General features: G+C 42.7%; 6 protein-coding genes, 1 non-coding gene and 1 pseudogene across 12 annotated transcripts in view; 6 read left to right on the forward strand and 2 right to left on the reverse strand.

Moving 5' to 3' along the window:
• MPZL2 (myelin protein zero like 2) overlaps positions 1-11,437 on the reverse strand; it is a 22,002-nt gene extending 10,565 nt beyond the window's left edge. The window contains exons 1-3 of one of the 2 annotated variants that reach the window (XM_066245886.1): positions 11,173-11,437; positions 10,029-10,195; positions 9,523-9,733 (exon numbers count right to left, since the gene is read on the reverse strand). In XM_066245886.1, coding sequence (XP_066101983.1) covers positions 9,523-9,733; positions 10,029-10,195; positions 11,173-11,227 — 433 coding nt within the window. In that variant the 5' untranslated portion in view covers positions 11,228-11,437. The remainder of the gene's footprint in view (positions 1-9,522; positions 9,734-10,028; positions 10,196-11,172) is intronic. The other variant, XM_066245875.1, reaches the window with a different exon arrangement.
• Positions 11,438-38,443: 27,006 nt separating this feature from the next.
• On the forward strand, positions 38,444-49,946 carry CD3E (CD3 epsilon subunit of T-cell receptor complex). Its single transcript, XM_066253636.1, has 9 exons — positions 38,444-38,608; positions 38,724-38,835; positions 40,704-40,724; positions 41,917-41,931; positions 44,981-45,001; positions 45,410-45,628; positions 47,255-47,422; positions 47,977-48,023; positions 49,285-49,946. The coding sequence occupies exons 2-9, from the start codon at positions 38,787-38,789 to the stop codon at positions 49,339-49,341; spliced, it is 597 nt and encodes a 198-aa protein (XP_066109733.1). The 5' UTR covers positions 38,444-38,608; positions 38,724-38,786; the 3' UTR covers positions 49,342-49,946.
• Positions 49,947-57,822: 7,876 nt separating this feature from the next.
• Positions 57,823-97,659, reverse strand: CD3D (CD3 delta subunit of T-cell receptor complex). Of its 2 annotated transcripts, none has more exons than XM_066245913.1 (6): positions 97,563-97,659; positions 63,113-63,182; positions 61,366-61,584; positions 60,783-60,914; positions 60,453-60,496; positions 57,823-60,257 (listed from the first exon to the last, which is right to left on the reverse strand). In XM_066245913.1, exons 2-6 carry the CDS (start codon positions 63,165-63,167, stop codon positions 60,192-60,194), a joined length of 516 nt encoding a protein of 171 aa, XP_066102010.1. In that variant the 5' UTR covers positions 63,168-63,182; positions 97,563-97,659; the 3' UTR covers positions 57,823-60,191. The 2 variants fall into 2 exon arrangements, with proteins under 2 accessions (XP_066102010.1, XP_066102018.1); XM_066245921.1 differs by lacking the exon at positions 97,563-97,659 and adding an exon at positions 74,113-74,195.
• On the forward strand, positions 68,086-79,323 carry CD3G (CD3 gamma subunit of T-cell receptor complex). The gene is made up of 7 exons (XM_066245899.1): positions 68,086-68,228; positions 72,522-72,545; positions 72,960-73,178; positions 74,147-74,278; positions 74,937-74,980; positions 75,374-75,457; positions 78,908-79,323. The coding sequence occupies exons 1-6, from the start codon at positions 68,174-68,176 to the stop codon at positions 75,437-75,439; spliced, it is 540 nt and encodes a 179-aa protein (XP_066101996.1). The 5' UTR covers positions 68,086-68,173; the 3' UTR covers positions 75,440-75,457; positions 78,908-79,323.
• Positions 97,660-97,685: 26 nt separating the features above from the next.
• Positions 97,686-152,986, forward strand: UBE4A (ubiquitination factor E4A). Of its 4 annotated transcripts, none has more exons than XR_010727358.1 (21): positions 97,686-97,817; positions 103,097-103,245; positions 111,951-112,124; positions 112,699-112,811; positions 113,473-113,625; positions 114,545-114,704; positions 115,332-115,534; positions 115,740-115,931; positions 116,845-117,178; positions 118,652-118,772; positions 127,700-128,004; positions 130,236-130,368; positions 134,908-135,095; positions 137,992-138,092; positions 138,203-138,316; positions 139,692-139,866; positions 143,575-143,755; positions 144,543-144,690; positions 146,726-146,883; positions 149,469-150,357; positions 150,560-152,986. XR_010727358.1 is itself a non-coding variant. In XM_066246127.1 (21 exons), the coding sequence occupies exons 3-21, from the start codon at positions 103,125-103,127 to the stop codon at positions 149,596-149,598; spliced, it is 3,204 nt and encodes a 1,067-aa protein (XP_066102224.1). In that variant the 5' UTR covers positions 97,709-97,817; positions 102,200-102,366; positions 103,097-103,124; the 3' UTR covers positions 149,599-152,986. The 4 variants fall into 4 exon arrangements, 3 of the variants coding, with proteins under 3 accessions (XP_066102200.1, XP_066102224.1, XP_066102215.1); XM_066246127.1 differs by adding an exon at positions 102,200-102,366 and having other exon boundaries at positions 97,709-97,817; positions 149,469-152,986; XM_066246118.1 differs by adding an exon at positions 102,866-102,897 and having other exon boundaries at positions 97,724-97,817; positions 149,469-152,986.
• Positions 108,692-109,452, forward strand: LOC136314798 (cell cycle checkpoint protein RAD1 pseudogene; annotated as a pseudogene).
• Positions 152,987-153,030: 44 nt separating the features above from the next.
• On the forward strand, positions 153,031-153,134 carry LOC136321649 (U6 spliceosomal RNA). Its single transcript, XR_010728794.1, has one exon. It is a non-coding gene; the product is annotated as a U6 spliceosomal RNA (small nuclear RNA).
• Positions 153,135-155,118: 1,984 nt separating this feature from the next.
• ATP5MG (ATP synthase membrane subunit g) lies at positions 155,119-165,272 on the forward strand. The gene is made up of 3 exons (XM_066246145.1): positions 155,119-155,274; positions 163,037-163,197; positions 164,768-165,272. The coding sequence occupies exons 1-3, from the start codon at positions 155,223-155,225 to the stop codon at positions 164,864-164,866; spliced, it is 312 nt and encodes a 103-aa protein (XP_066102242.1). The 5' UTR covers positions 155,119-155,222; the 3' UTR covers positions 164,867-165,272.
• Positions 165,273-202,203: the final 36,931 nt, after the last annotated feature.

Genomic DNA, 202,203 nt, shown 5'->3' on the forward strand with positions numbered 1-202,203 from the left:
TGGCGCTGGAGTAGGCGGACGTACCAGCATCTACCTCCCAGAACCAATGTGGATTACAAACTAATTTTATGAACTATCAACTGGAAAAACCAACTTTAGACTAAACTAAAAGGACTCTTCAACCAAGGAACGCTGAAGAAGCCACACAGAGACTGGTAGGAAAAGCGGAAACGCGGAAACGCGGAGAGGGCTGCCCAGCTTCTCAGAGCGAACGGCAGCAGGGAGAAACTTGCGTGGTGGGAAGTGAGTTTAGCAGAGGGGAAAGGGTCCTGAGCCCCAGGAACAAAGCCCCAGCCTGCAGCCCCAGAGCCCAGAAGAAGCATAAGGACAGTATTTAGCTGGAAACAAGTCAGGATACTGTTTGTGAGAGAGTCTGATTTCTCAGACCCAGGATCCTTCTTAAAGGGGCCACGCAGAACATATCTTTCACAAACACTCACCCGGGGCTCCTGGGGACGGACAGAGAGGGGAGAGAACCACAGTAACAGGAAGAGAGTGCAATCTAGGAGGCATAGGGAGAAACATTTTGGGAGATAGCCACCTTAACCCCTGGGACGAGTCACTCCCCAAAGCTGAAGTGAATATTTCCCCTGGAAACAGCAATACCAGCAAAGGGAAGCAGGAGAGCAGCCAAACAAGCTCCCCCGTGGCATTCAGAGCAGAGTCGCATAGAAGGAGGGAGCTTTTGGGTCTACAGTAGTGAGTCTTAGGGTCCGAGCTGCAGCACCCCCACCCACGCGGCTGAGGGCGCGCCAGAGAGCGGGCGGCAGCGGGTGACAAAAGTGCGGTTCTGCTGGCAGGGGCGGAAGCCGGCTGGCCACCAGTGGGCTCAGGTGTGAGTTCAATCTTGCCCGGCTAGGGAGAAGGGGGCGTGTAAAAGCGGCCAAGCTCAGCTGCCGGCAGCCTGTAATCCAGCCTCCGGGAGAAGGGCGGGAAACCCAGAAAGGGTAGAAACCAGCCCCGGAGCAAGGGCAGAGGAGCACATCCCTGCCCCACCTGTGCAACCCAGGCTTGCGGTCTGACATGGTAGCCGGCTCCTCCCGCGAGGGTGGAGCCAAAAGCCCAGAAGAGGCGGAGTTCCGCTACAAAGCTGAGCTTGGGCACGCAGCCCTGCCTGGCGGTAGAGCCAAGGCTAGCAGCTGTTCCTTGAGTGGGTTCATCCTGCAAAGGCAGGGCGAAAGCTCAGAAACAGGTGGAGACCCGCAGCTGAGCAAAGGTGCTCGCCAGTGCCCTCAGGACTGAGCATAACGTCACACACAGGGGCGGGGCAAAGGCCAAGGCCACCAACCCTTGTGCATCCGAGCTCATGATCACAGCCACTCCCGCGAAGAGAAAATGCGGAGGCAGAGATATACAACACAAATAAACCAAGAGAAATCCCCAGAAAAGGACCTAAGTGAATCAGATATAACCAAATTACCAGATGCAGAGTTTAAAATAACAATTGTTAGGATGCTCAAAGATATTAGAACCACCATAGATGGCCATTATGAAAACCTAAATAAAGAGATAACAAATATAAAAAAGGACATTGAAATAATAAAAAAGAATCAGTCAGAAATGACAAATACAATATCTGAAATAAAGAATACAATGGAAGGAATTAAAAGCAGGATGGATGAAGCAGAGAATTGAATCAGTGAGTTAGAGGACACAATAAATAAAGGCACGGAATCAGAGCAGAAAAAAGAAAAGAGACTCAAAAAGTCTGAGGAAACTCTAAGAGAGCTCTGTGACAACATGAAGAGAAATAACATCCGCATCATAGGGGTTCCTGAAGAAGAAGAGAAAGAACAAGGGATACAGACTTTGTTCAAACATATTATAGCGGAAAACTTCCCCCAATTAAGGCAGGAAAACATTTCACATGTTCAGGAAGCACAGAGAACTCCATTAAGGAGAAACCCAAAGAAACCAACACCAAGACACATCATAATTAAATTACCAAAGCTAAATGATAAAGAGAAAATATTAAAAGCTGCTAGAGAAAAAAAGACTATCACCTACAAAGGAGCCCCCATAAGGATGACTTCTGACTTCTCAACAGAAACACTTGAGGCCAGAAGGGAATGGCAAGAAATATTCAAAGTAATGCAGAACAAGAACCTACAACCAAGACTACTTTATCCAGCAAGGCTATCATTTAAAATTGAAGGAGAAATAAAAAGCTTTACAGACAAAAAAAAAACAAGGATTTCACTGCAACCAAACCAAGGCTGCAAGAAATGCTAAGGGACCTGTTGTAAACAGATCAAAGGAAAAAAAGAATATAGCAAAAGAGAAAAACAGTTTTAAAAAAAAAAAATGGCAATAAACAATTACATATCAGTAATAACCTTAAATGTTAATGGATTAAATGATTCGATCAAGAGACATAGGGTAGCTGCGTGGATAAGAAAACAGGACCCATACATATGCTGTCTATAAGAGACACACCTTAAATCAAAAGATGCACACAGACTGAAGATAAAAGGATGGAAAAAAATATTTCACGCAAATGGAAATGAAAAAAAAGCTGGGGTAGCAATACTTATATCAGACAAAATGGACTTTAGAACAAAGACCATAGTTAGAGATAAAGAAGGTCACTACATAATGATAAAGGGAGCAATCCAAAAGGAAGATATAACCATTATAAATATCTACGCACCTAATATAGGAGCACCTAAATATATAAAGCAGATTTTGATAGACTTAAAGGGCGAGATCAACAGCAATACTATAATAGTAGGAGATTTCAATACCCCATTAACATCATTAGATAGATCCTCAAGAAAGAAAATTAACAAAGAAACAGCAGACTTAAAGGACATATTAGATGAACTTGATTTAATAGATATCTTCAGAACCTTTCACCCTAAAACAGCAGAATATACATTCTTTTCAAGTGCTCATGGTACATTCTCTAGAATAGACCACATGTTAGGGCACAAAAGCGGGCTCAACAAATTTAAGAAGATTGAAATCATATCGAGCACTTTCTCTGATCACAATGGCATTAAACTAGAAATCGACCACAATAGAAAAATTGAAAAACATTCAAACACTTGGAAACTAAATAGCATGTTGTTAAACAATGAATGGGTTAACATTGAGATCAAAGAAGAAATTTAAAAATTCCTAGAAACAAATGATAATGAGCATACATCAACTCAACATTTATGGGACACAGCAAAAACAGTCCTGAGAGGGAAGTTTATAGCATTACAGGCATACCTCAAGAAGCTAGAAAAAGCTCAAATAAACAACTTAACCCTGCATCTAAAAGAACTAGAAAAAGAACAGCAAGTAAAGCCCAGAGCTAGTAGCAGGAAGGAAATGATAAAGATCAGAGGAGAAATAAATGACATAGAGGCTAAAGAAACAATACAGAGGATCAATGAAACCAGGAGCTGGTTCTTTGAAAAGGTAAACAAGATCGATGAACCTTTCACAAGACTCACCAAGAAAAAAAAAGAGAGGACTCAAATAAATAAAATTAGAAACGAGAGTGGAGAAATAACAACTGACACAACAGAAATACAAAATATTGTAAGAAAATACTATGAAGAACTGTACACCAAAAAACTAGACAACCTAGATGAAATGGACAAATTCCTTGAATCATATAATCTTCCAAAAATCAATCTGGAAGAATCAGAAAACCTAAACAGACCAATTACAACAAATGAGATTGAAACAGCTATTAAAAAACTCCCAAAAAGAAAAGTCCTGGGCCTGATGGCTTCACAAGTGAATTCTACCAAATATTCAAAGAAGAACTAACTCCTATCCTTCTCAAGCTATTTCAAAAAATTCAAGAGGAAGGAAGACTTCCAAACTCCTTTTATGAGGCGAGCATAATTCTGATTCCAAAACCAGGCAAAGACAACACAAAAAAAGAAAATTATAGGCCAATATCCCTGATGAACTTAGATGCAAAAATCCTCAATAAAATATTAGCAAACCGGATCCAGCAATATATGGAAAAAATCATACACCATGATCAAGTAGGATTTATTCTTGGGAGGCAAAGCTGGTACAATATTCGCAAATCAATCAATGTGATTCATCACATAAACAAAAGAAAGGAGAAAAACCACATGATAATTTCAATAGATGCAGAAAAAACATTTGATAAAGTCCAGCACCCATTCATGATCAAAACTCTCAGCAAAGTGGGAATACAGGGAACATACCTAAACATGATAAAGGCCATCTATGACAAACCCACAGCCAACATCATACTCAATGGGAAAAAATTAAAAGCAATCCCCTTAAGATCAGGAACAAGGCAGGGGTGCCCCCTTTCACCACTCTTATTCAACATAGTTCTGGAAGTCCTCGCCACAGCAATCAGACAAGAAAAAGAAATAAAAGGCATCCAAATTGGAAAAGAAGAAGTAAAACTATCATTATTTGCAGATGACATGATATTGTATATAGAAAACCCTAAAGTCTCAGTCAAAAAACTACTAGACCTGATAAAAGAATTTGGCAAGGTGGCAGGATATAAAATCAATACTCAGAAATCAGAGGCATTTTTATACACTAATAATGAACTGTCAGAAAGAGAAATAAGGGAATCAATCCCCTTTACCATTGCAACCAAAAAAATAAAGTACCTAGGAATAAATCTAACCAAGGAGATTAAAGACTTGTACTCGGAAAATTATAAAACATTGATAAAAGAAATCAGGGAAGATACGAATAAGTGGAGGCATATACCGTGCTCATGGTTAGGAAGAATAAACATCATTAAAATGTCTATATTACCCAAAGCAATTTATAAATTCAATGCAATACCAATCAAAATACCAATGACTTACTTCAAAGACATAGAACACATATTCCAAAAATTTATATGGAACCAAAAGAGAACACGAATAGCCTCAGCAATCCTGAAAAGGAAGAAAAGCGGGAGGTATCACACTTCCAGATATCAAGTTATATTATAAGGCCATTGTACTCAAAACAGCATGGTACTGGCATAAGAACAGGCACATAGATCAATGGAACAGAACAGAGAACTCAGAAATAAACCCACAGCTCTATGGACAACTGATATTTGACAAAGGAGGTAAGACAATACAATGGAGTAAAGACAGCCTCTTCAACAAATGGTGTTGGGAAAACTGGACAGCTACCTGCAAAAAAATGAAACTAGACCACCAACTTACACCACTCACAAAAATAAACTCAAAATGGATAAAACACTTGAATGTAAGCCGTGAAACTATAAGCATCTTAGAAGAAAACATAGGCAGTAAGCTCTCTGACATATCTCGCAGCAATATATTTGCTGATTTGTCTCCACAGGCAAGTGAAATAAAAGACAGGATAAACAAATGGGACTTTATCAAACTAAAAAGCTTCTGCACAGCTAAATACAATAAGAACAGAATAAAAAGACAAACTATGGGAGAATTTATTTGACATAGCATCCGATAAGGGGTTAATAACCAAAATTTATAAAGAACTTGTAAAACTTAATACCAGGAAGACAAACAATCCAATCCAAAAATGGGCAAAAGAAATGAATAGACACTTCTCCAAAGAGGACACACAGATGGCCAATAGGCATATGAAAAAATGTTCAACATCACTAATGATTAGAGAAATGCAAATTAAAACCACAATGAGATATCACCTCACACCAGTCAGAATGGCGCTCATCAATAAAACAACACAGAATAAGTGATGGCGAGGATGTGGAGAGAAGGGAACCCTCCTGCACTGCTGGTGGGAATGCAGACTGATGCAGCCCCTATGGAAAACAGTATGGAGATTCCTCAAGAAATTAAAAATCGAACTGCCTTTTGACCCAGCTATACCACTGTTAGGAATATACCCCAAGAACACCATAGCACTGTTCGAAAAGAAGAAATGCACCCCCATGTTTATGGCAGCATTTTCACAATAGCAAAGATTTGGAAATAGCCCAAGTGTCCATCAGAGGACGAGTGGATTAAAAAGCTTTGGTATATATAGACTATGGAATACTACTCAGCCATAAGAAATAATGACATAGGATCTTTTACAACAACATGGATGGGCCTTGATAACATTATACTGAGTGAAAGAAGTAAATCAGAAAAAACTAAGAACTATATGTTTCCATACATAGGTGGGACAGAAAGATGAGACTCAGAGACATGAACAACAGTGTTGGGGTTACAGGGTGGGGGGAGGAGAGGGAGGGGGTTGGGGGAGGGGAGGGACACAAAGATCATGGCTTTTCAGCATTTGCCATATTCCCCCCTTAATCTATAGACAGACAGCAAATATTTATGTATGGTGTTCCCACTATAAAGACTGCTGTCTTAGGGACAAATGCTGATAAACTATTTCAGCAGTTCCTCCTTCTTCAAAGACTTATATGTAAACATAGAGCTCCATGTTTCATAGGACATACTCAAGCTCACTCCATGCTCCCTGGAGCTTTAGCACAATGGAATGCCCCCCCCTTTTTTTTTTAGTATTTTTTTCTTTTATTTATTTATTTTTTGTATATTTCTGAGGATGGGGATGGGGAGGCAGTCAGACAGACTCCTGTATGCGCCTGACTGGGATCCACCTGGCATGCCTACCGGAGGGAATGCTCTGCCCATCTGGGATGTTGCTCTGTTACAACCGGAGCCATTCTAGTGACTGGGGCGGAGGCCATGGGGCCTTCCTTAGTGCCCAGGGTGGATTTGCTCTGGTGGAGCCTTGGCTGCAGGCAGGAGGAGAGAGACCAAGAGGAAGGAGAGGGGGAGGAGTGGAGAGGTAGATGGGCGCTTCTCCTGTGTGCTCTGGCCGGGAATTGAACCCGGGAATCCTGCACACCAGGCCAATGACTCCGACGGGTCTACCATATCATGCTTTTTACTTTAAAAAAAAAAATTACATTTCTTTTTAATGCTGATGAACAGGAGACACCAAATCTTTTTCGCCTGCAAACTACTACCTTCTTTATTAGATCTAGCTAATAACACTGTTCTGTCTTTTTCCAAATAGCTCCAGATATATGGAAAAGATTTATATAGGCGGATGGGGATCCTCAAACCCCTCAGCGAGATCTTCTGAGAATGGCTTTTAAGATACCTAGAGGCAGAAAAAGCCCAATAGAGATCAGGGAGAACTACCAGCTTTTAGGATACACCCTTAAAGGCTCCAACACCCCAAAGGGGTCTCATAGGATGCCATCTGGGTCCTGCTTCAATAGTGGAAAGGAAGGTCATTGAGCTAAAGCCTGCCAGGCTTACACGCCTCTGCTGTGAGGAAACAGGGACACTGGAAGGTGGGCTTCCCCCTCGCTCCTCTAAGGGAGGGTTCAGTCTCTTCCAGCCACCTATGACCTAACCTTGCCCAGAAAGCTGGGGTTTGCCACTGAAGGCTGAATGTGCCCAGGGCCGTCGGCCCCATCTACGACACTGTGGACGAGCCTAGGGTATTTCTTCCAAGAAGCAGGTAAACTGATCTCATTCGCACAAGGGCCACTTAACTATGTTTTGCCTGAATAGTCAGGTTTTTTATTCTTCCCTCAAAGATCTCTGTTGTGGGTGTTGATAGTCCTATGTTCTGCTGCTTTGCTTAATATATAGTGTTTCCTTTATCCCTCCTACCTCAATGCCCCACTCATACTTCAGGCTGGGACCTACTCTTAATTTAGAGCTCTCTTTCCTCCTTTTGCCAACTTGTATTATGAATTTACCTTTGCCACCCAGCTTAGTGTATCTCAAGGTTCTCTTTACCAAGCCACAGTCACAGAGCTCCAGGGAAAAGCAACCTGGTCTCAACTCTCCAGGCAGAGGAGAACAGAAGCTCCATATCCACGCATGCTGCAAATGGCTTTTTCCAGTCTACCTGAATCATTACCAGCTAGAAGCAGCTGTCATTGGGACTTGGACATGAGCGGCAAAGGATAGTATGGTGACAATTCCAGTGCCATGCGGACTTTTCCTGTGGGGAGCTTTCCTGGACTCCTGCTCCCTGTGACAGCTCCTAACAGACTGAACTGTGGTTGGGTTGCATTTTTCAGGGATTTGGCATGGTGATGGGGCCAACTTGGACTTGGGGAACATGTTAAGGACACTACTCATTTATGGATTCTTGCTGTATTGGCCAAGAGTTTGCTTAAAGGCTTTTAATCACTGTAAAAAAAAAAATAGAGGACTGGATGAAGAAGATGGGGCACATATACACCATGGTATATTATTCAGATAGGAGAAATGGTGACATCGGATCACTTATAGCAGAATGGTGGAGTCTTGGTAGCATTGTGCGGGGTGAAATAAGCAAATCAGAAAAAAACAGGAACTGCAGGATTCCATACATTGGTGGGACATAAAAGCGAGACTAAGAGGCATGAACAGGAGTGTGGTGGCTATGGGGGGTGGGGGGAGGGAAGGAGGGAGAGGGGGAGGGGGAGGGGTACAGAGAGAACTGGATGGAGGGTGGCGGAGGACGATCTCTCTTCGGGTGATGGGTATGCAACAGAACTAAATGACAAGATAACCTAGAAATGTTTTCTTTGAATGTATGTACCCTGATTTATTGATGTCATCCCATTAAAATAAAAATTTATTTATTAAAAATAATAATAATAAGATTATTCATTTAAATTGTTTCATGCTGTGCCTGCACATAATAAATATTCAATATATGGTATTATAATTTTCAGTACAGTTCAGAATTTGGGGAATTTTTACATTTATTAGCTTATTTTATCCTCACCATAAACCTCGCTATGTTATTCTCACTTTACATGGGGGATAAAGAAAAGATTTATTTACAGCTGGTGAATGGTAGCATTTACAGACCCAGACACAACTCTGAAGTTTCATATGGTCTTTGCTTTTTGTTATCTGGCACAACTTTCCAAGCTGTCCTTTGTAGAACCATAGGCAGTACACTGGATTAATTTGGAGCACAACTCTAGAGTCAAAGATGATGGTGTTTCAGTTCTCAGTGACCCCATTTATCAGCTACATGACATTGCACAAGTGACTTAACCTCTATGAGCCTCAGTTTCCTCATTAGTGAAGTGGGGAAGGGGAGCACTAAAAGCACAATGAACTGATAATGACAAGTAAGGATTAAATAAGATATGCAAAGACCCTAACACAGCTCCGGAAACCACAGCTACCATTGCCGGTATCTGCCTCTTTGGGTGGTTTTGAGGATTAAATGAGATAGAAACGTCCAGCACTTTAGACAATACCTGGCAGAGTAGATGCTCAGTAAGTATCTTGTAAGTAAATGAATGAATGAACAGACCTATTGTTACCCTTTACCAGAGTTGCTTCCTCTCCCTTTTACCATCTCAGCATCATTTTTGTAACAGATTCCCTGGGTCCCTTTGCTTTACTTCTGTTTCTTCCCACCAGCAAACAAAGCCTTTCTCTTTTTAACCCAGGATTCTTCACTCCCTCCCCCCCCCCCAAGGTTTCCAGATGAAAAGGGCTAGCCCTCTCTACTCTTTCATCCATCACAAAAGATTGCCTGTCCCTTTCCTACTATCCCTCACATTTCCCAAAACCATTTCCCTGCAGAACCTACCAGTCTGTACAACGCTGAGCCGGATCTCCCCTATCAGCCCATCCACATCAGGTGGGTTCTTCACCTGGCAGGTGTATGTTCCATTGTCATCAAACTGCAGCTTCCAAAGCATGATAGAGACATCAAACCGCTCAGGGTTCCCGTCCCAGACTACCCGGTCCTTGAACCGTCCGCTCATGGGTTTGAAGGGATTCACGTGGTAGTAGAAGACCTAGAAAGGAGAATTGGCAAAGGGTCTTATTCAGTGCCAGGGCAAGGAGGCTGACAGGGTGTCACAGAGAGAAACAGCAGAGAGCTTCACCACCCTGTCTGCAGCTCTCTTGCAAGAACTTGCTTTCCCTTTTAGCATCCTCTCACTTCTGTCCGTCTCTGTCCCAAGAATTGTTTCCCAGATTTACCCTGTGCTTGTTGCTTTAAAAAAAAAAATACAAGGAAGGGCAAGGAGAAATAGACTGGCTTGTTTTCCTAACCAAATATTCCCTAGAAAATTATAATGAACTACTTACAAACTGCTCAGGCCCCCCATCTTGAGGACGGAAATTCCAGGTCACTGTCAGAGAATCACCCACAGGGGCAAAGCTGGAAAAAGTGCATTTCAATCGGACATCTGTCCCGTTAACAGCCTCCAGCACTCGAGAGGTGTAAATTTCCACAGCTGCTATCTGCCAAAGAGCTGCAATAAAGAAAAGGAAAAAGAAGGGTTAACTGGGGAGGTGTATAAAGAGAACTTCTGCTGACGCTACCAGAGTAAATGTCTGAGCAGGGCATAAAACAGAATTGAAATGACTGGGCTCTCAAACTTACTTCACCCAGAGTCTGGATACGCCTACCTATAAGCAACCTTGACCCTCCCGTTCTTCTATAGAACAACTAAAACTACCACACAGCCTTCCTAGTGCTCACTCTCCACAGCATAATACCCTAGGCTCATGATACTCACTTCAAAACTGTTCTAAGAAACTGCAAACATTGACCAATAAAATGGAAAGCAGAAACAAAAAATCTAAATTAATCGTACATGAATTAGACATGTATTCAAGTTAAGCATTGTGTATTGTGTGTATAAATGGTCCTTTAGTAGGTAATTTTTCCGGAAAAGTCCTTGTTATATGTGGACTTTGTACTATTCCTTGTCTTCTGCAGACGTTAAATCAACCCCGGACAGTTTATATTTGCCTGAACTCCTGAAACCTTATGCCACATGGCATTTTTTTTTATCCTGATTATTACATTTAGAATGTGCATGTTGGGGCAGGTTCAAAACCACAGTGGGTCTCTCTCCTTGACAATTTTGGCTTTCTCAGTGCTGCCAAGAGTCCCAGAGATGACCCACACACAGAAATCCAAGTCCTGCCTGCTGTGGGAGATTGAAAGTAGCCACACACAAAAATGGTTTGTAACCAGAGATTTGAAAGCCCTCTCTGTGTCTGAATCACTGGCAGCAGAAACACACCTAAACCTGTTTGTCCAAAAGCAGTTCCCCCAAAACAACCCACCAGTTTTGGTTTCAGTAAAGTCAAAACTAAAGCTAACTGCAACTGTAGCTTAGGCTCCTGAAAAAACAACCCTTGCAACTTCCAAGACAATTAGCAAATTTTACAAGGTAGGCTCTCAGGGAGGAAGCACTGAATGAACCCCACTAACTCTTACCTGTGAGCTGTACGCCAAGGAGAAGCACAGTACGCGCAAGGCTCTTGCCATACATGAGGGAAACCCAGCCCTGGCCCCAGAGACCAGACCGGGCAGACTGAGGGCTCCAACACGCTGCCAAGGCCACTCCTGAGGAGTGAGCACCCGAGATTTCCCAGAGAGAGGAGTCAGTCCCTCACCTATGAGAAGCTGAGTGCTTGTGCCCGTGACTCATCCCTGCTCGGCTGGTGCACTTTGCTGGAATAAAAGGTGGGGCCTCAGCTCCCAACGCCCTCCTTCCCTCCTTTCTTTCCTCCCTCCCGCCCTCTCTACACTATGAGCATGTCTGCACAAAGTCCCAAACTATGCACTCCTCTTTTTACTTTTTAGTTAATCTGGGCTCTGGCCTCTGGGTGGCCTCAGAACAGCCAGAGGAGGTGGTGCCAGTCTGAAATGTCCCAGGCTGCTCTGGGTTTGGCCCACACAAAACAGGCGTTAGGCTTGCCAGGGAAGTGAATGTTTAAACTCACAATGATTCAACTTCCCAAAGCTCCTACCTGGGGCTACTTCAGCTTGGAGCCAGATTCACAGCTCCAGTCAGACTTCCAGCACTCTCTGTGGACAATAAGTCCTACACTGTATAACTTCAATTTTAGCCATATGTTGCCACTAGGATTTCTGAACTTTTTGTAGCTTGTAACTTTCCTGGAGACCAATCTAAAATAAACTGACCAAAGTGTTTCATTATCCTTTGCCTTTGAAGTATTTAAAGAAGAATCAGCATGTCATCCCTGCTCATTTACCCTACCATCTCAGTACAGTTTAGAGTGCTTTCCTGCTTCTTATTTCATCTCCTCAACACCCCCACAGAGTGTTCCGTTTTGCCAGTGAGGACACTTAGAGCCCAGAGTAGGTAAGTGATTAGCCCAAGTTTGCACAGGCATTGGGTAGCAAAACTGGAACTTTTCTGACTCTTCTATCTAGTGCTCTTTTTTACAAATTATATAACAGCTAATGTGAACAATTATACAGAGAACTCTCAAGGAAAAAGTTTTCATAACTGTTGTGCCTAAATGTTCATCGGCCATTTTTAGGGCAGCCATCCATCTGAGAAATCCAAACAGTAGAGAGGCATTTATGTGAGAAAAGGTGCCTCCTTCTCCAGAAAAAGGGTAGGTAACAGATTAATAAAGCAGCATTGAAAACAGGAGTAGCGCCCTGGCCGGATAGCTCTGTTGAGAGCATCGTACTGAAGCACAGAGGTTGTTGGTTCGATATCTGGTCAGGGCACATACAGAAAGAGATCAGTGTTCCTCTCTCTCTCTCTCTCTCTCTCTCTCTCTCTCTCTCTCTCCTTCTCTCCCTCCCTTCCTCTCTTGCTAAAATCAATAAATAAACATTTAAAAAAAGAAAAAGAAAAAGCAGTAGAAAAGAGATGAAGATTACACATGCAGTTAAGAAGTAGGTTCGACCAGGAATCTCACCCTGAGCAGAAATGAATTGCCCTTAATTGCCCTTATCCCCAGTTAGCAATCTAGAAACTCTTTAGTGATTCATAAAATTCTGCAAGTTAAATCCTGGAACAGAGAAGTTACCAGGAAGGCACGAAAGAGCAGCCTGACTAGAAGATAAAACATCAGGAAGAAAAGAAAAAATTCTACCAAGACAGGCAGATGACAGAATTAAAGAAAAAGAGAAAAGAAAAACATCAGGAGGAAGCTATCAAGGGCATGGAGCAAAAACAACAACAGTGAAAGTCGGTTGTTAGAACTGAGATCCAAATGAAGGGTCAGCTGTGTCCTAGCATGAATGTATTATTATGAGTGTTTCTGAAAATGGAGTGTTTGGCTCCTTTGTCAGCTTCTACATCTGGTAGAATGCTTGTGGAACCTTCAAAATAATTATAGGAGCCCTGCCCAGGTGATTCAGTTGGTCTAACATCATCCCATACTCCCAAGTTGTGGGTTTGATCCCCGATCAGGGCACATACAAGAATTAACCAATGAATGCATAAATGAGTGGAACAACAAATCTCTCTCTCTCTCTCTCTCTCTCTCTCTCGCTCTCTCTCTCTCTCTCTCTCTCTCTTCCCTTCTCTCCCCCCCACCCTCCTTCCCTTCCTCTCTCTCAAAGATCAATAAAATAAAAAATAAAATAAAAACATGATGGGATACAATTGAGCTTTTCTGGTATATAGATCCAAAATGTTCAGCTCCAGTATCCTGAAAGAAAAGGAGTTAAGGAAGCAGGGTCCTCTCTGTTGGCTTTCAACTTTCAGGGAAATGCTGCTCTAAAGGAAAGAGAAGTAGAGCCTGAGCTTTGAAGTCTACAGCGAATTGCAAAATTTGGTGAGAGGTAGAGTTACCAAAACACTCAGGGACATGGTGAGAAGCAGCAGGAGAGGAATCAGGGCAAGAAGAGCTGAACAAACTGCCTGTTTGTCAGGAGCAGGAGTCTCTCTCCCTCAGGTAGCCAGACACCCTGTGAGCGGACTGCAGCCCTGCTCTGAGAATCAGATCCTGCCCTGCTCCCATTCCTCAGCAGAATTCAAGTTCCTGGCTTTGCGCCCAGCAATGCCTAATTTCTTCCAGTTAGCAGAAGTGGCTTCAGTCACCCAGTTCCCCTCCCTGGGCGGGGCAGGAGGAAGCCAAGGGCTGGACTAAGTAGAGAAAACACTAGATAAAAAAGACGTTTGCCCCTAAGATTCCCCAGGATGCCAGTCAGCAGGAACTTGATCAAAGCTGGAGGCATCAAGATAAAGCCTAAGTCATAGCTAGTGTCTAAGCAGACGAGAGAAAAGAAAGAGCAATTCTACAGTTAAGAGGGAAAAAAAGTTTCAGAGACATCATTTTTGTCCAAACTTCTCCAGAGAAAAATCCTGATTGTCATTAAAATTTGTGGCATACCAATAGTTTTGAAAACCCCTCGTCTGTCCCAACTCCCTACACATATTCGAAAAATATTTCTAATGGATACCTAGACCATGGCCAGCAGGAAGCTCACTGGGGGCACAAAAGACATAAAGACAGAGCACCTGTATCAATATTTGTAAAAACTGTCTTAACATCCTAGGCAAAAATGTTTTTCTCACTACAAGGTGAAATTAGCATTCTGTGAAGGCAGGGAAACAATTTGGCTTTTAAGGTAGTTCAAATAAAGCATTTGTATACTCAAAGGTTTCCATCCATATCTTTCTCACTAGCAAAAAAATTATCAAATTTTTGTTAAATGCTGGGCTACACATGTAAAGTAAAATGAGACATTGCTGCCTATAAGAAAAAAATCAGACTAAAGTGGAAGTGAAGTATATATGTAAATAAATAATTACCACATTTGTGACTTTTGAACTGGACCCTTAACAGATAAATAGGAATTTTGGAAAGAGAGAGGAGGAACAAAGGCATTTCTGTTGGGACGAATGGGTGGGAAAGGTTTATCCACTGTGACCTCCAAACAATCCATCAGCAATGGAGGAGTGGCAGGCCAGGAGCTTGACGACAGGCAGGGCTCAGATGCTGAGGGTCCTCATTAGCCATGGACAAAATAATGAAGGAAAATAATGAAAAAAAACCTTGAGACATCAAGCGCTACTCTACTGGCTTTCTCATAAAACCCCTGGCCCAAAAGCCAGAATGAAAGTAGAACCCTAATGTGAGTTTTTAAATAACTCAGGGACTCCCAGGCTTCCCTTCCCACCAATTACTACTTATTGCTCCCCCCTTTTTAAACTTCCTCTGGTTTAGAGGGCTTTCCAAAGATGAGAGGGAGGTGAGGATATCAGTCCTGGATGAGAAGTGGCGCTCAGCCCCAAAGAAGAGGTGTGTTCCCTGTGGTCCTCCTCCTTGCCTCTGGTTTCCTAGGGATACTCCAAAGTAAGTCTAGACCCTGAACTCTAACAGCTTAGAAGAACCATGGGAGGGCCCGCTGTCCCAGTTCCCTGCCTCACCACAGCCTATACAGCTCTCCAGTAAAGCCAGAGGCCCCTTTCTTAATTATAGAGGAGAGATCGTGCTCTTATTAACCAGCTTCTCTTGTTCTAAAGACATGAGATGGATTTGCGCAGGGCTAAAACAATGGTGTGTTTTTGAAGATAACTTTGAATCTCCCAGAATAAAGGGGCCTTGGTGGATGCATTTGTCTTTTTGTTCACCCGATGTATCATATCTAAATAATGGGTGAAAGTTTGAATTTATATTTTGCTTATTGATGAACACAGTTCCAGCAACACATGGGGAGAAGGCTATTTCAGCTTCTGGTTGGGGCTGTTCATGCACAATGCTTCAGGTCCTCATGTGCCCTGCCCTGAAGCAGGCCCAGGACCAGTGGCTGGACCAGCCACTGAGCATCGCGGGCAGCACAAGTGCCAGCACACCATCATCTTCCAGCACATCCCACAGTTCCTCCAAAGTGTCTACGAGGATGACAACTACTTCAGCCTCACTGGGACCATTCAGAAGGAGGGGACAGACAAATTCACTGAGCGGGTGTCAATGCTGTGTTCTCAGGCCACTACCTAGGAATGCCCGGGGACACTGACCAGACAGAACCTTGACATGATGATGCCATCTGCCATTGGATGCTAGCTGGGCAGATACCCATGGACTCCCAAGTCGTGGTCACCGCTGAGAAGATCATTCATCGGTGCTACAGTATAGATGAGCCAAGCGAGAAAGGAAAAGAAGACAACCTGATGGATTTAATGAAGAAAAAATGATTGTTGTTTAAGATCCATTCATTTTTCACTTAATTGTGCCAGAAACAGCAACTGCGCAAACCACTTAGTGAATATAAAAAACCACTTAGTGAATATAAAACCACTTATTGAATCACAACCAGGTAGATTTGTGAATCTATGTCCTTTTGCATAGATCAGAGAGTTGGGTCTTATCTTAAAGTATATTTGACATAAAACTGCCCTCTTTAAAAAAGAAAGGGGTTAGGGTTTGAAGCCTGGAAATAAAAAAATAATAAATGAGCCTGACAGTGGATGCAGAGTGTGTAGAGCATGCAGTTTGAGCACGGGTCGCTTGCTTTAGTCCAAAGGTCGCTGGCCTGAAGCCCAAGGTCACTGGCTTGAGCCAAAGGTCAGTGACTTGAGCAAGGGGTCACTGGCTCTGCTGGAGCCCACTGGTCAAGGCACATAGGAGAAGCAACCAATGAACAACTAAAGTGAAGATGAGAAGTGATGCTTCTCATCTCTCTCCCTGTCTGTCTGTCTGTCTCTCTCTCTCTCTCTCTTTCTTAAAAAAAAATAGCATCTGTACACCAATAACCTTAAGTTTGGATAAAAGTACACTGGAGCAGAGGGAATCCCAAACTACAAGGCAGATGTGACATTCTTATAAAATATTTGTAATAGTTCATTAAAATAGCTATAGTTGTTAAAAGTTTATAAGCATCTTGAAAAGAGTGCCCTGTCTGATTGAGCAAACATAACACATTCTTAAAACAGTGGGTGTTTTCCACAGTGGCTGCACCAGTCTGCATTCCCACCAGCAGTGCAGGAGGGTTCCCTTTTCTCCACATCCTCGCCAGCACTTATTCTGTGTTGTTTTGTTGATGAGCGCCATTCTGACTGGTGTGAGGTGATATCTCATTGTGGTTTTAATTTGCATTTCTCTAATGATTAGTGATGTTGAGCATTTTTTCATATGCCTATTGGCCATTTGTATGTCCTCTTTGGAGAAGTGTCTATTCATTTCTTTTTCCCATTTTTTGATTGGATTGTTTGTCTTCCTGGTGTTGAGATTTACAAGTTCTTTATAAATTTTGATTATTAACCCCTTATCAGGTGTATTGTCAAATATGTTCTCCCATTGTGTAGTTTGTCTTTTTATTCTGTTCTTATTGTCTTTACCTGTGCAAAAGCTTTTTAGTTTGATATAGTCCCATTTGTTTATCCTTTCTTTTATTTCACTTGCCTGTGGAGATAAATCAGCAAATATATTGCTCCGAGAGATGTCGGAGAGCTTACTGCCTATGTTTTCTTCTAAGATGCTTATGATTTCACGGCCTCCATTTAAGTCTTTTGTACGGAGATTCCTCAAAAAACTGAAAATCGAACTGCCTTTTGACCCAGCTATCCCACTTTTAGGAATATACCCCAAGAACACCATAGAACAGCTCCAAAAGGAGAAATGCACCCCCATGTTTGTGGCAGCATTTTCACAATAGCGAAGATCTGGAAACAGCCCAAGTGTCCGTCAGAGGACGAGTGGATTAAAAAGCTTTGGTACATATATACTATGGAATACTACTCAGCCATAAGAAATGATGACATCGGATCATTTACAATAACATGGATGGACCTTGATAACATTATATGGAGTGAAATAAGTAAATCAGAAAAAACTAAGAACTATATGAATCCATACATAGGTGGGACATAAAAATGAGATTCAGAGACATGGACAAGAATGTGGTGGCAACGGGGGTAGAGGGGTGGGGGGAGGAGGGATGGGGTGAGGAAGTAGAGGGGGGTGGAGGAGGGGAGGGGCACAAAGAAAACCAGATAGAAGGTGACAGAAGACAATTTGACTTTGGGGGAGGGGTATACAGCACAATCAAATGTCAAAATAATCTGGAGATGTTTTCTCTCAACATACGTACCCTGATTTATCAATGTCACTGCATTAAATTTAATAATAAAAAATTTAAAAAAACAGTGGGTGTTCAGTAAACATCGGTGAGTGAGGAAACTGATCTTTAGTTAGCAGAAATATTTTTTAATTGAATTTATTGAGGTGATAGTGGTTAACAAAATTTTCAGGTTTCAGGTGCACAATTCTACAACACATCATCTGTACACTGATTGTGTGCTCACCACTCCAATACAAGTCTCCAACCATCACCATTTATTCTCCTCATATCCTCCTCCACCTCCCCCCATTTTCCTCTCCGTAGCCCACAATCACCACATTCATGTCCCTGTACATGAATTTTTTCTCTATTTCTTTTTTTCTCAATCCCTCACACCCCTCTCACCCAGCCCCATACCCCCCACAGCTGTTAGCCTACTATCTGAGGATTTGTGTCTATTTTGCTTGTTAGTTTATTTTTTTCATTAGATTCGACAAATGAGTGAAATCATATAGTACTTGTCTTTCTCTGACTGATTTATTTTACTTAGCATAATACTCTCCACATCCATCCATGCTGTCACAAAGGATAAGATTTCCTTCATTTTTATGGTTGAGTAGTATCCATTGTGTAAATGTACCACAGTTTTTTTTAACCACTCATCTTCTTTATTGTAAATAACACTGCAGTGAACATAGGGGTGCATATATTTTTTCAAATTAGTGTTTCAGGTTTCTTCGGATATATTCTCAGAAGTGGAATCACTGGGTCATAAGGTCGTTCCATTTCTAATTTTTGTGAGAGAGACAGAAAGGAAGGGAGAGAGTGAGAGAGAGAGAGAGAGGGAATGAGGGAAAGATTGGGGAATGTGGGAGGGAGAGTTAAAGGAGGGGCATCAACTCGTTTCACTTAGTTGTGCACTCATTGATTGCTTCTCATATGTGTCCTGACCATAGTTCAAACTAACCTCAGGGTTGAACTGGCAACCCCAGAATCAAGCCAGCAACCACAGGATCAAATTGTTAACATCAGCACTCCAGAATGACTCTCTATTGGCTGCACTACCAGCCATTTTTAATTTTTGAAGTAACTCCATACTATTTTCCACAGTGGTTGCACCAATCTGCATTCTCACCAACAATGCACAAGGGTTCCCTTTTCTCTGCATCTTTGTTCACACCTGCTGTATGTTGATTTATTGATGATAGGCATTCTGACAAGTGTGAGGTGATATCTCAGTGTGGTTATAATTTGCATTTCTCTGATGATTAGTGATATTGAGCATCTTTTCATATGTTTATTGGCCATTTGTTTGTCTTCTTTGGAGAAGTACCTATTCTGGTCTTTTGCCCATTTTTTTAAAGGAATTGTTTGGCTTTTTTGGTGTTGAGTTTTATAAGTTTTGGGTTACCTTCTTATCAGATGTTTCATTGGCTAATATGCTCTCCCATTCAGTGGATTGTCTTATCATTTGTTGATGTGCAACTTTGCTGTGCAGAAACTTCTTAGTTCGATGTTGCTCCATTTGTGCATTTTTATTTTGTCTCTCTTGCCCAAGGAAATATATCAGAAAAAATATTGCTACAAGAAATGTCCAAAATTTTATGTTTTCTTCTAGGATTTTTATGATTTTGAGTCTAATTTTTAAGACATTAATCCATTTTGAGGTTTTTTTGTGTGTATAGTATAAGAAGGTGGTCTATTTCCTTTTTTTCTTAACATATTCAATTTTTCCAACACCCTTTATTTTTTTATTTATTTTTTTTTTCATTTTTCTGAAGCTGGAAATGGGGAGGCAGTCAGACAGACTCCCGCATGCGCCCGACCGGGATCCACCTGGCATGCCCACCAGGGGGCGATGCTTTGCCCCTCTGGGGCGTCGCTCTGTTGCATCCAGAGCCATTCTAGCACCTGAGGCAGAGGCCACAGAGCCATCCCCAGCACCCAGGCCATCTTCGCTCCAATGGAGCCTCGCTGTGAAGGGGGAAGAGAGAGACAGAGAGGAAGGAGAGGGGGAGGGGTGGAGAAGCAAATGGGCACCTCTCCTGTGTGCCCTGGCTGGGAATCAAACCCGAGACTCCTGCACGACAGGCTGACGCTCTACTGCTGAGCCAACTGGCCACGGCCAATTTTTTTAATTAATTTATTTATTTTTTACAGAGACAGAGTGAGTCAGAGAGAGGGATAGACAGGGACAGGCAGACAGGAATGGAGAGAGATGAGAAGCATCAATCATTAGTTTTTCATTGCACGTTGCAACACCTTAGTTGTTCATTGATTGCTCTCTCATACGTGCCTTGATCACGGGCCTTCAGCAGACCGAGTAACCCCTTGCTGGAGCCAGCGACCTTGGGTTCAAGCTGGTGGGCTTTTTTGCTCAAACCAGCTGAGCCCACGCTCAAGCTGGCAACCTCGGGGTCTCGACCTGGGTCCTCTGCATCCCAGTCCGACACTCTATCCATTGTGCCACCACCTGGTCAGGCCCAACACCCTTTATTGACTAGACTCTCTTTATCCCATTCTATGTTTTTGTCTCCTTTCTCAAATACTAATTGACTATTAGGGTGGAGGTTTATTTTTGGGCTCTATTCTGTTCCAATGATCTATATGTCTGATTTTTTGCCAGTACCATGCTGTTTTTTTGTTTGTTTGTTTTGTTTTTAGTGAGGGGGGGGGACAGACAGGCTGGAAGACAGAGAGATGAGAAGCCTCAAGTCTTCATTGCAGCATCTTAGTTATTCATTGATTACTTTCTCATATGTGCCTTAATTGGGGGGGGAGGTTTCAGCAGAGCAAGTGACCCCTTGCTCAAGCCAGTGACCTTGGACAAAGCCAGTGACCTTGGACTTCAAGCCAGTGACCTTTGGACTCAAGCCAGCGACCATGGGTTATGTCTATGATCCCACACTCAAGCCAGCAACCTTGCACTCAAGCTGGTGAGCCCACACTCAAGCTGGCAACCTTGGGGTTTTGAACCTAGGGCCTCAGCATCCCAGTCTGACACTCTATCCACTGTGCCACCACCAGGTCAGGCAAGTACCATGCTTTTTTTATTACTATTGCTTTGTAGTACACTTTGATATCAAGTAACATGATTCTTCCCACTTTGTTCTTCTTTCTCAAGATCTGTGGTACACAGCGAAAGCTATCCTAAAAGGGAAATTTATAGCATTACAGGCCTATCTCAAGAAACAATCAAAATCTCAAATGAACAATCTAACTTTACACTTAAAGTAATTTAATAAAGAACAATGAAGAAAGCCCAAAGTGAGTAGAAGGAAGGAAATAAAAAAGATCAATGAAACTAAGAGCTGGTTTTTTTAAAAGATGAACAAGATTGACAAACATTAGGCAGAAAAAAAAGAGAGAAACCCCAACCAAAAATTAAAGACAGAAGTAATGATAGACACCACAGAAATACAAAGAATTGTAAGAAAATATTATAAACAACTATATGCCAAAAAATTGAACAATCTGGATGAAATAGATAAATTCCTAGAAACATACAATCTTCCAAAACTGAATCAGGAAGAATCAGAGAATCTGAATAGACAGATCACAGTTAATGAAATTGAAGAAATAATAATAATTGTTTTAAAAGAGAGAGAGAAAGAGAAATAAAGAAACTCCCAAGAAACAAAAGTCCTGGACCAGATGGCTTCACCAGTGAATTTTACCAAACTTTCAAAGAAGACCTAACATCTATCCTTCTCAAAGTATTCCAAAAAATTCAAGAGGAAGGAAGATTCTGAAGCTCATTTTATGGGACCAGCATTATCCTAATTCCAAAGCCAGCATAAGACACTAAAAAGAAAGAAAAGTATAGGCCAATATTCATGATGAACATAGATGCTAAAATCCTCAAAAAAATATTACCAAACCAGAACTAGTAATACATTAAAAATATCATACATTGCCTGACCTGTGGTGGTGCAGTGGATAAAGCATCAACCTAGAACACTGAGGTCGCTTGTTCAAAACCCTGGGCTTGCCCAGTGAAGGCACGTATGAGAAGCAACTACTACAAGTTGATGTCCCCCACATATTTCTCTCTTTCTCTAAAATCAACCAATAAAATCTTTTCTAAAAAATATCATACATTATGATCAAATGTGATTTATTCTGGGGATGCAAGGTTGGTACAATATCTGCAAATCAATAAATACCACAAAATGATACAGCAAATAAAAGAAAAGATTAAAACCACTTGATTCTATTAATAAATGCAGAAAAAGCATTTAATAAAATCCATCACCCATTTATGTTTAAAAAACTCTCAGCAGGTGTTGATCATATAAAGCAGAATTTGTCAAAGCAGATTTTGGTGCCTGTCAAGATCTCCTTTTGGATATGCTGTTTTTGAAGTTAATTGGATCTTGTTTGGATGTTGTCTGAAGCTGATTCCGGGGCTCTTGGAGGAAGTCTGATGCAGACCAATGTAAAGACACTGCCTGTACAGTAAACTCTCCGATATCTCTCATAGCAATATTTTTGCCCATTTATTTCCACGGGCAAGTGAAATAAAGGACAAAATAAACAAATGGGACTACAGCAAATTAAAAAGCTTTTGCACAGCAAAAGACATCATGAACAAAATTAAAAGACAATCCACACAATGGGAGAACATATTCGCCAATACATCTGATAAAGGGTTAATAACCAAAATTTATAAAGAACTTCTAAAACTCAACACCAGAAAGGTAAACAATCCAATTAAAAAATGGGCAAAAGAACGGAATAGACACTTCTCCAAAGAGAACATACAGATGGCCAATAGGTATATAAAAAAAATGTTCAAGCTCATTAATCATAAGAGAAATGCAAATTAAAACCACAATGAGATACCACCTCACACCTGTCAGAATGGTGCTCATTAACAAATCAACACACAATAAGTTCTGGCCAGGGTGTGGAGAAAAGGGAACCCGCCTGCACTGCTGGTGAGAATGCAGACTTGTGCAGCCATTGTGGAAAACAGTATGGAGTTTCCTCAAAAAATTAAAAATGGAACTGCCTTTTGACCCAGTTATCCCACTCTTAGGAATATATCCTAAGAATACCAAATCACTGATTCAAAAGACAAAATGCACCCCCCCCCCATGTTTACTGCAGCATTGTTTACAATGGCCAAGTCTGGAAACAGCCCAAGTGTCCATCAGTGGATGAGTGGATTATAAAGCGGTGATACATATACATAATGGAATATTACACAGCCGTGAAAAAAAAGGAAATCTTACCTTTTGCAATGGCATGAATGGACTTGGAGATTATTATGCTAAGTGAAATAAGCCAGGCAGAGAAAGACAAATATCATATGACCTCACTTATTGGTGGAATCTAATGAACAAAGTGAACTGAAAAATGAAATAGAAGTACATGCGGGGTCACAGGGACCAGAGGGACAGCAGTCAGAAGGACGGGGGATGAGGGATGGGATCAGAGAAGGTGAAGAAATTAGTGAAATTATATATACATAACACATAGATACAGATAACAGTACAGCAAATCCCAAAGGGAAGGGGGGAGGGGAGCAATGGGGACAAAGGGGTGGGAGTGAGGGAGTTATATTGAGTGGGACACTTGAATTCATGTTAACACAATAAATTAAAATTAATTTAAAAATTTTAAAACACTGTCTCTGATTGGCCCTTGGCAGCCTGTTTGGAGCTACAAGCATTCCACAGTTTGTGGCTGTCTCTGCTCAGCCTGGGTGCACATGGAAGGACCAAGCTGCATACCAAGGTTGACTTTTACCAGCACCAGGTCCTTAAGCAGGTAGGTCAGCGAAAGTCTCAAGGCACTCTGAGATCTACACCTGCTGGGCTGCCTGTTAGGCTCAGACACTGAAAGAGCCTCTGGCTGTACTCCTCAGCAGGATTTAAGTTTCACAGGAAGGGGCAAGAGAGAGTCAAGAGGGTGGGGCAATTGCTTTCCCCCAAGCTAACGCCTTACCCAAGAAAGTATGGGAAAGTGACTCAGCACAGGGATCCTGGTGGCTGTCCCTTCAGCTGTCTTCCCAGAGCCACAAACCCCAGACTCTCCTCATGTGATTCTAGCTCACTCCACCCTCCCAGTGCTGGAGTCCAGGGTGAGTGGCTGTGAACAAAATTTTGCACGTTATCCTTTAAGAGGATATCTAGTCTCTGCAGGCTCCTGTCTCTTTCTGGCAGACAGAAAACTCACCTCTTTTCATAGCTAAATGCTCTGCGAGTGCCTCTTCTCTGCTCTGGTGCTCTGGGCTGGGTAGCCTGATAATGGCTCAAGGGAACCTTTGCAGCCCAGATATTTTTCCAGAACCTCCGCCACAGCCCACCTCTGACGGCAGAGCTAGCCCTTTCCACATCTCAGACATTCCTATCAGTCTTCATGTGACTTCTATAAATCCTTGGTTATACTTCTCTTCAGGTAGTCTTCAGTGGTTATCCAGGATGATTGTTCTATAATTAGTTGTAATTCCTCTCTGGTCCTGGGAATAGGTGAGCATGGCTTCCACCTACTCTGCCAATATCTTGGATCCTCACCAGAAGTCAGTATTTTTAGAATAAGGGTGGAAGCATAAGTTTTGACTAAAAATTATTTCTTGTTGACAAAACTAAAATTAGGTGGGGTTTTTCCCACCAAAAAATCACTATCATTTTGAATTTTTTTTCTAATCTAGTTTGTTTCTTTAGTATTTTTATATGAATGATTTGTAGTAATTTGTTTATAGTAGCCAAACAGAATTTAACCATAGCACTATTAATAAGATACTCCAAATTAACCAAGATTTTAAACTTTATATTTATCATTCTTCATCTTAAGAAGCAAAAACTCATGAAAGAAAATGTAGTATAGCAAAGAATCACTGAAAAAGAGAACTGATATGCTAAATTCGTTCTTATTTTCATCTCTATACCACTTTTTTTTAAGTGGGAGGAGGGGAGATACTGAGACAGACTTCCACATGTGCCCAACCAGGAACCACCTGGCAACCCCTATCTGTGGCCAGTGCTCGAATCAGTCGAGCTATCCTCAGCGCCCAAAGCTGACACTTGAACCGACTGAGCCATTGGCTGTGAGAGGGAAAGAGAAAAAGAGAAGGAGGAGAAGGTGGAAAAGAGAAGCAGATGGTCACTTCACATGTGTGCCCTGACCAGGAATCGAACGTAGGACGTCCATACACCGGGCTGACGCTCTACCACTGAGCCAACTGGCCAGGGCCTCTATACCTCTTTTATACTGCTTATTCCCTCTAACATTTTTTTCTCACTGCTCTTTGACTATTCATAACTTTTCTTTTCTCTTAAGGTAGGGTATTGGTGACCATATAATTTATTGTCGAAACTGGGACATTTTTGAGAGTAAAAGTGGCATTATTGATATTTTCAGTGTAAAAACAGGCAAAAACTAGAACTGTCCCAGGGACACTGGGAGACAGAGTCGCCCTGTTTTGTTGTTGTTTTGCCATTTGTGCTGCTCCTTATTTTAAGCTCTTAGGTCCTCAGTTTCCACATTTATAAAATGAAGAGATAGGATCAGGTGACTTCCAAGGTCCTTTCCAGCCCTTTATATTCTAAGAGTCTACTGTTCTGATTAAAAATGCTTTATCCCTTATCAGTCTTAGAAACAAAACCATAGTCAAGTTGTTCTTCCACCAAAAAGCCTACCATAGGCTTCAGGACCACTTTTATTCATCATGGATCTGTTTGATACTGAGAAAAAGCGAAAGTGTTAAGCTAGCTGGGGCATTTAAACCTCTCTGCCCTCTCCTCCATTTCCTCTTAAGGCCTTCAAGAGAGCAAGCAGGTTTGACTAGTTGGCCCAGAAGTGTTTCTGTATGGGAAGGATAACCAGCCACTTGTCCAGGCGAATAGGTGTGAATCAGAGCAAGAGAGGGAAATCATCCTTAACACAGCTTCAGAAAGGGGAAGATATGGCAAAGTCTCAACACCATTGCTGTTTTCTTCCAATCTGTTCTAGTGTTATAAGCCTCTGAGTGTCAATGTCTGCTGAGCTACACTAGGAACCAGAAAAAATGTCTTAAAGAAAGAGCAAAAATTATCATTTAAAACTGTCACCTTAAGTCAGGGGTCCCCAAACTTTTTACACAGGGGGCCAGTTCACTGTCCCTCAGACCATTGGAGGGCCAGACTATAAAAAAATCTATGAACAAATCCCTATGCACACTGCACATATCTTATTTTAAAGTAAAAAAACAAAACAGGAACAAATACAATATTTAAAATAAAGAACAAGGCCTGACCTGTGGTGGCGCAGTGGGATAAAGCGTCGACCTGGAACACTGAGGTCGCCGGTTCGAAACCTTGGGCTTGCCTGGTCAAGGCACATATGGGAGTTGATGCTTCCTGCTCCTCCCCCTTCTCTCTCTCTCTGTCTCTCTCTCTCACTCCTCTCTCTCTAAAAAAAAAATCAATAAATAAAATAAAGAACAAGTAAATTTAAATCAACAAACTGACCAGTATTTCAATGGGAACTATGCTCCTCTCGCTGACCACCAATGAAAGAGGTGCCCCTTCCGAAAGTGCCATGGAGACCGGATAAATGGCCTCAGGGGACCGCATGCGGCCTGCGGGCTGTAGTTTGGGGACCCCTGCCTTAAGTATAATTTTTAATTCTAATGATGCTTATTCTATTCCAACCTTTTCTAGAATGATTCTTTTTTTTTTTTTTTTTTGAATTGCTTTAGAAGTTAGAACCACAGTTTTTCTTGAGATTCTTAATGATAGCAAATCTTCACGCTCCTGGGAGTGAGTTTGATTTTTTGATACATTTAAAAGTCATATAGATCAAATCCAAAAAATGTGAAAAAATGAATGACCAAACTGAGCACTGATTGTAAAAATCACAAGAATTATGATCTTGTGAAGTATGTACCTGGGACCTGAGTAGGCTTTAAAAGATTTTTTTTAAGGCCAAAATGAAGTCACTTTTGCCAAGCACCTCCCCAAATCGAAACTCAGCCTCTCCCAGAAGTTGAATTTTAAATCAGTCAGTCTGAAATTTTCCAATCTGTATAAATGAGGTTATCTGCCTGATAAGAACCCTTGCCTTTCCCTAAGGGAAGATGTCCTTGCCTGAAATAATAATCTACTATTTTAACTTAGTCCTGCCTTCTTTTTTCCTATAAGAATAGTCTATTTTGTACAACCCATTGCTGCACCCTTCTACTATAGTTGCTAGGTGGGATGCTCCTTGATTCATGGTTGCTTAAAAAGCCAATTAGATTGATTGTACTTGGTTGAATTTTGTTCCTTAATACCTGCTTCATTTAGTAGCTAGAATATTTCTAGGAAAAGGAACTACTTCATCTACTAAATGGTCACCTGGTTGATGTAGGAAAGACCAGATTTGAGCCCAATGAGTTGGTTCACTAGCATCATCCAGTGGTTACCAATTAGAGATATTTGATGCATTTAAAATATTACAGATATTATCCTTATTGCTTCTCAAGAGTATATCATCTTTGGCTGGTGGAAGCCTCTTCTGATTGGCTCCTGAATACTTGTAAGGTGTGTTTGCTGTATTATTTAAGAATATTGAAGTCTGCTATAGAAAAAAAGAGAAAGAAACAAACAAGAATAGATGGAATTAAGTGTAGAAGCAAGTACCTTATGAGACATGTTAAGCCTTGATGAGCTCTGGCCAGATAGCTTAGTTGGTTAGAGTAGTGGTCCCCAACCTTTTTTGGGCCACGGACCAGTTTAATGTCAGAAAATATTTTCACGGACCAGCCTTTAGGGTGGGACAGATAAATGAACAAAATAAAATTATGCGACCGGCGTAAAAACTGTGGTATTTTTAAATATAATTGTCAAACTTACGAGATAAACGTCAAGAGTGAGTCTTAGACAGATGTAACAGAAGGAATCTGGTTATTTTTAAAAAATAAAACATTGCCCTGGCCGGTTGGCTCAGCGGTAGAGCATCAGCCTGGCGTGCGGGGGACCTGGGTTCGATTCCCAGCCAGGGCACATAGAAGAAGCACCCATTTGCTTCTCCACCCCCCCCTCCTTCCTCTCTGTCTCTCTCTTCCCCTCCTGCAGCCGAGGCTCCATTGGAGCAAAGATGGCCCAGGTGCTGGGGATGGCTCCTTGGCCTCTGCCCCAGGCGCTAGAGTGGCTCTGGTGGTGGCAGAGTGATGCCTCAGAGGGGCAGAGCATCGCCCCCTGGTGGGCAGAGCGTCGCCCCTGGTGGGTGTGCCGGGTGGATCCCGGTCGGGCGCATGTGGGAGTCTGTCTGTCTCTCCCCGTTTCCAGCTTCAGAAAAATACAAAAAAATAATAATAATAAAAAAAATAAATCATCGTTCAGACTTAAATATAAATAAAACGGAAATAATGTAAGTTATTTATTCTTTCTCTGCAGACCAGTATCAAATGGCCCACGGACCGGTACCGGTCCATGGCCTAGGAGTTGGTGACCTGGGTTAGAGCATCGAACAGATACACAAGGGTTGTGGGTTCAGTCCCCAATCAGGACACATAAAGAACAAGTTGATGTTTCTGTCCTTCTCTCTTCCTTCCTCTCTCTCTAAATGAGGGAGAGGGGGCACAATGTGGTCTGTAGAGGGTGTTACATTGAGTGGGACATTTGAAACCATGTCAACACAACAAATTAAAAATAAAAACTTTTAGCCTGACCAAGTGGTGGCGCAATGGCTAGAGTGTTGGACTGGGAAATAGAGGACCTAGGTTCGAAACAATGAGGTCGCTGGCTTGAGTGCGGGCTCACCAGCTTGAGTGCAGGTTCGCTGGCTTGAGCGTAGGATCATAGACATGATTCCTTGGTCGCTGGCTTGAGCCCAAAAATCATTGGTTTGAAGCCCAAAGTCACTGGCTTGAGGAAGGGGTCAGTTTCTCTGCTGTAGCCCCCCAGTCAAGGCACATATGAGAAAGCAATCAATGAATAACTAAGGTGCCACAATGAAGAATTGATACTTCTCATCTACCTTCCTGTCTGTCTGTCCCTATCTGTCCCTCTCTCTGACTCTCTGTCAAAAAAATAAAATAAAAGAAAATATAAAAACTTTCAAAACTCAATCAATAAATTTGCCTGAGCAGCGGTGGCACAGTGGATAGAAGAACATTAACCTAGAACATAGAAGTCCCTAGTTCAAAACCCCAAAGTCACTGGCTTGAGCATGGGCTCATCAGCTTGAGCACAAGGTTGCTGGCTTGAGTGTAGGATCACTGACATGATCCCAAGGTCACTGGCTTAAGTAAGGGGTCACTTGCTCAGCTTGAGCTCCCCAGTGAAGGGAGAAGTAATCAATGAACAACTGAAGTAAAGCAACTACAAATTGATGTTTCTTATCTCTCTCCTTTTCTCTTTCTCTCTCTCTTTCAAATCAATAGTAATAATAAAACCATTATGAATAAAGCAGATGCCTGCTAGGAACAGATGGACAGACTAAATAGGCGCTAAATATTCACAAGGCATATGAAACACCAAATATTTATCAGGCACTAAATATTTATAAAATCTTAAATCAGCCACTCCTTTTTGATACCTATTTCTGTGTCCTCTGCCTGAAATATATAGAGATAAAACCCATAGATGCCCATCATGGTAATTGGAAATCTATAGCTATAACCTTGAATTCTTGCCCTTGCATTTCTACAACAAAGTATAAGAAAGAAATAACTCTTTCTCAACCCTCTTAAGATCCCTAGCTGGGTCTGAAAATTAAACTGACAAAGATATATTAATTTTTTGTGTGTGTGACAGAGAGACAGAGAGGGGGACAGATAGGGATAGACAGACAGGAAGGGAAAGAGATGAGAAGCAATAATTCTTCATTGTGGCACCTTAGTTATTCATTGATTGCTTTCTCATATGTGCCTTAATAGGGGGGCTATAGCAGAGTTAGTGACCCCCTGCTCAAGCCAGCAACCCTGGACTCCAGCCAGTGACCTTGGGCTTTAAGCCAGTGACCCTTGGGCTCAACCCAGGGACCATGGGGTCATGTCTATGATCTCATGCTCAAGCCAGCAACCCCATGCTCAAGCTGGTGAGCCTATGCTCAAGCCAGTAACCTCGAGGTTTTGAACCTGGTTCCACTGCATCCCAGTCTGACACTCTATCCACTGTGCCACCATCTGGTCAGGCGAAAGACATTAATTTATACAAAATTATTTATGCCTACAAATTTATTTGTAATTTAAAGCCTACAAATTTATATAAGTTTTTCATGACATGGGAGCCTTCTTAAGGAAATGAAAACTCAAAGAGAGGAGATCCAAAATGAAAGCAGAAAATGATCTGGAGATGTTTTCTCTAAATCTATGTGCTCTGGTTGACCAGTGTCACCCCGTTAAAATTAATTGTCTAAATAAAACTATAAAAAAAAAAAAAACAATGAAAGCAGAGTAGGTGGCTGTTACACTCACTTCCTCCCATTATCAAACTGGAGTTGTAACTAAATTTAACAGTCTTCTTGAAAAACCAACTCAAGACTAAATGAAGAGGAGTCTTATAACCAAGCATTCATAGAAGAAGCCACATTGAGACTGGTAAGAAGGGCAGAGATGCAAAACGTCTGGCCTCACTCCCACAAGTAGCAGCTGAAGTTCTGGAGAGATATGTCAGTTGTGAGGGACAGTTAACCCTGAGAAGTGTGGTACCTAAACCTCAAGCCAGTCTCACCAGCCCAGAGTACAAGAGCTGAGAAGAGGCTCCCACATAGCATTCAGCTGTGAAAAGTGGACAGGTTTATGTCTGCCAGAAAAGACAGAAGCCTGCATAGACGTGGGCACCCTATTAAAGGGCAGAAGTACAAAATTTCATTTGTAGCCATTTACCCTGGGCTCTGGCTGAGGGAAGGCCAAGTAAGGAAGCACCTAAGGATTGCAGCTCTGGGGAGAGAGCAGGGCGAGGCCAGGCATTCACACCCCTGGACTGAGTAATTCTCCCATACCGCAGTCTACATGTTTTTGGGGCAGAGAACTCTCCTCTATGTAGCACCAACCTGGGGAAAAGTAATTGCACCACCCTTGGAAATCCTTCTTGCCCCATCCTGCTGAGGAGTCAGCACCGTTGACCAGGGAGTGGAGGTCTAGACAGACTCAAGGGTTGACAGTGACTCAGTTTTCTGGCTTTGATGTGGGAGCTATTCCCCCCATTTTCTTGAGAATCTGACTAGTGCTCCCCCCTCATGAGAGATACAGTTGAACCACTCTTCCTGGCTACCAGCAGACTGAATCTTAAAGATCCATCCAACTCCTAGTAGCTCTGCCCTGCTGAAGTCAGAGGGAAAATCCAGGACAGACTGAGACCTGTGGCTCTAGTGTAGAGGCCATATCCACCACTTTCATGAAGCCTGATAGACACTTCCCCTTAAGGCAAGATCCACTAGCTCCATCCTCCTGACTCCACCACAGGCTCTTTCACTGACTGAGCCTTCTCTAGGATAGACCCTGTTAATAAACAAAACAAGTCTCAATAAACGTAGAAGACTGAAATCATATCAGGCATCTTCTCTGACCATAACAGTCTGAAACTAGAAATCAATCACAAGAAAAAAACTAGCCCTGGCCGGTTGGCTCGGTGGTAGAGCGTCAGCCTGGCATGCAGAGGTCCTGGGTTTGATTCCCGGCCAGAGCACACAGGAGAGGCGTCCATCTGCTTCTCCACCCCTCCCCCTCTCCTTCCTCTCTCTCTCTTCCCCTCCCGCAGCCGAGGCTCCATTGGAGCAAAAGATGGCCCGGGCGCTGGGGATGGCTCCTTGGCCTCTGCCCCAGGCACTAGAGTGGCTCTGGTCTTGACAGAGTGACACCCCGGATGGGCAGAGCATCGCCCCTGGTGGGCGTGCCGGGTGGATCCCGGTCGGGCGCATGCGGGAATCTGTCTGACTGCTTCCCCCTTTCCAGCTTCAGAAAAATACAAAAAAAAAAGAAAAAGAAAAAAGAAAAAATCTAAAAAACATGCAAAGAAATGGAGGCTAAATAACACATTACTAAACAATGAATGGGTTAACAATGAGATCAAGGAAGAAATCAAAAGATACCTTGAGCCTGACAAGATGGTGGCACAGTGCATAGAGCGTCAGACTGGGATGTGGAGGACCCAAGTTCTAGACCCCGAGTTTGCCAGCTTGAGTGCGGGCTCATCTGGTTTGAGGAAAAGCTCACCAGCTTGGACCCGAGGTCTTGGGCTTGAGCAAGGGATTACTCGGTCTGCTGAAGGCCCACGGTCAAGACACATATGAGAAAGCAATCAATGAACAACTAAGGTGTCGTAATGAAAAACTGATGATTGATGCTTCTCATCTCTCTCCGTTCCTGTCTGTCTGTCCCTATCTATCCCTCTCTCTGACTCTGTCTCTGTAAAAAATAATAATAATAATAATAATAATAATCCTCCCCCACCCCAAAAAAATAGAGTCCCTGCTTAGGAACTTTGAGTTTGCTAGAATCTGAAAGGAGATGGGAACCATTTGGGAGTCCAGAGGGGAGAACATGCATAAATAGGCTCCCCTTAATGAATGAGCTTTCAGATTAGTCTAGTCAAGCTTGTGGTAAAGGTTGAGAGCAAAGTTCAGAGTAGAGGCATCTCACAGCAAGCATTTGGTACCCATAATGCTGATTTCCTAGTCAATTGCTGCCTCCTTCTGTTCATTTTGGGAAGAAACTGAAGGTTAGATTCTAATGAACCCAGGACAAAGGAAGGCTCTAGAATGGCAATTCTCAACTGAGATGTTACTGCTCCCTAGATGGTATTTTGGACATGTGTGGACATATAGTCAACCAAATACTGGCATCTTGCAATGTGCAGAACAGGTCAGCAAAACAAAGTATTGTCCTACATCTCAAATAAGTTTCTTTTATATATATTTTTTTTAGTTTTTATTTTTTTAGTGAGGAGGGGGAGACAGACTCCCGCATGCACTCTGACCTGAATCTACCCAGCAAGCCCACTAGGGGGTGATGCTCTGCCCATCTGGATCTGTTTCTCCATTGCAACAAGAGCCATTTTTTTAGCACCTGAGGTGGAGGCCATGGAGCCATCCTCAGCGCCCAAGGCCAACTCACTCAGGCCAGTCTAGCCACAGCTGCTGGAGAGGGAGAGAGAGAAAAAGGGAGAGAGAGATGCGGGAGTGGTGGAGAAGCAGATGGTTGCCTCTCCTGTGTGCCCTGACCTGGAATTGAACCCAAGTCATCCACATTCTGGGCCGATGCTCTCCCACTGAGCCAAACAGCCAGAGCCCTCACATGACTTTCAAATGGCCCAAGGGGCATTCATAGACATAACAATGAGCAGTTCCTTGACTGTTAGTAAGAACTAACAGTATTGGCCTGACCAGACAGTGGCACAGTAGATATAGTGTCAAACTGGGATGCAGAGGACCCAGGTTCAAAGCCTCAAGTTTGCTGGCTTGAGCACAGGCTCACCAGCTTGAGCACGGGGTTACTGGCTTGAGCATAGGATCATAGATCATGGTCACTGGCTTGAGCCCAAGGTCTCTGGCTTGAGCAAGCTCAGTCGCTCTGCCATAGCCCCCTGGTCAAAACACATATGAGAAAGCTATCGATGAACAACTAAGGTGCTGCAACGATGAATTGATGCTTCTCCTCTCTCTCCCTTCCTGTCTATCTGGGTCTCTGTCAAAAAAAAAAAAAAGAGCTAACAGTATTGTATCAGGGAAATCCAGTGGAAGCCCTCAAAACTTTCTATGACTCCCAGCTAAGTCACAGAAAGTTTGTGATTGTGAATCAAAAAACTATTGCACCCTAAAGGGAAAGGCAGAGGTTAGTGTCACTTTGAAAGACTTAAAGGATGGCCTGACCAGGTGGTGGCACAGTGGATAGAGCATTGGACTGGGACCGGAAGACCCAGGTTCGAAATCCCAAGGTCACCAGCTTGAGCGCAGGCTCATCTGGCTTGAGCAGAGGCTCACCAGCTTGAGCATGGGCTCATCTGGCTTGAGCAGAGGCTCACCAGCTTGAGCATGGGCTCATCTGACTTGAGCAGAGGTTCACCAGCTTGAGTACAGGGTCACTGGCTTGAGTGTGAAATCATAGACATGACCCCATGGTTGCTGGTTTGAGCCTAAAGGTTGCTAGCTTAAAGCCCAAGGTCCCAGGCTTGAGTCCAAGGTCGCTGGCTTGAGTAAGGGATCACTCGGTCTGCTGTAGCCCTCTGGTCAAGGCACATATGAGAAAGCAATCACTAGCCTGACCAGGCAGTGGCGCAGTGGATAGAGCATTGGATTGGGATGCAGAAGACCCAGGTTCGAGACCCCAAGGTCACCAGCTTGAGCACGGGCTCATCTGGTTTGAGCAAAGCTCACCAGCTTGGACCCAAGGTCGCTGGCTCGAGCAAGGGGTTACCCAGTCTGCTGAAGGCCCGCGGTCTAGGAACATATGAGAAAGCAATCAATGAACAACTAAGGTGTTGAAACGAAAAACTGATGATTGACGCTTCTCATCTCTCTCCGTTCCTGTCTGTCTGTCCCTATCTATCCCTCTCTCTGACTCTCTCTCTGTTTCTGTAAAAATAAATAAATAAATAAATAAACAAATAGTCTCTAAATCACTTCCCAAACTGGTACTCTACTTCACTGTACAGTACTTCACTCTCCAACTTCTTTTAAAAAAAAAAGAAAAGAAAGAAAGAAAGCAATCACTGAACAACAAAGGAGCTGCAACAAAGAATTAATGCTTCTCATCTTTCTCCTTTCCTGCCTGTCTGTCCCTATCTGTCCCTCTCACTGACTCTCACTCTGTCTCTGTCAAAAAAGAAAAAAATGACTTAAAGGATGAAGAGATGATGGCCCTAATATAACCCCTTTTAATTCACTAATTTGAACTTCGCAAAATGAGGAATTATTGTGCATGCATAGACTACTGCAAACTTAGCCAAACAGTAGTTCCAATTACAACAACTAAGCCAAATGTGATATCTTTATTAAAGCATTCACACACAAGCAACAATATACTTTTTTTATCTTGCCTGCGGCTATGTTCAATCTCTGTCATAATGTAGTCTGAAGGGTCCTGAATAATCTGAACATTCTTCAGATTACATTACATGTAATATAAATTACATTACAGGTATGGATCTGTGGGAGTCATTATAAAGGGTGAAGGTCTTTATGTCACATGTGAACACCCATCAGAGAACATCCATCATGGAAGAAGCACTACAACACAAAGTAGAGCATAATTACTTTGCAGCTAATGATAATTAGCCTCTGTCCTTGGTCATCCTAATACAAGGGCAATGGAGTTATGAATGTAGTCACTATGGTGGCATTTAGTGGGTGCAACAGAGTGGACTCCCACACACCAAGGCTTATCTAGCTATCACTGCTGCCAAAAAAAGTCCAGTGATGATCATACAATTTGGGACCATTCCTGGAGGAAACTAGCTATTTATTGGCTGCTCCGTGTTTGGACTCCTTCCAAAACAAACCTGGAAATGGCTCAATTCACTTGATAAAAATTGCTACATATTCTGGATAAGGGCTTGTTCCTTGCCTGCAATGTCTCAGCTAACCCTGTTATCCAAGAGTTCACATATATTCTATTCCATCAGCCTTGGATCTTGTATAGCATTACAACAGACCTTTGGACCCACTTTATAGCAAAAGTATATAGACATAACCATGGGATCCACTGGTCCTGTCATATACTACATTATCCTGAAGCTGCATGCTGGCCGATCAATGGAAGAGCCAGCTAAGGTATCAACTTAGAGATGGCAACCTGCAGGCTGGGCGCTATCCTTTAGGATGGGGCATACATCTTAAGTCAATGACTATATGGTATAGTGTTCCCAGGAGGTAGAATACATGCATCCAGGAACTAAGGGTTGGAAGTAAAATTATACATGTTTACCATTACTCCCAGTGAACCATTTCGGAAATGTGTGCTTCTTTGTCCCATTAACTCTAGATTCTGAGTTTCTAGAGGCTATGGTTTCCAGAGATAGAATGCTTCCACCATGATACACAGCAAGAGTCCTCTTAAACTAAGCTACACCTGCTGCTTACCACTGCCGATAGACCAGTAGGAAAAACAAATTCACTCTCCCAGAAGAGTGAATCTGCTTATTATCAGGAGGAGTCAGGGCCTCAGGGAGCAGAGAATGTGTGTAGAATGCAAAAGCTGCCTGACCTGTGGTGGCTCAGTGGATAAAGCGTCGACCTGGAAATGCTGAGGTCGCCAGTTTGAAACCCTGGGCTTGCCTGGTCAAAGCACATATGGGAGTTGATGCTTCCAGCCCCTCCCCCCCTTCTCTCTCTCTCTGTCTCTCCCTCTCCTCTCTAAAATGAATAAAAATTTTAAAAAAAATTAAAAAAAGAATGCAAAAGCTTACAGCCTGAAAAGACCATCAGAACCAGGGGCTCAGCCGCCTCAAGCTATGTCTTCCTTCAGGTCAGCAGAAGTGCTAGCTGAGGCTGGAAGCCATCCAGAATAGGTAACAAAGGAAGGAGATGGCATAGATGGGGCCACCATGACAGTGGCCATAATTTGTCTCACTAACTTTCCTTTTCTAAGCTTCTTAAGGAAAAGAGACCAACAGAGTCCAGAAAAGGCTGTTTAAGGCTGGGATGAAATTATCATATAGCAAGTGGACCTGAGTAGTGCAAGAAGTAAACAGTGTGTGCTTTGTGTGCCACCCAGGTCCCCTTGTGAAGACCGCTCACTCCTCTAGCTGCTGGGATTGTCCCCAGAGGGTCACAGCTGAGTCCTTTCACAGGAATTGTCCTCAGCCAAGCAGCTGCCTCACCCAAGTTCACATCTCTTCTCTTGGGAACAGCTCACATCTGCTATGCCAGTTGCCTCAGTTCAGGACCATTCTGAAGGGCCAGCCCAGCCTGAGAACTCTTTTGGGGATTGGGGGAGGTCTCTGTTGTTACCTCACGTCCTTCATCTTCTCCCACTGCCCAGTGCTGCTTCCTTTCCTAACAGGTACTGTCCCTGTGTGCCCTCAGGGAGCCATCTATGCACAAACCTCCATCTCAAACTAGAGGACCTGAATGATGGAGAATTCACATTTAGAGATAATACAGTAACCAGAAAAAGAAGAAAGAAAGAAAGAAAGAAAGAAAGAAAGAAAGAAAGAAAGAAAGAAAGAAAGAAAGAAAGAAAGAAGAAAGTTTCCTAAGCTAAAAGTGATTTTCTCCAGGGAGAGGAATAAGACTGAGGCAAGGTGGGACGGAAGACTGTCTTCTATATACCCTCTGTGCCCTTCATTTTTTTTTAACATATGCATGTATTACTTCCATAACTGCTTTTCATTCAAAACTTTTAGAGGATTTTATACTGTCACTTCCCTGTTCTAAACCCTCAGATGCTTCCCATCGCCCTTCTCTCGCCATTTCTTGCCATTCCTTCTCACTCTCAGTAACCAGCCATCCTGGACTTCCAATTTCTTAATGGGCCTCTCTTTCTATCTCCGGACTTCAAACACGCTGCTCCCTCTGTCTGGACTGTTTTTACTTGTTTTCCCTTCCATCTCGCTTATCCTTATTTATCCATCACATCTCAGCTTAGATGTCAGCTTCCCAGGGAGACTTCTCCACCACCTGTACTATATTAGGCACACTTTATCACTCCTACTGCACCTGTAGTTCCTCGTTCTCAGCATCCATCTCCTGAAATAGTCTGTTTAATGCCCACATTCCTTCCCATCCTCCACAAGGACTGTCTACCAGGTTACTACTATAGCACTGGCACCTTGTGTACACTACAGATAGTAGACATTAAATATTTACTAAATAAATGAACTTACCAAAATGTGTTCTGGGATTTCAGCTCTGTAACAAGTTGGATAACATGTCTGAGCCTCAGTTTGCTCACATACAAAGTGGGGGTAAAAATAATCCCTATTTTACAGGATTGTTTTGAGGATTAAATGAGATATATTGGTAAAGCCCTTAGCACAGTGGCTGACATAGAGTAAGCATGTGATGGATGCATGCTTAAATATCAAGAAAGACAGTTTACACTCATGTGAGCATATTTTGAGACTCATTTTTTACCCTTTCCAACATTGAATATTGTTTTTGAATATTTTTATAAATATTATAGGTGACCCTGGCTGGTTGGCTCAGTGATAGAGCATTGGCCCAGTGTGTGGAAGTCCCAGGTTTGATTCCCCGTCAGGGCACACAGGAGAAACGACCATCTGCTTCTCCCCCTTCCCCCTCTCCTCTCTCTCTCTCTTTCTTTCTCTCTCTCTCTCTCTCTCTCTCCCTCTTTCTTCCCATTCTGCAGCCATGGCTCAACTGAGCACATTGACTCCCTGCACTGAGGATGGCTCTGTGGAACCTCTGCTGCCTCAGGCACTAAAAATAGCTCAGTTGCTCACATAGCCCCGGATGGGCTAGCTGAGCATCAGCCTCTGACAGGGGTTGCCGGGTGGATCCCAGTGGGGGCGCATGCAGGAGTCTGTCTCTCTATTTCCCCTCCTCTCACTTAAAAACAAATTATAGGCAAAAAAAAAAAAAAGGCATCTCATGGTTTTAAGCCAATATGTACTTCCAAGCCAAGTAGCTTTTGTTAATAAGGTAATTGCACCCTGCTGCTCCATGCGTGCACCATGAAACATGAAGTGCTCCTCTCTCTTCCTGTCACAGCTCACTTGGGGGAGGGGTATGTGGAGAAGAGATCCCTAGTGTGGAGGTGCACTGTACGAGGCCCCAGCAGCTAGACTGCGTTTTTCACCGTGCCTTCAAGTTCTGCCAGTCCTCTTGCTTGTCCTATGAAAAGATACGGGGCCCAACACTCCCCAGCCAACACAGGTGGCTGCCTCTGCCTCAAACGTTTCCAAGTGACGTTGAACCCTGCAGGCCCAGAGGCCCTTCACACTTCCTGTGTGGGGTTCAGGAACCCGCCTCCCCGCCCAGTCCTAGGTGCCTGCTTCGGAAAATGGTGAGTCTCCCTCTTATCAAGCCCCATTTTTCATCCCAGCATTGGGGAAAATAGCCCCAGGGTCCTCATCTTCGGGGGGGGGGGGTCTTGAAAAAGTCTTTTGGTTTGTTTTCAGAAGTAATAAGCCAACAACTGGCCTCCGCCATCTTGGGTAAAGTGAGTGTCCTGTGAGACAACGATGCAGACAGGAAATCTCTTGAGCGTTCTGGGACTCTGCCTCCTATCAGGTGAGTGGGATGGAATGAAGCAGGTGGTGTTTCTCCAGATTATAGCAAGGCTCACAGCCTAACCTGGAGCTGCCCAGTGGTACCAAGGGGCATGTACTAGAAGATATAGGAACTGTTTGTGCGATGGTAGCATAGGGAACTATGGCTGGAGGCCTCAGAGACCTTTCAGGGAACCGACAAAGAAAAACAGTTGGGATGAATCTTATCTGCTGAAAACAAAGTGATTCTATGCCTTCAGGAGTGGACTTGTTCTGCAGTGAACCACCCAGCACTTCCGAACTCATACAAGAGAGATTAGAAGAGCCAACCATTGTTTCTTGTTGTGAGAAGACTAGACAGGCAAATCCAAACTTTACACAGGGTGTAGCTAGTTTTGTGTGTGAGATGATAAAACTTTCAGTTTAAAACTCTTCATAACTTTCAGTTCTTTACAGTTAATTGAAAGCTTTCAAATTAGTTTAGTCCTTTCTGAAGCAAGGTGGAATAACTGATAAATAACCAAGAGCATTCCCAATATCTCATATAAGATAAATAAAATTTTTTTAAAGTTGCTGTTTACTGAGTTCCAGATACTATGTTAATGAATTTAATCCTGACCTCTACCTTGGAAGTAAACATTACCTTCCCTATTTTATAGATGAAGAAACTGATACTCAAAGAAGTTCAATTACTTGTTTAAAACCACACAGTGAGTGCTAATGCTGATCTGGAGAATCCAGATTATCCATCTGCAAGGCCTGTGCTCATAATGACTGCGCTGCAGGAGGCAAAGGGCTCACGATGGTTTTATTTCAGAGACCTAGAAAATGCTGTCACAGCTGGGCCTCTGTCTCATAGCCACTGCCATGAGGTCTCCACTTCCTGCTTCATCTTATGTTTCTCAGGCTTGAATTTACACACAAATCACCTGGGATCTTGTTAAACTGCAGCTCCTGGTACATCAGGTGTGGATGAGGGATTGCAATTCCGCATTTTCTATAAATTGTCAGATTTATTAGTCTGTTACTGGTCCAAGAAACACATTTTGAGTGTCAAGGGGCCAGGTGTGACTCCTGCAGGAAGTAGTCAGGAATTTTCTTACAGGCTTATAGTATAAATTGTGTTATGTACAGGAGGGGAAGGGGAAGAGGAGGATGGGGGGAGGGGGGAGAGAATGAATATCAAAGTTCCAAGCTCTCCTAAAGCTTTGGCACCACGAGAATGAGAATGTGCCCAGTCTGCTCTGGGTATAGGAGAGGGACAGAGGGGTGCAATGTCTCACCCAATGCAGAAGCTATCAGTAAAAAAAGAAAAAAAATAGAGGTCCAGGTATACGGAACACTTTCAGGAAAATTCAGTCATTGTGAATGAAGGTTATTGCTGAGTGAGGGGATCTGAAGGGCCCAGTGGACATGGGATCAGGATCTTCCATGCACAGGCTGTAGCTGATGAGTAATCAGAGTTTTAAACATTTGCATCTCTGTCTCAAGTGCAAAACAAATGGAAAAAATGAAACATCAGACAAACAGGAGCCAGAGATGGAACAAGAATCTCTTGCTTGTACCTAACCAAGAGCTTGTTTTTCTTCCACAGTCAGAGACCAGTTCCCAAAAGGAAGGTGTGGCTGCAAAATTCTGTTGCTATTTCTCCAGTCACCCAAAAGGCAGCCCAGCCTTTTCTAACTTCTGTTTGTTGAATACTTGTCTTCGTGTTTAACGCCAGATGCTTTCTTGCATCAGGAGTTTGGGGTACAGGAATGACTGATCCAGCCAAGTTTGGGCAGGACTTTAGGTGTTCAGAAATGAACAAGACCACAGCACTATTTCTGCTTGGAATTTCAGGCACTCACACATTTAGTAACTCTTTTTATCTTATTATTTATTTTCTAGTTGGTGTTTGGGGGCAAGAAGGTAAGAAATACTCTTTGCTTGCTATGAAATCAGCCCAGCCTTCTTTGTGGTTATGAGGAGAGCTTTCTCTAGACCTCCTACAGAGTTTCCACAGAGACCAGTTAAAGGGGTTTCTATGGTCTTCTTCTTTGCCTTTTCTTTTGAGTCTTGAGATACTTATGGCTAGAGTCAAAAAGAGGGAAATGACAGAGATTATAGGAAATAATGAGTCTTAACTATTCAAAAGGAAAAAAAATGAGACTATTAAATTAAACTGAAAGTGCCAACAGTTTTCATCTGCTTGCTTTTCATATCTGATGTGAGATTTTTCAGAGGGTACGTGGCTTGAATGAACGCATGGGATTCCATGAATAAGCCTCTGGAGCAGCATCTAAGTGCACGTTCAGAACCTCAAGTTCAAATATTCTGTTTGCACACATGTGTTCATGTGTGCACATGCATATGGGTATGCCCAGCCTGGACTTACTTTCTCAATTATAGCAGTAGAGACAAAAAAAAAGTGTGTCCCAATATTGGACACTTTTTTTATTTAAAACCTTTCTATTTAATCAGCCCCTCCAAAGTGAATGAAACAATTTTGTGTTTAAAGACACTCACCATGCCGATCTCCATTCCATTACACTGCCTAATTTGTAGTGTCCTTGGGATCCCTTTTGTTTTTCTTTTGTTTTTCTTGCCATGCAGCATGCTTTAGTGTTACATTCATGACAAATGGGATATGTCAAAAAGCACTGATTCGTTTCAGGAGAGCTCATCTCTTCTGCATGCTATAGCCATTTAGTGCTGAATCTTTTTTAGCATCTGATTGATGTTTAAAAGAGATCTGTCTTAGTGCTCACTTGAACAACACATATACTAGGTCTGTTTTCCCCCCTGCTTTACTGAAATATAATTGACATATAATGTAGTATAAGTTTAAGGTGTACACTGTAATGATTTGGTGTCTATATTGTGAAATGATTACTTAGAATTCATTTTTATAAATAGCCATCAGTTGTTTAATGTAGGCCATAGGGCCCAAAACAGCTTTTCACATACAGCCATGCTGATGTTTTATATACGGCCATGGGGAATTTAAAGATCTACTGTCATTTAAAGGTTGAAGGGACAGATCTAACCCATGGGAGCAGGATCTGATCGTAGTAGCTTATAGAAGTATTGCTAATGTGTTTTTTTATTATTTCCTTTTCAGAGACTGAAGATACTGGTAAGAGGATTTTTGCTCTGTACAACCTCTTTTCAAATGTGGAACCAAATAGTCATAGAGAACAAGCACTGTAAAAAAAAAATGCTGACAGCCAGAACTATTAGAGGAAAATTACTATTATTTTTCCATAGAATGTGTATAAGAAGGGCCTATGTTTGTTTGTTGCTGTCCTGTTTAATCATAACCGAGCATGATGTGTATCCCTGAGCACACATTCCAGGAAGAAGATACATGTGGATGAGGGTTAGAGCCACCACAAGTTTTTATGTAAATCATGAGTTCATTGAAGGCAGAGATTAATTTACCTGGCCCAGTACCTGGCACCGAATAGGTGCACAATGAATTTTTTCGTGTTTCCACAAGTCTTCCAGGAGATGAAGATGCACCCCAGCCCCACATCCTTTAGACAAAATCGCCTGCTGTGGGGATTGTAGCTGGATCTTCCATTTCTATAATGGATTTCAGTTGTCCACACCAATAAGTGATCATATATATGGATAGATACAGCATAAAATAAAATATAAAAAAGAAGTGCTCAACTCTACGGAGAGTAGTCGGGGAAAGCTCCCCAGAGGAGGTGATTCTTGAGCCAAGTTTAAAAAGAATGAGCTTGTATTTTAGGGAAGAAGAGTATTTTAGGTAGAGGAGTTAAGGCTGAGGTCAAGAATCTAACTCTAAAGCTAGACCGCCATATCTGAATCCTAGCTGGACTTCAAACTTGCTGAGTTTCTTTGAATAATTTATTTAACTTCTCTGTACCACACCATCATCATGTGCAAAATGGAAATAATGATGATATGTAGCTTGTAGGATTGCTATGAGCATTGGTATATCAAAGGCAGTTGGTAAATTTAAGATTTTATTCTATGGGAAGCATACAGACTAGATAATAAGCATTAAAGTTTATTGAGCTTATATGTTCTAGGTATTACCCTAAATATTTTACCTGAATTTCCTCAGTTAACATTCCTATTTTACAGATTAAGAAAAACAAAACTAGATTCGAAAATAAATAGTCCAATCACAGAGATAAAAGTAAATGCAGATTTAGTTGATACTGAAGCTCATATTCTAAACCACTATGAAACGCTGTCTTTGGATGTGTGTAAAACCTTTGTGAGCATACATCCTGTTTCTAAGCATAAACATCTAGGCTCTTATATGAGCATGTGTAGTCCAAGTCTGCTACTAAAGTTGTGCCAATAAAAGTTGTGAACAATTTTCTCTATATTTTCCCTTCCATCAGACACACCAAGCAGAGTAAAATGTCTATTTACTTTTAAATTATTTTATCTATGATTTCTAGTTTATTTTAACATTTCTAAAAAATATCAGTGCTAAAAAATTATTTCTATGTCAAAATACTATCAACTATCTATTGTTGTTATACTCAACTCCTAATTATTAGCAGATGGGTAAACATGGAGAGTGACTGGTTTACATTCCATATGATCTCAGCTAGTCAGCTGTCTGAGCAACTGGGTCAGAACTCAGTTCTGTTCTCCATTTTAGCAGTACCTTAAGAAGGAAAAGAAGGAAATCACTCATGTTTTTCCTAAGCATCTTCTGTGCTTCATCTATTTTTGCCTTCATAGTCCATGTAATTCTCACAAATACCTTGTGAGGAGGATGTTTTAGCTCCATTTTCCAGATAAGAAACTGAGGCTTATAGAAGTTAAGTGACGCCCTGGCCGGTTGGCTCAGCGGTAGAGCGTCGGCCTAGCGTACGGAGGACCCGGGTTCGATTCCCGGCCAGGGCACACAGGAGAAGCGCCCATTTGCTTCTCCACCCCTCCGCCGCGCTTTCCTCTCTGTCTCTCTCTTCCCCTCCCGCAGCCAAGGCTCCATTGGAGCAGAGATGGCCCGGGCGCTGGGGATGGCTCTGTGGCCTCTGCCTCAGGCGCTAGAGTGGCTCTGGTCACAATATGGTGACGCCCAGGATGGGCAGAGCATCGCCCCCTGGTGGGCAGAGCGTCGCCCCTGGTGGGCGTGCCGGGTGGATCCCGGTCGGGCGCATGCGGGAGTCTGTCTGTCTCTCCCCGTTTCCAGCTTCAGAAAAAAAAAAAAAAAAATGAAAAAAAAATGAAAAAAAAAAAAGAAGTTAAGTGACTTGCCTTTGATCACACAGCGTAAGGCAGATTGGGAATTCAAATGCAGAATTTCTGACTCAGTCCAGTGATCTGTACCCAATAGCATACTGTAGCAAAATACCCCCAACAGAGAGAAGACTGTATTTGAGCTTCACTACCTCTCTTCTAGCTGTCACATCCAGGGTCAAACATAGGCTAGTGCTGCCCAGTGTCCCAGCCACAAGTCTTCCAGGAGATGAAGATGCACCCCAGCCCCACATCCTTTAGACAAAATCGCCTGCTGTGGGGATTGTAGCTGGATCTTCCATTTCTATAATGGATTTCAGTTGTCCACACCAATAGTTCCTATACCTAACAAAAATAATTGAGGGTTGATTGTACTCAGGGATATTTAAAATAAAGCCACTTTTTATTGGAAGAACCATTCCCTTAAAATATGTTTAGTGCTTCACATTATTTAAGGGCAATAAGGTACAGCATAAGAAGAAAACATGTTTGATCTCTATTATGAAGGATTCTGTTATTAATAAGAAAGAACTTTCAAATAATAAAAAATTAGGTAAACCCAAAAATCAGCGATTCAAAAATGTGAAGGTCTTTATCTCTGAGAAGACGCTGTCATATCTATCTGGAATACAGTTCTTGCTAATAGAAGAGGATACACTTGAAGACTTCTAAAATTTTTCAGCTTTAGGATTTGAAGACTTTCTGAGCTTCAGTGAATCTAGATCAAGAAGCATATGCTGGTATTTTCTCAATCTGATGTATCTGAGTTGTGTCTATCTGTTAACCTCATGGGCTAACTACATATACCACCTTTAAAGCCTGTGATTTCCTAAAGCATGGGCCCTCTGGGAATCCTTGAGGATAGTGTCCAGTCCCACTTTAAAGTTTTTACTTACAATTTAAACTTAAACCAAGGTTATTTTCTTACCATCCTTTCCTTTTTTAATTTTCAGGTGAACCTCAAACTATAAAATGTAAGTTTATCATTCTTTGAGGTAAGCTGTGTCTGAGGAAGCAGGTCAGTGTGAAGGGAAGGGATTGATTGAGAAGAGGTAATCCCAAGAACTGAGGCCCTCTCACTATTATATATCCAACTCCCATTTTAGAAACATTGCAAATAGGGACTTTTATAGAGCTTTCTTTACTTCTATTCTCCCCGGCCCATGCCTAAAATCTGAATTCACATTCATAAGTTTCTCTAGTCTCTCTTCTATATAACCCCTCTTTCATACCCGTTAGTCAGTAGAGTTTCCTTTTGACAAGAAAATCTAAAACCTGAATGTCAGATAACTTTCTGCATTTGGTTGGTTACTAATCTGCCTTTTCTGAAATCTTACTGATTTCTCCTTCCAATTTCCCTTCTCTTCTCTCCCATTCCCCAGCATATAAAGTCTCCATCTCTGGAACCACTGTAAAGCTAGAGTGCCCTGAGGATTTTGCAACTGAAAATGTAAACTGGGAAATAAATGGTAAAAAACATAATCATGAGGAACACCACCTAGAGCTGGACAATTTTTCAGAAATGGAAAACAGTGGTTATTATTCCTGCTACAAAAGCAACTCGAACGATGAGCGCCATTATCTCTACCTAAAAGCACGAGGTAATATAGATCTCCAGCACAAGCACTACAAGGCTCTTTAGGAAAGATCATTTCAGAAGGGCTTCTCAATTTTTCCCCCTAACCCAACTCACAGTCCACTGGCATCTTTGTGTTTCTCCTACACTCAATACTGGAACTCTCTGGGGCCACACAACATCAATGTTTTCTGAAATATAGATTAAACACCAATATGGTCCTGTCTAGGTAAGCTCAGTCAGCACTTGATCTAAAACAATTTACCAAGAGATAGGATTGGGTCATTTGCATTATGGCACATCCAGAATAATGATGCACTGATATGAGCTCATCTGATGCTTTATCCAGAGGTAAATTCTTCAGAAGGTTTGCAAAAGAGACACAAAGCTACCATCATAGCCTGACCAGGTGGTGGTGCATGGATACAGTGTCAGCCTGGGATGCTGAGGACCCAGGTTCAAAACTTCGAGGTCACCAGCTTGAGCGCAGGCTCACCAGCTTGAGTGTGAGGTCACTGGCTTGAGCGTGGGATCATAGACATGACCCATAGTCACTGGCTTGAGCCCAAAGGTCGCTGGCTTGAAGCCCAAGGTCACTGGCTTGAGCCCAAGGTCACTGGCTTGAGCAAGGGGTCACTCATGCTGCTGGAGCCCCCTGGTCAAGGCCCATATGAAGAAGCAATCAATGAACAAGTAAGGTGCCGCAATAAAGAATTGATGCTTCTCATCTCTCCCCTTTCCTATCTGTCTATCCCCGTCTGTCCCCCCACTCTCTGTCTCTCTCACTAAAAAAAAAAAGCTACCATAATAAAATGTCATAAGCTCAGGTGTAATAATAAATCCTGATGCTAACTAACATTTATTGGTGCATATTAACTTCCAAGCACTATACCAAAGACTTGCCATGGATTTTTTTTTCATGTAATCCTCTCAACAACAATATAAATTAAGTACCTTTTTTTATTTTATTTTTTAAGGTAGACACATAGAGATGAGAAGCATCAACTAATAGTTGCTTCACATTAGTTGTTTATTGATTGTTTCTCATACATGCCCTAATGGCGGGAGGAGAGGAATGCAGGGGGAGTGGGTTGAGCTAAGCCAGTGACCCCTTGCTCAAGCCAGTATCTTTGGGCTTTAAACCAGCAACCTTTGGGCTCAAGCCAGCAACCTTGCGATCATGTCTATGATCCCTTGCTCAAACCAGCAACCCTAAGCTCAAGTTGGCAAGCCCATGCTCAAGCTCTCAAGCAGTTTTGAGTAGGAAACCCCAGCGTCCTGGGTCAAGGTTCTTTCTACTGCACCACCAGCACCGATCAGGCCAAGTTAAGTACTATTTTATTCCCGTTTTATAGATGAAGGAACAGCGTCTTTGGCAGCTGAAAACACATTTCACAGTTCTCATAGTTATTGAGTAATGGAGCTGGGACCTGAACCCAGACTGTCTGACGCCAGAGCCTCTACCCATAACAGCCACACTTTGCTTGTTGTTATAAACATATTAATAGGGAGGGCTCTACTCTGGCTATGGCCAGCATGTGAGTATTGAAGGGAGAATCACCTTCATTTGTTCCGTGGTCATCTCCAATGTCCCTATGTCTTCATTTCTGGGTGATTTGTCCTTTTCTCCCCATACCCCCCTTGCCCGCAGTGTGTGAGAACTGCATGGAGGTGGATCTGATAGCAGTGGCTGCGATCATCATAGCTGACATCTGCCTCACTCTGGGCTTGCTGCTGGTGGTGTATTACTGGAGCAAGAATAGAAAGGCCAAGGCCAAGCCTGTGACCAGAAGAGTAGGTGCTGGCGGCAGGCCCATTGGTAAGAACACGGAGTTGGGAGGAAGGAGATTCCCACTGAAGGGGATGTCCAGCCTGGGGCAGGAAGGGCAGCAAGTCCGTAACTGGGTCTCAGACCGCTTCTCAAGACTGCTTCTGTAGAACATGCACTGTGTTGCCAAGATCTCGAAAGAAGGTTTCACAGCTCAGGATATTCTTCTCCTTTCCACATTAGAAAAGTGCAAAAATGTTCATTAACAGGGTGGGCTTCCTCAATTGCTGTCAGTGTTCTGTAATAATCAGATTCCACCAGCTGTCTGTGGAGAGAGAGACTTTGGGACATTAGTTTCTGCCTTTTCCTCTCCCTTCTTCCATCAGAAAGGGAATAGTGGAAGGACCCTGAGCTGAGGGAAGTCACAAACTGATAAGAATTGGGAGCATTAGCAATGGGATGAAAGGAAAGAGATAAGGTGGCTGAAATGGAAAAGGGAGTAGAAGAGAGAATGAACCAGTTTGCCATCCTTGATCTGGCTCTCATTGCTGCAAGATCGAAGTTCCCGCATTAAAAGAAAGCTTTCTTCCCCCTTTCCTCTGCAGGACAGAACAAGGAGAGGCCACCACCTGTTCCCAATCCAGACTATGAGGTAACAAGGGACATAGTGGGGAGATAGAGTCTTTCTATGGGAGAGGCGGACAGGCAGGGCTGTTCATCCGGCTTGCCAGACTCTTTAAAGCCCCTCGCTCTGTGCTCCAGCAGAATTCACCATGTGCCTGCCTCTGTCTCCTTAGTGGTAAAACAGGGCCATCTCAAAGGCTGCATGGCTTCCACCACCATGGGGCAGCTGGACGGGAGGGGGGGGCAGGGACAACACTCCTCTTTCTCTGGCTTATTTATTCAATAGCTGGGACCTAGCCATGGCAATAACATAAATTCTAACATGATAAATTCAGGATTGACGTTCCACCAGCATGCTCCAGTACAGCTACACCAGTTGTTGAATTATTATTTTTTTTAGAGAGAGACAGAGCATCAGGAAGGAAGAGAGAGGGATGAAAGAAAGCAAGAAGCATCAGCTCATAGTTGCTTTCACTTTGGTAGTGCATTGATTGCTTTTCGTACATGCCTTGACCAGGGATCGGACCTTGGGCTCCAGCCAAGCCAGTGTCCCCTTGTTCAAGCCAGCAGCATTGGGCTTTTCATGCCAGCAACCTTTGGGCTCAACTTGGTGACCTTTGGGGTCATGAGGACAATGCCCACTCAAGCTAGAGACCCCACACTTAAGTTGACAGGCCCACTCAGAGCTGGTGACCTCAGCATTCTAGGTTGATGCTCATCCACTGTGCTACCACCAGTCAGGCCCAGTTGTTGAATTATTTAATAACTTCACTGATAAATGACCCCAAGCTTCCCCCACCCCCAACACATACTGCCAAACATGACAGCCTTTCCCCCACTGAACTTTCTCATGATTTGACAATTGAAGAGTTACTGTCTAACTCAGAAAACCATCAGGATTTGTCTGATTGGCTGCTGTGTATACACTATTAATTGTTAAATATTTTGAATATCACACTTGAACAAACTCAACAAATATTTATTGAGCACCAACCAAATATATAGTATTCACTTTCCCAAGAGTGACTTTATTTAATTATGACAAAAGTCCTGAGAAGTGGGTCTTTAAAGTCCCATTTTTGAGATGGGAAAGCTGAGACTCACAGAAGAAGGTGACCAGATCAAGTCTATTACCAGTCAATGTCAAGTTAAAGTTCGAGTCTGCCTCCTGACTCTTAGTCTAAGGTTCTTTCCATTGTACTAAAGCTAGATTTTCAGAGACTCAGCTTTCTTAAGAACTAGAACTACTTCCTCCCATCTTGCTGACCACCCCCTCTCTTCACACCTAGCCTATCCGGAAAGGCCAGCGGGACCTGTATTCTGGACTGAACCAGAGAGGCATCTGACAGCCCCTGAGGACCCTGTCTCCCAGTGGCCCACGTCTGCCTTCTTCCTCCTCTCCCAGCACCCAGCTACTCCTTGTTTCCTAGGCAAGTGTGGACTTCACAGAACTGTTCCTCTGCCTAGTGTGGAACTCACATCTGCAGTCTTGTCGTGCTCTCCTCCCTGCTTTCTCTGCTGGAACCCAATCCTAAGATATTGCTGCCTTGTTCTTTGAAATATTATCTCTACTACCACCCTCATGCCCGGCCTGCGCTCTTGTCAGGGTATTTATTTCTACCATTCACCACCACTCTCAATTCCTTCCTTCCCTAGTGGATGTTACTCTTCCCTTAGTGCCCTCCTTTTTCTGCATACCCAACCATAGATGGTTGCCCCCAATCGTAAATATTCCATCTCCCTTTCTTTTTTCCCAGTTCTCTCTCTGGCGACCCTCTGTGGGAATGCACTGGGTAAATGCTGGCAGAGGTCTGGCCCAGGGTCAACCCTTTGTTCTCGCTTCCCTGTCTCCACAGTAGGATCCCGAATGGCCATTTTCACCTCCATGTATGTGCGAGGCTCCGTGTTGTCTGGGAGGCAAAAAATAATAAAGTGTATTTGGCTAAAAGAATTGCTGTCCCTCTTTTCTGGGGGGCCCTGAGAGGCTGGCTTGCTTCCTGAAACTCAGGTCCCTCCTTACTTCTGATGAAATTCCCAGCTGTGACCCCAAAGGCAAGGACTACCTGTTTTCACATTGGGGAGGGCATTAACTGAAGCTCTCTTTGAAGAGAGTACTAGGGAATAATTGAAATTAAGAGAGAAAGAGAGGACAATTAGTCATTTGACTAACTTGTCTTGGAGGAAAACATCAAGGGTGGTGGAGAGTGACTGATGGGTTCCTGACAGAGTGGTCAGTTCAGAAAATGGGTGAGACAGAAACAGAGGCCTGAGCCCTGGCCTCTTGGCTCAGTGGTAAAGCAACAGCCTGGCATGTGGATGTCCTGGATTCGATTCCCAGTCACGGCACACAGGAGAAGCAATCTTCTGCTTCTCCACCCCCCCCCCCTCACTTCTCTCTCTCTCTCTCTCTGTCTCTCTTTCTTCTCCTCCTCTCTGGAAGCTATGGCTCAATTGGAGCAAGTTGGCCCTATGTGCTAAGGAAGACTCCATGGCCTCCACCTCAGGCGCTAAAGAATGACTTTGGTTGCAAAAAAGCAATGCCCCAGATGAGCAGAGCATCACCCCTTAGTGGGCTTGCCGGGTGGATCTCAGTCGGGGTGCATGCAGAAGTCTGTCTCTGCCTCTCCTCCTCTCATTAAATAAAAAATTTTTTTTAAAGAAACAGAGGCCTTACAACAATAAATGAATGGGACTATAGCACACTAAAAAGCTTCTGCTCCACAAAAGAAACTAACAACAAAACAAACAGACAGCCAACCAAATGGGAGTTGATATTCATAAACAACAGCTCTGATAAGGGGTTAATATCCAAAATATACAGTGGTACCTTGAGATACAAACAGACCAACATACTTTTTTTTTAAGATACAAGCTGCCACTCGGTCCATATTTTTGTTCGAGATCCGAGTGAAATTCCGAGATATGAGTGAAATTCCGAGATACGAGTCGTGATTCAGAAAGCTGCCACTAGTTGGCACGTTGGTACGTGTCCAGTATGGGCAGTTTGATATACGAGTTGACTGACTTACGAGCTTTGGTTACAGAACGAATTAAATTCATATCTCAAGGTACCACTATATAAAAAACTCATGAAGCTCAACAACAAACAAGCAAACAATCCAATTAAAAACTGGGGAGAGAGGCCCTGGCCGGTTGGCTCAGCAGTGGAGCATCAGCCTGGCGTGCAGGAGTCCTGGGTTCGATTCCCGGCCAGGGCACACAGGAGAGGCGCCCATTTACTTCTCCACCCCTCCCCCTCTCCTTCCTCTCTGTCTCTTTCTTCCCCTCCCGCAGCCGAGGCTCCATTGGAGCGGGGATGGCCCCAGCGCTGGGGATGGCTCTGTGGCCTCTGCCTCGGGTGCTGGAGTGGCTCTGAATGCGGCAGAGCGATGCCCCAGAGGGGCAGAGCGCCCCCCTCTGGTGGGCGTGCCGGGTGGATCCCGGTAGGGCGCGTGCGGGAGTCTGTCTGACTGCCTCCACGTTTCCAGCTTCTGAAAAATGAAAAAAAGGAAAAAAAAAATGGGGAGAGGACCTGAAAGACACTTCTCCCAAGAAGACATACAAATGGTCAACAGATATAACGAAAAGATCTTCGTTAGCTATTAGAAAAGTGCAAATCAAAACTACAATGAGATACCACCTCACTCCTGTTAGATTGGCTATTATCAACAAGATAATAACAAGTGTCAGAGAAGGTGTGGAGGAAAAGTGGCTATTATCAACAAGATAATAACAAGCGTCAGAGAAGGTGTGGAGGAAAAGGAACCCTCATTCACTGCTGGTGGGAATGTAAACTGGTATAGCCATTATGGAAAATAGTATGGTGGTTCCTCAAAAAAATAAAGAATAGAACTACCATATGACCTAGCAAACCCTCTACTGGGTATCTACCCAAAAAACTGAAAAACATTGGTACACAAAAGCACATGCTCCCCTGTGTTCATCGCAGCATTATTCACAGTAGCCAAGACATGGAAACAACCAAACTGTCCCTTGATAGAGGATAGGATACAGAAGGTGTGGTATGTATATACAATGGAATACTACTCAGCCACAAGAAATGATGACATATTGCCAATTACAACAACATAGATGGACCTTGAGAACATTCTGATAAATGAAATAAGTACATCAGAAAAAGCTAAGAGCTATATGATTCCACACATAGGTGGGATATAAAACTGAGACTCATGGACATAGAAAAAAGTGAAATGGTTACCAGGGAGAGAGGGTGGAGGGAGGGGAGAAAAAAGGGACAAATACATGGTGATAGAAAATGATTTGACTTTGGGTGATGCCCGCTTGACTGATGGTGCTGCCCATGCAGCACAGTCAGCAGCTTAAAGGGTATAGAGATGTTCACTGAAAACCTATGCACTTTTGTTCATCAATGTCATTCTATTAAATTTAATTTCAAAATAAAGTAATTTTTAAAGAAAATAAAAATGAGCCTGACTAGACAGTGGCACAGTGGATGCAGAGGACCCAGGTTTGGAGACCCTGAGGTCGCCAACTTGAGCGTGTGCTCATCTGGCTTGAGTGAAGGCTCACCAGCTTGAGTGAGGGGTTGCTGGCTTGAGCATGGGATCATACACATGACCTCATTGTCGCTGGCTTGAAGCCCAAGGTTGCTGGCTTGAAGCCCAAGGTCATTGGCTTGAGCCCAAGGTCACTGGCTTGAGCAAGGGGTCACTCACTCAGCTGTAGCCTCCCCCCCATCAAGGCACATATGAGAAATCAATCAATGAACAACTAAGGAGCTGCAACGAAGAATGATGCTTCTCATCTCTCTCCCTTCCTGTCTGTCTGTCCTTACCTGTCCCTCTCTCTGATTCTCTCTCTGTCTCTGTCAAAAAAAAAAGAAAGAAAGAGAGGCCTTAAAAGGCAGGTGAAGACAGCAGATGAGAAGAGTGGAGCTGCAAGGGTCCTGGGGGATGGGGACAGAGTCCCACAAGCTGCCCAGAAATGGAAGAGTGGCACCACCACTTGCTCACCACGTGACCTTGGGCACAGCACTAAACCTCTTAGAACCTCTTTTTCCTCACCTGAAAAATCAGATATGTGGAGAAGGTCAAATCAACTCACGCACATAAAACAGCTAACAAGGCCTGGTGCACAGTGAGATCTAAAAAAAACAGTTTACACTGTAATGCTCCATGAGGTTGGAGATGTGTCTTGTCTTATTTATGACTCTATTCCTAGTGCCTGTAACAGAGCCTGGCACACAGTGGGGGCTTACTGGTGAATGAGTGTGAAGAAAGAGCTATGTACAGTTCAATTCCAAGTAGACAGCATCATGAGTGACCACAGTTTTGAATGACGGGCTCCACTATAATCGCCTTCACTGACAAGATGAATCAAGATGTGACTCATGCCTTCCGTCTCAGCAATGGGCTTCAGAGTTGGTGAAGAGACTTAGGTACACTTGTAGTTCTACTTCAAAATGTGAAGGAAAAGTCTTTCATCCAATCAAATGTCAAAACCTTATTTTTAATTTAAAAAAAGGTATCACAGGAAAAATTATTATTTTTAAAAAACTGGTTGTTAGAAGACCAATTTTATTGTAAATGAACAGATAAATTTCGGTTAGAATTTTGGTAGAAGTTTTAATAAATAAAGAGTCTTTGTCATGTGAAAAAGAAAGAGGAAAGGAAGTATAACAGAGCCAGGGCTGGGGACGTGGGGGAGGAGGCACTGTCAAGCCTCCACTCTCATAGGCTGCAGCCCGCAGCCTGAAGCACCTGCGGTTTGGTAGCCAGGATGTGGGCTGCATGCAGCCCACTTGCGGAGTGAAGCTGAAAGAGATGCAGAAGCAGCTAGAGGCCTGTGTGGGAGGGCTCCTTCCCCAGTCTCCCAGGGCACACACTCAGCTTACAGAGAGGAGAGGCCAGAGCATGGAGCATCAGTCTCAGTCCAGCTCAAGCCAGCAGGCTCTCTTCTCACCCTCTCTGCACTCAGAAACCTCCCTGCTGACAACAGGGCTATTTCTGTGTGCGACCAGGACTGAAAAAGCCACTCGTGGTTAGCAGCCCTCCATGTACTGCACACACTCAGCCTCGGGCTTGTGGCTCTAGTTTCTGTTTGATGGTCCCTTTTGAAAGGCGGCTTCTTTCCCTCTAAGCTCTCAACACATGCTCAACAGTCTCCATGATGTTGAGCTTCACTAGCTTGCTGATCAACAGGCTGGCCCATGGATGGCAGTTTTGTCCTGGGTATATTTGATGGTGCCCAGTCAAGGGGAGGTATGGCTCCATGTGGTAAAAACAATTACAGCCACAATTTAGTGAGCTTTTTCTATACTCTAGACTAGAGTATGAGCTTAGCACTTTACATGCATTATCTCATTCGGTGCTTACAGCAACTCCAACTCAACATGATACATGTTGTTATCCTTGTTTTACAGATGAAGATACAAGGGCTCAGAGAGGTAATGTCATTTGCCTGTAGAATGGTATAGTGAAGAACAGAGCTTAGAAGCCAGGACTGCCCAACTCTAATGCTCTGAACAGTGACCCAGGGCCAACTATGATTATAAACTCAAAGAATGCTCTCCATTTTCCTAACCTAAGAGCTCCGTATGTCATTGTTTAGGTATTCTTTCAATGAGTGCCTTTCTAATCACTCATGTGGCAGACCAGCACTGTGCTAAGTGCTCAGGGGGTGCAAATGAACAGTTTCAGGCTTTGAGGAACTTGCAGTCATATAACAGTGTCCAAGCATGCATAAAGTTAAACAACAGAAGAGCAAATATAATTAGGCACCCTTGGGTACTACAGACGGTGATGCAGGTGTTCTGAGGGAGGACTGAGAATGCTGAGGTGGTCAAGAAAGCAACAGGCATGAGGAGAGACTTGATCTGGGCCTTAAAGAGGAGGATGGATAGAATTTGAAGACAATGGAGAAGGCACTCCATTCACTAAAGATAAAGTGGATAATATAAATGACCCTTTAGTTATTAAATAAGTTTAATATAGCTTTAAACCTTTTCACAAAGAAAACTCCAAACCAAGATGGCTTCATTGGTGAAATCTAACAAGCATTTAAGAAAGAAATAATGCCACCTGACCAGGCGGTGGCTCAGTGGATAGAGCGTCGGACTGGGATGCAGAGGACACAGGTTCGAGACCCTAAGGTCGCCCCCTTGAGTGCGGGCTCATCTGGTTTGAGCAAAGCTCACCAGCTTGGACCCAAGGTCGCTGGCTTGAGCAAGGGGTTACTCAGTCTGCTGAAGGCCCGTGGTCAAGGCACATATGAGGAAGCAATCAATGAACAACTAAGATGTCGCAACGAAAAACTGATGATGGATGCTTCTCATCTCTCTCCAATCCTGTCTGTCTGTCCCTATCTATCCCTGTCTCTGACTCTCTCTCTGTCTCTGAAAAAAAAAAAGAAAAGAAAGAAAGAAATAATGCCAAAAAACAACTAACATAAAACAACTACAAGTTGATGCTTCTCATCTCTGTCCTCCCCCACCTCCTCACCTCTCTCTCTCTCAAAAAAAAAAAAAAAAAAATTTAAAATAATGCCAATTCTACTCAAAAAAAATTGAAGGGGGAACACTTCCATCTCATTCTGTGGAGACCAAACTTATCTTGTATAATGGTAAGTTTTATGTATCAACTTGGTACTCAGATATTTGGTCAAAACACATCTGGATAGTATTGCCAAAGTATATATATGTTTAGTTGATATTAACATTTAAATCAGAAGACTTTGGTTAAAGCAGGTTACTCTTCATGCTGTGAATGAGCCTCATCCAGTAAGTTAAAGGCCTTTAGAAAAAACAGACTGAGGTCCCTTGAGGAAAAGGGAACCCTCTCTGTCTCTAGACTGCCTTTCAATTCAAGCTGCAACATCAACTCTTCCCTGGTCTCCAGCGCACCAGACCACCCTGCAGGTTTTGGACTTGCCAGCCTTCACAAATGCACGAGTCAGTTCCTTAAAATAAATTTATCTATCTATCTATCTATAAATAGATATAAAAATACCCTATTAGTTCTGTTTTTGTGGAGAACCCTGACTAATATACCCTACTATTAAAACCAAAGAAAAAGCACACTGCAGAGCAATATTTTTTATGAATAGATGCAAAAATCCTCCACAAAATTTTAGCAAATGTAATCTAATAATATGTACAAGAAATATCATAATGACCCAGTACAATTTATTTCAGAAATGCCCCCAATGTAATTTACCATGTAATAAATTATGATATAACTTACATGGTTTTATTAACAATGTATGTATGTATGCAGAAGAAGCACTTGACAAGACTCTACAACTATTTTTGCTAAAAATTCTCAACAAACTAGAAAGAGAAGGGAATGTCTTCAATTTGTTAAAGGGCATCTAAGAAAAACCTATAGCCAACATTATACTTAAAGATAAAAGACAATGCTTACCCCCTAAGATTACAAACAAGGCAACAACCTCCTCTCTCCACGTCTATTCAACACCATACTAGAGGTTCTAGCCAGTGCAATATGTCAAGAAACTGAAGTAAAACACATCCAAGCTGGAAATAAAAAAGTTAAACAGTCCTTATTCATAAACAACATGATCATCTATGTAGAACAGGGGTCCCCAAACTACGGCCTGCGGGCTGCATGCAGCCCCCTGAGCCCATTTATCCAGCCCCCACCGCACTTCCGGAAGGGGCACCTCTTTCATTGGTGGACAGTGAGCCGCAAAGCGTGGCATCGCTCACGTACAGTACTACTTTCGTTTTGTTTTTTTACTTTAAAATAAGATATGTGCAGTGTGCATAGGGATTTGTTCATAGTTTTTTTTATAGTCCAGCCCTCCAACGGTCTGAGGGACAGTGAACTGGCCCCCAGTGTAAAAAGTACCCTGATGTAGAATATCTAATGGAATCTATAAAAACATAAAGCTACTAGCTTGACCAGGTGGTGGCGCAGTGGATAGAGTGTCAGACTGGGATGCGGAGGACCCAGGTTCGAGACCCTGAGGTCGCCAGCTTGAGCACAGGCTCATCTGGCTTGAGCAAAAAGCTCACTAGCATGGACCCAAGTTCGCTGACTCAAGCGGGGGTTACTCAGTCTGCTGAAGGCCCGCGGTCATGGCACATATGAGGAAGCAATCAATGAACAACTGTGGTGTCGCAACGAAAAACTGATGATTGATGCTTCTCATCTCTCTCCTCCGTTCCTGTCTGTCTGTCCCTATCTATCCCTCCCTCTGACTCTCTCTCTCTGTTTCTGTAAAAAAATTTTAAAAATAAAAATTTAAAAAAGAGTACATGTTATATTATTTCATTTATATGAACTGTAGAAAAATGAAACTAATCTATAATGACAGAAAGCGGATCAGTGGATGCCCTGAGGGTGGGGGGATACGTAGAGAAAGAAGGGAGGAATTTCAGGAAAAGGAACACGAGAAAACCATTCAGGGTGTTGGATGTGTTCATTCTCTTGATTGTGATGACATTCCACAAGTATGTACATATACCAAAACTTACAATTTCACACTTTAAATATACATGGTTTATTCACGTCAGTTTATGTCAGTAAATCTGCTTTTTCAAGGCACATACATTAAAAAAAAAAAAGGACAAAAGGAACGCAAGGTTCTGGAAGTGCTTAGGTAGAGGGCAGGGTTTTTTCAGCCTTGGCCTCGGTTAAAATCACCTTAAGTCTTAATGCTCCACACCAATACCTCTAGAGTCTCTGGGAATGGAATCACCAAGATACCAGTATTTTTCAAGATCCCCAGGAGATTCCAACATGCAGCCAATGTTGAGAACTGGTAAGAGATATATAGGGGCATAACAGCATAGGAGTAATAAAGGCGAAAGGAAGTGTGGAAGTGTGTAGGACCCAAGCACTGGTGCAATACAAGTAATGGAAGGGCAGCCCAAGGTGAAAGTAGGACCTAGGGTTAGGAGGACTACAGCAGTAGGAATAGAAAGGGTAGGAATAAATTATAACCATGAATGTAGCATGTGTTAAAAATTGGAAGTTCACTGTCTACTAAAATTAGGGTCTGTGTATCTCTTGAAAAGACAGTGGGGAGAAAAATCCAGATGTCTGGCTATGTTGTTGTTAATTCTTTTCTTTTTTGAGGAACCCTCGTCTAGAAAATGCCTACTCTCATTAAACCATCTCTGAATGAGAACAAAAGGAGGGGTTTCCACCTATAGTAGACAGGAACAGGCATAAAGAATACAAGCGATTAAGGCTTGACCAGATGGTGGCGCAGTAGATAGAGCATTGACCTGTGATGCTAAGAACCGAGGTTCGAAACCCCGAAGTTGCTGCCTTGAGCACGGGTTCATCAGCTTGAATGCAGGGTCACCGGCTTAAGTGTAGGATCATAGACATGACCACTGGGTCACTGGCTTGAGCCCAAAGATCACTGGCTTGAAGCCCAAGGTCACTGTCTTGAGCAGGGTGTCATTGGCTTGACTGGAGCCCCCCTCCCCGTCAAGGCACATATGAGAAAGCAATGAATGAACAACTAGGGTGCCACAACTATGAGTTGATGCTTCTCATCTCTCTCCCTTCCTGTCTCTCTGTCTTCTCTCACTGAAAAAACAAGCAAACAAAATCAAGAGATTAAATGGCCCTAGTTCTTCCTTTAAATTAGAGACTCTCTGAATTGAGTATGTTTCAGAATCACCTAGGAACTACATAACTGGAGCAGGGCTCAAGTGTTCATTATTTTTGTTTGTTTGTTTGTTTGTTTTTGTTACAGAGATAGAGGGACAGATAGGGAAAGACAGACTGGAAGGGAGAGAGATGAGAAGCATCAACTCCTCATTGTGACATCCTAGTTGTTCATTGATTGCTTTCTCATATGTGCCTTGACCAGGGGGCTCCAGCAGACCAAGTGACCCCTTGCTCAAGCCAGCAACCTTGGGCTCAAGCTGGTGAGCCTTGCTCAAACCAGCTGAGCCCGCACTCAAGCTGGCAACCTCAGGGTCTCGAACCTGGGTCCTCTGCGTCTCAGTCCAACATTCTATCTACTGTGCCACCTTCTGGTCAGACCTTTTTTTTTCTTAAGTGAGAAGTGGGGAAGAAGAGAGACAGACTCCTGCATGCACCCCACAGAGATCTACCTGGCAAGCCCACCAGGGGGTGATGCTCTGCCCATCTGGGGTCATTGCTCCATTGCAACCAGAGCCATTTTAGCACCTGAGGCAAGGCCATGATGCCATCCTCAGCACCTAGACCAACTTGCTCCAATGTAGCCTTGGCTGCAGGAGGGAAAGAGAGAGAAAGAAAGAAGGCAAAGGGGTAAGGATAGAGAAGCAGATGGGCTTCTCCTGTGTGCCCTGGCCAGGAATCAAACCCAGGACTTCCACATGCCAGGCTGATGCTCTACCACTGAGCCAACCAGCCAGGGCCAAGTGTCCATATTCTTAATAAGTCCCTTAGGCCCCCAAAGTTTCAGAACCATCACTTACCCACCAGCAAAAGAAAACACCTATTGAAAATATGTACCTTAAGCCCCCACTCAGCCTCTAACTCAAGCTTTCCAAGTGAGTGGAGAATGATGTTTTCACTGATTAAGGGCTTCTGATGCTAGTTTATCACACATGCAAAAGGTAGGGATGGGGCCAGTTCTGGGGAAAGGAAAGAAACGGCCCTGAAAGGGCCGAGAGGCTAAGACCTCCTCACAGCTCGTAGCTTCATAGAGATCATAACACCAAGCCCAGCCCTTTAGCAGACAGGGTACTTTCTCACACACATATCTCTGATAAGAAGTGAGTCCCAGAGCCCTTGATGTTTGCCACCTGCACTCATGATCTCATAGAAACCTCTATGTGGCTGGGTCCCTAAACACACCAGCTGCACTCAGCTGTGGTGAGGAAGCCAGAACTCAGAAAGGGTTGTGATAGGAAGCTGACTGGAGGCAACAAGTAGCAGGGGGAGTGCGGTGGGGCAGACCCTGCACCCAGGGAGTCCACCAGGCCAGAAACACCAGTGAGCCAGGATGTGGTGAGAGATTGCCCATCACACTGTTCACATGGAGCTGAGGAAGGAGAGTGATGAAGGAAGAACACAAGTGGGCAGGGAGGGCACGGGCCCTGCCAAATTAGGGACACTCTTATGCCTTGCTCAGGAGCCTTGAAAAGTCCAGCACCTGCTGAGTGACAGAAGGCATCTTTATTGGCTGAGCAAGGAGAGAAGATACAGTCGATAATTGCCGCTCCTTTGAGCCCTCAGTCTCAGGTTCACTTGTTCCGAGGCCAGTTTTCACCAAGATGACTGTACTGAGCATCATTGCGATCCCTAAGGGGCTAAGAGATGAGAGGGGGACAGGGTCAGGACTCTCTTGGGGAGAACCCCAGCAGATTCCTGAGAACTTATGCCTGACCTTTCCAGACCCCACCCCAAAGAATTTCCCACTAAGACCCTTTATACAAGCACATGACACCTGTGTCATCCCCACTCACTCCTCCTCCCCTTCTTATCTTCTTCTCTTTGGGGCTCACCTGATAGAGCTGGTCATTCCTCAACAGAGCTTGAGTGTCAGCAGCTAGAAGAACCCAGGAAAGAGAATTATGAAGGGCACAGGAGGATGAGACAGTGAGACCCCAAGAACACTGCAGGGGGACTGCAACTGGTCACACATACATTGAGAAGTCTGCATGAGCAATATGGGCACAAAAGTTCTTTCAATAACTAGTGGTAGAAATCCTTATGAGATTGTAAGAGTGATTCCCAGATGGGATACAATCCACTCCAACCCTATACTTCAGCTGGTGCACACTCACACCCACACCCACACATACACACACACATGCTCTGTCCCTTCCACTTACCCTTAGAGGGCCTTCCAGTCTCATGTCCAGCAAAGCAGTAGACTCCCAAAGCAAGGAGCAGAGTGGCAATGATATCGGTGACAACGATGCCAGCCAGGGTGGCTGAATCCAGCTCCACACAGTTCTGGCACACTGAGGGAAGGGAGAAAAGAGGAGGGGTGGAGCACCCTCAAGGCCAGGAAACCACCCTTGCCTCCTAGGGAAGCCCCAGGCTCTCTCAAGCCAAGACCTGAACTTGAGAACCTTGGACAAAGGCCTCCTGGTAGCCTTGCTATATCCACCTCTACTCTTCATCCCATAAAATCCCTGAGAGGCAACAGGTAGTCTCAGAGTTGCAAGAAATTAAACAAGGCAAAGGCCAAACCACTCTCTCAGCAAAGCCCCCACTGTTTGGGTCTTTCTTTATTAGTTAAACTCTCTCCAACTCTGAGGGCCCAAAATATCTGGCTTGTACTATTGTAAGAGTGACCCCTGTTTATTTAGAGAACAGACTGGTTCACCAAACTGCCCCCCACCCCAGCTAGAAAGTTCTCACATCCAGAGGCCCCATCCATCCCAACCCAAAGGTTTAGGAGGAACATACTTCGATAATATATTTGCACAGTTGCTATTTTGATGTTTCCTTTATATGTGTCATTGCATTTATATACTCCTCGTGGGTCCAGGATGCGTTTTCCTAAGTCCAGACTTTTATTGCCTGAGACTGGTGTCCCCATCGTTCCCTCTTGCCACATGACACTTTTGTTGCAATTCAAAAACACTTTGTCTTCAATCTCCTCCACGAGTATATGTTCTGGGCTCACTAAGGAAAAAAATATCACGATTGGAGCCACCTCTTTATTCTGCCCCAAACCCTTTGTTTTGTGGAGGCTCATACTTAAGAAGGATCACTTTCCAAGTTAGGACAATTCATGGTTGCTAGTGAGAGAGATAGAAGTCACAAGAGAAAACCTTTAGGGGGCACCCCATGAACTTCAGGGGCCAAGAAGGACACAAGGATGAAGATCAAGTGGAAAGGATGCGCCTTGATGAACACAGAGCAAAAGAGGAACCATGGAAATAGGTTGATCTAAGAACCTTCTTGAAAATTAGTTCAGACCACCAGTTAGAAGTAGGAGGGGAGCATAGACTGTGAAAGCAACCAAGAGATATGGAAAGACAGAATGTTCATGTTGGAGATGTCAACATTCTTCCTCCAAGAAAACTTCTAATTCTACTTCCCAGCCACATACAACTTTTCTCCCCGCTCCCCCTTTGTCTCCCAACAACCACCACGGGGATGGACAATTACTAAATCCTTTCCCAGGGCCACTGATGGTTGGGGGACTACCAGCACAGTAGTCCAGAAGGGGACCCACGGATAATCCCATGTAAAGATTTTTAGTTGTTCTACCCTTGCTTAAGGGGAGGGGGACAGAAACTTTTTTTTATCAAATCTATTCTTGGGGCCCCACGCAGGTCAAGTCTTGTAAGAGGCTTAAGGGCTGGGTGTATGCACAGCACATATCTAGATCCAGGGAATTGCTTTGACGAAGAGCATCTCCACAGTCCACACTGGCACTGGAATATGTAACTCCAATTCCAGGAAAAAATGGAATCTACACTCTCCCTGAGATTTATACTCAGTTACCAGTTTGGATACAAGAGCATCCTCTAGAAAGCCCCAATGCTTCTGAAGCGGGTCAAGAATATATGTGTGTATACTCAGGGAGACACAAGTACATCAGATACTTCATATCTTACACTCATGACCTCCTTGAGGATCTCTTGCCAATGAAAATGCTAGGTATTCCAAAGCAGCCGACTTCTAGGGTAACCATTCATCCCGGTTTACCTGGGATTGAGGAGGTTCCTGGGACACAGGACTATCAGTTTTAAAGCCAGGCAAATCTGTCCTCCTTCCTGTTCCATCTAAAGTTAGCTTTTCTCTTAAAGCATCCCCCTGAGTGCTGGGGCATGGTTCCAGGAGGTGACATAATGATGGCTTAATGACCAAGTGTTCTGAATCCAGAGATTCTCTACCCTAGAGGAACAGCGTTCCCATTATCAGTCCTAGTCTCAGACACATACATGCCAGCAATATTTCCTACAGATTTCTGGCCTAAACCCTTCAGAGAGATACTCAAGGCCAAGATGTACCCCTAACTGAAGTCAGTCAAAGTCAAGAAGCTGTTTCCAGACCTGGCACTACATCCTAACCCTGCCTTCCTTGACAACCCTGCCTAGTGAACTGAAGCTAGCGCTGAGGCCAAGCAGACCTCACTCCAGATGGTAATGTCCCTCTCAGGTCCTTTCTCCAAGATGCTATCACCCACCTGGAGAAACCTTACCTTGGGAGAGAAAGGCAGCCAGAATCAGGCCAGCCAAGAAGCTGCTGTGTTCCATCCTCCAGCAGAATTCCTGCAGTAGAGAGACTCAGGTTACAGAACTATCAGCGAGGCTGAGAACTGCCCTCCCCCAATTGACTCACATACCGGAAAAAGTAAAGGGTGGGGGAGGAACTAGAAGACTTATTTTCCACTCTCTGCCATTGATGATGGGAGACTGTCAGGGTAGGGTAGGCTGCTGGTGGGGTAGGAAGGAAGCAGGTGCAAATTGTTCTCTCAAAGCAGGGCGCTTAGGGGCAGAATGAAAGGAAGAACAGAGAATATGGAAAAGGTTGCCTGGATTTCTGGGAAGTAAAAAGAGACTTAAGATGGTCCTTTCCTGAGTCACTGATGGAAAACAAGAACTTCAGAGTTCCTGTAAACAACAAAACTGTATTTACTCACCATCTAAAAAACAGCCATCTCTCAAAACTTGAGAGAAACTGTGAGCCCCTTCCCTACCAGCTATGTTTCTCCCACTCCTGGTCTTTCTTGGTACCCTGGCCAAAGTCCTCTTTTTATTTATTTATTTATTTATTTATTCATTCATTTTTAGAGAGGAGAGAGAGAGGGCGAGAGAGAGACAGAGAGTGAGAGAGAGAGAGAGAGAAGGGATGAGGAGCTGGAAGCATCAACTCCCATATGTGCCTTGACCAGGCAAGCCCAGGGTTTCGAACCAGCGACCTCAGCATTTCCAGGTCGACGCTTTATCCACTGCGCCACCACAGGTCAGGCCCAAAGTCCTCTTTAAGCAGCTCGGGACAACAAACTAAGTAGTTCTTACCAGTGGAAGGTTGGGCTTTGGAGCTCCCAGCCAGAAATTTGTATCCTAACACCAATACTGTCTACCCACTGGGCCCGGGCCAGTCATAGAATTTTTCAGAGTTTAATTCCTTCAGTATCATGATAAGGTTTGGGGGGGTTTTCCCCTACTTTTATTTTTTTTTATTATAATTGATATTCAATGCTATATTGGTTTCAAATGTATAGAATAGAATAGTGGTTAGATATTTATATAACTTACAATATGATCCCACCCCTGGTAAATCTTGCACCCACCTAACATCATATATGATTATTGCAATATTATTGATTATATTCCCTATGCTGTACTTTACATCCCTGATTATTTTGTAACTGCCAATCTATAAATATGTATTTCGTTTTTATCTATTTTTTATTTTATTTTTAATTTATTGATTTTTAGAGAGAGGAGGGAGACAGAAAGAGAGGAGAGAGAAAGGCAGGGGAGCAGGAAGCAGTAGGAGTTGTTTCCCATATGTGCCTTGACCGGTCAAGTCCAGGGTTTCAAACCGGTGACCTCAGTGTTCCAGGTCAACGCTTTATCAACTGCGCCACCACAGGTCAGGCAAATTTGTACTTCTTAATCTCTGTACGTTTTTATCTAGCTCCCCAAACCCCTTTCACCTGTCAATCAACAGCTTGTTTCTGTATCTATGAGTTTGTTTCTGTTTTGTTTGTTTGTTTGTTCTGGTTTTTAGATTCCACGTTCAAGTGAATTCATATGGGCCCTGGCCGGCTGGCTTAGTAGTAGAGCCTTAACCCAGAGTGTGGATGTCCCGGATTCAATTCCAGTCAGGGCACACAGGAGAAGCAACCATCTGCTTCTCTCCCCTCCCCTTTTTTTATCTCTCTCTTCCCTTCCTGTAGAAATGGCTCGATTGATTTAAGCACCTTGGCGTGGGTGCTGAGGATGGCTCCATCGAGCCTTCACCTCAAGTACTGAAAATAGCTCAGTTACAAGCATCCGTCTGAGATGGGCAGAGCATTGGCCCCAAACGGGGGTTGCTAGGTGGATCCCGGTCAAGGTGTATGCTGAAGTCTGTCTCTCTATCTTCCCTCTTTTCACTTAAAAAAAAATAGTGAAATCATATGCACTTGTTCTTCTCTGTCTGACTCATTTCACCCAGCACAATACCCTATAGGTCCATTCATGGTCTTGTAAATGGTAAGATTTCATTCTTTTTTATGGTATGCAGTTATTGACATTTTATTGTTTTCTGATTGTTTTTGTAGTTCTCTGTTTCTTTCTTATTCTCTTGCTCTCTTCTCTTGTATGTTGATGACTTTCTGTAGTGCTGTGTTTGGGTTACTTTCTATTTATTTCTTGTATAATTTGCTGTAGATTTTCAGTTTGTTGGTTTTCCTGTGCTTCATATTTACCAAGTTATTTTTATATAATTTATTTTTTATTTAGAGAGAAAGAGGAAGCAAAAGAGAGACATCAATTTGTTGTTTCATTTATTTACACATCCATTTCATTGGTTGATTTTTGTATGTGCCCTGACCAGGGGTTGAACCCTCGATCTTGGCATATCAAGATGACATTCCAACCAACTGAGCTATCCAGCCAGGGGTATACCAAGCTATGTTTATAGCAGCCCATTTTAAGTGGATGGTCATTTAAGTTTAAACACCTTCTAAAATCACTACCATTTTAGCCTGAGCTGTGGTGGTACAGTGGATAAAGCATTGACCTGAAATGCTGAGACCCCAGGTTCAAAACAACAAGGTTGCCAGCTTGAGCACTAGGTCACTGGCTTGAGCATGGAATCATCGACATAATACCAAGGTCGCTGGTTTGAACCCAAGGTCTCTGGTTTGAACAAGGGTCACTGACCCAGCTTGAGCCTACTGTTCAAGGCACATATGAGAAGCAATCAATGAACAACTAAAGTAAAGCAACTATGAGTTGATGCTTCTCACTCCTCCTCCTCCCTCCCTCTCTTCTCTCTTTCTCAAAATAAAAAATAAATAAAATTACTACCATTTTTACTCACCTCCCCTACATTTATGTTTTTATCATTATTTTTTTCTTCTTTCGTGCGTTTTTCTGTATCCTTTAACTTACTGTAGTAATTACACATGATCTTCCTAATTTTTCCATTTGCATTTGTACTCGCTTTAGTGTTGGTTGAGCAACTGCTTTTATAATGTATTTGCCTTTGTTGGTAAGATTTTTTTCTCTTTGAAATATTTTCTTACTCACATTTTTAATTTTTTTCTTCTTAAAGAAGACCCTTTAACATTTCTTGTAATACTGGTCCGGTGGCGATAAACTCCTTCAGTTTTTTCTTGTCTTGGAAGTTCTTTACTCTTTAATTCTAAATAATAGCCTTGCTGGGTAGATCCTTGCTTTTCATAACTTTGAATATTTCATGCCAATTCCTTCTGGCCTGGGAAGTTTCTGTTGAGAAATTAGCTGACAGTCTTACGGAAACTCCCTTGTAGATAACTAAATGTCTTTCTCTTGCTGCTTTTAAAATTCTCTCTTTGGTCCTAGCAGAGTAGCTCAGTTAGTTGGAGCATCATCCTGATGCACCAAGGTTGTGGGTTCAATCCCCAGTCAAGGTACATACCAGAATCAATCAGTGAGTGCATGTATATATATAGGTGAAACAATAAATCAATGTTCCCCCCCCCAAATCAATTTTAAAAATTAAAAAAAAAATTTTCTTTGTCTTTAACCTGTGGCGTTTTAATTATGATGTGTCTTGATGTGAGCTTCCTTGGGTTCATCTTGTTTGGGACTCTCTGTGCTTCTTGGACTTAGATGTCTGTTTCTTATACCATGTTAGGAATGTTTTTCATCATTACTTCTTCAAATAGATTTTTGATCCTTTGCTCTCTCTTCTCCTTCTGGTACCCCTATGATGCAAACTTTGTTATGTTTTATGTTGCCCCAGAGGCTTCTTATAATATCTTCATTTTTTAAATTATTATTTCTTTTTGTTGTTTTGAGTAGGCATTTTCCACTAATCTTCCAAATTGCTGATTCAATCTTCCTCTTTGTCTAATTAGCTGGTGATGTTTTCTACTGTATTCTTCATTCATGATAAAGATTTGAACAAAATGTTTGCATAATGCCTGATACATCATATGTGCTCAATAAGAGATAGTTATTAATAACAATATGATTGAATTGTAGGCAGAATTGAACCTTTCCAGGTGACAGGTGGGCTTCTTTCCCTTCTGGCCTATGAGACTTCTGAAACTCTCTATACTGCTGTAGTTGGACTGTAATTTACTTGAGGGCAGAGATCATGTATGCCTCACTTGTTTCTGTATTTCCAACACTCAGCTTGTGCCTGGCACATAACAAGAGCTCCATAAATTTGTACTGACTTACTGACTGATGGAAGGAGATAGGACCTGAGGTCCTGGAAATTCAGCTCAGGACCTGACCCTTGGAAATGTCTGGTCTGTCTTGTTGGAATTGTCTTATCCATTTCCTTCCAGGCAAGCACCTCTTTGATGATCCCGTCTCAAAAGGACAGTAAAAAATTCCTGGATGAGGACCTGGACTAGGGTCACTTTCTTGTCAAGAACTCCAGCCCTGAGGCCTGACCTGTGGTGACGCAGTGGGATAAAGCGTCAACCTGGAACACTGAGGTCGCCGGTTCGAAACCTTGGGCTTGCCTGGTCAAGGCACATATGGGAGTTGATGCTTCCTGCTCCTCCCCCTTCTCTCTCTCTCTGTCTCTCTCTCTCACTCCTCTCTCTCTAAAAAAATCAATAAATAAAATATTTTTTAAAAAAAAGAACTCCAGCCCTGAGCACCCAGGAGTTCCCACCTAAATTCATTAGTTCTAGCAACAACCAGCAACAAGCAACAACTGGCTAAGATACCAGCAGTAAGTAGTGGCAGAAACATTTATCTCTCTCATGAAGAAAGATTCTCGGGCCATGTACTACCCAGCATCCAACTCTGTTCTCTGGGCAAACCAGTCTCTGAGATAAGAATCCTGCACTCTCTCCCTCTCTCTCCTCACCACTCCCCACCCTTCACTCTCTAACAGAAAATCAGGAGACATCTGCACCTGCAGCCAGGCTGAGGCTCCATCTGCCCACATTTGAAGCCGAGGGTGGAGGCACTGGTTTCTTGACTTCTTGCCGAGGCCCCAGCCTGAAGGATGTTGGGCGGAGCCAGGCTAGCTACTGAGCAGGCAGGCTGGCTGCCTGCTACAGGCTGCTCAGTGCTTCTGCAAGAGGACAGAGACTGACATGGAGCGGGGGAAGTATCTGTCTGGCCTCATCCTGGCTATCTCTCTTCTTCAAGGTAAGGGCCTGCTTAGGGGATCTGGCAGCCTGGAAAAAGATTCAAGGGAATAGGCCACCATCAGGAGACAAGACTATTGGGATCTCTGACCTTGAGCCTACCTCAACTGTCACCTTAGAGTTCAGAGAAGGCAGGGCAAAAATGAAGCCTCTTACTATTCTAAGTTAGAGAGAAGTTCCCCGTAAGAGGCATGAAGTCCATGTCTCCTGAGAAATCAAGTCAGAGAATTTAGCTGGCTAGCTAAAGAACCCGGATGTCACCATCTTAGGTTGAATGTAGCCCAAAAGGGCACATGACAGGAACCTAAAAAGGAAAGGTATGTGTTTTTTTTTTTTAAGTCAGAGTTGGGGTAGGAATAGACTTACGAAGCATCCACTCAGTTGGTCAGTTCGTCAACTGGTCAACAAGTATGGTTGAGGTCCTATTATGTAATGGATGAGTTAGAACAGTTTCCTTGGGGTAGGATAAGCCAAATGGAAATGAGTAGATGGGAAGGGCAAGTGGTAAAGAGAAGCAGTGTAGCTTAGTCTTTAAAAAAGTTGGGTGAAAAGGGAGGAGAGTTTGGGTGGTAAATAGAGGGGAAAATGGAGTCTAAGAAGAAATGTTTTGAGTGTGAAAAAAATTTGAGCTCATTTCTAGGCTAAAGGAGAAGATAGTGAATAGAGTGAGGTACTGAAGTTGATGATGAAAGGATGGAGTCAAGAGCAAGGTCAAAGGCACAGAGGGGAAGGCATCCTTACCCTCGAGACCAGAAGAAAGGAATTGCAGATGGCTCCAGCCACAGATAGTCTTGTAAATGGAAAGGAAACTGAAGGAGAAGAGGCCATTACAGCATCTTATGTTCTCAACAAACTAAAAGGAAGACAATGCCACCTGCTGAAGCTGAGCTGGGGGATGGCTGAGTGAGGGACTTGAGGACAATGAGAGTTTAGAATTATTTCTGAGGAGAGTAGAGGAAGATAACGCATATTGAGGGACAATGCATAAAGCCTGTGAGAGGCAGCTATTTTGTATAACAGAAAGAGGATAGGGCTGAGCAATAGAACCCTGAGTTCAACCACCAATGAGCTGTGTGACCTTGGACAATGCCTGCTCCTTCTGAGCTCAGTTCTCTCAGCTGTCAACCTAGAAAACTTAGCTACATGAGTTCTCAAGTCCCAAAAGGAAGCAGGACTCAGATAAAGAAAATTAAAAGATATTAGCAATCAGTTGGACCCTCTTTCCTATGGGACCTGAGTTAAAATGAGGGGTTTCTTTGTCCCCCTAATGGTGAGCAGGCGGTCAGGGAGACAAGCTAGTGAGAAATTTGCTTACCTGTTTGCCTTGCCTTTTTTAAAAATTCACTCATTTATTCATTTGTACATTTAGTCAACAAATAAAAAGCTCTTATTATGTTCCAGGTGCTGTGCTAGGTACTATTCATGCACAGTTCAGCTTTATGTGAAATTCTAAGACAGTTGACTGTTTCCAACTATTTCCATCATACTTTGATTTATGCCCCATTTTTTCCACCTCTCCATACTACTGCTCTTGTCCTTTTCCAAGTCTGCATCTTTGCTTAGCTATTCTTTCTCCCCAGAATGCCTTTCTCTGTCTGGTGAATTCCTACTCATTCTTCAAAGCTCAGCCAACAGGAACCTTCTCTGCTAGGCTTTCCCTGTCACCCAACCTTGGGCAAAATCAATAGCTTTATCCCCTTTCACATGTATTCATATAAGCACTAAATGTTAATTTATGTTTTATAACATTATATATGTGCTTATTTTTTCCACTTCATTGTAATCTCTTTGGAAGTAGCAACTAGCTCTTTATATAACCACCCTTTTCTTTCACATGCTTACTCATGTCAAGAACATAATAGTGCTCAGTAAATGTTTGAATTAAATCCAATGGAATTGAACTTCAGTGTTAGTTCTCTATAGTACTCTACTACCCTAGAACTCTACTACTCTAGGTTTTGAGACAGATTTGAGATCTACTGAATAGCTAATTCCCATGGGACATTCAAGTTTTCTAAAAGAAATGGATCATCAAAAGTGAAGATTTTAGAAGTAACTCAGCTCTAAAAGGCTTTAACTAATGCACACTTATTTCTTGCCAGGGCTTCAGCTATTAAAGGAGCAGGCAATACCCTTACATATACTGCCATATAATTTGATGCTAAGAGTTAGCTTTGGACCACATAGGTTAAGGGCACAGTCACCAACAAGATTGCCCTCATTCAAAATACCAGGCACAAGTTCAGGGGTCTCCAGAACACCCATATTTCTTTTTTTTTTTTAATTCTTTTTTTTTTTTTTCATTTTTCCGAAGCTGGAAACGGGGAGGCAGTCAGACTCCCGCACACGCCCAACCGGGATCCACCCGGCATGCCCACCAGGGGGCGATGCTCTGCCCCTCTGGGGTGTCGCTCTGTTGCATCCAGAGCCATTCCAGCGCCTGAGGCTGAGGCCACAGAGCCATCCTCAGCACCCGGACCATCTTTGCTCCAATGGAGCTTCGGCTGCAGGAGGGGAAGAGAAGCTCCATTGACAGACAGAGAGAAAGGAGAGGGGGAGGGGTGGAGAAGCAGATGGGCACTTCCCCTTTGTGCCCTGGCCAGGAATCGAACCTGGGACTCCTGCATGCCAGGCCAATGCACTACCACTGAACCAACCAGCCAGGGCTCTTTTTTATTTTTAAAGTGAGAGTAGGACAGATAGTGAAACAGACTCCCACATGAGCCCTAACTGGGATCCACCAGGCAACCCCATCTGGGGCCGATGCTCGAATCTATCAAGCTAGCCTCAGTGCCTGGAGCCAACACTCGGACCAACTGAGCTATCTTCAATGCCTGGGGCCAACACTCGAACCAGTTGAGCCACTGGCTGCAAGAGGAGATGAGAGAGAAAAGGGGGAGAGGTAGGGAAGAGAAGCAGATGATCACTTCTCATGTGTGTGCCCTGACCAGGGGTCAAACTTGGGACATCTGTACACCAGGCCTACACTCTATCCACTGACCCAACTGGACAGGGCTATCCCTACATTTCTAAGAAACTGAGTATAAATCTGGAGGGTTCCCATGACCCCCTCCGTATGTTATTTTGCTAGAACAACTCACAGAACTCAGGAAAGCACTATACGTATTATTAGAGTTTTATTATAAAAAATATAATTAAATCAGAACTAGCTAAATGAAGAGATAGATACATAGAATGGGGTCTGGGAGGTTTCTGAAAACAGAACTTTGTGCCTCTCCCCATGGTATCAGAATACATCACTTTCCTGGCACATTGATTTGTTCAACAACCAAGAAACTCCACTGAGTTTTTATTGGGGTTTCATTACATAGGCATGATAAATTGAAACATTGACCATGTGACTAAACTCAGTCTCTAGAGCCCCTCCCCTGCCAGTGCTCAAAGTCCCAATTCTTTAATCCATGTTGATCTTGTCCGGCCCCATCCTGAATCATCTCATATAAACTCACATATGATCCAAGGGCTCACCAAGAATAATAAAGGCACTCCTAAAATTCCAAGGGTTTAGAAACTCCCTCACAGAAGTTTTTGACAGAGACCAAATTCTTTATTATACAACACCCTGAATTCAATTTGGTGACTTAGCTTAATAATCCAGGAACGTAAATACAGATAACGTTACTCCTTTATTAGGGATTAGGATCTCTCTCATCTTGACCTCAAATGACCATGTAAATCAGGGGTCCCCAAACTACGGCCCACAAGCCACATGCAGCCCCCTGAGGCCATTTATCCGCTCCTGCCACACTTCCGGAAGGGGCACCTCTTTCATTGGTGGTCAGTGAGAGGAGCACAGGATGCGGATCCTGTGCTCCTGCAGTTTTGTATGTGGCGGCGCCACAAAGCGCAGCGTCACTCACGTACAGTACTACTTACAGTGACGCATGCCTCATGGCTCCGGAAGCACGTCATATCACTTGTTATGGCTAGCAGTGACAAATATGGAACCGGACACTGACCATCTCATTAGCCAAAAGCAGGCCCATAGTTCCCATTGAAATACTAGTCAGTTTGTTGATTTAAATTTACTTGTTCTTTGTTTTAAATATTGTATTTGTTCCCGTTTTGTTTTTTTATTTTAAAATAAGATATGTACAGTGTGCATAGGGATTTGTTTATAGTTTTTTTTATTGTCTGGCCCTCCAACGGTCTGAGGGACAGTGAACTGGCCCCCTGTGTAAAAAGTTTGGGGACCCCTGATGTAAATAATACCTCAGGGCATCTGAATAACTACGTGTCCAGCTAATCCTCTGTCTCTCATCTGTCTCTACAGGTACAATTGCCCAGTTGAAACAAGGTAGGGAAATGACTTCTTTATATGCTCAAACTCTGAGGAATTCATGGAAATATGGCTTCCTACAACAGTAGTTCTGAGATGAACTCCACTGTCAACCGAATCAGTGGCCAGCCATAATCAATAATTAATTGTCTGATTTTTGGAGGAGAAACAAGACCCTAGCATCTAGGCACTACTCAAAATGTTACCCATGAACCAACAGCATTGACATCACCTGGGAACATGTTAAAAATGCATAATCTCAGACCCTCCCCAGAATTACTAAATTACAACCTGAAATTTTAGATCCCCATGTGATTTATATATACATTAATGTTTGAGAAGCACTGCTGTAATGGTCTTTGTCTAATACCTTGGGGTAGAGAGAATTTCAGAGACTAGATCTTTAACAGACCATGGCTTTTCCCCTTTCAGCAAAACGTTTGGTAGAAGTGAATGACAATCAAGAAGATGGTTCAGTGCTTCTGATTTGCAACATAGAAGACAAAAATATCAAATGGTTTAAAGATGGACAGGAAATGATTATAAATAAAACCTCATGGAATCTAGGAAGTAGTTTGAAGGACCCTCGAGGGACATATTGGTGTCAAGGACCAAAGAATAATTCAAATCGCCTCCAGGTGTATTATAGAAGTATGTGATCCCCTTTGGTTTGTTTATTGTGGAATTAAGCTATACTTGCTGTTGGTGATTTCCTGTCCAGAATGAGTGTGAACATATATGCTAAACAGTGATGAAATAGATGCTAAACAGCCAGTTCTCTTAATCGCAGCTTGTTTATTTTTGAATATAACAAGACAATTCCCCCAGCTTCTTGTAAAGCACAGCCAGTCCTGAAAGCCTGGTTTCCTTTGGATTGGCCTCCTGGATTGGAGCAGTCAGCAGTTTACATAAACTGAGTTAGAGTGGGTAGGAACGATAAGAAATTATCAAGGTGAGCAGCAGTGAGATGTAGAAGGCATGGTGAAAGAGATCTGGTTGTCCTTCTATTTCACATAGTCCTTGGCAATAATACTACATGGGCTTCCCCAAGACTCCTAGAGAAGAGAGGAACATCAAGAAACATTGCAGCCTGACCAGGCAGTGGCGCAGTGGATAGAGCATCCGACTGGGATGCGATGACCCAGGTTCGAGACCCCGAGGTCGCCAGCTTGAGCGTGGGCTTATCTGGTTTGAGCAAAAAAAAAAAAAGCTCACCAGCTTGGACCCAAGGTTGCTGGCTCGAGCAAGGGGTTACTCTGTCTGCTGAAGGCCCATGGTCAAGGCACATATGAGAAAGCAATCAATGAACAACTAAGGTGTCACAATGCACTATGAAAAACTAATGATTGATGCTTCTCATCTCTCCATTCCTGTCTGTCTGTCCCTGTCTATCTTACTCTCTCTCTGTAAAAAAAAAAAAAAAAAAAAAAAGAAAGAAAGAAACATTGCATTCTTAGTCCAAGGATCTTCCCAGGCAGTTCCCTTACCATACAACTCACGGAGAATGATTTCTGTTGCCCTAACTAAACAAAGGCATTATTGATGTTAGTCAGGAGAAAAGGATCCAGAAAAACATCTCTCATACCCTGAAGTAGGCTTGTCCTTCCCTTTCATCACAGTGTGTCAAAACTGCATTGAGTTGAATGCATCCACTGTGTCTGGCTTCATCTTCGCCGAAATCATCAGCATTTTCTTCCTTGCCATTGGGGTGTATTTCATTGCTGGACAGGATGGAGTTCGCCAATCAAGAGGTAAAAGAATGTTCTTAGATGAGATGTAAGACCACCCAGGACCCTCAGCTTTCTTCTTCCCAAAACAGTCCCAAGAGACTGAGCTGGCATATGTTGTTAATGTGCACGAATGGGTTAGGCTCTCTCTGTAATCAAGAGAAAAGGGCACTTGGTGTTTTCACAGTATATTTACCTGTCTCAAGATCCAACTCCCTCTCATTTGTCTTCTGTGGTTTTTTAAACTCTTTATTGAAGTAAAGCCTACATACATAAACATGTATGAATCACAAGCATACAGCTCAAAATAAAAGAATGTAACGAAGCAAGCACTCCTGTTAATCCAGCACCCAGTTTAAGAAAGAATGTTAACAACAGTTTATAAGCCCCCTTGTGGTCACTTTCAGACTCTACCTATCCCCAAAAGTGAGTACTATGCTGACGTCTAACACTGATTAGATTTGCCTGTTTTTGTTCCTTATATAAATGGACTCAGAGGGTAAGTATTCTTGCATGTGGCTTCTTTTACTCAACAATATGCTTGTGATATCTATCCATATTCTTGTATGTAGGTGTATTTCACTAATTCATATTGCTATCTAGTACCCCATTCTGTGAATATAACCCAATTTATTATTCATTCTGCCTTGTGTTACATGTGTATTGTTTATCTTTTGTGCAGCTTCAGACAAGCAGACTCTGTTGTCCAATGACCAGCTCTACCAGGTAAGGGAAAGAGGAATGCCAGACATTGCTACAACAGGTGGCAGCTTAAAATTTTGGAATGGTGGTGTGGGGCAAGTTAACTGAAAAATACTATATAGATAAGAAACTGCTTAGGACATACCAGATAATGGCATAGTTATCCTTTAGGGTAGAATGGATGAAATAAGAAAGGGTTGAGAGAAATTGAGGTAAGGATCTAGTGAGAAAAATGAAAGAACACACCACGTGGGAGAGTATATAAAGAGCCTCCATCATCTTGTCCTCTTTCTGCACCTAGGATCATAGCACCCCCTTCAAAACCACTGCATATAAAAAGTACTCCATAAATATGCATCAAATTAATTCATAAAGGATGGGTGGAAATGAGCTTATGACTGTGCTGTCCTTTTTTAGCCCCTCAAGGATCGGGAAGATGACCAATACAGCCACCTTCAAGGCAACCAGCTGAGAAAACATTGAGCTCAGGACTTAGAGCAGGTGTGTCCTTCTACACCATTTCTATGACAATGCCTTTACATTCCCTGCCTCCCAAGTGCTGCCAAGTCTATCTCTTTTCCCCACTTATAAAGATCAAGTGGGGGTCGGGGTGGAAGGTGATTGTGGAGGTGGAGGCCCATTTCTAAAAACATCAGGGCCAGTGCTAATTTTCTTGGCCTAAGAATATATGAAAGTTGTGTGTATCTTTAAATCCTCTCAAAACAGTAATGCTGAATATTAATCTTAATTCAGTACAATGGTTTCTTAACATCCATACTATTAACATTTTGGTTTAGATAATTCTTTGTGGTAGGGGTACTGTCCTGTGCATTATAGGGTCTTTAGCAGCCTCCTTAGCCTCTAGTCACCAAATATCAGCAGTACCCCCATTTATTTATTTTATTTTATTTTGTTAGCAAGAGGGACAGAAAGAGAGAGAGAAGGGATAGAGATGAGAAGCATCAACTCATAGCTGCATCACTTTAGTTGTTCACTGATTGCTTTCTCACATGTGCCCAAAGGGTTCCAGCTGAGCCAGTGACCACTTGCTCAAACCAGCAACCTTGGGCTTCAAACCAGTGACCACAAGATTATGTTGATTACCCCACACTCAAGCTGGTGACCCCTCACTCAAGTTGGTGAGCCTGTGCTCAAGCCAGATGAGCCCGCACTCAAGCCAGTGACCTCAGGGTTTCTAATCTGGGACCTCAGCATACCAGGCTGACACTCTAATCCACTGTACCACCAGTATAGTAAGGCAGCAGTACACCCATTTTGACAACCAAAACTTTTCAAGATATTGCAAGTGTCCCCTCAAGGGCAACCACTGATCTATATTAATTTTTCTTCTTAAAAAATTTTATTGATCGCCTGACCTGTGGTGGCTCAGTGGGATAAAGCGTCAACCTGGAACACTGAGGTTGCTGGTTCAAAACCTTGGACTTGCCTGGTCAAGGCACATATGGGAGTTGATGCTTCCTGCTCCTCCCCTGCTCCTTCTCTCTCTCTCTCTCCTCCCTCTCTAAAAATCAATAAATAAAATATTTTTTTTAATTTTATTGATTGATTCTAGAGAGAGGACAGAGAAAGAGAGAGAAAGGGGGAAGGGAGTAATGGGAAGCATCAACTCATAGTAATTGCATCTCGAACATGCCATGACTGGGCAAGACCAGGGTTTCGAACTGGCAGCCTCAGTATTCCAGGTAAATTCTTTGTCCACTGAGTCACCACAGGTCAGACTATATTAATTTTTGAATCAACCAATCAATCGATCAGAAGTTCTGATTTAATCAATTAGAAATTTCAATCAGGAAAGCAGGGCTCAAAGTACTATTTGGTTTCTGGAACCAATTGTAATTCTTTTTTAAATCCAGGTATTCCTAGCCAGTTCTCAGAAACAAAGCAATACATTTCAGAGTGCTCCTAACAGAGAGAATTTCAGCTCTAAATCTAGACTCGAGTTCCCAGAATTGACAAATGGAGAGAAAGGCCATCAGAGCAAACTTGGGATTCTGTCAAAATTAAAAGTAAAGTAAAAACATGTATGGCGGTTCAAGACTACCACGTATTGGGAAGTAATTTCTCCATAAAAGAGAAATAAAAAGGTCAATCACCCTCTCAATTTGGATATAATTTTTTGCTTCCATTTTTATTTACTTATTGTATAGGTCATGATTCACATGGGTCAAATATGCAGTGAAATGTCTCCCTCCACCTCCATCTGCAGCCACCCAGTTGCCCTCTCCAGAGGCAAACAATATACTAGTTTTTTATATATCTTTAAAAGATATAAAATGTACAATCGTCCCTCACCATATCATGGTTCACTTTTCATGGCCTCACTGTATTGCAGATTTTTAAATAGTATATATCCAATTTTATATCGTGGATTTTTTGCTATATCGCAGGATTTTGCAGTATATAAATATTTTATATATTTATTATTTTAATTATTTTTGTGGTAAAATAAGAATTTTATAGCCTAAAAAATTGCAAACAATATAAATATATATGTTGAAAAATTGAAAACAATTAAAATATATATAAATAATAAAATAAATATAAGGTTGCTACTTTGCAGATTTTCACCTATCATGGGAGGGGGGTTCTGGAACCTAACCTCCACGATAGATGAGGGACCACTGTATTATATATCACAGGTATTCTAGGCATACATAAGCAAAATTTTAAGTACACATTTTCTCCCTTCTCCTTTTTTCACACATTTAATATCATATTATACATCTTGCACTTTTCACCTAAGAAAACCTGAAAATTATTTTATACCAGCATATAAAGAATCTTCTTTTTCTTAATGCTGCCACATTGTACAGACACACTATCATTTATTTAATCAGTCCTCTATTGATGGACATTTAAGTCAGTTCCAATGCTGCAATGACTAACATTGTATAAATGTCATTTTAAAAAATAATTATATTACCTGACCTGTGGTGGCGCAGTGGATAAAGCGTCGACCTGGAAATACTGAGGTCGCCGGTTCGAAACCCTGGGCTTGCCTGGTCAAGGCACATATGGGAGTTGATGCTTCCAGCTCCTCCCTTCTCTCTCTCTGTCTCTCCTCTCTCTCTCTCTCTCTCTGTCTGTCTCTCCCTCTCCTCTCTAAAAAATGAATAAATAAAAAATAATAATAATAATAATTATATTAAACTATAATTTGTTATAAAATTCACTCATTTTAAGTGAGTTAACCTGTTCTTGGTAATATTTAGCAAATTTATCCAGTTGGACAACTATCACCATAATCCAGTTTTAGAATATTTCTACCAGTCTTTTAATATCCTTTGTGATGTTTGCAGTCACTCCTCGTTCCCACCCTCAGCCCCCGGCAACCACTAATCTCTTCTGTTTCTTTTAATTGGCCTTTTCTGGACATTTCATATAAATGGAATCATACAATATGCTGCTCTGAACATTACCATGCAAGTTTTCTTTTTTTTTAATTTATCTGGGGTTGATACCTAGAAGTGAAGTATTGCTGGGCTGTATGGTTAATTTATGATGAACTCTTTAACACACTTTTTTTTTCCCAAACTGATGGTACCATTTCACATTCCCACCAGCAATGGCTGAGGATTCCTATTTCTCCATATTCTCACCAATATTCATTACTATCTTTCTTTAATATAGCCACTCTAGTGAGTATAAAATGGTGTCTTATTATGGCTTTAATTTGCATTTCTCTATTGATTAATAATGTTAAACATCTTTCATGTGCTTATTAGCCATTTTTATATCTTTAATGAAATGTCTATTTAAATCTTTTTTTATTTGGGTTATTTGTTTTCTTACTTCTTTTTTGTTTGTTGAATATAGGAGCTCTGATACATTTTGAATACAAGTTCTATAGCAGATATATAATTTGTAAATATTTCTACCAGTCTGTGGCTTGTCTTTTCATTTCCTTTTTTTTTAATTTATTGATTTTAGAGAGAAAAGGAGAGAGAAATATCCATCTGTTGTTCCACCCATCCATGCATTCATTGGTTGAATCTTATATGTGCCCTGACTAGGGATTGAACCGGCAACCTTGGCACATCAGGACAATGCTCCACCAACTGAGCTACGTGGCCAAGACTCTATTAACTTTCCTGAAAAGAAGGGTGTATTTTGAAGTACAAAAGTTTTTAAGTTTGATAAAGTCCATTTTATCAAAATTTTTTATGGATTGTGCTTTTGGTGTCATATCTAAAAAATATTTGCCAAACTCAAGGTCATAAAGATTTCTCCTGTTTCTTTTTATACTTTTTAAAGTTTTATCACTTTATTTCTAGCAATAACTGTCATTTTGAACATGCTTAAGACTATATATAGCAAATACAAATAAATGTAATTGCTGGTCTATATGTAATTCCATTTGTAATTTTATTAAAATTGCCAAGTTATACTTTATAGAAGTTGGACTAATATATATTCTCAATAACAAAAAATTAGAGTACCTCTACTCCACACACATTCCAATAGTGCATTATTAAACTTTTTGAACTTTGCCAATTTGTTAAAAATGGTATCACAGAGTAGTTTTAATTTGCATTATTCTCATTAAAATTGACCGTGAACCATTTGTTTTTCTTTCTCAGGAAATAGAGGTTCGTAGCCTTTTATCTCTTTTTGTAGACTTGCAAAAGCCTTTTTCATATTTGGGAGACTAGATTAAGTAATCTAGTTTGTGATCATAGTTGCAAGTACTTTTCCAATATTTTTATTTGTTTTTTAACTTTACTTATGTTTGGGTTATTATGAACATTTTACAAACATTTGCACATAGTAGAATTTACTAGTCTTTTATGACTTCTAGGTTGTTTCATATTTAGAAAGGTCTTCCCTTATTAAAAGATTATTCTTTTTAAAAATATCCCAAGAATTCAGTCAAAATGTGGTGTAGGTTAACATAGTACTTGGAACCTCCAATAACTACATCAAAATTACAACTAAACTACAGAAAAACAATCATTCAGAACCCCCTAAGTCTGAACAGAAGTCCTACAACTAAGGATTATAAAGAAGCTACATTAAGACTGGTAGGAGGGGAGAGAAGCAGAACAGGCTGGTTCTACACCCACAGGTGGCAGTTAAAAGTCAGAAGGAGCCTGACCAGGTGGTGGCACAGTGGACAGAGCATCGAACTAGGATGCAGAGGACCCAGGATCGAAACATCAAGGTCGCCGGCTTGAGCGCAGGTTCACCAGCTTGACTGCAAGATTGATGGTTTGAGTGTGGGATCATGGACGTGACCCCATGGTTGCTGGCTTGAGCCCAAAGGTCGCTGGCTTGAACCCAAGGTCACTGGCTAGAGCAAGGGGTCACTCACTCTGCTGTAGCCCCCGGGTCAAGGCATATATGAGAAAGCCATCAGTGAACAACTAAGGTGCTGCAACAAAGAATTGATGCTTCTCATCTCTCTCCCTTCCTGCCTGTCTGTCCTTATCTGTCTCTCTCCCTGTCACAAAAAATAATAATAAATCAAGAGGAATATTTCATCTGGGGAGGTACCCCTGCAGAACAAGGGGGTCTCAGACCCAGAATAGGCATCCCTTGACCCCAGCCCAGGGTTCCAGTGGTGGGAAGAAGAGTCCCCATAATTTCTGGCTGTGAAAACCATAGAGATGGTGGCTGAGTGAGATGGAGGGCCATGGAGTCCCAGGTATTCCTCTGAAAGGACCCATGCAGAGACTTATACAACTTACTTTGTGCTCCAGTGCTGGGGCAGCAGTTCAAAAGGTGCCTTGGAAATACAAGAGGAAACTGAATTGTCTGGCGTTAGAACAAGAGAAGGAAAAGCAGCATTTTCCCAGGCCGAGGTGTTGGAGATGCCATTGTTCCTTGACTGAGCCCTCTCCCCACAGAGCCAGCAAGTGGGTGCTGTATCTGAGTCTTCATCAACCTGGCTAACACTGTTGACCCCTGCTCTGGTGATTCCCTGACACCCCACCCCACCCGACTTTCAAACTCACCCAAGCCCTTTCCAGTGGCTTTTCCATTAAAAAAAAAAAAAGAGTATCTGGGCTCAAACAAGCAGCATTTAACCTCAGTGTGCCCTGTACCTCTTGGTAAGTGGCCCCAGGTCTGACACTAGTGACAGTCAATCTTGGTTCATAGGGGGCCTCTCCTGGGCACTTTCAAGCCCAGCACAAGTAACAGCCATCAGCAGATCACTTTGTAGCTCATGCCAGGTGGCCCTTGGAAGGGCACAGGTAACTACTTCCCTGATTATTAGCTTATAGTACTTTTTTTTTTTACAGAGGCAGAGAGAAAGTCAGAGAGAGGGACAGACAGGAGGGGAGAGAGATGAGAAGCATCAATCCTTCATTGCAGCTCGCTAGTTGTTCATTGATTGTGTTCTTATATATGTCTTGACTGGGGGGCTACAGCAGAGCAAGTGACCCCTTGCTCAAGCCAGTGATCCTAGGATCAAGCCAGCAACCTTGGGCTTCAAGCAGCAACCATGGGGTCATGTCTATGATCCCATGTTCAAGTCAGCAACCCCGTGCTCAAGCTGGTGAACCTGTGTTCAAGCAGAATGAGCTCACACTCAAGCCAGTGACCTTGAGGTTTCAAACCTGATCCTCCGTATCCTAGTCCGATGCTCTATCCACTGCGCCACCGCCTGGTCAGACTTTTAGTACTTTTTTTTTTTTTTTGTATTTTTCAGAAGTTAGAAGCAGGGAAGCAGTCAGACTCCCACATGCACCCAACTGGGATCTACCAGGCATGCCCACCAGAAGGCGATGCTCTGCCCATCTGAGCTCTTGCTCCATTGCAGCCGGAGCCATTCTAGCTCCTGAGGTGGAGGCCATGGAGCCATCCTCAGCGCCTGGGCCAACTTTGCTCCAATGGAGCCTTGGCTGCCGGAGGGTAAGGGAGAGGCAGAGAGGAAGGAAACGGGGTAGGGTAGAGAAGCAGATGGGTGCTTCTCTTGTGTACCCTGATAGAATTACATACTGGGCCAATGCTCTACCACTGAGCCAACTGGCCAGGGCCTATAGTATTATTTTATTGAGAAAACTTTCTAGGAACTGGCGCTGATGGGAATAACTGTGACTATTATTATGAGTATTATTATGCATAGTGGTTATAATATGAAAGGCACTGTGGTACAATTGGTCTTGGATCCATTGATCATGTTTTAAAAATTCATTAATAAATCAGTTGTAAGAATGGCAAAATATATCTCATAAATATATTAGAAATTATATTAAGGTATAGAGTTGCTGTAAATGACCCATTTAGCCCATGATGTTATAGAATACACATCCTGAGAGGCACCAGGGCCAGCATACCCAGTAGACCACTTCAGATCATCTTGAAGCACCAATCAACCACCTCCATGAATGACACACTCAATGGGCAAACATAGCAGATACCTGAGCCCCACTTAAGTGATTTCTGCACAATGGGTTTGGCCCCTAGAAAGCAAACCCTCCACAGTGGTGACAACCAGTCTTCACAGCCAGCCAGTCCTCACAGCCAATCAGCCTAAGGGTAAATCCCTCCCATTAACATGCCAACAGCAATTAAGACTCAACTACAACAGGAAGGTGCACACAGCTCACATAGGGGTGCACCTGGCACACCCAACTCAAGTGACCTGGGAGGCAGCACTACTTGGCCCTATAGAACACCTACTATGTAAAGCCACTCTACCAAAACTGGAATACATAGTAGTTCTACCAAATATATAAAAACAAACACAGGGAGGCAGCCAAAATGAAGAGACAAAGAAACATGTCCCAGATAAAAGTACAGAACAAAACTCCAGAAAAATAACTAACCAAAATGGAGACAAGCAATCTACCAGATGCAGAGTTCAAAACACTGGTTATAAGGTTCCTCAATGAACTCAGGCGTAGAGTAGATAAACTTAGTGAGAACTTCAACAAAGAGACAGAAAACCTAAAAACAGAGATAGAAAAGATTTTAAATAGTCAGAAGTGAAGAATATAAGAACTGAAATGAAGACCACCTTACAGTGAATCAACAGTAGAGCAGATGCAGCAGAGAAACAAATGAGCAATTTGGAAGATAAGGAAGCAGAAAACACCCAATTATATCAGCATAAAAAAAGAAGAATCCCAGAAATGAGGATTGTGTAAGGAGTCTCTAAGACAGCGGTTCTCAACCTGTGGGTTGCGACCCCAGCGGGGTCGCCTAAAGCCATCGGAAAATACATAATGCATATCAGGTATTTACATTCGAATCATAACTGTAGCAAAATTACAGTTATGAAGTAGCCACCAAAATTATTTTTTGGTTTGGGGTCACCGCAACATGAGGAACTGTATTGCGGGGTCATGGCATTAGAAAGGTTGAGACAAGATGGCGCTGGAGTAGGCGGACGTACCAGCATCTACCTCCCAGAACCAAAGTGGATTAAAAACTAATTTTATGAACTATCAGCTGGAAAAACCAACTTTGGACTAAACTAAAAGGACTCTTCAACCAAGGAATGCTGAAGAAGCCACACAGAGACTGGTAGGAAAAGCGGAAACGCGGAGAGGGCTGCCCAGCTTCTCGGAGCGAACAGCAGCAGGGAGAGGCTCGCGTGGCGGAAAGTGAGTTTAGCAGAGGGGAAAGGGTCCTGAGCCCCAGGAACAAAGCCCTAGCCTGCAGCCCCAGAGCCCAGAAGAGGCGTAAGGACAGTATTTAGCTGGAAACAAGTCAGGATACTGTTTGTGAGAGAGTCTGATTTCTCAGACCCAGGATCCTTCTTAAAGGGACCACGCAGAACATCTCTCTCACAAACACTCACCCGGGGTTCCTGGAGACGAAGGGAGAGGGGAGAAAACCACAGTAACAGGAAGAGAGTGCAATCTAGGAGGCATAGGGAAAAAAATTTTGGGAGATAGCCACCTTAACCCCTGGGACGAGTCACTCCCCAAAGCTGAAGTGAATATTTCCCCCGGAAACAGCAATACCAGCAAAGGGAAGCAGGAGAGCAGCCAAACAAGCTCCCCCGCAGCATTCAGAGCAGAGTCGCATAGAAGGAGGGAGCTTTCGGGTCTATAGTAGTGAGTCTTAGGGTCCGAGCTGCAACGCCCCCACCCACGCGGCTGAGGGCGCACCGGAGAGCGGGCGGCAGCGGGTGACAAAAGTGCGGTTCTGCTGGCAGGGGCGGAAGCCAGCTGGCCATCAGTGGGCTCAGGTGTGAGCTCAATCTTGCCCGGCTAGGGAGAAGGGGGCGTGCAAAAGCGGCCAAGCTCAGCTGCCGGCAGCCTGTAATCCAGCCTCCGGGAGAAGGGCGGGAAACCCAGAAAGGGTAGAAACCAGCCTCGGAGCAAGGGCAGAGGAGCACATCCCTGCCCCGCCCGTGCAACCCAGGCTTGCGGTCTGACTTGGTAGCCGGCTCCTCCCGTGGGGGTGAAGCCAAAAACCCAGAAGAGGTGGAGTTCCGCTACGGAGCTGAGCTTGAGCACGCAGCCCTGCCCGACAGTAGAGCCAAGGCTAGCAGCTGTTCCTTGAGTGGGATCATCCTGCAAAGGCAGGGCGAAAGCTCGGAAACAGGCGGAGACCCGCAGCTGAACAAAGGTGCTCGCCAGTGCCCTCAGGAACGAGCATAACGTCACACACGGGGGCGGGGCAAAGGCCAAGGCCACCAACCCTTGTGCGCCCAAGCACGTGATCACAGCCACTCCCGCGAAGAGAAAATGCGGAGGCAGAGAAATACAACACAAATAAACCAAGAGAAATCCCCAGAAAAGGACCTAAGTGAATCAGATATAACCAAATTACCAGATGCAGAGTTAAAATAACGATTGTTAGGATGCTCAAAGATATTAGAACCACCATAGATGGCCATTACGAAAACCTAAATAAAGAGATAACAAATATAAAAAAAGACATTGAAATAATAAAAAAGAATCAGACAGAAATGACAAATACAATATCTGAAATAAAGAATACAATGGAAGGAATTAAAAGCAGGATGGATGAAGCAGAGAATCGAATCAGTGAGTTAGAGGACACAATAAATAAAGGCACGGAATCAGAGCAGAAAAAAGAAAAGAGACTCAAAAAGTCTGAGGAAACTCTAAGAGAGCTCTGTGACAACATGAAGAGAAATAACATCCGCATCATAGGGGTTCCTGAAGAAGAAGAGAAAGAACAAGGGATAGAGACTTTGTCCAAACATATTATCGCGGAAAACTTCCCCCAATTAAGGCAGGAAAACACTTCACATGTTCAGGAAGCACAGAGAACTCCATTAAGGAGAAACCCAAAGAAACCAACTCCAAGACACATCATAATTAAATTACCAAAGCTAAATGATAAAGAGAAAATATTAAAAGCTGCTAGAGAAAAAAAGACTATCACCTACAAAGGAGCCCCCATAAGGATGACTTCTGACTTCTCAACAGAAACACTTGAGGCCAGAAGGGAACGGCAAGAAATATTCAAAGTAATGCAGAACAAGAACCTACAACCAAGACTACTTTATCCAGCAAGGCTATCATTTAAAATTGAAGGAGAAATAAAAAGCTTTACAGACAAAAAAAAACTCATGGATTTCACTGCAACCAAACCAAGGCTGCAAGAAATGCTAAGGGACCTGTGGTAAACAGATCAAAGGAAAAAAAGAATATAGAAAAAGAGAAAAACAGTATTAAAGAAAAAAATGGCAATAAACAATTACATATCAGTAATAACCTTAAATGTTAATGGATTAAATGATCCGATCAAGAGACATAGGGTAGCTGCATGGATAAGAAAACAGGACCCATGCATATGCTGTCTGCAAGAGACACACCTTAAATCAAAAGATGGACACAGACTGAAGATAAAAGGATGGAAAAAAATATTTCACGCAAATGGGAATGAAAAAAAAGCTGGGGTAGCAATACTTATATCAGACAAAATGGACTTCAGAACAAAGACCATAGTTAGAGATAAAGAAGGTCACTACATAATGATAAAGGGAGCAATCCAAAAGGAAGATATAACCATTATAAATATCTATGCACCTAATACAGGAGCACCTAAATATATAAAGCAGACTTTGATAGACTTAAAGGGCGAGATCAACAGCAATACTATAATAGTAGGAGATTTCAATACCCCATTAACATCATTAGATAGATCCTCAAGAAAGAAATTTAACAAAGAAACAGCAGACTTAAAGAACATACTAGATCAACTCGATTTAATAGATATCTTCAGAACCTTTCACCCTAAAGCAACAGAATATACATTCTTTTCAAGCGCTCATGATACATTCTCTAGAATAGACCACATGTTAGGGCACAAAAGCGGGCTCAACAAATTTAAAAAGATTGAAATCATATCGAGCACTTTCTCTGATCACAATGGCATTAAACTAGAAATCAACCACAATAGAAAAATTGAAAAACATTCAAACACTTGGAAACTAAATAGTACTTTATTAAACAACGAATGGGTTAACATGGAGATCAAAGAAGAAATTAAAAAATTCCTAGAAACAAACGATAATGAGCATACATCAACTCAAAATTTATGGGACACAGCAAAAGCAGTCCTGAGAGGGAAGTTTATAGCATTACAGGCATACCTCAAGAAGCTAGAAAAAGCTCAAATAAACAACTTAACCCTGCATCTAAAAGAACTAGAAAAAGAACAGCAAGTAAAGCCCAGAGCTAGTAGAAGGAAGGAAATAATAAAGATCAGAGGAGAAATAAATGACATAGAGGCTAAAGAAACAATACAGAGGATCAATGAAACCAGGAGCTGGTTCTTTGAAAAGGTAAACAAGATTGATGAACCTTTAACAAGACTCACCAAGAAAAAAAGAGAGAGGACTCAAATAAATAAAATTAGAAACGAGAGTGGAGAAATAACAACTGACACAACAGAAATACAAAATATTGTAAGAAAATACTATGAAGAACTGTACGCCAAAAAACTAGACAACCTAGATGAAATGGACAAATTCCTTGAATCATATAATCTTCCAAAAATCAATCTGGAAGAATCAGAAAACCTAAACAGACCAATTACAACAAATGAGATTGAAACAGCTATCAAAAAACTCCCAAAAAAGAAAAGTCCTGGGCCTGATGGCTTCACAAGTGAATTCTACCAAATATTCAAAGAAGAACTAACTCCTATCCTTCTCAAGCTATTTCAAAAAATTCAAGAAGAAGGAAGACTTCCAAACTCCTTTTATGAGGCGAGCATAATTCTGATTCCAAAACCAGGCAAAGACAACACAAAAAAAGAAAATTATAGGCCAATATCCCTGATGAACTTAGATGCAAAAATCCTCAATAAAATATTAGCAAACCGGATCCAGCAATATATGGAAAAAATCATACACCATGATCAAGTAGGATTTATTCTTGGGCGGCAAGGCTGGTACAACATTCGCAAATCAATCAACGTGATTCATCACATAAACAAAAGAAAGGAGAAAAACCACATGATAATTTCAATAGATGCAGAAAAAGCATTTGATAAAGTCCAGCACCCATTCATGATCAAAACTCTCAGCAAAGTGGGAATACAGGGAACATACCTCAACATGATAAAGGCCATCTATGACAAACCCACAGCCAACATCATACTCAATGGGCAAAAATTAAAAGCAATCCCCTTAAGATCTGGAACAAGGCAGGGGTGCCCCCTTTCACCACTCTTATTCAACATAGTTCTGGAAGTCCTCGCCACAGCAATCAGTCAAGAAAAAGAAATAAAAGGCATCCAAATTGGAAAAGAAGAAGTAAAACTATCATTATTTGCAGATGATATGATATTGTATATAGAAAACCCTAAAGTCTCAGTCAAAAAACTACTAGACCTGATAAAAGAATTTGGCAAGGTGGCAGGATATAAAATCAATACTCAGAAATCAGAGGCATTTTTATACACTAATAATGAACTGTCAGAAAGAGAAATAAGGGAATCAATCCCCTTTACCATTGCAACCAAAAAAATAAAGTACCTAGGAATAAATCTAACCAAGGAGATTAAAGACTTGTACTCGGAAAATTATAAAACACTGATAAAAGAAATCAGGGAAGATACGAATAAGTGGAGGCATATACTGTGCTCATGGTTAGGAAGAATAAACATCATTAAAATGTCTATATTACCCAAAGCAATTTATAAATTCAATGCAATACCAATCAAAATACCAATGACTTACTTCAAAGACATAGAACACATATTCCAAAAATTTATATGGAACCAAAAAAGAACACGAATAGCCTCAGCAATCCTGAAAAGGAAGAAAAAAGCGGGAGGTATCACACTTCCAGATATCAAGTTATATTATAAGGCCATTGTACTCAAAACAGCATGGTATTGGCATAAGAACAGGCATATAGATCAATGGAACAGAACAGAGAACTCAGAAATAAACCCACAGCTCTATGGACAACTGATATTTGACAAAGGAGGTAAGACAATACAATGGAGTAAAGACAGCCTCTTCAACAAATGGTGTTGGGAAAACTGGACAGCTACCTGCAAAAAAATGAAACTAGACCACCAACTTACACCACTCACAAAAATAAACTCAAAATGGATAAAAGACTTGAATGTAAGCCGTGAAACCATAAGCATCTTAGAAGAAAACATAGGCAGTAAGCTCTCTGACATCTCTCGCAGCAATATATTTGCTGATTTGTCTCCACAGGCAAGTGAAATAAAAGACAGAATAAACAAATGGGACTTTATCAAACTAAAAAGTTTCTGCACAGCTAAGGACAATAAGAACAGAATAAAAAGACAAACTACACAATGGGAGAATATATTTGACATAGCGTCTGATAAGGGGTTAATAACCAAAATTTATAAAGAACTTGTAAAACTTAATACCAGGAAGACAAACAATCCAATCCAAAAATGGGCAAAAGAAATGAATAGACACTTCTCCAAAGAGGACACACAGATGGCCAATAGGCATATGAAAAAATGTTCAACATCACTAATGATTAGAGAAATGCAAATTAAAACCACAATGAGATATCACCTCACACCAGTCAGAATGGCGCTCATCAACAAAACAACACAGAATAAGTGCTGGCGAGGATGTGGAGAAAAGGGAACCCTCCTGCATTGCTGGTGGGAATGCAGACTGGTGCAGCCACTGTGGAAAACAGTATGGAGATTCCTCAAGAAATTAAAAATCGAACTGCCTTTTGACCCAGCTATACCAGTGTTAGGAATATACCCCAAGAACACCATAGCACTGTTTGAAAAGAAGAAATGCACCCCCATGTTTATGGCAGCATTGTTCACAATAGCAAAGATTTGGAAACAGCTCAAGTGTCCATCAGAGGACGAGTGGATTAAAAAGCTTTGGTATATATATACTATGGAATACTACTCAGCCATAAGAAATGATGACATAGGATCTTTTACAACAACATGGATGGGCCTTGATAACATTATACTGAGTGAAAGAAGTAAATCAGAAAAAACTAAGAACTATACGTTTCCATACATAGGTGGGACATAAAGATGAGACTCAGAGACATGAACAACAGTGTTGGGGTTACAGGGTGGGGGGAGGAGAGGGAGGGGGTTGGGGGAGGGGAGGGACACAAAGATCATGGCTTTTCAGCATTTGCCATATTCCCCCCTTAATCTATAGACAGACAGCAAATATTTACATATGGTGTTCCCACTATAAAGACTGCTGTCTTAGGGACAAATGCTGATAAACTATTTCAGCAGTTCCTCCTTCTTCAAAGACTTATATGTCAACATAGAGTTCCATGTTTCATAGGACATACTCAAGCTCACTCCATGCTCCCTGGAGCTTAAGCACAAGGGAATGCCCCCCCCTTTTTTTTGAGTATTTTTTCTTTTATTTATTTATTTTTTGTATATTTCTGAGGATGGGGATGGGGAGGCAGTCAGACAGACTCCTGCATGCGCCTGACTGGGATCCACCTGGCATGCCTACTGGGGGGAATGCTCTGCCCATCTGGGGTGTTGCTCTGTTAGGACCGGAGCCATTCTAGTGACTGGGGCAGAGGTCATGGGGCCATCCTTAGTGCCCAGGGTGGATTTGCTCCAGTGGAGCCTTGGCTGTGGGTGAGAGGAGAGAGATGAAGAGGAAGGAGAGGGGGAGGAGTGGAGAGGTAGATGGGCGCTTCTCCTGTGTGCTCTGGCCAGGAATCGAACCCGGGAATCCTGCACACCAGGCCAATGACTCCAACGGGTCTACCATATCATGCTTTTTACTTAAAAAAAAAATTTATTTACATTTCTTTTGAACAGGAGACACCAAATCTTTTTCGCCTGCAAACTACTACCTTATTTATTAGATCTAGCTAATAACACTGTTCTGTCTTTTTTCCAAATAGCTCCAGATATATGGAAAAGATTTATATAGGCAGATGGGGATCCTCAAACCCCTCAGCGAGATCTTCTGAGAATGGCTTTTAAGATACCTAGAGGCAGAAAAAGCCCAATAGAGATCAGGGGAACTACCAGCTTTTAGGATACACCCTTAAAGGCTCCAACACCCCAAAGGGGTCTCATAGGATGCCATCTGGGTCCTGCTTCAATAGTGGAAAGGAAGGTCATTGAGCTAAAGCCTGCCAGGCTTACACGCCTCTGCTGTGAGGAAACAGGGACACTGGAAGGTGGGCTTCCCCCTCGCTCCTCTAAGGGAGGGTTCAGTCTCTTCCAGCCCTGCTCCAGCCACCTATGACCTAACCTTGCCCAGAAAGCTGGGATTTGCCACTGAAGGCTGAAGGTGCCCAGGGTCGTGGGCCCCATCTACGATACTGTGGACGAGCCTAGGGTATTTCATCCAAGAAGCAGGTAAACTGATCTCATTCGCACAAGGGCCACTTAACTATATTTTGCCTGAATAGTCAGGTTTTTTATTCTTCCCTCAAAGATCTCTGTTGTGGCTGTTGATAGTCCTATTTTCTGCTGCTTTGCTTAATATATAGTGTTTCCTTTATCCCTCCTACCTCAATGCCCCACTCATATTTCAGGCTGGGACCTACTCCTAATTTAGAGCTCTCTTTCCTCCTTTTGCCAACTTGTATTATGAATTTACCTTTGCCACCAGCTTAGTGTATCCCAAGGTTCTCTTTACCAGGCCACAGTCACAGAGCTCCAGGGAAAAGCAACCTGGTCTCTTCTTTCCAGGCTGAGGAGAACAGAAGCTCCATATCCACGCATGCTGCAAATGGCTTTTTCCAGTCTACCTGAATCATTACCAGCTAGAAGCAGCGGTCATTGGGACTTGGACATGAGCTGCAAAGTATAGAATGGTGACAACAATTCCAGTGCCATGCGGACTTTTCCTGTGGGGAACTTTCCTGGACTCCTGCTCCCTGTGACAGCTCCTAACAGACTGAACTGTGGTTGGGTTGCATTTTTCAGGGATTTGGCATGGTGATGGGGCCATCTTGGACTTGGGGAACATGTTAAGGACACTACTCTTTTAGGGATTCTTGCTGTATGGGCCAAGAGTTTGCTTAAAGGCTTTTAATCACTGTAAAAAAAAAATAGAGGACTGGATGAAGAAGATGGGGCACATATACACCATGGTATATTATTCAGCTAGGAGAAATGGTGACATCAGATCACTTATAGCGGAATGGTGGACTCTTGGTAGCATTGTGCGGGGTGAAATAAGCGAATCAGAAAGAAACAGGAACTGCAGGATTTCATACATTGGGAGGACATAAAAGCGAGACTAGGAGGCATGGACAGGAGTGTGGTGGCTATGGGGGGTGGGGGGAGGTAAGGAGGGAGAGGGGCAGGGGGAGGGGTACAGAGAGAACTGGATGGAGGGTGGCAGAGGATGATCTCTTTTCGGGTGATGGGTATGCAACAGAACTAAATGACAAGATAACCTGGAAATGTTTTCTTTGAATGTATGTACCCTGATTTATTGATGTCACCCCATTAAAATAAAAATTTATTAAAAAAAAAAAAAAGAAAGGTTGAGAATCACTGCTCTAAGATAACTTCAGAGTAACAACATTCACATCATGGGAATACAGGAAAGGAAGAGAGAGCACAAGAAATTGAAAACCTGTTTGAAAAAATAATGACCAAAAACTTCCCTAACCTGGTAAAGGAAATAGACATACAAGTCCAGGAATTGCAGAGAGTCCCAAAGAAGATGAACCCAAAGAGGCCCACACCAAGAATAATCATAATTAAAATGCCAAAGGTTAAATAAAAAAAAAAAAAAAAAAGAATCTTAAAAGCAGCAAAAGAAAAGCAGTTAATCACCTACAGGGGAGCTCCCATAAAACTGTCAGCTGTTTCCTCAACAGAAACTGTGCAAGCCATAAGGGATTGGCATGAAATAGTCAAACTGATGAAAAGCAAGGACCTATATACAACATTACTCTAACCAGCAAAGCTGTCATTTAGAATTAAAGGACAAAGAGCTTCCCAGACAAGAGAATGCTAAAGGATCACCACCATACCAGTATTATAAGAAATGTAAACTGTTTTGTTTTGTGTGTGTGTGTGTGTGTGTGTGTTTCTAAAGTGAGAAGCAGGAAGACAGAGAGACAGACTCCCACATGGACCCAACTGAGATCCACCCAGCAAGCTCACTAATGGGGAATGCTCTGCCCTTCTGGGGAGCTGCTCCATTGCAACTGAAGCCATTCTAGCCCCTGAGGCAGAGGCCATGGAGCCATCCTCAGCACCCGGGCCAACTTCGCTCCAATGGAACCTTGGCTGTGGGAGGGGAAGAGAGAGATAGAGAGAAAGGAGAGAGGGAAGGGTGAAGAAGCAGATGGGTGTTTCTACTGTGTGCCCTGGCCAGGAATCAAACACAGGACTTCCACACACTGGGCCGACACTCTACCATGGAGGCAACCCACCAGGGCCTGTAAAGTGTTTTCTTTAAGAAAAAGAACATCCCTGGCCAGACAGCACAGTTGGTTAGAGTGTCATCCTGATACACCAAGGTATGGTTTCGATCCCCAGTCAAGGCACATACAGAAATCAACCAATGACTGTGTGAATAAGTGGAACAAATTGATTTTCTCTCTAAAAAAAAAAAATGAAAATGAAAATATAAAATGGTAACAACTATATATCTATTAACAATTACTTCAGCCTAACCAGTAGTGGTGCAGTGGATAGAGTGCTGGCCTGGGACACAGAGAACCCAGATTCGAAACCTTGAGGTCACCAGCTTAAGCACGGGCCCATTTGGCTAGGGCATGGGCCCACCAGATTGAGCACAGGGTCACTGGCTTGAGCATGGGATCACTGACATGACTCCATGGTTGCTGGCTTGAGCCCAAAAGTTGCTGGCTTGAGCAAGGGGTCACTGGCTCAGCTAGAGACCCCCGGTCAAGGCACATATGAGACAGCAATCAATGAACAACTAAACTTTAGTTACTAAAGTGCTGCAACGAAGAACTAATGCTTCTCATCTCTTACGTTTCCTGTCTGTCTGTCCTTGTCTGTTCCTCTCTCTCTCATTATATAATAATAATAATAATAATAATAATAATAATAATTACTTCAAATGCAAATGGATTAAATACTCCAATCAAAAGACATATGGTGGCTGTATGGATATCAAAACAAGACCCTTACATATGCTATCCATAAGAGAGTCACTTCAGATTGAAAGACACAAACAGCCCTGGCTGGTTGGCTCAGTGGTAGAGCGTTGGCCTAGCATGTGGAAGTCTTAAGTTTGATTCCCAGTCAGGGCACACAGAAGAAACACCCATTTGCTTCTATACTCTTCCCTCTCTCCTTTCTCTCTCTCTCTCTCTTCCCCTCCCACAGCCAAGGCTCCATTAGAGCAAAGTTGGCACGGGTGCTGAGGATGGCTCCATTGCCTCCGCCCAAGGCCCTAGAATGGCTCCGACTGCAGTGAAACAAACGCCCCAGAGGGCCAGCATCGCCCCCTGGTGGGCATGCCAGGTTGATCCCTATGGGGTGCATGTGGGAGTCTGTCTGTCTGCCTCTCCCCTGCTTCTCACTTTGGAAAAAAAAATACTACTAATAATAAAGACACAGACTGAGAGTAAAGGGATGGGGAAAGATATTTTATGAAAATGGAAACAAAAAAAGCTAGGGTAGCAATACTTACAGCAGACAAAATAAAATTTAAAACAAAGGCTAGAATAAGGAATAAAGATTCCCTGGCCAGATAGCATGGTTAGAGTATCATCCTGATATGCAGATTGTGGGTTCAATCTCTGATCAGGGCTCATGTTGGATGAGATTGCTGTTTCTGTCTCTCTCTCCGTTCCTGTATCTCTAAAATTAATAAATAAAAATTTTTTAATTAAAAAAGAAAAAGAAGGCCCGAGAAATTCCACTTCTATTTATCCAAAGAAACCCAAAGCACTAAACTGAAAAGAGATATACATCCAGAGATATCACCTCACACCAGTCAGAATGGTGCTCATCAACAAAACAACACAGAATAAGTGCTGGCGAGGATGTGGAGAAAAGGGAACCCTCCTGCACTGCTGGTGGGAATGCAGACTGGTACAGCCACTGTGGAAAACAGTATGGAGATTCCTCAAAAAATTAAAAATTGAACTGCCTTTTGACCCAGCCATCCCATTTTTAGGAATATATCCCAAGAACACATCAACGAGTCAAAAAGAGAAATGCACCCCCATGTATACGACAGCATTGTTTACAATAGCCAAGATCTGGAAACAGCCCAAGTGCCCGTCAGTGGACGAGTGGATTAACAAGCTGTGGTACATATACTCAATGAAATACTGTGGGGCCATGAAAAAGGAAATATTATTTTTTGCGACAACATGGATGGACCTGGAAACTATTATGTTAAGTGAAATAAGCCAGACAGAGAAAGAAAAATATCATATAACCTCACTCATCTGAGGAATCCGACAAACAATACGAACTGAGGAACAGAATAGAGACAGAGGCAGGATCAAAGGATCCAGAAGGAAAGTGGACAGAGGGAAAGGGGGTGATAGGCTGATAGAATGGGATGAGAGCAGAAAAGAAAATTCTGGAGGGAAGGGAGGAGGGCGTTACAGGGAGGGGGACAGGGGGGATGTACTGGGGAACATGGGGGAGGGGAGGATGTATTCAGGGGGACACTAGAATCTATGTAAACACAATAAATTAATAAAAAAAAGAATTAAAAAAAAGAGATATACATCCATATATTCATTGCTGCATCATTTGCAATAGCCAAGATATGGAAGCAACCTAATTGTCCATCAATAGGTGAGTAGATAAAGAAGCGGTGTGTGTGTGTTTGTGTATAACTATTCAGTAATAAAAGAAAAAAGAATAAAATCTTGCCATCTTCAACAACATAGATGGATCTAGAGAATATTGTGCTAAGTAAAATAAGTCAAACAGAAAGACAAATGCCAGGTGATTTCACTTACATGTGCAATCTAAAAAACAAAATAAATGAACAAGTAGAACAGAAACAGACTTATAGATACAGAGGATATTTTGATGGATGCCAATATATATCTTCCATTTTTTATGTTTGGCTTTTTGTTGAGTTGTAGCAGTTCCTTATATATTCTACATAGTAACCCCTTATCAGATAACCGCAATCTCTCTTATCCACAATTTTTCTTTCTGCAGTTTCAGTTACCCATGGTCAACTGTGGTCCAAAAATAGTAAATAGAAAGTTCAAAAATAAATAATTCCTAAGTTTTAAACTGCCTACTGTTCTGAGTAGCATGATGACATCTCCCATCATCCTGCTCCATCCCACCCAGATATGAATCATCCCTTTGTCCAGAGTATCTAGTCTGTATAAGCTCCCCACCATTAGTCATTTAGTAGCCATCTCAGTTATCAGATAGATTGTTGGTGTCACAGTGCTTGTGTTCAAGTAACCCTTATTTTAATTAAAAATGTCCCCAAAGCACAAGAGTAATAATGCCAGCAATTCAGATAATCCAAAGAGAAACCATAAAGTGCTTCTTTAAGTAAAGAGGTGAGTACAGTACAAAATATTTTGAAAGCCACCACATTCACATAACTTTAATTACAATGCATTGTAATAATTGTTCTATTCTATTAGTTATTGTTGTTAACCTCTAACAGTGTATAGTTTATAAATTAAACACTATCATAGTTATGTATGTACAGAAAAAAAACATAGTATATATAGGGGTTGGTACTATCCCCTGGGAGTCTTGGAAAGAGTCCCCACTTAAGAAGGGGGACTACTGATATGATTTACAAATATTTTCTCTCATTCTTACAATTATCTTTCCATTTGCACAGTACTTTTAACTCTTGAAAAATCTTCAGCTTCCATTTCCTTTGTGTACCTCAAAATAACCTGTAGGGGCCCTGGCAGGTCCGCCAGGCCTGTGGCAGTTTCGGGCTCGATTCCCGACCAGGGCACATAGGAGAAGCGCCCATCTGCTTCTCCCCCCTACCCCCTCTCCTTTCTCCTTATCTCTCTCTTCCCCTCCTGCAGCCAAGGCTCCACTGGAGCAAAGTTGGCCCGGGAGCTGAGGACTGCTCCATGGCCTCTGCCTAGGCACTAGAATGGCTCCGATTGCAGCCGAGCAACGCCCAAGAGAGGCCAAGCATCGCCCCGGTCCAGCCCATGTGGGAGTCTGTCTGCCTCTCTGCCGCTTCTCACTTTGGAAAAATACAAAATAATAATAATAATAACCTTGTAGGATGTATCTCCACTTTACAGATAAAAAAACTGAAGTCCAATCAAACAGCATATTTTATAAATGAACAAACAAAACATAAATTTATACATATAGAAAATTGATAGTTGCCAAATAGGAGGGGAGTGAGGAGGGTGAGTGAAAAAGTGAAGGGATTGAGAAGTATAAATTCAGTTATGAAACCAGTCACAGGGCTGTAAAGTACAGCATGCAGGCATCCCCAAACAACGGCCCGCGGTCCGCATGTAGCCGCCTGAGGCCATTTATCCGGCTCCCTGCAGCACTTCCGGAAGGAGCACCTCTTTCATTGGTGGTCAGTGAGAGGAGAACTGTATGTGGCAGCCCTCCAACGGTTTGAGGGACAGTGAACTGGGCCCCTGCGTAAAAAGTTTGGGGACCCCTGAATGGTATCATAGGGGTCATTGCCTCAGCAGGGTGATCACTTCATAAGGTACATAAATATCCAATCACTATATTATACACCTGAAACTAATATAATATTGTACATCAACTAGAATTGAAAAGTAATTTTTAGCGCTGTTTTGCTCAGTGGATAGAGCCTCGATTGGCGTGCTGAGGTCCGGGATTCAATCCCGGTCAGGGCACACGTGAGAAGCCACCATCTGCTTCTCTCCCTCTTTCTCCCCCTCTCTCCCTCTTCCCTTCCTACATCCAGTGGCTCCAAGGGTTGGAGCATGGCCCTGGGGCACTGAAGACGGTTTGGTTGATTCAGCATTAACCCCAGACAGGTGGATTCCAGGCAGGACAAATGCAGGAGTCTATCTCCCCTCCTCTCAAAACAGCTATTGCTGTTGCTTCATAGCTAATAATAATTAGTGAAGAGTACAAAAACTGCTTCAAAAAAACAAGAGCAGTAGGAAAAAAAGAAAGCAGAAGCCTAAAGAAATTGTGACAGTGCCGGGGATCACGAAGTCATAGCTGCTGGCCATACACTCCAAGAAGGCGGGTCACGTTACACACGGTTCCAATAGGGTCCTGCAGGACTCACCTGCTCCCGCGCCCACAACCCGATCCCAAGAGCACTTCCGGCCCGCCCCAGTCAGGCGGCGCCTGCGCCGTGGGAGCCTTTGCGCTCTAGGTTCCCGCGTCTGGAGACACACCCTATTTCCGGCGCGCCCGGACGGGGTTCCACAGGCCTGTCGCCTAATCATGAGGTAAGCTCCGGATGCCTGGCTGAGTCGGAAGTGGGATTCCTTCGGCCAGAGACTGTCGTGTGTCGTCGCTGCTGGCCTTTCAGGTTCTGGTAAGAAAGGGGAGGGGCTCGCTCACTCTGCAGAGGGATTATTTTCTCCTAGTCCAGTGCCAGTTCGGGCCCTGCAGTCCGACCTCCTCCCGGTTCCCTGTCCTGTGCTTTCCTGCCCATTACTCCCTCCTTCGTGAACTTCGACCCTGTCTGCTTTGGGAACCCCTTACCTGCTCCAGTTCCGGCAGCGCCCCCAGTCTTTGCCATTGCTCTCCTGGAAAAGGCCCCAGTACTGGCCTGGCATTATCTTTGACTTCCTTTCTCTAGAACATGCACCGAGTGGGTGGGTCTCCCTTCATGCCACCAAACCCTTATGGAACTTGGAGGGATAAAAGTATAGAGTGGACAACAGATAGGCCAGAAAAGATAACATTAACGAGAAGTTGTAGTACCCAAATCAGTTGAAGGTACATGGCAAGATGTTGACATTTCTTAAGAAAAATAGTCAGTTCACCAGTCAGAACTCTCCTGCCGCTCTGCTTTATGCTCCCTCAGCGATTAAGTATAGAAGACAGTTCACGACTCAGGAGCTTATATTTGATGGATCTCCTCTTTGGAATCAGTGTTTTACTCCCAGAGCAAGGAGGTGTTTAGTCTCGCTGTCATGGACGGACTATCTTAGTCCCACGTCCTCCTGAGATGAAATGAGACCCGGGGAAGAATGTTGTCTGTTTTTTGACTGGATGATACCCTAGCTTGCTGATGTGATGGAAGGATTCATTGCCACATTAGAGGAGCTTGAAAGTATTGTTGGGTGGAACATACAACGATGCAAATATTTTTTAATTTCTTTTTTGTTTGATGTATGTAGTACTCATGAGGACAGAGACCTTACAGATTATGATTTAATAGAGCTTGATTTTGACAATCCCAGTTTTACAAAGAACTCAACATGTTTCTGTTTAAAAACAATGCCAAGTCTAATGTTCACACGTTTGTGAGCTCTTGTCTTTAAGAGCTGATAATGTCCCTTAAGAGATTAGCAGTACTGTTTTTAAACAAAAGATTGAATCAGAGTATTGTGAGAGAATTTTGCAGGATGGAGGTAGACAGCTATTATACATAGGGACCATTGCAGTGAGTATATCAGAGTGAGACATATTTTTAAGGAAGACGTTAAAAAATAATCAAATTCCAAAACTAAAGATTGGTGGTTCTACTGTCCCAAAGACTAACAACAGAATAGTGCTATGTATCTGTATGACAGTTGAAAATAGCAGGCTATAAATTATCAGTGATGTTGAATTAAAAAAAATACCTAGATTTCATTTTATCAGACCTTTATTTTGTATTGGGCGATATCTGTGTCTCTTTTACATTTGTGAGACCATTGAACAAATCTAAACTGACATCTCCACAAAGGTTCTCATCAAGTGATTGGTCCTGTTCCTGTAAAACTTCTGTAAGTGTTTACAGTGTTAGCCCATTTTCTATGAAAATAGTTTGTGCACAGCCTGACCTGTGGTGGTGCAATGACTAAAGCATCGAACTGGAACGCTGAGGTCACTGATTTGAAACTCTGGGCTTGCCCATTCAAGGCACAAAATGGAAGCAAATACTACGAGTTGAAACTTCCCACTTCTCCCCCCTCTTTTTCTCTTTCTCTAAAAATAAAAAGAAATAGTTTGTGCATATTTGAAGTACATATGAAAAATTGAGGCCCTGGCTGGTTGGCTCAGCGGTAGAGCGTCGGCCTGGCGTGCGGGGGACCCGGGTTTGATTCCCGGCCAGGGCACACAGGAGAGGCGCCCATTTGCTTCTCCACCCCCCCCCCTTTCCTCTCTGTCTCTCTCTTCCCCTCCCGCAGCCGAGGCTCCATTGAAGCAAGGATGGCCCGGGCGCTGGGGATAGCTCCTTGGCCTCTGCCCCAGGCGCTGGAGTGGCTCTGGTCGCGGCAGAGCGACGCCCCCTGGTGGGCAGAGCTTCGCCCCTGGTGGGCGTGCCGGGTGGATCCCGGTCGGGCGCATGCGGGAGTCTGTCTGACTGTCTCTCCCCGTTTCCAGCTTCAGAAAAATAAAAAAAGAAAAAAAAAGAAAAATTGAGGTTAATGAGGTAGGTAAAAACATTTTTGTTTTGTTTTTTAAAAAGACAAACAGCAGAGATGGCAGATTTATTTCCATTCTCTATTCTGCACATGCTGAGATACCATAGAGCCATATGCCTGGCTTGTCATTCCACTGCAATCTAAAACAAATAGGAAAACTCTTACCTTGAAGTAGATTTGTGGTGCTGCTGTTGATTATGAGGTCAGGAGTAATTACATATAAGACTGAATGATTCAACAATACTTTTTGGGGGTTTTGTGATATGATATATAATGGCAGACACAGAAGAAATAATAGTCATACATGAACCTGTATTCCAGTTTACAGTCTAGCACAGTAGAAGATCTGCATTAGGACTACAATGTAGAAAGCTATAAATCCTATTAAAAATATAGATAAAATGACCCTGGCTGGATAGCTTGGTTGGTTAGAGCATCGATACACAAAGGTTGCTGGTTTGATCCCCAGTCAGGACACATACAGAAACAGATAGATTTTTCTGTCTTCCTCTCTTCCCTCCCTCTCTCCTACCTCCCTCCTTCCTTCTCTGCCCTTTCTTCTCTCTCAAATCAATAAATAAATTAAATATATGGAGAGAGATAAAATGTAATAGGAAGCTAGCTTATTAATATATGACAGTATAGTATTATAAAAGGAGATAATGCCATTTATCCTCTTTACCTCTTGATAGTCTTAGGAGCGTGTCTGTCATGTGTTCTATATTCCTTTCAACTTACAATTGACCCTTGAACAACATGGGTTTGAACTATGTTGGTCCACTGACACGTGGATTTTTTCCAGTAAATAAGTACAGTAGTGTAAATGTATTTTCTCTTAGGATTTTTTTTTTTCTGTATTTTTCTGAAGCCTGAAACGGGGAGAGACAGTCAGACAGACTCCCGCATGCGCCCGACCGGGATCCACCCGGTATGCCCACCAGGGGGTGACGCTCTGCCCCTCCGGGGCGTAGCTCTGTTGCAACCAGAGCCACTCTAGCGCCTGGGGCAGAGGCCCGGGCCATCTTTGCTCCAGTGGAGCCTCGGCTGTGGGAGGGGAAGAGAGAGACAGAGAGGAAGGAGAGGGGGAGGGGTGGAGAAGCAGATGGGCGCTTCTCCTGTGTGCCCTGGCCGGGAATCGAACCCGGGACTTCTGCACGCCAGGCCGGCGCTCTACCACTGAGCCAACCAGCCAGAGCCTCTTAGGATTTTCTTAAGAACACTTTCTGTTGTCTAGCTTACTTTATTGTAGGAATACAGTATATGATACAGATCATATACAAAATATATATTAATTGACTGTTTATGTTATTTGTATGGCTTCTGGTCAACAGTATGCTGTTAGTTAAGTTTTGCAGGAGTCAAAAGTTATAAGTAGATTTTTCCACTGCAAGTAGATTTTCCACTAGCAACTTAAGCAGGAAAAAAAGAGTTACCTTTTCTGTAGATTCAGCCAAAGGCCTGAAGCTGATGTTTATTGTATCTTATAGGCCTTGGTAGGGTCTTGTGCCCATTCCTGAATCAGTCACTTTGGCCAGAGAATGCTGTATTCTTTTTGGCCAGGCCAGACTCATATGCCCATTCCTGAACCTAGTGGCTAAGGTCATCCCCTTTTAAATATGTGGACTGGGAATGGGGTGGAGCCCCAAGGGAATAATGTGGGTGTTATGTTGAAAAAGGAGTAGGATGTTTTGGAGACAGAAAATAACAAGAGCTCACTATACTTTTTACATCTCTCTGACCTCAGGTTACTTTAGAAGTGGGATGGTAGTCAGGTAAGAATGAGACAATTCTTGGTCCTCTACATGAATTAGGAGTAGTAATTAGGTTTATGCTGTAGTTAAATGGGGGGGGGGCTCTCTGGGCTTGTTAATTTTAACACTAAATAATACTAATTTTTTGTATTATTAGCTCAACTAAACTATACATAGCAAAAGTAAAATACAGCAACATCTAAGAGTCCAATTCCTTGAAGCAATAAAGCCCAGCACTGTGCTAAGACTACACTGCCTAAGTCATTACAGATAATTAGCCATTAGCTCTTATGCAGAAAACATGACAGAGAAACATGAAGCAACTGGTGGAGATGTCTCAGAATTGTCAAGAAGTGTTATAGTCTCTCTCCAAAAATTCAGGGTAACTTTTCCAATTTGCATTAGCCTTTGTTAATATGATTCAATAAGGGGTCTTACCTCAGTAAATTAAAGGTATACCAAATGTTCTTTTTTTCTCATTTCCTTATACCCCTGCCCCCACTTCTGTTAAGGCCTCTGTTCTTACAGCAGTTCAACATCCTTGTAAGCAGAATATTCATACCTTTGTCTCTTTACCCGCTTTTCAGGAGTGTATTTCAATGCTGTGGCCTTAAAATTTCAGAAATGGGAAGAAGCCTTTCAGGGAGCTCTGCCCATTCTGTTGAGCCTTTAAGTCCCCGTGGTACTTGAATGAGGAACTATAATCAGAAGAGCACAAATGCAGGTTCACTCAGCCCCACTAAGTACCTTTAAGGTATATATCCATTTCATGTTTCACATTAGGTATTTGTGTTTCTTCGATATTGCAAAAAATCAGATAAACAGTGAAAGTTAAATGTAGGATTAATCAAAGATCATTTAGTTTTTAGTGGAGGAAATATCAGTACTTGTAAGCCCAGGTGTAGAGGTATATTGCTTACCAGATTTCTATCCTGATTTGTCATTCATGTCTGAGTTAATAGGCTTACATTTAGTTTATATGTAGCTGAGAAATTCCCAACCTCAATAAATAAAGTCACAGAAGCCTGAGCAAGTGCCACTTTATGCTCATGGTAAATGAGAACTATGTAGTTGGCCAGCATTGGATTTATGGGATATCCATAGTTCTTACTTTTAAATATGTTGTTAAAATTAGTAGGTGAGTTCCCTCTTTTTCTTTCTACTTAACCTATTTTTTAAAGATGTAACAAATAGAAACATGTCAACAGATAAATATATTCCAACTGAACATTTTATAAATCTTTTTGTTTTAGCTATACCCAAAGAAGGCCAACTTGTCCAGTAGGTAGGTTTGTAACTGTTTTGTAACTGTTGCCAAAACATCTTGAATCTTGAAACGGGAATTTTAAAGTCTTACCCAAAACCTTTTCAAATATATTGTATTTGAGAAATGGGAAAACAAACAACTGTGGGTATACTATATCTATGGTGTTATCTGACCTTCTGTGTCTAATACCTGTTTTTCCCATAACCCTTCCCCGCAGGTCTGCATGGAGGACACTTTAAAGTGAAATGACAGACCAGGAGAATAACAACAACATCTCAAGTAACCCTTTTGCTGCTCTTTTTGGCTCCCTGGCAGATGCCAAGCAGTTTGCAGCAATCCAAAAAGAGCAGCTGAAGCAACAGCCTGGTAAGTGGAGTAGCCAATAGCAGCGGATGAGATGACCTAGAACAGGTCTCCCCAAATTAAATTTCTATTCTTTTTTTTAATGTTCTATTTACTGACTTTAGAGAGAGGAGAGACAGAGAAACGGGGGAGGGGGGCGGGGGTAGGAGCGGGAAGCATCAGCTCTTAGTTGCTTCTCATATGTGCCTTGACTGGGGAAGCCTGGGGTTTTGAACTGGCGTTCTCAGATTCCAGGTTGACACTTTCATCCACTGCACCACCACAGGTCAGGCAAAAATTAAGTATTCTTTGGGTCCTTAATTGGAATTGGAATATAAATTTGGGGCAGAAGTTGTTTTTGTTTGTTTGTTTTTTTGTTTAGGGCAGAAGTTAGCAGGAAAGTTGTTCAGTCTGGTTATTTGTTTTGTTTCAGTTCCTTTCCTCCTTGTCTTCCCCCTGCATAAAAGAGACCAGATAACAGGTGGTTCTGTGCCAGCGGATGCCAGTCATGACCCTAGACTGTCAGACTGTTTTTATTTATTTATTTTCTTAAGTAAGAGAAAGACAGACAGAAACAGAGACAGGGAGAGAGATGAGAAGAATCAACTCATAGTCTCAGCACTTTAATTATTCATTGATTGCTTTTCTTATGTGCCTTGACCAGGGGGCTCCAGCTGAGCCAGTGACCTTGGGCTCAAACCGGCGACCTCAGGGCTTGAAACTAGGACCTCAGCATCCCAGGTTGACACCTTATCCACTATGCCACCACTGGTCAGGCTCAAGCTGTTTTGTTTTTGTTTTTTTAAGATCTTTCTTTTTTTTTTAAGATATTTTATTTATTCATTTTAGAGAGAAAATGAGAGAGAGAAGGGGGGAAGAACAGGCAGCATCAACTCCCATATATGCCTTGACCAGGCAAGCCCAGGGTTTTGAACCGGCGAGCTCAGCATTCCAGGTCAATGTTTTATCCACTGTGCCACCACAGGTCAGGCTTTCTAGCTGTTTTATTTTTTAAATCACCTAGTAAAAGATATTTAAGTAAATCTTTTTAACATGGGAAATTGAAGTTGTGGGCAGAGGTTTGGAAAAGCAAGTCACATGTAACTATAGACAGTAGATATGTAAAAGGAAGAATTATAAAAGTTTTTTGGTCCGTAGACACATAAATGAGATGTGTTCTCAAGCTCAGTACTTCAAGAGTCTGTCTCAAGTGAAATGTTTCTTCCACTCGGTGGAGAGGCCACCATTGTAGCTTACTACTTTTTGAACAGACTGCTGAGAAAATATGGTCCTTAGCCTAATTGTGACAAAAATCAGAATAATATCTCACTGATCAGAAAAATGATTTTCCGCCTGATCAGGCGGTGATGCAGTGGACAGAGCGTAGGACTGGGACACAGAGGATCCGGGTTCGAAACCCAAGGTCGCCAGCTTGAGTGCAGGCTCATCCAGCTTGAGCGTGGGTTCACCAGTTTGAGTACAGGGTTGCTAGTTTGAGCATGAGATCATAGACATGACTCCATGGTCGCAGGCTTGAGCCCAAGGTCGCTGGCTTGAGCAAGGGATCAGTCACTCTGCTGTAGCACCCCCTGGTCAAGGCACATAGGAGAAAGCAATCAATGAACAATTAAGGTACCACAATGAAGAATTTATGCTTCTTATCTTTCTCCCTTCTTGTCTGTGTATCCTTGTCTGTCTCTATCTTGTCCCTCTCTCCCTGTCTCTGTCACAAAAAAGAAGGAAAGAAGAGAGGGATGGGGGGTGAGGGAGGGAGGGAGGGAGGAAGGAAAAGAAATGAAATTGCTCCCCTTCTATTACCTAAAAAAAAGAATAATTATGTTTTACTTTTAAGAAAAGGAGAAATGTTTATATTTTCCCTTTATTTTATTTTTAAAACGTTTACATGTGTAGCTGAGTTTTGGCCTTGCTCTCTTGTTAAGAATGAATAAAAAGGAGGTAAGGGCAAGACAGATGAGTAATAGACAGGGTGATAATTGAAGCAAGGGAGAAATAAGTGGAATGCTTACTTGACCTTTTTTTTTTTTTTTAATCACTTGCTTCCAGGGAGACCAGGAGAGAAACAATAGGCAGAATGCTGACTTTTTAATGTGATAGAAGCCAATCTGGGTCTCAGTCTCTAAAATCTAGCCTAGATTTCTGGGATACAGGCTCAGAATGAGAAACCTTAGTTTAGAAGATTGTAGATGAGAAAGCAGAGTGAGGAACAGGAAAAATAACAAAGTGAGAAAATAAAATTTATGAGTATGTGGTTGAGGGAAATTTTGCTAACCAGGTTCTTAGCTTCCTTCACTCTTAGTGTGCAGAGAACTTAGTCTATGAGTACAGTGACAGAACGCTTGTTTTTCTGACTGTGAGCAGGCATAAAGCAGGCTAGAATTGGGAGCACTCTAGGCCCCACACCATGGGGACAAATCAGGCGCATACCTTCTGTCACGATTTTGGCACATCATCATCCTGGTTTGTTTACACTGAGTTGATCATGCCACAGTGCTTATTAACATGTTTTCACCAGCAGTTCCTACGCTGCCAAAACCTTTGGCCTCTTATACTGAGCTTTCCTGTGACTAAACTCACCACACTGAACCAACTCTTCTGAGAGTTTTGCCTGGAATTTCCAAATAACCTTTTTTGTCAGTGATGAAAAGTACATACAGACTCACATGTGGCTTTTAGTGAACAATACTACTTTTATACTCATTCAGCCTGAGTACCATTCTGAGAGGCAGTCTTTGAAGATGCTATACAAAAAAGTAAATGGATTTAATAAATAACAAAAAAGTAACAAGTTAGAAAGAAAAATAACATATGAATAAGCAACTTATATACAATAATGAAATGATTTTAAAAATCAGGACCATTCAAAACAATTAGAGCCTGACAAGGCGGTGGCACAGTGGATAGAGTGTTGGACTGGGATGCGGAGGACCCAGGTTCGAAACCTCAAGGTCACCAGCTTGAGCGCAGGCTCATCTGGTTTGAGCAAGACTCACCAGCTTGAGCCCAAGGTTGCTGGCTTGAGCAAGGGGTTACTCGGTCTGCTGAAGGCCCGTGGTCAAGGCACATAGGAGAAAGCAATCAATGAACAACTAAGGTGCTGCAACAGAGAATTGATGCTTCTCATCTCTCTCCTTTTTGTCTGTCTGTCCTTATCTGTCCCTCTCTCTATCTCTCTCTGTCTCTGTCACACACAAAAAATAATAATTATTAGATCATTTTTACCTATGACATATGTGAATATTTAAACAGGCATTTTCTTAGATATTTTTGGTGAGCATATAAATTAGAGCAGTATTGCTAAGGTAATCTGGTAGTATATGTTAACTTTTATTTATTTTTTTAAAAGATTTTTATTTATTGATTTTAGGTAGAGTAGAGAGAGAGAAAGGCAGGGGGGTTGGAGGATGTGAAGCATCAACTCACATTTGTTTCTTGTATATGCCTAACTAGCTAGGAACAATCTCTGGTTTCAAATCAGAGACTTCAGTGTTCCACGTTGATACTTTATCTACTGCTCCACTGCAGGACAGGCTATACATTAACTCTTAAATGGTCAAGTTCATTAACCCAGCAATTCTATTTCTACAGATTTAGCATACAGAAACACTCATACAAGTACACAGAAAGAGTAAGTTATATTCTGTACAGTATTGTTTGAAATCATGAAAAATTGATAACAACCCAAATGTTCATCATTAGAGAAGTAGCTATATAAATCCTAGTGTGTACATACAATGCAACACAATGCAGCTGTTGAAAAGGACAAGAGAGGCTATAACTGACATAACAGAGAAAGGTATTGGTATGATTACATTTAAAAAGCAAGTTGAGCCTGACCAGGCGGTGGCGCAGTGGGTAGAGCGTCGGACTGGGATGCAGAGGACCCAGGTTCGAGCCCCGAGGTCACCAGATTGAGCTTGGGCTCATCTGGTTTGAGCAAAAGCTCACCAGCTTGGACCCAAGGTCACTGCTCGAGCAAGGGGTTACTCAGTCTGCTGTAGCCCCACGGTCAAGGCACATATGAGAAAGCAATCAATGAACAGCTAAGGTGTCTTAACGAAAAACTGATGATTGATGCTTCTCATCTCTTTCCATTCCTGTATGTCTGTCCCTCTCTCTGACTCTCTCTCTGTCTCTGTAAAAAAAAAAAAAAAAAAAAAAAAAAAGGCAAGCTGAGCCTGACTAGGTGGTGGCGCAGTGGATAGAGCACCAGCTTAGAACGCAGAAAACTAGGTTCAAAACCTCAAGGTCACTGGCTTGAGTGTGGGCTCATCCAGCTTGAGTGCAAGCTCACCAACTTGAGCACAGGGTCACCGGCTTAAGCGTGGGATCATATACATGACCCTATGGTCGCTGTCTTGAGCCCAAGGTTTCTAGCTCGGTTATAGCCCCCTGGTCAAGGCATATAAGAGAGAGCAATCAGTGAACAACTAAGGAGCCACAGCAAAGAATTGATGCTTCTCATCTCTCTCTCTCTCTCTCTCTCTCTCTCTCTCTCTCTCTCTCTCTCTTCCTGTCTGTCTATCCCTGTCTGTCCCTCTCTCTGTCTTGGTCTCCCATAAAAAAAAAATAAAAAGCAAGCTGAAAAACAGTATATACAGTATGATCCCATTCTTTATAAAAACTAAAAATTATAGTAATGAACAGTAGCACCAGAATAGGAAAAAAATATGGAAAACATTTTTAAGTGAAGGGGTTGTCCATAGGGAACAGACTCAGAGACTTTTTACATTATATTTTTCTGTACAGTTTGGACTTATCAAAAGAAATGTGTTCTGGCTGTTTTACTTCCTCCCCATTTCTCTGGGAGCTTGGGAGGCTGCATCTCGCTTCCCCAGTGACCTGGCTGGGAAGAGCAGTCAGGCATCTGGACCCCACCACAAAGGTGTTTCATGGTCCACAGGAGCAGGTGTTGGTGCCAGGAGCATCCCTTGACACTGACCATGTGATGGACAGTGCCCCCCATAGACCAGCAGGTTGCAGATGAGAGTGACTACAGCTTAGTGGCCAGCCTCAAGATTATAGCCACTGTCCTGAAGGCTATTCATTTCCAAGAACATACCATGTATTTTGCTACTAAAAATGGAATCAAGGTTACAGTGGAAAATGCAAAGTATGTGGGAGTAAAGCCTGGAGTTTTTCAAGAGTTTAAAGTTCAGGAAGAGCCTATTACTTTTTAAATTAATTTAACTGTCCTTTTAGACTGCTTATCTTTTTTTTTAAGATTTTATTTATTGATTTTAGCGAGAGGTGAGAGAGAAAAAGGTGGGCAGGTAGGAAGTAGGAACCAGCAACTCATATTAGCTGTTTCTCTCTTGACCGGACAGGCCTGGGGTGGCGATCTCCACATTCCAGGACAATGCTCCATCCACTGTGCCACCACAGGTCAGGCATAGACTGCTTATCTATTTTTAGATCAAGTACTGTGCCAGGGAATTTGACAGTACTTCAAATGTGTTACCAAGGTTATGGTCACCCTTTGATTCTATTTCTGGAAGAAGTGACAGTCTGTAAAATCAATATTCTGGAGGCTGAGAAAACTCTGGATTTTTTTATTTCTGCATGTTTTTATAAAAACATGATTTTATTAATGCCATTAATAAAATTATTCTGTAGTCACAGGAGCTCCGTGAAGCATTTTCCGAATTGGATATGACAAGTGAGATCCTACAGATCACCATGTCTCCTGACAAGCCTTATTTCAGATTATCTACCTTTGGGAATGCAGGAAGCTCCTACCTTGACTATTGCAAAGATTCTGATTTGATGAAATCATTTTAATTGTAATCAGATCCAGGTCAACAAACTGATTTCTTTACTGAAACCCTATGCAAAGAAGTTAGTTCTATCCGGACAGATAACCAATCATATACCTCTCATTATGGTATATGATTAGAAATGAAGATGGACAAATATGTTCTGTGGAGTATATGTGCTGCCTTAATGAAGAAGCTCCTGAATCTGAATCTTAAGTATGACAGTACACTGTAACATTTCGGTACACATTCATGATAGGTCATGTTCTCGTTCTTCACGATTTTGTATTAGATTTTCTAAAGGGAAGAAGCATGAAGGAAATAGGAATAGGAAAAAGGTCCCTGTACCCTAAAGTTACTACATATTTTGTAAGTAAATGTTTTCATGTAGTAACAGATTATCCAGTACGGGACTATCCTGTGGTTCTGTCTTTTGAACTCATAAGACTTATTATGAGCTAAGATGAATAAATTATATATTCTATTTAAGTAGGACATTTCAAAAGTCTGAAAATGTAAAGTTTGATGGAGCCTCCCTGGCCGGGTATGGCAGTTGGCATTAGAGCATTGTCCTGATACACCAGGGTTGCCAGTTCAATCCCCAGTTGGGGCATATACAAGAATCAACCAGTGAGTGCATAAATAAGTGGAACAACAAATCAATGTTTCTCTTTCTCTCTCCCCCCCCTTCTCTTTCTCTCTAAAATAAAATAATAAAGTTTGATGGAGCCATATATAAAGTGTTCTTTTATTTATTTATTAGAAAAAGAAAAAGCATATGAGCATTGCTTACTAGTTTGAATTCTGGAGAATAGATCTTAAAGCAGTAATTCTTAAAGTGTGCCCCAACCAAAATCATCAGCATCACCTAGAAACTTGTCAGAAACTCTGCAAGTGAGCCAGCATCTGTAGTTTAAAAAGCTCCCTCTCTGCCCTGGCCAGATAGCTCAGTTGGTTGGAGCATCATCCTGATACCCAAAGGTTGTGAGTTTGACCCCTGGTCAGAGCACGTACAGGAACAGATCAATATTCCTATCTTTCTCACTCTCTCTCTAAAAATAAATAAAACACACTGCCCTCACCCTTGGAAATTCTGATATATTTTAAAGTTTGAGAACCATTGTGTTAAAGAATATTTTTTTTAAAAAATAGCATTTAATTGCATTGAAAAATGACTGGCTTCTTTTTATGAGATTTCTTCATAAACCTTCTGAAGCTTAGGCATCACCAAACAAATGTAAATAATTATATGATTTATTTTTAAAGTATTAATTTTGAAGAAATCTATGAATAAGATATAAAAGTCTTCAGAGTTACAGATTTCCATCTCATTCTCAAAACTGTTCAGTATAGTGAGTACTGCTGTACTTATTAGATACCTTCTATTTCCCTATAAGAGTTTCTCAACCAAACTTAGGTGTAAAAAGCCAATTTTTAAGCAAATTGCATTTCTTGGGTAATTTTCAATGAAATTATTTTGTGACATGTAGATATTTAATAAACTAAAAATTTAAAAATATCTGAAAATCAGGAAAAGGTCATATTTAAAATAAAGACTGATCTATTAGGTAATTCTTTGTTCACTAGGATTCTGTAGGGAAAATTATGTTTCTAATTTTGGCAGTGGAGTACAATTGATTATGAATAGAAAGAATAAAACTTTTGATTTGTAAAATGTGATAGGACATTTAGCCGGGATTTCAGAATCCTATACTTAAGATATTTCCTGCCTGACCAGTGGTGGCACAGTAGATAAGAGTGTCACCCTGGGATGCTAAGGTTCCAGGTTTGAAACCCCAAGATCACTATCTTGAGCACAGTCTCATTTGGTTGGAACACAGATTCACCAGTTTGAGTACAGGGTCGCCAGTTTGAGTGTGGGATTATCGACCTGATCCCGTGGTCATTGGCTTGAGCAAGAGGTCCCTGGCTCAGCTGGAGCCCTCTGGTTAAGGAACAAAATTTTAAAAACGGTCCAATTTAAAAATAGGCAGAGGCTCTGAATATACATTCTTCCAAAGAACACATAAAAGGCTAACAGGTACATGAAAAGGCACTCCATATCACTAATCATCAAATTAAAACCACAAGATTTCGCCTCACACCTGCGAGAGTAGCTGTTATGAGGGTTTTTGTTTTTGTTTTTTTTACAGAGACAGAGAGAGGGATAGACAGGGACAGACAGACAGGAACGGAGAGATGAGAAGCATCTATCATCAGTTTTAAATTGTGACACCTTAGTTGTTCATTGATTGCTTTCTCATTTGTGCCTTGACCGCGGGCCTTCAGCAGACCAAGTAACCCCTTGCTCGAGCCAGCTACCTAGGGTCCAAGCTGATGAGCTTTGCTCAAACCAGTTGAGCCTGCGCTCAAGCTGGTGACCTCGGGGTCTCGAACCTGGGTCCTCTGCATCCCAGTCTGACGCTCTATCCACTGCGCCACCGCCTGGTCAGGCACAAGGGTATTATATTAAGTGAAATAAGTAAAGAGCTCATAGATACAGAGAACAGATGGGAGTTGGAGTGAGCAAAAGAGGTGAAAGGGGACCAAAAGGTATGAACTTGTATTTATAAAATAAATCCATGGGGATGTAATTGTATAGCATGGTGACTATAGAAAATAATACTGTATTCCATGTGTGAAAGTTGCTAATAGAGTAGTTCTTAAAAGTTCTCATCACAAGAAAAAAAAAAGTGCAACTATGTATGGTAACATGTTAACTAATTTTAGTGATTATTTTGCACTATGTTCAAAATAATCTTATGTTACACACATGAAACTAATGTCAATTTTTTTTAATGTAGCCTGACTTGAGATGTTCACTAATTAGCTGATTGACTTGTTCCACATGCAAGATTATCCTCCTCTTGGTTACATATTTATCATTTTTGGCAGTATGCTTGGTTCTCTTAAAAGAGAGGAGTGTAACTGTTAATGGCTGCAATTTTTTGGCAGATGAACTCCCAGCTAGCCCAGATGACTCGGATAATAGTGTGTCAGAGAGCCTGGATGATTTTGATTACTCTGTGGCTGAAATTAGCCGCTCATTCCGTTCACAGCAGGAAATATGTGAGCAACTCAACATCAATCACATGATTCAAAGGATCTTCCTCATTACTCTGGACAACAGTGAGTTACAGACTTACAGCCAGTCTGTTCATTATTCTGCCCTTCCTGCTTGGGCTAGGAACTTGCTCTTAGAAATCTGTTTTATATACTGGTTAAAAACCCACTGCACTCCCTAGAACACAGGGCTTATCTATCAGCTTTGATGTAACCTGATGAAGCTGATCCCATGGAACTTCGTTCCCATTTTGATACTGACTGGGCTATATAGCTACTTGCCTTTACTACCTTAAGGAGGAAATGGGAATGAATCCATTTTCTTCTTAGAGGTGAGCTAAACATTTAGCCCCAAGAGGTATGAGACTGTTTTTCCTCTGTGCCTTATCTGCAATTAAACCCAAAGTTAATGCTAATGTGTGGGATTTACTCTTTAAATATCCTGATGTTAAGTTTATAAAAAGTCCATGCTCCTTAACGGAGGGAGGGGAAACTTTACTATTTAGATACTGCTTTGTAAGTCAAGGTCATTCTGATATTACCTGAGTCAAACATGGAGTTCAAGAGAAGTGCTGTCAAGATCCCTTGTATAAAACAGAAGCATTATCCTTAACCTACTAGATTTAAAACTATTTCCCAGGTGATCCAAGCTTGAAAAGTGGGAATGGTATCCCCACCCGCTGTGTATATTTGGAAGAAATGGCAGTAGACCTCGAAGATCAAGACTGGCTTGATATGAACAACATTGAGCAGGTAACACTCAGTTGTTCTTTATGTGTGCCTTCAGCAAAAATTAGCCAGGCAACTGCAGTCTGTTCACCCTTCTCCAGCCAAGACTTTGCTTACCTCCATCTCTCCCATTGTTTGTAATGGTCCTCTTTTGGAATCTTCTTATTGACAATGGCCACAAATCCAAATCTACCCATTCTTTAAAACTAGTTAAAATATCATTTGTTCTTTATATAATTTCCAAATCAAAACAGGCATTTTACTATATAGGTACCTAATTAACTTCAAAGGAATAAAAGTTTGGTAGGGAAGACACTTGACAACTTGTAGGTTAACTTTGTATGTTTAAACTGTATAAGTTTGAGTGAGGTCAGCAATCACACAGAGTAGTAGATTTCACATAAGTTTAATCGCTGATTCTCTGCACCATTCAACAAATATTCTTTTAATGCTTACAATGTGCTACAGGCTATACCAAACACTTGAGCTTGATTTAGGATAACTATGTATACACAGTTACACTGTATATATAGTATTTTCTAAAGTAATAATACATTGGGTTCTATTTTCCCCTTTACATTCTATATTTATCACAATAACCTATGTCAAAATTACCTTTTACATCTTGATGTTCTAGATTTAACTTGGTGGTGGTTTAGTATTTTTGTTGGTTTGTTTTTAATAGGCTGTCTTTGCTCGCCTATTACTTCAAGATCCTGACAACCACTTGATTAATATGACTTCTTCTACAACATTAAATCTCTCTGCTGATCGAGATGCGGGGGAGAGGCACATTTTTTGTTACCTTTATTCCTGCTTCCAAAGAGCCAAGGAAGAGGTAATAATAATAATAATAATAATAATTTCCATTGACTACTATATTGTCCTTATAGGTATGCCTTCAACATGTAAACCAGAGAGCTGGATCAATGTCTTTTATATTGGGTTTTTTATATACGTCATAGTATATCTGTAACTAGATATTGATATGAGGCACTATTAGTTTGTCTTATAAAGTATTAGTCTTCTTTCTGTGGCTTGGGATCCACACCTTTCCCCAGTGAACCAGTGCCTTTCATTCTCTATACAAAAACTCTTTAAAAAGGTATGATATGGCGAATCAGGTTATCCCAATAAATTAATTAAATTAAATATACATTTTTTTTTTTTTAATTTTGAAAAAGTTTTAAAGGTTTGATAGCCTTGGCCGGGGTAGCACAGTTGGTTAGAGCATCTTCCCAATATGCCAAGGTTAGGGGTTCAATCCCCAGTCAGGGCACTTCCAAGAAACAACCAATGAATGCATAAATAATTGGAAGCCCAGGCCCAGTAGGTCAGCTCAGTTTGTTAGAGCATCATCCCAGTATGCCAAGATTGCAGGTTTGATCCCAGTCCAGGCACAAATAAGAATCAACCAGTGAATGCATAAATAAGTGAAACAACAAATCCATGTTTCTCTCTTTCTCTCTCTCTAAAAAAAAAAAAAAAATCAGTAACAATTTTTTTTGAAAAGGTCTGATAAACTCATTTCTACTGAGGTGTAAATAATAGACCAAGCTTGGTCACTTCCAGCACTGGAATTCTAACAGGTAGGTGATTCCTTAAACCAAAGAATGAACTCTCATGAATTTTCAAGTAGCCATGGGAGAGCAATACTGTTTTGGAACACAGTGTCTTTTCCTTTCTATTTGTTATGTCCACCCTTATTCCAGGTTATAGAACTAGACTCTTCCCTCTCTTCTTTATGCTGTTTCCAGATTACCAAAGTTCCAGAGAACCTGCTACCTTTTGCAGTACAGTGCAGGAACCTCACTGTGTCCAATACTCGAACAGTTCTCCTCACCCCAGAGATATATGTTGACCAAAACATCCATGAGCAACTGGTAGATTTGATGTTGGAAGCCATCCAAGGAGCCCGTGAGTACATAAGCAAGATCTGTGAGCTTCTAGATTTTTTAAATGAGGTATCTAATTAAAAAAATTTTTTTTATTGATTTTAGAGAGAGAGGAACAGGGGGAGAGAGAGAGAAAGACATCGATTTATTGTTCCAATAATCCATGCATTCATTGGTTGATTCTTGTATGTGACCAGGGATTGAACCCACAACTTTGAAGCTGCCTGGTCAGGGTGGTGAACTTCTACATTTTGATTTCCAAATTTAGAATACCTTTAAGTACATTGAAAAGTCTTAGAGCCATAAATATTAACGAAGAGGATTCATACCTTGACCTTTGATGTTGAATATCAGTAGGATTACCTAAAATATCAGAAGAGGCCCTGGTCAGGTAGCTCAGTTGGTTAGAGTGTCATCCTGACTCCCAGGTTGTGTTTGATCCCCGGTCAGGGCACATACAGGAATCACCCAATGAGTGCATAAAGAAGTAGAACAATAAGACAATGTTTCTGTCTCTCTCTTTCTTTCTCTCTCTCTGTGAAATCAATAAATAAAAAAAACTTTTTAAGTACCAGGAGAGTTAAGAGCCAGTGTAAAGGTAGATAAAAATTCCCATGGCCTCCTTTCTCTCTCATTTGCTTTCTATTAGAGTTTGAAGATGTAACTGAGTTTCTGGAAGAGGTCATTGAAGCCTTGATATTGGATGAGGAAGTTCGAACATTTCCTGAAGTCATGATTCCAGTGTTTGATATTTTATTGGATCGAATAAAAGATCTAGAACTCTGCCAGATCCTGTTGTATGCATATCTGGACATTCTTCTCTATTTCACTAGGCAAAAGGATATGGCAAAAGTAAGTCTGAAAAGTGGTATATCAGTTGATGAGCTGAAGATTTAATAATTTATGCTTCCCTATGCTGAGGGCACTATAATATTACTTGTTTAACAAGAGAAAGATGTATTAGTTGTTGTGTAGACTTAACTCTTTGAGGCCCTCTCACCCCATCACATTTATCTCATCATACAAACAAATAAGTAGGACTTATCTTTTCCTACAGGTTTTTGTAGAATACATTCAGCCCAAGGACCTTAGCAATGGGCAAATGTACCAGAAGACCTTGCTGGGAGTTATCTTGAATATCTCCTGCTTATTAAAGACTGCGGGTGTTGTAGAAAATCATGGCTACTTCTTGAATCCATCTCGTTCCAGTCCCCAGGAAATCAAAGTACAAGAGGCCAACATCCATCAGGTGGAACTGCTTACAGTGTATCCCAGCCTCTGATCTTAGATTGACTAGAATTTCCTCAGGAAGCAGATGCAGATAAGGCTGCTGGAGGCCATTTGGGAAAGCAGGTTGATCTGGTTGGCTTTTTAATCATGTAAAGAAGTTACCCTCTTTATAGCACGTGCTAAGGGCCGAGGATAAACGTTGGTGTGGTTTCAAGAATAAGTTGCTGCTATTCTTTGTCCTATGCTGGAGCACAGCCTCTTCCTCTCCACTCTTGTTTTTCTCACCAACCTGTTTCTTACAGAACTTTAGCTCCTAAATCTTCTGACTGAACTCCAGCCAGTAAACCAATTTATTTTCTCTTTACCTCCTTTCTATGTCCTCTCTATTTGGCCTTCTTAGTATAAATTACAGAAGTCTAGCCAACATGAGGCAGTAAATGGTTGAATTGGGGGTAGTTTAAATCTCCCATCACCACAGCTCCCAAAACACAGGATTGCAAATTACAGCAGTAGCCAAATTCTGCCTGCCACCTGTTCTCGTAAATAGTTTTATTAAACACAGCCATGCCCGTTGTATATGTTATTGATGGCTTGATTTCATGTCATAATGGTAGAGCTGAATAGTTGCTATAAGGGCCACATGGCATGCAGAGCCAGAAACATTTATCATTTGACCCTTTGCAGAAAAAGTTTACTGATCCCAACTCTAAAGCTACATAAATGCTATCTGCAGTTTGGCAGCTCATCAGGAAATCTCATAAGTGCCCAGAAAACGTTTTTTAATTAGACCTGGGGGTAAGGCACAGGGAGAGTAAGGAAAAAGATTAGGATTGACATATTTTTAGAAATTGCCGGTGGCTAAAGTTTGGGAGTAATCAATATTAGGATTGTGAAACTGGAATGTTCTGTGGTTATGTTTTCTGATTAAACAGTTCATGGCTCAGTTCCATGAAAAGATCTACCAGATGCTGAAGAACTTACTCCAGCTCTCTCCAGAAACCAAACACTGTATCTTGTCCTGGCTTGGAAACTGTTTGCATGCAAATGCAGGCCGCACCAAGATTTGGGCCAACCAGATGCCAGAAATCTTCTTCCAAATGTATGCCTCAGATGCCTTCTTTCTGAATCTGGGTGCTGCTCTCCTGAAGCTGTGCCAGCCATTTTGCAAACCCAGATCCTCTCGACTCCTCACCTTTAATCCCACTTACTGTGCCCTGAAGGAGTTGACTGATGAAGAACGAAAAATAAAAAATGTACACATGAGAGGTAAGGGAGTACTGGGCTTCCCTAAATTGTGTGTATGTGTTTGCATGTGTGTGATATCAAAGGCACTCGTGTCCATATTATTTCTCACAAAGGTGCCTCTTAAAGAAGATGAGGCAGACAGAAGAGCTATTATAAATTTCACTAGGACAGACATTTACCAATAAAACTGGTAGCTTTTAAATGTTGTGCTTTAGTGAGACATGCTCTCTGAATTTGACAGCCTTGTGTATTCATTCATTTTTTTCTTTTAAAAATTAGTAAAGCACAGTCCCTGTCGTTTATGACTCCAAAAACCCCAGAAGGAAGCAGATATATTAATGGATAATTATAGTATGATATGCATAGCTAAGCTGTGGGAACACAGAGGAAGGAGTGAGAAATAAATTCTATAGAAGTTGGAGGTCTTTATAGCTGAGCTTTGAGAGAGGGGGTGGGTTTATCAGACAAAGCAGCAAGGAATCCCTTTATGCAGAGAGAATGACAAGCATAAAGCACATAAAGCACCAACACTATGGAAAGGCTTGACTAAGGAACAGTAAAAAGATCATTATGGCTAAAGGCGGAGGAGGGAAGGTTATGCGAATGGCAGGAAGTGAGTCTGGAGAGGCAGAAGATTAGGTCCAGCTTAGAGAAAACTCGAACAATACAGAGAAGTGAAAAGAAAAATTTATAATTCTACCACTCGGAAAGAATTACATGTAATTTCAGTGTACATAGTTCCTGTCAGTTTTGTAACTTTTCCAGTTGTAAAAGTAAGACATGTTCAAAAGCAAATAATCTTAAAGAGAAGCACAAAATAGATACAAATGATCCATTGTCTAGCACTTGAACAATATTATCTGTTCCTTTTCATTTTTGGTGACTTCATGATTAAGCTAAAGAAATTTAACTGCATTTCTTTTTTTTTTTTTTAAACTTTATTTGTTTATATTTTACAGAGACAGTGAGTCAGAGAGAGGGATAGACAGGGACAGACAGACAGGAACGGAGAGAGATGAGAAGCATCAATCATTTGTTTTTTGTTGCGTGTTGCAACATCTTAGTTGTTCATTGATTGCTTTCTCATATGTGCCTTGACCGCGGGCCTTCAGCAGACTGAGTAACCTCTTGCTGGAGCCAGTGACCTTGGGTTCAAGCTGGTGGGCTTTTGCTCAAACCAGATGAGCCCGCGCTGAAGCTGGCGACCTCGGGGTCTCAAACCTGGGTCCTCTGCATCCCAGTCCAACGCTCTACCCACTGCGCCACCGCCTGGTCAGGCTTAACTGCATTTCTGTTGATAGTGAGAAGCCAAAAGATTTTTTTAAACAAAGGAGTAGTAATGTGATAAGATTGTTTTTAAGAAGATATTACTAAAAAAAAAAAAAAAGGTAACACTGATAGCATGATAGCAGTATGGAAGTTGAACTAGAATAAGGGGAGACCAGGACAGATGTCTGTGGCAAGCCATTTACTGTTCCTTTTAACTTCTTTGAGGTTTGGACAAAGAAACCTGTCTGATCCCAGCTGTACAGGAGCCAAAGTTTCCCCAGACCTACAACCTTGTAACAGAGAACCTTGTCCTGACAGAGTATACGTTATACTTAGGATTTCACAGGTAATTCTTCTTTAGTTTTGTTCTTTTTTTACTTTGATTTATTTATTGATTTGAGAGAGAGAAACGTCTACTTACTGTTCCATTTATTTATGCATTCTTGTATGTACCCTGACTAGGGATTGAACTTGCACCCTTGGCGTATTGGGACAATGCTGTAACCAACTGAGCTACTGGGCCCGGGCAGTAACTCTCCTGATGTCATTAGGCAAGAACTATTTAGTTCAAAGTCAGTCTTATATAATATGAAGGCTCACAGTAGGATTTGGTAGGAAAAGGGCATTATATGCATTTATTTGTATTTACATGAATTGGCTTTGCCCAGTTAACTTGAATTCATTTTTAATTATTGACATGTTAAACTTTTTAAAATTAAAGTTCGCTAGTATTTTTTTCTAAACTTTCAAATTTTTAAATCACTGTCTTCCTGTTGTCATCTGTGAAAGTAGAATTGTTTTCATTTAATATTTCATTTTCTGCTCTTGAACTTTCATTACTTACACTCTTGATGAAAAAAGGCCAAGCTTTATTCTATGATGTAGAGACAACATTGACAAAATGATTAATTTATTTATTTTTAAAAGATTTTTTATTAATTTTTTTAGATAGAAGAGAGAGCCATTGATTTGTTGTTCAACTTATTTATGGATTCACTGGTTAATTCTTTTTTTTTTTTTTTTTTTTTTTCTGAAGCTGGAAACAGGGAGAGACAGTCAGACAGACTCCCGCATGCGCCCGACCGGGATCCACCCGGCACTCCCACCAGGGGCGATGCTCTGCCCACCAGGGGGCAATGCTCTGCCCCTCCGGGGCGTCGCTCTGCCGCGACCAGAGCCACTCTAGCGCCTGGGACAGAGGCCAAGGAGCCATCCTCAGCGCCCGGGCCATCTCTGCTCCAATGGAGCCTTGGCTGCGGGAGGGGAAGAGAGAGACAGAGAGGAAGGAGGGGGTGGGGGTGGAGAAGCAAATGGGCGCTTCTCCTATGTGCCCTGGCCGGGAATCGAACGCGGGTCCCCCGCACGCCAGGCCGACGCTCTACCGCTGAGCCAACCGGCCAGGGCCGTTAATTCTTGTATGTACCCTGACCAGGGATCAAACCCACAACTTTGGCGTGATGAGACAACGCTCTAATCAACTGAGTTACTGGGCCAGGGCCATAATTTTATTTTTTTTACTTCTTTATGTATTGATTTAGAGAGAGAGAAAAAGAAACATCAATTTGTCTTTTCACCTATTTATGCACTCACTGGTTGATTCTTGTATGTGCCCTGACCGGGGATCAAACCCACAACCTTGGTATATTGAGACAACACTCTAACCAACCGAGCTATCCAGCCTGGGCAAAATTGGCAAAATTAAAGAAATGTTTATAAGGGATTCCAGTAAGATCAGTATGACCACAAAAGATCTATGTTCAAATAAAACATAAAGAGGACTTTAGAAATGTGAAGATTGGCCTGACCTGTGGTGGCGCAGTGGATAAAGCGTCGACCTGGAAATGCTGAGGTCGCCGGTTCAAAACCCTGGGCTTGCCTGGTCAAGGCACATATGGGAGTTGATGCTTCCAGCTCCTCCCCCCTGTCTCTCTCTCTTCTCTCTCTCCTCTCTAAAATGAATAAGTAAAATAAAATAAATTAAAAAAAAAAAAAGAAATGTGAAGATTTGAGAACTAAAGTGTATGATTTTCAAAAATGGTTCTGGTTCTAGCCTTACCAGGCGGTAGCGCAGTGGGTAGAGCATTGGACTGGGATGTGGAGGACCCAGGTTCAAGACCCTGAGGTCGCCAGCTTGAGCGCGGGCTCATCTGATTTGAGCAAGGCTCACCAGCTTTGCCCAAGGTTGCTGACTCTAGCAAGGGGTCACTCAGTCTGCTGGAGCCCCCCAGTCAAGGCACATATGAGAAATCAATCAATGAACAACTAAGGAGCCACAATGAAGAATTGATGTTTCTCATCTCTCTCCCTTCCTGTCTGTCTGTCCCTATCTGTCCCTCTCTCTGATTCTCTCTGTCTCTGCCAAAAAAAAAAAAAAAAAAAGGTTCAGGTTCTAGCTAGCTATAGTGGTTCTAGCAGTTTTCCCCTGTAATTCAGCTGATTGTGATTACAAGTATAAATAAGGAGAGAAAAGAGCTACTTTCAATATGTAGTCAATAGTTAGAGGTATTGAGGATAGCAATTTTTAATACCTTACCAGGATACTTGAATTGACACAGCATTTTACAAAACTTGGCAAATTTCTTGAAAATTGAAATTAGCCTGACCTGTGTTGGTAGTGGATAGAGAGCTGACCTGGAATGCTGAGACCCTGGGCTTCCCCAATCAAGGCACATACAACAAGCAACCAATGAACAGCTAGAGTGAAGCAACAAGTTCTCATTCCCCCTACTCATACTTGCAGATAATATTTACTGGTGAATGTATAGAGGAATTTACAGCTTTGTGCTCAGCCTTGTGTCCTCACTGTTTGCATGTCATAAAATCGTCTTCAAAGGACTAAAGCAGTCAGGATTTTCAGAGCTGTTGGTTTCTATCATTAATATTGTCTATTGTTCAACATGGAAATTTATCTAACTCTCCCTCTGCTGTTCCTTAGGGGGGGAATCATCTATTGGTTAAATAAAATCATTTAAAAAATAGAAAAATGAAATTAGATCTTTATTAGGGAATTTTTCTATTCTTGTCATCAACGTTTTAAATGAGACAATAGATAACAATTCAGCATGTTTGACCTGTTCAGCCATCTAGATACAAACACAAAAATAAATGTCATCTAGTTCCGCAGTGTTGGGCAGATAAAATATATTATGCTCACTTTGTTAAAGATGGCTCTGCCCACATGGAAGCCCGTCACTTAGGTGATAATATTAGTTGCTTGGGATGGGCATAATTATATTAATGTGTGTTAGGGGAAGGCTTTCGCTCCAAAAGGTTTTAAAAGGAAGAGAGATCACGTGTTTGGAGGGAAGAGTGATTACGTTCTAGGAGGAGTCCATGCTGTAGGAGAGCAGAGAAAGGCCACGTGGAGGAGAGGAGAAGCAGCCAAGATGGCGGAGTGCTGAAGGAGAAGCCAGTTTGTGCAGAGAGAAGGAGATGGGGAACAGAGGTGAATAAGGCTGGTGAGCTAGAAACCTTTGATCCTAGGAAAACTCGGATAAGTCAGTGAGTTTGGAAGCCCTGAATGGAAAGGAAAGTGTTTTCCCACTGTGTGTATTTCTTGCCCGCCAGGTGCAAGCTAGGATTAAAAGGTAATGGCCCACCATTTCTTGGCTCGTTGTTTCATTACCGTCTGTCCGAATCAAATGCGAACCTGCACGGGCCAGGGGGCTGTGATGGTGGCCGTGGCAACTGGCCATACACCCAGTATAGGTTACTTAACCCCAGACATTATCTGCATGGCAAAAGAAGATTATTTTGGACTGTACATATAGAGAAAACCATCCATAACATTGAATTGTGGGTCTTCCTTGCATTAGAGAATATTTGGCTGACCCTTTGTGAAAAATAATATAATATTGAACAGCAGAAGGCTGGGAGCTGCTTCTTTTAGACTGCATCCCAGGTGACTGCCTGTTTATATGTGGTCATTACTAATGTAGAGTCCTTTTTCACCAGCCTTAGTTCTCTTCTAACCATGGAAAGACCATCCATATACTATATTTCCCCATGTATGAATGACAGAGGATTAGAAAATAAATACAGAAAGAAAAAAGATGGAATCAGGAGGACTCATTGCCAAGACTGATAGTCTGCAAGAGCCCCTGCACTCCCAAAAGCTTTATTTTTATAGTGTAAAGCAAAGTTATTTTGCAAAACAAAGAGAGATCACAAAGTCACATTTTCAAGGCAAACCAAGAATTCTCCCAAGTGCAGAAAACCCCCCACTGTGCATAACATTTTAACTTCACAAAACAAAGGGTAAAAAGAAAACTGCCTCCAGTCTCTTCTAGGGATGTGAGGAATGGGATGAGTAGAAACCATCAGCATTATAGCTAACGTGAAGGTGTGGGGAAGGGCATGTAAATGACCTTTACCTACTTAATCAAACAATCAGAGGTTGTAGGGAAGAGCTTAGCCCTTTTGCTTAAACCTTAAACTGTGAGGACTTTTGTCAGCTTGCCGTCTGTTGGTCAAATAAGTTTGTAAATATGACATATAGGTTTGCTCGCTTATAATTTGCATTGGGTGTGGGGGACAAGCTAAGCAGGAAGGGTTGTTATACCCTAAGGCTTAGTTTTAAGACTAAGCCTTTCCCACCTTAAGTGACTATGTATCAGAGACTTCCTTGTTTGTATATTGGGTTAAAGGTTTTGATTTCTACACTATAAAATGGGGCAGACCGGGAGCTTGCTCTCTCTCAGTTCCTGAGATTAGCATTAGAGAGGAGAGAGCAGAGAAAAGCCACGTGGAGGAGAGAAGAAGCAGCCCAGATGGCGGAGTGCTGAAGGAGAAGCCACTTAGTGCAGAGTTTGTGCAGAGAGAAGGAGATGGGGAGCAGAGGTGAATAAGGCTGGTGAGGTAGACACCTTTGATTCCAGGAAACTCAGATAAGTCAGTGCCTTTGGGAGCCCTGAATGGAAAGGGAAATGTTTTCCCACTGTGTATATTTCTTGCCCGCTGGGTGCAAGGATTAAAGCTAATGGCCCACCAGTTCTCTGTTCCATTGTACTGTCTGTCTGAATCAAATGCGAACCTGCATGGGCCAGGTGGCTGTGATGGTGGCCCTGGCTACCAGCTTTACATTTGGTGTAGTCTGTGGCAGGATTCGATACAGTTCAGTATGGAGCCACCATCACCTTTGAGCGGTGGAGTAGAGGAATGGCTGCTGTTATGGCTCCCCATGGCTGTCCTTTTGGGGGCTGTAGGCTGGCTGACTTTCACAGCCATGTGTGAGGAAACCAAGAGCTCTGTGGAAGAGGCTGCCCGGGACCTGCAAACCGAGCAGTGGAAGGAGCTGGAGCAAACATGGGAGAAAAAGATGCCGACCCTGGAGCTGGAGCAAGCACCAGAGGAGGCCAACCAGGTTCGCAATATTTGCTTGGAAATGGAGCAGCCACTGGAGAAGGAATCACAGGTTCGTAAGTTGCAGCTTGTCCTGGACGCTGTGGAGAGCCAGCAGCAGCAGGAGGCCGGGGCTGAGGCCGAAGCTGGGGCTACAAGACCTGCAGAGCAGAAGGCAGTGGGAGCTGGTGTTTTCAGTTCCTCTTTGGAGGATGAGGAGAATCAGGCTGGAGTTGCAGTTCGCAGTCTTCAGAAGGTGAGAGCCCAGCAGCAAGGAGTACCTACTACGTCTCCCTGGTAGGTCTGCGATTTTGGACATAGGGGTGGATTCCATCATGCTCTCCGGAGCAGAGATGGAAATGCTAACTTCCATTGCCATGTGCTCCTCTTTGGGACAGGGTAAGACCTGCCAGGACAGCAGGGATGAGGGGGGTGGCTGACGCCCCATGAGCTTGGACCGATTCCTGGACTATGACCAGAGTGAGCACTGGCTTCTTTGTTGGATGGACTTACGGATTTTGGACAATGTGAAATACCCTGATGGGGGTAGGGGGCAGCTTAGCTGGAGGCCATCCCCTGCCCCGGGAAGCTTTTCCCATGGCTAGAGAGAAGTCCAAGGACATTTTGTGCTTTTGGCAAAGTGCTCAGAGACTGGTGAAATGTACCTTTGTAATTGTTGAAATTGTATGATTTGTCATGTTGTTGTAATTTGTGTAATGTGCCTAATTTCCTTGTGCAGATATACCTGTGCTTTAGATTGTGAAGTGAGCAAAAGGGGTGGAATGTTGGTCAAATAAGTTTGTAAATGTGATATATAGGTTTGCTTGCTTATAATTTGCATTGAGTATGGGGGACAGGCTGTAAGCAGGCAGGGTTGTTATACCCTAAGGCTTAGTTTTAAGACTAAGCCTTTCCCACCTTAAGTGACTATGTATCAGAGACTTCCTTGTTTGTATATTGGGTTAAAGGTTTTGATTTCTACACTATAAAATGGGGCAGACTGAGAGCTTGCTCTCTCTCAGTTCCTGAGATTAGCATTAGAGAGGAGAGAGCAGAGAAAAGCCACGTGGAGGAGAGAAGAAGCAGCCCAGATGGCGGAGTGCTGAAGGAGAAGCCAGTTAGTGCAGAATTTGTGCAGAGAGAAGGAGATGGGGAGCAGAGGTGAATAAGGCTGGTGAGGTAGACACCTTTGATTCCAGGAAACTCAGATAAGTCAGTGCCTTTGGGAGCCCTGAATGGAAAGGAAAGTGTTTTCCCACTGTGTGTATTTCTTGCCCACTGGTTGGAAGCTAGTATTAAAGCTAATGGCCCACCAGTTCTTGGCTTCGTTGTTTCATTACCATCTGTCTGAATCAAATGCGAACCTGCATGGGCCAGGCAGCTGTGATGGTGGTCGTGGCTACTGGCTTTACACCATCTCCCACACTTTTTTGAAAAATTTGGGGTCTAAAAACTGGGTGCATCTTATAGGGTTTGGGGGCTTTTTACTTGCATTTCCTGCTGTTTTGCTCTTGTCCTTGAGCTTATTGTTTCGCACTTGTTACCAGTATACAATGTGTTCATAGAGTCATGGTGCACTTTTGACCAGTCATAGGAAAGCAACAAAAGACGATAGAAATGTGAAATCTGCACCAAATAAAAGGAAAACCCTCCCAGTTTCTGTAGGATGATGTGGCAGCATGTGCGCATGCGCAGATGATGACGTAACACCGTGTATACAGCGGAGCAGCCCACGGCCATGCCAGTCAGATGTGGACGGTACAGAGGAAAGTTCAGTGTGTTCTGTGGCTCGCTAAATTCAAATCCTTGACCAAAGTGCAACGTGAATATCGGCGCGTTTATAATGAAGCGCCACCACATAGGAGTAACATTACTCGGTGGGATAAGCAGTGAAGGAAACCAGCAGTTTGGTGGAGAAACCCCGTTCTGGTAGGCCATCAGTCAGTGACGAGTCTGTGGAGGCTATACGGGATAACTACCTAAGGAGCCCTAAAAAATCTGTGCGTGCGCCCACATCGAACTGCACTGAATAGGTATGAAACTGGGACAGTTTTCCTTTTATTTGGTGCAGATTTCACATTTCTATCGTCTTTTGTTGCTTTCCTGTGACCAGTCAAAAGTGCACCATGACTTTATGGACACACTGTATTACAGTAGGTTACATTTTGCCATGTTCTGCCCAGAAATGGCTCAGAAAAGATTTTCATACAGTGCTGAATTCAAGTTAAAAGGATCCAGTTTGCAAAAGTGAATGGAAATCGTGCTACTGAATGTAAGTTTGGTCCTCCTCCAACTGAGAAATCAATCTTAGACTGGCTACGGGAAGAAGAAACCCTACTGAAAACTCCACGGCAGAAGAAGGTCATGAGAGGCAAGTCAGCAAAATGGCCTGATTTAGAGAGGGAACTGAAGGTACGGATTGAGGAGCAAAGGGCAATTGGAATTCCTGTGTCTACAAAGAAGGTTCAGCATGAGGCAAGAAGAATTGCTGATGAAAAAGAAGTTACTGATTTCAAAGGAGGACACAGTTGCTGCTTCAGGTTCATGAAACGGAATGCACTAAGCATGCGTACACACACCAGACTTGCCCAAAAGATGACTGAAAGCTATGAGCAGAAGGTCCTTGAATTTCATCATTTTGTCATTCAGTGTCGGAAGACACATCAGTTTGAGTTGGGACAGGTTGCAAATATGGACAAAGTCCCCCTTCAATTTGATGTCCCAAATAACAGAACTGTTGATAAGAAGGGGGTGAAAACTGTAACTGTGAAGACAAGTGGACATGAAATGAGCCATTATACAGTTGTTCTAGCTTGTTGTGCTGACGAAACCAAGCTGCCTCCTATGCTTATTTTCAAACACAAAACAATGCCAAAGGAAGACTTTCCTCGAGGAGTGATTGTCCACATTCATGACAAGGGTTGAATGGGTCAGGATGGGATGAAGATCTGGATTGAGAAAGTTTGGAGAAAGAGACCAGATGGGCTCTTACGTAAACCTGCCCTATTGGTGCTTGATCAGTTCAGGGCACACATAACAAAAACACAAAGATTGCTGCAGAGCAAAAAACAAAACTTACCGTCATACCTGAAGGCTTGATATCCCAGCTCCAACCACTTGATGCCAGCATTAATAAACCCTTCAAAGCTGCCATGAGAGACGAATAGAACCAATGGATAAAGTCTTCTAGGTACAATTTGACACCAGCAGGAAGAGTGAAGAAACCAACTATAGGAGAAGTTTGTCCCTGGGTGAAAAGATCTTGAGATAATATCAAGATTGAGATCATTGTCAAGTCATTTAAGTGTGGCATTTCAAATGCCATAAATGAAACTGAGTACAAGGCAATATATGAAAACAGTGATTTGTCATCAGACACAGATGAGGACAAGCAAATGGATGGGAAGTTTTGACAGTGATGAGGAGTTGTATGAATTTTATGATGAATAAAACTTGAATTCAATAACTTTATATAATACTTTTTTTTTTTCCCAAATTTCGGGCCCCAAAATTAAGGCATGTCTTATACATGGGAAATACAATAACCATATCTGAGTAGTCATTGCACTGGTGTGTTGTCACACTCTCCTGCTGGGATTCTTGTATTTTGCTTAATAGTTATTTATTTGACATTATAACATCTCAATCTATGCCCTACTTGAGCAAGCTACTGTTCTTTGGAAGCTGCTAAATATTTTTAATTACCTTTAATTATGTTGAATACTTGGTAACATTTTCCCAATGCTATGCTTGCCTCTCTGTCTTGTCAGTAACTTTCGTTAGTACCTTCTGTGTCATCCTAACTGCAGCTCTCTATATCCTAAAAGAGACACTAGAATAAATAAATGAGGGTTTGCATTTCTGGAATTGTCTCTACTATACTATTCCTATAGGTGACTCCTGACCCAGTTTCTTCTTCTTTCCTGGGGGCAGGTTGCATGAGCAGATGGTAAAAATCAACCAAAATCTTCATCGGCTACAGGTAGCCTGGCGGGATGCTCAACAAAGTTCTAGCCCTGCTGCTGATAACCTTCGTGAGCAGTTTGAACGACTAATGACCATCTATCTTTCTACCAAGACGGCCATGACTGAGCCACAGATGCTACAAAACTGCCTAAATTTGCAGGTGTCCATGGCTGTTCTACTAGTTCAACTAGCCATAGGCAATGAGGGCTCACAGCCAATAGAGCTAACTTTTCCTCTGCCGGATAGCTACAACTCTTTGGCTTATGTGCCAGGTAAGCAGACTCTCTTCTCCCTTGGGAACTTCCTATTTATAGCCATCTAAGTTTCACTGGGTCACTTTGGAAGTTTACTCCTCAAAATACCCTTCCTTAATTATTAGTCAACTCTCCTAACTCTTTCTGTGCTCTTCCTTAAGGGAAAAAAATTATCTGTTCGTTAAACCAGAGGGAGATTTATATGTTATGTATGTTGGTGAGTGGTTGGCAGATATTGTCCATCAAAATCAGATTACTGTATATGGTCCCTGGCTGGTGGCTCTGTAGATGGACCATCAGCCCAGCATATGGATGTCTTGGGTTTGATTTCAGGTCAGGGCACACAGGAGAAGCAACCATCTGCTTCTCCCCCTCCTTCTCTCCCATCTCTCCCCTCTCTTCCTCTTCCTTTTCCACAGCCAGTGGCTCACTTGGTTCAAGCATGGCCCTGGGTGCTGAGGATGATTCTGTTAGAGCGCATCAGCCTCAAGTGCTAAAAATAGCTCAGTGTTCAAGCATTAGCCCCAGATGGGGTTGCCAGGTAGACCCTGGCCAGGGTACATGCAGGAGTCTGTCTCACTATCTTCCCTCCTCTCACTTAAAAAAAAAATCAGCTTAGCCTGACCTGTGGTGGTGCAGTGGATAAAGCATAGACCTGGAATGCTGAGGTCGCTGGTTCAAACCCCTGCAATTGCCTGGTCAAGGCACATATGGGAGCTGATGTTTCCTGCTCCTCCCCCCTTCCTCTCTCTCTCTCTATCTCTCTCTATCTCCTCTCTAAAATGAATAAATAAATAAATTTTTAAAAATCCGCTTACATAGTGTGTGTGTGTGTGTGTGTGTGTGTGTGTGTGTGTGTGACAGAGACAAAGAGAAGGACAGATAGTGACAGACAGGAAGGGAGAGATGAGAAGCATCAGTTCTTCATTATGGCTCCTTAGTTGTTCATTGATTGCTTTCTCATATGTGCCTTGACCCGGGGGGGAGGGGCTATAGCAGAGCGAGTGACCCTTGCTCAAACCAGCAACCTTGGGCTCAAGCCAGCGACCATGGGGTCATGTCTATGATCCCACACTCAGCCAGCGACTATGCGCTCAAGCCAGATGAGCCAGTGCTTAATCCAGTGACCTTGTGGTTTTGAACCTGGGTCCTCTGCGTCCTAGTCCAACACTCTATCCACTGTGCCACCGCCTGGTCAGGCTCAGCTTATCTGTTCTTGCTCACTGTATTGGTCATCTATTGCTAACTAACAGATTACCCCAAATCATAGAACTTTACAACAACCAATATTATCTCACACAGTTTCTGTCATGTCAGGAATTCCGGAGCAGCTTTGCTGCATCGTTCTGACTCTGGGTCTCTCATGAGGTTGCAGCCAAGCTGTCACCCAGGACCATAGGAATGTGAAGACTCAACCAGAGATGAAGGAACTGCTCACAAGCTTAAGCCTAGTCATGTGGTTGTTGGCAGACCTCAATTGTTTGCTGGCTTATTTTTCAGATCACATAGGTCTCTCCTTAGAGATATGAGAGATATAGGAGAGAAATACTCATAACACGGCTGTTGGCTTCCCCCAGAGCAAGCAACCAATATGTAAGCTGTTGGCTTATATAACCTAGTCATAGAAATGACATACCATCACTTCTGTATGCCTCAGGGTGTATCTTCTACCCTGGAAGAGTAAGAGGGGACACATAAGGGTAGGAATACCAGGAGGCGAGGACCATCTGGAGACTGGTGACCATAGTCACCTAATGAATCTTCATTCAAAATTCTTCATACACCTAAAGGGTTATTTAGTTCACAGTTAACCTTGAGTGTGGAAATATATCACAGTATACTTTCTTAAACTGTACTGATGTGTTAATATTTTTGTATCTCTACTGCTTTTATATTTACTTGAATAAAAATTAAAATTGAGCCTAACCTGTGGTGATGCAGTGGATAAAGCATCAACCTGGAAATGCCGAGGTTGCCAGTTCAAAACCCTGGGCTTGCCTGGTCAAGGCATATATGGGAGTTAATGCTTCCTGCTCCTTCCCCCTTCTCTCTCTCTCTCTTTCCTTCTAAAATGAATTTTAAAAATTAAAATTGACACATTTAAAGGAGAGTCTACATTTATTTTATTAACTTACCATTCCTAGTATCTGCAAGACATTTGGGTTTTGTTAACCTTCATTAAGTACAGTATAGAATTTGTATGTACAGAGAGTCAGATATTTGGCTAATTCCAATGAATTTTCTTCCAGAATTTTTTGCAGATAACCTGGGTGATTTCCTCATTTTTCTCCGCCGCTTTGCCGATGACATCTTAGAGACATCAGCAGATTCCCTAGAACATGTCCTTCACTTTATCACCATCTTCACTGGAAGCATAGAAAGGTGAAGTGCTGAAAGTTTGGCAGTCACTGTTTAGAGCTGCAAAACATTCAGAAGACTTGTAAACCAAGAAATAAACAAGTCTGCCTTATAAGAGGTTGCCTTCAGAAGTTGTGTTAACATTAATGGATCACCTGACCATTCTGATGGGTAGCCAAAAAATCCCATTCTAGAGAGGCAAAGGACTTTGCCCACAGAGAATCTGAACTTGCATATATGGTACCTGATAGAAATTCCACTGCTGTTCCCTGGTTAAAACAGTTACCTTAATGCAGAAACCTTGCCAGTGGCAGCCAGGTACTAACGATCTTTTAGTAATGTTAAGATACAGTTTGCCTTTGAAATCCTGAGTTGGGTGAGCATTAAACTTAGGTAAATGCTTTCTGATCTCAAGTTTTTCTCCTTTATAACTTGTAGTCCTCTTTTCCAAAGGAAGATGCTAACCTGTAGAGATGCTTCTCTGATTTTTTTGGTGCCTAGGCCAAAGGAGACAATGTGTACATAAATGAAGATTTGCTACACAAAGAAGAGAATGCTCCACAGTCCGTGGAGCCTTGTCAGTGAGAAGTAGGTGAAAGCCAACCCTTCCCTGAGCTGAGCAGACCTCATGAGAAAATATAAGTCAGCAAGTATTTATCAGGCACAGATGGTAATATAGAATAACTAGACCCTGGTCCTTGCTTTTAGAAAGCTTAGAAAGGCAGGTTCATCCCAAGTAAACAGTCACAGAATAGTAAGCTGCAAAGAATGCATTATCACAGGGAAGTACCTAGAATGGCTAAACATTAAATACAAACTTAAATACTCACCCTCGTATGTGGTAAGCTGTGACCTCAAAAGTTGAATGGTGGCCCTGGCCAGTTGGCTCAGTCGTAGAGCATCAGCCTGGCATGCAGGAGTCCCCGGTTCGATTCCCAGCCAAGGCACACAGGAGAAGCGCCCATCCACTTCTCCACCCCTCCCCCTCTCCTTCCTCTCTGTTTCTCTCTTCCCTTCCCGCAGCCAAGGCTCCACTGGAGCATAGATGGCCCGGGCGCTGAGAATGGCTCCATGGCCTCTGCCTCAGGCACTAGAACGGCTCTGGTTGCAACAGAGCAACGCCCCAGAGGGGCAGAGCATCGCCTCCTGGTGGGCATGCCAGGTGGATCCCGGTCGGGCGCATGCGGGAGTCTGACTGCCTCCCCGTTTCCAACTTCAGAAAAATACACACACACACACCAAAAAAAAAAGAAAAAGTTGAATGGTAGCTCCTGAATTATCCCCCAGAAACTGACAGACTTAAAACTGCAGAGTCCCATTTCCCCCAAAGGCTCTGGCATAGGGCGTTGCCTCCACTGTGGTGGTATAGGGTGTTCCCCGCCACGGCAAGACTCTAGGATGCCTTGGCTCCTGTGAGGAGAGTAGTCATAAAAATTTGAATCCTCAGCTTGGTGGTGTTTGTAGGCCTGGCCAAGCCACCCCTGTCCCTGAACCCACAGGAGGAGGCCAAGTTTCAGAAGGAGGTAGTGGCTCAGGCTTGCTGGCATGCAAGCAAGCAACAAAAGCAAGGGAAAAAAAACTCCTAGAATAATCTATGTGGGCCACCAACCTCCAGCACTTTATAAACCCAGGTCCAAGCATTTTTTTCCTAATCTGGCACTGTTATGAGATTCAGACTGTCCAAAAGTGAAGACTCTGGAAGTAGTAAAGACTAGTCCTTCGGGGAGGTTGACTCTGAAGATGCTGCCAAGATAGTTGCTTAAACAGTGAACAACTACCTTTTTGGTGAAGACTCTTATGTCATTTTATGCCATGTGAGAAAGTACTGGGAACTTTTAATTTAGAGAGTGGCATATTCCGTTTAAGAAAACATATCCAGCCCTCACCGGATAGCTCAGTTGATTAGAGCATCGTCCTGAAGTACAGAGGTTGCCGGTTCATTCCCCAGTCAGGGCACATACAGAAACAAATTGATGTTCCTGTCTCTCTTTCCTCCCTCCCTTCCTCTCTCTAAAATAATAAAATAAACATATCTGGCAGTCAAACAGTAGAATCAGAACCGGACACTTCAGAAGTTACAGATGGAGAAGCAATTTAAAAAGAAAGAAGTTATTTAGTAAGAGATTAGCTAAGAAAAGAATTGATTGTAATTTTTCTTCATTGATTTTACATACAAATTTTAAAAAGCAATGCTTCAAACACTGTTCTTTGAAATCTACAAATAGCCAGGCTTTACCTAAGGAAAAAAAACAGGTTTCAATCACCTCTAACACTCCTGAGGAAACGGGATAGGCCACACCAGTGCATATACCAGTATCTTTGGAGAAATGAAAATCTGAAGTGGCTAACTATGAAGTGAGAAAGTTTCACATGAGGAAATTTTTTTTTAATTAAAAATCTCTCTTGTTCTTTATTTTATTTGTTTATTTATTTATTTATTTATTTTAGCAAGAGAGAGAGCAGGAGACAGAGACAGCCAGGAAGGGAGAGAGATGAGAAGCATCATTTTGTAGCTGTGGCACCTTAGTTCATTGATTGCTTTCTCATATGTGCCTTGACCAGGGGTTGGGTTGGGGGGGCGCCTCCAGCTGAGCCACTGACCCTTTGCTCAAGCCGGCAACCTTGGGCTTAAGCCAGTGACCATGTGGTCATGTCTGTGATCCCACCTTCGAGCTGGTAACCCTGCACTCAAGCTGGTGAGCCCACGCTCAAGCCCTCAGTGTCCCAGGTTGACATTCCATCCACTTCACCACCTGGTCAGACTTTTTTAAGATTTTTTTTTCTCAATGTATCATTATTTTTTTGCCATTTATTTATTTCTATTGACTTTAGAGAGAGATAGGGAGAGAGAAACATTGATTTGTTTTGTTCTGACTAGGGATCAAACCCATAACCTTGGTATATCAGGACAGTGCTCTACCCAACTGAGCTACCTGGCCAGGGCCTACATGAGAAAATCTTATAAGGATTTAGCCACTTCCAGGTAATCTCTCTCATGAAAAATTATTATTATACATGGATATGAATACAAAGGTACTGAGCATAAGACTAAAGAGAGTAAACACTTACCTGAAAAGCAATAAACATTTTCAGTTCACATAATTTAAATGTCAGTTAAATTACTACACAGTGTACTTTTTCTTGTGTATTTTTCTTTTATTTATTTATTTATTTATTTATTTGGTATTTTTCTGAGGTTGGAAACAGGGAGGCAGTCAGACTCCCGCATGCGCCCGACCAGGATCCACCCGGCATGCCCACCAGGGGGCGATGCTCTGCCCATCTGGGGCGTTGCTCTGTTGCAACCAGAGCCATTCTAGCACCTGAGGCAGAGGCCATGGAGCCATCCTCAGCGCCCGAGCCAACTTTGCTCCAATGGAGCCTTGGCTGCGGGAGGGGAAGAGAGAGACAGAGAGGAAGGAGAGGGGGAGGAGTGGAGAAGCAGATGGGCGCTTCTCCTGTGTGCCCTGGCCGGGAATCAAACCTGGGACTCCTGCACGCCAGGCCAATGCTCTACTACTGAGCCATCCAGCCAGGGCTTTGTGTATTTTTCTGAAGTGAGAAGCGGAGGCAAGAGAGACAAGACTCTTGCATGTGCCCGACCAGAATCCACCCAGCATTCCCACCAGGCTCCATTGCAACTGGAGCCATTCTAGCTCCTGAGGCAGAAGCCATGGAGCCATCCTCAGCGCCCAGGCCAACTTTGCTCCAGTGGAGCCTTGACTGTGGGAGGGTAAGAGAGAGATAGAGAGAAAGGAGAGGGAGAGGGTTGGAGAAGCAGATGGGCACTTCTGTGTGCCCTGGCCAGGAATTGAACCGGGATTTCCACACGCTGGGCCAGTGCTCTACCACTGAGCCAACTGGCCAGGGCCACAGTGTACTTTTTACAAAATAAAAATCTGAAGTCCTGATCAGTTAGCTCAGTTGGTTAGAGCATCGTCCTGAAACACCAAGGTTGCAGGTTCAATCTCTGGTTAAGGCACATACTTGAAGTGACCAATGAATACACAGCTAAAGTGGAACAAGTGAATGCTTCTCTCTCTCTCTCAAATCAAATATTTTTTCAAAAAATCTGAAGGGCTAAAATAGATGATGATGAAGATTATAAAATAGTTTTCAAACAGCCCTTATCTGACATAAAAGAAGAAACACGAGACAAACACATTCAAGGGAAAAAGGATGAAAAAAAGCAATCAGTGATTCTGAATGTATTATGTATAATACTTCTTCTGGAAAATGTGGTTTTATTATGATGGCTGACTTCTTGTATTTAAGTAGAGAATAAAACTTGGTTGAAGTCAATAAGGAAAGCCCTAGCTGAAACACAGGCATGCGCTCCAGCTTGCAGTCGCCAGGCTCTCACTGCCTCCTTGTCCTAGTCTCTTTTAGTTTTCTTTGCAGATGCTTATCTGTCTTTAGTTACTCTGCCTGAACAGAAGGGTCACCGTGAACTTCAGGTTTAAGTTCTAAACCACAGTCTTTGTTGTTACCATCAAATAAAATAAAATCTAAAAATAAAAACCAAAAATTACCAGCTCAGCTTGCTTTGTGCCCTAATTGCAGGATGAAGAATCCCCACCTAAGAGCCAAACTGGCTGAGGTGCTGGAAGCAGTGATGCCCCACCTGGATCAGACTCCAAATCCCTTGGTATCCAGTGTGTTCCACCGGAAACGTGTGTTCTGCAACTTTCCCTATGCAGCCCACCTTGCAGAAGCTCTAATCAAGGTCTTTGTGGACATTGAGTTTACAGGTAAAGAAGTCTAGAACTGAAAAGCTGAGACTTGTACAATTGCAAAGCTTGATCAGTATTTGAATATCAGAAAAATGTCATCGGTCATCATTGAATTCCTATTCTATGCCAACTTTGATATTAAGAGCTTTTCTTTACATTGTCTTATTAATTTGTCACCATCTGGAAACTTCTGTATTATCCTCATTTTACATATGAGGACATGGATTCTCAAAAAGATTAAATTAAAAAAAAGATTAAATTGTCATACAACTAAGTGGAAAACAGATCTGTCTCGCTTTAAAAAAAAGTGCTCTTGTCAACTTTCTTATATTGCTTGATCAAATCATACTCAAAACAAATTAGGCTTTGCAGTTAAAATCTGAGTCTTTGGCCCTGGCCGGTTGGTTCAGTGGTAGAGCGTCAGCCTGGCGTGCAGAAGTCCTGGGTTCGATTCCCGGCCAGGGCACACAGGAGAAGCGCCCATCTGCTTCTCCACCCCTCCCCCTCTCCTTCCTCTCTGTCTCTCTCTTCCCCTCCCGCAGCAAGGCTCCATTGGAGCAAAGATGGCCCGGGCGCTAGAGTAGCTCTGGTTGCAACAGAGCGACGCCCCGGTGGGGCAGAGTGTCGCCCCCTGGTGGGCGTGCCTGGTGGATCCTGGTCGGGAACATGCGGGAGTCTGTCTGACTGTCTCTCCCCGTTTCCAGCTTCAGAAAAATACAAAAAAAAAAAAAAATCTGTCTTTATTTTCTCTGCCTCAAAATTGCAGAATAGTAGATAATAAGACAATGTGCCTGTAGAGAAATTCTTTTATTGTCCAGACTGTCTAACTCTCTAACAGTCTAATTGTTAGATTAAAAATAACAGCAAGGCCCTGGCCAGATAGCTCAGTTGTTTACAGCATCATCCTGAAGCACAGAGGTTGCCAGTTCGATCCCCTATTAGGGAACATACAGGAACAGATTGATGTTCCTGTCTCTCTCTCCTTCCTTTCCTGTCTTGCTAATCAATAAATAATAAAAGATTTTTAAAAAGAATAACAGCAGGTAACATTCCCTTTCTCTCTTGGTCTTTTGAGATCTAACCCTGAGATGCTATGTTTGAGTAAACAGTACCCCATCTCAACCAGTAAACAGGATGTTAAGCAGTGTTTTAAGACCTCTTTTAAAGGGGATGTCCTATCTAATGACAAATACAATACATATTTTTTTCAACTACAGTTTATATTTAATATTATTTTATATTAGTTTCAGGTATATAGCATAGTGGTTAGATAATTATATACTTTATAAAGAAACATTTTATTGACTGCCTTTCCATATTTGGATTTTTACTTCACTTAACTCTGCTGAGCCTTGGTTTCTTCTCATGTGCAAAATGGGTTGAAGTGATAAGGGAGAAAAAAGTGCATGTAAAACTTCATAGTACATGAGTTGCACAATAAATTGCTGCAATTATCTCATTATATGATGGTAGAGGATGTATTATATTTCTGTCTTATTTATGAGAAAATGGAAGTTGCAAAAGGTTAAGGGACTTGCATTACAGAAGGAAAACCTAGGTCTTCTAACTCCATATCACATGCTCTTCCTTTATTATATGACCCAACCTTAGTGCTCTAGTGGTACCTTTGGTATGTCAAAAGCAATATAAGCCTCAGCTTTTTAGCTGACTTGATTTTATAGAGTAATCAAGAACCAGCCTGACCAGGCTGTGGCGCAGTGGATAGTTCGTCAGACTGGGATGCAGAAGGACCCAGGTTCGAGACCCCGAGGTCACCAGCTTGAACGCGGGCTCATCTGGCTTGAGCAAAAAGCTCACAAGCTTGGACCCAAGGTCGTTGGCTCGAGCAAGGGGTTACTTGGTCTGCTGAACACCCGCGGTCAAGGCACATATGAGAAAGCAATCAGTGAACAACTAAGGTGTTGCAACAAAAAACTGATGACTGATGCTTCTCATCTATCTCCATTCCTGTCTGTCTGTCCCTATTTATCCCTCTCTCTGACTCTCTCTCTGTCCCTGTAAAAAGAACAAAAACATAAACAACAACAAAAAAAGAACCAGTTGAGCCCTGTCCAGGTAGCTCAGTTGGTGAGAGTGTCATCCCAATATGCCAAAGTTGCAGGTTCAATCCCCGGACAGGGTACATACAAGAATCAACCAATGAGTACACTGATGAGTGGAACAACAAATCAGTCTCTTTCTATCTCCCTCTCCCTCTCTCTCTCTCTCTCCTCCCCCTCCACCTCTTTACCTCTTCCTCTTCCTCCCTCTTTCAGCCCCTCCCTCCCCCCTCCTTTTTCTCTCTCTCCAAAATCAATAAATATTTTTTTAGATTTTATTTATTGATTTTTAGAGACAGGGAAGAGGGAGAGAGAAAGAGAAAGTGGGGGGAGAAGTTGGAAGCATCAACTTGTAGTAGTTGCTTCCTGTATGTGCCTTGACTGGGCAAGCCCAGGGTTTCAAACCGTGACCTCAGCATTCCAGGTCAACACTTTATCCACTGCTCCACCACAGGTCAGGCAATAAATACATTTTTTTTAAGTCAGCTATACAGTTGCCTTGTTATCTATAAAGAATGTGGGATTATTTAACAACCCATTCTGCATATGGCCGTCACTGCCATAGTGGCCAGCTCCAGAGGCCTCATTTCAAAGTCTGGTAAATACTCTACATTTGATGTATAGCTTGGTCCGTGTCCTTTTCTGTGTAAGGTATCCTTTTGTTCTCTCAGTAGGGAAATAAGCAAACACTTGTCTACAACTGTAGGCTTTTACTTTATTAAGTCCCAAGTCAGATATTGTCAGTAGCCTGAACATACTCAGAATAAGGGGAAATGGCTATACATAGGCATAAGCTCTTACTCTTTCTCTAATAGCAGCACCATTGCTGGTATTTCGCTCTTACCTTACTCCAGGAGACCCCCATCAGTTTGAACAGAAGTTTAATTACCGTCGTCCCATGTATCCCATTCTAAGGTACATGTGGGGAACAGATACCTATCGAGAGAGCATTAAGGTGAGAGAGTTTTCACTGAAACCAAAACTGAGCTGAGTTTTGCTTCAGATAAGCCCCAGTAAGTTATGGTTCAGTACTAAAATGGTATTCTCTTGGGCTGGAACTTACAGGATTTGGCTGACTATGCCTCTAAGAATTTAGAAGCTATGAATCCCCCACTTTTTCTCCGCTTCCTTAACCTGCTGATGAATGATGCCATCTTCCTTTTGGATGAAGCCATACAGGTAAAAAAAAAAAAAAAGATTAACTGCTCCTATATCATCAAATCATGGCCAATACCTATGTTTTACCTTTTAATCATAGCAATTTTCATGCTTCTACTACCAGTCTTAAGACACCAAAAATTTGCAAGTACTATACTGCCAACCTTGCCATTACAGACCTTGGGAAATATTGTTCCATAAGAGACTAAGGTCAAGGTCCATGGAAACCTCAAACTAGGATGTTACTTTGGCACAGGATAGTAAAGAAAGTGTGGTGAGACCAAACTAAGGTACACAGGCAGAACTAATTGGGCTAATGTTACAAAAGAAATCAGAATCTTGTGTTTCATCAGGACTGTCAACCTTTTCCATCCCAATGCATTAGTAACAGTGGCTCACTAAGGCAGTATAGTAGTTCTTATCCCTCTTTCCTAAAAGAGTCAGCTATTTACATCACTGCTTAGGAAAAAAGTCTCTGGTTTGGGTTATTTTTTTATATAAAGACTAAGTCATCACTTCTCTTTATCTCTCCATTGACTCCCAAATCTTTAGCTATATTTGAAACACGAGTTTCACAAAGTGTACAGCTGGGTGCCTCTGAGCTTATTCCCTTTATCGTCCCTGTGGAGATGCCTATTAATGCTCCTGTAAAAAGTCACACATCTGCCACAGTTATAAAATAGGGCAGTGACCCAAAGGGAGATGGAGCAGCAAAACGTGAGGGTGGCCGGTTGGGTAGCCATGAGCTCCTCATACTGATGAGCGATATCCCAGCAACTTGTGTCTGTGAAAAAAGTTATCTGCTTTTCTCATAATCCTACAAGGCTTTAGATAGGTTTTCTTAGAAAACAAGAATAAACTGAGTAACAAACAGACCCTTCTAAGCAAGAGTTGCGTGATACAAAAGATGATACTGATTGCATTTTTGTGGAACTGTAAATTTAGCACGTTTGCTGCAGCAGCAAGGGAGGTTTCAAATATGGTTCTCCTTCCAAACGTCTTGCATGTTTGATAAAGCTTTGTTCTTTGATAGTTTTGGGGTTTGGCTTTGTTTTTTTGTTTGTTTTTATCTTTATTGAAAGATTCATCCTTTTTTTCACTGTAGCCTGTTTGTTCTTGCCTGGATTTCACATACCACATTATTTATCCTCCTTTCTATTTCTAGGGGAATTACTAATAAGTCTGCCTAGGCTGAAACAAGCTATATGGAGCCACAATTTCTTTTTCTTTTCTTTTTTGTCCAAAAACCTATGATGGGAAATGAAGCCTCATGTCTCTTATGTAGTCCCTGGTTTTCCCAGCTAGTGGGACTCGATTTTAAATAGGACCTCTGAAATACCATCTTGCCTTCAACTGCAGTTTCTTTTCTGATATATTCCACCTCTGGTTTCTGTAGTATTTGAGCAAGATAAAGATCCAACAGATTGAGAAGGACCGAGGTGAATGGGACAGTCTGACTCCAGAAGCCCGCCGAGAGAAGGAAGCTGGCCTACAGATGTTTGGACAGCTGGCACGTTTCCATAACATTATGTCCAATGAAACAATCGGTACCCTTGCCTTTCTGACATCAGGTAAGGACACAAAGCACTGCTTTCCCCAAAAAAATGCATTGACCAAGAATCAAAACAGTGATTTGGGATATAAGGAAGCAAAAATCACCCATTCAGAACAGCAAAAGAAAAAAAATTAGGATAGTATAAAGAGCCTCTAGACAACTTCCAGCACACCAACATTCACATCATGGGGGTTGCCAGAAGAAGTAGAGAGAGAACAATAAATTGAAAACCTAAGTAAAAAAAATAATGACATGGCCCTGGCCGGTTGGCTCAGCGGTAGAGCGTCGGCCTGGCATGCGGGGGACCCGGGTTCGATTCCCGGCCAGGGCACATAGGAGAAGCACCCATTTGCTTCTCCACCCGCCCCTCCTTCCTCTCTGTCTCTCTCTTCCCCTCCCGCAGCCAAGGCTCCATTGGAGCAAAGATGGCCCGGGCGCTGGGGATGGCTCCCTGGCCTCTGTCCCAGGCGCTAGAGTGGCTCTGGTCGTGGCATAGCGACGCCCCAGAGGGGCAAAGCATCGCCCCCTGGTGGGCGTGCCGGGTGGATCCCAGTCGGGTGCATGCAGGAGTCTGTCTGACTGTCTCTCCCCGTTTCCAGCTTCAGAAAAAAAAAATACAAAAAAAATAATAATAATAATGACGGGAAATTTCCCTAAGCTGGTGAAGCAAATAGACATACAAGTCTAGGAAGCACTGAGAGTACCAAACATGATGAACCCAAAGAGACCCACACCAAGAATAGTCATTATTAAAAACAAATGGTTAAAGATAAAAAGAGAATCTAAAAACAGCAAGAGAAAAGTAGTTCATTACCTAAAGTGAGCTCCCATAAGAACATCAGCTGATTGCTCAACAGAAATTTTGCAGGCCAGAAGGGACTGGCACAAAATATTCAATGTATTGGAAAGCAAGGACCTACAACAAAGATTACTTTCCCCAGCAAAGCTATCATTTAGAAATAAAGGACATATAAAGAGCTTCCCAGACAAGAAAAAGCTAAAGGAGTTCACCACCAAACCAGTATTACATGAAATGTTAAAGGGTGTTCTTTAAGAAGAGAGGGAAAAAAAGGTAAAAAATATGAACAGTAAAATGGCAGTAAATACCTGTCAACAATTAAATCTAAAAAAATAAGTGAACAAGCAGAACAGAAACAGACTCACATTCACAGAACATTTTGATGGTTCCCAGATTGGAGGAGGGGGGGTTGAGGGGATGAGTGAAAAAGGTGATGGGATTAAGAAGTATAATTGGTAGTTATAGAATAGTCATGGGGATGTAAAGTACAATGTAGGGAATGTAGTTGGTATCCTATCAATTATGTATGGTATCAGATGAGTATGAGATTTTTTTATCTAGATGATCACTCAGAATGTCATATAATGTCTGTCTACTCAGTGACTTGTACACTGACACTAATATGTATATCAGTTGTAGTTGAAAATAAAAAATTATTTAAAATAAATATGTTTAAAAAGCAGAACAATACGAGATAGAAATAAGAAGGATAAAAAATAAAGGACCAATCTAGGAAATCTCAAAAAGAAAATTGGGCCTGACCAGGCAGTTGCGCAGTGGATAGAGCATTAGCCTGGGATGCAGAGGACCCAGATTCAAAACCCCAAGGTTGCTGGCTTGAATGCAGGCTCATCTAGCTTGAGTGTGGGCTCACCAGCTTGAGCACAGGGTTGCTGGCTTGAATGTGGGATCATAGACATGACCCCATGGTCACTGGCTTGAAGCCCAAGGTTGCTGGCTTGAGCCCAGGGTCACCAGCTTGAGCAAGGGGTCATTCGCTCTGCTGTAGCCCCCCATCCCAAATGAGAAAGAAATCAATGAACAACTAAGGTGCTCCAACAAAGAATTGATGCTTCTCATCTCTCTCCCCCTTTCTGTCTCTGTCCCTGTCTGTCCCTCTCTCTCTCTATCTCTCAAAAAAAAAGAAAAGAAATAAAGTAAATTGGGCCCTGGCCAGATAGCTCGGTTGGAGCATCATCCTGATGTATAGAGGTTGCCAGTTCATTCCCCAACAGGGCACATGCAGAAACAGATCAATGTTTCTGACTCCCTAAAGTCAATAAATTACTTATTTTTTAAAAAGAAAGAAATTGGAAGGGAAGCAATTATCAAAGAAATAATGTTTTTAAAATCCCCAAGATAAAAGCCTCTAAATTGAGAGGAGGCACCAGGTATCCAGCACAGGGAATTTTTAATACCCCAACACTAAGTTACCCACATGTCAGGAAATCAGGATAAAGAGATGATTCTACAAGGTACCAGAGAAAAAGAGCAGGTCATATACAGTGGTTTAAGTATTAGAATGTCTTTGAATTTCACAACAGTGACATTTGAAGCTGGAACACATTTCAGATGGGAAGTATTTTTTCAGCCTAGAATCCTATAGCCAGCCAAATGTATCAGTTGTTAGGACATTTTCAGACTTGAAGGTATCAAATTTACTTCCAGTGTGCCCTTTCTTGAGAAACTACAAAATTATATACTCCATCAAAATGAGGGAGTAAACAAACACCAAAGGAGGAAGGTGGAAGACACACAAAGGAAGTTCCCAGGATTATGGTAGACGGAGCTTGTATGACCACCATGCAACAGGCTTGTAGAGCAAGGAGTCCAGATTGTAGTGTCAGATGGAACCAGAGAGAACATTTCCAGAAATGCAGAACTGCTAGAAATTATTCTATTGAGAGTTTTACATTTCTGGAGGAGAGTTTTAGGAAGATTTAGTGATAAGTTCTCTGAAAATAAGCAAACAAAAAAACCAAAAAAAAAGTTGTATTAAAATATATATAGTTGACTCATTGCATAATGCAGGAGTTAGTAGCACCTGCTCCCCCCCCCAAGCATAGTTGAAAACCCATGTATAACTTTTGACTCCCCAAAACTTAACTACTAATGGTCTACTATTGACTGCAAAGCTTACCAATAATATAGTCAATTAACATACATTTTGTATGTTATATATATTATATACTGTATTTTTACAATAAAGGAAGCTAAAGAAAATGTTATTAAGAAAACCATAAGGGGCCCTGGCTGGTTGGCTCAGCAGTAGAGCGTCGGCTCGGCTCAGCGTATGGAAGTCTCAGTTCAATTCCCGATCAGGGCACACAAGAGAAGCAACCATCTGCTTCTCCACCTCTCCCCTTTCTCTCCCTCTCTGTCTTCCCCTCCTGCAGCCATAGCTTAGTTTGTGCAAGTTTGCCCTCGATGCTGAGGATAGCTCCATGGCCTTGCCTCAGATGCTAAAATATCTCAGTTGCTAAGCAGTGGAGCAGTGGCTGCAGATGGGCAGAGTATCACCCTGTGGGGGCTAGCCAGGTGGATCCCAACCGGGGCACATGCAGGAATCTGTCTCTCTGCCTCACCGCCTCCTAGTAAGAGAAGAAAAAGAAACCATAAGGAAGATAAAAATACATTTACATTATTTATTAAAAAATATATACATATAACTGCACCCACACATTTCAAAATTCTGTTCAAGGGTCAGCCGTAGTAGCAAGGTGTTAAGTGTTTATTTGTGGGTGGTAGTTTTTGTATTTTTGTTTGCTTTTGCTTGTCTATATTTTCTAATGTTACTGCAATGAAAATATATTACTTACGTAATTATAAAAAATAGTAGTCCCCATAAGTCTTCAAGTAAAACTCAAAGGCATAAGTAAAAGATGGCTAATGGATTGACTTTTCACAGATTGGCTTTTTTTCCAGAGATCAAGTCACTCTTTGTGCATCCTTTCCTGGCTGAGCGTATCATCTCCATGCTGAACTACTTCCTACAGCACCTGGTTGGCCCCAAGATGGGGGCCTTAAAAGTCAAGGACTTCAGTGAATTTGACTTCAAACCCCAGCAACTTGTATCAGATATCTGCACTATCTACTTAAATCTTGGGTACCTGAGATTTAAATTGGACAAGCAAGAGGGGGTGCTAGTGATTTAATTTGGAGTTTTGATAATGGAATGACTGGTTGGTAATTATGTGGAAATAGAAAAGAAATGGTTCTTTTTTAGTTGGTTGATGAAAGAATCTTCTGTAGTTTTAAATGAGATTTTTGTATGACCAATGGGAATTGTTTTGAACAGTGGTAGTCAGCCTGGTCCCTACCGCCCACTAGTGGGCATTCTAGCTTTCATGGTGGGTGATAGCGGAGCAACCAAAGTATAAATAAAAAGATAGATTTAACTATAGTAAGTTGTTTTATAAAGATTTATTCTGCCAAACTTAGCGAAAATCCGACATAAAGTACTTGGTAAGTAATTATTATTATATGCTTTAACTTGCTGTAACTTTGCTTTATAAATTTTATAAAGTAAAGTTACTTCCCTACTTTATAAATCACCATTACTGTGGAACCGTTGGGCGGTTAGAAAATTTTACTACTCACAGAGATACAAAAGTGGGCGGTAGGTATAAAAAGATTGACTACCCCTGGTTTAGAATTTCCAGCATTCTGCCTTGATCTGTGCAAAAGATAAACTTTGCTGGTTGTACCATTGTTTGGAAAAGCAGTATTCTTCTAAGGCTACAGAATACTTGATAGACTTCCTTCCTAAAAATTAGAAAAAAAATTTTTAACTCAAAAGAACATTCAGGGCATTTAACTGATGGGACCCTCATTCTTCAAACCATTTGTTATCTCCTCTGATATTTCATTTCTTTCCAATGCTGACCTTCCAGGGATGAGGAGAATTTCTGTGCCACTGTGCCCAAGGATGGACGTTCCTATTCCCCAACTCTCTTTGCACAGACAGTCCGAGTCCTGAAGAAGATAAATAAGCCTGGGAATATGATTGTGGCTTTCAGCAACTTAGCAGAGAGAATCAAGGTGAGAAGGGGAATAATTTATTTTCTACCATGTTCTATAAAAATCACATTGTTGACTCAGCTGTTCTGCTTTATACCCTGTTTTGTGGGGGGGGGAAATCATTGCCTTTAGAAAATATAAACATGATTCTTCCTGGTTAGTCAATAACTAGAACTACTATAGTAATACTACTCTTCAATGGGAGGATGAGGACAGAAAATTTGATTTAAGAACCTTCTATTACAAGAGAAAAATGTACAGATTTTTGTTGGCTGTTTCTATGAAAATTTTTGTTCAGTGTTATCAATAGATTTTAAAATCTACGATGTTAATACAAAAGAACTTTTATTTTTTTATTTCTTTTACAGAGACAGAGAGAGAGAGTCAGAGAGAGGGATAGATAGGGACAGACAGGAATGGAGAGAGATGAGAAGCATCATCATTTTCTCTGTTCTCTCTATATATTTGTGGTTGGTACTTGGCTTATGTGGGAATAGCCATACATTTTGAAGAATAAAATACTGTATTGTACTTAGCTAATCCCTTTGGCTGGAGTATGACAGAGCTCCATTAGCAGTTATAAAAAAAAGGGAAAATCATGGCACAGAGTCTGATATAAAACTTCCCTTATTGGTATTAGTCTTCCCTTTTATTAAGTTTCTTATTTCTTCTTTTTTTTGTGACATAGAGACAGAGGGACAGATAGGAACAGACAGACAGGAAGGGAGAGAGATGAGAAGCATCAATTTTCATTGTGGCACCTTAGTTATTCATTGATTGCTTTCTCATATGTGCCTTGACCGCAGGCCTTCAGCAGACCAAGTAACCCCTTGCTCAAGCCAGTGACCTTGGGTTCAAGCTGGTAAGCCTTGCTCAAACCAGATGAGCCCACACTCAAGCTGGTAACCTTGAGGCTTTGAACCTGGGTTCTGCATGTCCCAGTCCTACACTGTATCCACTGCACCATCACCTGGTCAGGCGAGTTTCTTATTTTTAAGTTGGGCTTCATCTTTGTCTAGAGCAGGGGTAGTAAACCTTTTTATACCTACCGCCCACTTTTGTATCTCTGTGAGTAGTAAAATTTTCTAACCGCCACCGGTTCCACAGTAATGGTGATTTGTAAAGTAGGGAAGTAACTTTATAAAATTTATAAAGCAGAGTTACAGCAAGTTAAAGCATATAATAATAATTACTTACCAAATACTTTATGTCAAATTTTTGCTAAGTTTGGCAGAATAAATCTTTATAAAACAACTTACTATAGTTAAATCTCTTTTTATTTATAATTTGGTTGCTCCACTACCACCCACCATGAAAGCTGGAACACCCACTAGTGGGCGGTAGGGACCAGGTTGACTGCCACTGGTCTAGAGTTTTGTCAGATGGGGCCCTGAAGAAGTGGAGTCATGAAAGAATCAAATGTTGAAGCCATTTTTAAATTATTATACCTGTTTGGCCTGACCAGTGGTGGTACAGTGGATAAAGTGTCAACCTGAAATGCTGAGGTCTCTGGTTAAAAAACTGGAGCTTGCCCAATCAAGGCACATATGTGAGTTGAGGCTTCCTGCTTCTCCCCCTACCCTTTCTCTCTCTCTCTCTCATAAAAAGTAATTAAATTCTTATACCTGTTTATACCTAAAACCAGAAACTGCTTTTCATATACAGACTGCATGAGTAACTCTGTTATTATGCAAATAATAACCCTCCACTCCCTCCCTTTTTGAATTATGACATTTACAACTGAAGTGTTGCCAGAAAGATGTATGTGATCTATTTCTTTTCCTGTTAACACTTCAACCCATTTTTAGTCATGACCGCTAGCAGTTGAACCTAATTAAGTTTCAGAATTGGGGCTGAATGCTAAATTTGCTCCAATGATACCCATCTTGGCTTGTTTAGAAAATAAAGTTGAGAATTATCGTCACTGTAAAAAAAAAAGGATTATTACCTTTATATGCACTTTTTAAGGTTATATACCTGTTAAGGCATAGTCACTGAGCAGTTTGGATTCATCTGCCCTGTGAGTTCACCTCAATTACAAGGTGTCTATTCTCAGTCTCTAGCAGACCTCCAACAACAGGAAGAGGAGACCTTTGCAGATGCCTGTGATGAGTTCCTGGATCCCATCATGAGCACACTGATGTCTGACCCTGTGGTGCTGCCATCTTCCAGAGTCACTGTGGACAGATCCACCATTGCCAGACATTTGCTCAGGTATGCCAGCCAAAAAGAGCAGCCTCAAGAGATGTGTGATTGTTTGCTATCATCTTCTCCCAGATCCTAATTACAGTATAGTACATCCAATAGGTGCTTCATATTGTTGACTTATTAATTTGTTGGGGAGGCATCGGTAGAGGTATACCACTTGATTGTTAAGGATTTAAACATCCAAAACAAGACACCTAGTGAGAAATGATGGTTCTAACCTTATCCTCTCTAAGGAAATACTTTCTATTAACATACGTTAACCTGGTGTATAAGTAGGCATGTCATTATTCTAAATTTTATAAAAATATAAAAGGTAGGAGTGGGTTTTTTTATTCAGGTTTTAAACTGTATTCATCATATCAGTTAACCTACATTCTGCTGCTGCTATTGTGGTCAACCATGGTGTCCAGGAATTTTCCCCAGCCTGCCTGTTCTAACTGCTGCATTACATAGAAATGGGTACTGAGAGACTGCCTATTTAAAATTAAGTTATATAAGTTGGCCCAAATTTAAGGAAACAGATTTTTATTTATTTATTTATTTTGACAGAGTCAGAGAGAGGGACAGATAGGGACAGACAGACAGGAAGGGAGAGAAATAAGAAGCATCAAATCTTCATTGCGGCACCTTAGTTGTTCATTGACTTTCTCATATGTGCCTTAACTCAGGGGCTACAGCAGAGCGAGTGACCCCTTGCTCAAACCAGCAACCTTGGGCTCCAGCCAGCAACCTTTGAGCTCGAGCCAGCAACCACTGGGTTGTGTCTATGATCCCACGTTCAAGCCAGTGACCCTATGCTCAAGCTGATGAACTTGCACTCAAGCCAGATGAGCCCATGCTCAAGCTGGCGACCTCGGGGTTTTGAACCTGGGTCCTTTGTGTCCCAGTCCGATGCTCTATCTGCTGCGCCACCACCTGGTCAGGCCAAGTATTTAAGTATAGAAAAAAAAGGATTTTCTGCCTGGCCAGTGGTGGTGGAGTGGATAGAGGTTTGACCTGAGATGCTGAGGTCCCAGATTTGAAACCCCAAAGTCACCACCTTGAGCATAGGCTCATCTAGCTTGAGTGTGAGATAATCAGAATGATCCCAAGGTCTCTGGCTTGAGCCCGAAGGTTGCTTGCTTGAGCAAGGGGTCACTGGCTAGGCTGAAGTCCCCCAGTCAATGCACAATGAATACTAAAATGACATAACTATAAGTTGATGTTTCTCACCTCTTTCCCTGTCTCTCTCTCTTTTATTTCTTTTTTTTTTTTTTTTAGGGAGAGAGAGAAAGGGACAGACAGGAAGGGAGAGAGATGAGAAGCATCAACTCATAGTTGCATCACCTTAGTTGTTCATTGATTACTTTCTTATATGTGCTTTGACCGGAGGCTCCAGCCAAGCCAGTGACACCTTGCTCAAGCCAGCAACCTTGGGCTCAAGCCAGTGACCGTGGATTCATGTTTGTGATCCCACACTCAAGCTGGTGCAAGCTGGATGAGACCACGCTCAAGCCGGTGACCTCTAGGTTCCGAATCTGGGTCTTCATCATCCCAGGCCAATGCTCTATCCACTGTGCCACTGCCTGGTCAGGCTCTATCTCTTGTCTTAAAAAAAAAAAGAAAGAAAAAGGATTTTATACTTTATGGTAGTTGGTATTAAGCATTTACTTTATGCATGACGCTGTACTAGGTAGTATGTCTTATTCAAAGTGTGAGTGAAAATTTATATTTTATTGTGGCCTCAGAAGAAAAAAGAGAAAATATATGTTATAAGCCTTATCACCTGTCAGGGAAACCATTATCTGCATCTACTTGGATAATAGCCAGCTAACTAAATCAAGTGTCAGTTCACAATGCCTTATCCCTTAACATTTTATTATGTGTTGAAAGCCTGTCACTAAAACTACAGACAGCAATTCATGCTAACATGAGTGTACAGGGTCTTTGCCTTAGGGAAATCAAGCCAAATATTCTCTGAACAACAGTGTTGAAATGAAGTTTGTTAGGAATCAGAAGGACAAAGTAGCTAAATAATCTGCAAAAAAAATTTTAAGGAAGGAAAACCTCTTGCCTGACGAGGCAGTGGCACAGTGGACAGCTTCGGACTGGGACGCTCAGGACCCAGGTTCGAAACCCCGAGGTTGCTGGCTTGAGTATGGGCTCATCTGGTTTGAGCACAGCTCACCAGCTTGAACCCAAGGTCACTGGCTTGAGCAAGGGGTCACTCAGTGTGCTGTAGCCCCCACCCGGTCAAGGCACATATGAGAAAGCAATCAATGAACAACTAAGGTGCCACAACAAAGAATTGATGCTTCTCATCTCTCTCCCTTCCTGTCCGTCTGTCCCTATCTGTTCCTCTCTCTGTCACCAAAAAAAAAAATTCCTAAATCATTCTTTCTCGTCACGTTCTTTCTAACCTCAATTCATCACTTAATTCAAAGTTATAATGCACTCTAGGTTCAGTCTCAAAGTGAGATCCCAGGTGTTCTAGTTCTGGGTGAGGATGTTACAACTTACAGAAATAACCCCATCAGTCTACGGCCATACCACCCTGAACGCGCCCGATCTCGTCAGAAATAACCCCATCTTCCTTTCTTTCTTTGTCCTAGTGACCAAACAGATCCCTTTAACCGTAGCCCCCTCACCATGGACCAGATCCGGCCAAACACAGAACTAAAAGAGAAAATCCAACGCTGGCTCGCAGAGAGGAAACAGCAACAAAAGGAGCAACATGAATGAATACTGTGACCTAAACAAACCCAAACCAACCCCAGAGTGTAGATAAACAATTGTTTGTGATTTCTCTTTGCTTCTGTTCCTTTTTTTCCTTTCTTTACTAAATTGGAGAACTGCTCTTGCTCAAATTATAATAGTTAAGATTCCTCAGAACTTTACAGTGCTCTTCTGGCTGGCAGGAAATTATAGCTATACCATTACAAAGTCTAGAAATCATTACTAATGTTTACCCTTTGTTCTCTTTTCCTATTCTTTCTTCTTCCCTTTCCTACCTTAAATTATGTTCACTTCAACTTCTAAAACTTCCTGTCTATTTCTAACTTCTAAAACTTCCTTACTATTTCTCTTCCAAGAACCATTCAGACATCTTTGGAGAGCACTGCTTTTAACTATATGAAGTCACATAATTCAGTGAAAGTTGTTATCACGAAGGCCTGTGTTATCAAGGTATTTACTAACCTTCATGACCTACACTTCAGCTCTTTTCCTTGTTACAGCTCTTCAGTATTACAAGATAATCTTTCAAATAAAAGCAGGTATCTTGATGTTTGAGTAGACATTTGAATAAGATGATAAATAAGATGAAAAGAGAAAGGGATCGTATGCAATTCTGTTGATAGCTCTTAATTTTGTGTTAACTCATAACTCAGAGACACAGCAGAGGATAAACACTCTCTCACGGGGTTGTCATTACCACAGAAAACTTAGCCCTACAGTTTTTTAGGAGGATTGACAGGACAACACTGTTCAAAAAATTCTGAGGTGCCTGACCTGTGGTGGCGCAGTGGATAAAGCGTCAACCTGGAAACGCTGAGGTTGCTGGTTCAAAACCCTGGGCTTGCCTGGTCAAGGCACATATGGGAGTTGATGCTTCCTGCTCCTCCCCCCCTTCTCTCTCTCTCTCTCTCTCTCTCTCTCTCCTCTCTATAATGAATAAATAAAATCTTTAAAAAAAAATTCTGAGGTGAAATAATAAAGGAGCTTGACCAGGCAGTGGCGCAGTGGATAGAGCATCAGACTGGGATGCAGAGGACCCAGGTTCGAGACCCCAAGGTCGCCAGCTTGAGTGTGGGCTCATCTGGTTTGAGCAAAGCTCACCAGCTTGGACCCAAGGTCGCTGGCTCGAGCAAGGGGTTACTCGGTCTGCTGAAGGCCCACGGTCAAGGCACGTATGAGAAAGCAATCAGTGAACTAAGGTGTCGCAACGAAAAACTAATGATTGATGCTTCTCATCTCTCTCTTCCTGTCTGTCTATCCCTCTCTCTGACTCTCTCTCTGTCTCTGTTTAAAAAAAAAAAAAAGAATTGATGTTTCTCATCTCTCTCCCTTCCTGTCTGTCCCTATCTGTCCCTCTCTCTGACTCTCTGTCTCAACCACAAGAAAAAAAAAAAAGAATAAAGGAGGCTGTCAGGCCTAATTTAGCTTGTGGAAATCTCTTGCTACAAGGACTAGGCTAGAGTAGAGAAGTTGGACAACAAATAATGGAAGCAGGAAAAATATAATTTTAAGACACTAATATTAACAGTGTATCTTAGTACCTATATTCCACGTGCTTTCTTATTTTGGTCAAGTGTAAACTGAGCACCACTGTAAATCCTTGCTTCCCTGGTATGCAGTGTGTAGCCACACACACTTATTCTAGAGAAAATTCTGAGACTATGAAATGTATATAATTAATGTTTCGGGCTGATGACCTGAATTCCAAGAAGTGCTTCTAACTCAGCCTTAGGTCAGCAATTAACAACGAAGGAATTTGAGCACAGCTTTGTCTACAAACCATTTTAAATATCATTTTAGACTTGTGTAGTGTGGATTAGCCCCACTTTTACAAGTTGAGCTTGAAACCCCTACTCAATTCACTTGTGCAGCTTAACATGCTAAGTGAAGCACATTCCCTACAGACTGCCTATCACTGTCCCTCTAAGCCCAAAGATACCAAAAGTAACAAAAAAAAAGGGTATGATCTGGAAACAGGAATCATTGCTTCATTTAGAGGACATTATTGCTAACCATGTTGTCTTTCAAATAAGATGTCAAGTTTCATAATATTCCAAGTTTCTAATGAACAACCCTTGATAGATTTTTGATGGTATCAGTGAGAAAAGTACAAATCAGAGGGCATCCTACACTAGATAGAAGGATATTGCCTGTTGCTATGCTTGTAAGTGAAAAGGGAAGTCTAAGACTTGCAAATACCAGAATATAAGATACTAATTCATTGTGCTCCCTGGGCCTTTAAGGCATGGGTTGACAGAATTTGTTTATTTCCTTAAAATAAGCTTCATGTCATATTTATTATTCTCCTTTCCTCTGAACTACGTATAAAATAAGCTTCTACCTACTTGCATTTATCTTCCAAACCCAATTTAATGGGATATTTTCATTTTTAAGAGAAGTGAGGAAAAGACCAGAGTTTTACAGCAGAAAATTAGAGGGAAAATGGGCACAAAACCTCAGAAGGAAGCTGTTCCCAGCAGCTTTCTAGTCAACAATCTATGTATCTATGTCTGTATTCTACTTCTGTATTTAGTCTTCAGATTGTAAACTTTTTCTGGCAAGCTTTTTTTTATTTTGTTAAAGCATTTTTCCTGAAACTTATGAATGGCTATGGCACTATTAATGCTGCTGAATGTCTTTTAAACTCATTACAAAAGCAATTGCATAGCTTAAGGCCACTATTGGTAAGAAAACCAAGTAATTTAAGAACATCCCAAAAATAAGACTAAAATATCATTTTGGTACAACACAGTGCATCTATGCACTTGGAAGCTTAAAGATGTGTTTTGTTATCTGGTACTAAGAAGCAGCTCTAAATCTATTAGAGCAGACTTTCTAACATGCCTAGTTTTATGTGTTGACTTTGCTGGAGTATGATATAGGAAAATGAAGACTTTTTAATCAGCTCTAATATTGCTTATTAAGAGGGTAGTACTAAACTTGGGAAATTAAGTACGTTTTAGCAAGCAGTCTGGGTTGCTGTTTTTTTAATGGATATGTAAAATCTGAAAGAAACTTTAAAGGTTTTTTAATGGTGCAGGTAAAGGTGCCAGTTGCTATTTGGTATCACACTCTACAAAAGCTTCATTACTTTATTTAATGCTGGTTGCTAAGCAACCGTTGGACAGAGCATAAGTCTACTGGGGTGCCTTTGCCAGCCAGAGGCAGATGCTGCACTGTTGATGACATGAGGAAATAATGCACACACACGCTCTAACTGCTGAACATGAAAAGAACCTGGAAATAAAATGAAGAACAAAACAAAAAGGTTGATTGAAATAAAACTTGTTCAACATACTGTATTTTGAAATATTCCAGGAAGGTTATTTCTTGTCAAACTCGCCTGAGGGTGTTTGTTCAACGCTTGTATTTAATAAATAAACACCTAACATGACTTTTGTTATCACTTCCTTTATTACAGTATTAAATTCAAGTGGTGTGCTCGCTTTGGTAGCGCATATACTAAAACTGGAACAATACAGAGATTAGCACAGCCCCTGAGCAAGGATGACACGAAAATTCGTGAAGCATTCCATATTTAAAATAAAAATTTTAAAAAGCTAGTGGCAGTTTCAGAAATCCCTTTGGAAACTTAAAAAGATTCGACCTTCAATTTTGCTAAAGGTAGTATCAAATTGTGAACTGGCTGACCCAACCTGCCTTGCCAGATAACCTCTGGATCCTACAGTTATCTTTAAAAAATGAGTTTTAATCAGTTCACTTTGGCTTCACTTTTTTTTATCTGGCCTAAACCACAAGTCTTTCATTTTAATCATTCACTATCATGTTCCTCTTTCCCCTTGTTTCTGTACCTCTGCCATGCAAGATCTCAGCCTAGATTAAACCAACCATTCCCCTCTGCTCCAACATCCAAACTACAGATGACTGTTGGGAGAAAAACAACACGATCTTTACAATGATGCAACCACAAACATTGTTTCTAACCTTGCCCAACAACCTTTCTGTGTCCTTAACTCCAACAGCTATCCCAAAATTTTTAAAATTTTTTCCATTGATTTGAGAGAGAGCATAAACTTGGTGTTCCACTTAGTTCTATTTGTGCACTCACTGGTCACTTCTACTATGTGCCCTAACTTGGCTAGAACCTGCAACCTCATCAACCTGGGACTCTGGCCAATCCACTGAGCCACTCGCCAGGGTTATCCCAAACTTTAACCTCTTTCCTCAAATTCTTTCCCGCCCTCCTTCTTAACCCTACCCTTCACACTGTGATGACCTTGCCTTCTTCTTCACTGGAAAGACCTAGACTACCAATTTTCACTTTCAAAATTCTCTCCTATCATCCCATCTGTGGAAAAGGTCCAGCCATTCCAAGTCTAATCCCTCCAAACTTCTTTCCTGCTTCATTGGGTATCTTGTCAATTTCTCTTTTGTATCTTCAACCACTTCTTGACCTCCACATTCCTATTTGGTTTTCTGACTTGTTTTCCGTTATAGTTGTATTTCTTCCTTCACTGTGGCTTCTATCCTAATTTTTTGAAACTGCTCTAATGTTTCCATATTGCCAAATTAACTTCCCCATCCTTAATTTGACTTCTCCTTAGTATAAGGCAACCGTATCACTCCACCGAAATCCTGCCCTTGGCTCCTAATTTTTCTTTCCACCTTTAATCATTTCGTCAATCCAAAAGTTTTACTTCTGCTCAAGGTTTCTCAGGGTACAGTACTTACCATTCCAGTTTTTATCAAATGCCACTAACCTACTATGTTTTCTTCCAGTCGTGTTTAACTATAAAGTTTCAACTCCTTATACACCGACTCAAAGATCTCCTTTAGAAAGTCTTCCCAGGTCAGCAACATGCCTAATCTGATACCATCTGTGGTTTGCAACCTGTGTTTATTAAACCTGTGTTTAATAAACGGCCGTTTATTAAACACAGCCTTAAATGAGGATACTAATTTACAGGCTTTCTTTGGATTCCGAAATGCCAAGCATACTGGGAGCAGTCAGAATATCTGATTTTGTTCCTCATATCTGCATAGTTTTTTGTTGCACGTTAGGGAATTGGATTACAATCCCGATAGTGGAAGCGGGGGAAATCGGGATTACAAAACATTAGCTAAAGAAAGGCAATAGGCTGAGTTGGGGACAGGTTGTATGGCCCCTGCTCTGCCCCTAACTTTACCTATTTAGCCTAAAACCCTCTCTGCCTATGTAAAATGACCGTGTGGCTTGGAAAAAGCTCGGCGATGCCTCCCAGCCCTAACTCCGCACGTTCTCAGAACCGAAAGCACCTTAGGTGAAAAGGTAGAGGACGGCGTCAAGGAGAGCAGGGGAGACTCAGGACGCATGCGTCTCCCCACCCCTCGCTGGTCGTCCGGGCCTTCAAGAGCGGCTGCCCCAAGAAATGCCTGTTTCTATGCGGAATCTCACTGTTCTCCACGTGTACTGTGATCTCATCTTTTCGTACCCACTTTCCACTCTGTAGCTGAGGAAACTGAATCAACCAGCAATATTCCGGAAATACCGTAGAACACCTAAATATCTTGGACCGGCGCAGGAAGAGGAGGCCTTGACCTTGGAAGCGGAATGGGGTCCTTCGTTGGGTCCTCACGAGGGTGACATTTAGCTGGCTGTCCGGGGCCCACAGACCTTACATCCTCCAACCATGGCCCAGTTTGTCCGAAACCTCGCGGAGAAGGCACCCGCGCTGGTGAACGGTGAGCTCAGCGTCACAACACCGAAGCGGGTATCCAGCAGGCGTGCGCCCGCCATGGCCAGCCCGACGGGCCTGTGGGAGCTGGGACGGGGCGGCCTGGCGGCGGGCCGCTGAGGCAGGTTGGCGGCTCCTCTGGGCTTCTGCTCGCCCGGCCTGCAGCGTAGGGTCTCAGTGCACCCTAGAAGTGGTGGGTAATGACAACCGCAGCCGAGGGAGGGCCGTGCCAAGCGCGGCGGAGCCCAGCGACCGCTGCCATCTCCGGGATCGGGGCCGCAGAGCATGAACTCCGCCAGGAGAGCTGGGAAGGGAGGGCAGATACGGGCAAGGATGTGAATGCGGCCTCATCAGCTTGTCTGCTTTCTAATGCAGTATTTTCAAGTCTACAAAAGTTTTTAAGGCTAGGAGAGTTTTTGAACGTCGACTTAGCTTTTCTGCCCTAGCCAGATTCTGAGGGGATCTTTCGGTGGAACGGGATTTTAGTGTAAAAAGTGCTGTGTGTAAATCGTAGTCTTGATTATCCTGGCTTAGTTTTTGTGGGGTTTTTCCGTTTGAAAAGCTGAAGCCTCACTGGTAGAAGGAGTGCTGTATCTCAGAACAGCCCTGAACAGTCGCAGCACTGGGTAGCCATCCGTTCTGCCGTTGTCCCTGGGCAGCATGCTTGTCACTTTATTCCCGAAGGGAGTTCAGTTCAGCTGTCCCTCAAATTTGATGACGAACTGTGAATACAAATAATTTTTATTTAAAAAGTAAATGTAATATTTTTTAGCCTATTTTACTGTTATTGTCACATTCTATTCGCTGCTCCCTTTCCTCCATCAGCAGCCATTGAATTGAGGGCCTTAGAGTACCTGAGACCAAAAGTAACTATCTCCTGTAGTCTACAAAAGACCCTGACCAGGCGGTGGCGCAGTGGATAGAGCGTCGGACTGGAATGCAGAAGGACCCAGGTTTGAGACCCCAAGGTCCCTGGCTCCAGCAAGGGGTTAGTTACTCCGTCTGCTGAAGGCCCAGAGTCAAGGCACATATGAGAAAATAATCCATGAACAACTAAGGTGTCCCAAGGAAAAACTGATGATTGATGCTTCTCCTGTGTCTTTGTCCCTATCTGTCTGTCTCTCTATCCCTGTAAAAAGAGAAGGAGTAGCGGCTTCGTTCTTTGTACTTTGTATGATTTGAGGCAAAAAAGATTTTAAATTTCAGGGGGCTCTCACATCATTTAGATGGTGACTGTTGGGGAATTGCAAACTAATTTTAATAATAAAATCCAAAAAATAGCCTGACCAGGCTGTGGGCCCAGTGCATAGAGCGTGGGACTGGGATGTGGAGGACCCAGGTTCGAGACCCTGAGGTCCCCAGCTTGAGCGCGGGCTCATCTGGATTGAGCAAAAGCTCACCAGCTTGGACCCAAGGTTGCTGGCTCGAGCAAGGGGTCACTCAGTCTGCTGAAGGCCCATGGTCAAGGCACATATGAGAAAGCAATTAATGAACAACTAAGGTCTCAACGAAAAACTCATGATTGATGCTTCTCATCTCTCTCCGTTCCTGTCTGCCCTTGTCTATCCCTCTCTCTGACTCTCTCTCTCTCTCTCTCTCTCTGTCCCTGTAAAAAAAAAAAAAAAGCCTGGACCTGGATTGCTGAGGTCCCAGTTTCAAAACCCAAAGGTTGCTGGCTTGAGCATGGGATCATTAACACAGTCCCACAGTCACTGGTTTAAAGCCCAAGACTACTCACTGAACAATGGGTCACTGGTTCAGCTGGAGCACCCACCCCACCCCCTTCAAGGTACAAATGAAAAGCAATCAGTGAACAACTAAAGTGACACAGCTATGAGTTGATGCTTCTCATCCCTCTCTCTTCCTGTCTCTCACTCTCACTAAAAAAATAAAATATAATGGCTTGACCTGTGGTGGTGCAGTGGATCAGGCATCGACCTGGAGCACTGGGGTTGCTGGTTCAAAACTCTGGGCTTGGCCTGGCCTGTGGTGGTGCAGTGGATAAACCTTAGGCCCAGAATGCCAAGGTTGCTGGTTCAAAGCCCTGGGCTTCCCTGGTCAAGGCACATACAGCAAGCAAGCAATGAACAACTAACATGAAACAGCTATGAGTTGATACTTCCCATTCCACACTCCCCTCTCTCTCCTGTCTGTAAAACCAATAAATAAAGTATTTTTAAAAAATAAAAATAAAAAATCAAATAAAAAATAAAACAAAACTCTGGGCTTGCCCGTCAAGGCACATATGGCAGTTGATGCTTCCTGCTCTTCCACCCTTTCTCTCCCTCTCCCTCTCCCTCTCTCTCTCTCTCTCTCTCTCTCTCTCTCTCTCTCTTCTCTAGAAATGAATAAATAAAAATAATTTTTTAAAATATTTTAAAAATAATAAAATGAAATATATTTTGCTTTATAACGTAACAGCTTATTAAATCTGAATGATATTTTTTTTTAAGCGAAAGGGACAGGGACAGACAGATAGGAAGGACAGAGATGAGAAGCATCATTTCTTTGTTGCGGTACTTAGTTCATTGATTGCTTTCTCATATATGCCTTGATGGGGGGCCCTACAGCTGATCCAGTGACCTTGGGCTCAAGCCAGCAAACCCACCCTAAAGCTGGTGAGCCTGCACTCAAGCTGGGGACCTCGGGGTTTCTAACCTGGGTCCTCTGGGTCCCAGTTCAACACTCTATCCACTGCGCCACCACCTGGTTAGGCTGAATGATAAATACCTAATAAAAAATTTCTAGCCTGACCTGTGGTGGCACAGTGGATAAAGCGTCGACCTAGAAATGCTGAGGTCGCCGGTTCGAAACCCTGGGCTTGCCTGGTCAAGGCACATATGGGAGTTGATGCTTCCAGCTCCTCCCCCCCTTCTCTCTCTCTCTGTCTCTGTCTCTCCCTCTCCTCTCTAAAATGAATAAATAAAAAATTAAAAAAAAAAAATTCTAGATCTGGCCCGACCTGTGGTGGCACAATGGATACAGCATCAACCTGGAACACTGAGGTCACAGATTCGAAACTCCAGGTTTGCCTAGTCAAGGCACATATGGGAGTAGGTGCTTCCTGTTCCTCCCCCCTTCTCTCTCTCTCTCTCTCACCGCATCTTTTTTCCTCCCCCTCTCTAAAATGAATAAGTAAAAAAATTTTTTAATTACTGTATCTGGCCTGACCAGGTGGTGGTGCAGTATAGAGCTTCAGACTGGGACGCAGAGGACCCAGGTTTGAAACCCTGAGGTTGCCAACTTGAGCGCAGGCTCATCTGGTTTGAGCAAGGCTCACTAGCTTGGACCCAAGGTCGCTGGCTAGAGCAAGGAATCACTCGATCTGCTAAAGCCCCCCAGTCAAGACATATATGAGACAGCAGTCAATGAACAACTAATGTGCTGCAACGAAGAATTGATGCTTCTCATCTCTCCCCATTCCTGCCTGTCTGTCCCTATCTGTCCCTCCCTCTGACTCTCTCTGTCTTTGCACACACACACACAAACTGTATCTGTTAATTCCCATGGCAGACAGATCTTTCAGATAAATAATTTTATCATCAGACTTACCCACAAAGTACAGAGCATAGGGTTTTTTTGGTTGTTGGTTTTGTTTTTTTCCTATTTACTAAACTTGAGACTTTATTTGGATTTCACCAGTTTTTTCATTCATCTATTTCTTCAGGAGCCAATCCACACTGCCACATTGCATTGAGTTTTCTTTTTTTCTTTCTTTTTTTTTTGTATTTTTCTGAAGCTGGAAACAAGGAGACAGTCAGACTCCCGCATGTGCTGGACCGGGATCCACCCGACACGCCCACCAGGGGGCGATGCTCTGCCCCTCCGGAGCGTTGCTCTGCCACGACCAGAGCCACTCCAGCGCCTGGGGCAGAGGCCAAGGAGCCATCCCCAGCGCCTGGGCCATCTTTGCTCCAATGGAGCCTTGGCTGCGGGAGAGGAAGAGAGAGACAGAGAGGAAGGAGGGGAGGGTGGAGAAGCAAATGGGCGCCTCTCCTATGTGCCCTGGCCGGAAATCGAACCCGGGTCCCCCGCACACCAGGCCGATGCTCTACCACTGAGCCAACCGGCCAGGGCCTACATGGAGTTTTCAATCTCCCTAGCTCTTCTGGTGTGACAGTTTTCCTGTTATTCCTTACTTTTCATGTTTTTCCCATGATTAGTCTGGAACTATGGGTTTTTAGGAAGAGTTCCACAAATGTGAAGTGTTCTGATCTCATATCAGGACGTATGTCATACAGTATCCATATAACATCACTGGTGAAATTAGCTTTTATCAGTTGGTTAAGCCCGTTAAGGCAATACTGGCTAGGTTTCTTCTCTATAAAGTTACTGTTTTTCCCTTTCCATACTCTATTCTTTAGAAGCAAGTACATAACTGAGTCTAGCCCACAGGGAAGGGGGTGGGGAGAAAGGGTTAGCTGCAGCCATCAGCAGGGAGTCCATCACCTGGGTAATGGACTGCCTGCATACATGCATACATACATACATATGTACATACATACATTTATTTAGTAGATTTTGTTTACTTATGTTTTTTTTTTTAACAGAGAGGGACAGATAGGGACAGACAGGAAGGGGGAGAGATAAGAAGCATCAATTCTTCGTTGCAGCATCTTAGTTTATTGATTGCTTTCTCATATGTGCCTTGATGGGGGGGGTGGCTACAGCCGAGCGAGTGACCCCTTGCTCAAGCCAGCAACCTTGGGCTTCACGCCTGCGACTTTTGGGCTCAAGCCAGCCACCATGGGGTCATGTCTATGATCCCACGTTCAAGCTGGCGACCTTGGGGTTTCAAACCTGGGTCCTGCGAACCTGAGTCCTCCACATTCCAGTCCCGACGCTCTATCCACTGCGCCACAGCCTGGTCAGGCTAGATTTTATTTATTGATTTTTTAGAGAGTGGAGAGAGAGAGAAAGAGAGAAATGGGGTGGAGGGGAGAAGCAGGAAACATCAACTCCTAGTAGTTGCTTCCTGTATGTGCCTTGACCAGGCAATCCCAGGATTTTGAACCAGCGACCTCAGTGTTCCAGGCTGATGCTTAATCCACTGCACTATCACAGGTCAGGCTCTACAGACATATAAATGGAATTCTTCTATGGGAAACATTTGTCTCTTCCCCATTTATTTATTTGTTCAGTCAGTCAGTCATTGTATGAACTCATGTTCATTTATTTCATACTTCATACCTCCAGTAGGATATTATTTATTTTGTCGCTCAAATTGTTGCACCCTTGGCCATTAGAATTCTTTCAGTTTGGCACTTCTCTTTGACATGTCCCCTTTACTTCCTGATACAACAAGATGCTTCAGTCTTATTTTCCCTGCCTCGGCATTAGAATCAGCCATTTCTCCAGGAAACTCTGGTTCCTTTTTTTGGACAATGGTATTCTGAAACTATCGTAAATTCTAGGCACTGGTTATATTCCTTGCTACTAGACTACTATATCACTGCTTCTAGGCCCTCATAGTGAACAAGGTTGTGTATGTGTCTGTGTATTTACACACTAAACCGTGTGTATACATGCATATATATAATTGTTTCTGTATCCATCTGCATACTTTTTTTTTTTTTTGTATTTTTCTGAAGTTGGAAACAGAGGCAGTCAGACTCCCGCATGCGCCCGACCGGGATCCACCCAGCATGCCCACCAGGGGGCGATGCTCTGCCCATCTGGGGCGTTGCTCTGTTGCAACCAGAGCCATTCTAGCGCCTGAGGAAGAGGCCATAGAGCCATCCCCAGTGCCTGGGCCAACTTTGCTCCAATGGAGCCTTGGCTGCGGGAGGGGAAGAGAGACAGAGAGGAAGGAGGGGGGGGGGGGTGGAGAAGCAGATGGGCGCTTCTCCTGTGTGCCCTGGCTGGGAATCGAACCCGGGACTCCTGCACGCCAGGCCGACGCTCTACCACTGAGCCAACCGGCCAGGGCTATATACTTATATTAAACTAAACATGAGTTCATATGAATGTCTCCAGCTCTAATACAGTACTACAGGATTTATTCTTTCATCTTTTCTTTCCTTTCTGTAACTTCTCTCATAAAGTACAGTGTACTGATTTTTTTTAAAGGATGAAATATCTATGTGTTAAAGGTTAAATTTTAAAGAGTTACACAGACTTTGTACTTTTTGATAGCCCCATCTTTGGGCATTCATAATTCTTTTTAGAACTGTTTCACAGAGCTTTGTGTCTGCTTAAAGATTTCCACAGCCCTAAATACAGAGGATGATGGAAATAGTCATTCTAAGAAGGGTAAAATACTAAAAACAGACCATTAATAATAGGAAAAGTACCAAAAGCCTTGAATCTGTCTTTTTTTTTTTTAATTAATTAATTTATTTATTCATTTTAGAGAGGAGAGGGAGAGACAGAGAGAGAGAAGGGGGGGAGGAGCTGGAAGCATCAACTCCCATATGTGCCTTGACCAGGCAAGCCCAGGGTTTCGAACCGGCGATCTCAGCATTTCCAGGTTGACGCTTTATCCACTGCGCCACTACAGGTCAGGCCTTGAATCTGTCTTTGAACAATAGACACTTTATGGATGTTTATGCATTTGTGCTTTTATTACATTTGTCTTATTTATTTGTTTGTTTATTTTGAGAGAGACAGGAAGGGAGAGAGGTGAGAAGCATCAACTCATAGTTGTGTCACTTTAATTATTAACTGGTTGCTTCTTGCTTCGCATACATGCCTTGACGGGACAGGCGCCACAGCTTCAGCCAAGCTAGTGACCCCTTGCTCAAGCCAGCAACCTTGGTATCATGTTGATGACCCTGCCTTCAAGCCAACGACCTCAATGTCTCAGGTTTTCGCTCTATCCACTGCGCCACCACCAGTCAGGCTGCCTTCTAATTTTTTTTTTTTTTTAACTTTTTTTTTTTTTTTTTTTTATTCATTTTAGAGAGGGGGGAGAGAGAGAGAGAGAGAAAGGGGGAGGAACAGGAAGCATCAACTCCCATATGTGCCTTGACCAGATAAGTGCAGGGTTTTGAACCGGCGACCTCAGTGATCCAGGTTGACGCTTTATCCACTGCGCCACCACAGGTCAGGCCTGCCTTCTAATTTTTAAAAATAAAATGCCTTTCTCTTGCTGAAATCACTACCATAGTCTCACATCCACAGTGGTTTGAAGAATTTCAGCTTAGTAATAGATTCAAGTTTCAGCCTGAATTTAATATTTGTAGGTTTTATTTTTATTATTTGCGGTGTTTTGAGGAGATTAGCTGTGCTTTTATTAAAGAAAGATTTAATCCAACACATACTGATGAGCATACCAGAAATGGATACTAATGTATATTCCATCTGGATTTGAGCCCAATATTGTGACAAGTTTTAATCTTATTCTTAAGAATGCCAGTCTGCAGAGCTCCTTCCCTCCCCTGCTGCACCTCTTCCCTCCAAATTTTCTCTAGCAAGAAAGTGTTACGTTGCTGCTATTTTCTTGTTTTTGAATCCAACTTTTGGTAACTTTACAATTAACTAGATTTGCTGTTCATAAATAAAGTGACAGTACTAGCTGCCTACTAGTGAAGTCCTGGTATAATTGAATGTGCTTATAGTTTCCTGCCTAATTGAACCTATGATACAGGTGTTCTGCATCTTAAAAGCCTCTTATTACCAGGGAGCTGCTTTGACGTTTCACACTGGGTGCACATTTGATGTAAACAATGAATGAATGTGATGTATGAATAAATATTTGTGTCCAGCCCACACATCTACTTCTGTTCACCTCTAGTGAGTTCATCCTGTTTTGTTTGTTTGTTTTCCAGCTGCTGTGACTTACTCCAAGCCTCGACTGGCCACATTCTGGCACTATGCCAAGGTTGAGCTGATTCCTCCAACCCCAGCTGAGATCCCTACAGCTATTCAAAGCTTGAAAAAAATAGTCACTAGTGCTCAAACTGGTAGCTTCAAACAGCTCACAGTTAAGGTACTATGTGTTAAATGAACACCTTCCTTTGGGATATATCTGATTGTTTTGATTGATATATGTATTCTCCAGTGAGACTGAAACTAACATAATAGAAGGTACTCTTTCTTGACTGCCAATCAATTGGGCTGTTATATATATTACTTTTCTGTTAGTCTTATAACAAAGAAGTGAGTGAAGGTTTTTGTTTGTTGTTTTTTATTGTTGTTATGTTGTTTTAATTTATTTATTGACATTACAGAGAGAAAGACAGAAACATCTATCTGTTTATGTATGTGTTCTGACTAGGCAGGGATCGAACCAGCAACCTTTGCATATCAGGATGGTGCTCTAACCAGTTATCCAGCAAGGAAAGAAGTGCATGTTTTTACTGGGCATCTTTTCCCTCCCCCTTCCTCTTTTGGTTGGCTGATTGTGCTGAGTCTGTGCATTTTTTCATCTGTAGTCCTGAAGCTATTCCCAATTTGGTCAAAGTTTCTCTTAGAATATATCACAGTCAGGCAGCTAACATTCATATGAAGGATAAGAATATCAAAATCTAGCAAGAATATAATATCATATGAAGGGTTATTGAGTCGTGTGAAGATAAAATCTGAAGACTACAAGAATTAAAATTTGTGTTTTGTGTTTGCTTGCATGATTGAAGTATCGTATAAAAAAACTCAAATAACTAAATTATTGCTGACTTGAGAAACTATATTTTTCAGGAAATTTCCAATATTTCTGGTCTAATTTGAAGGGGAAAATTCACTTTCAGATGCTAAAAGGAAAAGACTCAGTTTTGTTGTAGGAAAGGTATTTTTTTCAATTAGAGTTTCAATATCCATATTTGCACTTGCATGTAATACTGCTTTCTGGAACCATATGTGCACTTTTTCTCTTTAGAGCAGTAAAACACTGATCTGTGAAAATGAATAAATTACTGAATACAAGGGTCAAGACAAATGGCCCTGGCCACATAGCTCTGTTGGTTAGAGCATTGTCCTGAAGCACAGGGGTTGTGGGTTCCATCCCGTCCACGTACATACAGGAACAGATCAATGTTCCTGTCTCTCTCTCTCCCCTTTTCTCTCTCTCTAAACATTTTTTAAAATTATCTTTAAAGAATTAAGGCAAATGATAAATGAATAAAAATGATGTCTAAAGAAGAAATCTTTCAACACATTTTCTCTGGTCAGACAGAAGTGTCTATTTAACAATAGCCTTCCCATAGCATTCTTTCATATGAGTGCCCTGTGTAAATGTGTCAGTTATTTCCAGGATGTGGGTTGTTTAGGGCTCATAAAATGCCTCATAAACTAATAATGAAAGTGTTAAGTCAGTTCAGGTCTTTAAAGAATGCTTTGAAAGAATGTATAAGCTCTAGACTACTACTATAGTTACCTTACATAATTGAAAGTTCAGAGATTCTCAGCAGTTAGTTAACATCAGTAATTCTTGACTTTGACTAAAACTGCCCTCTAATTTTAACAGCATTCTTACAGTCTCTGTCACTTAATCCTGGAAAATAATAGCTTTAAATATGTAAGAAAAAGTTTACATTAAAGTTTTTGCTTTTTTTTTTTCCCAGCAAGCTCTGCTAAATGGTTTGGTGGCTACTGAGGTGTGGATGTGGTTTTACATCGGCGAGATCATAGGCAAGCGTGGCATCGTTGGCTATAATGTGTGAAGACCAGTCTTTAACATCTGTTTCTTGGTTTATTATTTGAATGTTCTTGGACCATGAGTGATCAGAATGGTATTTGAATAAAAAAAAGATATGTCAAAATCAATGTTTTCTATATCAAACACTGCATAGAAAGGTCACAGTTTCTCTTGATAATAGGTTAGGTTGTCTTTTGCTTTAATAACGTTAATATAGCTCTAAATGCATGTCTTTGCCTAGCCTAAAAATGAAAAGCATATATGTGAATATACTGACCTGATACATTTTATTTTCAGAAAAGTCAGGATAAGGCCTTGAGAAAACTAGAGCTTGCTACAATAAAAGAAATAGTAATGCTATGTACTAAAGTTAAATCATGTCAGTAGTTAAATAAAATTCAGTTGGTTTCTCTTTGCTACAATCAGAAAAAGACTTTTTTGACAATACCTGTGTCTGTATATGTTGGGATATTTGGTGATATTCTAAATACGTATTTTTATAACATTAACACCAAGACAGTGAATGAGAGCCATGACCTACATTTTTTATCTAATTTTGATGTGTGTGTGTTTTTTTTTTTAAGCAAAAGAAAGAGGGACAGACATACAAGAAGGCAGAGAGATGAGAAGCATCAACTCATAGTTGTGGCACCTTAGTTGTTCATTGATTGCTTTATTATATGTGCCTTGACTGAGAGTCTAGCCAAGCCAGTGACTTTGGGCTCAAGCCAACAACCATGGAGTCATGTCTGTGATACTACACTCAAGCTGGTGACCTCAAGGTTTCATACCTGGGTCCTCAGCCTACCAGTCCGACGCTCTGTACACAGCGCCACTGCCAAGGCCAACCTTGGGGTTTTGAACATGGGTTTTGAACCTGGGTCCTCATTGTCCCAGGTTGACACTCCACTGTGCCACCACCTGGTCAGGCTGATAGGTGTATTATTATTAATCTATCTGGTTTTATGATTTTAGAACCTATCTTTGTTAAAATACCCTGTGGATATTTAAACAGGGTTATAACTTCTTATCATCCATGGATCTAAATAGTATATTATCTCATGAAATAAATAGAAGTGGTTATCAGTCTATCGTGGTTATCAGTCTATCATCTTGAGCCATTTTATGAGGATATAGCAAAGACTTAATCATTCATGGCCTTTTCTGGGGATCTTACCATCTTTGGCTCATTGGTACTTTCTGAATCTATTATAACTTACAGCCCCTGCAAAGTGTACACTACCAGGTGATTGCATATTGGAAAGGCATTTTGGCTCCCAATATAGTATTCATCCTTTACAAGTATTGATCTATCAATCCCAAATTCACCCACTATATTTAGAACATTGCTGCTTTAGCTTAATAAAGGTCACAGCTTTTCTAAGTGATAGACAGTCTCCATAGAGACTGCTGCTTTTCTGAAATATGAAATAATGCCTAGCACTACTTCTGTAATAAACATAGGTGGTCAAAACTGAAACTACCTCTTTTCAAAAAACACTCAGGCCTGACCATGTGGTGGTGCAATGGATAGAACATCAGACTGGAATGCAGAGGAACCAGGTTTGAAACCCTGAGGTTGCCAGCTTGATCATGGGCTCACCAGCTTGAGCACAAGGGTCGCTGGCTTAAGCATGGGATCATAGACATGACCCTATGGTCACTGGCTTGAGCAAGGAGTCACTTGCTCTGCTGTAGCCTTGTGCCCCCCCAGGCAAGGCACATATGAGAAAACAGTCAATGAACAACTAAGATGCTGCAACAAAGAATTGATGCTTCTCATCTTTCTCCCTTCCTGTCTCTCTGTCCCTCTCTCTGACTCTTTGTCAATAAAAAAAGCATTCGGGCCTGACCTGTGATGGCGCAGTGGATAAAATGTCAAGCTGGAGTGCTGAGGTTGCCGATTCGAAACCCTGCACTTGTCAGGTCAACTCATATATGGGAGTTGATGCTTTCTGCTCCCCCCCCCCCACTCTCCTCTCTAAAATGAGTAAGTAAAAAAAAAATTTTTTTTTAAGCATTTGGTAACTTAATATATGTATAGCAGAAGACTAAAAAGATACCACTACAATAATGGTGATCTTTATGAATTTCTCTGTTTCATGCAGTATTAAAATTAACTAAAAGTTTGATTTACATGTAATGTGATTTTTTTTTATAATGTGATATTTTTAATTGATTTTTAGAGAGGAAGGGAGAAAGAAACATCGAATTATTGTTCCACTCATTTATGCATTCATTGGTTGATTCTTACATGTTCCTGTATATACCCTGACCGGGAATTGAATCAGCAACCTTGGCATATTGGGACGACACTAACCAACTGAGCTACCCAGCCAGGGCATGATTTTCTTTCTTTTAAATATATGGTCACCTCGCCTGACCAGGCAGTGGCGCAGTGAATAGAACGTTAGACTGGGATGTGGAGGACCCAGGTTCGAGAACATGAAGTCGCCAGCTTGAGCGTGGGCTTATCTGGTTTGAGCAAAACTCACCAGCTTGGACCCATGGTCGCTGGCTCGAGCAAGGGGTTACTCAGTCTGCTGAAGGCTCACGGTCAAGGCACATATGAGAAAGCAATCAATGAACAACTAAGGTGTTGCAATGAAAAACTGATAATTGATGCTTCTCATCTCTCTCTGTTCCTGTCTGTCCCTATCTATCCCTCTCTCTGTCTCTCGCTCTCTGTCTCTGTTTAAAAAAACACAAAAAACATATGGTTACCTTGGAAAGTTTAGAGGATAAACATTTACTACTTATTTCATTCTTACTACGTCTTCCCCTGCCGGGCAGCAGGCCTCTAATGTATGGTGGCTAATCTTGCATGTATGGAATTTTCTAAGGTTAAAATAGCTGTGAAATCCTGTGTTTGTGAGAGAGAGAGAGAGAGAGTGTGTGATAGAGAGAGGGACAGATAGGGTTAGAAAGACAGGAAGGGAGAGAGATGAGAAGCATCAATTCTTTGTTGCAACTCCTTCATTGATTGCTTTCTCATCTGCACCTTGACCTGGAGGCTACAGCAGACCGAGTTACTTCTTGCTCAAGTCAGCAACCTTGGGCTTAAGCTGGTGAGCCTTGCTCAAACCAGATGAGCCTGTGCTCAAGCTGACGACCTCAGGGTTTCGAACCTGGGTCATCTGCATCCCAGTCCAACGCTCTGTTCACCACACCACTGCCTAGTCAGGCTACTTGTGGGATCCTTGAAGTGACCACTTGACTTCCAGGCCTGTTACTTTTTGCCTTCCTAAACCTCAAATGTCCTGTCTTCTAGTAGAGAATCTTTCACTGCGTTTGTGTGTGCAAAGTGTTTGCCACTAATAATTTATATGCCTTATATTTATTATCTCCTAAATCCTTGCACTATGCTAAATGCTAGAAACATTTATAACGAGACTATGTTGAACTGTTTCACAAGAGTTTTGTCATCTGGGAAAGGTAATTAAGCATGCAATTACCATAATATGTTGTGTTATGTGAGGGAAGTGAAAGGTAATCCTTGAAAGTCTAACCCAGCCTGACTAGACTGGTGCTTGTACAGTGGATAGAGCATCAACCTGGGACCTCAGTGTTACTGGGACCCTGAGGTCACTGGCTTGAATGTAGGATCAACAACATGATCCCATGGTCACCAGCTTGAAGCCCAGTGTCGCTGACTTGAGCAACAGGTCACTGGCTCAGCTGGAAACCGCACCCCCACCCCAGGCACTTATGAGAAGCAATCAGTGCCACAACTATGAGTTGATGCTACTCATCTGTCTCTCACATACACACTAAAAAGAAAAAGTCTAACCCAGACTTGAGAAAGGTGTTCAAGGGAAACTGTCAGAACTAATATATAAAGTAAACCAAAAAAGGAAGAATTAGCTAAGAAGAAAGGCACAAGTTATACTGGGCAGGTGGAACAGCCTGTGCAAAAGTGTGGCACATTGGAGGTTCTGAAAGAACATAAGTATGGCTGAATCACCAAGTACCTAAGAGAGTACTGAGGAAAGACAGGATAGTGGGGATCAGATCATGAAGTACATTTAATGTGATATTCAAGATTTGACTAGTTCAAGGGCAGTGAATGGAAAGCCATCGAAGAATTTTGACAAGGTACAATCCCTGCCCTCAGTTCTGCGTTCTAACAGCAACCAGCAGTTTCAATTCCAGGTAACAAAAAGCTAGGATAGAAACGTGCATAGTGTACGTGTAAGGATGCATGTGGTCCTACATTTTTCTCACCATGTAAACTACAGATACTCAGTAAGTAGACTTCATGAGAGTTGCCAAAGTTCAAATCATTAGACAAATATTCACTATGATCCATAAGTATGATTCCTAAGGAACCACTAATATAAAAAGTTATTGAACAAGGGTCAATAAATAAAGCGTTTTTATGAACTTACCATTTTTAAGACCACATTGAACATGAAACCACATTGTTTGTTTAATCCTTTACACCTCCACATTATTCTCATTGGGTAAGTTTCTTCTTACCCAGATTCTTATATACCTAAATATTTCTTCTGTGATTTCTAAGGTTAGCCCAGTACAATTTACTTTTTTACTATTTGATACTTGTATAGCCCTTGACTCTTTCAAAGTATGTACACTGCCTGACCAAGCAGTGGCACAGCGAATAGTGTCGAACTGGGACTCAGAGGATCCAAGTTCAAAATCCCAAGGTTGCCAGCTTGAGCCCAGGCTCACCAGCTTGAGCTTGGGTTCGCTGGCTTGAGCAAGGGGTCACTCGCTCAGCTGTAGTGCCCCCTACCCGTCAAGGCACATATGAGAAAATCGAACAGCTAAGGAGCTACAATGAAGAATTGATGCTTCTCATCTCTCTCCCTTCCTGTCTGTCCCTCTCTGTCTCTCTCACTCTCGTCACAAAAACAAATTTATCTCATTTAGCCCTGAGATTTCCTCTGAGGCATATGGCATAAACAATAGATGCATTTAACAAGTCATAAACTAAGCAGAGACCAATGGTTTGGCTAAGATCCCGTGAGTTTGAAGTGATGGAACCACTAATTGGGGCCAGGTGACATCCCATGTTGTCATCTGTGCCCTGACTTGACTCCTGACTGCCTTTTAGATGTCACTATTTTCAGTTCCATTCTGTAATTCTGTGTAATTTCAGGCCTGTTTTACCTGTAAGGTAATGTCTAGTTTTGTAAGACTTAATATTTCCTAATTAATGTGGTTTTATTTCTACCAGAACATCAATTGGTATAATTGTGATCACTCCTGAGATGAATATAGTGTAATCTGCTAATAAATACCTACCTATGAGGCTGCTGCCTCTAGCATTGCCTTAATCTCATTTTGCTACCAACCATTCTTTGAGCCACACAATTTCTTCTAACCACTCTCCATCAAAATTACCAGATTTAAATGTCATCAGATTAGCCTTGAATGGTTATCTTAGTTGGTTAAGAGCGTCGTCCTGTAACAACAAGGTTGTGGGTTCAATCCCCAGTCGGCACACACAGGAAGCAATCAATGAATACACACAACTGAGTGGAACAACAAATGAATTCTTCTCTTCCCTTCCCCTTCCCCTCTCGCCCTTCCTCTCACTGTCTCTCCAAAATCAATAAACTCTGGCCAGATGGTGTGATTGTCTGGAGCATCATCCCAGCACAGAGGTTGCCAATTTAATTCCCTGGTCAGGGCACATACAAGAGCAGATTGACAATTCTGTCTCTCCCTGCCTCTCAAAAGAAAGAAAAAGGTCATCAAATTATACAGGGGTGGGCAAAAGCAGGTTTATAGTTGTGAGTACATGAAACTGTTTTTGTATTATTTGTCTTAGTGTGTGTGTGTGTGTCAGAGAGAGGAACAGATAGGGATAGAAAGGAAGGGAGAGAGATAAGAAGCATCAATTCGTCATTGCGGCAACTTAATTGTTCATTGATTGCTTTCTTGTATGTGTCTTGACTGGGGAGCTACAGCAGACTGAGTGACCCCTAGCTCAAGCCAGCGACCAGGGGGTCATTTCCATGCTCAAGCCAGCAGCCCTGCCCTCAGGCTGGTGAGCCCACGCTCAAGCTGGAGACCTTGGGGTTTCAAACCTGGGTCCTCTGCGTCCCAGTTCAATGCTCTCTCCACTGCGCCACCACCTGGTCAGTCTGTCTTATTATTATTTTGTATACTTGTGATTTATCTTTTAAGTAAGCTGGATTTTTTTTTCTTTTTTTTTTTTTAGTGAGAGAGAAAGGGACAGACGGGCAGACAGACAGGAAGGGAGAGAGATAAGAAACATCAACTTGCACTTGCAGCACTTTAATTGTTCATTTATTGCTTTCTCATATGTGCCTTTACCAGGAGGCTCCAGCTGAGCCAACGACCCCATACTCAAGCCAGTGACCTTGGGCTTTGAGCCAACAACCTATGGGCTCAAGCCAGCGACCATGGGGTCATGTCTATGAACCCACATTCAAGCCATCGACTCTGCTCAAGCTGGTGAGCCTGTGCTCAAGCCACCAACCTCAGGGTTTCATCCTGGGTCCTCAGCATCACAGGTCAAAGCTCTATCCACTGTGCAACTCCCTGATCAGGTGATGGCTGAAAATTTACTTACTTTTGCTCCCCTCTAGACCCACTGCCCCTGATTTTTGCCAGTTTTCTACCAATCACCAGGCCACTCTTTATTTCTTTTTCTTTTTTTTAAAGATCTATTTATTAATTTTACAGAGCAGGGAGGGGAAGTGGGGAACAAGAAGTAGTTGCTTCACCCTAGCCATTCATTGGCTGTTTGTCGTATGTGCCTTGACTGAGCAAGCCCAGGATTTTGAACCAGTGACCTTAGTGTTCCAGGTCATCGCTCAATCTACTGCGCCTCCACAGGCCAGGCTCTTCTTTATTTCTTGACAGTTTTTTTCTCCTGGCTCACTGCCACTCAACAAAACTACCTCTATCTTATCTCTTGTCAATTTCAATATACACATGGATCAGTAGATTTCAAAGTATGGTCCCTGGATTGCATCAGCAGTAGCATCACTAGGAAACTTAGAAATAAAATTTCTCACGCTCTACCCAGAAATTCTGGGAATGGGATCTGGCAGTCTGTTTTAATTAGCTCCAAGTGATGCTGATTAATGGTAAAGATTGAGAACCACTGACATAAATGATCCAACAAATTGGTAAGGAAATCTCAGTTTCCTTAAAAAAGTCCAATGATTATGTCTTTCACCTTCCTTAAGCATGCACTGTCATGTCATTACCAATCATTACCAACCACTCCATGGTATGAATTTCATGCATCCCTCTCTCTGACCACCTATTACCTTTCTAGCTGATTCCCTCTAATATTGCAACTACATGAATTCAGAGTCCCCGAAACCATTAATAAATTGATATTACCACCTCCTTCATCACCTGGATGTTTTCTTTTCCTTCCTTACCCAATTTATTTGTATATCATGATCAATCGTGATCACTCTCTAGAGTACACCCTCAATTTCTTTGCCTGTCACTCACTGTTTTACTCATTTGCTAAAACCACATCCTTGGCTAATGTCTACCTGCTCTGCACTTGCACCCACATAGCTGAATGTAGCTGGAGGAAACAATCTAGGTGGCTAGTCTCACTTTACAATCATGATCAGAACCTTAAGGAAGTACTTAATACTACTGACAAGCATACTGTATCTCTTTGGGCCACTATTATTTCTGTCAACAGATGACTTGCCTTATACTTGAGAAAATTGAAGCAATTAGAGAACTTCCATTGACTCCCACTATATCAATGACTCACTACCATCTACATACACACACATACTCTACTTTGTATTTACTAAACTGTTCCTTTTGTGTGTGTGACAGACAGAGAGAGGGATAGATAGGGACAGACAAGAAGGGAGAGAAATGAGAAGCATCAGTTCTTCATTGTGGCTCCTTAGTTGTTCATTGCTTTCTCATATGTGCCTTGACCGGGGGGCTACAGCAGACCAAGGGACCCCTTGCTCAAGCCAGTGACTTTTGAGCTCAAGCCAGCAACCACGGGGTTATGTCTGTGATTCCCATGCTCAAGCCAGCCCCATGCTCAAGCTAGCGAGCCCTCGCACAAGCCTGCAACTTCAGGTTTTCAAACTTGCGTTCTCCATATCCCAGTCTGAGGCTCTATCCACTGCACTACCGCCTAGTCAGGCTCATGTGCCTTTTTTTTTTTTTTTTTTGTTCATTTTAGAGAGGAGAGAGAAAGGAAGAGAGAGAGACAGAGAGGGAGAGAGAGAGAGAAGGTGGGGAGGAGCTGGAAGCATCAACTCCCATATGTGCCTTAACCAGGCAAGCCCAGGGTTTCGAACCGGCGACCTCAGCATTTCCAGGTCGACGCTTTATCCACTGCGCCACCACAGGTCAGGCCTCATGTGCCTTTTTAAGGCCAATCCCTCCACTCAGAGTCTTGGTGATATCATTTCTCCCCTTTTCTACATCATTAGTTTTTTTTCCCTATTCTCATGCTTCTAAGTGTATACACATCCTATTATCTTCTAGACTAGTGGTCCCCAACCCCCGGGCCACGGACCGGTACTGGTCCATGGGCCATTTGGCTCAGTATTTATTTCTGTACTCATTTCACTGATGATCTCATCTAGTCTCATGGTTTTAAATAGCATCTAGCCCTGGCTGGGTAGTTCTGTTTGAGCACTGTCCTGATGCGCCAGGATTGCGGGTTCAGTCCCCAGCCAGAAGAGCACGTGCAGGGTTCAACCAGTGAGTGCGTGGATAGGTGGAACAAAAAAAATTGATGTTTCTCTATCTCTCAAAATCAATAAATTTGTTTTTTAATAAAAAAATTATAAATAGCCTCCCCAGGCATGGCACAGTGGATAGATCATTGGACTGGGATGCGGAGGACCCAGGTTAAAAACCCTGAGGTTGCCGGCTTGAGCACAGGCTCATCTGGTTTGAGCAAGGCTCACCAGCTTGAGCCCAAGGACACTGCGTTGAGCAAGGGGTCACTCGATCTGCTGTAGCCCCCCCCCCCCCGTCAAGGCACATATGAGAAAGCAATCAATGAACAACTAAGGAGCCGCAACGAAGAATTGATGCTTCTCATCTCTCTTCCAGTCTGTACCTATCTGTCCCTCTCTGTCTCTCTCACACACACACACACACACAAATTATAAATCTATATACTGATGACTCAAATTTATAACTCCATCCATACCTCTTCTCTATACTCTAGAAATATATGCCACTTGGCTCTTTAATATCTCATTAACATGTCCAAAATAGAACTGATTTTCTTTTTTTTTTTTAGAGAGAGAGAGAAAGGGAGGGACAGATAGGGACAGACAGGAAGGGAGAGAGATGAGAAGCATCAACTTGTGGTTGCAACATCTTAGTTGTTCATTGATTACATGCCTGGGGCAGGGGAGCTCCAGCTGAGCCAGTGACCATGGAGTCATGTCTATGATCCCACGCTCAAGCCAGCGACCCTGTGCTCAAGCTGGTGAGTCTGTGCTCAAGCCTGCGAACCCGTGCTTAAGCCAGAGACCTCAGGGTTTCGAACCTGTGTCATTGACTCTCTATCCACTGTGCCATCACTGGGTCAGGCTGAACTGATTTTCTTTTCCATCTGCACACTAAACCTGTTTGAGAGTTTTCTCCCTCTCAACTGATAACAGTTCTTCCTTCTAATGTCTAAGGCTAAAAACTGTGGAGTCCTCCTTGACTCCTATCTCTCCTATTACATATCAATCCATGAGGAAGTTCTGTTACTTCTAGTTTAAAACACATCCATTTAAAACCTGACCACTTCTTACCACCTTCACTCTTAACATCAAGGCAGTATGATCTCTCACTAGGATTCTTAAAGTGGCCGCCTACTTCCAAGCTTGCCTGCCTACAGTATATTCTTCACAACAGTCAGAGTGATCCTATCAAAATGTAAGTCAGATCATGTCACTCCTCTACTCAGAACCTTTCAATGACTCCCACCTCAGTCAGATTCAGAGCTAAAATTCTTCCAGTGGACTGCAAGACTCAACAAGACCTGGTTTACTATTACCTCTCTGACTTCATAGTTCCCAACTCTTCCCCTTTCTCACACTGCTTCACTGACCCCCTTTCTTCCTCAAGCACATCAGGCACTGGTTTCTCAGCTTCAAATGCCTTCCCCCAAGATATTCACACTTCATTCAGTGTTTTCCATGTGAGCTTCCCCAACCACCCTAATTACAATAGCAAGAAACCTCTTCCCAAATATTTTTCCCCTTACCTATCCTTTTCCCAAAAAAATTTTAACTTCTCAGAATTCTGTTATGTATTGGTTTATTATGTTTATTTTTAGTTGTTTATCTTTCTTAAAAAAATGCAAGTCTCACAATGGCAGACATTTTTTTAAAATAAATTTTGTTTGAGAAAGAAACATTGAATTGTTTCACTCACCCATGCATTCATTGGTTGATTCCTGCATATACCCCGACCTGGATGAACCCCCAACCCTGGCATCAGGATGTTGCTCCAACCAACTGAGCTACCTCACAAGGACCAGACAGACATTTCTTTGTAAGACTTTTTAAAAAAGATTTTTATGGCCCTGGCCAGTTGGCTCAGTGTTAGAGCATCGCCCTGGCATGCAGGAGTCCCGGGTTCGATTCCCGGCCAAGGCACACAGGAGAAGCACCCATCTGCTTCTCCACCCCCCCCCTTTTCTCTCTGTCTCTCTCTTCCCCTCCTGCAGCCAAGGCTCCATTGGAGCAAAGTTGGCTCAGGCGCTGAGGATGGCTCTGTGGCCTCTGCCTCAGGCGCTAGAATGGCTCTGGTTGCAACAGAGCAACGCCCCCTGGTGGGCATGCCAGGTGGATCCCGGTCAGGCGCATGCGGGAGTCTGCCTGACTGCCTCCCCGTTTACAGCTTCAGAAAAATACAAAAAAAAAAAAGATTTTTATTTATTCATTTTAGTGAAAGGAGAGATTGACAGAGGAAGAAAGGAGGGAAGGAGCAGGAAGCATCAACTAATAGTTGTTTCTTGTATGTGTCTTGACTGAGCAAGCCAGGGTTTTGAATCAGGTCAACACCTCATTCACTTCACCACCAAAGGTCAGGCCAGGCAGACTTTTTTTTTTTTTTTTTTTTTTTAGCAAGGCAGACATTTTTTTTAAATATTTTATTTATTGATTTTTAGAGAGAGGGGAGAGAGAGAGAGAGAAGGGGGAGGAGCAGGAAGCATCAACTCCCATATATGCCTTGACCAGGCAAGCCCAAGGTTTCGAACCGGCAACTTTAGTGTTCCAGGTCGACGCTTTATCCCGCTGTGCCACCACAGGTCAAGCCAAGGCAGACATTTTTAAAATCTATTTGTTCACTGATAAATCCCAGCCTCTAAGCACATAGAATTTACTCAATACAGATATAATGAATAAATTGACTTATCCTTTAATTAATCCATACCTTTGTAGATACTGTTACTTCTGCCTTCATTTCAACACTTTCTATCTGGCACATCTCTGTTCCACTTTTTTTTTTTTTTTTATAGAGACAGGGAGAGAGTCAATTATTCATTGTGGCACCTTAGTTGTTCACTGATTGCTTTCTCATTGTGCCTTGACCAGAGAGCTACAGCAGATTGACCTCTTGCTCAAGCTAGCAACCTTGGGCTCAAGCAAGAGACCTTGAGCTTCAAACCAGCGACCTTTGGGCTCGAACCAGCGACCATGGGGTCATGTCTATGATCCCACACTCAAGCCAGCGACCTCAGGGTTTCAAACCTGGCTCCTCCACGTCCCAGTCCAATGCTCTATCTACTGCGCCATCGCCTGGTCAGGCTTTGTCCCACTTTCAAAACTAGTTAACTTTTAACTTTATTTATTTATGTTCAATAGAGAAGGAGGGAGAGAGAGATAGAGCACAACAGGAACATTCATCTGTTCCTGTATGTACCCTGACCAGGGATCGAACTGGCAACCTCTATACTCCCCGATGATGCTCTAACCATCTGAACTATCTGGACAAGGCAAAACCAGTTAGTAACTATTTTGAAAAGTCTTTTCTGACCCTGGCCAGTTTGCTCAGTGGATAGAGGGTCAGCCAGCGTGTGGATGTCCTGGGTTCTATTCCTGGTCAGGGCACACATGAAAAGTAACCATCTGCTTCTTTTCCCCTCCCCTTTCTCTCTTTTTATCTCTTGCAGCCAGTGGCTTGATTGGTTCAAGTGTCAGCCAGGCACTGAGGATAGTTTGGTTGGTCCCAGAAGGGAGTTGCCAGGTAGATCCCAGTCGGGGCGCATGCAAGAGTTTGTCTCTCTATCCTCTCACTTAAAAAAAAAAAGTCTTTTCTGCCCTGGCTGGGTAGTGACCCAGTACTCCAAGGTTGTAGGTTCTATCTCCAGTGAGAACAGATACAAGAATGAGCTAATGAATACATAAATAAGTGGAACAACAAATCAGTGTTTCTCTCTCTTTCTCTCTCTCCCCTTCTCTCTCTAAAATCAATAATTTTTTAAAAAAGATTTTATTTATTGATTTTACAGATTGGGGGGAATGAGAAGTATCAACTCATAGTTGCTTCAATTTAGTTGTTCATTTTTGCCTGTTTGTCATATGTGCCTTGACCAGGCAAGCCCAGGGTTTCAAACCAGCAATCTCAACATTGCAGGTCAACGATCTATATATACACTCTGCCACCACAGGCCAGGTGAAAAAATAATAAATTTAATTTTTTTAAGTCTTTTCTTCCCTGGCCGGATAGCTCGCTTGGTTAGAGCATTGTCCCAAAGCACAGAGGTTGCCAATTTCATCCCCAGTCAGGGCATATACAAGAGCAAATTAGTGTTTCTCTCTCTTTCCCCCTTTTTCTCTTTCTAAAATCAATCAATAATTTTTTTAAATAAAGTATTTTCTGATTTTTCCAAACTGCTTGTTCTTGCACTTCTTTTTTTAAAGAGGTTTTTAAATTTTTTTTAAAGATTTTATTTATTTATTTTAGAGAGAGAAAGAGAGAGAGAAGGGCGAGGAGCAGGAAGCATCAACTCTCATATGTGCCTTGACCAGGCAAGCCCAGGGCTTCGAACCAGTGACCTCAGCTTTCCAGGTCAATACTTTATCCACTGTGCCACCACAGGTCAGGCTTCTTGCCCTTCTGTTGGGTCTCTTTTAGCACACATTCTCTATTTATATTTGTTTCCCTTACTAAACTAAGATTTTTAAGGAAGGCACAGTATCTAATTCATCTTTGTAATCCTAGCCTATCACTTTATCTGGCTTTTATCTAGTAGGTTTTCAAACAGTGAAACAGCAAACTCTACTTGCTATGCTTGGTACTGGATTGATAAAGGGCAGAGTTTAGTGGCAGTTTGCCACAGAGGGAGATGCAGGCCTGGGGACTCATTTCCTAAAGGCCTGTAGGCTAAGACTGCCTCACAGTTAATGCCAGCTGAGTCACTCCTCCATCTCAGCCTCTAACTCTGAAACAGAGATTTTGATCCCTGATTAGCAACCCTTCTCTACCAAGCAAGGTCAATGCAGGGTTGCCTTTGCATAAGACCCAAGAGGGAAGAAGGAGAGGTTGGGCAGCTGAAGAGCTTTTATAGAAGACATAGCTTGAAATCCCAGGTTCCTTAGGAACTGATTGTTCTAACTCCCTCTTGTTTTTGCCAAGCCTGGATTTCAGGATTTGTATCCTTAGTAGAGCTGAAAGAAGCACTGGTTTATAGCACCACATTTTTCCTTGTAGGATTTACCATGCAAGCTTTGGATGGTATAAAAATAAGAATTACATGTCAGACTTCTTGCACAGTAAGAAAGCTTATGTTTAGAAGCTCCATGTTTTAATGCATTCTGGTGTTGTCAAATCCAAAAGCAATTAAAACACTGTTGTGTGGTGTTTAATAATATTATTGTGTGGTTTTGAATTATACTTGATAAAATAGCTATTGTTTCCGCTAAGGACAGTGTGCATTTTTACCTTGATGTCATCTCACTCTGGGTTTCAAGAGGGTAGGGAACTTAATAGAACAAGTGAATATAATTCTGAAATAGCAGTGAATTCTAAGGTGATGGTAGAAAACTGGTTACCAATTTCAGTGACCTTCAGATGATATATTAGAAAGAAAGCTATGTAAGCCCAGGCTTGGTTTAAAAAAAAAAGAAAAAGTAATGTTAGCTAAAAATATTAAGTCAGAAGTGATATTTTGATTATTACTTTACCTTGAACTCTGTTGTGGTTTCATCTGTCTTGAATATGCTAGTAGGAGTATTTATTATACCACATTACTACTACATTGAGAAAGCTAATTTCCACTTCACCCATGGCTCCACATTTCACCTCAGCTGCACTGAGGGTAAACGCTGATGCCAAATGGCCCTTGGTTTGGGACTTTTGAGTTTGTTTACTCTGTCATCACCATCTGACTCCCTCCACCCATTCCAGAGACGGCAGCCTATAAAGACAGATAACCTTCCAAAGTCATGGGCAGAAAATCCTCAAGAACACAAATCAGCAACAAAACCCATTCTTTTTCTCTCTTAATACTTAGTCCCTGGCCAAGTGGCTCAGTGGTTAAAGTGTCATCCTGGTGCACCGAGGTTGTGGGCTCCATCCCCTTCAGGGCATATAGGAGAAGCAATCAGTGAATGCACAACAAAATGGAACAATTAAGTGAAACAAGGAGTTGATGCTTCTCTCTCTCTCAATCACAATGGAAAAATAAATGAATAAATACAATATCTGTAGCTGCATTTGTCCACCACAAAGTCCCCTTGCAGGTTAGCAGAAATCACTCATATTAGAAGATCTGAAACAAAATGTTACTCTCCTGACTTTTCAGCACAAAATGAAATAGAGAGAGGTGAGTGAGTCAGGTGTAGAGGACTGGAATGTGGGACTTGATTCCTGGTTTCCTAACTCTAACTGCATCCTCTCTACTGTAGGATATTTAAGTGGGTATTGCACTGTGAGGGATAGGAGTAGGGAAGGGAGGTGGTTTGCTTTTTTAGTTTTTATTCAGAAACTTAAACCTGAACTCTAACACACATGGTAAAACACTCCATTTCAACTTTAGCTGAACCAAGTGATTCGTAACATAATAATTTCTGTCAGAACCTTGATATTTCCTGGGTTTTAATTCATAAGATTGGTTAGATGTTAAAACAAAGGGTTCAGGCCTGACAGGTAGTGGCACAGTGGACAGAGCATCAACCAGGATGCTGAGGTCTCTGGTTTGAAACCTCAATATTGCTGCCTTGAGTGCAGGATTATCCATATGATCCCAAGGTCACTGGTTTGAGCCCAAGGTTACTGGCCTGAGCAAGGGGTCGCTGGCTTGGCTTGAGCACCCCCAGTTAAGGCATAGATGAAAAGCAATCAACTAACAAAGAGGAGAAGCTAACACCTAATCCTAAACATCTAAAAAAGTAAATTAATCGGTGATCATTTAACTACCCAGTCTCTACCTATTTCAAAGTAAGTTCTCAGTGTTTTTTAATTAAATTTACTGGGGGTAACTTGGTTAATAAATTATACAAATTTTAGGTATAATGCAATATCCAGAGGCAGATTAAGGTCAGTTGAGGCCCCGGCGCAGAAGAAAATATTGGGCCCATTAAAAAAAAAGAGAGACGGGGAAAATAAAAATACATGTTAAACATATTTTTAAATAAATAAAAAATATTATGTACTATTAATGTTAAAATTGCACATATGAAACCAAACTTGGTGTCACTAAAAAAAGTATAAAGTTGGAGTTTTGCGGGGCCCTTCAGAAGTCAGGGCCCAGGGCATACGCCCTGTACATCCATCATTAAATCCGCCTCTGGCAATATCTATGTGTTGTATGTTTACCATCCAACTCTAGTATCCTTTTTTTTTTTTTGCACTTTTATTTTTATTTATTTATTATTTTTTTTTACAGAGACAGAGAATCAGAGAGAGAGATAGACAGGGACAGACAGACAGGAACAGAGAGATGAGAAGCATCAATCATTAGTTTCTCGTTGTGCATTGCAACACCTTAGTTGTTCATTGATTGATTTCTCATACGTGCCTTGACCGCGGGCCTTCAGCAGACTGAGTGACCCCTTGCTTAAGCCAGCGACCTTGGGTCTAAGCTGGTGAGCTTTGCTCAAACCAAATGAGCCCGCGCTCAAGCTGACGACCTCGGGGTCTCGAACCTGGGTCCTCGGCGTCCCAGTCTGAAGCTCTATCCTCTGCGCCACCGCCTGGTCGGGCTCTAGTATCCTTTTTGTTTGTTTGGTTTTTTGTGACAGAGACAGAGAGAGGGACAGATAGGGACAGACAGACTGGAAGGGAGAGAGATGAGAAGCATCAATTCTTTGTTGTGGCATCTTAGTTGTTCACTGATTGCTTTTCTCACATGTGCCTTGATGGGGTGGGGGGGGGTGGGGTTACAGCAGACCGAGTAACCTCTTGCTCAAGCCAGCGACCTTGGGCTCAAGATGGTGAGCTTTGCTCAAACCAGATGAGCCCGCGCTCAAGCTTGCGACCTTGGGGTTTTAAACGTGGGTTATCCACATCCCAGTCCAACACTCTATCCACTGTGCCACCGCCTGGTCAGGCCAACTCTAGTATCTTGTTACTACATATCTGTCCATTCTTTACCCTCTTAGTCTTCCCCCCACTCCCCAAGTTCTCAGTTTTTAAACTTGATATCAGAAGCTCATGTAACTTCACATAGGAGGCATTAATAAATGTGGCCTTTTTTTTTTGAGAGGAGGGGAGATAGATAGACTCCCACATGTACCCCAACTTGGATCCATCCAGCAACCCCCATCTGGGGCTAATGCTCGAATCAACCAAGATATCCTCAGCGCCTAAGGCCAATGCTTGGACCAACTGAGGCACTGGCTGCAAGAGGGGAAGAGAGAGAGAAGGAGGAGAGTGAGGGGAGAAGCAAATGGTTGCTTTTTATGTGTGCTTCGACCCGGAATCAAACCTGGGATGTCCAGATGTCGAGCCAACGCTCTATCCACTGAGCCAACCAGCCAGAGCCATTAAATGTAGCTTTTAATTTAAGATTACATTCTTTTCTTTTTCTTTTAGCAAGAGAGAGGAAGAGAGGGAGGGACAGACAGGAAGGGAGAAAGATGAGAAGCATCAGCTCATAGTTACGGCATCTTAGTTGTTCATTGATTGCTTTCTCATGTGTGCCTTGACTGGGGGCTCTAGCCAAGCCAGTGACCTCTTGCGCAACCCAGCAACTCTAGGCTCTAGCCATTAACCACAGGATCATGTCAATAATCCCATGCTCAAACCAAAGACCCTTCACTCAAGCTGGTGAACCTGTGCTCAAGCTAGCAACCTCGGGGTTTCGAACCTGGGACCTCAGCATCCCAGGTCAGTACTCCATCCACCATGCCACCACTGGTAAGGTTCATGGGTGCTTTTTTTATGACAGCAGTTTCAATGGGGGTGGCAGGCAAATGATCATCGTTTTAAGTGTACATGAAAGACGGTAAAGAAGTGAAGGCTGTGAGCGTAGTTTCTTTTTAAGAAAGTTTGCTACAACTTCATTGAGCAATTCTGCTCTCCCCTTTTTATTGATACTTCCCCTCAAGTTATAGTCAGGCTCAGTATATCTTTTTTGTGTGTGTGACAGAGACAGAGAAATTTAGAGAGAGGGACAGATAGGGACAGACAAACAGGAAGGGAGAGAGATGAGAAACATCAATTCTTCATTGTGGGCACCTTAGTTATTCATTGATTGCTTTCTCATATGTGCCTTGACCAGAGGCCTACAGCAGACTGAGTGACCCCTTGCTCAAACCAGATGAGCCCGTGTTCAAGGTGGTGACCTCGGGGTCTTGAACTGGGGTCCTCTGTGTCCCAGGCCAACACTCTATCCACTGCGCCACTGCTTGGTCAGGCTCAGTATATCTATTTTTAAAGTTTAAAAAAAAAAAAAAAAAAGAGGCCCTGGCTGGTTCACGCTGTAGTAGAGCATCAGCCTGGTATGTGGATGTCCCAGATTTGATTCCAAGTCAGAGCACACAGGAGAAGCAACCATCTGCTTTCCCCCACTTACTTCTCTCTCTCTCTTTTCCTCCTGCAGCAATGGCTCAATTGGTTCAAGCACATTGGCCTGGGGCACTGAGGATGGCTCCATGGAGCCTCTGCCTCAGGCACCAAAAATAGCTCAGTTGCGAGCATAGCCCCAGATGGGCAGAGCATTGGCCCCAGACAGGGGTTGCCAGATGGATCCTGGTCAGGGAACATGCAGGAGTATGTCTCTCTATCTCCCCTCCTGTCACTTGGAAAAAAGAAGAAAAAAAATAAAAGAACCTTCCCTTTACTTCATCCTACTGACCTATCTTTCATTACCTTTCTCTTTACAAGTGAATGGCAGTGTGTAAATGTATCTTTTTTTGTGTGCCAGACAGATACAGAGAGACGGACAGATAGGGACAGACAGACAGAAAGGGGGAGAAATGAGAAGCATCAAATTTTTGTAGCGGCACCTTAGTTGTTCATTGATTGCTTTCTCATATGTGCCTTGGCCAGGGGGCTACAGCAGACCCAGTGACCCCTTGCTCAAGCCAGTGACCTTGGGCTCAAGCTGGTGAGCTTTTGCTCAAACCAGATGAGCCCGCGCTCAAGCTGGCGACCTCAGGGTTTCAAACTTGGGTCCTCTGCGTCACAGTCCAACGCTCTATCCACTGCACCACCTCCTGGTCAAGCATGTGAATATATCTTAAATCTTTCTTCTGTTGGTTCTCAAGTTTTTCATTTATTTCCTGACTTTGGCGCTCTTGTTATGTATCACTCTATGATGTGGCTAGATAGATAGATATAGATCTCCACATACTTATTTTTACTTTGCCTTTGCCTTTTCTCTTTTGCTCACACCCTACATTAATACATCAGCAAATCCTTAGTCTATCTTCATTTGCCCTGAATTTGTCATCACCTCTACACTATCACCCAAGGCCAAAACACCATCATTTCTTACCTGGACCTCTGTAGTAACCTTCCCACAGATCTCCCTGCTTTCCTGTTGCCTCTCTGTTGTCTAACTATTCTTCTACCAGCAGCCAGAGTGATCTTTACAAACATTAAGATGTATTTTGTCACCCTGACTGAATAGCTCAGTTGGTTAGAGCATCATCCCAAAACGTGAAGGTTGTAGGTTTGATTCCTGGTCAGGATGCACACAAGAACAGATCAGTGTTTCTCCCTTTTTCTCTTTCTCTCTCCTTTTCTCTCTCCCTTCCTCTCTCTAAAATCACTAAATAATTTTTTCAGTATAATTCTTCTATTCAGAACCCTTTAATGGCTTGTCACTTCATTTTAAGCCCCTGTGCAATTTTTTTTGTTATTTATTATTTTTTAGGGAGAGAAACATTGATTTGTTGTTCCACTTATTTATGCATTCATGGGTTAATTCTTTTTATTTTTGTGACAGAGACAGAGAAAGACAGAGAGAGGGACAGACAGACAGGAAGGGAGAGAGATGAGAAGCATCAATTCCTCCTTGCGACACCTTAAATTGTTCATTGACTGCTTTCTCATATGTGCCTTGACTGGGGGACTACAGCAGACCGAGTGACCCCTTGCTCAAGCCAGTGACTTTGGGCTCAAGCTGGTGAGCCTTGCTTAAACCAGATGAGCCCATGCTCAAGCCAGAAAACTCGGGATTTCAAACCTGGGTCCTCCGCCTCCCAATCCAATGCTCTATCCATTGCGCAACTGCCTGGACAGGCCATGGGTTGATTCTTGAATGTGCCTTGAATGGAGGTTGAACCCACAATCTTAGAATGTCTGGATGCTCTAACCAACTGAACTACCCAGTCAGGACTGGCCCTTGTATGTTTTAAAACACACTCTCCTTCGTTACTTCTGTCACCTCTTTTCCTGCCACTCTCCTGTCATTTTACTCCAGTCACTCTGGTCCCTTTGTTGTCTCCTAAACACACTGCACCTCAGGCCTCTCACATTTATGCTTGAAATGGTCTTTCCTCAGACATCGTTGGTTTACTCTTTCACTTCCTTCAGTGCTCTGTTCAAACATGCCCTTAACCCAAAACTCTTCCCTGGCCATCCTGTAAACTGTCACACCACAGCCTTTCCCAACTCTCTACTCTCTTTCTTTCTCTCTCTCTCTCTCTCTCTCTCTCTCTCTCTCTCTCTTTAGCAAGTGAGAGAATGAGACAGAGAGAGGGACAGATAGACAGGAAGGGAGAGAGATGAGAAGCGCCAATCATTTGTTGCAGCACCTTAATTATTCATTGATTGCTTTCTCATATGTGCCTTGACCAGGTTACAGCCAAGCCAGCGACCTTTGGCTTTAAGCTGGAGACCCTTGGGCTCAAGCCGGTAACCTCAGGGTTTTAAACCTGGGTCCTCTGCGTCCCAGTCCGACGCTCTGTCCAGTGTGCCACCACCTGGTTAGGTCAACTCTCTACTCTCTTTATCCTACATATACAGTGGTCCCTCTATCACTAACCCCTCTATCACAGGGGTTAGGTTTTAGAATCCCTCGCGATAGGCGAAAATCGGTTAAGTAGTGACCTTATATTTATTTTTATTTTATTTATTTTTTTTTTTGCATTTTTCTGAAGCTGGAAACAGGGAGAGACAGTCAGACAGACTCCCGCATGCGCCCGACCGGGATCCACCCGGCATGCCGGGCGATGCTCTGCCCATCCTGGGTGTTGCCATGTTGCGACCAGAGCCACTCTAGCGCCTGAGGCAGAGGCCACAGAGCCATCCCCAGCGCCCGGGCCATCTTTGCTCCAATGGAGCCTTGGCTGCGGGAGGGGAAGAGAGAGACAGAGAGGAAGGCGCGGCGGAGGGGTGGAGAAGCAAATGGGCGCTTCTCCTGTGTGCCCTGGCCGGAATTGAACCCGGGTCCTCCGCACGCTAGGCCAACGCTCTACCGCTGAGCCAACCGGCCAGGGCCACCTTATATTTATTTTATTATTTATATATATATTTTAGGTTTTATAAACCTTCCCTACACTCTTTTTTTTTTTTCAATTTTTTTTTTTCAGAATGTAGGGTTGTTTTTTTTTTAATTTATTTTATTTATTCATTTTTAGAGAGGAGAGAGAGAGGGAGAAAGAGAGACAGAGAGGGAGAGAGAGACAGAGAGAGAGGAGGGGGGAGGAGCTGGAAGCATCAACTCCCATATGTGCCTTGACCAGGCAAGCCCAGGGTTTCGAACCAGCGACCTCAGCATTTCCAGGTCGACGCTTTATCCACTGTGCCACCACAGGTCAGGCTAAAATTTATTTATTTATTCATTTTTTTTTTAGAGAGGAGAGAGACAGAGAGAGAGAGAGAGAGAGAGAGAGGAGGAGAGACAGAGAGAGAGAAGGGGGGGAGGAGCTGGAAGCATCAACTCCCATATGTGCCTTGACCAGGCAAGCCCAGGGTTTCGAACCGGCAACCTCAGCATTTCCAGGTCGGCGCTTTACCCACACTCTTATAAACCTTTTTCACACTGTTAATAACCTTTCCCACACTCTTATAAACACTTCCTATGCTCTTAAACACTTTCCTACACTCTTAAACCTACGTAATTTTTTTTTTTTTTTGTATTTTTTTCTGAAGTTAGAAACGGGGAGAGACAGACAGACTCCCGCATGCGCCCGACCGGGATCTACCTGGCACGCCCACCAGGGGGCGATGCTCTGCCCCACCGGGGCGTCGCTCTGTTGCGACCAGAGCCACTCTAGCTCCTGGGGCAGAGGCCAAGGAGCCATTCCCAGCGCCCGGGCCATCTTTGCTCCAATGTAGCCTCGGCTGCCGGAGGGGAAGAGAGAGACAGAGAGGAAGGAGAGGGGGAAGGGTGGAGAAGCAGATGGGCGCTTCTCCTGTGTGCCCTGGCCGGGAATCGAACCCAGGACTTCCGCACGCCAGGCTGACGCTCTACCACTTAGCCAACCAGCCAGGGCCAACCTATGTAATTTTAACAACATATAAAATTCTATATGGGTACTACAACTTGAATGATGAAGATGATGAATTAGCTTATAAAATAATGTTATTTTAAGAAAATGCTTATTTTACTGCAAAAATAATTAAAATAATAAATATATAAAATACCTATATATCGCAAAATCCCACGACATAGCGAAAAATCCGCAATACAAAATTAGATATATACAATTTTTAAATCCACGACACAGTGAGACCGCAAAAAGTGAACTGCGATATGGCGAGGGACAACTGTATAGCACTTGTCACCAACTGACTTTTTTTTTTTTTTTTTACAAAGACAGAGAGAGAGTCAGAGAGAGGGATACAGAGGGACAGACAGACAGGAGCAGAGAGAGATGAGAAGCATCAATCATCAGTTTTTCATTGCGACACCTTAGTTGTTCATTGATTGCTTTCTCATATGTGCCTTGACCATGGGGCTACAGCAGACCGAGTAACCCCTTGCTCGAGCCAGCGACCTTGGGTCCAAGCTAGTGAGCTTATCTCAAACCAGATGAGCCCGCACTCAAGCTGGCGACCTCGGGGTCTTTTTTTTTTTTTTTTTTTTACCTCGGGGTCTTGAACCTGGATCCTCCACATCCCAGTCCGACGCTCTATCCACTGCGCCACCGCCTGGTCAGGCACCAACTGACTTCTTTTTTTTTAAGATTTTATTTATTCATTATAGAGAGGGGAGAGAGAGAGAGAGAGAGAGAGAGAGAAGGGGGAAGGAGCAGGAAGCATCAACTCCCATATGTGCGTTGACCAGGCAAGTCCAGGGTTTTGAACCAGCAACCTCAGCGTTTCCAGGTTGATGCTTTATCCACTGCGCCACCACAGGTCAGGCCCCAACTGACTTCTTATAATAATTTATTCACTGCCTATTTCTCTTCACAAGACTGTGAGCACCTACAAAGTATACCTACCCAGAGCACCACCCCTGAAGAAGCAGATAAAGATAAACAAGAAATTCTTTCTGCCCTTGAGGAATCCACAGTTCAGTGAGTCATACAACCTAACAAGTAATTAATATGGAAATGCTGAAAGCAGTTGGACGCAAGGGTCTGAAGCCTGCTGTTTGGGCTGCAATTATGGCACTCTTCAGCCCGGGTAGCAGTAAATAACTTAAGTCCACTCCAAGAGAATGTGAGCAATGAAAAGGACTCAGGAGACACCAGTGTTTAAGGGGCAAAGAGCAGAGAAAGGAAGCTAAGAAGAAATAAAGAAGCTTTTCAGAAAAGCTGAAAGAAGAGAGTCACTAATGTTGGGGCTACTACAGTGTTTTTCTAGAATACACATAGCAAGGAGCATTCATTACAATTTACCATGTGTCAGTTACTATTCTAAGCACATTCCATATGTTCACACATTAAACCTCACAACAACCCAGGGAGTTAGGCACTCATATGACCCTGTTTTAAGAGAGGACACTAATTCACTCACCCAAGTGAACACCCTACAGAGAAATAAAGATTAGAACCCAAGCACATTTGAGTTTGTACCATCAATCACTATGTTGTTACCCATAATACTACGCTAACTATTCTAGCTTTATATGCCCTTTCCTATTTCATTGAGTACTATTAGGGTTCAAGTACTGCTCTAGGTTCTGGATGTAGAATAGTGAAATGACGTCCCTTCCTTCACGGAGCTCATATTCATTGTGGGGGAAACTGACACTGACCAAATCCACAGGTGCATAATAAAGTTCTATGAAGAAAAATGGAGTAAGGCATCATGAACAATAGGGGGCAGCCTCTCTGAGGAGATGGCATTTAAGTAGAGATGTACAGGGAGAGAGGAGCCAAGAGGATATCTGGGGTAAGAACATTCCAGGCAGAAGAAACAACAAGTGCACAAGCCTTCAGGTGTGAGTGTGCCTGGTGTGTTCCAGGAACTGAAAGGAGGTCAGTGCAATAGAACACAATGAAGTTGAGAGAGAGACACACACAAAAAGTAAGGTCAGAAAGATGTGGAAGGTTTCCAGAACTTTATTGTTAAGTGAAAAAGATTAAAGGGTCAGGTATAGTTGTTTGTATGGTGATCACACTGAGTAAAGAAAATATGTGTGTGTGTACACATCCATATATATATATATATACATATAAAAGATATATCTATATATGTGCTTGTCCATCTTCTGAAATATTAGACAACAAACTTTCCAGTGATTACCTTTTTCATTTTACATTATTCTATACTTGAAAATTTTACCTTGTATACATTTTTTTTTCAGACACAGAGAGAGAGTCAGAGAGAGGGATAGACAGGGAAAGACAGATAGGAATGGAGAGAGATGAGAAGCATCAATCATCAGTTTTTCATTGCAACACCTTAGTTGTTCATTGATTGCGTTCTCATATGTGCCTTGACTGTGGCCCAAGCAGACTGAGTAACCCCTTGCTCAAGCCAGCTACCTTGGGCTCAAGCTGGTGAGCTTTTTGCTCAAACCAGATGAGCCGGCACCCAAGCTGGCAACCTTGCGGTCTCAAACTTGGGTCTTCCACGTCCCAGTCTGACGCTCTATCCACTGCGCCACAGCTTGGTCAGGCTGTATACATTATTTTTATAACAAAATCATAGCTTTAAAAAAAATAGCCAGGCGGTGGCACAGTGGATAGAGTGTCGGACTAAGACGCGGAGGACCCAGGTTCAAGACCCTGAGGTTGCTAGCTTGAGCGCGGGCTCATCTGGTTTGAGCAGGGCTCACCAGCTTGAGCCCAAGGTCGCTGGCTCGAGCAAGGGGTCACTTGGTCTGCTGTAGCCCCATGGTCAAGGCACATATGAGAAATCAATCAATGAACAACTAAGGAACTGCAACGAAGAATTGATGTTTCTCATTTCTCTTCGTTCCTGTCTGTCTGTCCCTACCTTCTCTCTCTCTGACTCTCTCTGTCTCTGCCACAAAAAAAAAGAAAAGAAAAATAAATAGGCCCTGGCAGGTTGGCTCAGTGGTAGAGCATTGGACTGGCGTGCAGGAGTCCCGGGTTCGATTCCCGGCCAGGACACACAGGAGAAGCGCCCATCTGCTTCTCCACCCCTCCCCCTCTCCTTCCTCTCTGTCTCTCTCTTCCCCTCCCAAAGCCAAGGCTCCATTGGAGCAAAGTTGGCCCGGGTGCTGAAGATGGCTCTGTGGTCTCTGCCTCAGGCGCTAGAATGGCTCTGGATGCAACAGAGCAATGCCCCAGATGGGCAGAGCATCACCCCCTGGTAGGCATGCCGGGTGGATCTTGGTCGGGTGTATGTGGGAGTCTGTCTGACTGCCTCCCTGTTTCCAACTTCAGAAAAATACAATAAATAAATAAATAAAACTCTTAACCACGTGTTCAGGGGCCCAGCTACAGTCCTCTTTCCTTTTAGAGCTGAGCCTCTCCAAAGAGTTGCCTCCACTTTCTTCTCCTTCCCCTTGCCATTTCTTTCTCAACCAAGTACATTCTTACTTCAGACTTCACCTTTCCTCTGCAATTGCTCTTACTGGGATCTTCTGTGACTTCCCTAGAACTATGAGGAACACTCTTGAGTCCTTTTGCTTTTGACTTCTCTGCTACATTTGACATTGTTTATAGCTCTTCTGTCTGAAACTCTCTCCTTTGGCTTCCCTCTTGCCCCATTTGCCTCACTGAGCATTTTCAGCCTCCTTTCTTTGGCTACTTTTTGTGAGCCCACTGGATAGACCTGGGTTTCTTCTGGTTCTGTTCTTGACCCCTTTGCCTCTGTGTGCTACACACATTCTTTCTGTGTAGCCTTATCCATGCCCATGGTTTTGAGACAATACAGGAACTTGGGCCAGAGAATGGAAAAATACTGAGTAGCCAGGAAGCAAAGTTAAAACCAGGTGGCCAGAAGATGTGGAAACCACTGTTTTGCATGCACAGTTGACCAAGGTTTGGCAGCTATAGGACTTTCCTGGGGTGGCAGTAATGAGTAACACGGCCATCTTGCCCCTACAGTGGCAGGTGTGAAGATAGTTGCCAAGCAACTTCACTAAAGAAGGAAGTAACCCCACCCTGACAGAAAATTCCACTCCCCGAACCCTTCACAGCACCCTCTTTTTTTCAAAATATAAGAGAAAGTTTATTTATTTTATTTTTTTTGATAAAGTTTATTTATAAAGTCACAGAAGTAGAAGAAATGGGCTTTAGGAAACAAGTTACAGAGGCAGGCAAAGAAGGGGAGCTTAGGAGAAAAAGAGAAACATGCCTGGGGAGGGGGAGGAAAAAGGCTTGAGCATGTTCCTGGAAGGAAGAGCACTGCAAGCCCACCTTTTCATGCAAGCCTGCTTTGTCCCCAACTTATAAAAGCAGCCAAGCAGCCAAGCAGCCTCACCTGTGGTGGTACAGTGGATAAAGCAATGACTTGAAATGCTGATGTTGCTGGTTTGAAACCCTGGGCATGCCCAGTCAAGGTACATACAAGAAGCAACTACAAATTAATGCTTCCTGCTCTTCCCCTCCTTCTCTCTCCAAAAAAATCAATAAATAAAATCTTATAAAAGCAGCGAAGCAGAGTCAGCCCTGGAGTCAGTTCAGTGGACCTTCCTATGCTGCCTCACTTGTGCTTGAGCATAAACTTAATAAAATCTGTCTGGAAATTTTTCTGGAGTTTCCTCTTGATTTCTATCTTGGGGAACCCAAGAACCCCAACACCAATAAGAGTTTCAATTACCATCTTTATTTCCAAGTCCAAGATCTATATTTTTAGCCTTTTCTCCTGAGTGCCAGTCCAATATATCGAACTGCATATTAGACAGCTCCACGTGCAGATCTCACAAGCCTCACAAACTTAACTGTTTTAAAACCAAACTCATCATCTCCAAGCAAAAACATCTTTTTCCTGTTGTCCTTATCTTAGTTAGTTGGTGGAATCATTTGCTTGATCAACTCCAGCTGGCAACTTCTTCATTTCCCATATGTATGGTCAGTACTTGGCAGCTGTCATGGCCATGCATGTGCAGGTTTACATTAAATTCAGAAAGATGGTAAAGAAACAGTGGAGCCCTGGCCAGTTGGCTCAGTAGTAAAGCATCAGCCTGGCGTGCAGGAGTCCCAGGTTCGATTCCCGGCCAGGGCACACAGGAGAAGCGCCCATCTTCTTCTCCACCCCTCCCCCTCTCCTTCCTCTCTGTCTCTCTCTTCCCCTCCCACAGCCAAGGTTCCACTGGAGCAAAGTTGGCCCGGGCGCTGAGGATGGCTCCATGGCCTCTGCCTCAGGCACTAGAATGGCCCTGGTTGCAACAGAGCAATGCCCCAGATGGGCAGAGCATCGCCCCCTGGTGGGCATGCCGGGTGGATCCCGGTTGGGCGCATGCGGGAGTCTGACTGTCTCCCCATTTCCAACTTCAGAAAACTACAAAAAAAAAAGAAAGAAAAGAAACAGTGGAGCCAAAAAATGGTGGGCCTCTCCTTTATTAAAGTCTCTCACCAGCCGACCAGCAAACACAGGGCTCCCAAAGCTACTGACACATTCTCAGGTTCCACAACCAGAGGATCTTCTCCGGTTCCTCCTAGAATCAAAGGCTCCACCAGTCTCAGTAGGGCTCCCAAAGCCCCACTGCTCTGGTTCCCCATCTGCACACCTTCTCTTTCCATGCCAACATGGCTTCTTCTTCAGCACTCTGCATTCTGTCTGCTCTCTCTGTGCAAACACGGCTTCTTTCTTCAAAATGTTCTGGCACAAAATCCTCTCCTCCAGCAAACATTAGCAAAAGAATGGCCCTTCCCAAGCAGGAAGGTAATTTGCAATTTCACAGACCACATATACCTGGCACTGCTCAGCCCCCAATGCAAACTATAAGTGAGCAGACATAAAAATCACATTTTACAAACTTATTTGACCAACACCATATCTAAATAAACAGCCAAAGTAATTCTATCTGCTAAATCTCTGGAAGGTGGCTTATTCCTGCATTTTCACTTCCACTGCATCCAATGTCTGGATTACTGCATATGGATATGAGTCTGAAGCCCTGGGACATGGTCAGAAATATCCTAAACACATTTTCTGCCTCTAGTCTCACCGTCAGCCAGCTTTCTTATGCTCAGTTGCCACAATCGTGTAGCACAGGTTCCATCATTAGTCCCTGCTTGAAATCTTTCAATTTTCTCCTAGCCTTTCTGGATAAAAATCCAAACTCCTCAATATGATCTGGCTAGTCATTCTTTTTTTTTTTTTACATTTTCCCACATGTACCTATGTTCAAGCAACAATCAAGCACTCTATTTCTCAAAGGCCCCTTTCCTTCTCATGTTTCAGTGGAAGTTTTGTGACATAGCATCTTTGCATCTCCAGATCTAACATAATAACTGGCATAAAGTTAATATTCAATAAATAAAAGGACAAAAAATCAGAAAGCACAGAGGTTGATGGTAAGGATACCAATCAGAAGACTACTAGAAGAGTACAAGTTAGAGAGAACCAGAAAGGGAAAGGAAATGCTTTAGTGCAACATTTCCTTTAAGCTTATACAAGGTGAAACAGTAATAATCAAATAATAATTATTTCCATCATTTTTCTCTCTTTGAGAGATACAAATTTTACACATTGGTACAATTTCAAATGGAGACAATTGAACTTATTTTAAATAAAATGTAAAAAAAAAAAAAAAAGGCCCAGTACACGTGATTGTCAAATCCTCTGACAACTCAAGATCCCTTGGGTATGAATCCCAAGGTCCAAGAGTACAGCTAATTGTGCTAGTACAGACACTACCTGGCACCTGGGATCCAGAGATAAGTAATACACAATTCCTGTTCTCATGGAGCTCACAGCCCAAAAATCATTTAGTGTTTGCCTTTGGCCAGGACTATACCCAATCCTTTAAAGAAAGCCAGCTGGGATCAGTATTTGTAGTCTTTTAGTCACAAGTATAACTATACCTAATTCTTTTGGAGGTCGGAAATGCAAACTCACAGACTCACAGCAGTAGCAAATGGCATCCATTGCTTATGGAAGGGTGCCTTTGTAGAAGAATGATGGAATTGGCCGTTCCTTCCCCAGAAGAAAGCAGCATCTGAGGATTTGGAACAGTACTCTGTTCAGTAATTATCAAGCTTTTCTATGGGGAAGTTTAAATGACTCAGCCACCGTTCTTTTGTTAGCAAGAGGACTTTTGGGACCATTAATGCAATGTTTTCCATTGGGGGCCCCATTAAAGAAAGGAAATTGCTGATTTGAGAGGGGGTATCTTCACCAACGCCTAAGGAAATCCTTGGGGGGTAAATGTTTCTATCTGAATGAGAGAGAAGACACTTTACCTGTCATTCGATCTTTATAATATCCTATGAAGTTGCTATTAACATCCTTATTTTTGCAAATTAGAAGCATAATGAGCCAAAGTGCCTGGTTCAAGATCACATAGCTACAATTATTGGATCTGCATTTCAAGCCTAGATTTGTGACTTGAGCCCATGTTAGTTTCACCACAATACTGGTTTGCAATGAGATATCTTTCCAGAGAGGAGAAGTTAAAAATCTTTTGTGGAAAGATGTGGGTAAAGAAGCACTCAAACTTTGCTCGTGGGAGTATGAAGTAGTACAATCTTTACAGGGGACAACTTAGCAACATCTATCAAAATTACAAATGTTAGCCTGACCTGTGGTGGTGCAGTGGATAAAGCGTTGACCTGGAAATGCTGAGGTTGCCGGTTCGAAACCCTGGGCTTGCCTGGTCAAGGCACATATGGGAGTTGATGCTTCTGGCTCCTCCCCCTTCTCTCTCTCTGTCTCTCCTCTCTCTCTCTCTCTGTCTCTCCCTCTCCTCTCTAAAATGAATAAATAAATAAAAAATATTAAATAAAAAATTTAAAAAACGGATATATTTTAAAAAAATTACAAATGTTAAAAAAATTACAAATGTTGAAAGAAGAAAAAAATTAAAAAATTACAAATGTATATATCTTTTGACTCAGCAATTCCACTTACAGAAATTTATACTACAAATATATTTACACATATACTAAATTTCATTTGTTCAAGGTCGTGCACTGTAGCATTGTTTAAAATAGCAAAAGTTTGGAAATAACTTCAGTGCCAACCATCAGAGAACTGGTTAAATAAACTATGCTACATCTATTACATGCAGGAAATGCTGACCACTGACAAGAATGATTTCTAAGATACAGCTTCAGAATTCTTTCATTTGTGGAAAAACTTCTATGTCTATTTGCTCATATAGGCATAGGCTAACTTTAGAAGAATATACAAGAAACTGATAACATTAGTTGACCTTAAGAAAGGATAAGATATGAATGGGGGGGAGGGTAGTTCAGAACAAGACTGGATTGAAAACTTTAATTCCTTTGAATTTTTAGCCATATGACTATATTAGGTATTCAAGAAAAAATAAAGTGAATTAAAATAAAAATTTAAAAAAGCATATGGAGTTTAAGTTACACAGAATGTCTTTTAATTTTTTTTACTACATTAACATTATTGTGTAGCCATCATCACCATCTATCCATTAACTTTTTATCTTGTAGATCTGAAACTCCATACCCATTAAACAATAACTCCAACCTCCCTCACCCTTGCCTTTGGCAACTATCATTATAGTTTGTCTTTATAATTTTTTACTACTCTACCTCATATAAGTAGAATCACACAGTATTTGTCTTTTTTGACTAGATTATTTCTCTTAGTATAATGTTGTAGTATACTGCAGACTTTCTTTCCTTTTTAAGACTGAATAATAGGGCCCTGCCTGGTTGGCTCAGTGGTAGAGAGTTGGCCTGGTGTGCAGGAGTCCCAGGTTCGATTCCTGGCCAGGGCACACAGAAGCGCCCATCTGTTTCTCCACCCCTCCCCCTCTCCTTCCTCTCTGTCTCTCTCTTCCCCTCCCACAGCCAAGGCTCCATTGGAGCAAAGTTGGCCCAGGTGCTGAGGATGGCTCTGTGGTCTCTGCCTCAGGCGCTAGAATGGCTCTAGTTGCAACAGAGCGATGCCCCAGATGGGCAGAGCATCACCCCCTTGTGAGCCTGCCGGGTGGATCCCGGTCGGACACATGCGGAAGTCTGTCTGACTGCCTCCCCATTTCCAACTTCAGAAAAATACAAAAAAAACACACATAAAAAACGACTGAATAATAGTTCATTGTATTAACATACTACATTTTGCTTATCCATTCATTGGCTGATGGACCCTTGGGTTACTTCTAAGTATTGTGAATAACGATGCCAAAGAAGAACAGATGGTGATGGAGGGAAACTTGATTTGGGGTGGTGAGCACACAATGCAATTACAGATGATGTATTGTGGAATTGTCCACCTCAGACCTGTGTAATTATAGTAACCAATGTCACCTCAATAAACTCAATAAAAATTTGTATCTATTATTTTTTTTTTTGTTGTTTTTTTTTTCTGAAGCCGGAAACGGGGAGAGACAGTCAGACAGACTCCCGCATTCGCCCGACCGGGATCCACCCGGCACGCCCACCAGGGGCCACGCTCTGCCCACCAGGGGGCGATGCTCTGCCCCTCCGGGGGGTCGCTCTGCAGCGACCAGAGCCGAGTTCTAGCGCCTGGGGCAGAGGCCAAGGAGCCATCCCCAGCGCCCGGGCCATCTTTGCTCCAATGGAGCCTTGGCTGCGGGAGGGGAAGAGAGAGACAGAGAGGAAGGAGGGGGGGCGGGGTGGAGAAGCAAATGGGCGCTTCTCCTATGTGCCCTGGCCGGGAATCGAACCCGGGTCCCCCGCACACCAGGCCGACGCTCTACCGCTGAGCCAACCGGCCAGGGCCTGTATCTATTATTTTTAATTTTTAAATTTATTGATTGATTTTTAGCGAGAGAGGAAGAAGGAAGAGGGAGAGAGGTATGAACATCAATCCATTAGTGTATGTGCCCTGACTGGGGATCGAACCGAATCAACAACCTCTGCACTTTGGGATGATGCTGCAACTAACTGAGCCATCCAGCCAGGCACAATAAAATAATTTTATAAAGTAATGCTGCCATGAACATGGTTGTACAAATATCTCTTGGAGACCCTGCTTTCAATTATTTGAGGTATATATTCAAAAGAGGAATTTCTAGATCATATGATAATTTTATTTTAAATTTTTTAAAATTATTTTTATTTATTTATTCATTTTAGAGGAGAGAGAGAGAGAGAGAGAGAAGGGGGGAGGAGCAGGAAGCTTCAACTCCCGTATGTGCCTTGACCGGGCAAGCCTGGGGTTTTGAACCGACAACCTCAGCATTCCAGGTCAACGCTTTATCCACTGCGCCACCACAGGTCAGGCTATTTAAAAAATTTTTTTTTAAATTTTTTGAGGAACCACCATACTGTTTGTTTTTCAGCTGATGTATTTTATTTAGTTATTTATTTTTTTAGAGAGGAGAGAGAGAGAGAGAGAGAGAGAGAGAGAGAGAGAGAGAGAGAGAGAGAGAGAGAGAGAAAGGGAGGAGGAGCAGGAAGCATCAACTCCCATATGTGCCTTGACCAGACAAGTGCAGGGTTTTGAACCGGCGACCTCAGTGTTCCAGGTCGACGCTTTATCCACTGCGCCACCACAGGTCAGGCTCCAGCTGATGTATTTTACATTTTCACTAACACTGCACAAGCATTCTAATTTCTCCATATCCTCGCCAACAGTTGTTTCGCTTTTTTTTTAAAGCCCTGATCAGGAGCCAAACCTGCAACCTTGGTGTATTGGGAAGCCAACTGAGCTATCTGGCCAGGGCTGTTTTGCTTGCTTTTTTTTGTTGTTTTTTTGTTTTTGTTTTTGGTGGTAGAGACAGAGAAAGTCAGAGAGAGGGACAGATAGGGACAGACAGGCAGGAGGGAAGAGAGACGAGAAGCATCAATTCTTTGTGTTGCAGCTCCTTAGTTGTTCATTGATTGCTTTCTCATATGTGCCTTGACCAGGGGGCTACAGCAGACTGAGTGACCCCTTGCTCGAGCCAGGGACCTTGGGCTCAAGTTGGTGAGCCTTGCTCAAACCAGGTGAACCCACGCTCAAGCTGGTGACCTCAGGGTCTCGAACCTGGGTCCTCTGTGTCCCAGTCCGACACTCTATCCACTGTGACACCGTCTGGTCAGGGTTATAGCAATGTTTTAGGTTTGTTTTTTTTTAGCTTTTATTTATTCATTTTTAGAGAGAGATAGTAGAGAGAAAGAGAGAGAGAGAGAAGAGGGGGAGGAGCAGGAAGCATCAACTCCCGTATGTGCCTTGACTAGGCAAGCCCACGGTTTTGAATTGGCAATCTCAGCATTTCAGGTCTACGCTTTATCCACTGCACCACCACAGGTCAGGCTCTTTTTTTTTTTTTGACAGAGACAGGGAGAGAGTCAGAGAGAGGGACAGATAGAGACAGACAGACAGGAAGGGAGAGAGATAAGAAGCATCAATTCTTCGTTGCGGCACCTTAGTTGTTCATTGATTGTGTTCTCATATGTGCCTTGATGGGGGGGACTACAGCAGAGTGAATGAACCCTTGCTCGAGCCAGCGACCTTGGGCTCAAGCTAGAGACCATGGGGTTATGTCTGTGATCCCGCACTCAAACCAGCAACCTCACGCTCAAGCTGGATGAGCCCATGCACAAGCCAGCGATCTAAGGGTTTCAAACCTGGGTCCTCCATGATCCAGTCCAATGCTCTATCCACTGCACCACCACCTGGCCAGGCTGTTTTGCCTTTTTTTTTTTTTTTTTCAGAGACAGATAGGGATAGACAGGCAGGAACAAAGAGAGATGAAAAGCATCAATCAGGCCCTGGCCAGTTGGCTCAGCAGTAGAGCGTCGGCCCAGCGTTCAGGAGTCCCGGGTTCGACTCCCGGCCAGGGCACATAGGAGAGGTGCCCATTTGCTTCTCCACCCCTCCCCCTCTCCTTCCTCTCTGTCTCTCTCTTCCCCTCTCGCAGCGAGGCTCCATTGGAGCAAAGATGTCCCGGGTGCTGGGGATGGCTCTGTGGCCTCTGCCTCAGGCGCTAGAATGGCTCTGGACGCAACAGAGCAACGCCCCAGAGGGGCAGAGCATCACCCCCTGGTGGGCATGCCGGGTGGATCCCGGTCGGGCGCATGCCGGAGTCTGTCTGACTGCCTCCCCATTTCCAGCTTCGGAAAAATGAAAAAAAAGAAAAGAAAAAAAAGAAGCATCAATCATCAGTTTTTCATTGTGACACCTTAGTTGTTCATTGATTGCTTTCTCATATGTGCCTTGACCGTGGGCCTTCAGCAGACCGAGTAACCCCTTGCTCAAGCCAGCGACCTTGGGTCCAAGCTGGTGAGCTTTGCTCAAACCAGATGAACCTGCGCTCAAGCTGGTGACCTCGGGGTCTTGAACCTGGGTCCTCCGCATCCCAGTTTGATGCTCTATCCACTGTACCACTGCCCGGTCAGGCTGTTTTCCTTTTTTGATGGTAGCAATCCTAATCTGTGTGAAGTGACATAGTACCGTATTCCTCATGTATAAGATGCTTCCATGTATAAGACACACCTTGATTTTGGGGTCCGAAATTTGAAAAAAAATGTATTACATAAAGTTATTGGCCTGACCTGTGATGGTGCAGTGGATAAAGCGTCGACCTGGAACACTGAGATCGCCAGTTCGAAACCCTGTACTTGTCTGGTCAAGGCACATATGGGAGTTGATGCTTCCTGCTCCTCTTCCTTTTTCTCTCTCTCTCTCACTCTTCTCTGTAAAGTGAATAAATAAATTTTAAACATCCTTGAACACTTTTATTTAGTTAAAGTCCTTGTCTTATAATTGTTTAAAATTTTTTTATTCATTATAGAGAGGAGAGATGTGTGTGTGTGGGGGGGGGAGGGAACAGGAAGCATCAACTCCCGTAAGTGTCTTGACCAGGTAGCTCAGGTTTCAAACTGGTAACCTCAGCGTTCTCTCTCTTTCTCTCTCTCTTCCCCTCCTGCAGCCAAGGCTCCAGTGGAGCAAAGTTGGCCTGGGCGCTGAGTATGGCTCCATGGCCTCTGCTTCAGATGCTAGAATGGCTCCAGTTACAACAGAGCAATGCCCCAGATGGGCAGAGCATCATACCGTGGTGGGCTTGCCAGGTGGATCCAGGTTGGGACAACTCCTCATAAGTGTGAAAAAGTGGGAAATGCAAGTTAAAATATCTATGACCACTGTATAAGATGCACCCAATTTTTAGACCCCAAATTTTTCAAAAAAGGGTGCATCTTATACATGGGAAGATATGGTATATCTTTTTGGGATCAGCAGTATGGTTAATGGATATTGATGTCAGACCCAATGAGTATTGGTCCTACTTATTGTGTGACCTTGGACATTAGCCTCAGTTTTCCCATTTGTGAAATCAGAAATTTCTCAAAGGGCTGGTGAGAACTGAGTACACATAAAGCACTTAGGTTCACAGAAAGCACTCAACAAACGTAAGTTATTATTTCTGTCTTATAGCTCCAACAATAAAGTAAATTGTGACTTGCTTTGGTTCCTTTTGGACTAGCCTGGAGGCAAAGAGACAATCTAGATGATTTTTCAAGTTTTTCTACCTAGAGGATTGATTCTGGAGATTTCACACCATCTTAGACATTTTTTATTCATGCTGCCCCCAACCTGTGGACCTCCCACCTATGCCAAATGAGGTGTGCTTGAAGTAAGGTTACTCAGAATTTAGCCAGCTTGTTTTCTCAAGGGTGGAGGACTGAAAGAAACCCTGTGGACACAATTATATAAAGCCTGTCACTCAGTCCCCTGCCTATTACCTCTGCAGACCGTTACGCATATTAAAGAAGGGGGGACAAATACAAAAGAAAAATAAGCTACAGAGGGAACAAATCAGGATGCTTGAGGGAATCCACGTGGTCGCCAATCTGTAACTGATCAGAGCAGCTACACTGAAGCAACACCCCCAGCTCCTAAAGCTAAATATATTGCAATAGAGAAACCTTCCACAATGGGGTGCCTATGCCCTCCTTAGCAGAATCTTGGGGCTGCCGTTTAAGAGATTCTGCCACGACTCTCACCCTTTTTGCATCTAGTAAACCACGCGACGTAACAACAGTATATGGTTCTGTGCGTACGCTTTGCAAACCATCTGGGCTCCATCCTGCGCGGTTGGAACGACGATCGATCCGGGAAGAGTTGGAGCTTGCCTGTGTGTCTTCCTTTTCAATGCTATCCCCCCTCGCCCCCACCCCGTAGTTCGCTAAGCACAAACATTTCGGCAGTGGAGGGACGCAGGTTTTCAGCACCAGGAGGCCGTGGACCTTCTCTGGAAGCGTGCGGTGCACTCTCCAGAGGACTTAAGCTGATTGCAACCTGCACACCACGATCCTCCCCCTCCTTCCCAAATTCGCCGCCCCAGGCAGTAACATCACAGGCAGTGTGCTGTACCGGTGCGGGAGTCCAGGAAGGCTGCGTGACCTTCCAGCGAACTCCGCTTTGGTTTAGGGGATGGAGGCTGCCCCGGGGCCTGCAGACTGTGTATCGATTCTCCAACCTCAGCCTAGGCCAAGTGCTGCTGGCAGAAACCCCTCCCTCCCTTCTCTGCTTTCCCAGCTTTGCAGGCTTCTAACGCCTAGCTTGAGACGCCCTCCCCACTTTCCCGCAATAAAGTAAACCGGGTGGATATTCTTCCCCGCCCTAACCCTCCTCCTTCCTTCCCCCGCCCCCCTCAGCCTACTAACCCCGCTCAGAGATCGCCGCCGGCGGGCCCCTTCCACCCAGTGTTTCATAATGCCCAGCGCTCTTTTTCTCCCCCTCTTAATCAGAAACGTGCTCACGAGTCCCCCACCCTTTGCATGCATATATTAGGGTCTGCTTTGCATGCAGCGGCAGGCTAAGAACTGAGGAAGGGGCGGGGGCGCTTTTGCCCGCCTCTTCCCTCCAGGCTCCGTTAGCCACCCAACTTCAACTACGTTGTAACACCACCTCGTTAGCCGAGCACGCCGTGGCCCCGTGGCCCTGTGCCCGGGCTGGAGAAACATCCCAACTCACTGCAGGACATGAAAAACAGGGGTCCCTCAGCCCCGAGTGCATAGTAGGGCGAGGAGGTGACGGTAGACCTGCCACTTGCTGTGTGCATTTTGAAGAGAGCTCTAGCAGGAAAATGGGAGGGGCTCTTTAAAATTTTTTTAGAGCGCGTTCATTGAAGGCCTTTCTGTTTTGCATAAACTGGTAAACGCTTCCGTTTTGCAAGTAGTACAGTAAGGGGTCTTTTATTCTAGAGGCGTTGAATTAGGGCTGACCCATCTCGTATCCGTGCCCCGAGGCAGAGAGGGTTCACTAGTCCCCGACCCGGCAGCCGCGTTATCCTAGAGGGAGCTCTCTCGGGCGGTTCGATTCCCAGCGCATCCCCGGAACGTGTGTAATCGGCCTCTGGACTCCCGAGGCTGCAGGCGGCCTGGTTTCCTCCGCCTCCATCCCCTTCTAGTCCGCGGTCCCTCCCCCTCTCCCCGGAACCCGCGCTCCGCGTCGGGCTCCTCGGCTTCCTTCCCCCCTCCTTTTCCCGAGCTCTGCCGCTCCCGGAGGGCGGGGCATGCAGTTATTCAGGTTGCGGGGCAGGCGGGCGGGCAAGAG

This window comes from Saccopteryx bilineata, chromosome 1 (assembly GCF_036850765.1).
Source record: "Saccopteryx bilineata isolate mSacBil1 chromosome 1, mSacBil1_pri_phased_curated, whole genome shotgun sequence".
Lineage (NCBI taxonomy): Eukaryota > Metazoa > Chordata > Mammalia > Chiroptera > Emballonuridae > Saccopteryx > Saccopteryx bilineata.

Bases quoted from the DNA above. Each gene is read 5' to 3' on its own strand.
- UBE4A (XM_066246103.1), top strand. From the start codon at position 103,125: ATGACAGACCAGGAGAATAACAACAACATCTCAAGTAACCCTTTTGCT. The intron at 112,812-113,472 runs GTAACACTCAGT...TGTTTTTAATAG, and splicing joins ATATGAACAACATTGAGCAG to GCTGTCTTTGCTCGCCTATT. The intron at 138,093-138,202 runs GTGAGAGAGTTT...TGGAACTTACAG, and splicing joins CCTATCGAGAGAGCATTAAG to GATTTGGCTGACTATGCCTC.
- ATP5MG (XM_066246145.1), top strand. From the start codon at position 155,223: ATGGCCCAGTTTGTCCGAAACCTCGCGGAGAAGGCACCCGCGCTGGTG. The intron at 155,275-163,036 runs GTGAGCTCAGCG...TTTGTTTTCCAG, and splicing joins GGCACCCGCGCTGGTGAACG to CTGCTGTGACTTACTCCAAG. The intron at 163,198-164,767 runs GTACTATGTGTT...TTTTTTTCCCAG, and splicing joins TCAAACAGCTCACAGTTAAG to CAAGCTCTGCTAAATGGTTT.
- CD3D (XM_066245913.1), bottom strand. From the start codon at position 63,167: ATGGAACACAGCAGCTTCTTGGCTGGCCTGATTCTGGCTGCCTTTCTC. The intron at 61,585-63,112 runs GTAAGGTTTCTC...TTTTTTCCTTAG, and splicing joins GGCTGCCTTTCTCTCCCAAG to TGAGCCCAGAACATATACTC. The intron at 60,497-60,782 runs GTAAGTGGAAGG...GGGTTCTTCTAG, and splicing joins GACTGGAAGGCCCTCTAAGG to CTGCTGACACTCAAGCTCTG.
- CD3G (XM_066245899.1), top strand. From the start codon at position 68,174: ATGGAGCGGGGGAAGTATCTGTCTGGCCTCATCCTGGCTATCTCTCTT. The intron at 68,229-72,521 runs GTAAGGGCCTGC...CTGTCTCTACAG, and splicing joins GGCTATCTCTCTTCTTCAAG to GTACAATTGCCCAGTTGAAA. The intron at 73,179-74,146 runs GTATGTGATCCC...CTTTCATCACAG, and splicing joins CCTCCAGGTGTATTATAGAA to TGTGTCAAAACTGCATTGAG.
- CD3E (XM_066253636.1), top strand. From the start codon at position 38,787: ATGCAGACAGGAAATCTCTTGAGCGTTCTGGGACTCTGCCTCCTATCA. The intron at 45,002-45,409 runs GTAAGTTTATCA...CCCATTCCCCAG, and splicing joins TGAACCTCAAACTATAAAAT to CATATAAAGTCTCCATCTCT. The intron at 48,024-49,284 runs GTAACAAGGGAC...CTTCACACCTAG, and splicing joins TTCCCAATCCAGACTATGAG to CCTATCCGGAAAGGCCAGCG.